Source organism: Lagopus leucura, unplaced genomic scaffold (assembly GCF_019238085.1).
Source record: "Lagopus leucura isolate 7727_CA_CO unplaced genomic scaffold, USGS_WTPT01 Super-Scaffold_741, whole genome shotgun sequence".
Lineage (NCBI taxonomy): Eukaryota > Metazoa > Chordata > Aves > Galliformes > Phasianidae > Lagopus > Lagopus leucura.
In genome coordinates, this window is record NW_024962256.1 from 6,198 (window position 1) to 286,989 (window position 280,792).

The 280,792-nt window shown below is 48.6% G+C and overlaps 10 protein-coding genes and 3 long non-coding RNA genes across 27 annotated transcripts in view; 7 read left to right on the forward strand and 6 right to left on the reverse strand.

Moving 5' to 3' along the window:
* The window catches only part of SEMA4G (semaphorin 4G), a 5,780-nt gene extending 1,491 nt beyond the window's left edge, over positions 1–4,289 (reverse strand). For both annotated transcript variants that reach the window (XM_042863896.1, XM_042863894.1), the window contains exons 1-14: positions 3,912–4,289; positions 3,681–3,829; positions 3,535–3,597; positions 3,352–3,450; positions 2,825–2,918; positions 2,512–2,625; positions 2,210–2,376; positions 1,866–2,035; positions 1,653–1,797; positions 1,346–1,568; positions 1,157–1,272; positions 922–1,073; positions 788–849; positions 1–560 (exon numbers count right to left, since the gene is read on the reverse strand). The exon at positions 1–560 is cut by the window's left edge. In XM_042863896.1, the coding sequence (XP_042719830.1) occupies positions 1–560; positions 788–849; positions 922–1,073; positions 1,157–1,272; positions 1,346–1,568; positions 1,653–1,797; positions 1,866–2,035; positions 2,210–2,376; positions 2,512–2,625; positions 2,825–2,918; positions 3,352–3,450; positions 3,535–3,597; positions 3,681–3,829; positions 3,912–4,032 (2,235 nt within the window). In that variant the 5' untranslated portion in view covers positions 4,033–4,289. The remainder of the gene's footprint in view (positions 561–787; positions 850–921; positions 1,074–1,156; positions 1,273–1,345; positions 1,569–1,652; positions 1,798–1,865; positions 2,036–2,209; positions 2,377–2,511; positions 2,626–2,824; positions 2,919–3,351; positions 3,451–3,534; positions 3,598–3,680; positions 3,830–3,911) is intronic.
* Positions 4,290–17,382: 13,093 nt separating this feature from the next.
* Positions 17,383–45,449, reverse strand: SLF2 (SMC5-SMC6 complex localization factor 2). 2 transcript variants are annotated; one of them, XM_042863757.1, is made up of 20 exons: positions 45,204–45,449; positions 42,178–42,221; positions 41,005–41,711; positions 40,020–40,074; positions 37,854–38,932; positions 35,385–35,467; positions 34,679–34,792; positions 34,242–34,409; positions 31,930–32,029; positions 30,461–30,536; positions 29,025–29,166; positions 28,622–28,730; positions 28,119–28,295; positions 27,487–27,584; positions 26,736–26,823; positions 26,109–26,222; positions 25,571–25,648; positions 22,246–22,332; positions 20,863–20,931; positions 17,383–20,060 (listed from the first exon to the last, which is right to left on the reverse strand). In XM_042863757.1, exons 1-20 carry the CDS (start codon positions 45,308–45,310, stop codon positions 20,025–20,027), a joined length of 3,531 nt encoding a protein of 1,176 aa, XP_042719691.1. In that variant the 5' UTR covers positions 45,311–45,449; the 3' UTR covers positions 17,383–20,024. The 2 variants fall into 2 exon arrangements, with proteins under 2 accessions (XP_042719691.1, XP_042719690.1); XM_042863756.1 differs by having other exon boundaries at positions 26,109–26,240.
* Positions 45,450–48,215: 2,766 nt separating this feature from the next.
* LOC122175906 lies at positions 48,216–48,780 on the reverse strand. The gene is made up of 2 exons (XR_006177560.1): positions 48,654–48,780; positions 48,216–48,567 (listed from the first exon to the last, which is right to left on the reverse strand). It is a non-coding gene; the product is annotated as an uncharacterized LOC122175906 (long non-coding RNA).
* A 2,020-nt stretch (positions 48,781–50,800) lies between these two features.
* Positions 50,801–54,049, forward strand: LOC122175877. The gene is made up of 3 exons (XR_006177542.1): positions 50,801–50,861; positions 52,870–53,082; positions 53,708–54,049. It is a non-coding gene; the product is annotated as an uncharacterized LOC122175877 (long non-coding RNA).
* A 390-nt stretch (positions 54,050–54,439) lies between these two features.
* Positions 54,440–64,321, reverse strand: CUNH10orf95 (chromosome unknown C10orf95 homolog). 4 transcript variants are annotated; one of them, XM_042863927.1, is made up of 2 exons: positions 64,208–64,321; positions 54,440–55,947 (listed from the first exon to the last, which is right to left on the reverse strand). In XM_042863927.1, the coding sequence occupies exon 2, from the start codon at positions 55,882–55,884 to the stop codon at positions 55,210–55,212; it is 675 nt and encodes a 224-aa protein (XP_042719861.1). In that variant the 5' UTR covers positions 55,885–55,947; positions 64,208–64,321; the 3' UTR covers positions 54,440–55,209. The 4 variants fall into 4 exon arrangements, with proteins under 4 accessions (XP_042719861.1, XP_042719859.1, XP_042719858.1 ...); XM_042863925.1 differs by lacking the exon at positions 64,208–64,321 and adding an exon at positions 63,945–64,157; XM_042863924.1 differs by lacking the exon at positions 64,208–64,321 and adding an exon at positions 62,481–62,537.
* Positions 64,322–64,869: 548 nt separating this feature from the next.
* Positions 64,870–77,293, forward strand: MFSD13A (major facilitator superfamily domain containing 13A). 6 transcript variants are annotated; one of them, XM_042863920.1, is made up of 9 exons: positions 64,870–64,972; positions 69,920–69,989; positions 70,611–70,690; positions 71,165–71,614; positions 72,504–72,621; positions 73,588–73,684; positions 74,450–74,621; positions 75,207–75,400; positions 75,595–77,293. In XM_042863920.1, exons 2-9 carry the CDS (start codon positions 69,972–69,974, stop codon positions 75,834–75,836), a joined length of 1,371 nt encoding a protein of 456 aa, XP_042719854.1. In that variant the 5' UTR covers positions 64,870–64,972; positions 69,920–69,971; the 3' UTR covers positions 75,837–77,293. The 6 variants fall into 6 exon arrangements, with proteins under 6 accessions (XP_042719854.1, XP_042719853.1, XP_042719851.1 ...); XM_042863919.1 differs by having other exon boundaries at positions 64,926–64,972; positions 69,920–70,188; positions 71,165–71,639; positions 72,535–72,621; XM_042863917.1 differs by having other exon boundaries at positions 64,926–64,972; positions 69,920–70,188.
* A 962-nt stretch (positions 77,294–78,255) lies between these two features.
* Positions 78,256–92,299, reverse strand: ACTR1A (actin related protein 1A). The gene is made up of 11 exons (XM_042863923.1): positions 92,188–92,299; positions 87,754–87,818; positions 86,869–86,944; positions 85,958–86,083; positions 85,035–85,159; positions 84,684–84,900; positions 82,772–82,864; positions 81,914–82,088; positions 81,490–81,551; positions 81,096–81,136; positions 78,256–80,441 (listed from the first exon to the last, which is right to left on the reverse strand). Exons 1-11 carry the CDS (start codon positions 92,233–92,235, stop codon positions 80,339–80,341), a joined length of 1,131 nt encoding a protein of 376 aa, XP_042719857.1. The 5' UTR covers positions 92,236–92,299; the 3' UTR covers positions 78,256–80,338.
* Positions 92,300–92,926: 627 nt separating this feature from the next.
* SUFU (SUFU negative regulator of hedgehog signaling) lies at positions 92,927–180,980 on the forward strand. The gene is made up of 12 exons (XM_042863651.1): positions 92,927–93,102; positions 97,517–97,651; positions 115,797–115,933; positions 135,980–136,122; positions 138,554–138,639; positions 140,503–140,575; positions 144,876–145,029; positions 146,523–146,634; positions 157,078–157,212; positions 158,678–158,816; positions 171,116–171,184; positions 174,565–180,980. Exons 1-12 carry the CDS (start codon positions 92,927–92,929, stop codon positions 174,652–174,654), a joined length of 1,449 nt encoding a protein of 482 aa, XP_042719585.1. The 3' UTR covers positions 174,655–180,980.
* Positions 180,981–186,677: 5,697 nt separating this feature from the next.
* Positions 186,678–207,264, forward strand: TRIM8 (tripartite motif containing 8). Its single transcript, XM_042863870.1, has 7 exons — positions 186,678–187,658; positions 188,092–188,740; positions 204,000–204,095; positions 204,231–204,464; positions 204,957–204,988; positions 205,303–205,418; positions 205,688–207,264. Exons 2-7 carry the CDS (start codon positions 188,171–188,173, stop codon positions 206,293–206,295), a joined length of 1,656 nt encoding a protein of 551 aa, XP_042719804.1. The 5' UTR covers positions 186,678–187,658; positions 188,092–188,170; the 3' UTR covers positions 206,296–207,264.
* A 4,557-nt stretch (positions 207,265–211,821) lies between these two features.
* On the reverse strand, positions 211,822–239,713 carry ARL3 (ADP ribosylation factor like GTPase 3). Its single transcript, XM_042863741.1, has 6 exons — positions 239,617–239,713; positions 230,884–231,027; positions 229,955–230,071; positions 225,526–225,576; positions 223,337–223,522; positions 211,822–215,398 (listed from the first exon to the last, which is right to left on the reverse strand). Exons 1-6 carry the CDS (start codon positions 239,617–239,619, stop codon positions 215,351–215,353), a joined length of 549 nt encoding a protein of 182 aa, XP_042719675.1. The 5' UTR covers positions 239,620–239,713; the 3' UTR covers positions 211,822–215,350.
* On the forward strand, positions 217,433–229,582 carry LOC122175792. The gene is made up of 3 exons (XR_006177507.1): positions 217,433–217,506; positions 228,984–229,101; positions 229,550–229,582. It is a non-coding gene; the product is annotated as an uncharacterized LOC122175792 (long non-coding RNA).
* A 415-nt stretch (positions 239,714–240,128) lies between the features above and the next one.
* On the forward strand, positions 240,129–243,961 carry SFXN2 (sideroflexin 2). Its single transcript, XM_042863735.1, has 11 exons — positions 240,129–240,810; positions 241,070–241,240; positions 241,644–241,742; positions 241,881–241,956; positions 242,031–242,116; positions 242,443–242,503; positions 242,587–242,653; positions 242,774–242,823; positions 242,898–242,947; positions 243,139–243,186; positions 243,307–243,961. The coding sequence occupies exons 1-11, from the start codon at positions 240,650–240,652 to the stop codon at positions 243,404–243,406; spliced, it is 969 nt and encodes a 322-aa protein (XP_042719669.1). The 5' UTR covers positions 240,129–240,649; the 3' UTR covers positions 243,407–243,961.
* Positions 243,962–246,183: 2,222 nt separating this feature from the next.
* The window catches only part of WBP1L (WW domain binding protein 1 like), a 49,637-nt gene continuing 15,028 nt past the window's right edge, over positions 246,184–280,792 (forward strand). The window contains exons 1-2 of one of the 5 annotated variants that reach the window (XM_042863674.1): positions 246,184–246,271; positions 252,902–252,961. In XM_042863674.1, the coding sequence (XP_042719608.1) occupies positions 246,185–246,271; positions 252,902–252,961 (147 nt within the window). In that variant the 5' untranslated portion in view covers position 246,184. Of the gene's footprint in view, positions 246,272–252,901; positions 252,962–260,096; positions 260,237–274,186; positions 274,484–280,792 lie in introns of those variants that run through there. The other 4 variants (XM_042863677.1, XM_042863675.1, XM_042863676.1 and 1 more) reach the window with 4 other exon arrangements.

The window sequence follows — 280,792 nt, forward strand, 5'->3', positions numbered from 1 at the left end:
CAGGCAGGGATAAGCCAGATCCTCCTCATCTTCCTCCTCCTCATCGTCCCCGTGGGCCTTGCGCAGGCAGCTGGCCGACACCGTCTGCAGCTCAGGACTCACAGCCCGCGGCTCCCCCAGCACGTACTTCCCCCTGCGCTTCTCCAGGCAGGACACATAGAGCAGGACGGTACCCAGCACGGCACACAGCACCACCAGCACCACGATAGCAGACACATAGACCACCTTGGTGTCTCCAGAAGCCTGGCTGGCCGCTATGGGCCCAGAGGTGGTGGTGATGGTGGCACGAGGCAGCTGGGGCAGCACGGTGAGGCTGTAGGCAGCCAGCAGCGTGCGCAGCCCACGCTCCTCACCATAGCAGCGGTACTCGCCGCTGTGTCCTGGCAGTGTGTTGGTCACCAGCAGCCCATCCACCCCAACGCGCAGCTGCTCCTGCCCACTGCCCGGCACCTCGCTGCCATTCAGCAGCCAGACAGCCCGTGCCAAGTTGGAGCGCTGGTCACAGGGCAGCAGCACATCATCCCCACGCAGCACCGTGCGGTTCTTCCACGGCAGGGAGCCTGGGGGGACAGATGTCAGAAGGAAATTCATCACTTCAGGGAGGTGAGGCCCTGGCACAGGCTGCCCCAGAGCGCTGCGGGTGTCCCCCGCATGGAGGTGTTCAAGGCCAGGTTGGATGGGATCCTGGGCATCCTGACCTTCCAACTCTCCACGGCAGGGGTTGAAACTGGATGGGCTTTGGGGTCCCCTTCCAACCCAACCACTCTGTGATTCTTTGATGACTTACCACGCCCAGAGCCGCTCCGGCATCCCACATTGCCACTCTGCACATCCTGCACCAGCCCTGTGCTGTGAGACACTGGGGTTCAGCACGTGGCCCTGCTGCTGGCCCCACAGCCACCCCATCAGCACTGCCCCTACCTGTCCCCGCTGGCTGTGTCACGACAGGCCCCACCATCCCAGGCGCAGTAGGGGTCCCGGGCGAGGATGCAGTCATAGCAGGAGCTGTACCTGGCGCAGGAGGCTAGGGGCACCTGCAGGACTCCACTAGCAGCCCCCACATACAGGCTCCTCTGGGATGGAAAGGTCCGGCTCGCAGTGTTGCCCCACACATGGGGTGCCCCGTGCCACCCCCAGCCCCATAGCCACCCCTCACCTGTCTGCGGGATACCACCAGCGTCTCCACGGGCTGCGGGTCCTGGAACACCTGCACCTCCTCGATGATGTGGAGGCTGGAGCCCAGCACTACGGCCTTGTGCAGCCAGCCGTCCCCTGCAGACGGGGCAGTGAGGGGATGCGGGACACCCAGCGCCACGCAGGGACCCGTCCCATGTCCTACACTCACCCGTCCCCATGAAGAGCACGTCGTAGGAGCGCCCATCGAGGGCTTGTACCCGGTCCACCGCCAGGCGGCTGTATGCCACACTTCTCTTTACCAGCAGCGGCTCGCCACCCGCCGGCTGCACCTCCTCAAACATCAGCGGGTGCAGCTTGACAAAGTCCAGCACGCTGTTGGGCAGGTCCTGTGATGAGTTGTAGCCCCTTCGGCGGAAGCTGTCTGTGATGCACTGCCCAGGAGGAGGACATGGCTGTCAGTGGGGGCTCACCCACCTGCGCCCCCTCCCCAAAACCCACACATCCCCAGCACTCACAGAGCCGGGCCGAGGTTCGGGCACTGCTCCATCATAGCGGGACCACTTGCGGGAGGAGTCCTGGTACTCCATGTAGGGCCCCTCGAAGGCACGCTGCACCTTGGAGATGTCGTAGCGGCACACAGCCGAGGCCTCCATCGTCCTCCTGGGTGCAGGACCTCCTGTTATCCCCCACCACCACCTCCACCCAGCTCCACGCCTGGCCCCACTCACCACTGCGCTGAGAGCGTGAAGGCGGCGTAGAAGACGGTGCTGGCCCAGCCACCGCTGTCCAGGCTGCAGACGCTGCGCAGCACCTCATAGTAGGGGATGTAGCACACCAGGCGCGCCTTCATGAAGGACGTCCACTTGCGCTGCAGAATCTTCTTTCCCCCCAGATCACTCTGGGAAGGTGGGCAGGGGTTCTTAGTGGGTGCACTGAGCCCGGCACTCCCAGTGCAGAGCCACTCCCCATCCTCACAGTCCCCATTCCCCATTAGGGGAACCCCTCAGAGCACACAACTAAGTCTGCCCCCAGGTGCATGCCTGGATCCCCTGCTCCTCAGGGACAGCCTTACCTTGCACACACGGGCCACCCGGGCCACCCGAGCCACCTGGCTCTTATCGAAGAAGGATGTGGTCTCCTCGCCTGCTCGCTCCATGAAGAAGTAATAGATTTTGTCATCGTCACCCACAGGACTGTCCTTGCTTTCCTGGACCAGCATGGAGGCCACAAACTCGGCATCTGGGGGAAATGGAGCGAGACGTAGCAATTGGGAACTCACCAGGTCCCCAGTCCCTCCCTGCCTCAGTTTTCCCCTGCAGTACAGCACTCTGGACAAGCGCAGACACCAATCCCAGGGGACAGAGACATCTTTACCATTCAGCCAGTGCAGAGGAGACTCCTCTGTCTTCAGCGGCCGCTGGTGCAGGTTCCTCCGGATATCAGGGAGGCTCCGAAACTCATAGCGTGTGGCTGTGTACAGTCCACCATCTGCACAGGGCAGGCACCCGTCAGCATGGTCACCATACCCCAGGAACTGTGGGGACAGCCCCAAAAGCCACCACATCCACATGCCCCAGGCAGAGGAGGAGGATACCCAATCTCACTGCACCCTCCACAAGCACAGTCCATGTGGTTGACTGCCCCCATAGTGGCCCAAAGTGTCCTGACCTGGTGAAGTATCACTTACCCACAATGAGGCCGGTGTAGCCACGGGAGGGGTCGTACGGACACTTCTCTTTGCCTTCCTCGAAGCGGGAGGGCAGTGTGAACTTGTCAGCATCCTGCAGGACCGGGGACATCAGCACGGGGGACAGCCCTGTGCCCACTAGGGCAGGGACAAAGCCACACCCACGGCCATCCCCTCCAGGCAGGATGAGTTCCCAACAAAACACCACCACCCGATGCTGTCCTCAGCCGGGCTGGGTCCTCCCTGCAACATCTGTGTCCCCATAGGAGTTATTTTCTTTGAGGGTTGTAGTTCAAAGCACTTTAAATAATGATGGAGCCAAGTGTGGTGGCACCTCTAGTGGCTGGAGACAAACCAGACTGGCAGTACAGCTGGGGACATGGGGACACACATCATGGCTGTGGGAGGGATGCGGGACATGCAGGAGCCCACATGGCCATCAGGGACCTGTGGCATCAGTGTGACAGCGACTGTGCCCAGGTAGCTGCCACCCCAAAGCCACCCTGGATGGGAACAGGAGGACTCACAATGGAAGCACAGAGCGGGTGAAAGGCGTAGGTGCCACAGGCGTAGAGGTGCGTGGTGTTTAGCCTCTGTAGGAGCCGCACGTGGTTGAAGCACTCGGTCTACGGTAGACAGGACGCACATTACTGCCTGGGGACACAGCCTGGGGACACCATGGGACCCTCACTGCCCGGTAATGGCCGTACCTTGTTGTTCCTGCCCTTCTGCAGGCAGTCCAGCCGCTTTTCCGGAGATGCTTCCCAACGGATCTGTACAGGGAGAAGTGCCATCACAGCATGAAACCCCACACCAAAAGCTTGGAGGCTGCTTGGGAATGGGGACAGCAGCTCACCATGTGGTGCGAGCCATCGGCCACATTGCTGGCATTGAGAGCAAAGATGGCCCCCCTGGCGCCCACATACAGCATACCCCGCTCGTCCTCCAGCAGCAGTGTGGTGTAGTTCAGGCTGTGCCCGCTGAACCGCCGCACACCTGACAGCTCTGCAGAGAAAAATGGTTTTCACAGTGAAACGCTCCAAAACAGAGTGAGCTTCCTTCCTGTTCCCTCCCCAAGCCCTCTTACCGTCAAAGGTGACTGTCATCCTGGGGGTGGCATCCAGGTCAGTGGCAGAGCGCCGGCTGGGGTAGCCCATGGCCGCGGCCACCAGCAGGGTGGTCAGCAGCCGCACTGCGTCTCCACACATCTTCAATCCCTGGTGCCCAGCAAGGGCAGCCCCCGGCTGGAGGAGCCGGCACAGCTGCTGCTGGGGATGGGCTGCCCCGGAACCTTCTGGAACAGAGAGCCAAGGTCAGAGGGGCTGCTGGGCACAAGAGTTTGGTGGTCCCCAGGTTACCCATGTGCAAAGAAGGCAACAGGGCAGCCGGTGTGACCTGAAAGCCATAGGACTCTGTTCCTTCCCCAGAGCCAAGCCAGGAGCTGGCGGGAAGTAAAGGAAACCCCAAATGTGTAGAGAGCTGACTGCTGAGGACAGAGGGCTGGGGGGGGGGTGCTCCAGGCACATGCAGCACAGGGTAAAGCAAAGGCAATACAAAGTCACTTGGTATCTCCACCATGTGTTTTCAAGCAAGACTGTGTTCTTTTCCCCCCAGTGTTTTTCCACTATATTTCAGTTTCCCTTTTATCAACAGCTGCCTTGAAGCTCAGCATCTTCAGCTCCCAGCCAAGAAGCAAATCCTGGCTAAGAAACCACCACAGGGAGGCATGGAGCTGAGTGGCCACACGGGGACACCAACGTCCTCAGGGACTGAAACTGTGACAGGAGGATGGGGAGACGTGGGGGAGATGAGGATGGGGATCCCAGCACCCCATAGCTGCCTGCTGAGGACAGAGACCATAGGATATCTCCACACAGGAGACCTCCCCGCAAAGCAGCTGGCATTAACCTGTTTGCTTAGGGCTTTTTTATATATATACACCAAATACCTGGCCCTCCAGCGAAGCTGTTCAAACACGCCTGCTGCAGACGGATTCCCTAAAGCAAATACCACTCCGGGCTTTGGGCAGAGGGGAGGGAGAAGGGAAACAACAGGAAACCAGCAGGGCACAGAAGCGAGCAAGCAGGCGCACAGCATCTCCTGCCCATGTCACATCTCAGCGCTACGAGCTCAGCACAGCCCAAACACCACCGGGAACAAACACAGCACGGCCACACACATGGACCGCACCTCCTGCGTGCACACCCTGCCCTCGTCACACCGCCGCCGGACTTTACCCGGGAGAGCCCAGGCAGTGCTGGGGCTGGGCACGCTGTGCCGTTCGAGCCCAGCGGCTGCGCCCATGTACGAAGGCTCCTTCACCCCCACGTCAGATCAACTTTGTCCTGAAGGAAATGAAGCAGCTCGCTCCAAGAGCTCGTTAATGTTTTACCCGAAGGAAAGAGCTGCTCTGAGCTTCTCTTTTCCATTTATTTATTTTTGTGCGTGGTTTTTTTTTTTTTAGTTTTGTTTTTTTTTTTTTAATACCTACAGAATGGGGGAAGGAGCAGGAGGAAAATGAAAGCATCCCTAGTCCAACTCAGATCAGAGTACTGCTGTGCTCTCCATGCCACGGTGACCTGGGCACTCCATGTCCACTCCCCACACTGCTCCCAGTCTGAAACCAGAGCATTGGATGAGCTGGGGAGCACCCAGAGCTCCCCCGGCCATCAGCATCCCTAAGCCGCGCTCTGCAAAGCTGTGCATGCACCTGAGCCACACAGCTATGGGCTTAGGGAGGCAGGGAGATGAGGGAAAGCCAAGCAAAATGACAATCCTCATTTAGGGTCATGCAGCTCCAGCAGCCCTCGGTTTTGGAAAGGCAGCGAAATCCTGCGAGATCCCGCGGTACCCAGCGAGCAGAGGTGGGATGAGGGTTGCCAGGCAACTTTCTGCAGCTTTTCCCCAACTTACAGCCCTCCCATGCCTCTGCTGCAGCAGATCATAAAACATCCCTGGGTGCAGCGCCAGCAAACGGCCCCAAACGGGGCGCAGCAGGGACACCCAGCCCCATTCCCACACGCCTGCGGCTGCGACCCAGGGCAGGAGGCAATCCATTCCTCAGCCAGACAGGACTTTGCCGACAGCAGCAAGAAAAACGCCAACTTGGCAAAAGTCCTCCGGGAAAAGGGGATCTGTGATGCGCTGGGTGCTGGGCCGGGGAGGGAAGGAGCGCCGTGACCTCCACCAGCACCGCTCTGCGTTTATTTTTGCTCTTTAAACAAAACCCTGCTCGACCCCGAGGCGCTTCCCAGGAGATGCACGAGATAGCGCGGCTCACGCGATGCTTCTCCTTTCCCCAAATTTGGGATGTGGGCGCAGCAGAGGGAGAGCGCCATGGGAGCCAAACAGGAACTGAGAAGTGTGCTGAGACACCGCAGTGGGTGCCGAGCTCCCCCCACCAGCACACAGGGGGGGATGAGGATGCGAGGTGCTGGACCTCCATCTTCCTGGGGGCATCACAGGGATGAGCCATCTCCACATCCCACCTCCTCCATCCTCAGCATCGCTGCCCCAGCCCCACATTTCTATTGGGAGGGAGAGGCAGGCAGTGCTGGGAAAATCTCCACCGGAAAAAAAAGCAAACAGTTTCTCTGCGTTTTTTTTTTTTCCCTGCTGTGGCAAAACAAGACTGCGTGGCCAGATGGACAGACAGACAGGCATACAGCCTTCTGTGCCCAGCAGAGCTCCCAGCAGAGGTTCCCGTGCCGGTTCTCTTGCACGCTGTGGCTCATTGTGCAGCTCAGCCTTAAAAGGATTTGTGGTCAGAGCACACTGCTTCTACAGCAGAAGCAGGAGAATAATTTTAGAATTAAACCCCCAGGAACAATTAAAAATGAAAAAAAAACAACCCAACTCAAAGCCTCAACCCTAAATTTAAAGGGATGCTGCAGAGCCAGCAGCTGCCGGTGCAGCTTCGCTCAGATTTGGGGTTTGGGACAAACTCGGGCCCATTTGCTCATCCCCATGGACGCACTGCGCTCCATCTTGCTGGGCCATTGGTCACCACGGGATTTGCTCGGAGTTTTGCCATAGGGGTTCTCCCTGGTGCTCAGGTTTCAGGCACTACTCCCATGGCTGTAAGATACGGGAAGAGGGGCCCCGGCCCATGGGGCTGCGGGCGCTCCCTGCACGCCTGTTCCTTTATGCTTTATTTATTCCAAAGATAAACTGTTTCCTTATTTCTTTTTCCCCAAAGTCCAGCAAAACTAGATGATGGCAGCGCTCTTATTGGTTCCAGCTTAACGACCTCGTCTTGTTTGTTCCAGTTTCCCTCCAAAACAACTCCAGCTTTGGGGTCAAACTGCAGCTGATGCTCTTTAAGTCTGCATCCCACTCCTGTACACCCCACAAGTGTGGGACTCGGCCTTTCCTGATGTGGTTTGCATGCAGCCACGCTCACATCAGAGCCGGGTGGATTTGCATGGGTTTGGCAGCGGTGAGATGGAGTGATCCTCAGTCCCCAGGGGAGCAGCAATAGGGCTGAGCCCAGCCAGAGCACGGTACCAAAGGTGCCCCAAAACCTCACCTTCCTCCTGCTGCAGCCACCTGGCTGCCCTCACCCCAAATTCACTGCCGGTATTCCTGGCGGGGAAAGCAGGGAAAGGTTCCAACAGATGGACGTTGGAGGTGGGGGGAGGAAAAGCCGCGCAGCCCTCGCTCGTGGGAGCTGAAAGGGTTGGCACTGATTTTGTGTTTTTCTTTCCCCTCCGGTTGCAACACAAAAACAAAGCGCTGATAGGGATCGCAGCACGGCGGGGGCAGCTCTGCCCCGTACCCGTCGGGCACATCCCATGGGGGGCGGCGGCAGCGTCACCACGACCGTCGGGGTGGGGGCCGCAGCCACAGAGGGGGCCGGCAGCGGGCATCACTCACAGCAACAGATCCCTGCCTCTGGGGGAGGCTGTGCTCCTCGTCCATTTTGGGCAGCCTCTTTGTCTTCACAGACGGTGCCTTGGCACCACCGGATCCCTGCCGCGTCCCCCACCCCCGCCTCAGGCTCCGGGATGGAGGAGCCGCGGGCCCACCTGGGCTGCGGGCGGGGCGAGCCCCAGTAGGAGCGGGAGCAGGGCGCAATGCACTGCCCCGGCACAAGCACAGTCCCCGGCACGATGCAACCCCCCTTGCTCGGGGCGTCCCCGAGCTCCAGCGGCGCAGCCCCAAACCCTGAGCGGAACGGGCCGGGAGGATGGGCTGCACCGCCACCAGACCCGCACGTCCCTTCCTCCCCCGCAGCTGTGGTCACCCCAAAATCCCCGCCAGGTGTCCCCCGCCTCCATCCTGCCCCGGGCCCTGCTGCCGCCGGCACCGCTCCCAGCGCCCCCCGACCCCCGATCACCTCCGTCCCGAAGCCTCTCCGCAGCCCGGCCCGGCGCACAGAACCGCACCGGCACCGGACCCGGCACCGGACCGTACCTGTGCACGCAGTGCCAGACCCGACACTCGCAGCCAGCGCACCCGGCGCCCGCACCCAGCACCCCAAATCCTGCCCGGTGATGAGCCAGCACCCCGTGCTCAGCACTCGCACCCTACGCTGGGGCACGCAGCACCTCGTCTGCGGATCCAAAGCCCCAAATCCAGTACCCGAACCCCGCACCCCACCGGTAGCTGGCCCCGATCCCATCTCCCCGGCGCTTGCCTGCGGCTCGGCTCGGTCCGGTTCCGCCCGGCGCGGCGCGGCGCTGGCTGAGCTGCCCTCCGCAGGTCGCTGTGCGCGGCCCCGCCGTGGGCCGTGCCGCGCCGCCCGCACTACGGCGCCCCCTGCCGGCCGCCCTGCGCGCCGCGCTCCGCCCCGGGTCTGTGAGGGCCACGGACCTGCGGTGCTGCGGGGGCCGGATCGCGGAGCGGCGGGAGTGCCCTCCAAGTCCCGCAGCACCCCGGCTTGAGGCCACCCCGGTCCCCGAACCCGGTGGGTGGGTGCCTGGAGCACGGCCAGCAGCCAGGTGCAGGAGCCTACACGCCCAGCTGGGCACCGCGCCCGGCCTCGAGCTGTGTGAGGGCAAAGTCCTCAATGGGGGAAACAACAGCACAGCCTCGTCGCACCACAGCCAGCTTGCAGCCAAAGATCCCCTGGTGTGCTGCCCTGGAGGTGTTGGCACCCTGTGCGTGGGGCGTGCTGGGAGTGCTGAGCCCCTCGGAGCCTCCTCTGCCCCACGTGGCTGAGCCCTCCTTCCTCATCCGTCACTAAGACGCGAAGCTCAAGCGCGGCATGCAATCTGCAGGTCGCATCTAGGGCACTGGGAAGCCGGCTGGAGCGGGAGGTGGGTGCTGTGCCTCCCTGCCGTGTTGGCAGAGCCGTGCAGCACCGCTCCCAGCGCACTGCCCTCTCCCCAGGCTGCTGGCCGCTCTCCCGCCACGCCTGCACGCTCCAGCGGCTCATTGCCATTTCCTCCCGTCCTCACTTCTCCTCCACACCTCGCCTTGCCTCCTGCCCACCCCATGGAAGACTGACACCTGCGCACCGGGTTCACTGCAGCCCTGCCTGGCACAGCCAACCAGACCCAGAGCACAGCAGGGCAGCAGCGCTGCCCACACAGCTTTTTTGGGATGGAGAATTCAGAGCGTGTGGTCCCCTGGGTTGCATCCTGACTCCACTGTGGCATGGCAGGGGGGAAGCCACCTGCATGCCAGCCGTCCCTATGGGGAGGTCAAGGAGGCTCTGCTGCCTGCAATTGCCTTCCTGGTACAAGGATGGGCACAGGAGAGCTGTTTGCAAGCACCAGCCATGGTTCAACCCCTTTCTCCCCAGGTCCCATCCCATCCCGTCCTGTCCCGCAGCAGCACTCCTGTCCGCCCACGTGGCCCCAAGCCCAAATTCAGGCTGTGCTAGCTCCTGGCCTTGGAGTGGGGTAATTAGTGCATGAGCAAAGAGCAAGCTGAGCGCGGTGTGCTCCACACTGCCTATTTACAGGCCTGAGCTTGCGAGGCTTTAATTAATTAACGCGAGTCATCGGCAGCTGGAAACAGATCTATTTTCAGAGCTTCCGCTTGCTCTGCTGCCCCCATGAGATTCTCCGGAGCAATGGAGGGCCCTGCTGGTGCAGACGCTGGGCCTTGCCTGCCATGTGAAGCCTTCCTGGGGCTGCAGCCGGAGCCGGGGGCCCAACACAGTGCAGTTCTGCTCCAGCCCTGCGGCGCAGTGCAGCCGGGTGGGGAGGAAGAAGAGGAGCCGCTGCAGTGCCCAGCTGTCCAGCCCAGCCTGGCTGCTCCGTAATTGCCCTTTGTGCCACTCAGAACACCTGGCTGGTTCCCAGTGAGCCTGCCTGCAGCCTGCTTTGCCCCTCTGACACCCAGCCAGCACAGTGATGGCTTCCACATCACACCACACCCCCATCCCAAGTGACACCACTAACAAGAACACAGCCACAGTGCTCCATTTACTGTTGGGATCATCTCACAACGTGGAGAGTGCCGCTGCCCTTGGCACACAGGGTGCTCTAGGCTGCCCCCAGTTTGCTGCCTTTGGTCAGAAAGCACTTGGTGGGGAGGCTGGGCTGCTCCTGGTGCTGCTCCCCCTTTGCTCCAAGCGAGAGCAGCAAGATGCAGCCCCATTGCAGGGATTTGGCTCGGTGCCGCCAGTTACAAAACCTCCTCGTGCTGGGAGCACCCTGTGAAATCCATGCTAATCCAGCATGGTGCCCACCAGCTCGAGTCCCCAAGCCTGTACTGAAAGGGGTGCAGAAAGAGCCCCTTGGTTCTGGATGAACCCATCACAGGAAAGGCAGCAGCACTCCCCCAGCTCCCCTGCATCCCACCAGGCACAGCACAGAGCTGGACACACGGAGCCATTGGTGCTCAGGTCATCCTGACCCGGCACAGTTCTTGTGAGCCCCGCCAAGCGCATCGGCCCTGGGATGAATGCTCCAGTAGGCGCAGAGCATGAAAGGCACAGGATCCTCTTCCATTGAAGTGTTGAGCAAAGTTTCCGAACCACCGTTCCTTGGGGCCGGGAGCCAGCAAGGAAAATTACAATTGCAGGATTTGTCTGAGAAAGTTGTAATGTGCCAGAAGCCAGGGGCATGGCCAGCCCTTGCTGCTGCGGCTCCAGTGGGCACTTAGGGCTCAGTTTCTTTTATGGATGAGACTTTTCCCTGACTCCGTTCAGCAGCGCATGTCACTGCCCCCAACCCCTGCACAATTGGATGCCACACTCCCCCCAGCCGGTGCCGACGTTTACAAGTGGAAATGGGGATGCTTTGCCCAGGTGCCGGTTGGCTGCAGGGAGCAGCAGCTGAGTCACGGCAGCCTCCGCCTGCCCTCCCCTGCCCTGCTGCCCCAGGGAAAGGCAGGGGAAGCCTTCCCAGCCGGTCCGGATGGACAGACAGCACACGGCAAGGGCAGGTCAGCAGCAGTGGGACAGGAGGGAGCAGAAACACTCCAGGGACGAGCAGCGATGGCAGGGACGCAGCCACACACTGCCAACTGAAGGGCTGCGACCTCTCCGTCCTGCACACGGAGCCCAGGCTGCTGCCATGCACACGATTTAAGCAGCAGCCTCGGCAGCACCGTAAATAACCTGCAAGCGCTGGCAGCCGAAGCTGAGCGCGTACATCACTCTCACGGTTTTTCTTCGCCTCTGACACTTTGATAGGGGCGAGGGGGTGGGGGAAGGAGAGGAGCTTCCAAAATTTATGAGCTGGGATTTAAAAATACATCTGCTAGAGAAGCGCTGCAGAGATGGGGAGGAGGGCGGCTGCAAGGCTGCCTTCAGGAAGGCGCAGCAGGGAGCCGGCAGAGCTGGGAGAGCTGCGTGGCTGTGTCGAAAGCAGAGTGCCCTGGGGGGACTGCACTGCAAGTGGCGCCTGTCCGTGCCGTGCATGACAAGGCTCCTGTGAAACAAGAGGTAGGGGCAACAAATCAGGTGCTAAAATCCCTCCAGCCCTATGGTAACGTCAGCTGCCATTCAGAGCCGGTCGGGCTCTCAGCTCCTCTTGCCTGCAGCTTCACCTCTCCATCCCCAATACGACCATCCATCCACCCTCCCATGGCTCCCGGCCTCCTCTGGGCACAGAGCCTTTGTTGAGGAGGGGCGTGCAGCTGGGATGTAGCCGAGACATCTCCTCGGTGGGGAATCATGGGTCAGAAAATGAAGCCAAGTGGACGTCAGGAAGAATCACTGTGATATCCGAGTGCTCGGCCTTACAGGCACTGCCCCAGTGGGGTGCTGCACAGTGAGCGGCTGAGAAAGGCTGCCCAATCCCAAGCAACATTTAAAAGTAATTTAGACTGAGTGACAATGATGCTCAAAGCAAGTATTTGTCTGCTGAGACAAAATGAGCTATTTCAGTCTCGCCTCTGGTTTTAGTTTTCTTTCCAAGTCAGAGGACTGGCAAAGGCTGAGCTCAGGCCTTCCCGCACAACCCGCAGCTCCCTCGCTCCTCCAGAGCGATGCTGTGAGTGCACAGGATCGTCCCAAGGATCACAGCCCCGCTGAGGGTGATGCTCTGCCATGGAAACATCTCCCTCCAAACAACACATCTATCAGCATGCATCTCAAAAGCAGCCCAGCCTCTGTGACGTGGTGAATTTTGCTTCCATCTGAGGAAGATGGCAGCCATACCTGCTGAGTGCTGTTTGTTAAAGCTCTGGGGTAACCATTGGAAGGGATGTCAGAGGAGCCTTGGGCACGTGCCGTGTGGATATGCAACTTCTCAAGCATAGGCTTTGCAGCTCAGTGCAATTTTTCTGCAGCCTTTGGTCTGCATCTCACTACTACCTCTGCTGCTCAACCAAGTTAATGTATTCCAAAGCCTGACGGATTTCCCCCTACGCAGTCAGATTTTGGGAAGTTACACCGAAATGCCTCACTCACAAACAGCCTTTGTCCTAAGGTGTTTATGGACTGGGCAGCATTCATCACATCCTGGTGTTCTAGCACATCTCCTATTACATGACGGTGTAAATGGAGCTTCTTAAGAGTCAGCTGAATTCCTTTGATTCATGTCCATGCATATCCATACAGCTAATTTACCTTTATAAACAACAAGGAAAAAAAAAAAAGAAAAGAGAAGAAGAGGGAGCTATTAAAGCCAGTGTCAAAGCCAGCAAAGCGCACACCGCAGGGCTGGGTTAATGAGCAGCCGGCTGGCCGGAGCCGGGCCGCTGTCCCAGCACGACTGACTCAGCCCAGCAGCCTGAGCACGCAGCTCTGGGCACCCGCAGCTCCTGGGCTGCACCGAGGTGCTGGGGGCTGTGGGGCTGCATGCAGCCTGTGACACCGGGGCTTCTCGCAGCCATCGCACACGGGTGGCCCGGCCAGCCCTCCCGCTGCACTTCAGGGGAAAGAAAGCCGACCACGGATGCATTGCTATGCATATAGGAGGCATCGATTTTGTACGGCACGCCAAGGCCGCTCCGTGCACATCGCGTGACCGGCCGAGCAAGCAGCGTCCCCCTGCCTGCCAGGCAATGTCACCAGCAGCTCCCTGCAAGGACACTTCCAAGGCGAGGGAGCGGGGATCTGCCAGACACCCGTCACCATCGTTTATTCTCGTCATTTCTGACCCTCGGGGTAGGAAGAACATCAGAGCACTGCGGGCACGAAACAACAAGCTTTGTAGGTCATATCAGCGTGCTAAGCCCCATTAGGAACCGCAGCACGAAGCATGAATAATACTCCTTTTATTCCACCATATACCTCAACGCCCTTTAAATAAATGTAAATGGTTATTTACGGACAGGGTTTGTGTGGCACGTCTGCTCACAAACTCGAGACTCCAGCGGAGCTGGAGCAATAAGTTTGCTATCTCCCCTACATACAAGTCAGAGTAACCACAGCGCTGATAGGATTAGCGATTGCCCAAGGGATCCCTGGCAAAAGCGCAGCGGGAGAGCGCTGTAAATCTTACACGAGCGGATTTATGTGCTGCTCATTAGCCCGGAGCTGCAGAGCAGCAGTCCTCTCATGCCACACTCTCCGAAGGACAGCGAGGCAGCACAAACTTCGAAAGATTGCAAGGTTGGGACCTTCAAGAAGCAACTGGGTCATTTCTGAAAAGCAGAGAGCGGGCCAACCTAGACAGCTTCCCTTAAACCCCTTCAGCAAATAACTGCATCGATTGCCAAAAATTATCTGATAAAGCAAAGCCAGGGAGAGACGCAGTGAGTCATCCCCTCCCCAGCGCATTAACTCCCTTTTGTCTTTGCCAAGGCTGGAGCAGGCCGAGGTTGCCCCCAAGAGGCAAACCCGACACAGCAGCTATAGAGGGAAATACCGAATTCTGTCCCGAAGGTATCACATGGACAAGATTTAAAATCCAGCCTCACATTCCTTTGTTTCTGCTTCTCTGCTAGCCGACATCATCTATCGGATGGGGTGGGAGATGGGATTGAGTCCCCGTCCCACACCCTCCAGGATACAGCTTGGAAGATCTCAGCCAGGGATGGCCGCTTTCACTTCACAGAGCCTGATGGATTTTTCTGCCATTAAAACATTTTTTGAACATCTCTGCTTTCAGCCTCCACAACATCCTGAGGCAAGAAGATCCCCAGCTCCACCATCTCCGTTTGAGGCTTTGAGCCTCTGTGCTAATAAAAGAACTACAGAGTCTGAAGCCAAATTACAGAGCAGCACTGAGTAACTTCACTCTATTCACCCATTTTCAGGCCATTTGACTAGAGAGCTCTCCATCCATCTCACTTTCCAACATCACAACTATTATCTATTTCCCAGCCGATGAGATGCAGCCGGCAGCCGATAGCAGCTTGCTTTGTTCCTCCCCTATACACGCACACGGGCTCCATCCCAGAGGGCTGAACCCAGACAAGGCTGTAACCTTGGCTCTGACGCAGCTGGAGCTGCTCAATGAGAGGACATGGGCAGCTGGAGCGCCCCAGCTGTGAGGGATGGGGGTTACTTACTGCTCTGTGCTGGGCTCCTGGTGGGTTCCCCTGCACCACCCCGCATCCCCAGCTTACGGTCAGCTCTGTGCCAGAGGTGACATCTCCAGAATGGCCGCTGCGCTCGCTCCTGCCAGGCTCTTAATTACGAGGAAGGCTGACACAGTTTCTCAGCAAACAGCAGCCGCGTACTGCGGGGAAAAACAGAATGAGGGCAAAGGAAAAAAAAATGGGCTGATAGGAAGAGAAAATCAACTGGAATGAAAAACACGTTGAGCTGTGCAAACTTTACCATAACAATGTAGGAGCCCAAATGCTGACAAAATAGGTTAGTACACAGGGGAGGCAGGCAGTGCTCCACGGCTGCATAAGAGAAGCGATATGCGACACAGCAACTGGGTGAGCAACACCTGCCAGGCCTCCCTCTGGCTGGGTGTAGGGCAAAGCAAGTGGATTCAGTTTCCAGCATGCAGATCAGTTCTGTGAGCCTGAGGAGCCCACAGCTGCCCCGCATGATTTATGCTGCCTTTTTAAAGCCTGCAGCGTGAAGAGAGCACCAAACTTACGGCCTAGCCTTCCTCTCCCCAGCACCGGGCCTGCCAGCCTTAAGCTGTTATTTTTATTCCGGTCAGCTAGGAGGAGATGGACCTCATGCTACTGAGCTGCAGCAGCCAGGACCTCCATCTCTAAGCAGACTTTGAGAAAAGAGCTGGAATTAAGTGGCAAAGCCCTGGAGCCTTTCAGCTGTCCCCAGCAGTCACAACCCTGGTGAAGAACCCTCACCCAGCAGTCCCAAAGCAGCAGAGATCTTATTTACCCTGCAGGACGAAAGGAGCGTTGCTCACCCGGCTTCTAGCAGCTGCAGCACTGAGCGTCAGCCCAAAGGAAAGCACGGGGAAAAGGGTGTGTGCCAGTGGCCCCATTTGCTACGGCCAGGAGCCCTCCTCCCCACATCACATGGGGTAAGCCACCTCAGGCAGCCCCGGGCCGGTGGCAGAGCCTGGGCCGCCCCGATGACGGACACAGGAAGGATTCCAGCTGAGCCGCCACCTCCTCCCCCGTTACCTCCCTGCAGGGAGCCGGGAGGGGGCGGGGAGGCTGGAGGAGATGAGGTGCTGCTCACCGGCCTGAGGAAGACGCGCAGAGAGCTGCAAGAGCAGCTGAATGCTGCTTAAAGCCCACCTGGAAACACATCTCGACAGGCAGCGCTCACAGCAGGCGCGGGGACTCGCTTTCAGCACCCACGGCAAAGGATCAAGGCAGGCAGACGGGGATGTTTTCCCTCTCTCACCACCCAGCGCCGCTTCTGATAGCAGGTAAAGCGTTCCCTTTCAAATTCCGGACTACAAAGACGAAGAAATGCCGGCTGAAAGAAGTCAGACAGAACTAAAAGCGCCTGCTAAAGACCAGCCCTTCGAGGAATTTACTTTCCCTAGGAGCCTTCCCAGCAGCAGCCCGGGCCGTTCCCCAGCACGGAAAGTCCTTTTCAACACCAGATAAGGAGGGGCCCCATCAGTTAAGCCGGCAAAACATCCACGAGGCAGAACATCAAGGCATTTGGCAGCCCAGGGGAAGACGGGAAGAATCGCAATCCGAACGTCACTGAGAGCATTCGGATAATATAAACCACAAGGCACGAGCTAAAGCCGTCCGCGGCCGCCTGACCTCCGGGCAGCCCCTTATCCACGCCGTGCTCCATAAGCGTGGCCCGGCCCTGCCCCCCAGCAGCCCCGCGGCCGGCTCGCACCGTGCAGGCTCCTGCACGCCCTGCACACCGCCTTGCTGCGCTGCGGGCTGGCTCCCTGCACCGAGTCGATCCCAGGAGCCTTTTCCCTCGAGCAGGCCAAGCAATAACCCAGCGGGCCCCTCTGGCACGGCAGGGTGGCTCCCACCAGGGAACTTTGGGCTGGAAGGGTTTGTAAGCCCATGGAATGAGTTTGCAGAAGGAATGGGAGGGCTGCCTCCAGCAAACAGCCTCAGTTGCCCTTTCCAGTAGAGAAAAAAATAATGAAACACCAAACTTGCACAACTACTGAAAAAAAAAAAAACAAAAACACAACAACAAAAAAAAAAAACAGGAACACCCCAACTCAGCCCAGGAATCACGTAGAACAAACGTAGGTGAGCACTGCAATGTCACACCCTCAAGTACTGCGTCCTGCAGAATCCCCTCTCAGCCCAGTGCCTGGAAGCATCAGCCCAAGCCTCCCTCTGGAGGCTCAGCTGGTGAGTGCAGTGCTGCAGCACAAGGGCAGGCACAGCCCCGTGGCTGCAGGCAGAGCTCACCTGCCTGTGCTCAGAAAGCTACCACCGCAGTATCCATCCCTCATGAGACAAAGGTCTTCCACGTGTAAATATCACCTCTCCCATCCTATCAGGCAGCCATCTCCCCAGCTGCTCTGCCATTTAGAGCAGTGTGTTTGTTCATCACCTTTTCCCAGAGGTGTTCTCAGCTCAACTCCAGGCTTTGGGGACTTCAGAGAGCTCCTGCAGCCACTGCATCAATGATGCATCCGCATGCCACTGCCCTCCAGCCAGCCCTGCCTGCAGGCCGTTCAGCACTGCTGAAATCCCCTTCCATTACCAAGTTTCACAACAGCCCTGGGAGGACACAAGATGTGCAAATAGCTTTGCAGGCAGGTTTCTTCTTTTTAAAGCCATGGAGAGGCTTGTCAGGAGAAAAAAAAAAAAAAAAAGAAAAAAAATCAAAGTCACAAATGTATATTTTATAGTCCACTTTTAATTGTTTTTTATCTGTGATTACTGCAATGAAGTACACCCAATTGCCCATGAGACAAGATAACATGGTTCTTAGTACAACCAACATAATATCAAAAGATAAACCTCAGTGCAAAAATGTACATCTGAAGACAACCAAAGCAGTTAAGACCTGTAGAGTGCAAACAGCTTTTTTCAATGCATGTAACTTCTGGCTGGGTGAAACAAGACGGCAGCAGGTTTGCTGGGCCGTTCCTCGCAGCCCTGGAGCAGCACTCAGCTCAGCAGCCCCATTCAAGACACTGCAGCAATGCTTTGGTTCCACTTCTGCCAGGGTACTGACGAGCTCCAATTCAACCAAAGTCCAGAAGGAGCAACCAAGGGTTGGAACTCAGCTACAGACAGATGGAAGGAAGTCCAGACAAGAAGGAGGGGGAAAAAGCCCGAATGTATACACAGGCATGAAGCATGAAAACACAGAACTGGCAGAGCTAAGAATTACTCCAAGACTTTCTCCATTTATAGTAAGCTAATCGGCTGTGAACCTAAGCACTGCAGGAAGACCCAAATAGGACCTGCAGCCGTATTTCTGCACAGCGGTTGATGTGGTGACTTTGTGCACAGACATCGGATTAGAAAAGTCTGGTTTTATTTTCTCACTGGTCTACTGAATAAAAGTAAGTAACAAAGTGGTTATTTTGTACACAAAAACATCCCCAGCACTTTCAAGCGCTCCAAACTGCAACACGAGGAACAAAGAAAGACGCCAATCTGAATCTCACCCCTTTCCTTCTCCAAAATATACAGGACCACAAATTCAATTTTACATGGTAAGAAAATATATACACGTTAAAGTAAGCGTACTTTTAAAAACCGTATACAACATTAGTGAGAAAAAGATAGGAACATTAATAAAATCACATCCAATATATTCAAACATAAGAAGCAACTGCAACCAGATGGAATGTTGTCGCACAGGGAGCGCTGGGCAGAGCAGAGGAGGGCAGTGCATACCTGTATACCGACACACCATTCCTACTTTCAGCCTCAGACAGTTCTGTTGTCGGAGATTCCATTGAGGTAGATTCAACCGATTCCGAAGAGACACGCTGGGATTAAAAAAGGGACTTCTTTCTCTCCTCAGATAACGATGTAACACTCACCGAGACAAAGAGAAGTTAACAGTCCTGTGAAGGGTGCAGAGACTGCAGACTTCGCCTACATTTGAAAGGCAAGACAAAACACCGATTCCCCAACAGAACCCCCTCCCTGGAGCCTGCGGCCCACTCACAGCAGCTCCTTTACACACAACATGCAGACTTCAGATTTAACTTTAACGTTAACCTTACTTTACATTCCTGTCAAGCGGTAGGAAGTTTACTGTACAGGAGAAGATAGGTCAATCTACACAAATTAAAAGGAAACAGTACTATAAAACACAAACGTAGCAGTATTTAAAAAATCTGGATTTCCCATTTGGTATTTTACCCACTGTAACTTCCTGTTCACACACACACACACCACAGAGCCCACAGAGTACGTTTAAATTACAGCATTCACACGGAAAGCACACACACAGGGATCACATCTTCCTCTCATTCCTGCAAACAGCCCACGGAGCTCTGAGCTCACGCTCTGTATGCAGCAAGACTTTGCACAAAGGAATTCACTACTCATACAGCTTTCAGTTAACGTTCACATGCACCGGCCACCTCTCCTCAAATCCTCAGACTTGATATTTTAGGAACAGCATTTTCTCCATTTAGAGAAAGTGCTTAAAGGGATTTTTCTTTAAAGAGTAGCACAAGGCCACTCGTGTAAGGAGAGCTTATTTACAATAGGATCTTACAAAATCACTTCCTGTGCTGTCACATTCACTGCATAAATAACATCTGAAGATGAGGAAGTTAAAACAAATGCACTGCAGTAACAGCAAATGCTATTTTGTTATTTGTATTAAGTTCTGCTTTGTTCTTTGTTAGAAGACAACAGAGCAAAGCAGCATCCACTTACATTGTATGGGCACAGCCTCTCTTCAGCTGTCTCCACCCTCAAGTGAACAAAACACCCCATCACTTGTGCACACATCACTGCCATTTTATTATTTAGAGACACTGGATGGTCAGACCAATTAATCTTGCTTTGCAGACCAAGATGTGTGGGCAGCTCTGCTATTCAGATCAGTAGTGAAGAACTTCCTCACCTGCTTACAACAGAGAAGGTATAATACTGTTTCTAGACTCATTTCACATCACAGGGCAGTTCTTTTCCAGCCATCCCAAAGCAATACTTGTAGGTTATAGAAAACCAATACACACAGTTTCCAAAGACGTGTCACAATTAACAGCGGAAATAAAGCTTCCTTCAACTTTCAACACGATAAAATTCCATCTAGACAGAGCTACAGAAATAGCTGCTGCTTCAGTTCACCCACTTTCAGAAGTGCCACAGTGTTCACAGTAAAAGCAATGCCAATCAAATTGGATCACTGTGTTTTTTGTATTTGCTTAAACCAAGCTCAGGTTCTAATTCAGGCGGCCAGCAATTCTTGCATTCTGATCAAGGTGAAGCTCCATTCCTTCTGTACATTCCTCGGTTTCAGGTTGGTTTTTTTTGCTGTTATTTTCCTGATCTAGGCAAGATCTCATGAATCTGGCTCCCAGAAGTCATGTAGCTTTCCCTGAAGAGTAGAAACAAAATAGAAAACTCAAAACAAACCAACAAACATTGAAGTAAGGAGGAGAGCAGGCAACTGCTTAGTGTAAGATCACATCAGTTTGCAAATCCCTACAGTGTTACTTGGAAACACCATCCCCATACGTGAATCAAATCCAAATGTCTCTAAGAGCTGTATCTTTACCAGCTTCCATCATCTGCTAAGTAACTTCTGCAACCACATCTGCCACCTAATTCACTTCCCTTCCTGTAGCAGGAAACCTTAGATACTACAAGTGAGGTCTTTTTCTGAATACTGCTTTGACTGATCAAATATGCTTTAGAGACAAACGTTAATTACAGTTTTTAATTGAAATCAGTACTAAGCATATACATGTAATTCAAACTTCCTGTTAGAAATTCACCAGATTACAAAGTATTAAAGGGTTTTCCTAATCATTGCACAGAATTAGACAGATTGGAGGGGCTATGTTCATCAAGAGCTGTTAAACAGATGTGCTTAGAGCACTGGATTGGAGTAGCCTCCAAGTCAAACTGCCAGACAACAGCAGGAAGTGCCTCGCTGCATTCCTGCCCCACTCAAAAGTCCCTTCTGAAGCATCTGCTAATGACTGTAATAAGAGACAGGCCCTGCAACTTGACTCAGTGTCAGCACTTCAGGGTGTTACATAAGCCATTGGTGAGAACAGCACTTTTGAGGATCCAGGTGATATCTCTGTTATACCCAAGCGAGCAAAGACGGAGTTTTAACTAAATATAAACGGCTCTGCAATACGAAAACAAACAGGAATGTTTCCTCACGTTACCTGAGTAAGCCGGCTGTTTTGTATCAGATCTTGCCATCTGCCGTATATCCTAGCAACTAAGTCTTTCACCTGCAAATTCAGAGTGATTAGTTTAGCCTTTCTGTTAAGAAAAGTCACAAATTACAATCGCCACCACCCAAACCAAAAATCCAACGCTGGAGGCTTTCTGGGAGGAAACAGTTTGACAACAGGCAGAGAGCATCACCACCTGCATTCCAACGACATCCCCAACTCAGGTATCTACACAAACACGTGATTTTCCATGTTTAGTGTCTGTCACCACACAAGCCTCTGGCCTCCAAAAACTCTCTCAGCCTCTGTTCAGTTAGGTTTGTGACATGGGGCTTGTTTCTAACTAGAAAAGGTGCCTGACAATGCAATCACAGAAGCCAAGAATGCAGCACCACGATTCCAAAATGAATTCCTTATACAGAAACCTGGTGTGGTGTTGTTTTTTTGTTCTTTTTTTTTTTCCTCCTCAGAGCCAACCACAAGCAGGTGTGAAATACAAGAGCTGAGATTTGCTCTGCATTCAATGTAAAACCCAGCACAGTGGTCTCTTCTGGTAGCTGCTGCAGTGCTACAGTGAAAAAATAGAAGTAGCAATAAGGAAAAACAGAGCAAGGTTATCCTCTCCCAGTGCAAGGAAAACAAACAGAATAGGGAACTGAGATTCAAAAATTCAAGGCAAGATTCATTAACTCATTGACAGGATCCATGCTCTAACCCACCTGGCTGAATAAAAAACCCACAGCCTTTTTGAGAGTTATGAACACAACTGCAAACATCTGACATAAAGCTGAAGAAGGCGATGCTTTTCAACGCTGAGATTCAGCTTGCTATGACAGCATGCAGAGCACGAAAGTCAGAGTTAGGACTACCATTAGCAAGCTACATGCCACAAAGCAAATGAAAGACAATTAGCCAAGCTTGATGCTACACCACATACAGTGTTGGCATAAATACACAACGTTTTAACAACTAACTTAACTACTTTGAAAATAAAGGACACACAAGACAGTCTGGCTGGTTTCTTCTGCTCTCTGTATCCAGCTTTGCATATTGCCTCCATTCCTGAAAGTACAAGACTGATTCCTGTCAGTTATCAGAGGTTGCCACGGGAGAGAAAAGGAGCAACTCTGTTGTCTGAAAGTTGAGATGCCTTCCTAAGAGGAAGACAAGCTCACATCTTAGTGTTGCCAGCATCCTGTTGTTAGCAAAGAGTATTTTCAGTGCATTAAAACAGATCTGCATTTATGCGTACAGACAGACAGCAAAACCAGGAAAAATAAATCCACGAGGAAGTCTTGGAACTTCCAGTGTTGAGAGGAGGGAACAGCACTAGAAAAGACCAAACAAAAGTAACAAGAAAAGGGGTCTTACCTTTGTTCGATAGAACAGCCTCGCATCTTCCCTAATATCACATTTTATGTGCTTATCCAAGGTACTACAAAACTTCAGTAAGTGTTGCTAAATAAAGATAAAAAAAAGAGTATGGCTATTTAAATGGCCATGTTGAAACTAGAATATTTACTTCAAATATTTCTTTCAATGTGAAAAAATACATGCTTTAATCTGAACTTTTCTCTAAACTAGGAAGAAGGGGGAAGAAGAAAGAAAACAAGACTACAAGATCCTGTACCAGCTGTTGATATGCACCTGACTTAAAAGTTCTATGAGCTTAAATAAGCAATTGTAAAGATTCATTAGAACACAGCTACACATCACAAATGTTGAAGCTCCTACTAGCTAATCTGTAAATCCCCTCTGTTCCCAAAGTAGCAAGAAAAATACAATTCAGGTCTTTCACTGATGGAAAAAGGTTTTGAAGTTACAACAGCTGCAAATAACCTCTTCAGTAACCACAATTCAGGTAGCTTCCTTTGGCAGTCCATAGGAATTAGCTGAGAAGGTAAAACACACACAGGGTTTAAGCACTGATCTTAATACTTCTCTCTATGCTCCTGATGGCTTTAATAACAGTTTTGTAACTCCACCATCCCCAGTAACAGCTCCAAGATCTGATGTTCTGAATTTCACGATAAAATTCCTGCTCTCAGTCTCTCACTGACCTGCTGCAAAGCAGCTGCACTAAGTGAGATGCAATGAAATTCCACTTATAAACATTTTCAGGTGCCTCAGTGACAGTTCACCCCATCCAACTGCAAGGTGAGTATAACTGAAATGACAATAACAATTCCATTCAATGTCCAACCTGCATAATATCCAGCTACTGTCCAATTCCACCCCACATCTCACATTCAAGAACAGACTATTTCTTCATCAAGAAATTCAGAAATGCAAGTGGTTTGTGTATATAGCTGCAGGGTTTTTGATTTTTGTTTTGTTTTTTAACTGAATTTTAAATCCCTGTCATAAATCTTCAGGAAGGCAGTTATAAAGATCAAATTCCAGAAGGTCACTGCAATACAAGTTTTCTCTATACCAAAGGTGGTTTGACTTCATATTACAGCACACAACCACCTCTCTGCAATCGAGTAGGAAACTGAAGCCCTACGGCCTTCAGGGGGAGACAGGATGGGAAGACAAGGGTGTGATGCTCTCTATGAGTAAAAGCAGCTGCCTGAGGATGGATAAAGACTCCACTGAGATCTTATGGCTTGGAATTAAAGAGAGGAAAGTTAAAGGTGACATTACAGCAGTACCTGCTGCAGGCCACCTGACTGGGAAGAACAAGCAGATGAGGCCCTCTACAGACAGAAGAGCAGCTTCACATTCACAGGCTTTGATCCTAAAAGGGGACTCCAACCACCTGCCTGCTTGTCAGAAAGACTGAGCAGCAGGACATCAGCCAGAAGGCTGAGAGAGGTGATCCTTCCCTCCCTGCAGCACGGTGCCCAGTCAACACAGAGAGACACTGCAGAGAGTGCAATGAAAGGCCACCAAAGCGATTAAGGGGCTACAACACCTCTACTTTGAGAAAAGGCTGGAGGAGTTGGGACTGTTCAGCCTAACGAGAAGGTTCAGGGAGATCTTATCAATGTCTAAAAATGTCTGATGGGAGGCTGCAAAGAGGCTGTTTTAAAATAGAGGCTCCTGTGACGGAGGCGATGAGGCACAAACTGAAACACAGGAGGTTTCATTTGAATATGAGAAAACACTTCACTGTGGAGGTGGCTGAGTACTCAAACTGGTTGCAGGAAAGGTTAGGCAGCTTCACCCTTTGGAGATATTCAAAAGCTGTCTGGCCACAGTGTTAGGCAACCTGTTCTAGGCAGCACTGCTTGAACAGAGTGGTTGGATCAGATGACCTCCAGCGGTCACTAAACCATTCCACGACTCCGTAAAATGTAAGCAAACATAATGCTTTACCAGCATCTTCACAAGATCATATGACATTTCTTAAGAGCCAGGAGTGTTCAATGGGACAGAAGACTTACACAAACACCATGAAGCAAGCAACTCACAGCAAATGCTTGCAGAAATTGGACTCGAGACTACCAGAAGGCCAAACAGAAGGTCTTGGTTAACAGATATTCACTCTTTGCAAGAAGGGAAATATTGCTACAGAGAGCAGAAGAGATACAGTCCTAGCCTTCACTTGCCACACAACTGCACCCCAACACAGCTGTTATGTTTCAGCATATTCTACTGGTTATTTTCACAGAATCACAGAATTGTAGGGGTTGGAAGGGACCTCCAGAAATCATCGAGTCCAACCCCCCTGCCAAAGCAGGTTCCCTACAGCAGGTCGCACAGGTCGGCATCCAGGCAGGTCTTGAACATCTCCAGAGAAGGAGACTCCACCACCTCCCTGGGCAGCCTGTTCCAGTGCTCCGTCACCTCACTGTAAAGAAGTTCTTGCGCATGTTTGTGCAGAACTTCCGACGCTGCAGTTTCCGGCCGTTTCCCCTTGTCCTGTCTCCACTCACCACTGAAAAGAGTCCGGCCTCGCCATTCTGCCCCCCACACCTTAGATATTTATAGACCTGGATCAGGTCCCCTCTCAGTCTCCTTTTCTCAAGGCTGAACAGACCCAGTTCACTCAGCCTTTCCTCATAGGAGAAATGCTCCAGGCCCTTCACCATCTTCGTGGCCCTCCGCTGGACTCTTTCCAAGAGATCCCTGTCTTTTTTGTACTGGGGAGCCCAGAACTGGACACAGTACTCCAGATGAGGCCTTACCAGGGCAGAGTAGAGGGGGAGGATCACCTCCTTTGACCTGCTGGCCACGCTCTTTTTAATGCACCCCAGTAAGCCATTGGCCTTTTTGGCCACAAGGGCACACTGCTGGCTCATGGCCAACCTGTCGTCCACCAGGACACCCAGGTCCCTTTCCGCAGAGCTCCCCTCCAGCAGCTCATCCCCCAACCTGTACTGGTGCATGGAATTATTCCTCCCCAGATGCAAGACTCTACACTTGCTTTTGTTAAACCTCATCGAGGTTTACGCATTTTCAAAGTGTTTTTCTTCTAGATTGAAAAATTTCAGCTTCACAATAAAATTCACACAGGTCCACTGAAGTTCTGAGAATCTGTATTAATCTCCATTCATTCTGTGAAAAATAACACATCTGTTGATCTACAGCCTTCTCTTTTTCCATAATTCCACTTGGAAAAACGCAGAAGTTTTTCTTTGCATTTACTGCAGAGAAAAGCCCTTCTGCATTTGCTTTGCCTCTGAGCAGAAGTTTATTAATGATAATTAGTATATCAAAATCTAAAGACCTGGTCACTGAAGTTACTCACCCTTTGGTCAGCATTTACAGTGTCAAAGAAACTAGCTTCACTGACCAGATGGAGCAGGATGTAGATGAGGTAATATACCTGTAGAGAAACAAACAGAGCTGTAGCAGCCAAAACCATCTTAACACAGAGCATCCTCACTGCTTTAATAATTTGGTGTCATGACTTCAGTGGCACCCTCAACAAACAAATAAGAGGACAGACTTTTTTGTTCCTAAATAATTGGAAGTAATACATTCATATATAACATTTAAAAACAGCATTATGCTGTTGTAAGTTACCTAGCCAGCCCACAAAGCTTTCTGGGCCTTCAGTTACAGAAAATTAAATTCACATTTGGCATCATTTTCCCCATCACCTACATCCAGACCAAAATACTTGCTAATACATTTCATAGTCTCAAATAACCAAACCAATTCTGAATTTTCAGCTGAATGGAAGTCTTCCTAAATTAGTTTACAATAAAAGATTTGTTTTCAAAATTGCAGGTGTAAAAAACACAAATGCAAAAAAAAAAAAAAAAATCCTGTTGGCTACATACCTCCTGTTCCAGCTCTGTATTAATGTGTTCTTTAATGTGTTCTTCACTGACATTCTGCTGCTCATCTTTTCTCATCTTCTCTAGCAGATTAGAAGGCTTCATGTACACCAGATACTGATGCAGAAGAGACATCTATAGATACACGTGCATTTACAAGTGGGATTGTTTTACTGGCAATGGAGAACGTGAAACAGAGCACCACTATCATATCATCTAAGACAAGAACATCTATAGCAGGGACTTAATTAACATTGATGCTTTTAAGCTCTGGTTTATGAATAGTCAAGAACTGCCAAAGTGTTTACATGTTTCTAAAGTGTTCACATCCTCACCAGCAGATCCCTCCTATGAAAACAAAGTGACTCCACACAGATATGTAAGAGGAGCACTGAAGAGAAGTCTGCTCTTCTTTCAGTGTTCAAAGTGAACACTTAGGCACATAAGTAACATAGCACTTGAAGTGCAGAATATACTGGTTACACATGTGCAAACACTTCTGTTAGTAATCTAAACAAAAGTCAGTGACAGGCCATTCTGAACAGGAAACTAGGCCTATGGTACCACACAAAGTACATTCGAGCACAACAACAACAACATGGATGCTTTCTACACCCAGACGTGCAGTACCTGCTTGTCACAGTCATCAGGTATCCTCGTGTGCTTTTTGTTAAGCAGCTTTGCAATTATCACAAGGCTCAGGCGCCGCCTTACTTCCCTGAAAAACAAGTAGGGGATTTTTTAAAACTCATTTCCCAGGTAACATCTCACATTCACTGCTGCTACAAAGCCTAGCAAAGCTACATTACAGAATGTTACTAACCTAGAAAGGAGGCCATTATGACATAAACATTCTTGCCTCAATGCAGCTTTTCACGCATAATACTACTACATACTTGCCTCCAAGTCCGAAAGCAAGGGGCAAAGTCACTGTCATCTCTCAGGTACACTACAATATTTATTTCAGCACACAGAACTCATAACAGACTGACACAAAAAATCGGATACATCATCCAAAGAACATTTAACTTTTGGTCACTCAGACAAAAACGGTGATAGATGTTTGAATCTGAAGCTGTCAATCGTTTTTCTACTATAAAGCACCAGGAAGTCTGCAGTCCATGAAATGGAAAACAACCCTTTTTCACAGAAGAGGCGATAAAGAAACGATATTCAAACAAAAACTGCACATACAACAACCGAAACATACAAGAAAACCCAAATACTTGGTTCAGCGTTGCTTTTGCTTGCTTGGTGTTTAGGCTTTTTGCTTGTTTTGAAGTATTAAGAAAAACAACCTGAACCACCACTTCTGTAACAGCTACTGCATTTCTCAGGCTTTGGGTTTACACAAAGAAATCAGCTGTTGTAGTGCCATTACCTTCCACGTGTTATCCAGCTGGGCACCAGCTGAACCAGCCACAGCAGATTATGGTGCTGACTGGAGAGTTCGCTCACCCCCAGGCAGAGCTCAGGCATCTGCAAAAGAACAAAAACAATTCAAAAAATCCCCAGATTACTGAGTTGTGCATACAGCAGGTGTTTGTTTTATTTGCTAAGAAATACACATCTGCTCCCAAGCAAAATACACAGCATAGATGTTAACAAGAATGGGGCTAGCAAGAGATGATGCCCATGAAGAGACTCCCACTGCCTGCTAAAGAGCATTTTGCAGTAGGCTGTGATCAGGTTGCTTTTGCTCCCTGCAATCATTGGCTTCATTGTCAAACAGCTATCTTTAACCAGTATTCACCCAAATCACTGCCAGCTCAGTACAACAGCCCCATGCAGAAGAGACAGGCAGAGTGTTACTGGGCAAACACTCTCCCAGTATGACCAATCACCTCCCAAATCCCACAGAGCTAAAAAGCCCTCAGTTTGTTCACGTTACATTGTCAAGCAGTTCTTTTCTACTATGCCAAGGAACAAAAAAAAAAAAAATTGAAACAAGCTTCTTAAAAATTAAATTGCACTTCCATAAACTTAATACCAGAAAATGAACTCCAAAGTTACCTTTGTATCCCAGTCTTTAATACTTATTAAAAGCTTTGTGAGAAGGCACTGGAAATCTATTAAAGAGACTTGCTTTAGCTGTTTGTCCAAGCTTATTTTAAAAAGCAACAGAAGCAGCAGCAATATTTCTTGATCTGTATATCCATCTTGAATTACTGTTGTGCAGAAGTCTAAAAACTTAAAAACAAAAATAACATTAAAATCTGAAATTAGGTTCTATTAAAGGGTAATGAGAACTTAAGTTTTGCACCATCATGTTAAAATTTCCTTCAAGCAACAACTTGTCACTGTAACACTTATGTATCCAGAGCTTATCTCCTAGTAATTGCCTGCATTCTATTCCCCCCCCAAGCAGCTCCTGAAGGATCACCTGCTGAACATGAAGCTAGATGCTATGCTAGGGTTTTATCTACTCCAAGGACCGTGCTCAAAGCTAAATTAAGGTAGCAGGGTTTTTGCTTGCAAATAAAAAACCCTGTGTGCACTAAGTGGGGTTTTCTCACCTTGATGACATTCATTAGATTGCTTTCTGGTAAACAGAAGAAGGCAGGACTGGCAGAGTCGGCAAATCCTCCCGGCTGCTCTTTGCTCACTGTTCCTTGCCTCTGACTTCTAATAAAAGAGACACTAATTGGAGCAATCAGCAATTCAAAGGACCACAAAGCCTTATCCACATCAAACTGAAGGAAAAAACCCTGCATATTTTAAGCACCTTCAGATGACAACCGTCCCCAGCTACAGAGCACACACACCTTAAACTTGTAACTCATTATTTACAGTTAGGCTACAACTCTTGCAAACCCCCCTTAGGAAGCCGTAGGGCAACAAACGACACTGACTCTAAGCAGAAGACACCAAAGGGTCATGAAGGACCTAAGCAATAGATATCAAAATGAAAACACTTACAAAATATCCCACTCATTAAAGTTGGGCTGAAGATGTTGCAATGGAAAGAGAGACCTGAACATAATACCCATATTGACAAAAACAGTTGTGACATCAGCTAGAGAAGGGATCCACGGTTTAGATTGCTCATCACTGATGGAGGCTACAAGTAAGAGATATGGGACATATTAGTTTGAGTTATTTGCATTAACTCCTTCCCAGAAGTTTAATCCATTCTAGTAGCTCTGATCTCAGAAGAATTGCTGCTACTTGCAGAACCACAGCAGGACTACAGTAGTCTAATGCAGTATTTTACACTAAATTCTACACCTTTGTAGAATCATTAAGTCTGGAAAGACCAGGAACATCATAAAGTTCAAGCATCAAACACCCATGATGGCTCTGACCACATCACTCAGTGTGACATCCAGCTATTACTTCAAGAAAAACATGCACAAACATAAACAAATAACACTTGAGACATTGTAGTTTCAGATCTCAGTGTTCTACTCAGTTAAAAAAAAAAATGCATCTTTAGTTTAGCAACAGAACAGAATGCCTCAGAACATCCTGGAGACTCTACAGGAGGCAACACTGTAGTTTAACAAACTTCTCAGGAGTAACTGCAGGTGACTTCATCCTGTTTCAAGAGAGATACAGAGATGTGCTGAGACCCCTCTGAGTTCTTTGAACACTCACTGATCAGTTTCAGTGACTCCTTCCAAAACAACCTGAGCAAAAAGCAATAAAAGAGGCTACAATCCCTCTCATACCAAACAAGTCCTGTTTCCAGTGACATTCAGAATACATAGAAAAATTTCAATAGATCTGACCAAGTGCTTCAAAAGTGAACTTGATTACTATAATGATGTTAACTGGCAAACCGTCACAGTGACTGTGATGGATCTAAGTGAAGACATGGGGAACATACAAAGGATCTTGAGTAGCAACTCAAGAAGTTTTTAGAGTACAGATGAAGGAAGGCAGAACACACAAACAAGCCACCCTTCAAGGTGTTTCTGTGCATGTATACAGTTGTGCATGCATACAGTTTTTTCTTTCATCGTTAATTTGGAAAGTGAACTATGCAGTGTTGGGTGCTACTAGGTGAAAACCATCTTGTAGTCCCCTAAACTACAAAAAGCTTTTAATGTAGAAGACAGAAAGGACTTTGGATCAAACTGGACTCCTCCTCAGGTCAATCCCATTTGTGAAAGATAGAACAAGTGCAAAAGGTTCTGTATCACATGCACAGCTAGGCAAATATACACCAGGACGACATCTTGTGGTAAAGCTTGCACACCCTTACTGAAGACCAATTCAAGACATAAGCAACAGAAGTTTCTGGCTCATGTCAGAAACACAGAACAGAACCAGTGCTTTTTTCCTCCCCCTCTGTTTAGCAGAAGAGAGATGATTTTGTTCAGTGGTAAGTTCTCCATCTCTCAAATACTCACCATTGTTTAGTGTTATTTCTATCAACTTGTCTAAAATCTGGGTGGAAACACAATAGCTAGGATGAACAGACATCATCTGTGCAGGAGAAAAAGAGAGCTGTATGTCAAATACTGAGCTGCACGACCTCAGTTCTCTTTAGTAAAATAAAAAACAACAAAACAGCAAATAAGTACCAAGCCCTCTTCAGCAACGCAAACAGAAAACAGAATAATTATGGATCATTTCAAGCAGCACACAGTTCTGCGAATACATTAGAAGCAGTTGTTTGCAGTACCAGAATGCTACAACCCCAAGCTGAATCCATCTAGTCATAAGAAGGTATTGAGGAGTAAGAGAATGGAGGTATCGTATATCCTTTTGGAACCCATTTCTACCTGGGATCAAACTGAACTCTTTAAACAGAAGCGAGGGCAACTGAGAATTGACTGCATCCTTTACCAATCATGGGTAAATTGAGCATCTTCAATACTCAGCCAAAACAACAAATGCCTGACTACAAAGATACAACGGAGAAATACACATCATGCTTCCTGGTGTCTTTCACCTCATTTTGCCCCCCATGTGTTAGACAGTTTTGTGCTAGCTGAGCAAACTGAGCTGCCTCACACTCCCACCTTGCCTGAAGGATGCCAGAGCTCATGTCAGCAGTGCAAGGCAATCTTTCCCCAGCTGGGGAAAATGAGGTAAGAGGACAAAAATGTTTCCCTCTTGCTAGAAGCAGAAAGTTAGTCAATGGACTGGCTGCAATCCTACAGGGAGTCCAGTTTTATTTCTCATTTTAGGAATGGTTGGCAAATAGTAATAGAATGAAGACAGGACAGGGGCATTTTTGAGAGTAACAGCATGATGTAAATTCCCAACACAGACATCTAGAAAGAAAACTGCCACGCTTCCTTCGAGTGTCTCTAGACTTTTTGAGCCAACGTTTTACAAATACAAAATGCAGTATTTAGATTTACAAGGTGATGTCTGTACAAATTGCAGAGTGCACTTTTTTTTTTGAGAGTGGAAGAAAACAAATTAATGTTTGCTTCTGATTTGCCCCACACTTGACATCCTGAAATACTTCCTCATCCAGCATGGGTTGTGCCATTTTCACATGAAATACCGTGTACAAAGACAGGCAAGGTTAGGAGGTTTTGCAGTCACTCAGGAAATGGAGGAAGAAAAAAAAGCCACTGCCAGTGTTTTCGTTTCTAATGACAAAATATTTCAGACTGCAGGGGGAAAAAAAAATATATCAGAACCCATAAAAAAAAGTTGTTTTGGATTAAAGAATTGCTAACCCAATGCAACAGATTCACTGGTACCAGTTATCTGTACTGTGACCAGCCTTCAGGAAGAACAGTCTATCCAGACAATTTCTTCTCAACAATTTAAAAGCAAGATCCTCATAAATAGCTAAATGCCCAATCCATTTTTCAGTAAGGCTTTCAGAAATTCTCAGTGACAGGTTGTATGGCCTTACCTGAAAAAGCCACTTCAGAATTGGAATGGGACACACACTGCAACTGTATGAACTCAGAAAACCATGAACAGCCAAAAAAAGCTGCTGTGTTACATCAGAACTGCAAGACAAAGTGGAGAAGAGAACAATGCATTAGTGACTGCAGCAGCAATCTCACAAAAGCACTGAGAACTTCCCCACCCCTCAGATCACCAACAGTAGATGCAGGTAAGTTCATCTTATCTTCATAGTTGACCCTTCATATGCTCTTACCTGCTGTGAGATGCTGTAGCAACTGAACTTTATTCTTGACAAAATTTTTAAGTGCTAAGTGGAGAGCAGCCATCATTATCTCCAAAAATGCCATACCACAAGATTTGGAAACATTTTTATTATTGGAGAACAATATTAGCAAGCAAACACTGATTTATATCCCTGTACTGTGAACCATTATGCCTGTCTACACAGACGGGCTGCTGGATTCTGTCAGGTCAGCAAGATTATCTTTTTTCCCTTCACTGTTCAATGAAACTTGCACATTCTTTTACAGGTAAAGAAAAGAATGTTTGAAGTTGAAACAACCTCAACTTTTTTTTTTTTTTTTTTTTAAAAAAAGAATCTTCATTTTCAGTAATCTGGAGGTAAAAATTAAGCTACTAAAATCAAATGGTCTCGTCTTGCCATGTAAGTTTTGCTGAAGTGTACAAATAACTGTTGGGAGAACAGAAAATCTGTAAGATTTTGTAGTAAACTATTTTAATCTTCCTTAGAAAGTAATGTATGCCCTAAGCAGCTGAACTAGTGATACCCAATTAACAATAGCCAATTTCCCATGTACACCTCTTTAGTCTCCCCTGTTCTCAGTAACTACTGGGACTGGGAGGTCTCCTGAGAAACCCAAGTCCTGACTTCTCCATAAACCATGTACCTATCTGACTGATGAGGTGGCTAGGAAGACCTCCATTTGTCCATTGGAGAGCCAGTATGTAACAGCTGGGTGGCTTCAGAACACCTAAGCAATTCAATCATCACTGCAAGGGACGATTCATTTACTTCTCATTCCTCCAGTTACTGATTTACAAGATACTTCTTGAAGCTTATAACCCTGTGATCTTTAAATCATATTAACAGATAGGCCTCAATCCAGAAGAAGGTAACACAAACACAACGTCCTCAGGAGGCAGAGACCTCTCTCCTCCTCACAACCACAACAGCACACACACACACAGACCAAATCCTCTAGCACGTCATCAACGCTCTCAGTCTACAGAGCTAGCTGGCAGTAAATCACCAACTGAAATCAATGGAATTCTTCAGGATTTGCACTTGAGGTATTACAGAAGAATTTGTCCACCTACCTGCAGCCTGACAGCCTCAAGAACACGCCTCTTAGCAGCGTGGTAACTGCTGTACATGTGTATTATTTGCACTTTGAGCTCAGTGACTGAATTTAACTGATGCCATAAACTGACTTCCTGCAATCTTAATTATGAGGAATCTGAGGTCCCAGGCCCATTCAGCACAGGACATTCTTAAGCAGACATAATGCAACGCTGCATAACGCAACTTCATCACTGAGGTCCTCTGTCTGCCTTGGGACAGTTAAGCTTTTGTACCCAGCACAGTAGAATCACAGAATCACTCAGATGGGAGAAGACCTTAAAGATCATTGAGTCCAACCACCACTGACCATACTACCCTAACTAACTACCCTCCACTAAATCATGGCCCTGAGCACCACATCCAAACAGTTTTTAAACACATCCAGGGATGGTGACTCAACCAAGTCCCTGGGGAGCCTATTCCAGTGCTTAACAACCCTGTATGTAAAGAAGTGTTTCCGGATATCCAACCTAAACCTCCCCTGATACAACTTAAGGCCATTTCCCTTCGTCCTGTCACCACTGAGAAGAGACCAGCCTCACTCTCGCTGTAAGCACCTTTCAGATATTGGAAGAGAGCAATAAGGTCTCCCCTAACCTCCTTTTCCCCAGACTGAACAGCCCCAGTTCCTTCAGTCTCTTCTCACAGGGCATATTCTCCAAGCCCTTCACAAGCCTTGCTGCCCTTCAGTATAAGCACTGAAGAGGCCAGAGCACTTCCCTCCCACCTCATTTAAGATGTTTTCGTAAGAATCACTGAAAAGGAAAGAAGGAAGGGTCAAGCAGCTATTCACTGTTCCATATAACTAAGCTAGAAAGGACAATTTCAGGAAACGAGTCAATCTTGCCTACAGTTCATTTGCATGCTAAGATGCTGTTTTAACTTAAGAACTGCTAACACTAGTGAAAATCCTACAGCTAAACACAACAGAACAAAGAGGTTATTCTTACCTAAGAAGAAGTTTTTCTATAGGATTTTGAGGGATGAAATGGAAATTCCTCAAGTCAAGGTCATGTTGATTGAAGATTTTCCCAGAGATTGATAAATCAAATACATCTTCTCCAGGATGGTAGTCAGGTATAGCATGAGCTACTACTGAAAATCTCTTTATAAATGCCCTGTAAAATCCAAAATTGCTTTTATGAATTTGAACAAGAGGCTATTTGCTGTCTGAGACAGTCATTTTCAGATGATGAACACATCAGCCTTATGTGAAAGCTGAGTTAGGTTAATACACAGTGACATCTGAGAAAATCCACTCAGCCCCCAAAGATGATAGAAATGGCTCACGATAGACATATTAACAGCTGATGAACAAGGGGGAGATTTGAGAAAAAGACTAAGAAAAAAAAGAACTGGATTTAATTGGTTTTGGAATAGGAAGGACCTGTGTTCTTCTGAGAGGTCTCCATTCTCCACAGCATTTTCATTTTCTCCATCTGAAGAATCAATTTCCTTTCTTTGTACGTCTTCTCGCAACCGCTTTTCCAGTTCACCCAGCCTGCAATACCAGTAACAGCAAAACATATCACCATTCAGCATCACTTACTGGACTCACACCACTTAAGAATAAGCATTTATTAGCACATACACCTGCTTACCACCAGTGACTGCCATCAGCACACACACCACGTTACACGTTTGCCCTGAAAGAGCGCTCATTGGTTCTATCCACTGAACTGTGTACCTGCGTGCAAACTGACAGTCTACACAACTTTGGAAAACAAAACTGAGCTGCAGATGACTTTGAAGAAACTTGTGTAGTCAGCCCACAGAAACAGTTTTTATTTCATGCCTGACCAGCAGCCAGTAGCTGGTAGGTGACCTACAGCAAAGGCAGCAGTAAATTTAGTCCAGCTCCTGCGAGAGACAGATATATCATATATCATTCACTACTGCTTGCAGAGAGCCTGTCACTTAGCTTCTCAAGTAAAGCCACGCTGGTAGGTCCTATCAGACCTATGGCAGTAGTGCCAGGAGGCAAAGCTTAACTTGCTGTCACTCAAATCCCATCATGTTTGGGGAGACAAGGTAAGTCTAAGCTTCTACAACTCCATATTAAACTTTTGAAAGTAGCTTTAAAAACAGCAAACCTTTTAGATTGTTCCTTCTCCTTCAAGAGATGTTCTAAGCTGTTCACATATGACACCTGGGTACCAACAGGAGGCTTAGAAAGCTGCAAAGGAAATAGTAAGACATTTTAAAACTACTGCAAACTACTCTATCAGTCGCCGTAATGCTATTATGGATGATAACAGCAGGGTGGCAAAGTCTTCAGCTGCAGCAAATGAGAATGAGCCCAAATGCAGCAGCCATGGATACAGAAATGAAGGAAAAGAGCTGCTTATCTTTGGAAGGCCTCAGGTAGGCAGGGATCTGCACCAAGAGATGCCCTCAGCTCCACTGCCAACCCTTAAATGAGGCCTGGGAAGGGATGGATCCTGGCTCCACACAATCCAGTCACTCAGCTGCACTGCCTGCACTTGAGCTCCCCTGGGCTGGCCCTGCCTTCCCACCTCAATCACTGCTTCAGGCCATCGCTCAGCATTTCTGCTATAATCACCATTAGCCTCTTCCAATTTTAAATACACTTGACCTGAAGGTAAAATTTCAAAAGAAACCCTGAAAAACCAAACAATTAATAGTTGGATTTCTCAGTTCCTTGACAACTTTCTGTAGTCAAATCTCTCAGTGATCAATTCAGAAATGATCGTGCTTCACAATGAATCTGAAGAGCAAAGCAAGCCTCTGTTTCTCTCCCTAAAGCCAACCTGCAGCTAAGTCTTCGTGAACATTTGCATCAGAAGCCTTTACTGCACAGCTTCATTGCAATCCACAGAGACTCCAGGAATCCCCCACTCCTGTGCACAACTCCTGAAAATGATTCAGTGCATCTGTGTTACTTTCACCATTTCCTGAAGTGCAAAACATCACTCTGTTACATCGTCTCCTAAGTCATTAGATAAGGGAAAGCTTCAGGTGAGAATCCTAACACAGAAACAAATCAGTGGGAAAACGTGGGAATGTCGAAGTCCACTTTCCTTACTTCACAGCCATTTAACATGACCAAAGTGAACAATGAGAAATCAAGAGTGTACTCCAACTTGCACATGTGCTCCTTCTTACAAAAGACAAAAATGCCAGTACATGCTGAAACCATGGTCATGGAAATTCTGGGACAGTTCTCAGTTGTTTTGTCTGTGCTGGTCACTAATTACACAGAAGGAGGATACACCAAACGATGCAGTCACATCCACAAACACTTGACCTGGGCTGTATCTGTTTATCATTCCTGACCATTAATTACACAGCCACATCGATTAAGATTGTGGAATATGTATGTAACCATCAAAGTCCATTCTATAATTTGCTTGCTCCATTACTTGTAAGGACAGATAAAGCAATCTGGCTGCCTAACACTTGCTTGCTTAGATGGTAGATGAGTAGGACAAGAGTACAGCTATTCTGCCAACAAGTTTTTTTCCTGTGGTGTAAAACCGTGGTGGGTTTCCCCCAGTCAGCAGCTAGGCAACAGAACCTGTTCACTCTTCCCTCACCACGCAGCAGGGCAGGATGAGCAAAAGCAAGCACGTTCTTGGGGTTAGATAACAGTTAAATAAGAGAAGGGAAAACAAACCAACAAGTGATGCACCTGGCATTCACTCACCATCAGCTCCCAGAAGCAAGCCACCACCTACCTTGTCTCCAAGCAGAGCCTTAAGGGCTGCCTGCCAGAAGCTCTGCAGCACCTTTCATTTCATGGCAGTGCATGACAACGTGCCAGGATATCCATGGGCCAGCTGCAGCCAGCTGTCCTGCCTGTGCCCCACTATGGCTTCTCTCCCCCTTCTGGCCTCCTCACTTCAGGGCCACAGCACGGAGAACAGAAAGAAGCCTTCACACTGTGCCAGTACTGCTCAGCAACAGCTGAAAAACCAACGGCTTACCAGCAGTGTTCTGGTCACAAACATGAAGCACATCACACTGAAACACATGCTGCTGGGCAGAAAGTTAACACCAGCCTTGCCAGACACACTTGAGTACAGCCATTCAAACCTACATCAGCTTTGTAGGAACGCTACACCCAGCACAGGTGCAAGACTTTGCTAATGAATGTTACAGTAGAGCTGCAAAGCCACAATTTATTTGACACACTGCCACTGAATAGGGTAACTTTTAAAAGACAAATCAATTCATTTTCATAATACCCTGTAAATCATCTGTTAGATACCTCTTCATTCATCCCTCGTGAGCAGAATTCATTCCATGTTTTGAAATCCTAACGTATTTCAGTTTCCACAAAATTCAACCTCAAGGAAAACACCAGGCAGACCAAGTACTGGACACAGATTTTTGAACCATCTCAAGGGCAAGAAGCACCCTTACACTGACTGCATTCCGCTGCACAGCACAAGACCCTCAAGTAAGCCAAGTCCCCAGCTTTGCAGGGAAATAACTGAGTTTACACACATTAAGAACAAAGGAAGACAGTCATTGAAAAAAAGACACTAAAAAAGCTGACAATGCTTTTTTTTTTTTTTTTTTTTTTTAAATCCACTTACATGATTTGTCAGAGCCGTGGTGCCCTTGAGGAGATCATCAAAACTGTCTCCTTCCAGGGCTTCTGTCTGAGGCCTGCCGCTTGAAGACAGGATTTCTTGCAATGGTATGAATGTTTCATCGTCATCATCATCATCATCATCTAGAATGCACTCTAAAGTCTCATCTTCACTATCAAAACTGCTTTTTGATTTGCCATTCATATTGCACATCTCTGTACGGGTGCTTCCAACTTTTAACTCTGAGAGTTCTGAAGATACACGATCGTTGTCCTCACATCCTTGTTTAAAAGGCAATGAGCACTGAACCCTTTTATCACTCTCTTCCAAGACCGTAAGCTTTTTAGAACCTTCCACTGGACAAAAATCTGAAACATCTTCTAAAGCCTTTTCTTCTGTTCTTGAAGAAGTGCTGCGGGGTGAAATACCATCATCTCTACTGAGCGTACATCTTTTTGGTATTACCTGAGAGAAGACAGCATTCTGGAGGTGAGATTTCACATCTTTTGTGAGTACAGTATTTGTTTGTTTTACATGGTGTGGAGAAGGCAAGACAGCACTTTTCTCCTGAGAAGGCAGGGACACGTCCAAGCAGAAGTGTGAGTTGGCCACCTGCAATTGATTCTCTTTGGTGTCTACAACAGAAACCCGGCTATTTTCATTACGACGCTGTGCAGAACATGATGCCAAACCCCCCGAAGAGCAATTATTTTTCTCATTTTCATGGCTTGAGTCAAGGTATTCCTCTGAGCGAGGAGAATCCCGTCTGGGCAGAGCAGCAGCCTCCACGCACGGAGACTTCAGCATGTTTTTAACCAAAGCAGCCCTCCGATTTTTCCCACTTGCAGAGGACCTTCTCAAAGCAGGGTCACTGGAACTTGCTTCTTCACACTGATTCGAGCTGTTTGCATACACACTCACGACAGTGCGTTTTCTCTTCCCAGAAGACATCTGGGCTCTACGGCCAACCAATGGAGCAGACTGGCTTTTCCACACACTGGCAGCTTTCTCAGGGGACATTCTCAATGAATTTGGAGAGGATACATCATGTTTTGAGTCCTGCTTGGGTTGGGATGGGTCACCTGTGGAAAAACATTCAAGAAGAAATAAACCACTACTGCTGTTCAAGAAGCTGTCAAAACTGTAACAGTCTACTCTTAAAAACAAGGAAAAACTCAAACCAAACAACTGACTTACAACAAGCATTTGTACATCAACTACAACTGAAGCTTTTTGACCAGGAACAACAGCACATCCATTCTCCTTGAACACAAAAAACCACGCTTCAGATTTACCTGGCCACTCATCTTAACTAACCTAGAAGTGAAATACTTTGATTTTAGAAGCAGCTCAGCTCCTACAGCAGAACACCACTTCTACACACTGCCATCAGCTCCCAGCCAGATCAGCTCCTTGCAGGCCAGCCTCCAGTGCTAGCATAGGTGGAAGGGATTCATGGCAGCACAGGGCCCAGTAGGTTTGCACAGCCAAGGAACCACTCCATGGCAATCCTTGGATTTTTCAGCTTATTTTAAGAACAATCATCCTGGACTGGGCCAGTAACAACGGCGTGGTTGCTTGGCAATTATTAAATCAAGCGAGGTGGGCCATGCAAGTAGAGCAAGACCTGATCCTTCCTAAGAATAACATTGCCATTCTCAGTTAGCATTACATAGTAGAAAAATGTAGAATTTGGCACATCAAACCAGGTAATTACTAACATATAAACAATTCATTCTTTACTAAAATCCCAAATTACTTTTAAACCTCTTCAAGCTTGCCATATATTAGAAATAGCTTAGACTACACAGCAGCAGTGATTTTTGGCAGGGACTTGATTTATTCCTTACAGGAAACTCCTACCATTTCAATAAACATACCTTGAATCTGCTTCCTCTGACGAGTCACAAACTATGTTTAATGGCTGTCACTATCACTGACATCCATACAATTGTATGCAAATTGTCCTAATCACCTGAATCCCACTACCAAAACAACCCTCTTTCTGAGACAACTTCCACATTCATTTATCTTGCACTCAACTACCATAATACATATCACAAGCTAGAGAATCTATTTTAACTACATACACGCAACAGAAAAACATAAAGACAGTAAGCGATGAACCTGACAGCTTAATTAATCCCATCAGAGTAGTACTGCATCTACCTGAGGCAGCCTCCCTCGAAGCAGAACGTGATATTTTTCTTGAATATCCATTTCCCTAAAAATAAAGAGGATAAAATGTTAATTGCACACGTTTTAAAAACAGTGTTGATGTCCTGAGCTGAGCATTGGCTCCCGAATACATTCAGTCTCACACATTCCCAGAAATACAATAATGTACTTCATGACAAGCTTAAAATGCAGCAGCAATGGTCTCATCAAAAGGACTCTTCCTCCACACCCTATTTTTTTCCCCAACTTTTCTTCAGATTGGCCTGTTTCTAAATCACTGTATTGCAGTAATAATTAAGGCCGTTAGCCACCTATCTCTCTGGGTCAGTTGGCCTTCCTCAACAATCCATGAGGAACTTCAACTACAAAACTACAGTAAGCACAGACAATCAGATGCAGAATGAATGGTGCTAAGGAGAGAAAAGACAAGCTTAATCTTCTTCGTGTTCATTCATACCTTGTGGAGGCACACAATGATTTCCTAAGTAAACACCTACTCTTTAAAGGGCTTTCTTGCTTGCCCAAAACAAGAATATAACTCAATTTGTATTGAAATACCACATACTTGATATGATTACTCCCAATTCTATCCAACCACTGTGGCTTAAGTTCATAAATCTGAATTGATATTCACCACAGCTTCTAAAGAGCAGAAATCTGCCAGACGTTACAACACGAGAAGACACAACACCACTCCCAGAAGGACATCTGCTCTACGAAATAACGACCATATAAATCACACTGCATTTGCATGCTTGCAGCTACATCAGCCTTTTCATTCTCAAGCCAGAATTTCTCATTTACTGAGAAACAATTATGAACCAGCTTACTAATGGCACAACCCAACATTTACAGAGGAAGAAAAAGCTTTGTTGCACATGCAAAAGGCAGCACTCAGAATTTCAGCCTACGTTAGATCAAGAGCCACATGCACAGCAGTCTCCAGTTTCAATCCTAACCACCTTTCTAAACACACCTGATGTGATACACTTGTTCTTGAAAATGGCTTTAAGTGATGTGCCTTAGATTGCTTCGTTCTACGCGTCTTCTGCTTTCCTCCTCTGTGCAGAGTTCCCAGTGCTAACCTAAACTTGGAGTCAGGCGGAGTGCACGGCAACTTCAAGAGGAGCCCTGAGCTGTGGCACAGAGATGTGCTGTTTGCATTGCTGTTATTTCTGGCACCAGCCTTCCAAGAATCAGCTTCTGCTACAACCCATCCATCCGAGTCTGAGCTGGTCTCTTCTGTATCCATACAGTCAGTTTTCTGCTCCCAGCTGTTTTCACAAGACAGCAGTGTTCTTGTTACATCCAGATACTTCTCACTTCTTCCCTGCTCAGGCTTGACACCTTTATCTTTTTCAGCCAACACACTCCTGGGAGATGCTGCAGTAACAAAGAGTTTCCGAATCACAACCCTTGGCCATGCTGAACCCGGTGCCTTGCATACTGCGTTGTCCTCCAATAAGTTTACAGAGCCTTTTTTCTCAATTCCTTTCCAGAAGGCATCTAATATAGGACTTGTTTTTGGTGTTGGGTCTGGCATCTTTTTCCTTCTAACTTTCTTTGCAGGAGTCGTTTGCTTCTCAAAGCATCCAGCATGTAGAACAGACAGTTCAATTCCTGCATCTTTTATGTTTCCTGTGTCTGAGGAGCACAACACACTTCTGTCTCTATGGCCAAGGTCTGAAAGAGCAAAAGAGAAGATTTATCATTCACAACCACAATACTGGGGGGAGGGGGAAAGAGTCTTCATCATTGCTTGGTATTTCACCTCCCCCCCACACAGCTCGAAGTGAATTTACTCAATCACTTAGCATTTGTTAGTACTACACAATCTGTTTCCCGTATCAAATCACAACTGCATGATTTTTTCACATGGCTGTCGTTGTTATAACCACCCAGCCTAAGTGTGATAAAAGGACTTCGCTAATTACATTGCTACTTAAACGTGCTCAATTTAGCAGGAAGTTATTTATTCAGTTATGTTTTTAAGGAAGAAAAAAAGTATAAATGTGCTCATTTAGACATATTTGGCAAATTGAAGTCATTGTGCCACTGCTCCTGATTGGAAAGAGTCAGGACTTATGCAGACCTACATAATTAAAACTCTTTATTTTTTATTTTGTTAGTGGAAGACATTTATATTTACCTTGTTTTAAAACTGGTTTGAAGAACTCTGTAATAGACTGGTTTCTGAAGAGAAAAGATAAATATTATCGTCTGAAAGAACAATACCTACATGTCCACATAGCCAATAAAGCAAAAAGCTGACATTTATTTTTAGAGGGGTTTTGTGGGTTTTTTTGTTTTGCTGTTAATGCCAGCAGCTCTTATTTCAACCTGGAGTTCAGCTTTCAGACAGATCAGAACAAGCAAACCTTTACTCCTCACTAATGAAGCCCTCCTGTCAGCTTCCTCTCAAACACCACTTCTGTTATCAACCCTGTGAGTCTTAACCACCCCCCTAGCTTAAAGCCAAAGAGACCTCACCAGCACCCGATGCCATGGCATTAACAACCTCTCCATTGCTGCTGGCAGCTCTGGCTGAAAATGCTGTGCTTTAAGGTCAGAATCACACAGACCGCTGATTCCAAGAACAAATCAGCTGCTAATTCAACTCACTATCCCACCAAATGAGTTTTGCTGTTAGATTAATGAAGTGTGTTTGAGGAGAGGCCAGAGCCAGCAAGCAGGAAGGTGTAGAGAACAGGGTCCGTCCTGGCTGCAGCACAGCTGCACTCACCGTGCTGTGACAGCTCCTCAGAGGGAACAGTCCCATCAGCAGCACAGCTTCCAGCAGGAGCTGCAGGCATCTCCTGGATCCCAACAGGGACAGCCACCTGCAGCCATCTATTTTTACACGCACACAGTAAGATCAGCGAGCACTAGCTCGCAGTTCTTGAGTGCAGAGCAGTATTTCAGCATTCAGACCATACCTCACTCACACAATCTGGTCGCTGTTAGACATGGACACCCTCTCATGGGCAATTTCAGCTCAACAGAAGAATCAAAAGGCTGAAATTCCCATTTGCTTGTGGCTGTGGCTTTGCTTCCAAGCAGGGAGCACTCAGCACTTGCCTGGGGCCACTCCTGCAGCTCAGAGGCCATGCAGTGCTCACAGCTTCAGCACTGCCCAGCTTCCCAGAATGGTCCTGGCTCCTAACCAGGCTGCCATCCTTGGTATGTGCAATACAAACCACTTGGGCAGACCGAATCTCATCTCCAGTTACTGCACAGATTCCTTCTCTGCACTTGAAGATAAACCAAAGCCAAAGACCTTTGCTCTGCTCATCCTCTCCCAACCATATCCCTACCTCAGTGGAATCCTTTCGCTGCCCTTCAGTTGAATGCAAGTACTTTGTAACAAGCACCGTATTTGCACCATAATCGTGCAGAGCCTAGTAAATCCACAGCTGAGAGACCAGAGGTGCTATCAATAAAAAGTGGATTGTTTGTTGGTTGGTTTTTCGTTTGTTTTGCTTGGGATAGAAATTGGACTTGACTGCATTGTGATGTGATGTTTCTTGGGCACAGAAACGTACCAGAAACTTCAAACAAATAAATGAGTTGTGAGAAGAAAGCAAACAAGCTTACGGTACAGCAGAAGGAAAAAGATGAAAAACATCACGCTTTCCATTCTGATCTTCGTGCTTATGAAAATACACAACTTCCCAAGAGCACAGGGCTGTAACAAGCAGCTTTCCATTACTGCTTTAATAGAAGGACAAAAACCAGCCCTAAGAGGAGGAACAACTGATGAATCAACATTAATCACTATCTACTGCTTTTTTACCTAGCAACTTTATCTTGAAAAACCTTGAAAAGTACCATCTTAATGATAAAAAAAAACTATACAGTCATGCATAAAACCTCACAATGTTCTTTTAGAGGACTGTCACACAGCAAAATGTTATTTTTTTTTTTCTTAGATCAAAGTTGTTTTTAAATATTCATGAGCAGCCAAACTGAACCATGTGAGTACTTTCACTTTCACCGGCAGGCAACAACAGAAGAGGAACTGACCTTCTAGCTCCAACCTTTCTTCCAGCCTTCAGGGTTACCAAAACAGAGGATCCGTGTCAACAAACAAAATAAGGCTCTGCTAACAGCGTAAGACAATTGCCACTTGCCTCATACAGCTAGAAGCAAAACCTCCTTGATCTGGCAGCCTCTGAAAAGCCTTATCCAAGTCTTTAGGCAGAATTAAGACTTTCAGAACATGGGCAGATTCATCAGATCTGAAGACTAACTGTGCTATTAACAGAACTTCTATGAGAGTACATTTTACAATGGGGGGCACTACCAGCGGCAACCTAAGGCTTCTCTTTACAGTCCAACTGCTGAAGCCTGCAGACAGGCTTGACAGCAAGCAGTGAGACACGACGGGCATGCAGGCAGCTACAGGACTCACAGATTTTGGACGACGATCTGAAAACACCACCCAGCATCAACTCCTTTTGTCACTGCCAGGCTGCTTGCCCACCGCAAGGCAGCTGAGGTGGAAGGGAGTGCTGGGGCTCACCTGGGCCCAGCCTTTCTGTGCAACCAGAGCCAGCAGTCACACACACAGCAGAGAACCACAGAACCACATGTAGTCCCAAGCTGGAAGGGCCACAAAAGGATCACAGAACGTGTTGGAGGGGATCTTAACGGTCACCCAGCTCCACTCCGATACGGGCTGCATGTCCCACCAGTCCAGCGCCATCCAACCCAGCACCAGCACCTCCAGCAACAGGCACCCACAGCTCCGGGCAGCGGTGCAGGTGCCTCACAGCCCTCTGACGATGGATTTCCTGCTGACATCCAACCCACATCTCCCCATCAGCTCAGGGCCGCTCCCCCTTGCCCCGCCACCGTCACCCCGCACACGACGCCGCTTCCCTCCCGCCCGCCAGCTCCCCTCAAGCACTGCAGGGCCGCGCCGAGGTGCTCCGCAGCCGTTTCCTCCAAGCCCATCTCCCTCGCCCAGCCTCCATAGGGCTCCAGCTCTCCGCGCATCCCCGTGCCCTCCTCCGGACCCGCCCCAACAGCTCCACGCTCTCCCCGCGCTGAGCGCTCCCGGCCGGCACGCAGCGTTCCGGATAAGGGCCGTCGAGACCAACTCCCGGCTCCGCACAGAACCGGCCCCGCTGCCCCCCTCTCCCTCCGTGCGGGACCGCCGCCCCTCGCCCGTACCTGCAGTCCTGGGCCGACCCCCTGCCCGCTGTCGGCCTAAAATGGCGCCCGGAGCGGGTAGAGGCCGGGCTCGGTGATGGCGAGCCCACGCCGAGCGGACGGGTCATGGCGCGCGGCAGCCGAACGACCCTGCGAGGAGAGGTGGAGATGTGGAATCACCGCCCGACCCCGGCACCATAGCACGGCCGCGCCCGAGACCCTCACCCGGGAGCCGTAGGCGTGAGGCGGTGGCGGTGTTAGGCTAGCTCACCGATTGGCCGAGCGCCTGAAGGACTCGCGCCTCGCATTGGTTCTTCACCTTCGCGGGCGGGACAGGGAGACAAAGCGTAGATACGATTGGCTGCGGCGAGAGCGGGAGGTGGGACCAGCCTCCCGCGCCGAAAGGAGAAGGGGAGAGCGGTCACCGCTCCTCCCCGCTGCCCGGCGCTCTGATTGGTGCTTGCCTGGAGGGGGCGGGCCCAGTCTTTGGCGGGAACGCGGGGCGGTGCCCTGGGCTTGGCGCTCTGGGTGCGGATACAGCTTGTGTGCGCCCTTCAGAAGGCCTTGGTCGGTGGTACATGCGCAGCAGCACTCACTGGGCGCACAAGTACAGCTGTCAGAATATGAACAACTTTAAACTTCTCTTAATTAGAATAACTCTTACCCCTGCAGCTACTAATTGCACCCAGGAAAGGTGGAGCCTTACTTTCCCTTCATGTCATCTGTTTGCACCAAGCAAACCAAACACTGAGAAGCTGGAAAACAGAGCTGAATTCAGAATTGCTCCATGCTTATTTGGGTGTACTGCTCCTTTCACTGCTATCACATTTCTTCTCATCAGTCTTTTTGATTACATGTGAGCTAATCATGCTTTTAAGCTATGCCTGGCTCTTAGCTACCAGCGCTGCAGGCTGGCTGTCCCACAGCTGTGTTCACACCCATCTTTTACCACCCTGAGTGCTCAGTGCAGTTTGGTGCCTGCATCTGCCTGCTTCTCAGCCCTGCTTCTCCGTATCCCACCTGAGCAGCTGCAGAATGAGGCTTCTTTTCCTTCAAGCCTGCCTAGGATTATTTTGCTATACCTATACAGCAATAGCAGAGGGATGAGGAGCAAAGACCAGCTCCATTTCTTTGTATGTGGCACATACGAGGATGAAACAGGAGGTAAAAGAAAACAGGTAACAGATTTGAATGTGTATATGGCAAGGAATAGACAGGAGCAGGGAATGTTTAGATTTTCCTTCTCTTCTTTTAGTTATTACTTCCCCCTTCAACTCTGCTGCTGATATCAGGAATAAACATGAAATCCCAGCTGACTTTCAGAAGGAACATGATTACTCCAGTAGGATGATTCATTTAGGGACTTAGCAGGCTGGGAAAGCCAACAGTTTGCAGGTCTCTTACAGCTTGTCTGTGTGTCCATCTGGAGCTATGTTTTGTGTCTAAAACCAGGGCGGCAGCAACATTTGTGGAACAGCCTGTGGAGGGACTGCTCCCACCCACTGGAGCTCTGGGAGTCATCTCACACCCACAAAATGCAGAACATCCACCTGCCTGTTCCAGGCACTCATAGAGCAACGCAGAGATTCATAGCAGAAAAGCTAAGGTTGTTGTAAGAGAACCAAAACAATTAAGCAAGGGCTGGTAAGAGGCCTGCCCCAAAACTGGTTCAAAAGCTGGGCTTGGGCTGCTCACAGGATCAGCAGCATCTCATCCACTGCATCACACAAGCATTGCAGGTCAGGCAGCTCTGGCCTTGCCTTGGCATCCATGAGTGTGGGAGGATGAACATATGAAGCTTGTGAAAATAGGAGTGAAATAAGTTTTCTTTAAAGTAAACTTCACCCTTCCTGAGAGTTCAAGTTAAATTGTTGCGTTCATTTCCTGCAGGCACAGGGCAGCAAGCGTAGCTCACTTCCCGCCTCGCATGCTTTTCTGCACCCTCCCAGTTTAGCACTCAAGCAAGCTTTCCCGTACTGCTGGCCCATACCGCAGGGCTGAAATGAGTCATAGGCTTTTCTTGGATCTACAGCCAAATTGCTGCTAGAAATACACAAAATTGGGCAATATGCAGGGTTGGCTGGAACAATTCCCACCTAAGAAAAGTCAGGCATTTCTACAGCAGTCATTAATGTTCTTCATACTAAGGATTTTCAGGCATTACAAAGCATTGTCACTACACATTAGCTCCTCATGCGTTCAAGAAAGTCCATCCTTAACACATCTATCCGAAGTTAGCAATGGATATGCAACACCATGGGGCTGATGCTGTATGCTCAGCACTGGCAACTATGGCCTGTGTTAACAGCAAGTGTGATGCTCTTTTGCTGGGCTACTGAGTACAGCTATGTTAATGCAGTCGCACTGTATTAATGTGACCATGTTCAGGTTCCAAGAAGGGCAGTAGTGAAGTTTTAGTGTGTTTCTCAGTTTTGGCTGCAGCACCAGTGGGGGTCTCTTCATACTCTGTTGCATGTTTTCATCTCAGAGCAGCCTCTCTCTACCACAGCCTCCTGCTTCCAGCCAAACCTGACCTTCTCAATCTCAGAGTGAGTCTGGGCAGATACCCTCAGCCTCCCACAGCTGCAGATAAGCTACCAAAGAAAGACTGCTGCCTGTTCTGATCCGCACATCAAGCCTTGAGTTAAGGGCAACTGCTGCAGTGCAGATCCCACAGCTGAGGCTTACGTGGCAGTTTGACGTCCAAGGACCACTGCTGCAGCTGCATCCAGCACAGAACACCTCCCATCCCAGCCCATGCTGGGTTCTGCACTGCACCTCCATAGGCAAGAGGAAAGCTTACACATTTCAGTAGAGTTCCCCAGCCTGCTGCTTTGCTACAGGACTGCACTGGTGTGCACTCTGCACACAAACAGTTGCTGGAGGGGGCTGGGATCTGCAGCAACAACGTTTTCCCTAGCAGGGATTGCACCAAACCCTTGCATTGCAAGTGAGAAAAAAACACAAAAACCCAACACACCAACAGGAGATTTAACTACCATACCATATCCTGCATTTCCAACAGAAAGCAGATGCTGTACCAGAGGGCGCTTTAATTTCCTCCTGATAGCTGTAAGAGGAACTCATATTTAGGAACAAAAAAAAAAAGCCACCACCTCAGGTACGCAGTGGATGGTTTTCCGAAGTTACGCTGCTCTCTCCATCGGGTCATCGAGCCCATAGCAGAACGGCCGCTCTCTGAGCTCCTCCGACAGCAACAGCAGGAGCGTGCAGCCCCCTAGTGCCCGCTGCCGGCGTGTTCCCGTGACCCGATGAACCACCGCTCCGTGCCCACTGCCTCAGGGGCCCTCCCAGCTCTGCGTCCTGGAGGCTCGGTGAAGCACCATATGGCATCCCCAGGGCTCCGTGCCATGCGAGTGGGCAGCTGCAGCAGATAACTGTTTGTCACCTCCATCCTGCCAGCCTGCAGCACAGGGCTGCCCTGTAGGGTGGTTGGGACAAGTTGGGTACCCCACAGGATGCTGAGTAGGATTCAGTCCCTCCACGCCCGGCTCCTGCTTCTTCGGTTTGCCTGGAAAGGTCTGAAAACCCCCAACGATTGGTGCGTTTTCCTACCATGCACAGATGATTCACTGCACTTTCCTCTGTAACCAGTGGGTGGATCCCCGCTGGATTTCCGGGAGCAGTGTTGACCCAGTTCCCGGTCTGGGGAGTTGCAGCCCAGCACCACCAAGCGCCTGCATCCCACTACCCCGTGCAATGCTTACAGCGCTAAGAGCACGCCAGCTCTTACCTCTCAGCGTCCCCCACGTATAAGGAAAGATTGCCATTTGCAAAGAGCAGTGCTGGCCAATCCCCAAGCCTTTATATCGTGTTGATTGCAGTGCTAGCTATAAGGATTTGCCTTAGCGATGCTGACATTTCCCTTGGCATTTCTTGTCAGATGTTTGTGAGCATGGAGTGCTGTGGGAACTGGCACACTGCATGCCCCTAACCCAGCTGTGGGACCAGGGCTCAGCGCCCAAAATCCCAATGTGAGGCTGCTGATGAAGGGTCCTCCTGACTCCAGCCCAACTCAGGGGCTGTTGCCACTAGATTCGGGTGCAGGAGCTGAGAGCTGGCACTTGGGGCTCTGGCACTGGCTGGGTCGCAGATCTGAACCTGTTGTAGGACCCATCCTGCTTGGCCACACGGAACTCCTGACCCTGCTGAGGATTCTTTCAAGCAGAAACACGGCTTTGTCCATCAGGGAAAATACCAGCCCTTCCCAGCAGGGCTGGAGGGAAAACGGGAACCTGGAGCGGAAAAACAATCCCTGAGAAACTCCCTTCCCGCTGATTGTGCTTCCAGTGCAGCAAGCGTGAGGAGGCTGCTCGTTTCCTCTATCCTGTGTGTCCCCCCAGTCATTTCCATTTCTTTGCATTCCTGTGGGCTCACGAAATGTCCCCCAGTTTCTGTCTGTGTGGCCAAAAGTTCTCTAAGGATGTGAAAATGTGACATGGGAAAGAAGTGTCTCCTCAGGTGGAGGGAAGCTTAGCCCAGAGGGCTGCAGTATGAGCAGAGCCATTGCTGTGCAGGCTCTTTGAATTGGAGATGCTGGCTGCATTAAGGATCGGTGTGGTAAATCCCTTGGCTCCATCTCATGCACTCAGGTGCAAAGCAGCCACTGGAGCCCCACCGCCAGCAGCTTAGTAATCTCAGCCCTGCAGCCTTCCGGGTGCTTCCTGCCCTGAAACACACAGCCCCCAGAGGCACAAACGTTTGACAATTGTTAGCAGAGCACACAGGCACTCACAGCCCAGGCAGATAGCAGTGCTGGTGCTGCTTTCCACCCGTGTACCCTTTTCCCATATTGATGTGTTTGCCCGTTGCTGTAGGAGCACAGGGAGTGTTGGCTCAGTGCTGCAGCCCCTGCCATCATCACGCTCTCGCTTCCAACCCAGAGGGGAGCCCTGGGGGACCTGATGCCATGTCTGAGCAGAACAATGGCGCCCAGTGGTGCGAGGGGGCAGGACAGCAGCAGGACAGCAGTCAGTGTCACCTTGAGGAAAAGAAGTCCCAGCAGCCCTCCCTTACCCCGCCAAAGCCAGCAGTGGCTGCAAGGGCCGCACACATCTGTGGAGCTGGAGGTGTCCCAAGTGGGTTAAAAGGCGCACGCATGCCCCAATGCAGCCAGCAGTCAGGCTGAGACCAGACACCGCTCACCACACATGTGAGTGATTTGGGTGTCACCTCCAGGCTGGGAGCAGTGGGAGAGGAGGTGGCTGACCCAAGGCCGGGTGATGCTAAGTCCCATCTGAGTCCTAGAGGGAATACCTCGTCCCCAAAGGCACAGCTGAGTGTTTCCTGAGCAGTGCCAGGGGGGGCAAAGTTCAGTCAGGGCAGGAGAAGCCCCTCAGCCCCATAGCACTGGTGGTTCCTGGCTGTGCCCAAGGCAGCAGCCCATGTTCCCACATCTGCCCTTTTCCAGGGTGTCAGAGCCTCTTGGAGGCCGCATCTCCCCACAACTGGCTCCCTGGAACGGGGATGCCGGTCGCTCCCTCCCACGGCTTCCCCTTTTCTCAGAAAGCCTGGAAACCAAAGGTGAAAGAAGTGGGTGGGAACCCCGCACGCTGCCATCCAGGAAGAGAAGTGAGTAAGACGGCTGCAGTATTTAACGGTGCCTCCGCGGCACGGCTCACAGTCCTGCTGCCAGAGAGACAGAGCCGGGAGCTGCCGGTGAGTGCCGGGGTCGAGTGCTGCGGGGGGGGGCTATGCCAGAGCCAGGGTGAGGGCTGCTCCCATGCTGCTGCTCTTCCAGGAGCTGAAGCCCAGCTGTGGGTGAGGGCAAGCAGCAAGATGCATCTTGCTGCTGTCAGGCTGATTGCTCTAACACAGGCTGCAGGGAAGGAGATGGCAGATCCACAAGTTTGAGCTTCTCCAGCTTGGCTTCAGTTCTAGCTGCAGCTTTTGGGGCAATCTGTGGAACTGGAGCCATCCCACTGACATTTAACCATGGAGGGGGGTGTTTGTGCATAACCATTTCTGCAGACTTCCTGAGAAGACAAAGCAGGACCATCTGGATGAATGTCCTGTGCCAAGGGTGTGCAACACCCATGAGATGCTGCTGCCTGGTCCCAGGAACATCCTCTCTAATCAGTAGCTCCCATACTAACTAGCTGGCACTGCCAACGCCAGGGCACAGCTTCCTTATTAGCCTGGAGATGGGACACCGAAAGGCAGAGCTCAGAGAGGAGCCTGGCACAGGCAGCACATGGGATGCACCAGTATCTCAGCTCCCCAAAACGCCATGTAGGAACCAGTTTCTGCCAGATGAGCCCCTGCTTCCTGAAGGTGCCTGCAGTGCCGTGCCTGTGGTAGAGCCTCAGGGATGCTGCACTGTGGGGATGCAGCTTGCAGGAATAGCCACAGGCAAAATGAAGCATCTGGAGCTGTTTGTGCTTCAGTTCCCACATGCTTCCCACCATGCCCAGGGCAAACTGCCCTAGTACTGTGGGAGATGCCTAGGCCCCACAGTCAGGATGCCAAAACCAGATTGGCTGGGGCTTGCCCTGCTCCATCCAGGCATGCCAGGGCACAGGATAGGTAAGAGTACACCACTAGGCATACTGTGTGGCCCCACGGCCATCACTTCCACAGGCTGCACAGAGAGGGATGGGACATCTCCTGGGACATGACAGGGAGGACATGTCAAGGCTGACCTCCCTCCTGCTTTTCTGCCTGAAACCCTTCCCTTTCCTTTGGAAATCAGCACACAGTGGAAGCCTAGGGAAAGCTTTTCCCTCTCCTTTGCCTTTCAGTCTCACAAAGCAGTGGCTGCTCACAGTGGCTGAGAGCCAGAGACAGCCTGAAAGAGCATTGCCAGGGCACTGAGCCACCTCTCCCAACCGACACAGTGGCAGCAGAAGGCACCCAGCCAGGATGGGGGATCCACACTGCCCCAGTTGAACTTGGGTTCCCTGCAGGCAGACTTAAATAGATGCCCAGGCAGGCTGCTTAGCCACCGCAGAGCTTGTTCCTCATGCCAAAACCTGCTGGGTGCTTCCTCACTGAAATCTCTGCTGGTGCTTCAAGGCCATGTGTCATTTCCCATCCTGAAGCCGAGCTGTCAGAGCTGGGGGCTCGACTCCCGCATGCACCCTCCCAGCTGTGCTCCTTCCCAGCGACCGTGAGCTGCTGCCGTCAGCACTGCGTTGAGCCACAGCTGAGCCAAAAAATGTCTCCTGTGCATTCGGCTGCCAGCTCCTGGTTGGGCTGAAAACAAATGTCATTTAGTGAGGACAGGCTCTGCCCCGTCTGCTGGCAGCAGCTTGGTGCTGCTCACCAGGGTCCCCGTGTCTTCCCCTTCACTGCCCACCTGTGGCATCAGCAGCAGCACAAGCTGCAAGCAGGTACATAGACAAAATTCCTAAGGCACCTGTTCCCAACATCCACATCTAGAAGAAGCAGTAATTCTCCCAGCATACTGCAGAGCTCAGGGCTGACCTGATGCTCTGTAGCAGCTCCAAATGACAGGGTGACATGTGGAAGCACTAGGAAAAAAAAAAAAAAGCCAACTTCAGCAACATTTCCAAATAAAGCTGCAGCTCCCTGTGCTGCACCTGGGGCAGAACAGTGCCAGAGCCCCCTTCCCACAGCAGCTCCCCAGTGCAAAATCTGTGTCAGCTCATTGCCTGCACTGCGTCATCGGCACTGTGAGCTCTTTGCTATTTTTTCCTCCTTGCAGATGGAGACCCAGTCGCACGGGGCAGTGGGAAGTCGGCGAGGACTGGCTGCTTGGCTTTGAGAACTGAATTCCATAGGCGTTAAAGCATCCGAAAATGCCCTATGGATTCAGTTCTGCAGTTGGGCAGCTAATAAGCCTCCAGCCTTCAGGAAGAGAGAAGAGCTGAGTGCTGTGTCTGCAGAAACACACACAGAGATCCCAGCAGGGATGGAGGTGAGTTATGACCACAGCGGAAAGCCCCGCACTCAGAGCTGCTTGAGGCAGCGGTCATTTGTTGCGGGCTTCCCCAAAGGGCTAAAAAGCCCTGCTATAAAATGGTTCTTCCATCTGGAAGTGGAATGGAACTTAAGGAAATAAACGTTGCTGCCTCCTGATGGTTGTAAGCCTGTGCTAAAAATATTCATTGTCAACACAGCAGCCTGGGTGTGCCTAGAAATCAGATTCCGGGCAGCGTAACCCAATAAAACATGGAGAAGACAAACAGACCAGGCTAAAGCCATGGGCCATGCCTGCTCCCTGGGCTGTCCCCAGCAGGACAGGTCATGGCAGGCTGTGGGAGCAGAGACAGGCAGTGCTCCTGCCAAGTGTTCACACAGATCAGCAGCATTATTCCATAGAAAGCTTTTCTGGACACAACTGGCTCTTTCCACCCGCCCATAGTATGACTCTGGGAGGCTTTGGCCAAGTTTGGGGAACAATTTCCATTACACCATGTTACAAAACTGTCAGCAGAAACATCCTAAATGTCTCTCCCAGATAACTGATGCAGGTCCTGGCAATTCATGCAGCATCTGACCACCATCAGGAGGCAACCCCCTGCTCCCCTTCTGTCCCTTAGATGTGCCGCCTGCACCTGCTGCAGAAACTCACCTAACACAGCCCAGCTTCACCTGCACCAGCTCTGTGATGCCGGAGAAAACCTGCAGCACCATATCTGACTGCTGCATCGCCACATAAGGATCTGAAGTGCAAGCTTTGGGATTACTGCTTAAACTGCTGCCCTTCAGAAGGGATAACCACCAGCCATCGGCAGAGCCAACCTCTGCCCACTCAGCAGGCCCCACTGCTCACAGCACAGCTAGGGAGCAGCAGCAGCTTCAAGTTTCTGTAGCAGCTTTTCTGGTTCAGAGCTTTCACTGCTTCATGTGGCAGCAGAGCTCACCCATTTCAGAGAAACAAATGGAACAGTCACATTAAATAAAAAGAAAAAATCCACTTGCATTTCTCTATAGTAATTCAAAGCCAGCAAGGGTCTCCATATGCACTCTCAGAGGCTGTCTCCATCCACATGCTGACACGGAGCACTCCTTTCTTTCCTTCCATTGGGATGCTCATCTCCCACACAGCCTGTTGGAAGAAAATTACAGGGGGAAGAGAGCTACACTTCTGGGGCACCTCACTGATGGGAGTGGGGCTCAATTACCAACCATCAAGGCAAGGAGACTTACACCTGAAGGGAGCAAACCACACAGGTCAAGATCCTGAGTTTGTAGAAAGGTTTCAGAACAGGTTGAGAAACATTCACAGTTAAAAAGCAGAAACAACTATTTGCATTCTTTTTTGAACTGTTTATTTATAATCATTTAAAAAGCACAAGTTTACAAGCAAGTCATTCTCAGACCCAGGAGAGCAGCTGCAGAGGTGCCACAGGACACAGAGCTCTGCTATCTGCAGCAAGGCAGCACCCCCAGCCCAGAGCTGGGTCAGACCCAGGAGAGAGCCTCAGGCAGCCACTTCAGCCAGGACACATGGCCAGGAGGATCAAGCACAAGGTTACCAAGTGTAAGAGGATCAGGACACGGAGATCTTCTGCCAGAGTGCAGCAAAGTGCTGTGTGCGGGCATCACACCATAAGTACATAAGTGCTACATCCATAAAACAGCAGTGATGATACACAGATATTCTTTACAGTTCCAGAGCACCCCTCTCCCCTCTGGGACTTGCACTGCCTTCAACTTGAAGGAAATCCAGTTTTATCTCCTCAGGTGAGTGCCAGAAAGGGATCCAGCTCCCAGGACCTCCCCCTGGACAGTGTATGAAGAGGGCCATCTCACCAGGGGCTGCTCTCTGGGAATCCCCTCCCAGCCCATGGCCACCCAACCAAACCAGTGGATTCCAAAACCAGGACCAAAGAGCTGATCTGACAGACAGACAAGTGCCAGGTGGTTTCTTCACAGGACAGGCATTGTGCATCAAACAGGAGAAGCTACCATAAGCTTGTGAGGGACACAGAGGAGTTAAAAGCCATGGGGAGCAGTGGCACCCATTGCTTGAGCTGCTTCCTAGCTTCCAGCTGACTCCCTGGAGCTGCAGAGCATGTTTATTGTGTGACCAACTACATCAACGTCTCAGTTTCTTTTTCTTCTTCCTGTTCCGGTCCTCACTGCTGTCATCTGCTTCACTGGCACTGGGGGTCAGAGCCCTCTGGATGACATTTTTCTCCACTGTGTACTCCTGCTCTCCTACCTTGGGGTCCGCTTTGACTAAGAACTCCCCTTTCCGGTAGGTGATGGAGACATTGGTCCGTGGGTAGGTGCCGTAAACCCTCCGGAGATCATCCTTCACAAATTCTGGGAGGTCTTTCCTTGGTCCAAACACCTTTGCAAGCTTCCCCCACTGAAGCTCCCCTCTCATGGTGAAGCCATCTGGCCATGTGTCTCGATAGTGGTCTGACCTGTGGTAGGCAGCATAGGGATTGTAGTTTGCATAGGGATTATACAGTGGGACAGGGACCACAGGGGCTAAATGCCAGGTATAGTATGGATGGAAGTAAGGGTTGGAAGCACTGTACAAGTGGTGGTACTCCACCTGACTGCCCACATAGTCAGGGTAGCTGCTTCTGTCTATCACAAAGGTCATGGGGCGGCTGTAGAAGTTGTGCATGTAGATGGGAGGGAACATCGTGGAGCTGCTTGGGTCTTCCGCTCTCGCAGGGCGCAGTGGTAGGTAGGTGTGGGGAGGAGATGGGATCATGGCTGGACAGTAGTCCCGCGGTACAAAGCTGGGCTGGTACATGGTACAGGAGCTGGGGCTTTACTCGAGGAATACTTGGCCAGAGCAGTTGCTGAGTTTCAACAGCTGTGAGGACAGGAGTGGAAAAGAAAAACTTTACATTGTTACATGCTCCCAAACCAAGCTGAACAGGGGGGTGCACCTTGCACTGTATGCAAACCAACAGATTAATCAAAGGATCTCCCCATTCGTGCAGGTTATCACACAAACAGGTAGGTCTGTGTCCACGTCCACAACTCCTCTGGCAAGTCCTCATGTAGAGGCTTTTCACTTTGGTCTCACTGGCTACCATTCATGTTCAAGGGTGCATTTACCCTGAGGAACTCCGGCCCACAGCTCAATTTGTCCCAACCCTGCCCTCAGAGGACCAGATCACCCTCCAGGGTACTGAGCAATGTCCTCCCATGACTCATTCTCTCCCCCAAGAGCAGGAAGGGAATGCACACATACAACATGCTTAGGGTTTGTGTTTGTTTTAAACAGCTTGCTGCCAGACAGGGAGAGACCATGCACATAGCAACAAGTTTTTTTTCCCCACTGCTCAGAACCTTCACCCTTAACTACAGAGCGGCCACATGCCAGCAACTCTCACCTGAGGCAAGAGGGTAAATGAAACTTATCCCTCTGTTCAGTGCTTTCCTCCAGTCCAGCAGGAGGTTTGACAGCCCCCAGGAAATTGCTAGAAGCAATGCTGGGTGCTACACTTTTCCTTTTTAAACCAGCACAAGGTGTTCCTGTCCCCTGAAGCCCACAGTCTGCACTAGCTGAAGCCTGCTTTTGCCTCAGGGCAGAACCAAAGCCCAGCCCCTGAACAGCAAAGCAGTCCTGGACCAGGCTCTGCCCCTTTCACACAGCTGCAACCCAGGAGCCAGAGCTCACCACAACTGCCAAACTCCCCAAAAAGGAACACAGGAAAAGAAGTCTACAGTACTTTGTCATAGCCCTTTAAAAATAAAGGCTCAAGCTGCTTCAATACAATAACGCCTGTATCTGCCTTGACTGAGGTTTACCCAGCACAGTAGATGTCTGGGAAGAGGAGAGCAGGCACCAGGCTCCTGGGCCTCCTGCACCAAAGCAGCCTGAGCACTATGAGATGGTGCTGGCAACAGGCAGGACAGCTGACAAAAAGAAGCAAACTGAAGAGATAACAGGAAGAACAAGATGGGACTGAGAGCAGATGAGAAAGCTCCAGCGCAGCAATCACATGCCCAACCACAGACTTGAGGACATATCCCTGGAAGCAGATCACCCTGAGCAGGGTGCTGACAGCTGACATAACCCAAAGAGTGCTCCAGCCCCAGGGGAACCTGCAAAGCTGCCTGGGCAAGTTGCAGGGGCTGTCAATAGCTCTGCTCCACAGCAGCCCAGTGCTGTCCTGTTCCTGCTCCAGCCTGTCTGCAGCCTCACACCCTCAGGGGCTGAAAATGTGGCTCATCTCACCATTGCATCAGTGTGTATTGCTCACATTGACCCTCATGCTGCTTCAGTTTCCAGAGGCTGGCTTAGAAAACACAGCTGGACCGAAGTCGTGCTATACCCTATAGAGCTGAGTGAGAATACAACAGATCAAGTGCACTCAGAACCAGTGCCAGCCTGCCCAAAATTCTCCCACACTCATAAGGAAGTTGAGCAAGTAAGACTTCAGGGAAGGCTAGACCACCTGTAGCCAGAAGGCACCAAAAGCCAGGTGCTGAAAACTAAAATATGAATTTAAGTAGCACTCTCTGGAAGAGGGGTCCAGCCCCAGCCATCCCTTCTCTTCCTCTTCACCTGTTTCTACTTCCATTGTTGTGAAAGCATTAAGTGTGGGAAGGAAGCACCCAACAGCATGCACCTCTCTCCTCTGCTCTTCAGGAGCAGTGGTGGGAGAAAGGAAAGGCAACAAGGCTGACCTGTCTCTTCAGGCTGCTACCTGTTCCCTTCCTTCACTTTTGTGTCAAGCTCTGCAGAACCTCAGTAGAACCCTCAGGCCTGTTCCCTGGGGTTTGGAGGTCCTAAGCATGAAAGGGCAAGCTGGGCTCAGCTCTCTACTCCTGAGCCAGGAGCAGCCAGCAGCGCTCACCAGCTTCCTGCTAGCGCAGGGGAGGTGTGGAGGGGCTGGCACTGCTGTGCCCAGGAGCTGCAGTCACCTGCAGGAAGCAACAAGGAACAAACCAGTAAGAAAGGTACCAGTAAGAAAGGTACCAGCAAGAAACAAGGTTCTTCCCCCTTCGAGCCCTTCCAGCTCTTCTGACCTTGCTAGAAGAGGCTTCAGCCCCACTTAGCTGGAGCTGAATGAGAAGGTTCCCAAGAAGGTTGCAGCCAGATGAACACAACCACTCTCTGGGTTTGGAGAGAGCGCCCTACTTCCAACTCTTCCTGGCTTTGCCAGAGATGACTCCAGCAACTCCTGGTGCAGCTCAAGGAGCCCAACACAACACCACAGCTTCCAAAATACTTGGTCTGCCGAGCAAAGCTTGCTTCAGTGCCAGCTGACCCAGGCAGAGCCGCAACGGGGAAATTGCAAAACATTCGCAGTACAGAGCCACAGAATGCTTGGTAGCTCAAGTGCAGAGAAAACTGTTTCACTGCTCTGTTACACAGTTACTTGCTACAGGTGATGAATCAACCACTAATAACACTGAACGGCCCTACCGGCCTGCGGCATTTCTGTGTTTGTAGCAGCAGCAGTTATCTCCTAGCACTAGAGAAGTGTATGGCTTTGCTGGACACTCCCCACAGCAGAATTTCACTGTTACCAAAGCTCGCTTGAATTCAGGGAGCTGCTGGGCTTCTTGATTCTGGGATACAAGAAAACACAACTGTGCGAGTTGTAGAAACCCGAGGAACATAGTCAAACCCATGCCGGACTGCACGGCCTCTGAGAGAAGTGAGCCTGACAGCAGCACTGACCAACATAGAGGCTGTGCCACTGTACCACCACAGGAGCATCTGTAGCATGTCTGCAGGTTGCTTTCACCAAGGCAGATCAGGAGATTCCCTTCAGCTGCTTTTTGTCCTCAGTTGTTCCAGCACCCCAACTTTCAGACCTTTCTGGCTTTCTTCCTGCCTTGATCTCCTCTCCACCTCACCAATAAATAAATAAATAAAAAATCCACAGATCTGTCACCACTTCTGAGGCACCCCCCAAAGGTACAGGGACGAGCACAGTAAGAGCAACATTTTCCCCTAACCAAGAGGATGAAGAAGTCATAAGTTATTTCCAGTTAATCTCTATATTTTTGAGCAGACTCTGCAAAATCCTTGCCATCTGGCAAAGTCACAAAAGCCTTGCTTGGAAAAAAAAAAAAAGTGAGAAAACTTAAAGGAAGCTTCAGTGTCTGTGGAAAAGAGACATTACCATCAAACCTACTCATTCATTTCAAATAGACAATTGAAGGTTGCCTACGTGCTCCCAGCCAACAGAGCCATGCATGTTAGCATGCACCAGGACCTGAGCGCGGTGCACATCAATGCACACAGGTGCAGCAGGCACTTTGCTTTCAGACTGGGCACAGCTCCAGGCAGCAGGGGCAGAGCAATCCCCATCTCCCCAGCACCCCAGGATGGGCAGCTCTGCCCTGTCCCTACAAAAGACCCACTTTGCCCAAGTGTCAAGATCAATTTAGCATCCCAGCATGCTTGGTTTTTTCCACTCGAGGGTGATCATAGCAGCTTGTTCCTGCCCAGAGGAACAGTGCACCCAGCACGTGGGCTCAGATTTGCACTCCAAAGCTCTGGTGACAGTCTCACATGCTTATCCTGGTAGCTAGAAATAGCTTGTGAGAAAGGATTAAAGCAATGAGTCGTCTTATTTTTCCCTTGTCATTTCCTTCTCCCGCCTGCCAGAAAAGATCACTCTCTCTGGTCAAGGTCTCAGAAGAAAATCTTACTCCAGGATAGGCCTCTTGGGTGCTTCTTAGTCAGAGGGAGAGGAGAGGAAGCAGCACAGAGCCCATGCAGCACAATACAACACTTGGCTCCTCCATCAGCAGGACCAGTTGGCAGGACAGGGCACTTGGATATCTTCCCAGAGGGAATGCTCTCACTCAGCCAGACGTGCCTGGCAGCAACACAGGAATTCCAGTAAAGCACAACAGCTTGGTACAGAGCAGGCAAGCTGGCTCTTCTGGGTCTTAATTTTTAACTAGGAGCACAAATTCCCACGCTTTCTTCATCCTGCAAGCACTTTCATATTTTGCCCCTTTTCCCAAGAGGAAAAAAAACAGCATCACAGGTTTCTGCTACACTCTCCAAGACAACAGTAAACCCACATGGTTCCAGCAAAGCCCTCCAAGGGGCAGTAAATACTTTCCCAAGAGGTTCCCACATCATCCCTGAGGCATCACGAAGATGTACTTCTGGAAGAGATGAACTCTTGTAGCATCTTAAAAGGAATTTGGTGCAGCAGGGGAGGCAGGCACCCCAGCTGATGCAGCGCAGCAGCTGAAACCAAGCAGGCAACTCAGGAGGAGCTTGCTGCTTCAAGCTTGTGCCCTGGATATCACTGTGGGCGTGCAGAAATATGCACAACACATTTCCTATAAAGCCACAGTGCATGTAGCAGCAATCAGCCTCCAGGCAGCTGTTACACAGTGCCCCTCCACACCAATTACTGTAAGATATTTCTGGACGGAAACTTGGTGGGGCAGGAGAACACAGCCTTCACTTCTCAGAAGAGGGGTGAGGCTGTTTGACACACTCCCCTGTAGTATCTGGCAGCGGTGTGGGAAGGAAGAGAATTGATACTGAAAGCGGTCTGAGAACAGCCACCAGGCATAAAAGGGCTTTGCAGAGACACACAGGTACTTGGAATGAAAGCCTAACATTTCCCCCAAAGAGCAGTAGATCTACAGAGTGGAAAAGGTTTGAAAGATTAGATGTGACATTATTACTAGAATCAGGAGAAACCCACCAATTCAGGCAGTTTTGCACGTTTGTTCTGAGGACCTGATCAGGATATTTTACTGGAATCTGGGTTCAAGGAGTGCTGCAGGAGGTGGGTATTGCTGCAGCCCCTCCTTATCTCATTTTCCAAGCTGGAAGGCAGCAGACACCTTCACCTTGTCTGCAGGACAGGCAACAAGGCAGAAGATTCCTCTGAGTTCTGACCAGAAAGAGGGCTGCACCACAAAGAGGGCTTCAGCTGGTGCTGGCAGCCATGGCAATAGCAGTGAAGATGTTGGTCATCCCTTGCAAAGACCTTCTGAAGAGGAAGCAGATCTGTTTCAGCTGTTCAGAGCAGCATTCCAAGAAACGCTGAAATCTAGTATAGATCTGGCATCTGGAGTCTGTGCAAAGCCCAGGCTCCATATGAGATCAAAGCATCAGGAAAAGTCCTCGTCATTGCACAGCAAGCCTCTTCTTGACTTTGATGATACAAGAGCCACTCCCTTGCATACCTCTGCCCTTGCTAGCAGTCAAAAGGCAGCTGACTGCAGGCTAAGGGAGGTTTGGAGCAGCCACCTCCTTCCTCCTCCTCTTGCTGCAGCTGCTGGATAACACAGTGTCAGAACAGCTGTACTGCCAGCACTAGAAGAAGCAAGCCACACTTCAGGGTTGCATCAGCAGAGCTCCCAGTCAGCCCTTCTTACAACCAGAGCAGTCCTAAACACTACTGCTATTCATCCCTCCACATAGATTCTGGGGTAGCTTTCCCAGTGCTGGCCACACACACACACACCAACTCACTTCTCCCCCTTCTTCTGCACAGCTCCTTTCCCCATGGCTTGGTTTCTGAGTGGCTATAAGTCCCACCAGCAGCTTCACCTTCCCTGTAGGCACCTTTGGCATCAAAGCCATTTTCCTCAGCTGAGTTCAGGTCTCTTCACATCTCAGGATCCCAGCCTGCCTTACTAGAAGCCACCAGTTTCTTACCCAAACCCTCTCCCAGAGGCAGCCCTGTTTCTAAAAGCTGCTTTCCAGCACTGCTTTCTTTAATCTGCACTACATTGCATTCTTGGTCCCAGGGGTCCCCTCCACGTTAAAGAGCAGCTGGCACACAGCACACCATCCTCCTCCTCCTCCTCCCAAAGTTCATTGCATAAAGTTTGTTTGCTGCCCATCTCCTTCATCCGCACACCTCTTCAGATAGAAGGTCTCAACATCAGTTAGTTCAATCTTCCAAGCTGAGAGATCCTGGATGAGCCCCTTGCTGTCCCTTCTACAGGTAGCTCTCCTCATTTAGATTACAGTGCCAATAAACTGATCCAATGGACTTTTACGGATTGCTCACTCCAATAAGTCAGTTGAAGAATCAATAACCTCATCAACACACTACCAGTAACTCTTTGTTATTTGTATCGTTCTGTGCACAACTAAAGGCTTTATCAGAAGCTTTAACAAACCACATACTACAGACACTGAATTAGAGGTGCATCTCCCTTCCCTCCCACCATCACTCCTTTGCTCTGCCCTCCCACACCAAATCTCGTTGACTGGGGCCTGACTGAGTCCAACAGGCTGTTCAAGGAGCTGGGCCATTTCTGCATCCCAGCAGGTTTGGGTCCTCAGGCTCTTCCACCATTCATAGGTGTCTGCATTCCTGCATTTAGCCAATCCTACCTTCCTTAGTTCTTTCATCTAATTTAAGATCCAGTTTCTCTCATTTCAGTACTCACATTTTTGCCCTGCTCATGCCTCCGCTCCTCCAGAAGATCTCCTCCCAAACAATCAATCCACCCCTAAGCACTCCTTCCCCATTGGTCTCAGTGTTGCTACATCCATAACCAAGCCTACTCCTCCTGATACCGTTACCTAGGCAATCTCAGCCTTATATGGCATTACTGATATGGTCTGGTTGGCCTTTCAAGGTTCTGCCCTCTAAGAGTTTCTTCAGACTCCCCTGTAATTATCCAACCACAGCTGTTGACTTCACATACACCAAAACAAATCTTTCAGCTTCAGCCTTGGCTCCCTTTCCTAGCTCCAGTTACTTACAGAACCTCTTTATTGTACGTAAACAGTTTGCATAGCAGAGCAATGTGCTTTAAACACTTTTCTTTGTACTTTTGCACCATCCTGCTCTCTCAGCTGTTTGATTACAAGATTTTACCCTATAAGTCTTCTTAGGGGAGCCTTCTGGCTTGCTGCAAAGGCCTAAGTCTGTTTCTCCAGAGTGACTACATGCTCACAGTAGGTCTCCTCTGCTGCTGCATTCTAGCAACCAACCTCAACAAGCCACTTGCACTTGAGCTATGTGTGTACTGACTGCACTTGGTATTGCGTTCCCTGCTTCCTACGTAGGAGTTGCACTGTTGAGACAGAAGGAAAGAGAAACTCACGGTAATGGACCCTCCATAGCATCAGTGCCCAGACAGGGAGAGAAACTGATTATCTCTGGAATTTGGAGTTGTACAACATGTCATTCTTTTAGCTCATAAAACAAGTTTCTCTTACAGAAAGATGTTTTCAGACACCCATGATATGTTTCTAGCTTAACTTCAAGCTTCTGAGATAAAGTTGCTGTGGGAATACTGCTGTTATTGCACCCTTAGGGCAAACAGCTACAGCTTCTGCTGACCTTGGGTTCTACAGAATATACATACACCTTTTCTAACTTCCTGTTGTAAGCCTTTGGACAACCAGAACATAGTTTACAAGTAGCGCTACTGATTTTTTTTTTTTTTTAATGGAAGAGAAAATGCAGCCCTGTTTCCAAGAATACAAACATTCAGAGAGATCTATGTCATTTTCCTTAATTGAAGGGCTCATATCCTATCGCTACAATAACTTAAAGTAGCATCTTCCACAACCAGGAGGTACTCAGAAAGTTACAGGCTGGAGCAGTACCATAAATCAACACCCCCAAGCTAGCTGTACCACTGCACATGGACTTGCTTCTGTTAGAGAGCAGAGGGCACGCAGAAGTGAAAGGGAAATGAAACCCAAACAAAGCTCCAACTTGCTCACTTGCATGCTCATAGCAGCAGTATTGTTTTGCCACAACAACATAGTTAAGTCTTTAGTATACAGATAAGTGCAGAAATGAGATTCTGAGCGTACTCACTCCCTCAGGAAAAAAAAAACAGCCAAGATGGTGCCTTTGCTTGAATCAAGAGCCAGGAAGAGCAGGATAACCTGACCTGGGGAAGGCAGCTTCCCTCCTGCAGCCTCCTCTTAGCAGCACACTCTGTGACACACCAGGTAGAGGACTCAGGCACAGCACCACACCTTGCTGAAGCATGCAGCCGTAGCCAGGGCTGCAGCACCTACCCTCCTCCCACACTGCGTGCCCAGGTGAAAAACAAAAGCACCAGGCTGCTAAAGCTAACAGGAGGCACACAGCTTTAAGGGAAGACCCCTATAGGTAGAAAATGGAGAGCCAGGGCTCAGCTCACGTTTGTACCTCTGCTGTCCTGCGGGCCAATCCCGAGCACCTGTGCTGCCTTCACGGGCTGCAGCTGGGCTGAACGCCTCCACGCCCCTCCCTTAGTTACAAGAACCGCAACTAACTGCCAGCTTCCACGAGTTTATAAAAGCCGTGCGGTTAGGAAGCTGCTGGTACAAGAGCAGCAGGAAGGAACAGGGTGCAGTGGTGCTTCTGAAAACGCAGATACTGGGGTCCTGTCTCTGTTTTGTAGAAAACAGTGCTGGATCAGAGCAAGGGCTGCAAGGAGAGGCCAAGGCAATGTTACACCTCCGGCTCCAGAGAAAGTGCTCAAAGTTGATCTGGAATTGTAGAAGACAATTGCAGACTCTTTTTCTCTTACGCTCTGGCCAACGCAATGTAACACGAACGTTGGAAGGAGTTCCTATGCAGCTGATGACGAAGGCCATAGGAAGGACGCACTCAGGCCAGAGCTCGCCGTTTCCATGGCGACTGGAGGCCAGGCACGCCGCGTTCCGAGCAGCCATAGAGCAAACAGCGTGCCTGGCTAGAAGGGCCCTACGGAGCCCGTCCCACTGAGGAAGCCACCTCCGGGGAGGGGCTAACGCAAATGCAGCAGCGAGGCGGTCATTTCCCCCTCCCCTTCCTCGAGCTGCCCTCGAACAAGATGGCGGTGGCTTCGTTCGCCAGGGCGCAAGATGGCGTCGGGGTGGGGTCGGGGAGCTGCTGGGTGCGCATGCGTGCATGTGCGGTTCGGTGGGGCGACGCCGGTACCGAACGCAGGTAGGCGGGAGTGGGGGGTGGCTGTGGGGTGGGGAGCGGTGCCGTGCAGCGCCGTGCAGCCCCTGGCTTGGCCCCGGCCCGGTGCGTGCTCGTTTGCACTGGAGCTGGGGGTTCTCGCATCTCGTTTCTTGGCCTGTGCTTTGCAACGCGGCCGGGCCTCGCTCGGCCCCTCCGGGAGCTGCGGGGGAGATGAGCTGTGGCCGGGGTCACCGTCCGGAAAAGGGTTGGTGTGGCACCGAGGGATGTGGTTATAGCGCCCGCGGGGGGGGTGGGCTGATAGTTGGACTGGATGTTCTTAGTGGTCTTTCCAACCTTAATGATTCTACAGTTCTCTGCTTGAACACGGTGCTGCTGAAACTACCAGCTGGTTTGAGATGTTAATTATCTAATTACTGTCTGCAGGGTCGTTCTGTTTACGTGCATGAACTCAGAAGGAGGGATGGAAGCATCTGATGGAGGCACACGATTGCCTGTAACGAGAAGGGTGTTGTCCAAACTGTGTGTGATGTTATCTGTCATTGTTGAATTGGTAAATAGTGCTGGGAAACACCCCCACGGGGCTCATCAGAGTGGTGAGTTTCCTTGTCAGGCCCAGGAGGTGGTGAATTTGTGGGGGCTTCATTGCTTTACCCTTTGATACCAGGCTGTTAGGAGTCTGTTGTTGGTTGGTTCTACATATCACAGTATTTTGTGCCCCATGGAGACCCACTTTTAGCAAGTGGATTATCTGAGGAAACAGATTATTAAAATTCTAGAAGTGCCGCTGACAAACTGGTCTTGCAGATAGACCCACCTGTAACAGGGGACCTGAGGTCAGTGCTCACCAAAAGAACTTGCCACTGGCTGGTCATCCTGTCCAGGTGAAGAAGTCCATAACTGTGCTGCTTCTGGATGAAGGTGTCACCCTTCATCCTGGGGGCCTGGAAGGAGTTAATGTACCTGATGCTGTGCTGTACCAGGGCAGGGAGCAGCAGCTCCTTCATCATTCTGGTTCCAGCCTGGCTTCTTTGGGAATGGGCTGGACCACCACCACCAGCAGCAACCCTGGCATGTCTGACCTTAAGGAATATCTAGAAATAGCCTCCCTGGAGTTGCTTATCCCATCCGAGGGTCTTTTGTGTTGTGGGTGTGGAAAGACAGAGCTGGTCTTAGCTAGTAAGCCTCCCAAACTCCAGAATATGCAGCAGAGGCACTGTAGTGACTGCTGGAGCAAGGACAGGCTTATTGAGATATTTACTATATTCCTGTATTGCTCACATAGTGGAGAATGCACTGGAAAGTCTTGCTGTTGCTGTGGTCAGGTCTGCAGATGGCTACTTCAGTGTACAGGAATTGTCTGGCCCTGCTTCAAGGACTGGACTGGGCCAAGATGCCCATGCATGGTTCTGCTGCCAACTCAGTACAAGTGGCTTCAGGTGTGGCATGTGTGGCTCCAGTGCTGGAGTTGGTCTGTTCCAAGTCCAGGGGTTGCTGAGTTGTGGTGGGGCACAATGGCTTGTGAACCCAGCTGTGAACTGACTAGGAAGCTAAAACAGATGTAACAGCCCCAAACTGCAGTGTGTTTCCAGCTGCCCTTTGTCAGCACGCTCAAACAAATGCTTTCCTGGTAGATGGTGTTCAAACATCCTCCTCAAAAAAGATAAGATCTGCAGACGTCACTGGCAGGAGCAATGCCAGATGTCAGATGCGGAGGTGGAAACGTTCTGAACTAAAGGCTGGTTGCTTTCTAATTTATGAGCTTGTTCCTTTATGGCTGTGCATTATTACTCCCTCTTGCAACTCCTTTCCCCCTTACTTCTTAAAGCCTAATTCTGAAAAGTTCTGAAATTCTCCATGACTAATGCTCCGTTATGAAAATACCACTGTGGCAAGCTTAAATAACACAGTGCTTTGGATGTAGGGACAAAATCTGCTTTTTTATGGCTACTATAATTTGTTTCTTTTCATCTGCATGTTTTCAGATGAGGGAGTTTAAAAAAAAAAAAAAAAGCTTTAATAACTATCTCAACAAAGTGAAATGACTTACGCATGTCAGCTGGCTGCGGGGGTTGCACATCTGTGGGGGAGTTACCAGGGAAAAGGATGAGAGGAAGTGGAATGTAACCTTTTTTAAACAGCACTGCATGGTACCGATGAGAAAACAAGGTGTCTCTGGAAACTTGAGCAGCTGTGGTGCGTGCAGCTTGTGCTCAGTGAAGTGCCATTCAGATGGGATGTGTGTGGAGTGCAGTGCAAGTACTGAGCCTGGCTTTGCTTTCATACAGGATTTGAGTAGCAAAGTCGAGTCCATGTTAGTGTGCAGGTAATGGCTGTGCCATCAGAGCTGGCCGTGCTGGATCTGATGTACCGCTCACTGTTAGTAGCACTTGAGGCTTTTAGCAGGTTTGTCATATCCTTTAGCCCTGCCTCTGTCCCAGCAACAAAGCAGCTAATCACTTCTGTAAGTGTGGAAGTAGGAGAGAGAGAGAACTTTTCAGGGCTGAGCAGTGAGGAGCTCAGGCTCAGCTCGGGGCGTTCGTTTCCCTGTAGTTCTGGTGTGACTGCAGAGCAGCTCCCTGCTGTTACTTTGTGAGTCTCCTGGGTGTGCACGAGGTGTGCTGGGGCACCACGAGCATGTACAGTTCTCACATGAAGGTTGCTAGAGGGGATTTCCCTGACTATTTCCTTCCATGTGTTGCGTACAGCTGTTTTCCAAGAATTTGTCTAATCCTTTCAACTTGCCACCCACCCCTGCAACCTCACTTGACAGCACATCTCAGACATTTGGTACCTGCCAGTATTTCCAGGTACTCAAAACTGATTTCCTGCTAATTACTTTATCCTGGCACAGATCTGTTCCACTTTCCCTCTACCCACTCTGCTTGGGACTCTGTGTCCTTCTGAGCTTTTTGACCCTGCTTTGATGGCTCCCAGCTGTTTAGTCTTTCCTCCACCAGCGGCTGCTGCATCACTTCAGTTGCCCTCTTTTGCTCTCCTCTCTGCAGTAACCTCATAGCTGGCTTAGAAATGCATACAGTGCTAGAGATCTGGGCACACTGAGTTTTCATACAGTCCAAAATGATGTTATGTGCCTTGTGCTCAATCCTGTTGTTGCAGGTGCCCAGTACTTGCTGGCATGACGTGCCCTTGAGCCAGTCCCCTGCAGAAAGTTTGTGGTGAGAGGCACAGGGCTTACGGGTGGGTCTGCTGCCCCAGCTCTGTTCTTCTTAACCTTTATCTTTATCCATCACAAATTCTTGATTCCTTTTCAATTCATGACCATATGGAATGCAACTTCCTTTTGATGCTTGTCAGCATGTCTGTCTTTAATTACACCTATAACTGTTCATTGTCTGGCTGAAGTCCCTCTGGAGCAGCGTCATCCTTTTATCTGGCTGTGGGTTTTGGTGTGGTGGGATGTGGTGTGATGGCTTAGTCCCATGAGAGCTCTGCAGTTGGATCTAATTGAGGTCTGTCACTTTAGCAGGGTTGATGTGCCATTTCAATCTAGTGATGTAATTGATTGGAACAAATGCTGTGCCTGCTCCTGCTGGGCTAATTACGAGGAATTCCTTGGACCGAGCAGACAGATATCTTTTGTTTTTATAATCTTGCCTAGAAGTGGTCAGACTCATGGCTTCTGGGAAATGCTTGAATGGAACTGGAGTTTCATCAGTTTTCATACCCAGCTGTTCTTCCCTTGATCTGCTGTTTCTGCATGGGCTTGCTGTGGCTGATGTTGCAAGCCCAGAGGATTGACTTGGTGCGTCATTTCCTGTTCCAGACACGCTGCGTTGTGAAACAGTTCTGTGATGTGTCTGAACAGGGTGCTTGGCTCTGGAGGGCTGCACTGGCAGTTGCAAGGGTCATCAGCTCCTTTATTTTGCTTCTGGCAGCATTGAGGTAGCGACCCTGTTGTCACCTGTCATGTGAATGGAGCTTTTTGGGATGGCCCAGGCTGAGTAGCTGACTGACTCTGATTTAAGAGCCCTTCACTTCTCACCAGATACTAAATGCATCCATCCAAAGAGGTGTCCTATGTTTTGCCTTAGGTCTGTAGCAGCTGGAGTGTGAGAGGGGGCTCAGTCTGAAGAGCATGGGCCTCTGTCATAGGAAGATGTCCTGCTGTGGGGATGGGCTTCCTAGCCATGAGCTGTGGCTGGTGCTGGCTGAGCAGTCCTTCCCTCCCTTCCCCTCCTGCCTCAGCCTTTTGTGAGCATACAGTGGCTTCTTCCAGGACGTGACTACTGTTTCCACTTGCTTTGCTTCCATACATATTGCTGCCTAGCTGAAGCATCTCTATTTCAGCTTCAACATTCAGGGTGTCCCAAGATGTGCTGGACAGCTGCTACTTGACTTTGGGTAGCCCTTGTTGCATGATGGCACTGTCTCTGCAGTGTGCCATCAAATTCTGATCGTGTCTCTTCGTACCACAAAGCAGCAATGCTACTTGCCATAAACACCTCCTGTCTGAGTGAGTCCAGGTGCAGTCAGCTGTGACTGCCTGGGGATAGCAGCATGCATGTGTGCGATTACATCAGAGCTGTTGTCACTTTTATTTGGCTGAAAATTTACACGGTACCTAAAAACGTCAGTGGCCAGGTCTGTTTTCTGAAGGCTGCTTTGTTTGTGCCACGTAGCTTGATTGTTCCTGCAACCTTGCCTTTAAAGAGATGGAAGGAACTAATCAGCTGACAAAGAACATTAAAGTATAAAGGACAGGGCAGGGACAGTGTGCTCACAAAGAGACAGCTGCACCCTGAGCCTGGCCTCAGCTTAATGGGACAGCTTTAGTGCAGCAGACAGCTTCCAGCCTCATAAATCCCATCCAATCCACTTTTGAACAACTCCTCAAAGCAACACTAATTCTGATCTGTGCCGGCAAAGATTTATCAATTAATTTCATTCAACTAAGTTCATTTAATAAATTGAATCTGTATTGCTTATTTCTTTTTTTCTCTTTTACAGGAGCAACGATGGATTGGCCCCAGCAAAGATGTAGCAGGTGTTGTGAGAAGACATGCCATCTGAAATGGAGGTGATCCATGGAGTTGGATGCTGACCCCATCGTCATGGGGTTGCGGCTGCTGGCTTGTCTCTTCCATCTGCCCACTGCAGTGATCTATGGGTCCTGTTCGCTGTTTGTTTCCATTTTGCACAATGTATTTCTCCTTTACTACGTGGATACCTTTGTCTCTGTTTACAAGATTGATAAACTGTCCTTTTGGATAGGAGAGGTTAGTCTTTTGCATGGATTCCTACTCTTGTAATGCTCTCTGAAGCTCAGACTGGTTCTTGTTGTGTGCAGGGCGTTTGTTGTGATAGTTGCATTCTTCTTTGAAAAGGAAACAAGGGAGTCCTCTGAGTGCTAATCTGGGCTTTGCAGTTTTTCCTGCTTACATAAACAGAAAACAAGCTGGGGACTTTGTTCCTATGGGAACATTGGAGTGTTTTACTGGTGTGAAAAACCACTGGGTTTGCTCTGATAGTGGCTGTTGTCACAGGGGAATTAAACAGTGGTGATGGTGCAGAGGAGGTGCACAAGAGGTTCCTGTGCTCTGTTCACTGTGCAAACTCAGCACTGCTCAATTCACTAACAGAAGTGCATCTCTCCAGGAGCTGTCTTGTGCTTTGTTTCACTGTTCTGTTTCTTTCCTAGACGGTGTTTCTGATCTGGAACAGCCTCAATGACCCTCTGTTTGGCTGGCTGAGTGACAGGGTGTTCCTTAGTACACAGCAGTAAGTTATGTTCTAAATAAAAAAAAATAAGCTTGGTGGTGGGAAAGGATAATTATTTCCACCTGGGGTGCCTCAAAGTTGTTCTCAAATTCTTTGCATTATGGACCTGTTGGCCATTAGCATTTCTCATGTGCTTACTTCAAGCCTTTAATGACAATCATGGTGTGGCTTCCTGCATCTCGTGACAGTGGTTTAAGTGTTCGTTGAAATAACGCAGCACCACCTGAATTATCAGGGAGCTCCTTACTCTCTAGAGGAGGGAAAAAAAAAACAGATATTTCCTTCATGCTTCCTACACCCATACTTTTTGTGAATTCACAGACTAGCTGGGAAGTTATCTGATGTGGGTACTTGTTCAATAAGCAAAAGCTGTGTTGATGTCTGGGCATCATAAGCAACTTTCTTAGAGAGAAAGGATGCATGATTGTGCTCGGTTTTGTTCAAGAGTCTAAAGCTTTTTGTCTTCTGTTACAGGCCAGGAGCAGAGATTTCCTCCCCAGAAGTAGTTTTGAAGAGGCTCAGGGCACTAAGCCACAATGGCCCCCTCTTTGCCATCTCTTTTCTGGCTTTCTGGGTTGCCTGGGCTCATCCTGGTTTGCAGTTCCTTCTCTGCCTTTGCATGTATGACAGCTTTCTCACCATGGTTGACCTCCATCACAATGCCTTGCTTGCAGACTTGGCTGTTTCAGCAAAAGACAGGACTAGCCTCAACTTCTACTGCTCCTTCTTCAGTGCCATAGGCTCGCTCTCTGTCTTCATGTCATATGCAGTATGGAACAAGGAAGACTTCTTTTCCTTTCGCATATTCTGCATCGTGCTGGCTGCCTTCTCCATCGTTGGCTTTACCTTGTCCACACAGCTGCTCCGCCTGCGATTTGAGACTGATGGGAAGGCAAAAGGGGACCAGGAATCAACCTTAAAAGAGTACGTGTCATCAATTCTCCAGCAGGTGATGAAGGCTTAACTTATGTCTTTAGAGTCCTGTTATGTACTGCAGCAAACTGTAGGAAGATCCAGGGCAAGGCAGACCATTATTAATTATCTGTGGTTCTTGTCTGTTGCTACAGTTTTCAGAATCACCTCTGGCTGAGGTCACTTTGGCTTCTAAGGCCCTCTGAAAACAGGACAAAACTATCTTGTGGCACCACCGGCCCAAACTGGAGGCAGAGCCCTGACCTGCTGTGTGGTCTATCCAGTGTTTGGAACATGAAATGAGTTAATATCTAGAGCACCCACTGAGGCCTGTGAGTGGCAATATGTCAGAAGCAGCTTATCATTAAAGTATTCATGCTTGAGCATGAGACCACTTCAATGCCCATTTCCTGTGGAGTAGGACAAGCAGATACCTCTTACCTTCTTGCTCACTTTGCCTGCCCGGTTATATTGCTGAAACCAGCTGCATCATGACTTAGTTCAGCTCCTTTGCTTTTCTTTGGGCTGCCTCACTTGTAGCTTATAACAAGAGACTAGCACTGTGTTCTGCTAACACAGCAGATCCTGATGAGATCTGCCAGGTGAGCTAACTGCAGGGATCTGGAGTAGGAGTGTAGTGGCTGATGCACAAATGCTTTTGTCAACAGAAATTGTAGGATTTAATGTTATTTGGAAGATCTCCAGAGTGTTGTCCTCACATTGTTGTGGACTCTGCTGTTTTGGTCCAAGGAGGGGGAAGGTTTGAATGAGAGCTGAGGAGGGACAGCTCTGCAGCTCCACAAAGGCTTTTTTATGCTTGTGGTAAAGGATTCGCAGCTGTGAATTTCAGTGTTTTGTTGTTTTTTTTTTTTTTTACTTCCTCTCATCTTTCTCACTGTAGGCTATACATTGAGAAACCCTCTGTTCCCCAGGAGAAGAGGATCACCCTGGCAGAGTATCTCCAGCAGCTCTCTCGGCATCGCAACTTCCTCTGGTTTGTCTGCATGAATCTAATCCAGGTAGGTGCCGCAGTGACGTGCTGGGATTCGGAGGATGAAGGCTGGTTATGGCTGTTGGGTGATTCAAATGCACGCCAGCTTCCCAGGAAGGACAGGGAGTTTCTGATGTCTGCTTGCTTTCAGAGCCTCCTGCCCTTGCACAGTGTAATCCATCAGCTACCTGGTAGCCATTATCTCTACTTGTTCAGGAACTGTCCTCAGGTCACATTTGTGTGGTGCTCCCTCCTCTGCAGTGCAGGCTCAGTTACAGGGGACTGGTTGAGCTCTGCACAGCCCATCTGGGATGCAGAAACACCAGGCCCGGCTTGTGATGGGAAGAGTTCAGACTACAGTTGGCTGGCTTGGCTTTCCCGAGGCTCATGTCGGTGTTCTCACTACATCCAGCTGGATCTACCTCCCATCTGGCTTTTGCAATTTCTATTTTTCATTCTCTTCATCGATTACTACCAAATGCTGTCAGCCTGCCCAGCTTTCCTGAGCTTAATGAGCTGAACTCAGAGCTCCATCTCCCCATGGGTAATCGGTTCCCCTCAGGCAAGCTCTTAATGCTGGTTTGCATCTTTGTGTTTGGGCCTTGTAGCCTTCTTATGGTCTCTCTCTTGGCTGCTGCTCCGACTTGCTGTGCCGCTGCCTCCTCCTCCAGCAAGGTGGCCACTGTCGTCGCCTCCTTGCTGTTCCTTGCCCCAGCAGTGCTGTGTACTGCATGTGTGCTCTGTGAGCTTGCTAGTGAGGAATGCTTCAGCAGCTGGGATGTGGTATTGACCCCAGGCAGCCCTGTGGTCTCAAAGCCTACCATGCCATAACCTCCATAGCCAAGCTCTTGCTCTGCTGAAGTACTTGGGGCCCATCTTGCGTGATACTTTGGCATAAGGCTCATCTCTTGAGAGTCTAGGAGGCTGTTAGCTTTTTTTGTTCAATCTTACTACTGTTGCTGCTTATCAGTTTGTTTGTGCACTGCTTTCACAGGTTTTTCATTGCCACTTTAACAGCAACTTCTTCCCCCTGTTCCTGGAGCACCTGCTGTCAGACCAGATCTCTGTATCTACTGGATCCTTCCTCCTTGGTGAGTCTCAGAAGGGACTGGAGGGAACAGCTGAGTTAGGGTCTGGCCTGAGTCTGGATTGTCTCTTTGTAAAATTCAGCTGGGGAGAAGCGTGCTCACAAACAGGTATTTGGGCTGTAAGATTCACACATGCATGCACCTCATAAGCTTCCTTGGCACTTTTGAGTCTTCTTTCCTGGGCACAATAAAACTAATGTGGAGTCTTTTTCTAGTGGTGGAGAACGTGAAGTGCTGGATCCTGCCTGGACTCTGCAACTCCACATAGATTTTGTTCTCAGTACGACATGTCTGCCAGATACAGCTCAAAGATGAGCAGGGAGCACAGCTCCTAATTTAGTGCCTCTCTGTGGCATATGGAGTGCATCCAGGCTGCCTCAGGTCTGTGGCAGACATCCTGTAGGGCTATTGTCACCCTGGGAAGTTTTTGTGTGGGCCAGTTCTGGTCACACTGTCCAAGTCTCACTGTTGCTCCAAGACAGAATCCCAGCCCGTGTATGACACTGGGCAAAAACTCTTGCTTGAGTTTGGTGAAGAAAGCCTCCCTCTGTAGGAAGTGTATGTGCTGTGCCACAAAAACAATTGAATGCATCTGCTACCAGCACCCCTGTGTGTGTGTGTGTGTAGGGGGGGTTGGTGATGGTGGTTAGGTATTCTGCATCACCTGTCCTCCCATGTTGGCAAGCTTTGTCCTCTCTTGGTATGGGTCCTGGGGGGATAGTGGATACTAAAATTCTCTCAAGGTTCTGTGCTGCTGTCTCTATTCAGGTGTTTCCTACATTGCCCCCCATCTCAACAACCTCTACTTCCTGTCCCTCTGCCGCCGCTGGGGTGTTTATGCTGTAGTCCGAGGACTTTTCTTCCTGAAGCTGGCTCTCAGTGTTGTCATGCTCCTGGCAGGACCTGATCAGGTGTATCTGCTCTGCATCTTCATAGCAAGGTATGCACACAGCACTTGCTTCCCTTGCTCTCTGGCAGCTGGGAAGGGAAGTGATTTGTCCCCATTTCCCAGAGGGAAGAGTAACCAGGGTCACCGTGGCTTCCAGCTCTGGTGTCTCCCTCTAGCAGCTCCCAGCTCAGGATTAGTCAGTGCTGAATCTGCTGGCTGTGCAGGCAGCAGTGAGGGAGGCAGCAATGTTCGGGCTCTGCCGTGTGAGAGGACAAAGACTTGGCAGGGCTGGTGGCTGCCTGGTAGCAGCCCATGCCAGCTGCTGAGCTGAGCTCCTGTTTTTTTTTCTGCAGCCTGCATGGAGTGATTGCCCTCAGGATGTGCTGCAGCTGCCTCTTAGTCCCAGCCCAGTGTCTCATCCCCAGGCCTCTCTGTATGGCAGGTCCAAGGCATCACTAGAAGGCACACAAGGCTGTTATTGCTAGAAGCATTCCTCTCCAGTAACCAGGATTTCTGAAAGTGTTATTTTAAGTGTTAGGGAACCTTTCTAATCTCTCTCTCCACTTTCTCTGATCTCCTACTTACTCCTCTAACTTCTTGGTGCCTCTATTCAGTGCTTTGCCTGTTGTCCTGCAGCAACCGGGTGTTCACAGAAGGGACCTGTAAGTTACTCAACCTGGTGGTGACTGACTTGGTGGATGAGGATCTTGTACTGAACCGCAGAAAGCAGGCAGCTTCAGCGCTGCTTTTTGGGATGGTTGCTCTGGTCACCAAGCCAGGACAGACCTTCGCCCCCCTGATAGGCACCTGGCTGCTCTCTGTGTACACAGGTAAGTGCCCTTGAGAAAGCATTGCGGTAGGAGAGGGCAGACTTGTGAGCTCAACGCCCTCCGCGGTGTTTTGGGTGGATGCAGAGCTCTCTCACTTACGAGGCTGGGACTGGTCTCTGCATCTCCAAGCCCAGTCACTGGGAGAGAGGAGCATTCCCAGTGTCCCATCTCAACAGACTGTTCTTCTACACCAGGCCATGACATCTTCCAGCGTAACCCCTTGAGCAACGTGGTGAGCGCCCAGCCGAAGCTGGAATCCCATACAGTCTTGGAGCCAACTCTCCGCCAGGGCTGCTTTTATCTCCTCGTCTTTGTTCCCATCACATGTGCACTGCTGCAGCTCTTCAGTTGGTCTCAGTTCAGCTTGCATGGGAAGCGTCTGCAGATGGTAAAGGCTCAGCGCCAAGGCCGAGCACCAGAAATCAAAATGATCTAGGGGTGTTTGTGCTCCTGGCGGTGCTTCTGGTTCCAGGCTGGTGTGGGACTGCTGGCAAAGTGAAGGGATTGCTGGCTGGGAAAGCCCCCATGTTTACAATTTAACTGTGATGTGCTGTGATGCTGATGTTCACTCATCCCAGGAGGTGGCCACAGGGAAAGCAGAGGAGTGTTGAGCATGTACTGGGCTTGGGATAGGTCACTTGGCTACAGCAGTGAGAGCATTCCTGCCTTGCTGGTCCTAGAAAGCAGAATTCTAGGGCAGGTCTGCAGCACGTGCTAGAGAGGGTTGCATCCCTGGTGTGATATTCTAACCTGGGCATACCTCTGACCCACAGCCCCTCAGGCAGAGCAGAAAGGGGGGAGCAACTGGAAGCCTTTCCTGTAGAGCCCTGTAGTTTTTGGGAATGGAGGGAGAGGTTCTTCAGGGACCAGGTAACAAAGGAGGATTAACTTCAGAAGAAGAGGTGATATGGGAAGACCCTGAAGGCCTTTCTCAGTAGCGGGAAAGACCTCTCACATTCAATGCCATGGTTCTTTGACCAAATCTGCTCTTAGGCTTGTTTCTGGGACAATATCTTGCACAGAACACAAGGCTCCCTCCTATGAGGCCTTGCACAGGGAGGTGCTGGGCTCAGAACCTGGATGTCTCATGGCATCTTGTTGCTGGTGTTCATCCTTTCCCTCCCTAGCCCCTTGCAGTGAGCACTATTACAGCAGTGCTTCCCATGTTAGCTGGTAGGTTCAGATCAGGGAAGGAGCCTGTAACACAGCGGACAAAACGCTTCCCCTCCCAAGGCTGACACTGCTGCCTGCGTGAAGCAGCTCAGTGCCTTCCCTTCTTGCAGGTGGAGATTAAGCCTGGAGACAGCAGGTCATGCTTTTGTGCCTTCTATTCCATTGAGAAGCCTGTTAGACATAACACAGAGCAGTCACAGGGTTGAGATTTTACCTGTCAGGGAGAGAGACATCTTCTGTGCTTCAAAAAGCCCTGGTGATAAATTTTTCTGGTTGCTGAGTGATGGAGCCAAGGAGAGGGGAAAGTTTGGACTCCTCTGTCTGGGAGCAGATGGGGCAGATGGTTACCCAGAGATCTCAAAATGAGGGAGTGTCTCCTCAGTCTTAGGGTTGCTGTGGGCAGGCAGAAGCGATGTGCTGAAGTAGGATGGGTAAGCACTGCCCCATGCTTCCTGCAGGAGGTGGAGCTTGGCTCACATTACTGCTGTTATCCATTCTGTCACCTCCCAGGCCTTCTGTACCAGGTTCCCTCTGCAGACGCAGCCCACAGTTCTGCTATCTTGCCTCAGGACATGGCTGCCTCCCATCTTGGACCAAGACATTTCTCTTGTGAGACTCCTGTTGGTCTTACTGGTTCAATCATAAGTTATTTGTGTAGATTTTAACAAAGTTTGAGAATGATTATTCATTTCATAAATTAAATACGATTTTTTTTCTGTATTGCTGTGGTCTCATTTGAATTGGCAGCCACCCCATCTGGCCTGGTGTGGGCACAGCTAACCACACAAGGCCCCAGGTGCAGTGTCCCTTGGTGGGGTGGGAGGGAAGTAGGAGCAATGGAGTTATTTCAGGATGCTGCTTGACCCATTTGCAGCTGGTAGACAGTCAGGAATGTGCTATCTAATAGTGGCAGTGTAAGTCTTAAGACAGCAATGCACGGCAGTTTTACTCTGGCCTTTGCCAGTCTGTGGCTGAGAACCAGGTCTAATATGCTCCTGCTCAGTGACTTTCTAGCAGGTGGATCTGACATTTCTGGGTTCATGCAGTGGTAGAGGGGTGCAATCTATAGTGCATGGGAAAAAATGAGATTAATCAAAGGAGTGGAGGGTGAAGTAGTCATCCCTTTCCAGTGAGACTGGGTGCTGGGGCTAAATCAGTTACTGCCTTTGGAGGAAGGTAAGTCACTTGTCCCTGCTGCTCTTGAAGACCCTGGGTGACAAAGGTTGGGGGGAGGTGCAGACCTGCACACTGAACCACATACCCATTCCCTCAGGCCTGTCCTGGGAGCAAAGCTTGCTGAGGAGTTCTCAGCAAGCAGGTAAGTTAGCCACCTCTGTCCATGTCAGCAGCATCACTCCTGTTGACCTGTGCTCACTAAGGGCAGCCCTCCCTACTCTCTTGCAGTTTCTCTACCCTTCAACTGTTCTGTACCTGTCTGCAGTGACAAAGACTTTGAGAATAATGGTCGTTAAGGAGAGCAGCTTTGGACCCTAAGAGGGAGACCAGTTACAGGCCAGGAATGTCCTACCTCAGCACAACAGACTGATCAGGAAGGCAGTTTTGGACCATAGGTGTATTTTCATGGAGGGATTAGGCAGCAAGTTCTGTACAGGCAAGAGAAATACACACTGTTACCTCATTAAAAATGCAAATGGGGGAAGATGAGGCCAGGAGGCTTGAGGTTTGTATATGAATGACTTTATTTAAGTATGCTGGGCACCACCAGGCAACATGGTTTGGACAGTGTGCGAGGGAACAGGCAGGCAGATCAAATGAACGCTAGATTGGAGATGGCACCTTTCTGTCCGGTCACTGCAGTTTACAGAATGGAGCACTGCTGCTTCTGCAAGGCCAGCAGAGGAGCTGGGGAGGGGGAGGAGATCACTGGCACTGCCTGGGGCATGTGATAGGTGAATAGAGAGGATTTTTTTCTCTCTGCATGCTGCAGCTAATCAGCAAGACTGCCACGATCTTCTGTCAGAACAAGGCTGAGCATTGACAGCTCTTCTCTCTCTGACTTGTTCTTACTTAAATACAATCTGTTCTGACAGGAGTAAGAGAGCGAGCAGTGTGGCCTCAGCTGGGAACAGACCACCAAATCTGCCTACCTCCTCCAACTTCTCTGAGCCCAGCAGTGAGCCCTGAGAATGTGCTTCCAGCTGGAGCAGCACGCTACCTGCTTACATTCATGTCTGATGGGGCAGTGCACAGGCTTCTGCCAGGCCTCTGGAGCAGGGCTGCTGCAGCCTTCCAGCTCTTTCCCTGTCTTGGCTCTGGAGAGCAACCCCAGGGTGATGTGTGGAAATGAGGAGAAAGGAGGGGAACTCAGAGGAACTGCCACCAAGCAACTCCAGGCCCACTGCTAACGCCAGGTACTGCAGAAAATCAGTGGTGAAGCAAATGAGCACCAAGTAATGCATAAGAACACTCACAACTAACAGTGCCGCAACCCAACACAAGCTGCTCTGGAGGCATAAGCAGCTCAGTGGGACAGCAGAACACAGCCACTGAACAGCTTGCTGCTCACAACCCTGCTGCTCACATCACTGTACACATACCAATACCATTTATTGTCCTCTCATGTAGTGTATTCAGAGAACAGCAAAACTTCCTAAAAAACAGTTATTGAGTGCTGTAGCAGGGCTGACTAGTTATTATGCTAAGCATGTGTGCTGTAAACAGTGTTAACGTAAAACAATGGACAACTGGATAGCAGGTATTCAAAGAAGAGCCAAAGAACAAGTCCCAGGTGCTATGGTCAGTATTTGAGATATCCTCAGAGATTTCAATAAATAAAACAATTCTTACATTACAATGCACCTTTCCAACTATTATTTTGCCCCCAAATGGATGAAGTACACAAGAGTTATGCCTGGCTGGAAATACACAATTCCGTTGCCCTGACGTGGCAGAGGAGGAGGGAAGCAGCCCCAACTCCTGCAGAGAAAGAACATGAAAGCTGTAAGTCTTGGCAGGTTGAGGGAGGACACTCAAGTGCCTTCACTCCAGAGGAGGAAAGGTATTTAAAAGAAGGAACAAGAGAATAACCGTCTAGCGTAATGAAAGCCGATTAGAGATTGCTTTGTTCTACTCCATGCAATACAAACTAAGTCCTATCACCATCTTCTCCAGCTGTGGCACAGAACCCCACATCAGTCTGAGAAGTTACACACTCACACACACACACTGAAAATAGTGGGGGCAAATGGGCTTAACTGTTCAGAATGTGCTTTCTTTCAATTTAAGAAAAAACAAAAGACATTAAAAACAACTTCAAAAGTCTACTGATGGTGGAGACACTGCTGAGGAAGAAAGTAGCTATGGGGCTTCAGCTATGTATTTCCAGACAATCCAGGCATTGCAGTCAGGCTGACTAAAGCCTACGTGAGCAGTTTGCAGTGGTTAGCTCCCTTCTGACTTGCTAGGCAGATTCTAAGCTGTTCCCTTCTTTTTCCTTGCTTGTTTTACAGTGGCAAATGTGATCGTAACACAGAAACTAAGGAACTGAAATGAAAAAGGAAGGGGCCATTCTGAAGAAAAGCAGACTGGTATTTCATCCTTTCCATTAAAGAAAAAAACCAACAAAAATAAAAAAAATAAGTAGTTAGTACTAATCCAACCCTCCTGCTGCTGTTGTCTTTGCTCAGTGACGTCGGGGCATGCTGGCGCACACACACACATACAGGCAGCTCTCAGACACTCGGACTCAGAAAAGCGAGTTTAGAACTGAAGTGAGTCTTCAGAGACTGAGGATAGGTCCCAGGGCTAGAAGGTTTTTCGGTGGATGGCACGAGCTCCATCTTCTTCATACTCCTTTTTTGAAACCCACATTTTCTTAAAAGTATCCAGCGAGGCCAGAATGGAGCCCCTGGGGAGAGACAGACATGATAGATTAAAGGAGAACATTGGGGACACTGTCACTACATCTCTGCAGGGAAGAGCTGTTCCTGCTGTACAGCTCTTCCACGCTTAAAGGTGCCAAGGCTCCTGGTTGCCTACAGAAGAAATGCTCCCTAGACAGTCACCTCTCCTGTTAGCCTCAAATGTGCTGGTATTACAGAGCCTATCACGAGCCACACTCACAAACACCATGCTGACACTGCTGTAAACCAGCAAGCTCTCCTCACATGGGATCTCACTGGTCTCAATTCCTACGGTTCTGGAGCTGAGTTTAGTTCTCCTGATGAGCAACAAAGATGGACACAAGAGGAGAAACATACCTACTGCCTCTGCCCTATGGAATGTGTTACCAATGAGCTTGTTCTATGTTAATGTTATGAGTTATGTTCCATGTGGACGTTAGGACTGGTTAAGACACAGAAAACAGTCTCGCAGGTGTCTTAAGGGTGAAAAGAGCTATGGGGCTGACAGCATGAATGGAGGCTCAGTAACCAGGCTGGGTAGCATGTGGTTGAGGAGTAATGCCCTCCTGTCACACCATAATAGCAGGAACAACAGTGAAAGTGCCAACAGGCTGCAATTCTCCAGCCCTCCTCCCACAGGAAGACCCACCACCACTTACCCAATCCACGTAGAATACAATCTCTCCTGAGGAGCTGATATCTAGGAGAAGAAGAGAGTCAGTCAGGACCACCTCAAACTACAGTCTGCTCCTCCTGGCATGCCGCCCTGAATTCCCAACAGCTAACACAGGTATGATCTCTCCCACTAAAAACACACCCAGCAGGTCCCCCACAAACTAACCACTGTGGACCAGATCCTGAACAGAAATCATGCTGTCAGAGGAGCTACCTTCTCCACGATGAAAACAAACAACTGTTTATCACAATAAGGCTGTTACTGGTTTGAACCATGTGGCAGCTACACTCTTAGCATGGCTTTTTTTTTTTTTTAAGAGGGCAAAGGTCACATAACAACACACAGTATGTGATAAACACCCAAGAGAATGCTCCTACCCTTATTTTGACATCCTTTGGAGCTAGTTTCTTCACTTCGCTCAAGAGCCTATCTCCAAAACCTGCACAAGACAAAAAAAGCAGCAGTTTGAACCCTTCAGCAAAATCCCGAGTTCCATCTGCTAACAGTGTGAACCCGTACAGCTGAGCAGGGTTTGAATGGGAAAACTAGGACCTATCTGGATTTGTCTGCCTGTGCTTAAGGGCTGATGGGCTCTGGCAGAGGATACCTATGTCCATAGGGACCAGATGTATACTGTTATGACTAGGGCTCAGAAAATTCGGGAGCAGGGGTCAGTCTCCTGCTTCTCACAGTAACTACCCTGAGAACAGAGTTGGACAAGTTGGATGTTATCTCCCCTGTTTCACACGAGATGAGAAAAAGATGTAAGTTACAGCCCACTGAAAAACAAGAGACAGGAACCTTTGAAAAGCGTGGAGCCACCAGACAGCACAATGTTGGAGAAAAGTGTTCGCCTCAGATCCATGTCTGATTTTTGAATGGCAAAAACGAGCACCTCGTGGAGTCCTTCACATTCTTCCCCTATCAGGTCTGGCCGGAACAGGAGCTCCGGGGCACGAAAGCGGGCAGAGCCGATCTGCAAGGAGAGAAGTCAGCACAGAGGGGAGAAGACAGCAGCGTGCTACAGCTCACTGTCTACAGCCTCCAGGTTGTGTCTTTCTGAGATAAAGCTTCAGAGGAACAAAGCTTTTTTGGACATTCATGCTACATCATTAGCTCTCAAATGACCACCATCTCGACCCACAGCTTCCAGCAAAGGTGCCATTTCTATTCTGCAGACGAAAGAGATGAAGAAATTTGCTCAGCTCCATACAGCTGGGCAATGGCTGAGAAGTAAATGGATCCACCTCTGGTACTGGAGGTAAGACTTGTATTTCCTCTCTTTCAACCATTCTACAGAAGGCTCAATCTATTAAAGAATATTCCCAAGTCACTCTTCAAACCAGTAGTTTCTGTTCATCTGGGCAGAAAAAAAGCCACATACAAAACCACAGCATAATTTGCAGATACCAACCCATGCTCCACACCTGATCCACATAAAGATTTACTAGATCAGAATCTGCACTCAAACAGTTCTCAGACTCCATGATCATGCTTTACTCTTACCCAAGAATTCTAGTAGAATTAGTAAGATTTCTAATAATGCTCTCTTTCCCTAAAAGTTCTAGTGCCCCAGCTCAACAACCTGGGATGCATTTTGGTCTTTAAAATTATCCTGTCTCACCCCACATTGCACTAAATCTCCCATCTTTTACAAACCTCAATAGTGCTTCCATCTGGAAGGTAGTACTGAGCCTTCTCTGTCTCCAGAGTCTCATCCTTCTGGGGGTTTATGGACAGATAGCAGGCACGCTGAAGAAGCAGAGCCAGAAAGAATGAGATGAGGAGGGTAAAGCCAAAGACCTCTGATAAATACTTTTCTCACTACAGAGACACCAATTTCAGTACTATTTTGTGTTGACGAAAAGACCTTTTGGGTTCACATCAGGAAAAATACCTTATCTGCTCTTCAAACTACGGTTTGAAGGTCACTACTTACAGTTTGAAGTCACTACTTTTCTAGCTTTTGTTTTTGTCTCTCACTGCTGAAGAAGTAATCTCCCTCTGCACTGGTGGGATAATGACCTTGTGAGCACTTTCAACCTTTCATAGTACAAAGCAAAGCAGGCATCTAAAACACCTTTAATGGCATTAACTACCTACAGAGGTGGGTTTAGGCAATTTAGCAAGAGATTAGGAGCTTGAACAAAGTCTCTTGTTATGTTTCAGAGGAAACAATAACTAATAGCTAGCAGCAAAAATTTCCTAGCATAGCCTAAACAGCTCAATTCCTATTGTTCACCACATTCTAAGTTACAGGAAAAAGAAAACAAACCCTTTTACTTTTCAAACTGCTCCAGCAGCCCATAATTTTTCTTACATAGGTAAGCTTTTCTATTCGAAATTGTTACATTTTGGGGATTTAAAGTGCATCTAACAGAATCATAGAACAGCTGAGATTGGAAAAGATCTCCCTACTGGAGCAGGATCAGCTAGAACAGGTTATCCAAAACCACATCCAATCACACTAGGAGCAATTCCACCGGCAGGCAATCTGCATCCTCTATTCTGGACAACCTGTTCCACTGTTTGGTCTCCTTCAAAGAATCTGGGCAACAGGCAGAAGAGCTCTCACTCCCCTGCACAGCCACAGTGAGCTGCAGCCGTGCAGAACAAGCAAGCTATTTCCATCACATTTTTTTTTTCCATTAGGTCACAGGCTCAAGAACAGCTCATTGATGTTCTCCAGCCTTGGCTGCTGGCACAGCCCAGAGTTCTCTGCAGCAGTTAAAGCTTGTGATGGAGGCCATCAGCATGGCAGTAACTGACAGGCATCAGCAGTACTGATCTGAGCGTTGAAGGCACAAATGCTAGCCCTAAGCTACACAAAGCCTTGCTGAAATCAGAGCGCAACCTGTCTGTATGAGAACTGTGATGCCACAAAGCCACGGTGGGCAGTCACCAGCTGAGCTACTGTTCACTGTCTCACCTCTGCCCTCTTCTCTTGGAACACAAGAGAAGCCAAGGTAACTGCTGCGTAACTACAAGGCCACTAAACACTGCATTAAAAAGAAAGTCTTTATAAATATGAATACCGTGAGTGAATTATTTCCACAGAGAGAGAAGAACAGCAGCAACCCACTTGCGATCCCAAACTACCAAGGATTTTCTAAAGTCTTCGCTTGAAGAGTAGGCAAATACTAGTGAAGGATATCAGAGCTGATAAAATTGCTGCTCAGTCACCCTTACATTAAAAAAAAAAAAAGCTTTCCTTTACATTCAGATGGAGCCTCCTGTGCATCAGTCTGTGCCTCCCATCCTGTCACCAGACATCACTGAAATGAGTCTGGCTCTGTTTTCTTTGCTCTCTCCCTTCAGATATTAATATACAATGATGAAATCCTCCCTGAACTTCTATTCTCCAGGCTCAAAAGCCCCAGCCCCCTCAATCCCTCCTCATATGAGGGATTTTCCAGTCCCTTAGTCATCTTACATCTAGCCTCCCTTTGGTAGATAAAGGAGCGAGTTTCAGAGCTAGGTAGGCTGGCACTTCCCACTACATTTTAGGGAGCGATGACTTCCAATAAACAGAAATCTTTGTGGATAAGCACAGAAACAGACACTATGTCACCTCCTTGATGGTCTTTACAATCTCGAACTCTGAGGTTGTGTGGAAGTCGTAGCCTTCCTTCCGGAGATAGAGACGCAGGAAGCGCGAGACATCGCGGCCTGCAATGTCAATCCTCATGATGGAATGAGGCATGGCAAAGCCTTCATAGATGGGCACCGCGTGGGTAACGCCATCCCCAGAGTCCAGCACCACTCCTGTGGTCCTCCCAGTAGCATACCTAGCAAAGGGACACGAGACAGATGTTAACGTGGGCTTTCTCAGTTCGTTTCTTTCTGTTTGTTTGTGGGGGGGAAAAAGAAAAGATTCCAAGAAACATTTTGCAAGTGCACATCGAAGATGAGAGGTACTTACAGACTGAGCACAGCCTGCATGGAGATGAATAGTGCTGGAACGTTGAAGGTCTCAAAGAACACTTCAGCAGCACGTTCTCTGTTTTTGCGTGGGTTTAGTGGTGCTTCCGTCAACAGCACAGGATGCTGGTAAGGAAAAAGAACCAAGCTGTAATAACCAGGATGCAGCTAGATGTATGCTGTCAAGAATGGCTACTAATTTTTCTTCTTTAGGAACCATTAGTACAACAGGACACGCAGTAGGGACTGATTGCAGCTGGTGAGCTGTATTACAGCACGCATAATCTCTACCAGGTTGGAGAAGCAATAGGGCTCTGGTCTAGCCATAAAGAAATCTTAGGGAGTCCACTCTGTGAGTGAGCCTTTGCCAGGAAGGATGATCAAGATCACTCCAAAAGGAAGACAATTTGCAACAAAAACAGCAGCCTTAGAAAGGGTGAAAGCATACAGTCCATATTTTATACAGGCAGAAATATTCCTACACCAATGACACAACCTATTGCTTTCAGTTTTTTACTAACTTTTTGGCCAGCTTCTTCCAGAATGCATGACTGTCTTTCTTCCTCTTTAGATCAGATTATGTCACTGCTGAGCGGATGTGCCCGATGTACAGACATAACAAGAACAGTCAGCTGCACTTGGTGTAGAGCACAATCATTAGGGAGAGGGAGTGAATAACAATTGATTTTCGGCAAGTCAGATTTTGAGTCAGGCCAAATATACAGGAGACGTGAGGAGAAATTCTGCTTGGACATTTCTTGTGTAGTATCTCATAAGAGGTGAAAAGAACATAACTGAACAACAGGTGAGTTTAGAAAGAAAAACAAAGGAAGAGCCCTAGATTGCCTGTTGGAGTTCAAAGGCTCCTGGTGTTATGCACACAAAGGAAACACACCGGTGCCTCTACACAGTGAGATATCTCACCTCCTCTGAGAATGTCTGAAGCTGATCTTTTGAATACACGTACTGCCAAATGCGCTCCATGTCGTTCCAGTCCTTCACTATGCCGTGTTCCATTGGGTATCGGATTGAGAGGAGACCTCTGTGCTCCTGAGCAAATGGAAACAATACAGCATGCCTGTCACAAACTAACAACTCCATTTCTAAGCATTTCGACAACAAATTAATCTGACAGACTCAATTACTGTCAGTCCCACTAAAAAGCAACACGTCTCTAACATACACTACAAAGACTGAACAATAACCACAAGCACTTTTCCAGAGAAGTATGCATGAGATTTCAGTAGGCCTTTTTATAGAAAGGAGGAACACGTTTGCAGAGCACTTTCCTTTCCTAACATGTTTTGAGCCACACAGACACCTATCAAACATTATCTTTGTTCTACCAGCTCTGCCATGATGTAAAACATAGCAGGGTGATAGCAGGAAATGTAGTTCTGTGGGCTCACTGCAATTATGAGACCATGCTGACAAAATGAAGCACTGCGGGTAGCAACCTTCTTGTCCACACCAGGGAGATAAAAAGGCAACCAACTAGGGTCCATTTCTAAAGTTCCCAGTCAAGAAAGTGGAGACGTAACCATACAGACTTCAAAGTAGCCTACAAAAAAAGGATAAGTACAAAAAGACTTGGGTAAGTGGATTGAAACTAAGAGAAGAGGTCTGTGATCAGCAGGCTAACACAGGAATTTTGTGAAGCTTCCCACTTCAGCTTGGACACCCTTAAAAGAAGTGACAGTCTATTCTGCTCTTCTGACCAACCCTGATACCAAGGAAGCACAGCAGTTAACATGCTTAAAGTGCAACTGCTACAGCCCCTCTAACAGCAGCACAGCAAGATGCACAGAGAGGTGAAGTGATACAGGTCTTCTTACCTCTGCCTTTGGACCAATGAAAATATCCCCTTCTAAAGCACCAGCCATAACACGAACGTGCTTTGGTCTGCCCACACTGGAACAGAAACAAGAGTATAACTGCTTCTAGAGAGACAGCTCTGATACATCCAACATTTTACTAGCTTTTCTTCCTGTCAGCCCCAGTCAGCACTTTCTAACAGCAGGAACAGAGCCTGAGGGCAGTACCAAGTGTGGACAGACTCAGGTTTGCTCTGTAAACTAATCCCAGAATCAGAAGCGAAGGGAGCAAATTGCAGACATTTCTGAAATAATGGGACATGCGCCAGTTGAGTCTGGCCACACTTTCCCTGATGATTCAGGATTCCAACACTGCCTGGAGTAAACATGGCCAGATTGAGCAGTGGTCTGAGCAGACAGACCACTCAGGTTTGCTCGACCTTACGTAGGTCAGCTGAGACATCTAGAGTCCCACACCCCACCTCACTATACAGACAAGTCTGCATTGCTCTGAATAGCTCCTGATCCAGCAGTCCTTCCAATAAACCTGGCAGAAAACTTTCAGGGAAGAATGGCAAGAATCAAGACTTCAGCCTACATGCCAAAAGGAGAGATCCACACCTCAAGACCCAACTTGGTCTTTTTTGACCCCATGTCTCAAGACTAAAGGATCCTACAGCTTTGGTTGGGGGATGACATAAAACATACTTTATGTTTCTTTTTTTTTTCCCCCAGAAAAATCTCCATGTTTAACAGTGGAGACCTTTTCTCCATAATGCTTCTGTACAGCAGGCAGAAAAAGCTTAACTTCTTTCTCCTGCTATAAAATTGGACCACCCTTCCCCTCTACATATCTAAGAATGAGTAAATGGATTGAGAACTGATCAAGACCAGCAGAGTACTTACTAGTTTGGAAAGCAGTATTTCGGTATTTGATCACCAGCAAAACCTGCTTTAATCACACCTGAACCCTGTAGGAGAAACAAACACATGAGCTTATCATTCATTCAGAAATCTTCATAAATTTTAACATAACAGCATTGCCAGATCCTCTCCTTTTTACTAGGAATAAAGCTTGGATAATAAATTCTCCAAGCGGGGCTGGGGGTGGGAAGGTGTCAGCAGACCAGCTTAGCCACTAGAGGGGAGTAACCAGCACCTTCCTGGCAGCGAGGCATCATACAAGGCACCAAGTCCCAGGATGTCCTGGAAGTAGGCTGCATGAAACAAGCTGCAGTGGAAACAGGGAAGAGAAATTCAAGCAGGGGATAAGCTAGCTGGCACTAAGGTGGCAGGTCACAGAAACCTGACCAGTAAAGACACTAAACAGGGGGGAACTAAATGGGTCTCGAGTCTGAAAGCAACAAAGACACCAGTCAGACTGCAAAAGGAAAGCCTGGAGGCTGGGAAAGTGGCTGACAGGACAGGGTTTGTTTAAAAGGGACAAAGAAGAACTTGAGATCAGGCATGGCAGTCAGAAAGGAGCAAACCCAGAAGCCTTCTGCACCACACAAAGCAGTGCAGGCTGTGGGCACGGAGTGTTAAAGCAGCTGCAGGGAGGCCCTGGCAGAGACTCAGCACCGAGAATTCGGCACCACTGCTCCCGTCCCTGCTGGCAGCACCCATGCACATCCCAGAGACCAACTGCCAGCCTGGGGCCAGGCTGAGCCTCACCCACTCCATTTCCCATCCGTGCACAACAATCTCACAGCAACAAGGAGCCTGCAGGAACACGCAAGTTTAGGTACGGAGCAGATTTCCATGGATAAGGCATTTCACTGCTAATCCCAGAGTACCACAGGAGCAAGCTCTTCTGTTCAATTTTTCTTGAAAGAAGAGTGTACTGGGAGCAATGCAGGTGTACTTGCACTGAAACCAGTGACAGAAGAAGTGCCCATTCACTCTCAAGGGCCCTGCAGCAGAACTGCTCTGTTTCTGAGGATATTCTCAACGTGTTTTAAAACAAACAGCAATGCATTTCCTCAACTGCTTCCCCCTTCCCACCTCTTCCGCGTGGGTCAATATCACTCACACGCATGGAGCTGTGCAGCTAAGCTCTGGCTGCAGGGGATGCTGAAAGCCCCAGCCATCTGCTTCATGGTGAGAGGAGTCAGCAGCCAGTACAGGCTCAGCAGAAAGGAACGTGGGGCAGCCAGCCACTGCAGTACACAGTCCAGGGCCTAATTCTCAAGCTCCTTTTGTCAGCTGGTTCAGGTGAGGCGCCCGGCTTTGCAGAGAGCAGGCATATCCTGCCACCAGAGCACAGGTGCTCCTGCCTAAAGACAGCCAGAATCAGGTTTGCAGAGATGTATCTGCAAAAAGGAATACCAGGAAAACTGGCAACTGCACATGGCTGGTTATGAAAGATGTAACAGGGATGCAGTGCTGGGACCCCAAGCTGGCGCCAGCCACAGCTCCCAGCATCAGCTTTAACAGGCACAGGTGAAACAAAGAGCACTGGCCATGGTAAGAAGCCGACCCCCCAGGCAGACACTGCCTTCCAACCAGTCACCTCAAAGCAGAGCCAGGAACAAGACAAACAATATTGTGATTTTTCCATGTCACAGCTTATAAATAACATCATGCCTCGGAAATAATATCATCATAATATCATCATGATATCATCACATAACTGTGTCAAGTCTCACAGCTAAAAAAATAAAAATAATGAATCAAATGCAATAAGATAGGCACTATCAGAATATTGTGCTCATTGAATATTTTATTCCAGCTACTGCTTGATCTTACAGCCAGCACAAGTCTGCTGCTGGGAAGTGGTTTCAGGAGAACAATGATGCTCCTGTTTTAATGCAGAGAGCAAAACTTCCTTATAATAGGCCAAAAATTACTCTGCACATCCTGGTGAGCTTCCCAGCAAGTTATGCATTTTAAAATTTAAGTACTGAAGTTCAAAGAAACTGAGTATGTCAGGTGCTCCAAACTCCTTCCTGGAGTTGGAGATGAAGGCTGCTCTGAGAAGTGATGGGAGGGGATCTGAGCACTGTTGTGCCTCCCAATGCCTGCAGGCAAACCGAGCGCAGATGTTTTCTATCTCTGCACTACAAAGACCCAACAGCATTTTCTGGCACAGCAGGCTGGGGCCCGGCTTGTTCACCACCTCAGTCCCCCCAGCCCATCCTCCCTTACACACACATACACGAGACAGGAGGGCGCTCAGCCTCAAGAAGCCGCCTGCAGCTCCCCAACATGCAGCCCTGCTGATGTAACAGAAGCAGCAGCACCTTTCTGAGCAGCTCCAATTCCTATCTTGCCTGAACTCCCAAGTATAAAAATGCAATGTCACCGCAAGGCTCGGCCTGCAAGCATTAAGGGCAGATCTCATAACCATTTAATTCTGCAGTTCATTCATGGAGAGGAAGGTTCATTTACAAAGGATGCAAGCAAAGCTTTTGTAAGACCAGCTGTTAAATTAAAAAAGATGCAGTCAGTCTGCAGCAGCACGAGCCCTTCTTCAGGCCTGAAGCGGGGAGGGGGAGCAATCTTAGCAATACTTAGTTGTGCTAAGTAACTAAGTCAGGATGAAATGAGACGGACTGCTATTATGTGACCCTACCACAATAAACTCATCCTCACAGTGCCTGGAAGCAACTTCAGCAGCTAGCTGGTAATAGCACCACAGCAGGTCAGCATTACTTCCCTCATTTCTATCAACAATCAGCCCGAGTTCTTCCTTTAAGTTTCCAACAATCTCCCTGCTGTGATTCCAGAAGAAGAAACAAAACTAAAGCTGCCTCAGAGAGCTCAAGTTGTAGAGAAGAATTGGATCAATGATAAAGAGATCAACTGACTTCACCCGAAAAGATCTACAAATCATACAGCTCACAACAAATGTAAGAGAATCATACAGTGTTTTAGCTTGAAAGTGACACTATCAGCTCATTCCCTCTCTGACAGACAGGGTTGCCACCCACCAGACCAGGGTCCCCAGGCCCCATCCAACCTGTCCCTAAACAACTCCAGGGATAGGACAGCCACAGCTTCTTTGGGCAGCCTGCGCCAGTGCCTCAGTTCCCTCTGAGTAAAGAATTTCCTCCTGGCATCTAACCCAAATCTCCTCTCTTTTAGTTTAGTCATTCACACTTGTCCCGTCACTATCAGCCCACATAAAAAGTTCGTCTCCCTCCTGTTTGTAAGCTCCCCTTAAGTACTAAAAGGCCACAGCGAGGTCACCCTGGAGCCTTTCTTTATAACAGAGGTGCTCCATCCCTCTGAGCATCTTTGTGGCCCTCCTCTGGACCCACGCCAACAGCTCCACATCCTTACTGTACTGGAGGCCCCAGACCCGGCTGCAGATGGGGCCTCATGAGGGCAGAGCAGAGAACAATCACCACAGAATTCCATAGTAAGGAAGGTGATGAAGGAAGCACAAACACCAGCCCTTTTACACAGCAGAATGTGAATCAGCACCAATGGGGTCAGAAGGGAGGAGCGGCAGCTTGTGGCTCGCCGTGGTGGAGGAGGCTCCTGGGGATGTTCCACCCCTTCCCTCCTCCCACTTCTTCTGTCACCCTTCCTCCCAGAGGCTGCTACAGGGCTGCTCACGAAGGGCCCCAGGACCCCACATAACTGCTCTCATCCACCTCAACCCTGCAGGCCTGCCCCGCGCTGAGGCAGCACGCTGTTAGCGGCGGCAGCCATCTGCACCACCACACCCTGCTGTCAGACCAGTGCTGACGCAACCCGCCCTGGGAGCGGCTCCTCCGGGCGCGCCACCGGCTCGGGCCGGGGCCTGCGAGGCCGCGAAGCACTGCGCGGTCACTGCGAGGAGAGCCGAGCACGCCCGGAGCATGCCGGGAGTCAGGTCAAGCGGGGCCCGCTGCGCGCCGGGAAGCAGCGCCATTGTCCCCCGGGCACAAAGCGGGGCAGCGGAGCCAGGATGCAGCCGCTGTTGACGGACGGCTCTTCCAGCCAATGGGCGCAGGTGTTCCCCGCAAGGGCGTGCCGGGAGGGGCCCCGCTCCGGCAGGTAGTGGCGGGACATCCCGCTGACTGACAGCCGCCCCAGCCAATGGGGGCGCGCCGCCCTTCACAGCCCGCACACACCCCGGCGGCGGCGGGGGCCGCTCCCCATCAGTGAGGGGCAGCGACCCTCTGGGGGTGACAGGCGGCCGTCCCAGCCAATCGCAGGCTGCTTAACTGTGCTGGCCCCACCCCGCCCAAGGAGGCAGCGCACGGCGCTGGGCGAAGGCCTAAGGCGGCGGCCAAGCCGGGTGGGGGGGGGCGGCGGGCGGGGCGCGGCCACCCCCGATGACAAAGGGATCGCGGTCGGCTGGCCCCCCCGCCCTTCCCCGCACTGGGACTCGCGACCACCCACACTCACGTTGTCTATCACGACGGGCTGGTTCGCTATCACGTCGTAGGACTCCATGGCGAGGACCCGCCGCAGTCACCCGTCAGGGAGCAACAGCCCAACCGGCGGCGGCGCATGCGCAAAAGGGCGGCGCGAAGCCAGCTGGGTGATGTATTCCTGCGGCCGCGGTGCGCGCTGGGAAGTGCAGTCCCGGGCCAGAGGCGGGGAGCGGGGCATGCCGGGAAGTGTAGTGCGGCGCAAACGTAAACACGGCGCAGGCGGAAGCGGCGTGACGTCAGTGCGTGGCGGCCCTGTGTCCTCCCGCCAGGAAGCGCGGCGTGCTGGGGGCGGGGCTTGGGCCTGGCTTCACCGTTTCTCATTTTACCAACGGGGATGGGTCCGAGGGCCGTCCTTGCCCGCTTGTCAGCTACACGTTTGTACGCGACTGCAGGACGCCCCGTGCAGCCCCGTGGCTCTGTCGGGCTCCCTCACAGCCCCGCACCCCTTCACGTCCCTCGCGGTTCCCCCGCGGCCCCCCTCCCCTTGAAGCACTGCCACTTCTCCACCGCAAGGGGGCGCGCTCACAGCGCGGCGCGGAGGCGGGGGTAGAGAGGCGCGGCCGCCTTACGCGCCGCGCTCTGCTATTGGCGGAGCCGCGCTGCTCATCACCGTCGCCCGGGCGGCGGGGCCCGCCCCCTTCCTCCCGCAGCGCCGCTTGGGCCGGGCCGGACCGGGAGAGGAGCGGGCCGGGAGCTGCGGCCGCCGGGCCATGGAGGGCACGCGGCCTGGCGGGGCTGCACCCGCGGGCGGGGCGGGCTCCGGCACGGGCTCCGGCTCCTTCCCGTCCCTCTTTCCGCCGGGCCTGCACGGGATCTACGGCGAGTGTCGCCGCCTGTACCCCGAGCAGCCCAACCCGCTGCAGGTCACCGCCATCCTCAAGTACTGGTGAGGCAGCCTGGGGCTGGCGGAGCGGCAGGGCCCGGGGCGTTGTGTGGGGTTGGGAGATCTTCGTGTGCAGATCTGAAGTCTCTTGTGGGGCTCGGGGGCCCTTGCGTGGGGCTGGTGGGGCCTTCCGAGGAGCCGGGGGCCTCGCGTAGGGCTGAAGGGAGCGGTGGGGCTTGAGGAGTGTTGGGGAAAACGGCGGAGTCGTGAGGAACCGTTGGGGCCGAGGGCCGTATGTGGAGTTGTGGGGAAGCGTTGGGCCCGGAGGGGTCACGGGCAAAGAGTATTGGAGCTGAGGGCTCCGTGTGGGGTTTCAGGGGGGTTGGGGGGAGTGGACGTTGCGTGGTGTCAGAGAGAGGCGCTGGGGCAGCAGAGGGTAGGAAGGTGAGGAGGCGGGGCGTTGGGTGCTGAATTTGGGAGGAGATGCGATAGGAAGGTTTGTGCGGGCCTGGGGGTGTGATGGAATTGAGGGTGCGAGGGGCAGCGTGCTGGGTGCAGGGAGGGCTGTGCTGGAGAGCTGAGATTCGGGGAAGGAACTGGAGGTGGTCGAGGTATTTCTGGGGTGGTGCGGTGCTTCTCTGAATGGGAATGGAACGAGGTAGTGGGAGAAGGGAGCGTGTTTCCTCATCTCGGCAGTTCATGGGGGGGATGGGGTTTTTTCTCCTGGGCAGAAGGCTCAAACTGTGTCTGCTGACCTGGAGCTCGAGGTGTGTGTATGGCCCAATGCGTGCTGTGTGTGCGCCTGCAAACCTGAGAAACAGATGCAGCTTCTCTTGGCTGTGCGTTGCCACGTGTTACCGCAGACTGAGAATCTGTTGTTTCTTCCCATCCCCGCTGACACAGTGTCTGACACAGTAACAGCAGTTGTTTATGTGAGAGAGTGGCATGAAGGAACTACTTGGATGTTTAGCTAGATAAGTGTCTAGTATCTAGTCCTGTGGGAAGTTGTTCCTTTTGATTTTGTCCTCATTCTCTGCTCAGCCCTCTCTTCAGGATCGGAGGAGCACGATCAGGTGATCTGATGTCTGAGTGTCTGTCTGGTGAACCATTGACTGGTTGCCAGTCCAGCACTTTGAAAAAAGTTTAGTTAAAGCTCAACTTGTACACTTACAGTTCATTTTAACCCGTGTGTCTTATTTGGCTGAATCCTGAGCAGCAGAATAATATCCTTTCTGTGCTCTGCTCCGACAGCTGCATTGTTGCTGTTGTTTTTTGAAGATGTGCTTTTAATGAGCTTCAAGCAAGAAATATATATTGGTCCATGTTGCTTAGAGCATTTTTAGTTAATCACTTGAACTGGCAGAGTGAGCTGAGGTGATTTGTTAGTCATCTGCATTGGTCAATGCTGCAGCACTGCAGTGAGGGTCTGATCAGTTTTTTTACACCTGTTTCTACTCTGGGATGGGCAAGCTCAGTGAGTTTCCAACCACTGTGGTTTGAGAGTCAGTGCTTGCTTTTCTGTCACTGTCTTGGAGCAGTACTGGCCAGTGTGATGTCAGATTGGTGTGAGACAGAGAGAGATGGAGGTTTGTGATAGTGACCCAGCCTGTTTGTTCCTCTCCCTTGGCCAGCCCAGGGGGCAAAACCTGGCGTTTGATGTTCATGGAGCCTGGGAAAAGGGCTTCTGCTGCAGCTTGATCTCCTTTGCCAGAGCTGGAGATAAGGGCTGGTCTAGATGAAAAGAAACTGCTGAGCAAAGTTCTGTGCCTTGAGATAAATATTGTAACGCTAATCAGCTTTATAATTATAGCTATTGGTTTCTCTATTGTTAGCAGCAATTATTTCTGTTCAGGTAGCTGAAGCTGTGTTGTTGGCATGCACAGTAGATCCTTCCTTTGTACAGCTGGCGAACCTTCAGGATCACACACCCATGGAATGAGGGGGCTCAGCTGTGTGGGATTTTTCATAGAACTAGCCTTTTTTTTTTAACATGATTTCCAGATCTTTGGAGAAAATTCCTGATTGTCATTGAAACTTCTTGCACGAGCTCCTGGCTGTATGTATTTACCAGGAACGACCCCACGTAAAGCGTTCAGGGGAAATGAACTGGAATTTTTTATTTTTTTATTTTTTCTCTTTTGGAGCTCTTTCCTCTGCCTGCTTTGGGTTTCTCCTGGACAAACACTTCAGCAACTCCTAACAGCATCCAGAGAAAGCTCTGTATGCAGATGCAAATACCACTTTTCCCCTGAGGCTGCCCTTCTTTCTCCTGAATGAGCACAATGAATGGAGAATGCAACAAATTTGTACCATACCTGCAGCTTTGAAGTTGGGTTCTCTTTAATAAATTCCTCCAACGCTTCCAGCTCTTTGTGTGAACCCGCATACTGATATGCAGATGTGAGATGAGGTGAAGCCCTGCAGGAGCACTGTGGGCGGCAGGGCAGGACGTACCTGGGCAGGAGTTGTTGGTGCAGCAGCAAAACCTGCCCCCAAATGGGGTAAGCTTGTGCCACAGCCCTTGTGGGGCTCTTCTGCCAGGGGTGAGATGCTGGCTGTGCTGTGGGGAGGGGGCTGCCTGAAGCCAGTGCAGGGTGCTCCTGTGCTTGTATGTGTGCTGTGCCATGAAGGACAGTTTAAGGGTTTGCCCGGTGTGTTGTCAGTGTCAGAACATGTGTGTCAGCTCCCATCTGACTCATTTGACATCTGAGGTGTTACTAAGCCCAATTTAGGAGCAGGTTTTGTGGGAGAGGGGAATGCTTGTTGCTTAGCAGGTGGGGACGTTTTCCCTTTGTTTGGGAATCCTGTGTGTCAGCTCTGAGGAGTTGCTCATGTTTTGCACTCTGTTGACTGCTGCATTGAGCACTCTTGCTCTGAAGCCTTCCTTGCATGTAGCTTTGTTTGAGCACCTGTGTGGGTCTCTCCTCAAGGGATCTGCATGCTTGTGTTGCTTGTTTCCCTCAGAAGAATGGGGCCATGTGCCTCTGCCCAGCTTGAGAACAAGATTTTAGAACCAGGCACGGGGGGAAATCAACACTTGCAGTTTCCCAGGTAGGTTTCCTTGCAAGCACTGGGCTAGGAAGATGGCCTGGACCCCATTAGCACTTCATGGGGTGCAGGGGCTCTGAAATGTGTGTGAAGATGGACCCCAACTTCATGGATGCCATGTTTCATGGGTACTGTGGCTGTGTCCAGGCTGGGATTCCTTTGGTCTTAGTCCCATTGCTCTGGGCAAAATGCTCACTGCTTCAACCCATGCTTCTCATGGCTGCATCACCAGCCAGTCCCAGGATGCCAGAGCTAGCCTGGTGTGACTTGCAAGGAAGGGAATTGTGAGGGGCTGTCGTGCTCTGTGCCCCTTCTGTCCAAAATCAGGAGAATTGCAATTAGTGCTTTGCTGTTTGATCACCCTAGAACTCCCTTGCAGGGCAGGGTGCCTGCGTCCAGATGAGGGCAGAAGCACTTCCAGGGTCCTGGAGCGTGCTGCTGTGACTATTTCTTCCCAAGCCTGCTGTTATTTGATATAAGGCAGTAGTACTTTAATCATGGCAGCAAACTGAGGTGTTTGTATACTTTTCATGCAGTGGTTCTGGTGCGCAGAATGAAATGCAAACCTCCAGGGCAACAGAGGGAAGTTTAGGTATGCCTTGAAACCTGCAAATGGCAGCGCTGGGATCTGTGCAGGTGCTGCAGTTGGTGGTAATTAAGCTAACAGGTAGTGGTGTTCTTAGTTTAGATTTTCTCATTTTGAGCAGTTGGGAGTGTTTTACTCAAGGAGAATTGGGTGCAGAATGCAGTTTTGCTTCTCTCCTGTTCCATGGCTGCGGGGCACTGAGCAAGTTGAGCACTGGGCTTTGCTGGCATGGCCACCACGTCCCCATGTCCCTGGTGGCTGCCAGGCTCTGCTGGTGGCCGTGTCACCAGCCTTGTGCTGCAGCAGAGCCTGTGCTCACCTTTTGCTCCTTGATTTACGCAGCTCACACACTATACAGGTGCTGGTACTGTCTCTAAATCAGTGTTTTCTCTGCTCTTTTAACTGCCGTGTCTGCATTCAGAGCTATGGATTACTTTCTTCAGAACTTAGGTGTTTCAAATTGTGCTTTGAGGAGTAGCGTGTTGTTTTTCAGTGAGGAATGTACCTCTGGCCTGAATTAAGAGCTTTCAGTGTACATACAGCTATTGCTCTTTTACTGCTATAATTTTGTGATTGTTTTGAGGAGGTTTTGCTATGATTTTCCAGAGGCTTTCATGCTTTAATGTTAAAAACATTGTAGTATGTTGCACACATGCACTTTGTCTTCCTGTACTTGGAGCTTTCTGGACTTAACCCAACCTTTTTTTTTAAGAGTAATTTGACCATGCAAATCTTATTTTTGTCACTAGTTGTGATTTAAAGCAGGTCCCTTAGAGCACCTATGCAGACTTCTTTGTCTTGAATAAACTGATTTACCTAAGAATCTTTCTGATTTTAATGCAGGCTGGGGGGACCCGATCCTCTGGACTACGTTAGCATGTACAGAAACGTAGGAAACCCAGCGCTGAACGTTCCTGAGCACTGGCACTATGTCAGTTTCGGGTTAAGTGACTTGTATGGAGACAACAGAGTACACGAGTAAGTATTATCCGAGTTCTGTTGCTGTGCTGAGTTCATTGTCACATTTGGGGAATGTAGGTAAAACCCTGGCCTGCTGTTTATATTATTTGAACAGCTGTTTTTCAGCTGAGAATACTGTAGGCCGTGGTAAGGGTGACGTGTGCCTGTTCTTGGATGTAGAAGAGTTACTGTGCTCCCCTCTCTGGACTTTGCATGCAATATATTTCCTTGTTAGTGTTAAAAAGTTGAGTGATTTCTGCATGTTTGTGTTGTTTCATTTTTTTTTTTAATTCATAGGGAAGCTTTTTTTTTTCCCCTTAAACTGAAAGTCTTGTGTTTTTCCACTCTTGGTAATCTGCTATGTTTATATGCTTAAATTCTGCTCCCTCCCTGTGCATGCTTAATGACTTACTCTGCAAAACTGCTGTCAGGGCATTTTTCCTATTGCTGGCACAGCAGTGTTACTGTCAGCAAGTGAACTGCCACCCCAGTGGCTACTCTATGAAGTGTGAGTCTATCTTAACAGAAGTATAACCAAGTCATTATCTTAACCTGTTGATATGAGCCGTCTTTATCAGGTGTTCTGTGTTAGATCAGGCAGTCAACATGATCTAACCTTACCCCTGTCTTTCTTTTGCTGACTTTGCTCCTTAACTCCAGTAAAGTGAGTGGTAGTCACCATGCTTTTGCAGTCTCGGGCCATAACTTTTAACCAGGCAGAAATGTCAGAAGGTTTATTCTGTTAATGTTTAGTTAAACTGTCTTGTGCTGTTTGGCACTTGCAGGCTGAATATCCACCGTAAATGGTGCAACGAAAGTCCAGATTTGTTCATCCAAGCTTTTCCTCTTCTGCTCATTTTAGTTAAGTTTCAGCCAGCAGGTTGTGTTCTGTTTACCTGGGTGCTTCTATTGCAACATAAACAGTCAAGCAGTTCTTTAACCGTACCTATGTCCTCAAGGCAGTTTCTCCCGTTTGTGGATACAGGTCTGCTTTTCAGAAATCAAGTCTTTTAAGACTGGAGTTCACACAGAAACCTTGTGTCACTGAGACCTTTGTGGGGCGTTTTAACCAAAACATCTGGCAACAAACTCCATTCGTTACTTTCTGGGGCGGAGAAAGGGTAGAGCAAATGAAAGAAATGAAGTTAAAGGTTTCCTTCCCTTGCTTTCACAAGAATGTAGCCGTGAACATTGCAGGCTTTCATGTGATGCCTTTGTTCTCAAGTCGTGAGATTTCATCTTTACCACTGAAAATGTGAGGCTGCCAAGATTAGGCAACCTGTGTTTTCCAGCCTCATTCTACTGGAAGTTAATTTTGGAGGGCATAAGTGCTGTGCTGACTTCCTCTTTTTGGTGGCTTGTCAGCCTGAAGATTTCTCATGATGAGACTCTTCTCTTTGATCGGGCCGGGTTTGCAGAGAGAGCAGCAACAGGCCGTGGGAGTCTCTGCTGAAGGTATGAAGAGTGAGGAATGGCTTAATGTGTGTTTAGGAATGAGAAAGCAAGTTAGGTAAGGACATAGCCTCTTGTGGCACATGCTTTGGTTTCTCAGTCCCAGGCTGCTCTCTGCTAGATTATAGCCTGTTGTTCTGACGTGGAGGACTTGGGAGTGAAAGTGTTACACAGGTATGTAACAACCTTGAAAAACTTATAGGAATGAGGCCACCAAACTCTTCATGCTGTTGTATAACTTGGTCTGGAAATTCAGACTGAGATAATGGAAGATGCCTTGTGCTGGTTGCAGTGTCTGGGAATTAAAAAAAATAAAAATATTCTGGACATGGGTACTACACTCTGTGCCAGGGGTGAGCTGGAGCTTTTCCCCCTGCTTTGGCAGGAGCCTGTCAAGCACAGAGCCACTGGTCGCTGTCAGTGCTTTCTGTGCCCTGTGTACAACGAGTGCATTTCTGTTTTGTCTGTGGGCTGGAGCAAGGCATCTCTGTGTCAGTTGTCCTGTGAGGTTCAGCTGGCTGCTGTTTGTCACCTTTAGTTTAGCCTCAATCTTGGAGCTAGGAAACTGGATGTTGCATGTGCTGTCAAGAAGATAGCCTCTGCCTTTGTTACAGATAATCTTACTGCACAATTATGGATGTGGTAAAGCTGTCGAAACCTACACATCTCTTGAATGCTGAGCCTGAAATTACCAGCTGGTGGGTGAGCACTGAGGGTGGATGAGCAGAGCTCAGCACCCACCAGTAATTCTTGTTCCCAGCAGCAGTCTCTGCCACCTGTTCACAAAACACGACCGCTGCATGGACTGCATGCTTACAGGACTGTGGTGGTTGTTGTGTGTGCTCAAGAAGCTCTCCTTTTTCAGGAGGAAATGTACTGAAGCCCATGTTTAAAACTGTGGGTAATGGTCTCTGTTGCTCAAAGGACTTTGGAGTTCTGCTGTCTCAGGTAAAAGCATCCTGCAGGATGGTTGGCAACAGAGCAGGGTGACAGGCACATCATTTTAGTCTTCACAGGATTTCTTTGAAAGCTGATGGGACGCTGAGCTCTTTTCAGCTGCACTGGCCACTGTGATGGTTTGTGGCTCCTTATTTGTTTTCCAACTCTCTGAAAGAGTGCTGGAGCTGCTTACGACAGACAGAAAGACTGTGGCAACAGAGGCACGTTTCCATAACCTCACTGCCTTTCATCCTTTAGAAGGGGACAGATAGTGCACTGCCAAGTGCCTCGTTCTTCTCCTGCCTGACTCTGGATAACACATGGGTTCTTTCTTGTGGACCTCTTCTGGCAATACAGGACAATCTAAACCAATTACAGTGAGTGTTAAATGAGAACGACTTTCTGATGATTATTTTGAGTGAACTGGGGCTGAGTTGGAGGCCCCTATATTTTTATTTATAATGAAATAGCAAACAGATGTAGCGTGTAACATGAAAATGTTGACTTTAATTTATATTTTTAATAAGAACCTGAAAAGTCTGAAGTGGAGCTCTCCTGTGCCTCCTTGTTGACAGATTTATTTTCAGTTAAAACAGCACTATTTCCTGCTCTGCTTAAATGTCAGCTATGCTCTGCTTATAGAACTCTGGCTTGTTCTTAAGAGTCCGCAGAATAGCATGGAAGAAATCTACAAATTTCAAGTGGGGGAGCCTTTTTCATTTAAAAACACTCACTGTTTCATGGTATAATGGCAACCATGACACCAGCTGTGCTGAGCTGATTGCTCTAAAAATCCTGAATCATGACATCATGACAGCACTGGGGAACTGCAGGCCTTACCGTGGGATTTCATGCCAAGCTGTCTGCATGGCAATAAGTCTCTCCATTCAAGCATGCTACACAAGTTGAGTGGCAGCAGAAATCCTTCTGGGATATTTCTGCAAGTTGTTTCTCTCTCTCTCTCTCTTTTTTTTTTTCTTTTTTCCCCAAAGTTCTTCTATCTACTTTAAAATCAAAACTGGGATGTAAGTTCTTGAATCCATTCAGCAGGGTTAGAGTACAGCTTTTGCTTCTTCCTGACTGTTTTTGCTTTCTGAAAGAGATCCTTCACTGCAGTGACCAGTGAGTGGGTAAGGTGTGAAGTCACAGATTGGCTGGGTCCTGCTCCCTTTGCATCCTGTCTGGCAGCAACTGCCCTGCAGCAGAGCTAGCAGCAGGGGACCTGTCTCTGTGCATTGGGAACCTGGTGCTTCCCACAGCTTCCAATCCTGACAGTGACTTCTGGCTGTGTGGAGAACAGGCATCGGAGGAAATTGGCTTCAGTAATTGGAAGTGGATTCAGGCTCTATCGATGGCATCGCCAGCTTTGGCTGCTGTGGTGCCATGCCATGTGCTGGCAGAGGTTATCAGTGCATCCCAGGGAGCACAAAAGCTGTGTGTTTTTTCACCAGTCTGCCTTCTGTCTCTATTTTACAGGTCAAGGTTGAATCTCCAGTTAACTATTCCTATAGTTCCACAAGCACTCATTCTTCTTGTTAATGATTTTTCAAATGCACAGAATGTTAGAATCGCGATGATATGATGACTGAAAAACCCCAAATAGCCTTATTTGTATTAAAATTGCAAGGTTGTAACTCAGAGCCACAACAGAAAGCAAAACTGAAATTGTGGCTAGGTTATGAGATAAGGTTTGTACTTGCAGCCTTCCCACATCCTGGGAAGAAACATGCCAGCTGTGTTTTGATGTGCAGCCTTTTGTGTAAATCCCAATAATTGAGTTTCCTGATCTACACAAACTTCATATCGACAGTGTGCTTTTTCTTTTTTTTTCTTTCTGGCAGCTTGTTAGGAGGCTGAGTGCAGTATTGCATTTGCATAAAGCCAGAGAGATTACAGCTGCCTTCATCTCTGATGCTGATGCGTGGTACCACCTGCCGAGACAACAGGTTCCAGCTTGCTGTGGCCCTTTTGATTTACGCTGCTTCCCGTTGGGATGGGGAAGGAGCGGTGCATGCCGGGGAGAGCGTGTTGTCTCTGTGGGTGGTGCCTCCCTATTAAAGGTAAGGGTAAGCATGAGCCTTTCATGATCTCCCATCCAGCTTGTGTTCTGCTGGCGTGTATAGATCCTCTGAATGACCTTAACTTGTAAAGGGGCAAGGATGCTTGTTAGAGCCGGGAGGAAGAAAAAGGAGTGCAAAACTGGATTGGGTAACAAATGCGAGGCTTGCAGAGGGGTGGATGTTTTCTGGAAGGCTTTTTCCAAGTATGAAAAGAGCTTGAAAAGAGTATTTAGAAAATAGCCTGAAAGTTGGAACGAGAGCTCTCTTTCTTTGAGTGCGTGCTGGCTTCTCTTTTGAGCCTGCATGAATATAGGATGGAGTGGTGCTGACAGCTGTCACTTTAGTGGCCTCTTAGTTCTGTAGCCTTTCATAAATCCAAAAGCTTACTGCCCCCAGCCTGCCAGCCTTTAGCCTTAAATTTTGGTATTTAATGGGCCCGTAAGTGCTTTATAAACCACGTGCCCAAAGCACCTCTGAAATATTACACCAAAGTCTGAGGTGACTGTGAACTTCTTAAAAATGGTGGAGATGACTCTGCCCTTCTTTGTTTTCATGAAAATGCAGTAAAATGAAGGACTTCTCAGAAGACAGTGAATTAGAGGTGGGTGGTGGTGGTTGTTATGCATTGGTATTTCAGAGAATGTTTTGAAGCAACTCTTGTAGGGTACAGCATATCTAAGAGGAGAAATAAAAGATCAGATCACACTGGGAGCTGAGCCTGAAATTCCAGGAAAATTATTAAAAACCCAAGGTTTTCTTCCATCTTGATCTTGATCTTCAAGTTGAGGACCTTCTGGGTACTGTTCCTGGAGATAGAGCATCTGCCCCAACTAAAGGGAGTGACGTGGGAAATGGCACTGGTAAGCTTCAGTGGAAGGAGCTACAAGAGTTAAGGCTGGAGGAGGGAGAGCTCAAGGTGGGCACTGAGCTCTTAGTGTTCTTTTTCTTCCTGATTCTGTTTGTCTGGTAGAGTCTGACCCCAGATGTAATGCTTGCTTTTCTGTTTAGTCGTCTTTCTGAGATAGCGGAGAGAGGAAGTTTCATGGCAGAGTAGGAAGGGAGAGGGCACAGAATTGCAGAGTTCTACGGCCAGCAAAAAAATGTTTCCTTTTAGTAATAGCATCTCATATAAGATGGCATTAGAGTTGAAATGAGTAATTTGAGCTGCAGGGGGTCAATAAGTCCATATTTTGGTGAATTTGTCTTGTGCTTCGATTTTTTACATGCCCACAAACATATGAACTAGTCTGAGCTTTCTCCAGAATTCCAAAATACTTGTAGCAGCTCTCACTTCTGTGCATCTCAGGTGTCTGGAGGTATAGCCGTGCTTCCACTGCTGGATCTATAGATCCATTTTTCTGTTATTTCTGCCTACACATGGTGGTACTGGGACGCGTCTTATTTTGAAGAGCCTGGAGCGTGAGTAATGAGATGAACACTTGGGAGACATTGTGAAAATGCGTGAGTGTGACCGTGAAGGGTTCAAACCCAGATCTCCCAGGCCAAAGCCAGTGAAACCAAGCGTCGTGCCTGTTCACACATCCCATTGGCCACGTCCCTCTGATGATGGAGGCAGTGCAGTAGGACGAGGAGTTGTTTTTCAGCTGGAGGCAGACCTCCCTTGAAGCAGCGGTCACCATGGGGAAACCTATTTTTCTCTCCTCCCAGGCGGAGCGCGCTTGGCTTCCAAATGCCGTTTGCTGGAGGTGGTCAGCAGCGTTAATAATGTGGATGATGCAGGCCACCTACAGAGAGGTCTGCTTTGTGCTGCTGTGTATCCGCGTGTAGAGCTCGTGGGACCAGAGCACGCTTGAACTGTGCTAGATTTGGAAATAGTTTTTTGAAGCATCGAAGGAAATTCGTTTAACGTTTACGGCAGAGTAGTTGAATTTACAAGGACGACTGTTTTCAATAAAAAAAGAAAAGGTTGGATGTAAGCTTACAGCTGCGCGTTGTTGAAGCCCAGTTTTCTGTGCAGTAGCACATCTGTGTGTGCATCCTGTGAAGCTGAGCCCCCGCTGCCATGTGGGGATGGGGCACAGTGCTCGAACAGGACGTCTCCTTGCTGTCAGCAGCACTGCGTTTATGGGCTGGTGTCTGGGAGGAGAGCTGGCCCCTCTCATCCCACAGCTGGGTTAGTGCGGAGCGCGGCAGGAGGGCTCTCGCGCTTGGCCTGCTGGGAAGGGGAGCGACTGGGGATCAAGCCTGGGTCTTCCTGTGTGAGATTGTTTGATTTGATAAGGATTGTTTTAGGATGTTCTAAAAAGCAGTAATTGAAAGATAGGCTTGTTTTTTCTCTGTGGGATGTGAAGGTAAAAGCGTTTCATAAACCGTGTGGCCAGTCCAGCTGTGAGATCAAAGGAATTTGACTTTTTTTATCCTCTTGCTTGCTGGAATAATGATACCAACAAAACGAATGTTTGAAGAGATGCATCTAAACGTTGTTATTCAGACCTAATCCCCCTTTTTCCTCAGTGCAGACTCCACTTTGGGAACATGCCTTGCTAACTGCCACAATGCTAGGATATTCTGTCTGCATCCTGATGGGACAGTTTGATTACCAGATTTATTTTAGAAGTTGATCAGCATTTCTCTCCTCTAAGCTGCACAGTGGTTACTAAACTCGTCTGCTTTTCTACTGTCATCTCAATTTTGAATCGAGCCCCAATAGGCAGTGACACCAGGCTAACAAAAGCGGGCCGTAAATCTTTGGTGGTCTCCATTCACATGGCTTTCCCTTCCCTGGACAAAGGGGTGGCCGGGGCTCCCCAGTGCCACGCTGCCTCCAGGGATGGTGAACAAGGGCTGGATGTCTTGGGGGAGGCATCTGGGACAAAGCTATTTGGGTAGATGGGATGCCACCTGACAAAGGGGCTGAGGTTTAAAGAGGGATTCTGCTAGGGCTCTTAAGAACAAAAAGCACACCAAAAGAAACCACAACTGAAAACTATTTTTGCAGGATGTGACCAGGGTGGGAGGAGGTGAAGAGGGACTCAGCCATTCTAGGGGAGCTCTGATTTAAATCCAGAGGGCAGAAACAAGGGAAGGAGGGAAGGATGCACAGATGGCTCATTGTTTTGTCTCTCTTGGCATTCTTGCACTGCCAAAGCAAAGGGCAATTGTTTTAAAATCCCTGTTGTAAAGGAAGCTGTTTACTTTTCAGCTTTTGCTCATCCCTGAAGATACAAACTGTGAGCCAGTGGGGCTAGACATTGTCACTCCCTTGTTTTGCAGGGCAGTGCTCTGGCCAAGGGCATGGAGCAGCTGTCAGGCAGCATCACTCTGTAGGGGATCAGTAAGGAGCTGCAGCAGCCAGGGAGTGCGCGGGGCGAGGGGATGCACAACGGGGACTGGTGCAGAGCAGCACACCCAGCTGATGAAACATATGTGGCATAAACCTGCAGCCATACCCAGCACACAGTATAGTCCTCTTACAGCATTGTATTTTCTGTAGCAGATGATTTGTCAGTGCAGAGCAGGATTCTGCCGTTCCTGAACTGTTATTCTCTCTACTGGTGCTGCTCCTTCCCCCGCCTCCCCTGTGGATTGTTGTGGCCTTTCTGGAGCAGGGGCCTTTTTTGGCATAGTCGACAAAAATAAACCATAAAGGCTGCTGTTGTTATGAATAAGGCTCAACGGGGGAATTTTAGCAGTAGAACTACAGCAATATAATTATACTGGTAGACTGGTTACAGTAAATTTCCTCATGAAGACAAGCCTTAAGTTGACATTTCCTAGCTAAGTTGAATCCATATGTATAATGTTATTACACAAAAAATAATGTGTCTCTGGGCCTTGAATTCTTTTTTACCCAGAAGAGTAACGTTAAGCAGAAAAGCGAAGAGGTTTGTGTTCAGAGATGGATGGGGATTTTCTGTAACAGAACTGCTGTGATGAGTTGGATGCTGAGCTTTGTTTTACTGAGTAGGTTATTCCTTGGAAATTAAGCAGGAGCATAAAGAGTGCTTGTGCTTCTTGTACCAAAACCTAAGTGGTACTGAAGTATGCAGTAAGTTAATCTCTCTCTCCTAGCTTCACTCCTGTTAGTAAGAGAAACTGATTCAGTGTGCAGTTTCCATAACTGGTTTGGCTGAGAGGCACAGTAGTTTACCTTTAGGTGTAATCCTGCACTCACTGTGAAATGAGGAGGGGAAAAAATGTTTTTTTCTTCCCTTGCTTCTTTTAAAGAGGCCAAGATTTATTTTATCCTCTTGTGTTTGTTTTGGTTTTAATCTTGCAGCAGCTGGAGTATGTGTAGTATTTTTGTAAGTCAGGTATTTATTTCTAAAACTCAAAAATACCAGCCTTAAATGTCTGCCTCTGGAAGGTTCTGAGTTTCTAAACTTCCAAAGGAATGATGGTCTTTCAGGAGAAGCTTAACACTTAATGGCAGATTAATTAAAAAATAATAAGAATACAGTGGACTTTTCCTTGCAGCTGTCTCTTTTTTTCTTTTTTTTCCCCCCTTTTGGGAGCCTTTCATCAGTGATGTGGGATGTTCTTGTCCCTGGAATTACAGTTCATCCCCCAAGGTTGTTTCCATACTGTTGAGTTGGTTAAAACTTGATGGTGCTCATTAGTGTGATTTTTTTTTTAATGCACCCTTTGCAATGAAGTAAGGCCAGATACCACTTCAGCAAATAAGGAAGCATCTTAATTTCTGCAGCTAATGAAGTAAAACATACAGGCTTGGGTCTCAGATCCAGTAGGTAACGGCTATTTAATCTCCACTTGAAATTTGGCCTTCAGTTTCCTCAGAGCTCCTAAATACCTTTTGTGCCTTAAGCTCGTTGTTTGCACTGCTGAGAACTCAATCGTACAGGAATCCTAAAATGTGCTGAGGGCTCTGATGAAGTTGTTTCCTATGTTTTTCTTTTTACCTCTGCTCTTAAACCAGTGGCGAAGCAACGGGAGTAATGCTGTGGAATGTTCACACTCTACGTAACCTGTTGGAGCCTGAGACTTGTAGGCAGCGCTACAAACAGTGAACTAGCTGTAGCTGTCAGTGTAGTTTCTAGCTTTGGGTTTTTCTCTTATTCTTTCCTCCCTGCCTTACTGCTTTTGAAAGCCTCCTTTGTTATGCGAATGGATTCCTCCCAGCAGCTGCAGGACTTTCCACAGTAGGAGCTAGGAAGGAGCCAGCAGACACTGCGAGGAAAGTCGGTGCCCTTTTCGCAGCTGCTCGCAGCAGTGCTGTCCTCCCCAGCCATGCTGACCAACGCTGGCCTTTCACTTATGTCTTCTCAGAGCCCAGCCACTGAGTGAACTTTTTGAGATGGTTTGCAGTTTATTTTTTTTTTAGCTAGCTATTCTGCCCAGCCCTCTAATCACTTGATTTCATGTGGGTATTTTTTTTGAATGCATGTTTTGGAAGCAGAAGGGTGAAATGATTTGGTCTTATTAGTCCAACTGGTGGGGCAGCATCCTTGTGCCACAGTACAGAAAATAAGAAGAGTGCTGCCCTCACGTAGACATCTTTTTGCTGGGGTAAAGTGTGACGTATTCCACGCGGCCTCCTGTTTCATATTTTGGTGTTTTAGTCATTTCCCACTTTCAGTATTTGTTCATGCTGTGTAGAATATGAGTTAATTTCCCAGCTTTTCGGTGACCTTTACAGCCAGAATATACAAGCAGTTACTATATCATCAGTGTGTCACATTACCATCTGAAGTGGGGAAACAGTGTTATTTACTTTACATCTGAGAATGAAATTCTGAAGGAACTCAAAGGAACTTGTGGAGGATGACAGGGTGGTTGCACTACAGGAGGGATTCATACTTCTATCACCCAGATGCTGTTTCTGGACTGCAGAAGTATTGTGCAGTTCCTTGCTTAGTGCTAATAACTAAGCAGATCTCTTTGGCACTGACAGAGCCATTATAGCCTTCTGCCCTTAATCTGCACGCATACTGTTCGTGCAGGTATGGCTGTGTGCTGGCACTCTCCAGAATGAGGGGATAATGCTTCCAAGCCCTTATAGCTCAAAGGGATTAACTCCAACAGTGAAGCAGAATCTTGTCCTTCCTTCAGATACCACTGCTTTCATGGCAGGGACAGCTGAACCTCAAGAAGCAACCCCTAAGTTGCTTTCATTTGCAGCTGAGCACATGAAAGTGACCTGAAAACTGACAGAGGTTTACTTTAACATGCTGGGCAGGAGACAGCCTAGTTCTGGGGCTGGTTCACATGTGAGTGGGTAGGAGCTGATAGCAGCAACTGCTTCTGTCACAACAAGGGGAGCATGTGTGTGAATTATCAACTGTGGGTCCTGTTGGTTTGGGTTTGGATGTGGTGCCAGTAGTGAAAGTTCCTACCTGTGTTCTTGGCCGTGATGTTTTGCTTTATTGCTTTTTCTCTGGTTAACACCTGCTTGGAGGGGTGGCTTCCACAGCCTCGCAGCATCCAGCTCCTGGGTTTGATTGCTGTCATTATTTTCCATCATACCACTGCTGAATGGTAGATCAGTGAAGCAGAGTTGTGTTTTCATCCTCGCCGGCAACAAAGCAATTCACAGACTTCCCTCAGAAAACATATACTTGGGTAGGTGTAAGTGGGTCCTACTGGAGTATTTCAGAAAGCTGAGAAACCTGCTTGCAAAGAGTTACATGTGTTTGGATTTAGATGTCAGAATAATTCTCTAAGAACAACTGCAGTTGTTGTTTCTAGAAAGGTTTTCCTTTTAACTGATGGCACACATTTGATGTGGCTCACTGCGAAAGCCATCTCCAAACAGCAGCCCTGTTGCCGGACATCTTGAGCCATGTGTTGCTTACTGCCTGACCTTGATTTTACATTAATAGAAGTCTTTGAGCGTGTGTTCTTTTCGCATTCATGTTTTCCCTTTTTCTGTGGGAAGCATTTTCTTTAAGCAAGGTAGAAAAGAGTCCAGTAAAGCTCTCTGTGCGCAGGTTCAGGGCAGTGAGAACTTGTGGAATTTCCTGCTGAGCACTCTGAAGAGATAACCATCTGATGGCCAGATAAAAACATCTGACAAATGCAGGGACAATTGCTTTTCTTCAAAATTGATGCTTTTTTGATGCTAGGAGACAATCTGGGAGAATATGGGAATAAGCAGGTGTGTTTGGGCTGGAACTTTTCTGGGTGCTTTTTAAGCCTTTTGTGTTGGGGGGATGCTGTGCATACCGTCAGGGCTCTCAAATGAAACTTTTATGTGGTTTGACAGCTGAACTAAAAACAACCATTTCCTGTTAGGCAAGATGGTGGAAGTACTGGGAGAGTCGTTTCTTTTTCCCTTAACTTCTGGAATCTGTGAATGGTTTGCTTGTGGTGATGGGACATGGTGCAAGTGCCTGGGGTCTAAATTCAGGAGACTGAGTCTGAGCAGTCTTACCTGGGGCACAGCAACCAGTGCCCTAGCCTGGAGATGAGATGTTGTTCCAGGCTTCCGCTTGGGTTTCAGGCAGAAGACCACCCTTTGTGATGCTGTTCATAGCCAGATGTGAGCAGCAGAAGGGAAGTGGCTTCTATTTTTCTCAGACAAAACCTGTGAAGTCTGTCACGTCAGCTCACTTGTTAAATGCCCCGGTGCTTTTCTGTTGCTCCATGTTGCTAACAGTAATATCCTCACTGGCTGATAGGAGATCCCCTGGGATGGTGCTCTGCTGTCATAGAGCCATGGGCCTGTCTGCTTGGGTTTATCCAGCTTTTCCAATGACCCAGTGCTCTGGCAGGGCTGATCCCTACTGCTTAGAGCCACAGAAGCACAATTGCTGGAACTTCGTTTTTGAGGTAGCATTAGGACTATGATGAAAATAACAGCAGCTCTTACTGATACCAGAGTTAGAAATGTTAGGGGTATTGTATTTCTGCAGCCTTCAAAACAACAGCGGAGGGACTCACAAACAACAGAGCAGGAGGCTTTGTCTCGGTAGAAGATGTTAAGAAATGCAGTGGAGGAGTCAAAGCCAGAGGCAGCATGAGAGTTTCCCAAAAGTAGCCGTGATGGAGCTGAAAACTGAAGCTGGGCTCACTGAGTGGTGCACCGTGAGCCTGCCCTCACTTCCCTTCCCAGAGAAACACCTTCCATCTCACTGCAGTTGCTGGGAGCAGGGTTGTAACTTCTGAAAGCTCATTCCTAACTATTCTCACAGACTCTGAAAGAGCTTTCTTGTTGTTTCCTGGCTGAGATAAATGTAGAGAAGGGCCAGTGTTTCCCTATGCAAACTCCCGTTCTGGGGGCTTGTACATGTAATATATTTATATATGCTTACTCTTACACTCTCGAAAAATAAACACTCAGTACACTCTGCTCCTTGTCCAGTGCTGTGTTGCTTTTCGAAGCAGCATTTCAGAAATACTGCCATTTCACACTGCAACAAAGCAAATCTTTTCTAGTTGCTTGCAAAGGAGAGAATGAAAATGCTTTGGCAAATAGCTTCGATTTAAACTGAAAAGCCTCTGGCTTTCAGATCTGCCTTTAAAGCAAAGGGCTAGTTTGGCTTTTGATCCTCTTAAGCTGGCTTATTTGATGTGAAAAATGCCCTGGGTACTGCTGCAGAGGGAAGTAGCCTTTCAGTTCTCTGTGTGTGGCTTCGGGAGGGGGCTGGCAGCATGGGGAGGGGGGGCTCGAGAGGCTGCTGGCTCAGCTCTGTAAATAAAGGGGCCTCTATTTCTTTGGATTCTTTTGCTGGAACTAAATATCATGGTCAGTGAAACTCTTACCTCATTAAAGGAACAAGCCAGACGTCTTCAGCCTGTGTGCAGCGCTGCACTGGGGTCTGTTCTGTAGATTTGCTGAGTAGATAAAGAGTTCTAAACCAAAGAACGGCGTGCAATATATATGACTTTGGCTTTCAAATGGTTTGTTTTTGTTCATGTGACAAAAAAAGGTTTTGATATTAAGTGTAGGGTTGGATTTGACTTGGCAGATACCAGAGCCTTCCATTACCACTGTAGCCATAATATAAAACTATCTGATGGGTGCCAGTGGGCAGCAGCAAGCTAAGAATTTCTCCATCACTGTTTGTTTTTGTGAACACTCACATGGCTGCTGCAGAGCTGGGCTGGTGGTAGAGGTGATGCCCTCTCTTGTCGGAGGGGCAAAGCAGTGGCTGGCAGAACTCAACCCAGGCTGTCTCCTTGTGCTTACTGCCTTTGGGGGAAAATGAGGATTTTTTTTCTCTTAGTGTTGGGGGATGGTTTAAAATAAAAAACAACAAAGCCCTTTCACTCGAAAGTGCAGGGCTCAGCAGAAGCCAGGCATAGAGCAAACTATGTGAAATATTCAGATGTGTTAGCACAGAAACTCAATGCTGTGTTGCAACTTTCAGTTTATGTACCTGGGGCTATGTGTGGATACAAAACATGCTTTTTGAATTTTCTTTCTGGCACATGTGCTGTCAGTGTGTTGGTTGGTTTGGCACTGTGGTATTCCTGTAGAGCTGAGACACTTTGGGACTATTGTATTGAAACTGTATTGCTGAAGAAACGGTGCGTGATGCCCTTCAGGGTTGGGGTGGAGAACTGAGCTCCAGCCAAAGCTTAAATTGGCTGTTGGATGAACTGGACACCTTCAGATTCAGAAGGAGAAAAGCAATAATAATAAAAATACAGAACCCAACCAAAATAAAGGAAAAGAAACTTCAAAACCAACCCCCCGGTTTCCATGTCTCTTGTTCACAGAGAAACCACCAAGAGAACTGAAGGCTTGCCAATGTAGAGCCAAAGCCTGTAATAAAGAGGTATTACCTGCAGGGTTTACACAGGAGCTGAGGTCAGGCTAACCTGGGATCAGCATGGGTGCTTTCCTGTCCGCTTGGAAAGAAGAAACAAGGAGGGAGTGCTGTGCCTCTGGGTGAATGGGAAGGGCTGTGAGCACAGCTCACTTCTGTGTGCCCTAGCAGGATGCCTGGAGACTGTTTTGCAGGGCTGTGCATTCAAAACCACTGTGCACAACAGCTGGGAGGAGTGTTAATTACTTTTTGGGTTATCTTCTCCCCCTTCACCCCAATTTTCTGTGGGCTTGAGGCTTATTCAGTCTCTGTCTTTTGGAGGAACAATTTATGTTTTGCTTGCTGGTTGATGGTGGCCAGCCTGAAGAAGCTCAGTGATGGAATTTCTTGGAAGTTTTGTGAAAACTGGGAGCTGGGGTATGGAGCTTGAGTTTGAACATCTGCAAGATGCAGTGCCTTTTAGCGTGGTTGCTCAACATCCCACATGTCCCTGGGATACCCTGCGAGCAGGGGCAGTGCTGGGAGTCCTGCATTTCCATGTGGAAGTGATGCAGTGTCCTAGTGTGCATTAACTTGTTTATGGGTCTCACATGATGAGCTCCCCTGCTGCAGATAGGTTTTGTGTCTGGGATGGGTGCACCATTTGTCTCATTGGTAAGGTTTGAACCAAAAGGAAAACGGGTGATTTGGGGAAAGAGCAGCTGCCCACTGTGCAGATAGGAAGGAAGGGTCTTCTTACCATTGTGTGGGATCAAATGCTGTTTCCTTGGCCTTCCGCTCTTAAGGTCCACGTGTCTAATGGCCTTTAGCTTATAACAGGGCATTCTGGGACCTGAGGCTGCTAGAGTATCCATTGTGTTGGATTCCTGCCATCCTGTTGTCTCAGCTTCTGGCGAATTCAGGATTTATTCCAGGCTACTTTGCAATTGAACTGAGCTTCTGTAGGAAAGGCGACCCCAGAGTCAGCAGCTGGGCATAAAATTGACTTCATATATGGTGTGGCTGGATCCTGGGATTGAAGGATTTATGGGCAGTTGTTCACTGAGAGATTTTATGATAGCTGTTTGAACTTTTTTTGACTAATTTTCAAATAATATACTTTTTTGGAAGAATAAAAGCAAAAGCTTTGGCAAAAAACACTGGCTGAAGTTGACTACCCTCGCTGCATTCTGAAGGTGAATATTTCTTTCATTCTGTGGAAGACTTGTCTGAGTTAAACAGAAATGATTTTTCTTTAAATGATCACAGGTTTTTAAAGTCACCTGCCACAAATTTTCAAAACCAAATAACTAAACTGAAATGGGCTCATATCGAAGGCTTTATTGATGAATTGCTTTGAACAACTGTACAATGCAGGGGAATTGCATGTATTTAAAATTTCCTAACAAAGCAGTGTCATGTCAACAGCCTGTGACCACTGACTCTTCTAAAGAATTTTAAAGCCAACTCTTCAGGGATTCTTAAGATCTTAGAAGGAAACTGACTTACTGTTCATTTACTTATCTTTTACTCTATGTATCTTCTTGCAATTCTTCTCTTTTAAGGCTCTTGTGTTGTTTATGAAACAAAAATCTGTGTGAGTAACGTTCACTGTCAGTTTTGCCATTTTGCAGTTATTGGTATGTTGCTGGCCAGCCTTGTTCCCGTATCTTGTTTTGCTTTAAATTTGCTGGAAACCCACCTGAACACCTCTATTACTCAGTAACTTGCTTATGGATCAATATAAAACACGTGTGGTCTTCTGTTAAGTGGTTATTTCTGCCTACCCCTGAAGCAGGGAATCTGTGGAGTTTCAAAAAACAAAACAAAACACAAAAGCAAAAGTTATTCAAAATGAGAGTGTTGTTTCAGAACTTGCCTTGAAAGGAGGAAATTCAATAGGGAGCCATCTTACTTTCCAAAAAAATTAACTGTGTAAGTTCAGCTGGAAGGCTTTTTGTTAACTTTGGTCCTTTCAAAAACTGACCCATTCATAATGCATTGCAGTTTATGGTGAATGCTTTTTCCTGGAATCAGTCCCTGAATATTACCCGCTTTGAAGCATTTTTCTTTCTCCCCCTATGAAATACTTCTGTTTTTCTTTTGCTAACTGATACGTGAAACTAATAAAACACAACAGGGGTGCTTAATGTAAAAAGTACAGCTTTGAATTTACAAGGCCATCACCACCCTGTACCAATCTTCTTGGCACAGCTGCAAGCAGGATCGCAGCACGCAGGTTTTGCTGCCCATCCAAATTCCACTCTGAGATCCCTGGCAGTCCAGTTATTCAGTAAGCTCTTGTTTTATTGTAGAACCAAATGTAATTATTTGGCTTATTGCTTCAAAGTACGTTTGTTTCCTAAAAGAGGTTTTATGTGTACCAAATGACCGCTATAAAATGTGTTACCTGCTGTATTTTTGGAGCGTTTGCTTCTGTAGTACATGAAATTCAAATTCTTTTTTGAGGATTATATACACAGAAACAAAAATAGGCACACTTGCATATATACACAAATAAGTCTTTATTCGCTATATTGTTTTCTTCCCTTTCTATTGTGTCTGACTTTCCCTACCAGCCCTCTTGCTTCCAGGCACAGCTGTTCAGTTATCTCTGCGGGCTGTTCACAGTTGGGCTCTGTCCTTGGGTGTATTACTTAACTGTTTTTCTTGCCTTATCTTCAAGTCTACCACAAAATTTTCCTTGAAGAGTCTTCATATTAAAGCCGCATTGAATCATGAAGGAGGTGCATTGATGCTTAAATTTGATTGATTTTAGCACTTGCCATTAGTCAGGGTTGCTATAAAGCACGTCTGCTCCAAACAACCTTGTTGCTGTTGGAACGCTCCTCCCAGCTCTTGGAAGCGGTCATGGCACTGCTAGTGATCTGTGTTTTTCAAATGGAAAATGCTCTCATCGCTTTTCTGACTGCTCCACTTGCCTGCTTTTACTGGAGGCACAATGTTAACACTTTTGTGCATTGTATCTTCCATGTGTGTCAGCAAGGTACCAGCATCCAAGACATTCACAGAGTTTCTCCAGAGAATTTGCCAATGCTGGACAAGTAGATTTGAGTTTGTAGAACAGTGCTGGCTTATGAAAGTTTCTGTGAGGTGTCTTTATGCCCAGCATAAATCCTTTTCTTTTTCAGATCTGCTTTCTTGGAACACTTACAACAAATGAGATGGGGGTGTGGTGACAGTGCTAAGAAGAAAACTGGTGTCCCTACCTTGCTTTTGAGTTTGTGAGCCTAGATGTTTGTCCATGAAGTTTCTCATATTCACAGACTAAACGCAGTAGTTTTAGCTGCTGGGGACTTAGATCTTTCCTGTATGTAGGAATGTCAAATACTGGATTGTAAAGGACTAGTTTTGTTGAAGCAGAGTAATATGCAGCATCCTTTATTTGCTCCTTTTTTGTTGTTTTCCTGATGCTCCTAATATGAATTTATTCTCCTGGGGAGACCTTGTCAGACCAAACCAAATAAACTGACATCTGTCTCCATCAACTTGGGGAAATGGCCAAATGTCCTGATTTATGAGCTGTAGTTGTCATGTTCAATGCTTTTCCTCTGTTGTCCTCCTAGATACAGAAAGAGAAGGTGTACAAGCATATTGGTTTTAAAATAAGGTTGCAGCCCACTTGTGAATATGCAGAAATTTGAGTTCAGGAGAATGGAATAACATTTTCTGTTGGGTACTTTCTTTGGTGCTCCCATTTAAGCAGGTGTAATTAGGGCAGCTATCTGTGCACATTTTGCAACTTTCTTTTAAAAACAAAATCAGGCTGCTAAAAATCACACTTGTCACCCAGAAGAAGTTAACATTTCACAACATGATTCTGGCTGAAAACATTACTATGGTTGTTACCTTTGAAATTATTACGTCTGCTAAACTATCCATGTTACGCCATTTGAGCTAGCGTAGACTGAAATAAGAGAACGTGAAAAGGACGTTCAGCCTTTTTCCACAGAGCTAGTATTGTAGACTGTTCTGACTAACAAAAATATGTTCTGACTTTTCATTTTTGGCTACTTGCAGGTTTACGGGAACAGACGGACCAAGTGGCTTTGGATTTGAGTTGACGTTTCGACTGAAGAGAGAAACGGGGGAGTCGGCTCCACCTACCTGGCCAGCAGAGTTAATGCAAGGCTTAGCGAGATACGTCTTCCAGTCAGGTACTGCAGGGTTCAATCTGTTACTGCACGTCTTGTTGCTTTCATTCAGGACTGCATCTGTCATATGGTGCTACGGTTGGGTCTCCCGGTTGCTCTGTCAAATTATGAGAGTTTTTTTTTGTGTGTGAACATTTGGCCAAAAACATTGGGTTTCTTCCATCAAGCCCTCTTGTTGGGTACAAAATCCAGCTGCTGTTTGGATGATTTAAGGTCTTTGATATTGAGAAACTGAAGGTACAGAACAGTTAGTGATTATGGGAAAGGAACGGTATAGGGACTGGCACTCTTCTTATGGTGTTCATTTCAGCTCTGTCATGATGAGGGAAGATAATGTAAGTGTCGCGCTTGTTTATCTTGAAATGGCTGAGGGGCACACATCTGATAAGGTCTCATTTCTCAGTAGAAGGGCTATAACTTTTGAAACAGTTGGTTTCACTGATCTGTGCAGCGGAGTAGTGCTAGTGTGTGTAAATAAGAAGACGGGAATGACATAAAAGTTATTATAGATGCCAGGGCTTGGAAGGCTAAAGAATTGGCACTGAAGAATCAGCTGTGCTTGTGGAGACTTACCAGAAAGTTAAGAACCATCCAACTATTTTGTTGTGCCAGTTGCTTGGATATTAGTTTGTATGGTGAGAAGGTGAAGATCTGTGGAGTGGCTGAGTGCATAATGTACTTGAAAGGCTATCACAAAATCTGCATAACAATATAAGAACTTTTTTTTTAACTGAGCTTGAGGTCCTTTACATTCAAAGTACCTTCCAAAGAAATGATTATTGAATTTGTAGCATTTGGCTGCTTAATAAATTGCTGAGTAACTCCTGATTCCACTGCTGGTTTTCAGCCAGCTGGCTGACTCTCAAAAGGGAGAGGTCCAGGCGCAAACAGGATTGCTCTGGTAACTTGTCATATACTGGTAAGGCAGTGGTAACTCTTGTGTTTTTTTCTAAATATTGACTGACAGAGACCAATGTCAGCATGGGTTATTGCTTGTCTTCGTACTGGGAATGTCTTTTGTTGAAGTTTAAAATAATATAAGAATTTTTGTAACCTTTGTGGTGCAGCTATCTTCTCCAATTGCCATTTATGTTTGGGCTCACCTGTTGTAGTGGTAATGCTGAGTCACGGCCTGAAGCAGTGATTGAGCACTTGGTGGGAAGGTGGGGCCAACCCAGAGGAGCTCAGGTGCAGGCAGTGCAGCTGAGTGACTGGAAGGAGTGGAGCCAGGATCCACCCCTTCCCAGGCCCCATTTAAGGGTTGGCAGTGGAGGTGTGGGCATCTCTTGCTGGAGATCCTTGCCTACCTTAGGCCTTTCAAAGGTAAGCAGCTCTTTTCTTTCACTTCTGCATCCGTAGCTGCTGCACTTTGGCTTGTTCTCCTTTGCTGCAGCCAAAGACTTTGCCACCCTGCTATTATCGTGGTACTTTCCACCCGTCGTAGCATTACAGCTGTAATCTTTTCTGTCTTGGTTTTTTGCTGCTCTTCAGCATCCGAGTTCACATTACTTTAATGGCTCTTACCATTGTTTGAGGTTCTTATCCTGCCTAAATTGTTCAGGGCGTTAACTTTTTAGTACTTGACATGCATACTCTTATTTTCTGTGTCTGGACTGCAGGATCTGGGCAAAAGCATCTGACTCTAAGGTTTCCCTTCAGGTATAGCATACAATAAGTTATGTATTAAACTGTATTACATATAGGACTCTTCATGTAGCCTTTAACGTTATCTGGTTTGGTATAGTCTCTGCTACAGTCATGTCAGCACCTCATATTTGCATGTTAAACAATCTCCAGTAGTGCAGTTGCTTGTCTCAACCTTTCTGTGAGAAGACGTGTGTGGAGTGAAATGAGATTTAGCAGGACAAAACATAGGATGAAAGTCTCAGTCTGAGCTGGTGCTGAGGGCAGAAACTTCCCTGGTTTGTGCAGCAGCCCTGGAACAGCTCTTCCTGGTAGATGAGGTACCACTTTCTGCTTCTTGGTATTGTTGAGCCAGGGAAAGTGTTAAAATGCTGCTTAAAGGAGTTTTACCAAGCAAAGGGATTGTTGTGCTGGAAGATTTCTCAAGTTTCCTGCACCAATGCTGTCTCTGCTTTCTGACCTCGAAGCAAACTGTTTCTAGACTGGAAGGAGCAATTGATTGTACCCATGTGTGTTAGGCTCTGTCATGAACTCTTAAGTGCCTTCAGTATTATCCTCTGCTTATCCATGCTGATTTTGATTATCTACTATGACTTTTTAAAGGCACTGCTCAAATATACTTAATAGTTTCTAGCCTCTGGGTATTTTGCTCTCAAGTTACATTATTAAAAGAAACCCAGAGTATGTATGAATCATAAATCGACCCCTTTGAATATGAAATTGAGTATGAGCCAACAGTATGCTCATCATGCAGCAGGCAAACCACATACTGGGTTACACTGAGAAGAGCGTGACCAGCAGACTGGGGGAAGTTATTACCTCTTCCACTTGGCACTTGGAAGGCCTGGCTTAAAATACTGGGTCTGGTTTGGGGCCTCACAGTGTGAGGGGCTGAGAAACCAGAGTCCTGTAGAGCAGGAAGGCAAGAGTGTGTAAGCTGGGAGGAGTGCTGGCTTGGCGTGGGAAGGTGATGGTTGGCCTAGCAGGATCAACAGCTGTTGGAAAGGTAGTTACAAGATGGAGGGCTCATTTTTGGTTTTAAGTTGGTCTTTCACACGACTTCATTGCTCAGGTGTTAAAACTTGAATGCTGCCAGGTGCTTGGAGGGGTGGTGTTTCCAAAACCCAATCAGCATTAAGCAGGATGGATGAAAGGTACTTTTTTGCTCAAGTTCTTCTGGCGGTGCCATTTGGAGCAATTGTCAAATGCGACATCAACAAGCACTGTTTGACTCCAGTGTACCTATACCTCATTGGTCACTTGTTTAAAAATCTGTGGTGACTCTTTAGTGCTTCAGATAGCCTTAAAAATACTTGATGAACCAACACAACTTGAGTAATGCTTGTTAATCCACTCATAACAAGCAAGAAAAAAAAACAACCAAAAAACAAAACAAAACAAAAAAAACTGGCAGGAACTTTTTGGGTAGGTTCCAGGCACTTTGGCTTGTCAAAGGATTGTTTACTTTGAATGCTGAGAGCTTAACTCTTATCTCTTGTGTAACAAGCCAACATTTTGGTTATCATAGATGTGCTTTGCTGAGTCCAGTTGTAGTTATGGGAGGATAAGATGTAGTTAAGCTCTTGCTGAGCCTGAGCATTTTCAGCTGGTGGTGATGGAGCTGAAGACTAATCTAGCAGCTACTGCTGTCTTAAACCTTGTTACTGTGTACTAGCATTTCAAAATGTATGTCCTTGCAGGCGATGTATTTTTGTTACAAAGGCTGTTAAGCAAATGAATGTTGTTTAGTTGTTTCCATCTCTCCCTCTCTGTGGCTGTACTTGAGTGTCTTCTACATTGGATTTCAGATATCCTTGAGCCTTGGCTGCCCTGTTCACTGTAAGGAACACTTGATGCTTTGTGCTTTTGATTAAATGGCACTGTTTCTCCTCCTTCAAGAAAACCAAGTTTGCAAATCTCAAAAGTTCTTGTGGCTTTATCTGTTCTTAATTTTATCACTGTTTGACCATGACCACAAATTCCAACTCTGTTATTTTTAGTTTGCAAAAAGAAACAATCCTACAAACCTTGAAAATGAAACTTTGCACAATTCAGTGACCTTAACTTGTCATGGTTTGTGAGTATACCGGGAATGTCTGTTGGTGGAACCAATTTATGCTTACAGTTGTTAACTCTTTAGGCCCTGCAGAATTAGAGTGCTTGATTGGTATAGAATGGCCTTGGGTTTTATTTCCCTGAAACTGAAATCTGTGAATTTTTTCTCTCTGTGGTGAAGTTTGTTTTCAAATGTATGCATTGTGAGGGCAAAACATGGATGATGCGTGGAAACAAATGCATTGTTTGTATGAGATCTTGCTGCTGTTGTGTTTCCTCGGCTGAAAGAGAAATCTACAGCTGTAAGGTACAGATTTTGGAGAACTTGTCCACAAAACAAAGACACGAGATTTATTATTGGTCAATTAGACTTTGGCACCTAAGCAACCAGTAGGAAGACATTAAGGGAATAATGGAAGTTCCTGTCTGGATTTATCAAGAATAAGTGGAAATAAACTAATTTGTATCATAGTAATGGGTGCTATAGGAAACAAAGAATGTTAGTTACCTTGGTAGCAGTGAGACTTTGGACGTAGTCTCATGTAACAGGTACGTGAGCAAGCCAAGAAAACGTGATCTTGATAAAAAGAAGGGGATGCGATACTGATTAGATGTCTTGACTTAAGTAGTTGTTTACGCGTTGTCATCAACCACAGAAGGTAGGTAGATTTGGGATTCCTCTGAAGTCTGTACGAGGGCTGATGCAATTTGGGATGTCATAGAAGTGCAAAGTATCCTGACAAAACTTGCAGCAAAGCACTGTATTGCTTGGGGTGGAGTTCAGAGTGAACTTAGCAAAGTGAGGAGACGATCTGGAATGCGTGTGTGCAGGAAGCTCAGTAGGGTGCAACAAGTGCAAGTTCCCATGCTTCTTCAGGAATAACCCAATGCAGTTACTGGCTGGGGACAGACAGGGTAGGGCAGCAGTTTTGCAAGGAGAAGAAAACAATTCGGAGTTGGTTTCACCAATGAGCTGTACCTAAACCAACACTGTTCAGTCTGAGAGGGAGGCAGAACTGTCCTAATGCATGAATAGAACTGTTCTGTATTTTGCATGGGGTACATATAATACACTGCTGTCAGCACATCAAGAGGAAACATACAACATTGGCTCCAGTTCGGGGCAAAAGGCTTCAATTCAGATACATCCCAGTAAAGTCTGCAAGAGGACAGTAAGAATGATCTGGAAGTCTGGAAAATATGACCTAAGGAGGAATGATCAAAAGAACTGCATTTGTTTAGTCTAGGGAAGAGAAAATGGAGGGAAGATGGGAGAACAGTCTTCAAATATGCAAAAGACTGCTGTAGGGAATGAAGTAATATTTTTCTCTGTGTGCCAGCAGGGTAGGAGACACCTGTCACTGCTGATGTTTCTGTAAGGTAGGCTCACAGCTTGTCGTTAGGAAAATCTTTCACTAGGTCTGTAGTAGGGAGTTGCTCGTGTCTGGGGAACTGCAGAATGTAGTAACAAAATATACAGGCAAAGGAAGTGTGTCAGGTGCAGTTTCCATTTAGATGATGATTTAATGGAGATTTCAGCCAATTACTTCCGGAGAAAGTTGCTTACATGCAGTAGAGGCAGTTGTCAGACCTTAGATAACCTTGACTAAATTATTCCCTAGCAAAGCTTATTACACCTTCTGAAAAGTGTGTTGGACAGATCTGATTCCAGCAGATGCACAACAAGTTACACGTGTTGATAGCAGTGTGTCAGCACAGTGACTGAACCAGTAATAGATTATGGGTTATTTTCTTTACAAGCACCTCTGAGCATGGCTGACTCTCTGCACTTCACTATGAGGGATTCTCTTTCCAAAGGATTAGGTATGAAATGTCTTGTCCTCAATTTATTACTGTGAAACCTGTAGGAACTCAGTATCTCTGAACTCCCGTCCTGTTCTTTGTGGTTCGAGTCCGTGGGCCAACTTTCCAAAGTTACTCGAAGGGGAGGGATGCACAAAAGCACCCAATGCACTGCAGGTTTATAAGCCTTCAGAAGCCAGGCTGCAAAGCAAGCCCACACTGAGGTATATCTAGCTTTCTGTAGTTACCTCTGACAGACAGTGATTTTTTTTCAGGTAGAAATTCCTGTCTGATGGATAGTTTGTAGTTTGAGGAAACCCATATGCTGTTCCTGCCTGTCATTATTGCACTGAATCAATGTGAGTGTATTATACCAGCTTCGCTGCCTCAGTTTCCCTTCTGGCAAATGAGCATGATTATGAGAGCGGTAAGGACTGCAGCTGAAGATGCTCTTATTCAGCAGTTTTCCTCCGATTCAAGTTAGTTTAATCCCAGCCACAGAGGCACTTTGCACTTGACAGGCAGTATAACTTTTACACTGAAAATGAGACTCAGTAGGATTAAGTGATTTGGCTGAGGTCGTGGACCTGAAGCCATTACACTAGCGAATGCTTTGACACCTGTTGCCCTTGCTTAACCACTAAACCTCATCTTCAGCTCTTCAGGGGTTTAGCAGGCTTCAATGCGTAGCCTCAATGACTCTTTCCTTGCTGACATGTTTTCAAACACTCTCAACGCTGGCCAATTTCTGTGTGTAAAAACAAAACAAACTCCTCGCTTCCTTGAATACAAATGAGGCTTGTTTAGCTTGTTTGTCCAAGTTTATTTCTTCCCAATAGGATAACTAAAGCCAAATAAAATCTTCCAGTAATTCATAGATTTTATTATTTTTTTTTCCCCCCCTTGACTGTGCCTTTATATGTTTTTAATGATAGGCTGATTTATTGTTCTCTTCTGGTTGCTATGGCTCTGTAAAATATATATATATATATATTTTTATCATCTGTTTGTAATATTGACCAGTTTCCAGTGTGGAGCTGGCCTTGGTTTCTCTCTTGTATTCCAGGATTTTAGATTAAAAATGGGCGGATTAACTGTGTTTTTTACTCCACAAAGTAGTATAAATCAACATGAATTTCATTTCAGCAGAACCCATTGCACAATGAACTCTGTGCAGACACAGCAGTGCAGTGCCATTGTAGAGCAGCACCCAGCCTGCTGCTGCCCGTTGGTGAGTAGAACACAGCTGGGCACGCAGGTTGTGTGCCTTGGTTCTGCACAGGGGCATGGAAACATGCTGTTCCTGGTTCCAATTTAACCTAAGTTTGTTGTGGCCAAAAGCTCTCATCATCTGATAGTTATTCAGTGGTCCATGAGAAATTGGTTGGGTTTTAGCCTAATTCCTCTTAGACATTTCCCATAAAACAAGCTGTTCTGTGAGCAAAGCGCACATCCTTTACGTATTTGCATCCTCGCTCCTCCCTGTCCCGCGGCGCTGCAATAAATCCAGTTCTCTGTGTGCTGCTGCCCATGAGCTCACCTCCCCGATATTTCCCACTCCCTATCTCCAAAACTAACCCCAGCACGTCCCCCATCCTCCAGCTGGGAGCTGCGTGCTATGGCTGGCACCGTGCGCTGTGCTGACTGCTGGGACCAGGCAGCTCCACGCGAGTCCTCAGCGAGGTGCCTGGTGGGATGGGCAGAGTTTTGTCCTGCTGGGTGTCACAGCAAAGCACTGGCTGTAGAGCGACCCAGACTCTTAACAGCGACTCTGCTGTTAAGCCAGAGAAGCAGCTGATCAGTCACTTCACTCTGAACAGACCTCATGGAAAATAGTTTCATCTGTAGAAAAGATATCTCTAAGAGGAGACAGTGTGTAGGAGTGTAAGTACATGTTCTTTTGAAATACTGTCCCAGGATTGCACAGAGAAAACATTAAAGCTGAGACCACATTTGTTCTTACCTTCTTATTTCTCTTCCTGCTCAGGTTGTTCAAGGTCTGAAATGTGTGGGCTGGCACTTAACTGTTCACTGTGCCCAGCAGCCAAACAGTGCAGTACAGGTGCTGCCAGACACAGCTGGTAGAACTCGCTCCCTTTGCCTGTGTGTTCCCATTAACTGGCCCAGAGCAGCGCCAACTGCAGCAAACCCTCCTTCTGCTGCCTGTGAGACATCAGCTTGCCCTGACTGCGCTCAGCCTGCGCATGCAGTTGTAAGCCACCAGAATTTGTACCTGAGCTCTTGGAGCCAGGCACCTGCCCGCTTTCCTGATGCGGCATCTCTCCAGCAAATTCCAAGAAGCCTTCTCACTGATCAGACTTTGGCATCAAACTTTTTTCTCTGATCTGTTTTGGCTGGGTTTTTTTTGTGACTATTCTGGGTTCGATCCAGCAGGATCTATTGAAACTGTAGTATAGCTGCTCTTTTCCATTCTCAAAGAAATATCCAGTACCCTTGGTTGCTTTTTCTTAATGTCATGAGTCTTGCCATCTAGCAGGACTGTAGAGGAAGTGTAGTGGCACTAATTGCACAGTGTCTGTGAGGTTCAGTACAGGAAAAGAGGAAGAGGATGGATCCTGGCATTGGTGGCACTGAGGCTGGCACATGGGTCAGCATGCAGAGGCGCATCCTTCTCTAACAGATCTAAGTGTAATTTCCTCTTTCCAGACTTCCAGAGCTTAATGTTGTTTGTCACTTCGTGTGGCTGTGATTTTGGGCACCTTTTGAGCGCAGCGCCTTTCCCCCTGCTTGTGAGGCAGGGACGTGTACTCATGGTGCTGCTGAGTGCTGAGGGAGGAAGGAGGCTGCAGTTGTTACGGAGGAGCTGTGGTGCCTGCCTGGCAGTGAGCTGACACGCACCTGGCTGCCAGTCGTTCCTGCAAGTCTTGTCTGGGCCAGAGAAGTGGTTTCAGATCTTGGTGTTAAATTTCAGATCTTGGAGAGCAGGAAGTGATGAAGCAGAGCTGCAGGTGTGACAGCTGTGCAGCGCTGCTGTCACCACATGGCTGGTATGCTCACTTGCACGCTGCCCTACTCTCATTCTTCTTACAGCATAAACAGAACGGCCTGACCTCAGGTTTTGGATGGCTGACTGTACTTGACTTCTCTTTTCTGCTCAGAATGGCAGGATGCTGCCTCTGTGCAGTACTGCAGATGTCCCAGCACAGGGCTCCATCCTGCCTATTGCCACTCCTCCCACTGCTGCTGGGACCAAGCAACGCTTCCATTTAGTGCTTGCTGCTTTTGTTGAGTAACATCTCCCTGTGCTTTGCTTGGAAGTTGCACCAAATTGCTTTTTCTGCACTGATGCAAAACTCCCAGTAACCCTCTAGCCAGGTTTGAAAAGCGCTGTATGCTTTCTCATGGACTAGAGGGGAGGGGATCTGCAGCACTGCTGTGTGATACTGCTTTTTGCTTTGTCAGCACAGGGGGGATCAGCCTGGGCTGGGCAGGAGGATCAACAACTTCCTCACGAGATCAGGAAGGGTCGTTCTGAGCCTTGCCAGGGAGCTGTTGTTGGCTCAGTGTGTAAATCCCAGCTGAACACAGGTCTATGACCTTCCTGTGCCCTAAAGGCTGCACTGACACTAAAGCATGGGGAGACTTTGTGCCAGGAGCAGAGGCACAGAAACTCTTTGTTCCTTATAAAAGACTGTTGAAATAGAGGAGAAGCAATCTTCCTTCTGCCTGTATAGCATTTCCAGGCAGTAAGCAAGGGATCTCAGCAGCGGCTGAAAGAAGAGGCTTGTTTTTAGCTAATGCTGCAATTTAGATAAAGCAGGTTTAGGCCCAGTTTGTGTTGGCTGGATTTCAGCTGGTGCTGTCCCTTTTAATTCTGTCAACCCCTGTCCTGTTGCAGCCTGGGAATTGAACTTGGCTCATTACTTTTCAGCTGTTCAATACAGTTCATTCAGCTGGTTTATTTAAAAAAAAAAAAAAAGTTAAAAGGATCTGTCTTCTCTGTGCTCTGCATCAATCCATGTGTTATAGACTGCTCTCAAATGTCATGGATAGACAGAGCAGTGGCACTTATAAAATGCAACCATACATCAGATTTGCAAGTGCCTGAGTTACTTCAGCCTGTGTACTGCAAGTGGGCTCCCTCTGGAAGGGGGGGGGGGGGAAGAAACAGGAGTGGATACACAGAGACGCCTTGATGCATCTTGTGACAGCTGAAGAATGGAAGGGCAGCCAGCAGGCTTCATGCCCTGGGGACCCCAGGATGCTGGCTTCTGGCAATTGTTTATCAAGAGAGGTCATAGTTCAGGATCACAACCAATCTCGCCTGTTTTCTACCCAAGGTAGAGGGAAGCCTTTTCTCCATTCTACCCAGAGCATCCCTGCTACAAAAGGCTGAAAAGCACAGGTACTGGGGACCAGAAGAGTGGTTCTGACTCCTGGGGTAAGGAAGCAAGGCAGAAGCTGCACATGTTCCATCCAGCATTGGACAAAGGCTCTAACCCTGTGCTGTGGCAGGAATGCGAGACAAAGGGCATGGCTCAGGGAATGCAGAAAACCCCCTCCTGCTGATGTGAGGTCCTCTGGCCTCTTACATATGAGGTCTTTGTCCCACTCAGCCTTTTCTGGGAAACGGAAGCAGCCACTCTAATAGTTAAGGGCTTCTGCATAGAATAGTGCTGCCTCCCCCTGTCAAGGAGCTGAAAGCCACAAAACAGGGATTGTTTTGCGGTCATAGGAGCATCCTCTTTTACTGCCTGTGCAGTCATTTGGGATGCGCAGAGGAGAGAGTGAAGATTGCACAAACTGAGTAGTCTTATGAAAAGGACTTGTTTTTTTCCTTGACAGCTACCAGCCTATGTTAGATGAAACTGCAGAGGAGAGCAGGCAGAGCTGGAAGTTGGCTTTGCTGTTACATATATCCTTCTTACACTTTCTATTGAAGATCTGTGAAGCAAGTGGTACTGAAATGGTGTGCTCTGCCTAACCTGCTCTGCACTCTGTCTGCCAGTGCTGTGGTATGCTGGGCTCATTACAGACCATCTTCTGACAGCTTTACATGCAAAGAACCTTTACAGCAGCCCGCTCAGCCAGGAGGCAGCAAATGGGCGCAGCAGGGAAAGCGTTTTGTTCTTGGTGGGGAAGGGAACTGGGAGAGTGGATTCAGAGACTGCAGGCAGCCCAGAGGCTGTGGGAAGTGGACTCTTTTCCTTTTTCTTTGAAAACCTGAGGCTTAAAGGAATTGTATTGGAACATGTGGAATGGAGTTTCAAAAGGTGATCCAGAAACAGGCTAATCATTTTGCATCTGAACCGTAATTATAGCTCTTGGACAGAGTTTGTGTTTCTCTTGCATTATTGTAATGAGCTTGTGGAGCTCATCTAATATTTCTAATACTTTGTATAAATGTGTGTGAATGCAAGGTTCCTTTGCTTCCCACCTTTCAGCCTCCTGCTTTGCCAAAATTAAAACAAAGGTTTGGTCCATGCAAGCTTTAAATTTCTGAGAAGTTAAGTTAAAAGCAACCACTGAGAAACAGCACTATGGTGCTCTCTAAGCTGTCCCATTGCTTTCTGTTAGGAGACTCAGAACCAGTGTCAGGGTAACTGAGTAACTTTTCCTGGGAGATTGATGTGATTACTGTACAGGTGTTTGTGCACAGGCTATCCTCCCTTTCCTGCCTTTTCTGTTGAGTAACTTTTACTGAAAGAGAAATCTTGGAGCAGTCTTGCAGTGTGTGAGACCTCTTTCAGGCTGGGCGTTAAAGCTCTGTGTGTCGTCTTTGGCTCCTTCAGAGCAGGATAGCGCCTTAGTTTTTCAAACCCTTAAAAAGTTCTTTAACAGAAATCTCTTAAGTACCTAGGGATGATCATGAGTGGCAGCAGTCTTGTAGTGCTCCTGTATCCACCTAAATGTACGCTCATCTTGAGAGCTTCCACATGCATGAATGTGTAAAAGGTCCCACAACACAGAGTGTTTCTCTCACACTGCATTTCTCCTCCCTTGCAGAGGACACCTGAGAGGTTGTTAGTTGCTGTTGTACGTGTATTTGTTCTAGCTGCACCTAGCTGAATGTCTCGCTCCAATTTATAGGAGGGAGAGGAGGTTCTTTTATTATCTCTGTACCCGGCGTGAGATTAAGAAGCAACGGTTCAAATGTTGGTCCAACCAGTTTATTACAAATCTTAATCAGGGGAAATGGGGAAGGGGAGAACGGACACTATTATGATTAGGGTAATGGGGGAAGGGAAGGAGGGCGATAGAAAAGATAGAAAAGAAGAAGCAAGGGGTCTTTATAGGCAGCAAGAGGGAGATAGTCACCACCATGGATCCAGCGAGGTTCGTAGTTCCGTCTTTGATCCTCAGTAGCGGTGGGTCGTCAGGCAGAGTTGTCCTGTTGCCAATGACGACCATGACCATGGTGATGATGGCCCTTTTTCAATGCTTCAAAGTGGTTGAGTCAGCTCTTTTTGGAGTGACAGCTCAAATCCAAAGTGGTCGAATCAGCTCTCCTTTGAGTGACAGCTCAAACCCAAGGTGGTTGAGTCAGTTCTCCTTGCGGTGGCAGCTTCTGGCTCTGGGATCTCAGCAGGAACCTCCTTTGTTCTTATCTTTCTGGCCTTGCCAGCAGATAAGAGGAAGCAGGGAGGCACCAACTTGCATCTTGCCTTCACAAGATACAATGGTATCATCCCCCAGCCTTCCATACTTAGCTGGAACGGTTTGGCCACAAGCCAGATCTTCCGCCAGTGAACACTGCTGAGCACTCTCTTCCGCTCTTCTACAGAACAAGCAGCTCTGGGGGAAGGGGCTTGCAAATGTTCCCAAAGCGATATCGATTGTCACACAGTTAGCACCCATCAGCTGCCTCCTTGACAAGTCACTCAGAGTCTTATCACAAGAAAAACCTCAGGAAGCAAGCTTTGAGCCAAAAAAAAAAAAACTAAGAAGGATTCTCACACTGAAGCATTCATATGGTTGTAAAATATTCTGACTTTTGTCTGTCCCAACACAGGATAGCGTCCTTAAATAACAGGCAAGCTTCTCTTCCAATTGGCTCCGTGTGGGACCATGCAATCTGTAAATAAATTGTCATTAAATACCTATTTTGAGCCAGCCCTTAATCTGCAGAAAATCCTGCTGTATAACATCCTCTCTTGCCTGGGTCTCCACCCCATCCTGAGGCTATTCTATTACAGAAGCTACTGAAGGCATAATTGTGATCCTTTGAAGAGCTGCTGTAAAACACATCTTCCTCAGGTGAGAGATGCAGGAAGCTGGTGACAGCTCTGCTGGGCAGAGCTAGTAGGATCCATCTGGTAAAAATGTGTGCAAGGAGCGGGCTCTGGGAGGCTGCTGCTACAGGGTCTCTGGGCTTCTCCTCACAGGCAGGAATGATGCTAAGGGGGAGACTTTATCCACAGGGTTGGGACTGTCCCCCCAGGTTCAGTGCTTGGCAGGTGCATCAGTCCTGCTCCTCTGGGGATGCTTTGCTGGGAGATGCAGGAGGCAGGATGCAGGTGTGCCACTAGTGTTGGAGAAAAGGAGAGCACACCAGCCATGCAGAACCTGGGGCAGATGGTCGTGGGTGATGAGGTGTAAAGAAATAAGAGCTTGGAGCAGGAGAGTTCTGTGGGGCTGTGAAAGAGCAGTTCATGCATGTTTGTTTTCTTTCTCATTATGATGCCATGCAGCCATATATTCCCTCCCTGTAGGGGAACACCATGCAGATCAGACAGGTAAGAGCTGTGCTGTTCCGAAAGCATCACTAGGAATGCATCTGCTACAGTGTTTCTGCAGCGAGGTGCCCGTGTGCTGCAGAAGGCTGCAAGGAGCAATGGGCAGCTTGGAGCTGGGGGAGGCTGCAGGAAGGCGTAGGAGAAGGGGGCTGGAAGAAGTCAGAGAGAGGATGGGGCCCCCAGCTCCCAGAGGGTGGGAGTGTGCCCTGGGCATGGGAGTCGCTAGCTGGGAGCCTGTGAGAAATTCTCAGAGGCTGCAGTAATGGAAACTGTGCGTGTAGAGTTGGGCAGGGAGAGGGAGCCAGGCACACAGATGTGGAGGGGATGGGAAAGAATTGTCCTGGGAAACAGAAGGGGTAGAGGAGGCCCAGAGCCGTGCTGGTTGTTGCATGATAATAATTTAGCTGCTAAAATACTGTGCTCTCCAGTGTCACGTAAAGCATGTGGGATCTGCATTGTGATATGAAAACCAGTGTTTGTAACTCCATCAGGGGAAACTGTGGCACAAAGAGATGCGTTTGCCACCACCTCGGTGTGAGTGGATGGGTGGCAGTTCTGAGCAGTGAGGAGTCCTCTTTGTTCTGCTGGGATTACGGTGGGTTCTGCTTCTGGCCCCTCCACCTGACTTTCAGCCCAGGACTCTAAAGGGATCTGATAAGTTATATCCAAGTGTGTAAGTTAATGAGTGCTTTTCAGAGGATCATTCCTTTTCCATATTTAACCACCAGGATTTAAAAAATAATGAAATACTTTCCACCTGCTGATCAACTTAAAAAAATAAAAACAAAAAATCTGCTTTGCTCTTCTGTTTTCTGAACTCAGTCTTCAAACTTCAGAGGTCAAGGAGTCCTTACAGGGCTGATAATCTGTTTTTTCTCCTCACCCTTTTTTAAAGAACCGTTTGCCTAGGCCCCTTGTTTATAAAAGCCCAATTTGAATCCCTGCAGTGGAGCCATTGTTTAATTGTGCTCCGGGGATTGAATTCTTCCCAAGGCATCTTGTCTGTGCTGTATGTCTGCAGCAAGCAGCAGCCCCGTGTGAATCTGTGCTGGGGCTGTTCTTCTTTCCCAGACAGAGATAAGGGGCAGCAAAACTGAACTGTGCAGCACAAACTTGGAAAAAGGGCTTTTTTTTTTTTAATGTAGTACAAATATATCATGGCTTGGACTCGAATAATTTCTTCTGTGTTCTTGAAACATTCTGCCTGAGCTAAAAATGAAATTACAAACTAATACTGCCAGCTGGTACCCCAGATTATATCACAGTTGTTTTTCTCCTTTACCAATCTATTTGTGCAATCCTCTGTAGGTTAGGAAAGGAAGCAGACACTGAATTTAGCATTAATTTGGTTTTCACTGGATTATCTTAATTTAACATGACTGGTAAATGAGTCTGAATGAGCTCTTTCTTTACATGCTGTTTTTTGTGCTATTTTTTTGAATTTGTGTCTGTATGATGAGTTGTAATAGCAGTATTGCTTTGAGATTTTTAGACTCTTTTCATGTTTAGTCTCATACAGCTACATATTTGCATGCATAGTCGTATGCATTAGTGAGCTAATTAGAAATATATTAAGTAGCTCTGGTGAAAAGCATAGCTAATGGATTTCGACATTGGACTCTGTGTTTGCCCCTTGTTTCTCGTAATTAATTTTAGCTGTTCCATCTGCAAGGTGGTACTGAAATGCAGCATCAAATCTTTCTTGTGACAGATTGCCAGACTACCTTCAAAAAAAAAAAACCAAAAAAACCCAGACTGAATATTAAAAATGTGTTGGGGAAAATGCACTTACAATAAATTATACGAGCTGTGCATGGGCTAACGGCAATGCAATAAATTACATGATTTCTGCAAGTATTGGATAAGCTGCATTCAATTTAAATGTCTAGCTGCATCACTGTCTTGCTGGTCAGGAGCTCACTGAGGGCCTCTGTAGCATTCCTGTTCCCAACACTTTGGACTCGAAATCTTTCTCTGCTTTGCTTTGCCCTCAGCTACAGAATTTCTGAGTGCTGCTGTCTGTTTGTTGCTGCCGACAGCTCAGCTGAGCAGTTGCTGTTGGACACAACCTGAAAGCTCATGTAAGTGTTCAAGCTGCTGAGCAGTGCAGGTAGCATAAGGTCTGCCTTGCGTGAGGAATGTGGTCACCTTGCTTGCATGCCAGTGTACCCACTGCCATGCTCTGCTGTGAATTTATTAGATGTGTTTTTTAGACCAAGCTAGCACAGAAGTGACAGGAGTTGTGCCAAGCATCATGAAAGCTTGGAGGGCAGCGACCCAGGTAACTGCTGCTGTCACAGGAGGACAAGCAGGATTGTTCCTTTTAGCAGCATCTCACACAGCTCAGAAAAAAAGGGACCTTGTAACCACAGCCTGGCTTTCTGCAGAGATGAGAGGAATGCAGAGACTTGCTTTAGAAGAATACGAGTGCAGCAGAACAGCTGTTTGCCCCAAATCAAGCCAGCTTAATGTCAAAGGACCAGGCTCAGGCTGTGTGCCAGGCTGGGCATGGGCAGAAGAGGTGCTCTGAGTTCCCTTTCTGTCTCCTCGCTGGTGGAGCAGCCTTAGCTCTGTTTTCCTCCATGCTGTTCCCTGTGTGCATTCAGGAGGAGATATTTGCCTCCCAGGTGCCCAAGCCTGCTCTGTGTACAGGGCAGCAAGCTGGTGGGGAGCATCTCTTGGGCTAGGTTCAGCCTGGGGCAGCTTTGAGATGGAGTGCTGTTAGCTCAGTGTGCTGTCTTTTTCCACTTTCTCCCTGCAGTTATTCAGGGGAGCTAGGGCTCTTAAACAGATGTAAAAATGGCAGATTTAAAAAAGAAATGGAAAATATAATGGGAAATAAGCTGTTTTTCTGCAGAGCTAGCCAATGCCTCCTGAGCATGGGTTGCACGCTCTATGCTGTTTATAAAGCATCTTGAGGCCAGGAATATGACTTGTATTTATTTCTTTAGGCATTAACTGTGTTTAGTCAAATTGAATACAGGGGAAGTGCACTTTAAGAAAATACACGAGCACTGCTGCACAAAGAATTTACTGGTCCACAGTGGGGTGGTTCTCTGAGTTATTTCCCCAGTTCTCATTATGGAGCAATTGGGGAGTAAAGCTGGGAGAGATCGCACAGCTGAGTTATGGCCATGGCTGCAGGAAGGAGCTTCACCTGCTTTGTGCAGCCTGTTAAAGAGAATGGATAATGGCATTTTAAAGACTTCAAAATATGGGAGGCTTTATAGAGTAGAGTGGTGTAGCTGTCTTATGGATGCTGCTTTTGCATATTAGAATGACACAAGAGCAGGTCTGTGGGAAATTTAGTCTCCTCAGTTCTGTGGAGCTAGAGTGATGCTTCTGATTTGCTGTTATAAAATACGAAGGAAAGCAATAAATTTGAAATGAAATGTTTTAATGATTTCCTTGTTGAGCCCTTAAGAAATCAATGTCTGCCTGTGGTGTGTTTCAGTTCTGTGGCATCGGAGTTCCCTGGCAGAATAGAATAATTCAGGAGTTTTTGTTAAAACACAGTTCTATAAATTTGTGCAGATGGGTGACGTTACCACATTAGGTTTAAATCCCGTTTGCACCCAGACTGATTGCTGCCTTATTTGATGATAGGGAAGTGCTGGGTCAGGAGCAGCCCCACAGCTGTGGCAGAAAGCCATCTTACCTTCTCCTGGATTCAGGGCTGAAGTGCTGCTGAGACTATCAAGTTTCAGGTTTACTAAACCAAGATGAATTGCAAAGGAACGTTCTTATCTGAAAGGAGAGTTGTGGTTTGTCCTAATCCTAGCAATTGCTTTGGGATGCAGATGGCATTGTGGACACTAGGAATCTCGGACTCAATCACTGTCCTGTGGGCTTGAGCTCCTTCCTGTAATCTTTTGATTTTTTTTACATCAAACTTTTATTTCACGTTATTAAGATACCCATTTTCATGTCTACATTTTTGAGTTTTTCACATCTGAGTGGCTTCCAGCACAAGTACAGGTGTCTCATTTGATCTCTGCAGTAAGAGAAGCTTTGGACCCATATTGGTGTTGTGATCACAGAAGGTTCTGATTCTATCCTGCGTTGTCAGCAGTGCAGAACAGCTCCTAGATATTAATCTGGAGATGGAAGACTGCTTCTACAGACAGTCTGCATAGTTTGGGACAAGTGGGAACACTGTGGGCACATCTCAGAGAAGTACGTTGCTCCTCAAAAGGTGTTTGTGCCTTTGCTGTACCTGGGATAAGTGCGTGCATCCTGCTCTGACTCTTCTTGTTTTTATGGAAATAAATAGAAGCATAGAATGGCTTAGATTGGAGGGGACCTTGAAGATCATCTAGTTGCTGCCCCCTGTGGTGGGCTAGGGGCCCCACTCCAGTTCAGGGCTCGGGGCTCCATCCAACCTGGCACTGGGACGTCTAAGAATGGAGTACCCACCACTTTGGGCAGCAATGCCAGTGCCTCACCTCCCTGTGAGTGATGAATTTCTTCCTGACATCTAACATACATCTCCCCTCTTTTAGTTTAAAGTCCTATCTTTGTTAGACCATGTAATAAATCAGTCAGTCCCCCTCCTGCTTAGAAACTTCCTTTAAATACTGGAGGGCCACACTGAGGTCATCCTGGAGCCTCCTCTTTTCCAGGGCAAACAAGCCCAACTTCCTCAACCTGTCTTCATAGGAGAGGTGCTCCAGCCCTCTGAGCATCTTTGTGGCTCTCCTCTAGATGCACTCCAACTGCTCCACAAATATGTACATGTAGGAGATATTAGCATGCTGTACATGTCTTTGAGAGTTTATCCAGTGTTGTACATTCTAACTCAGCATTCATCAAAACCAGAAACGTAGCTGTAAATTTACATTTATGGAAACTTCAGCACTTTTGATAAAAACATAAAGATTTTGGTGGGTTGGTTTGCAAGCCAGGTGTCAGAGGTGGGAATGGAGGATCTGCATCCCAGTTTCTGCATGGGTGCAAGTGGCTATCCAGTGCTTTGTTCCTGCAATTCCTCAGCTCAAACCCTGCACTTTGAGCTCTCCTCCGTGTTGCAATGGTCTCTATGCAGGGGCTGATCTTACATTCTGGTTGGGTTACAATAAGTGAGCATAGAGCTGAGTTTCAAGCTGTAATTCTGATTTTTCTGCACTCTTACAGATTTTAATTGGACTCTGTCTTATTTGCAGAATGTTTTTTTTTGTGTGTGTGTTTGTGATTTAATTGAATAGGCAGTGTGAATTTTGTGGCATTCGTGTGCATGCAAGAAAGAGGGAGATTTTCTAAGTGTTCAGTGTTCACATGGACAGAAACAGGTGGATTTCCAGCAGAGATATTTGCATTTGAAAACCTGCTCTAAACGGGCTGGGATTTCCCAGGAGAAGCAGCAGCAGCAGTGAAATGCAGCGATCGATCAGCATAGAATTGTGTGAGCATTTGATGGGCAAAATGTTGTGGTATAGAGACAGGAGCCAAGAATAAGTTCTTTGTGGTTTTGTTTCATTCCTAAAAACTGTGACTGAGGGGCTTTTATCATTTAAAAAACAAAACTAATCAGCCACGTTTTGGCTAACCTGCAGAATATCAGCAAGATCCTTTGCAGTTCTGCCTGTTTTGTCTATTTGTTGAATCCCATTTTGATATAAGAAAACTTTAAAATCATATTTTTCATTTGTCTCTTTCATTGTATGTCCCAACTCTGAAAGCAAAGTAACACTACGAGCCGTTCCTCTCAGTCACACTGCTGGAAGTGTGTAATTCATTGTACGTACAGATGAACTTTTTTTCTTTGAGCAGCTCCATTTGATGTGTTTCTGTTCTATCTTAGTTGTAACGAAGGAAAATGTTCCCTTACTTATCGCAACACTTCTATCTCATTCCTCGTTTTTGGGGCCAAGCTTGTTATGGAATTTGGAGTTATTTTAATTCTTCCTTAATCTACTGAGCTGTCAGAGAAATTTGTCTGAAAACCCATGCATAATAAGTGTTCAAACCAACGCTGATGGGGACACCTGGTGGAGGAACCGTGAGTTGCCCAAGATGCTGTGGTTTAAACCCCCAGTCGTGTAGGTGTGGGTTAGCTCATCACTGGGGGGACTTTTCAGATGCGCTGTGCTGCAACCAGAGTGAAAATGATTGCTTTACTTCTAGTTCATCCACAGAGCAAGTATTGGGTTGAGGGCAGTGCTATGTGTAGGGTTTCTGCTGTACCCTCTGGTTTGCAGTTGGGATGCAGGGTTGTCTGGGGATGGTTTGTTTTTCTGAGGAGAAGGAAGAGGATGGAATTCTTACAGTTGTGAAGAAGGAGGAATAATTTCTATCTCTTTGTTTAGATGGAGGCCGTTCTGACTTAAAATGAAATTTATAGCCAACTGGTTTTCTTATTGTTTGAGGAAGAAGGAACATATTATAATTCTTCACCAGAGCCAGCAGACAATTGGAAGAGAAAGTGACTGACATAGAATGTCACAAGTTGGGTAGCAGACTGGAGATTTTTATTAGATAAAGTATTATTTAAGTCTAATTTACGTTTCAGAATCTCTTTTTTATGGCAAATCAAGAATAAATTATTGTCATATAGGCATGGCATTTGGCCCACAGGCTAACTGTGCCCTCTCACAAAATGAGACTAACAGTAAATTAGAGAGGGGCTAATCTAACTTGATGGTACTAATAGCTAACCTTTTTCCTTTTTTTTTCTTTCTTTTTTTTTTGCCACAGGATTAACTCAGGATTGTGCACTATGAGCAGCAACAGGGCTGTGCTGGTCCTGACCAGAGGTTCCATTTGGCAGTGATCAGGAGCAGATGGATGCTAACAGAAGCATTCTTCTGGCATATTTTCTGGTCTAAATATTTCTTGTTTGTCTTCCTTGTAGAAAACACCTTCTGCAGTGGTGACCATGTGTCGTGGCACAGCCCTTTGGACAACAGTGAGTCCAGAATCCAGCATATGTTGCTGACAGAAGACCCTCAGATGCAGCCTGTGCAGACTCCTTTTGGAGTTGTTACTTTCCTACAGGTATGGCACAGCAGAGGTGACAGCTCTAGCATCTCTCAGACATGGGATGCACTTAGCTCTACGTTTTATTCAGCTCTGATAAGTAAGGTGCTTATTCCCCCGTCTTTGTCTTTTCTGTCTTGATTACTATGGATCTCATCTTTGAGTTGTTATTCTGGGGATATTCAGTAAGGATTTTACTGGGATTGAGCAATGGCACATTCAGTTCTCGATGTAGAAGCCTACCTCACACAGAAAAGGTGTACACCCCCAAACAGACCTGGAGCTGAGTATTACCTTACTGCTTTGAAATTTCAAACATAAAGAAAGGGTAAAAAAGCAGAGAGAAATGCCTGATGTTGCTATTTTAATGTAGAACTAAATTCAAATTAATGCTATGGCAGTGTTAGTGGGGGATTCTCCTTTGATTTCGTTTCTAGGAGAAGAGATGTTTGCAGTAGGACTCAGTGTTGCATTAGCATTATATAGCAAACGAAACATAGCTTGCCACGTAAAGATTCTTTAGAGGCTCTTTGACTTTACCTGCACTGATCTACCATCTAAGGTAGGTTGTTTTGTGAAAGAGGCATCCCTTGTATGTTAACCTTACTCTTCAGTGAGCAGAGCTTCCTTAGCTAAACAGATTTGCTTGCTATCAGAGACTCCATTTTCTCAAGTCCCTTGGATAAGGGCTACTTTAAATACTTTTAAACTACATATGCAGTTACTAATCATATTGACAGAACTAACATAGCTCCCCATGCTCTTTAGAAAAGCTCCTGCCACGTGGGTGAGCACCTTTTATTTTGGAGTTTTAAGTTTCGTGTTGCTTTTATTAGTCCTTGGCTGTAGTTGCAACACATAAGGGGAAGCTCCAACATCATAGGCCTGCACAAGGCAACTGCTGTGCAAGGGCAAAGACCTTCCTGAGCCTTCTCTTCTCCCCGGAAGTCTGTGTTCTACCAACAGGAAAGAGATGAGAGGTGGGGTTAATAAGTAAAAAGTGAACGGTGGGATGTGGAAGCAAAAAGAGAGAGTCGAGCTAAGCAGGGTGATTCCTGGCTGACTCCCCAGTTAGTGCTGTATTAGTTCTCATCCTTTCTTTAGTATCCAGCTGCTTGGGATCAAAGAGCAGCCAGCTTGTTGCATCCTGAGACTTTTGGACTCTAATCTCTCACAGTACAAACGGTTGTCTTAATTTCCCCTTTGTTTGTTTGTTGCTCATTGTTAAGGATTTATTTTGACCAATGAGGATGAAGGGTTGCAAAAAGCAAAGAATAAACATGAAATAATTTCCTGTTTAGAGTCTCACAGTTTGTGTGCAGTTAGTGAGTAAAGGCTCAGGGAGGGGAGTGCTGAATTGAGGGTGATTCAGGCTGTGCATGGAGGAACATGGGTGGGGATGGAATGCATTCTCAAGGCTAGGTCCTGAAAGATTGAGAGGAGCAGAGGAGTTAAGGTGTGCAGAAGTGGGTGCATGCTGACGTGGATGGTTTTCCACCCAGATTTCTATCAGTGCACATGTTTGTGGTAAAGGCATGCCATGTACTTTTGGTTACTTCTCTACAGAACTTAGTTTTCTTCTTCTGTGACAGTACACCAGCTGAACAGATTCTGACTGAAAATTTGATGTCATTGGAAAAAGTTTAGTGTCTTGAGAGAGAAAATAGAAGTCTGTGTCTAAAGTCTTTTTTTGTCTCGGGGATGAATCAATCATTGGGCTCCAAGGCACAAGGGGAAAAAAAAAAAAACAACCACTGGTTGCCTTCATTTGAAGTATCTGATCTCAGCTGCTATGAGAAGGATGTCTGGTATTGCTCAGTGAGGCAGATCCCAAGCTGAAAAGCAAACGCATCTTGCCTTGCACAGGAAGGCAGAAGTCTGCAGTTGTATGCACTGAAGAGTGGATGATGCGATGTGTTAGGAACCTTACTTCATGGTGGTGGGTAGGATTAAACCAGCCAGCAAACAGAGTTGGTCAAGAATTTATGAGCACCAAAGTGTTCCTTTGTGGCAGCGTATCTTTTACCTGATGGAAGCTGCTGGTTTGTTATCACATTTGCTCCTAGCGATTGGCCAGCAGCACTGTGTTTGCCATGTGCTTAGACCCTGACCTGTCCCAGCTTGGTCTGTCTTATGTGGACTGGTTTGGGGTGTGAGAACAGACCAGTGGATCTTCAGTAACTAATTCTTCATCAGGCCCTCCTCTTATTTAAGTTCACACACTTTGAGCAAGATTAAATGTTACGTGCCAGGGCACTTCACATGGCTTATTGAGAGAGGGCAGAATCTCCCTGTTGTTTTAGGCTCCATTTGTCCTCACTTATCTACTTAGTTGAAAGGGATGATGCTTCTCTGTATCTACAGTTTGATCCAGCAGCATGTGGCCCGTGTTCCCTACAGTTCTCACAGTTTCCATCCGGTTTAGTATCTCTGTTCTTATTTATTTCAGATTGTTGGGGTTTGCACTGAGGAACTGCATGCAGCTCAGCAATGGAACGGGCAAGGGATCTTGGAGCTGCTTCGGACTGTCCCAGTGTAAGTGCTCATATAGCTCTAGTCAGAGGAGTATTTTGACAGAGAACAATTCAGTTGTTTGTTTTTATTAACAATCTTTAACTTGTTGATGGAGCCTTTGCTGTAGCCAGAGATGGGAATTCATTGCAAATCTGTTCTCACGCACAGACATTTAGATGGCAAATTAATGCATGTGTAAGTCCACGTGTTCAGGGTGGAAATGAACGAGCTCTTGAAAGCTTAATTTCCTTCCTCTTATGCCTGCAGCATGTTCTCATTGGTTCTCCCTGAAAGAGTCAGGGCTGCTCTGACTGGTGACCTCTCCATAGTTCTAAAGAGAGGAAAGTGAGGATCTGCTTTACCATGCCTAGGAAAGCTTGGGTGCTGTCTGAAAGTAAGGAAATCAATCTCCAAGAGGCCCCACTTGTCAGACCAATTTGCAGAAGGAGGAGTATTTGACATAACAGAATGAACTTCACTATCTGCCCTTGCAAAACAAAGATAGCATTATGTTAAGGAGGAGATAGATTGTTAAATTTTAAACGTATGTTGATACTTTATTTGCTGTCAGGTTGCAGACAAACTTTTTTGACTTGCAAATGTGTGGGTTAAATGTTTTTCAGTATATTTTGAGGAGATTATTGCACTGTGATAGTACCTCAGAAGATTTTAGAGAAAATGAATTTTGTATATCTGTAGTCTCAGTGGGCTGCCACAAGGGGTTGTAATTGGTGATTTGGAGGAGTCCAGCCTTTGCTGCTGGATTTCTTAAACTTGAACTCTCCCATTTAAGTATAAATGCATGTGATTTGTGTAAACACTCAAGTGAATTTGTCCAGCTGCAAACTTTGTGTCTGGGGCCCTGAAGCAATGAACAGTCCAGAAGTCCCTTAACTCCTATGTCAATATAGACATAGCACCCTTCTCCCCAGTCTGTTCTCATATTGGTTTTTTTTTGCTTTTGAGCTGTACTGTAAGCACCTTTCCAAGGATAAAATGAAATCCAGAGATGTGCCAGGTTCAAAGACAAAGCTGAAAGCTGCTCATATGGAGTCAGGGTGAAAGACTTGCATCCCAGGGAGGAACTGAAACAGATGGCACTTCTGCAGTTAACAGCTTCGAAAGTGATGTGAAAAAGAGTAGATACTGATGCATCTGAAAAACCTATAAAACATTAACTTTTATTGGTCTGACTGCAAGTGCTTTTGGAGACTGTAACACAGACAGGGCCAGAGGAGGGGGCTTTTAACTGCAGTAACAAAGTGTCTCATGAAAAAAAAGAAAATTTCTATGGTGATTTCAAAAGACTTCAAGCGAGAAGAGCAATCTGAGGCTGATTTCTACAGACTGTGTGTGCTGTGACCCAAAGTAAAGTCACTGAGTAGTTCATCTTCACAGTAATCTGTCTTCTATCACCTTTGTTGGGAAACATCTTGACTCTTCCAACTTTCATTGCTAGCGAAAAACAAAGATTTCCCTGAAACATCCGAGTATTCAGACAAAATGTCTGTTGTGAGATATTCATCAGAGCAAGCAAGAAGCTTTGTATGGTACTGAACATGATTGCTCATCTCTTAAAAAGAAAATGAAGTTCCATTGGGATCCTGTTGCATCTTTAAATACATAATAGAGGTGTAAATCTTGACCCTATGCCATGCTCATCTTTCATGTACTTAGGCTGCACCAGACTTCTCAGTCCCATTTCAGTTACCTATAAAACACAGTTCAGTCTTATGTGAGTAAGTGCATCTACACAAGGGGCAGCCTATGTCCGACTCAACTGCGTTGCAAGATTTGCCAAATGCTAGGCAGGTAACAGGTCACTGAGGGTTTTCATTATTAGCACAGGTCCTTGTGTGGTTCATTACCTTTCTTTCTTTGTAGAGCTGGAGGCCCCTGGCTGATAACAGACATGCGAAGAGGAGAAACAATATTTGAAATTGACCCACATCTGCAAGTATGTCTTTAGTTAATAAAACATCATGTCTTTTGTAGTAGCCAAAAGGGACTGGCTTAGTGGTACAAAATGGTTCTGCTTTTTTTTTTTTTCCTGAAAAAGTTCTGTGAACATCTCAATTTCTGTAGTAATCTCAGAGCAGTCCTAGAGACTCCCTTTTCCCTCTCAGAAGTACTTTGAGAGTGCACATGTCCCACCTCAGCTGTATGGCAGCTCTAGGAAAACACTTAGAGAAGGTACAACTGGAAAACAATGTCATATACAAGACAAATTGGTAAGATTTGGACTGTGTGTTTTAAGCTATAAAGAATATGTAACAGTACCTGATTTAGAGATGACAGATCTGGATCTTCCTTTGCTTTATATGTAAGGACAAGGAGAAATAACATGCAGAAAAATTTAAATCAGTTAAGTATTTTTTTTTCCCATAGCCAATGTGACAGCGTAGGTCATTCCTGTAGGGTGTCACGTGAGGCCAAATAGTATGATCTGAGAAATAATGGCAAGCTGCAAGTATTTCTTGCTGCTGTTAGTAATACGTGCAGGAGGATATATTAAACCCTCTCCATCAGAGCTCAGTTTAATTTCTGAAGTTAAAAGATTGGGATAAGACCTTTCTAGAGGGGTTTCTGTCCCATGGCCTGCCTCCATTCTTATGTCTGGGAGGCAGTTCTGCATCCCTTCAGCAGAGATGTGATACTGCAGTATGGGATTCCTGGGCAAATCCAGTGTGGTTCTGATCCTGTTTCAGCGAATTGCTGAGTGTTCCTTTAACTGAGAACTTATGGCTTAGCCTGGTAGGGCATGTGCATGTGTGTGCGTTTTGTACTGTTGTGTTTGCTTCTGGTCTGCATGTCTGTATCTGATTACCTTCCATTGCCTCACAGCATCTTTTATTTTGAAAGCTTAGGAAGGAAACCAAATTCTACTTTTACTGTTCCTAAGGATTTGTTCTTCTAAAATAACAACCCCAATCCGAGAGAAAAAAGTGTTCCATAAACGTCCCACAGCGTGGGAGTGAACACAACTGCAAGTCCTATAAAGTTTTTGGGCTTTTCACAATTTTGCCTGTGTGTCCTCTCCCCTCCTGGAGGGTGTTGTCTGTTCTCCACAACGCTGGTGATTCCTGACGATAACAGGGGTTTCTTCAATTTACTGTAAATGAGAAGTAGCTCAGATTACTGGAATGTGAGTCAGCCAAGACAAGTTAAGGCACATGGAGAGTGCTTCTGCCTCACAGTGTGTCCTGCCACCAACGGCTGCTGTGTCTGTGGTCTTTCCGGACTTCCTCACGCTAAAACATTCCTGTTTTCTGTTCTCTCTTGCCCCTCCAACGATCAATATGTGCAGGTGTGTGCGCTTCTCCTTTCTGCTAGGCTCTTGAAGAAGCCTAAAGCCTGTGTAGGGCTGCAGTCAGCCCTCACCGTGCATCTCCTGCTCTGCATTAGTGGGCAAAGAATAACATGTTTTTCATTCACCTGGCACTTTCAGTGGTGGTGGGGGAGATAGGGATGTGAAAGGGGAGAGAAAATGGTTGGATTGCTTGGAACAGGCAAGAACATTGGCAGCCCCGGGAGTGGGTAGAGATTGTTTTGAGGCTGCATTGTCTCTTGTAGGAACTGCTGAGGCCTAACCCCAGCCCTGGCAACAGAAGCTGTACTTTCTGTTCGAAGTTGCTGAGAAAGGATCCCAACTAAGATGTCATCCCAGGATGTCAGCAATTAACACTGTGGCAGCACTGGCTGTTCTCTGTGTAGTCAGGCTTTCCTGTAGGCCGCTTGCATTTCCCTGGCAGCACTGTCACACCATCCCTGTTGGTCCCCAGCTCCGTGCTGATGTGCTGTCTTAGCAGATATCTCAGAAGAGAATAAAGCTGATTTGAATTTCCGGAGTTGTGGTTGCTGCTCTGTGGGTCACACTGCAGTGCTCTGGCTCATTTAGAAAAGGATCAATGACTTAGAAGAGCCTCAGAGCATCCCTCCCACATGCTGAGAGGAAAATGGGACAGAAACATCCTTTCTTTGAGGAAGGAAAAAGCTGAACCTCCTTTGCCCTAGGCTCCTCCTGCTCTGCTTTGCTGCCCTTTCTTGGGAGGAGGAGTAGCCCCTCACCCATGCACAGCTTTACTGGCTAAGGATGGGGTGAAGTTACTAAAACCAACTGAACATTGGTTGGTTTTTCTTGGTTGTTTTTTTTTTTTTTTTTTTTTTTTTTTCCTCCCTTGGACATCTATGTTTGCAAACACAAGCATGCAAATCAGGCTACCTTAGGCCAGCTTGTTTCCATCCGATCCCTTTGATCTCCTAGGGATGCCAATAGAGCAGCTCTTCTTTCCCTGAGGAAGTGCTCTGGGAGCCAGCTGAGACGCAGACAAAGGGCTGCACCCCTCTCCCCTCCTCAAGGCTCTGTGCCTGGAGTGGGGCCTCCAGCTGTGGGGATGAAGCAGCACGTCCCATGGATTCTCCATCCGGCTGCAGTCCTCAGGGCCCTTTCTCTCCCTGCTGGGGGCCAGTTGGTGGCTCTCCCATGCTTTCTCAATGAGTGGAATGAAAAACAACTGTGCTGACAAGCTGAACCTCCCCATGCTGACTGCTTTGGGTCGTCACAGAGCTCCCTAAAGAGTCACATGGTAAATCTCACTTAAAGCATCGTTAGCATATGTAGCATCAGATGTATTTGTTTTTCACAACTTCTATTTCTGTGTTTGGGATATAACAAAAGAAAATCCCAGCAGATGCATTATTTGTCAGATTTTCCTATTACTTTTTCGAGGAAGCCGCTTTCCTGTGATGGCAGAGGAAGGTCCCAGGCAGTAGTCTTCTCTGGGGGAGAGAAGCAGAAGGAGGCAGTCTCTTGAATGCTTAAATCTAAGCCAGGACAGCTGTGGTCTTATCCTGAGCTGCAAGTTTCTGCCTCCCTTTTGGGGCCAGAGAGCCAGTGTAGGAAGGTGACCAAGTTTTAAAGAAGTCACACTTGTCAGACAGGAAGGGGCAGGGGGACGTGGAGGAGGGTGGGACAGCAGCCAGGTGGATTCCATCATTTTAAGCTGCAACACAACCACACCCCCAAGCACTATGCTTATCTTTGAGCTTCTCAAATCCTCTCTTGAATGGTCACAAGAACAAGTAAAGCTCTTTATAGAGTACAGCAGATAGAGCTGGGCAAGGGGAGGAGTGTACGTGGGTTTTAGTATGGAAACTGCTTCTTGGGGAACAGATTTTGCAAAGCACTGAATGCTCCCACGGTCTCTTGACTCCAGTGGCAAGGTCATAGCAGAGGCCAGGAATAATGATCTGCTCCTGTTGTGTGACACAGCTCTGCTCTGCCCTCAAATCTAAAGAGTTTCTGTCCTGCAAGCAGTGGGACTTAGCGCGTGTTTGGAGTTGACCCAAATGTGTAGTGAAATGGAGATCACTGAATGGAACTAGGAGCGACATCCCTGCAAACTTCAAAGAGGAGCCTGATTTGTTCAGTGCCAGTGGAGTGGGTTGGGGTTAGGGTACTAGTGTTCTGAGCAGCCCTAAGTTTGTTCAGCTCAACATTACCCCCTTGTGGGAAATAGGTGGAAAATCAAAGTAGCAGCAGTTCCCACTCGCAGGTAGGTGTCCTCTGGCTGAAACTTGGAGTGCAGTCTTGTTGGCAGCAGATGTGGGTGTCCTTGGAGGAAAAAAAAAAGTGTGGTGTCTAAGAACATCCAGTTGCTTGTTGTTGGTGTGAGACACCAAATAGTGGTTACGTGCTTGGAAGGTATTTTGCCAAGACTTCTGACACTTGCATACAGGCCAATGTCTCCTTACCAATTTGTCCTCAGCTGAATGTTCCAGCACATTAAAAAGCAGTGGTTATATGAGCAGTCTGCAAATGATGATCTTCTGTGATTGAGAAATCACTCTGTGCACTTTTCATTGGGGACTTGGAAAGGGATCTTTGTTATAGTTATTCAGGAGTTTGTTATTGATGGCATATGATAAGTAGACTGCCAAGTTGTGCTGCATGTAGGAGTACGTAAGAGCTTGGAGTTGTAAACTGGAGTTAACATTGAAGGAAACAACCCTGTATACCTCAGGTTTCTCATTTCCACCTCTGTCTTGTGCCTGTGAGCACCAAGCAGTGAAGCAGTGAGGAAAGAACAGAAGCTCATTCCAGCCTGTCCTGGTTTGTTCCTGTTCAGATCAGCTTCTGATTTGACTCGTGCAGGCACACTTAGCTGGTACATCAAAACATGGATGGAAGGCTGGGTTTCAGCTCAGGGTCAAGCCACGTCCAAAAAAGTTGTGGGGTTTTGGATCTTTTCAAGCAGGAGAGAGTCGACAAAGGGATTGAGACAGATGGCTCAAACCTAAGTGGAGTGAGTGCCAAATGTGCCTGGGATGATCTCAGCCGGCCCCCTGAGGATGATGAAGACAGCAGGAGCATTTGCATCGGAACCCAGCCGCGGCGGCTCTCTGGGAAAGGTAAGAGGTCCTGGGCTGTGGCACTGCCTTGGCCCTTTGGGCACTGGTGAGTCTGGGCAGTGCCACGGGGTTCCTTGGAAACAGCACGCATGCTAGAAGGCGTGATATGCCTCAGAAGAAAATGAAATTTTGGAGTGGCTTCTTTAAGAAGGGCAGGAGAAGGAGATCTTTGTTTTTTTCTAAATATATCTTTCAGGTTTTAGGCTGTTTCTCATCTAAATCTGCAAAGTTAAACTGAGCACTGGGTGAAACCAGGACTGTAAACGCCTGCAAGGTGATGCAATTGCATTTTCCTAGGTTGTGTTTCCTTTTTAACACTGCCACTTCTTGGGTGGTGCGCTGAACTGACATTGCATGTTGGTGTAGCTGAACTCGAGTGATTCTTGCAGATATGGAACTCTGGGAGGAAGAAATTGAATGTGGTGGAGTTCCCCTTTGCAATGAGATGCCACGTTAGGGTACAGATGTCGTGAACATTAACCGTGCTTGAAAGTATCCACACTAACTTTCAAATGGGTGAAGTAATGGAATGTGACTGTCTGAGATTTCTTGGAAGGAATGATGTTTTCCATGGTAATTTATATCATATTTGTTTTAAGTCTGTGATTTAAAAAAAAAAATAAAAGCAAATGTATACGTACATAGGGTTCTGCCTGGCCTCTGTGGAAATATTTTGAACCACACTGGATCTAAAAAGACTAGACTCTATTACCCCTCAGCCCTGCAAATGAAAAGTCCAAGGCAGATATAAATGGTGATATTTGCATGCTGTGTCCTTCGAGAGATTTTGAAATCATTTTAATATCTTCTTCTCTAGTCACTCATTTAAAAAAAAAAAAAAGAGGGAAACTTCTAAGCAAATTAAGAAAGCATCCCCTTAAAATATTTGGCCACTTGATGTTGTAGGAAAATGAAAATTAAGAACGGTGCATCTGAACTGTGTAATTTTCAGTTTATTTTCAGATGTGAGCTTGAGGATGAAGTTTATTCGCTAAAAGTTTTTTCTGTTTATGAATTTGGTAGTTAATTAATAACAGATTTTCAAAGCCAATTGCAGAAACTCCAGGACCTCCTTGCACTTGTTTGGTAAAGGAATAAGCTCCCATTATGCCTAATGGGAAAAGTGACTTCCAGCACAAAGGCTGGATGTGTCAGGAGGTTCTGCAAGAGCCGCAGGAAGAGCAAACACATCCTTTATGAAAGCATACAAATCTACTCAGAATTTCTACATTGGGGGCATAGTACCAACGGTTCCAGTTCTTGCCTGACATAACATTATAGCCCAGGGAATTCAAGCTTACTTTGTTAAGTGGTTAACTCTTATGGTGCAGGAAGTGTTGTTATGAATTCACCCTTAGTGTCTCTTCATTTCTTCCTGAAGGATTTAGATGAAACATACCATAGAAACAGGCCTTTTAAGAAAAGCTGTTGTCTCCTTGTGTTTGTGATGTTTCTGGGGATTCTGAGTCACGTTAAAAAAATTCTCTTTGCAGATACAGAGCAAATCAGGGAGACTTTGCGAAGAGGGCTGGAGATTAACAGCAAACCTGTTCTACCTCCAATAAATGCACAAAGACAGAATGGGTTGAACCATGACCGAGCACCGTAAGTGCATTCTTCAGTGATGGGAGGGTATAAGAGCACAGAGTGGAAAACTAAGTTAAAGCTGGCTGAGAAAAAGGCTTGGCAAGAAGGGAAAGCTAATAGCAAATGCTTACAAAGCCCAAAGACAGAGGAAGAAGAGTTGTTCAAATTGGGTTAATAGGCTACTGCACAGGAGGGCAGATTTTGAGAGGAATTTTGCACAGACTTGCTAACACGGGGTGACAGACAGTGTCCTTTAGGATTTGTTGCTCATGGGGTACAGTGTTTGTAATCAGGCTGGGCTGAGCCCTGTAAAATTTGTCATACAGTGTTGTGGTATCCAAAGAGCTACATGGCACAGGTGAGCATTTGCTGATGTTTCTGCATGCGCATTTTGTGTCAAAGTTCATGATTAGGAACCTTTTGGTTAAAATGTTGATTCTTTTCTAAAATCATCTTTGATCTTGCCTGAGAAAGCACTTGCTGGTGTTAATCAATGCCAGTGTTACCCTGGTGTCATACAGTCTGTAGACTAACAGGTGAGTAAAGTAGGACAAGGTGGGCCTGTAGATATGTCCTCATTTGTAAATTTTGGCTTCAGTAAGCCTATAGGAAGTTACCTGTGGTTTCAAGCCATCTGCAGTATCTGCATTTCAGTCTTACGGATTTCTTTCTTTCAATCTGAGGCTTATTTCAGTTACTAATTAAATCTTTTCCATCAATTGTAACTTTTTCATCTAAGTGGTGAAGAAAGGCATGCATCTTTGCACTCTCTCATTTTGGTATTTCCTTTGGTTTCCTAGTCTCCTATGAGCACTGTGTTCCAAGAGTAAAGATAGTAATGATACCAGTTCTTTACTATAGTGCTAGGCAGCATCCTGCTCTATTTCAATTCTGTTTTCATTCCTAATTCAAAATATTCCTTGAATAGAACCCTGATGTCCTTTCTTGTTTCATTTTCTGGGTGACGTCTGATTTAGTTTGTGTATTTCTGATTTGCCTAGTACTCTGGGGGAAGCATTAAGTTAACTGCTGATGCTGTGTACTAACAAGTGAGATGATATATTGGTGCTTATAAAAAAAAATAATAATAAACAAGCAAAATCTCAGGTGGCTTTATTACTGCTTTAGGAATAACCTTATTTTTTATACATAGTAATTATATGGAGCCAGATCCTGACCTGACTCAGATTCTGAATATTTTGCCTTGTGTGAGGGTTGGTCCCATTAGACCGTTGGTTGGTCCCATGGGCCCTGCTGAAGAAATAAAATGACGCCATCTGATTTGCAAGCATCACAGCCAGCCTTAGAAGGCTGAAAAGTACTGTGCAGGATTTCTCACAGATGCTGGGCTCTGCATTCCCAGGTTTGCAGTGGCTGGGGGAGACCAGAAACACTTGGGTGCTCACCAGGTCAGAGTGGCAGCTGATGGGTAAGTTGCGATGCTGGCTGGCAGTCATTGCTTAGATAAGAAGGCTGTACGTTATCCAAGGTATGATAAGCACAGATACACTCAAGGCAGAGTGCTGAAATGTTAAGGTGGAGCACACTGAGTTTTCAGCTGTGCAGAGACAGAGAGGAAGGCAGGTCAAATTCAGAGCTTCATATCCTTAGTAGTAACCTTTGTAGCAAAGTTGTCTTACGTTGTAGCACACAGCTACACGCACACCTTCCCTGAAGCCCAAACAGTAGGAGAGGCTGGTTCCCTGTGTTTGTTTCCTAAAAGATCAATGCATTACTCTGAGGTCTGTGGCTACTGCTGAAGAAGCTGATAGCTAGCCTGTTTCCTCATAATAGCAATGCAGTTAACAAAAAAGAGCTATCAGACTACTGTGTGTTTTGCCAGTGTCACTGGTGATAGTTATCATCTGAGTGATGAAGGAAATCTTCTCAATTTAAAGAGCTGTGTGTCTTCATATTTCCTTCCTCCATTCTTACCCACTGCTTTGAGAGGAGTTTGGAAAGGAGCCTTTTCAACTTGTGCTGTGTTTCTTCCTTTCCAGTTCATGTAATTTGATGCATTGACAGTATGGTACAGCTGCAGTAGCACAGGAAGCTTTTACTAAGTGTGAGCCTTTCTCAATTCTTCTTTTCTCTCTCAGCACGTCTTAAGCATTTGAGCAAGGTTGGACAACCTGCCTCTTAGTACATGGGCATGGTCCAAAATCTCTCAGTTCCTGCTGCTGTAGAGAGATGTAGCACAGGAATTCAGTTTTTGCATGTAATAGTATATCTGCACCCACATTCCCTGTAGGTACCTGCAGTAGCAAAGGCTGAGACATGAAAGATGCACAACGCAATGTAGATAATTTCATAAGACCTATGGGCACCTGATGTGGACAACTGCCCACAGATCTAGTCCTTCTTATACAAGAGTCTGCACAAGGTGCCTTGCTTTGGGCCTGTTTGGGCTGGCCTTCAGTTCTGCCCTTCACAAGTCATCTAGCTATTGAGCTTCAATTCTAAATCTATAAAATGAGACCAATAACAATGTCATCTTCTTGAGGCACCACCAGGATAAATATGTTAACAATTACGAGGTGCTGGCTGATGAGAACCAGGCTTGTGTGTAATCATATCCTCCACTGTACACACCAGACCATAAAATATCAAAGCCATGGTTCGTTGCAAGGGTCCTGTGAATAACTGGTGCGTTAGGGGCTCCTCAGGAACTTGACAGAAACACTCTACTGGGGCACGGCAAAATGTTCCAAATCTACTTTCCATAGGGAGCACTGCAGAGCCCTGGCCATCAAATTTGCACTCAGCTGACATTAGGATGTTAAAGGCTGACATAGACTTTAATGGCTTTGTGCAGAAGAGGAATTCGCTGTTTATTTATCATAGATTTGCAGCCACTGACTGCTTTCCTAGTAGCAATCTCCTCTTTCTTTTCTCTGGCCCCTACCACCCACACACAATAATCTGTCAGGGTTTAGAGTAGACAATGTATTCCACATTCAGTGTCATTAAGTGCATCAGAACAATCACATTTTTGAACATTTATTTCTATGAAATGTTGGGATCCAGATCCATATGCATTTCCCCAACACTGTGTTGTTAGTTTTCAGTGCAAAATCCTCACGTTGTTTGGTAGCAGATAGGGCTCGATTCAGTGTTCTGGCTCCAGCAAAGCACGTACTTACATGTTAAGCATGCATATTACCAGTTGTTCACTGTCCCAGAGTCCTAAAAAAAAGTTCCTTTGAGGAAAAAAAGCTGGTTTCTGTCAAAACCCTTTTGGGTAGCTGTAGTACTTTGATTCATTAGTGTTATTACTGTAGACTGTGTAGCCATTTTTCTGCTATGGATATGAATAAAGGCACTCTTAATGCTCAAAACTGCGTCAGACATCTGTTTCTCAAAATGACTGTTAGCTCAGTTCATAAGCAGCCATTAAATCAGTTTGTATGCATTTAAGGAAAAAAAAAAAAAAAACCAACAAAAACTAAATTAATCTTTGGAAACACGTCTAATCATTTTGACCATAGGTAACATAATACTCTTGACTACACCTTGGAAAAATGAGGCGTGTATGAATACAAATGTACCCTACAGTAGAACATAATTTATTTCTTAGGACCCATTGGCTTGGTAGGTGCTGCTCAGGCACGCAGAAGGGCCAGGCTCCCCATCTCCTTAACTGCGGATTCCCTGTGATTGGATGCTGAGCAGTTCCATTTAGATGTCAGACTAAATGCTGCTGCTGCTATGGCCTCTGTGGGCTGGAGGCTCCAGATGTCAGAGATCAGTGACACTTGTTGAGTCTCGCTTATTTTGCTGTTTAATTTCTTGATGTTGTAAACTCTGGAGCTGTCTTTGTTTGTGCTGTCCTGTGAGGTGGGTAAGTAGCAGCCCCACTTCATAGATGAGGACAGAGGAGCTAATTTGCCACAGTTGCAGTGAGAGCCAGGGTGGGGATGGGGGTGTTCTTGACTTTTTTCACCCCTCAAGGGTCCCCTTGATCATGCAGCACTGCTGGAAGTGATGCTTTTCTGCCCCTTGGCTGATTCAGTCGTACTGCTCCTTAGCTGAGGCTGGAATAGAAACCCAGAGCTAGCAAACAGCATTACTGCAGTAGCTGGAGCTAAAATTATCAGTAATTGCTACACTTCATTGTTCTAGGTTTCAAGTAATGCCCACGCACATCTCTAGTGTCTCAGGGTGAGGTTTGATAGCAGAAAAAGGTCCCCAGGGCTGTGTTACTTGGACAAAACGCAAGGCTGAACCAAAATCTATCTGCTGTTTATCACCCTCCCTTTTCTCAAGAAGGATAAAGCAGCATGGTTCAACTTGTGCATGGTTCCCATATTTCTGGCTGGGATTCATTTCCCAGGGAGTGGCACGGTTCCTTGCCCACTTGTGCACAGTGGTCATTTGTCCAGGAGCCCACAGCAGATGCCCCAGAGACCTCATTCGATTTCCAAGCAGAAAAACAGGCAGAGTCTAGGGATCCCTGAACATATGGTAGCTCTATGCCCATGTGCTAATTCCATCCAGCCCTGAACAATTTCCAGCTGTGTAGGGAAATGAAGACAGGCTCCTGGCAAATGGAGCAGGGAACAAGCCTCTGGCGGGTGGGGCTGGCAGGGCTGTCCTGGCCTTGACCTTCTGATGCAGGGCACCCCAAGCATCCCAGGTTGTTGCCCTTCCTTTATGGGAAGTTGTGTCAGTGTCCTTTATGGGAATGGGAGTGTGAAATCACTCCTGGTGATTTCAGTTCCTTGCTGTGATTTAGGATCAGGTTTGGAGCATGTGAATGACAGTGCAAGCTTGCAGGACTGGAGTCCTCTCTGTATGTAGTCCACTTGATTGGTAAATAGGGCACCCTGATAACTGCTTTTGTTAAGTGCTGTGTGTAGCATGGGGTTAATGCAAATCAAAAGGCTCCATTTGAGTAACATTTCTGAGGAAGTTCTTAGAGTAGTATCAAGATGTAGGATTTTCTTTGAGGAGAGTGTGCACTTTGCTTTGCCCAGTTGCACTAGATTTTACTTGCTGCTTTCCTTGGGCGGAGGGGAGCTGTTGTCTGTGTAGCTGGTTTCCTGTCTTCAGTTCTTGGAGGCAAAGTTTTACATAAAGGAGAGCATTTCAGCATTCTCTGAAAATGTCTCGTTTTGGCTAGACTTTCTGATTCTGCAACCACTAAGCAGTAAGTTTCCAACCCAGGCCTGCTTATTTAGGCATGCTCCCTCATCGGGACACATTCAGTGGTGTCTTGCTTGAGTAAGGAATGCTGAATGGGGGAGGCAGTATGCTTTAGGGAGTGTCTCTCAGTGTGAGCCTGAGTGCTGGGTGACAAGCCTGTGAACTAGAAAAGCAAATGTCTGGAAAACCAGTGTCAGGAGAAGTGCAGAGTGGTTACCGTGCTAATAATTTGCATTTCTGCATAGTTTTCCTCAGATGAGAATCAAAAAGTGCTCTGCAAACATTGACTTAATCCTTGCAACACTCCTACATGGAAAAAGTCTCAGTTTTACAGATGGGGAATGTGCTGCATAAAAGGGTGGTCTGGGTCTTCAGAGTGCCGGTGGCACAGCCTAAATCTCTCAGTTGTAGTTCAGCTGTAGGTCTGCAACAGCCTGGGCCCTGCAATCACTGACAGTAGTAACTATGCAGCTTTCCAAAAGGGCAAGAAGATTGTTGCTGCTGGCATTGTCCTTGGAGCCTTTCTGCATCAGGAAACGCACACAGAACCTCTTTACCATCTGGTTGAACCAGGATGATGAGCCTCCAGGTTGGAACGCTTGAGCAAGCCTCGTCTCAGCATGACCACAGCAGGATCCATGCAGCAGCCTCCTCACTGGTTCTGCACTTGCCTCTGTGCCTCCATGACGTGTCCTGTAATGCTGAGTGCCAAGATGCTCTGGGCTCTTTCCCACAACTGCTGGTTTGTCCTTCAGGGGAAACTGTGGGAAAGACACTGGAAGACTGCTGGCACTTAAGTGATCTTTGACCGTATCTTCATTAGAGAGTGACGAATTTTGAAATAGCCCCAGCTGGGAAGAAAAAGGAAAAAGAAGTGGGGCAGCCTTTTTCTCCCAGCTGTGTAAGCCTGCTCTAATTGTCTGCATCTGCTAAGTCATGGCACTGACGCTTGTACCAGGAAGCAGGCATCAGTGATGTAAGTCAGGTTAGCGATGTGGTGGGCACCCACCCTCACAGAGGCACTGCTGTGATCAGTTTCTAAGAGTCTGTCCTTCGTGATGTCAGTACCTGGATAATGGCTTGGAAATGCAGAGAAATGGTGTTCCGTGTTGGTGATGGAGCTTGGAAGGGAATTGTGACCTCCTCCAGTGACAAATCTGTGAGATCAAACACCCTGATCATAAAGCAGGATGTGTATGCAAGAATAAATAAACCTTTCTTAATCCGATCAACCAGGTTATTCTGGAATCCCATAAAATAACTGCCATTGGGACTGCTTGAGAGAAGTTGCCATAAACATGACTTACAAGGAGGGGACATCCAAACTTTGCGCAACCTGGTGATTGCATTGGCGGTTTTCCAGGATCCCCCAAGGGCTGCTGCTAATTGGCATAAAATTAAGCAGATTGCAGCTACTCTCATCCTTAATACAAAGAGAGGGCCCCCGGGAGGCTACAGGTTGCAGCGTGTGGCTGCTTCCATCGTGGAGCACAGTGCGTGGGGATGTTTCGCTCCTCGGGCTCTTTCTCCCTGTTGAGGGAGGTCTGGGGAGGATGCAGTCCACAGCAGAGCCCTTTGCAACAGCTTGACCACCCTTCTTTCAAAAACAGTGCTTTCAACGTCAAATATGGCTTTGATTAAGATCATGGACTGTTAATCAGCATTTGCAAGATTAAAATAATAATAATAATAATTTCCTCCTCTCCTCCGCCCAGAAGCAGACTGCTGGTAGAAACTGAAGCTGGAAAAAATACTTGAAAGTCAGCGAAAGTCACCTTGGTAACTGCAGCAATACACTTGCTCAGAATAGGAGACATCAAACCCAACTACAAACAGCTTTAAAGAAACAAAAAGAATGTAATCATCTAAAGAATTAATCTGACAACTGCCCACATTTACACCTCCCACAAGCTCCCAATCAGAGGGAAATGCGCTTTAATCTCCTCCAACCCCCCTCCAGTTTCACAAAGCACTAGATGCTCAGTCCTTAAACTGGGACATTTCCGGTGTGCTGCTTCCATTTAAATCTACTGCCTTTCCAAATGCAGCAGCCCTAGCTGCTGCAGACTTGTTTTTTCTGGGCACAGAGAAACATGGCTTTTTTGTGTGGGTTGGATGAAGTATTAAATCTGGAATAGACAAAGTTTGTGGCGTTTTATGTGATAGTCAGCTAGAGCTTAGTCATAACAAATAAAACTCCACCGTTTTCTGCTGCTGGTTTATTTGGTGATGGGGTGGAGGAAGCAAGGGCTTACGGGTAGCTGACAGTCATAAAACCAGATATGTTAGTGTTAGAAAGCAAACTTTTTCTAAATTTTCTTCTGTGGCTGAAAAGTACAAGCTGTGGACGGCAGTGTGTGTTATGATGTGAACTTCTCATTGACAGCACCGTGGATGTCCTGGTGACCCTCCATCTGGGCTGTCACCCTTTGGAAGAATAAGCACAAGCATTTCTGTTCCCAGTGGGAGCATAATGATGGGTATTTAAGAGCTGCTGCACGTGTTCCAGAGATGAAAGTCACGTTCACTTTGTGGCTTTCCTCAAGCACCTTGCACTTCGACATCTCCAAGCATAATGCAGAGCTGTAGGATGCACCATGTCCTCTTCATGTGCTTAGTCCACCACGTGGCCACAAGTTCCCAACCATACAGAGCTCTTGATGAGAAACATAAAGCTTAGATAGAAGATGGCAGGGTTCTGCTACTGGAGTTTCACCCTCAGCTTCAAATAGCTGGAATTGTGTGAGCCCCACTAAGGTGAAACAAGAAACACTGAAACCGTGACTATCTTGGAAAAGTTTCGTGGAAAGGATTAATTATTTCGTGTCATTCAAAGTATAAACTACCATTTTGCTTCACTCCTTCACCTTTTTGACAGAAGGACTGGTTACTTATTAATGTGCAGTCATAATTATTGACAGCCTTAAAGTCGCAGCAGTTCCGTTTGATAGTTATACATTAGTCAACATCTTCTCTCGAGTGTATAATGACAAACAGCATTTGCTGTTTCTAATAAGATTTAGAAAGCTTTGCCCCTTTTCTGCAGAATATTGTCGTCATTGCTATTATTGCATTAACAACCGGAGGCTGTTTCCCCTCAGGACTGCAGCCCCATTGTGCTAGCAGCTGTACTGGCTCATGTGGTGGAAACTGAAAAACCCACCTTCATTACAGGGGGTTTGGAGCCTGGGGTTGCTGGGATCCACCCTCTGGCAGTCTGTCCTTCCAAAACGTGGACCTACAGCACCGGCTGTGGGACGCTGTGGTGGGAGACATGCCTGGCACTTGAGCGATCCAGGTGAGAAGGGGACAATCTCCTGTCTGCAGCAGTAACACTGCTGTGTAAATCCCGATCCGCTCCGGGGTGCCTAAACTCTGGAGCTGCATTTAACAAGTGCAAGCTTATGGCCTGCTTGAAAACCATGCGTTGCTAATGGCTGACCCTTTTGGAAGGGATTGATAAATTAATGATTGGAAGCGGTAGACCACTGGCTGACTTTCCCACAGTTCACTGTGTATATACAATCTGATAAGGAAGTTCAGGCAAAGCTTAGCTTAAGGTCAACTGATCATTAATCAACTGTGCACTTCTCAGGTAATCAGCCTGCAAAATGCTGTCCCACTCCACTCTTTGAAGACCCCACCTACAAAGAGCTGTAAAATGTTTGCCCAAGTAGATTAAACACAGCTTTAAGTGCCACCTATAGACTACAAAGCATGTTGTGTCTTTGCTTCAGGGTTAACCCTCAGGACTGACACTTGGCTGACTGACAGACCATCAGCCCACCCCGTGCATAAACTGTATCCTGACCTACCCTGTCCTTGCTGCGTCCATTACTCTTTGTGTGTGGCTAATCCACAACATGAAACACATTTCATCTTGCAAGGAGATGAGCTGGGCTACTCTGTTTCTGTTTTGTTTTCTCTGCATGTTCCTGCCCTGGACCTGCAGGGTATTTGCAGGCCCTCCTGAGACTGAAGCTGAGCTTGTACCTTTGTATTGGAGTGAGCAGCTCAGCAGTCTGAGTGCAAAGCTCTCCTAGGCCTGGATGCCAGGGCAGAGGCAAAAGACGGAGCTGCTTTGGAAGCTGTTCTGAACTGTATTGCTACGTGTGTGGTTGATGGAAGTAATTTTGGGACAGCACTCAAATGTAAAGTCAAGTAGAGGTGTGATGGGTCGTGAGAGCTCGTGAGGGTCACGCTGTTTCTTTACATTCTTTTCGAGATGTATGTTCAAGGTGGCTCAGCTTGCATGGAGGAAGGATCTGAACATGTTTTGACAGTGTTCCCAAATGCAAACTACTTAGCCTGGTAGTGCTGTTTGGTTTTTAATTTGGCAAAACAGAACCACATTACAATATGGTATCTTTCTGTCAGCTCCCTGCTTTCCCTCTCCTCCTCTGCTGGTGATTCTGCAGTATAGGAATTATCTAAACTTAACATAAGTCTGACTTGTATTATTTACACCAAGTGACAAAAATATAAATCACTTGTCAGACTCATCACATCAATTCATGTCATTCTCAAAAACTGTAAACTCCGTGTCCTTCCTTCTTTGTTCTGGACTATCATGTAACTGCTCTTTGAACACATAAAGTGTTTATGGTCAAGTATTTTGAGATACACCTGCTTGATTATCTGGAGGATTCTATCTGGCAAAGTTCCTAATCGTGTAACAACATAACCTTTAGTCATGGCTTCACGACATGCTGGCCTTGCAGAAATGAAAAAAATGCAAAGCAGCACTGCCTTATAGCACCCCCACTTCAAAGAGAAGGCAATCTGTGTATGTCCTGCTCATTATGAGCAGAATCCATCTTTGGCTCTTGCACTTGATGCTGATGGAAAAGAGTTCTCAAAACCTTTCAGTTGAGCTATGGAAATAAGTGATTTGGATATAATAGTAGGAATGCCTCAGACCTGAAAGATAGGCCACTCTTTCTTGCAGGTCACTGCCTAAAATATCCTGAAGACACAGCAAGAGGGAGAGGGAAGGCATACCTGCCAATGTTCCTAAGCTATTTTTCAGTGGTTTGGGCAGAGAGTGCAGGTTTTCTCCAATTCTTCCCAGAAATTCTATTTCTTGTGTGCCGGGGAAGAATGCAGCATGTGTCTTCACCTAGTTCTGATCCTAGCTCATCAAACAAAGGCAGCAGCACACTGGGACTGATAGTCTGCGGGAGGCTGAGTGAGAACTCAGATGTGTCTTCATAACAGTTTGCTCTTGTGTTCCTCAGTATTGACACAATTGATCTGAATCACGAGAAGCAGCACGCAGTGCTAGGATCCTAAGCGTGCACGTTTTGTCTCTCTTAGAAGCCGGAAGGACAGTTTAGAAAGCGAGAGCTCAGCAGCTATCATTCCTCATGAGCTAATCCGCACGAGACAGCTGGAAAGCGTACACCTGAAGTTTAACCAGGAGTCTGGAGCGCTGATTCCCCTCTGTCTAAGGTGAGTGGGGCCATCCTTCCTCCTCAGCTTCTGCAGCTTTTGTCTTATGGCACTGTTTCACCATACAGACGTGCATGCAATGGTTCTTTAAAGGCCAGAGCTCAGATAATTTTGCCAAACACACTGGAAACAGATGATTCTTTGCATGTGTTTTCATCGTGGTAAGACTGTTTCTCATTCTTTTTTGCTGTCCTCCAGTATATTTTAGTGTACTGAAACAGGACAGGATTAGTATGCTTTTATTATTAATGGTCTAATACTGGCAACTCTGATAAAGAAGGGATGCCTTATCATACTCTGTCAAAGAAATCCCTTGAGTTGTTAACTATGGCTTATGGACTCAGACACAAATATTTGTGCAAAGCCTGTTTGCAGTCAGTTTATGCATGCAAGTGTGTTTTCTAGTCAAATTCTCTCACTTACATGAGTGAACGAACAGAACATTGTGTGTACCCTATGCATTATCTTCTGAAGGTTAGGCTATGCATACCACTGTATGTGACGTTCTAGATACTCACAGTTTCAGTCAGGCACTCTTTTAAAAGATACATGTGGCAAATGTAGTCGTTAACATAAGACAAATGATTGCAGGTGATTGAATTACTTTGGCTTAATGAATTACCTGCCTGTGGTATCAGAGTTATCAGCAGCAGGTGCACACTCGCCTGTGCCTGTTGAGAAACCAATGGGATAGCTGACATGAACGTATTTTATTTTATATTATAAATGTGTAAACGCTCTATCCTGATCAGTTAGCACAGCTCAACTTGACCAGCAGTAACTCATCAATCAGCTGTGACCCTGTCATTGGGTGCTATATATCTTACCTTATGTTTTCCCAATTGCATATTGGAAGCCATGCTTGCATGCAGAGGCACTCAGTCTAAGTACCACAGGTATGACTTTCCCTGTGGAAAGCACTGAATGAAGAAAAGGGTATTGATACTATAAATGGTTCTGCATATGTATCCTCTAGGTGTTTTATTGAAATGCATAAGTAGTGCAGGTTACATTTGTCAAGCACCAGGGCATTGAATTACTAGGCATTGTCACTGTAAGTAAGTTTGATCCCACTGATGTTCCTGCTTAGAAAAGCATCATCTCACTGCCACATGATGCGGAGTCTGGATCCTCTCCTGCAGCTTTCTTGTTTCTGAAAGACTGACAGTCCCCTGTCTGTACATGCATCAGAGCTTCATCATGGGGGCACCCCCACAACGGGATCCAGTTAGGCTATTCTAGCTCTGAAGCAAGGCCCCGCATTATATAGGGGAAAATAAAAGAGAACTTGCCTCAAAAGGAGACTTGTGATGGACTAATCAGTCATATATTCCTAAAAAGTTAATAGTTGCTACCTTCAGGTGGCTTCACATGCTGATGGCAGAAGCTACAGTGATACATCTTCATTGATCTGTTGAATGCTGCTCACAGCCTTTCAGTTCACACACGTGTGTTTTATTCCCAGGGGAAGGCTCTTACATGGACGGCACTTTACATATAAAAGTATTACAGGGGACACAGCAATCACGTTTGTATCAACGGGAGTAGAAGGAGCATTTGCTACAGAGGAGCACCCCTATGCAGCACATGGACCTTGGTTACAAGTGAGAGAACCTTTTTCCTTCCCCCTTTACATTGTCCTAAGTATGATCCTATGTTAAGGGCTTAAAAGTGTAACAAACCTGTTTAGTATCTCTTACAGTTTATGCAGAATATTTTCAATGATTATGAACTCAAAAAATAATGGTAAACTGTTACTGTTTATGTTAATGGAGCTCAAATTGATGAACAGTGGCTGGAAAGTTATAAAATTATCTGTGAATACAGAAGTATCCATTTCCTGGAGTCAGCAAACACTTTGAAGACTGTATTTGCGCTTTATTTCCTCCAGAAAGGAATTTGGGGAGGCAGAGTGGAATGACCTAAACAACAATGGAGCCAGGCTCCAGCAAGCTGATCTCTAGAGAAGGCTGTGGGACTTCGATCCTACAGAGCCAGGATCTCAGTTTTACATCACCCTTAACAGGAGGGCAGCACAGTGGGTACAGCCTCTCAGTTTTACCTCTTTCTTAATGATTCTATGAGAAAAGTGTGTTCCTTGAAGCACCCACACATCTTCTGCACCAGATTGTTTCTGTGTCACAGATTTTCCTTGGAAGCTCCCCATCTGCTTATTGTTGAGGGTCAGCCCTTTAGAGCCAGGGATGCACGAATTATATGATGGCATAGCATTATTCTAACCTTGAATCGTGGTTATAAACACATTGCAAACACAACAAAAAGCTTTGAGGAATATGTTTATACAGAAAAACACATCTCTGAGAGGCTATATACGTGCAGTACATCTCTGCCTTCACTGCTGCTGTGGCATTCCTGCCTCCCCTTCTGTTTTTAAGGCAGAGGTTTGTTTTTGCGTTGCAGTGTTGTGGTTAACCTTCCAGTGACTTGTTTCCAAGGCATTCCAGTGCGTGTGTTCATACGTCTGGAGGACATCATACCTTGAAATCTGTATGACTTGTAAAGGAGCTGATCTTGGCTGGAATCATCTCGTGTAGGGATTTCAAAGAACTTGCATGCTTTGATTGTACTGACTGGAAAGTGCAACACTCCTGTAATGATTAACAGCAAACGGTCAGGCTTAAGGGTGGGTCATTTGCTGTTGGTTCCTGTGCTTGCCAGCATATGATACATGGGATCTTGTGACTGTGTTAACTCCAAACATAAGAGTATTTGTCTGCATTTACATCACATCTTGAAATGTATTGATGTGTGGAGTAGTCAGGTAACCTCTAAGAGTGAGGAATGGCAGTATTTAGGTCACCATTCAGGCAAGTACTGGTTGCTTCTGTGCCTATTACTGTGGTGCTGAAGATTAAGCAAGTTTTTTGGAGTATGTGGAAGGGAAAGGTGAAGAGCTTCTGTCTCCTGAGGGATTAGGAGAAGCAAGTTCCCTTGCTTGTTTCCTGCACAAGATCATTGTATTGGATCTTCTCTTCTGACATGACTGACTTTGTGCTGGCTCCTGCCCAGTCCTGTGATAGGAATGAGGGAGGACAGCCTGGTTGGGAGGGGAAAGGAAGCTAAAAGCAGCCTGGGACAAGAGGAGGAGGACCTGGTTGTGTGAGATAGATGTGGGAGTGTCTGAGGCTCTTGGCTTAATATGCAGTGCAGGGCTTCTTCTGTGCTCAGCAGTCCCTTGTGGTGTTGGGAGTGGAGGAGGGAGGTTCGTGTGGCTTTGCTTCAGAAGTAAAAGACATTGTGGTGCGCAGAATTATCAAGGAGGCGAGTCATGTTAGTTTAGACCTTTGCAGCCTGAGTAGGCAGAGTTGGCAGCCCCGCAGAGCTTTCACAATGAGGCCCAGGGGCCTTTCCTCCTCCTTCGCCTGGGACCCTGGGCACTGCAATGCAGAGGCTTGTTGCAAAGGCGTGCAAACAGAGGGATTATGGAGTGGAAGAGAGATGGCAGGCCTCTTTTCCTGCAGGTTTTTCTCCTATCTCAGGAAACAGAGCCTGAAAAATCCGGGCCTCTACTCTGTGCAGCAACCAAGGACTGACTCCTTTTGGGCCTGAGTGCTGGTGCAGCGAAAGCCCAAACCTGCAGACTAAACACAGCACCTCCTGTTTACATCTAGTGGGCTGGAGTGGAGCATGTCCAAGGTGGGTCAGGCCGAGCTGAGCAATGAGCTGAGAGTTGCTGGCTGTGGCGGGTGCTTAATGGGTGACAGGAGTTTGGCAGGTCCTGCACTGTTCCTAGCAGACAGGTGTCCGCATCGCTGCCACAGCTCGTGGCAGGAGCCCTTTTAGCAGTCTCAGCAGAAAAGGCAAGGAATCATTAGACTACGACGATTGTGTGTCCCATTTCTGTCAACAGTCTTTCCAGGTCACGTTTGAGGTGTTCTGCTGGGGAAAGCCTGTCCTGCTGCTGCCCATGCTCAAGGGATGATTAGATTATTTCATTCTGCTGTCAAATTGGCACCTTTCCCATATTTGGATTTTTTTTTTCATTTAAGTAACATTTAATTAGTTCTAAGAAGCTAAATTCTATTAAAGGTCTAAGCATGTCAGGCTGGTTTATTTCTGAACTTCTTCCACTGTGTCATGTATTGTTGAATAGGGAAATTGCTTTGACTCAGAAATGTACAAACATATTCAAGAAGTCCTCCTTGTTAACACTAGACTCCTGTTTATATGCTAGTTACCGTGGCAAAGTCTCTGATGTGTAACACTTGCATTAACATTACACATGATCAAAGGCTTCCGTCCTTCTTTCTTCCGTTCCCCCTTCCCCCAGCACCGTGACAGCAGTATCCCCGTGCCTCCTGAGCACCCCTCATCTCCTCTCCTTCCCGAAGGGCAGATGTTCCAGATGCACAGAGAAAGGCTGGGCAGGAGCTGTCTGGCCCGGTGTCAGAGCGTTAAGGATGCTGGTCATATAAACAGGCTCTGACATTAACTGCCCCACAGAGACATTCGTATTCGTGGTGGAGTGCCCCAGCTTCTCGGTCTGAGAATGCCAAGCATGCAGTTCATCACAGATCAACCTTGTTTGTCTGTATGCCTACCCAAAGCAAGGTGAGGTTGTGCGTGTGTTCTCCTTCCCTCCCTTACTTGTGTTCAGGCAGATGATAGAGACGCTCTGTTGAAATGTCTTACTGATCAAACCCGACCCAATAAAGTTGCCTGAGCCTTTAATACATATTAATATTATCCTGGGGTAGTTTGTGTCAAAGCCTGTCAGCATGCATCATCCTTTGGGAATTACCATCATTAAGTCTTCGGTGATGGGAGTCAGAACATGCTTCTGCAAAGCTCCTCTGCTTTTATGTGTATGTCTAGCACAAAGCAGACTGTTCTCCCCTCCTACCTTGCTCACCTGGACTGCTTACTCTCCCAGAGGGGAGAAGGAGGTTTGTTTAACACTACCTTCAGATAATTTCTACTCCTGCTGCTTTAGGCAGTCATTGTTCTAGGGAAGAAGATGACATTCCAGTCTTTGATCATGTGCAACGTACATGTTACGCATCAGATATTGCTGCGAACTCTGACATACGAGTCCATACAGTGCAGTGAAAACAAACTTAAATAGTCCTCGTTAACTGCAAAGTCAAGCATACAGAATTTAAGAACTATCCAAAAAACAGTTTCTGCAGCTTAACCTTGCCCTTCGTGTGTGTATTTCAATATCATATCTAATTGAATGTTCAGATGTATTTTTTACAAAGTACGCCACCTCATTCAGTGCAGAAGGATGCAACATGTTTTGGGAAATAAGGTAGACTCTCACCTATAGGACATCCACTTTGTTTGTTTGTCAAAATCAGAACATGTATAGTGAATGAGGCAAGTAATCGCAAAAAGATCGGAATAGTCCCATGGTGAAGCCTGTTAAGTGTTACCCTGGAGAACTGAATCCTGTCCCTACCTCTATTATTCTGTTCTTTCTCAATATTATTTCCTGATTCTCAAGCTAAACTATTCACAGGTGGCAAATGAATTTGTGTTCCTTATTTTCTGGATGGCCAGCTTGAGAGCTGAGGTCTCATCCATGTTCCCAGCAGCACCAAAGGCCAGGAGGAATTCTGCTGCAGATCCCCTGTGCTCCACAGTGCAGAGTAGGCTGGAAAAGAGGGAGCTGTGAATCTTGGGACAGGCACCTGCAAGAAGTAGCCATTTGGACTCAATTTCCTCTTCACTTGTTTTCCAATGTCTGTTAAGGAAAACCTTCCTCCAGTCATCCTGTGAAGATTAATTTAGTTCTTGCAAAGCATTCCAGCACCACAGATGAATACTAGAAGCAATTTCAGGAAGATATTAAAATTCATTCTTGCAAGTCAGGAGAGAGAAAAGAATTCCGTGGAGTAGGGGGCCAACCTGAGAGTCAAGACTCACACTGAAACCCCTCTGCTCTTACAGGTTTTCTCTGAGATTTTGTTAGGTCTCAGCTTCTTTAGCTCCCTCCCCCATCTGCTGCATGGAAAGGAGTGCTCCCTGCCTTGCAGAAATGTGAGGCTGAGCATGTCAGAGGCTGTGAGAGCAGCAGAGACAGTAAGATTAGGTACTTCCAGTGTAATCCATGCTGGCAGTAGTCGGATGGAGAGTACTAAATAAAGGGGAAGAGAGTAGGAGGAAACGGGCAAACAACTTGAATGATAATGAAAAGAAATGATGACTAATGCTGCATTCAGTGAGCAGAACCATCCTGAGGACCAAGCAGGGCAGAGGTCTTGTGGGAGAAAAACTGCAGGCAGTCTTGTGATTACAGATTTGTTTCGCGAGGCAGACATTCACTGGGGCTGAATTAACATTGCACAGGCAGTCTCTATTCAGCCATTTCCAAAGTTTCACGTGCCCAGTATTGCTGGTCTCTGTAGAGGTTGTTTTTTTTCCAGGTAGTTTACTCAGTTTCAAAACAAATGCTGTTAGGCTGATGGAGGCTACGGATCATTTGCAGTTGGCACCCTGTGATCCTCAGCACAAGGTCTCTGTCTCCACGTGAGCTCTGCTTGCCTTCCATGCCAGCAGGTTTGCAGCGTCCGGCAGACAAGGTGTGGATGCTGAGGCTGTGGAAAAGGGGCTCCCCTCCCGCCTCCCTACCCTTTGTGTCACCTCCGGCTTTGGCCTCTGGTCTGCCCTCCATCCTGTTTTTCTATGTCTTTGTCTTCCCCTCATCCTCTGCTTTTCTCTCCTCCCCTTCATTCAAGCTGGCAAATTCCTTCACCTCCTCCTCCACATCGCCTGACTTCCAGCAGAAATGCTGAGAGCACTGGAGAGTTTCCTGCTTTGCGTCCTGATGTGCCTGGTGCCATAGCAATCCCTCGTCACTCAGAGGAATGATCAAAGGGGAAAGTCCTACTTAGCAGCCTCTGCCCTGTGTCTGGGAGTGAGCTGCCTTGGGCTGGGGCATGTTCAATGAATAATGGTCCTTCAGTGCATTTTTCTGCCCTTCTCTGAAAGGCTGCAGGCAAATCGTCACTTTCAGAGGCTTCTGGCGTGGCAGAGCATTCTCTAAGATAGGGAGAAAGACTTTCCCTTGACCTTCGGAGCTCCTCCTGAGGGCTAGTTCCAGTGCTCTGCAATAAAATGATTATCCACATTTGTTAGCACTGCCGGAAACTACTTTTTCCAAAATACCTCTCTGAGATAACTTGATTCCTTTTCCCCTAAAAGCCCTTAAAAACCTAAAACAAGACATCCAGCATGGAAAAATAAGTAGAGGCGTAGGACAGCAAGGTCAAACTTCTGGTAGAAGACGTTAGACAAGCATGTCTGTAGGCAAGGTAGGTACATGGAGCCCGTGGGAAGCATCCAGCTTTCAGGAGCTATCAACACGCACTATCTATGTTGGCAATTGCAGGGTGGGGGGAGATTACTGTGAGCAGGGTCGTAGGGGACAATCCATTCTTTTGGTTTGGCAACCTAAGTGAAAAATCTGGGAAAGAAGAGCAGACCAAGCTCAATCTTTAAATATTCTCAGTTTTTCTTGCTGAAACAAAAGCCTTAAAGAAACCAAAAGCAGAAGAAAATCCTTTTGTGTTGAATGAAACCAGAAATAGAAGGTTTTTTTCAATAAAAACAGACCAAAGGGAAAAAAAGAAAAAAAGCAAGTTTTGCAGAATGGAGTTTGGTGTTGTTAGAAGTTTTGTCTTCTCTAATCAACATTTGAAGGATAAAGCACTCACCCAGGATATGAAAAACTCATGTTTTATTCCTTTGCTTTTATTTCAACCACTATTTCTGCTTCTTAGCTTTATGGCCACCACAGCTATAGGGTATTTTGATTGTTCCTCAGCTCATCCAATTGGAGTTGTTCCACATCATATAAAACACTGAATTAGTCACAGAGACAGAGAGCACAAGAGAATGACTCTGTTCCGGTAGAGTTAGGACATTCCCCTGGAAATGAGCACATCTGGTTCTTCTCTCTGCTCTACCACATGTTAAATCATTTATGCACATTGGCATAATGGCAGCAGTAGAGGTTCAAAGCAACCTTTGTAACGGCTACTCTGGTGCTCGAGCTGCTCGCCCATTAAGTGGCATCTATGGGTTGCATCCAAGGGATTGGTTTCTGGTCTCCCCAGACCAGAGTAGCTGTGTCATGCCTGGCCTGGTGAATTTAAGGACAGTGTCCACAAACTGCCCGAAATCACATACAACTACAGCCTACTCTTCCCCAGATGCATCTGTCCCAAGACAAACATTGTCTAAATCTTTTAGGTGGCTTCCCCCAAATTCTTGGTCAGGCCTAGGGCAATCTGAATTATCACTTTCCAGTAAGTTTATCACCTTCCCACAACACTCCCCCAAATCCCTTTCTGTTCTGTTTTCTCACAGCCTCATTTCATGAGACACCAGGAGAAACTTAACATTAGAAGTTAAAGCATCCCATTAGGTCATCATGATCCATTCTTCAACAGCGTGTTTCCTAGCCCTTTGTCTAGGCTAGCTTTGGACAACTCAAGTTCTCCCATCCTTCAACCAACTGACTATCCTCTGGCCTAACGCTCCTCCCTTGCTACTTGAACTACATTTTGGCTACTCTTTGTAACTTTCCTCTCACCTGCTTGGACCATTTGCTGAAGTGGCTGTTCTGCCTCAGCATTTTCACTCTGAAAGAATTGTGTTGCTTGGCTCCCTTGCCGGCTCTCTTCAGCTCAGCCAAACTTTGTGTTTGCTGGAAGCAGCCCTGTCTGCAAGGTGGATCTCATCAGGCTGGACCTAGGACTAGCCTTGTAGCTGGGAATGTCATAGGAGATCCCACAAGGTCAAAATCTTTCAGCATCGTCATATACTTCCTCTTCTGGAATTGTAACATCACAGTGTGAAGCAATAGGGTCCCTCAGGCATCTGTGAGTGGATGTTTTTCCAGTACAAGGAGAATTACGAATCTCCTGGAAGAGCAACAATGGAATTTCCCATCAAAGGTGTTTGTCGCAATGCTGGTACCTTGGAGGCTGTACTGAGATGGTACGGGCCTCTTCAGGCAGTGTCAGGGCTGGGCATGACGTAGAAAGACTTAATGACAAGGCCGGAACCATCAAAGCAAGGCAACGTGAAGAAGGCCAAGCCAAGGGAAAGCCAGGAGAGGGGCTGGGGATGCTCATGGCACAAAACACAAGTCAAGGGGTGTATTGATAATGTCTAATTTCGGTGGGAAATGCTGACACACCTTAGCTGCATTGTCTCTGTGCTGTCAACAGGAATTAATCTGAAACATTTTTAGGGCAAAGGGCTCCTAAATGCTGCTGGGTATTTGCAGAAGTAACAGATGACATGCGGCTTAGGGTACAGCTGCTCCACCCAGCCTAGGCATAGCACCTGTATGGATGAGCAGTGTCTGAGGAGTGCTGGTGTGATTTACATAGGGGTTTATTGCAATACATCTCCACCTTCTCTGCCTGAGCTGTACAAGCCAGCTCTGTACTAAGTCCAGATCTAATAAAACCTTTATTTTCTTTGACAAACCTGTTAGAAAAGCAAGTGGCAATGTTTAATGCAAACAAAGCACTAGGACAAAGTGTGGGATCATTTGGTTTTGTTTCTAGGTAGGCAAGAAAGTGAGTATTACCAGTAAAAGCATCCATGCTGATTTGTCCCTGGGCCAATTGCTTGTATTTTGCCCTGAACAAAACACATTCCCCGAAGCTAGACAAAGCTGCAGCTTAATTCCTAGCTCAGCTTCTAAGGGTCTTCCAAATCAAAGGTGTGCCAGCTGTCCTAGGCTGTCAGAATCAGCGTGAACTGTGGTCCACAGCAACCTCTCCTATGCTAAGAATTTCCAGTCCTCATTGAATTCTAATGTGCAAGAGAGATGGGGTGTTAGGTGTGGAATGGTACCCATAAGCTGACTGTGAAATCTTTAAAGTTTTACTAAGTACAAGTTGATTTCAAAGTCAGCTGAACTAGCCTAGAGCCCCATGACCTTGTGAACGTCTTTAGATCTCACCTGTTTTCCTGCATTTGCAGCTGCGTACCTGTAACAAGTCACAATACAGGTTTCTCAACTGTCTGCGGGTATGGAGGCTTCGACACAAGCTCCTTCACTTGACCTGTAGCTAAGTCCTGTAGGTAAGAAGTAGGTTTCAGACAAGCTCAGGTGGGATTTACCACGAGAGGGAGACATCATGCTTACAGCATTCCCTGAACACATCCACCTGAGCGGGGCTGCCTCGCACGGTGTTTTGTAATGTGTCAGCAGATGCAGCTACCAGTGAGGCAGAGGGAAATGTGGACCTTGATTGTTGCAGTAGGTGCCTCTGATAAACAACAGATACTTCTCTTGTGGGTAGTCATCATCTTCCGAGCTTCTGCAGCATTACTGACATTCACAGAGCCACAGAGCACATGGGAAATTGAAAAGTGAATCTGCTAGCAACAGGATGGCATCTGTCTGGGCCTCTCTGGGTCAGGTCACAGAGATCCCAGTGTAAGCAGAACTGTATAGCGCCAAAGGGAACGTCCCAGATAGCCCCAGCTGCTTGGCGAGGCCATTCTCTGTGCATACTGCAAACAGCCATGACAAAGGCTGAGTTACACCCTGCAACCAGCTTCAGCAGGCCAGGAAGGCGGGAATGTTTGCACAGAGCTGTGAAAACACAAAGCTGTGAGCAGCCGACCGCTATGGCTCCAGGAGAGCTCGGACGCCTCCTCAGCACTGCCCAAGAGATGTCATGGGAGGAAAGGCTGAGTCTGTGTTTTGGATGACTTCATTTGTCCTCCAGATTGCAAAGACTCTTCCCCTAGCTGGAGCTCTGTTTTCGTTGGGGGAGTGAAAAAGCTGCTTCATCATTATGATCTCTGTGCAGCGTCCTGTTGATAAGATCAGCTAACAGCACTGAAGGAAAACTCTAGATTCAGGCCTGAAATATAAAGTGAACAGGGCCTATTTGTTTAATTTGAGCTTCTAAGGTTTAAATCCCAAAGGAAATTAAATTAGGTGCCTAGAGCAATGGCAGTCTGTCATGTTTATTTGCTGGGAATGTCACCTTTAATATCATGCACATATAACGTGTGTGCGTTAATGTAATGGGGTATCATACTGTGCAGGAGCAGGCATGCTACAAGAGCTGGAAATGTGAGATATTGTGAGCGAGGGAAGCTGAGATGGGATCAGATTTATTCTCATCCTTCTCCACAGGAGCAAACACCAGCATGAAGCTGTTCTGCTGACTGCAGGTGTGGATGTCGTCCTGATCTATGAGCAGACCTTAGTGTTCTTGGGTCATTTAAATTGGGCTACTTCTAAAAGGAGAAATGTTGTCTGGATGCAAATCCAGGACTGCCGTGCTTCTTACTTCAAAGCAGCTGGTGTGCTGGGAACGTGTGCTTTCTGCATCCTCAAGAGAGTTCTGGAGTGCTGCACGTTCCCTGTGCTGAGGGATCCTTTAGCTTACCAATTTGGTTGCACCCGTGCTTTAGAGATTCCCTTCTATTCCAGGAAGGAGGACAAGTTTCCCCAGCTGCATGGGGCTACATAGGAGGCTTTGGGGTGGTTTGTTTCTGACTCAGACTGCTGCAGGTTGCTGAGGATGGGCTGTGTGTCACACACTGTTTGAATGTCACTGCAGCAGTTTGTCACTGCAGCCAGAGACACTTGCCCTCCACCAAAGTTAACTATCTATGCAGGGCTTGCAGAACAGCACTGCAATCTTTTCTCAGCCTGCTCCAAAGCACAAGCTGCCGCCGCTTCAATCTCACAGCCGCAGTCCATGAGACAGCTGAGCTGCAGACTGCTGTCCCACTCCGCCTGTCAGACCCTTCAGGGAGCCAGTTCAGCTCACTAAATCAGTGGAAGTTGTTGTTTGGTTGCTGGGTTTTTTTCAGATGGATTAACAAAATCCACTGAGAGGGGATGGTGAGCTGCAGATGGGCTTGGCTCAGGGGATCACACCCCACACTGGTGCTTGTCGCAGTGCTCCACATAGGCTTGTCTTCACGCTGCAAGTCTGTGGCTTAGCCAAGACCTGACTGGTCCCCCATTTGCTCCCTCGAGCCCTTGCTGCTCACCCCTGCTCACCCTGTATTGTTTTCCAGCAGCAGAAGAGCAGCTGGCTGCCTCCACATGTGGTTCCCATTTCTTCCCTGCCTCTGGCACCTTGGGAGCGCCCAGGGGTCTTCCTGCTGCGCTTCTCTTCCAGTCCCCCTGCCAAAGATGTGACTCCTCATTCCTGCTCTCTCACCCATCCCAACCTCTGGCATTTTTGCTCATCCGTGGAGGGCTGAATATTCATTTCCTCTTTGCCTGATTGCTGTGAATACCAATTCCTCCTCCTTTTTCCGGCTGCTCTGTACATTTTGATGTCTGCCAAATTGTTTTCATTCCCTCGCCCCATTGCAGGCTGCACCTCCGCAGAAACTGATCTGCTCTACTCAGAGCCCCAGCTCCCCACCCAGCTATCCCTCCTGGGCTGAGCGATCAGGTTGCCCTCCTGTCTCTGACACGGACAGTCAGCTTCCTCATTCTGCAAGCAGCCAACAAACGAGTGTCTCCAGTTCAACAGGCAGAAAGTTACAGCCTCCTGCAAGGAGACTGCAGCAGTTTGCAGTGGCACTGCGTGTTTCAGTGCAATGTTTCTCAGCTTGCCAGTCTGCAGATTGGTGCCAGGTTGCAGAGTTCTGTCCAAAGCAGCAAGCTCCTGGCTGCTAGCTGAAGCAGAGCTTTTTCCAGGCTCAAGGTATGAACAGAAAGTCCTGATGGGCTACCTGCATCCAGGCTGAGCAGCTCAGTCATAAACTCTGGCCTGAAGTCTGCTGCAGGTTGGAGCTAAATGAGGAGGGAAATTAGTGGAGAATGGAGGCCACAGTTCCCTCATTCCCCAGGAAAACAGTGTACAGTGTTGGCAGGGCAGCAGGGGTGAATGGAAGAGAATTCAGATACATCATAGCTCTTGAATCTGGATTTGGTGTTTTCTTACTACCAAAGGAAGAAAGGGAGATCAGAGTACTCCCTTTCTTCTAGCCAACAGTCCTGCTGGTATTACCAAAACACAAGCCAGCAGCTTCAGCTAAGTAGTCCACGTTGTCCAGGCAGTCATGCACTCCCTGCTCCCATTCCTGGCTCCAAGGAGCTAGAAGTGGTTTCCTGCAGGGCCATGCGACAGCCAGGCCAACCCTCTTCCAGCCCAGGGCAGGAAGAGACAAGACAAGGAAGGGGTCTGAGTATGATGACTGCTTTGGGGATGGAGAGCAGTGCCAGAAACAGAGGAAAGAGGGGAGCGAAGGAGGGAAGGGAGATGCAGAGGGAAAGAAGCAAACCTGTAGGTTGAAATAGGAATAACATGCTGGGTTCTCTGTAACTCAACTCCCAGGAATGCCACTCCAACACACTTGCATTGCGTGGGGATGTTGTCCCCATCCCACACTGCATTTCCATTCCCATTCCAAATCTGCTGACTGCTGGGGACTCCAGCCTTTGCATCTGCTGCAAAAAGAGGCAGAACATGTCTGTTTTGGCTATTATGTGCCTTCCCAAAGAGAGTGCAGGTTTTTCTCCCCATGAGTGCAGGGTTTGCTCCCCAGTGTTCCTCTGCTTTATATAACTCGTGGTCTTCATGGAGCTCCACTTCCAGAAATCAGATGAAAGCAGCACTGTCTCTTACTGCCTCTAGCTGTTGTTATCTTGACCCCTTTTCCTTCTTCCCTACTCTGTCTTTCTAAAGCTGGGCCTCTAATTTTAGTCTTAGGAAGATAATTGAGGGTCGAAAAAGATTGCCATATAATTTTAACATTTTTAGTGTGGTTGAGGCAGGAGGCAAAGTTAGGAGCTCCTTGCCCTTAAGCCGATGTGTTGCAGGAATGAAGAACATTCCTGGTACAGCTTGCTCAGTGGAAAAGTCATTCTGTTGCTTGGCAGTTAGCTAAAACTAGGAGTGAGAAGACATAAACCACTGTATTTCCTTTGCAGATCCTATTGACCGAAGAGTTCGTAGAGAGAATGCTGGAAGATTTAGAAGATCTGAACTCTCCAGAGGAAGTAAGGCTGCTTCGTTCCTGCATCCCCACTGTATGCCCCAGAGAGCCTCACAGAACCTCTGAAGGCTTTGTGAGACGTTTACCTCTTCTATGGGATAGGGCACTGAGAGAAAGGATTGCAAGAAAAGCAGAGCAGTTTTGGGTATGAAGGGAGATGCTGCACATCCTCTCCTTCAGCATCAGTCCCCACTCTCTGTCTGGGCACTCCGACCCAAAGCAGCGCAGCCCCTGGGCCAGGTGTCAGGGTTTGCCTTCATGTTGTGGGTAACCTCCTCAGGAGCTCACCTCCTCCCCACTGCCAGAGCAGCTGAATGCAGTGGCAGCACATTTACTACTGAACAGTCTGTCCTTGGGGGCCTCCTTTTGGTTTGGGAACATTTTCATGTCTGTTCTTGGCCCTCACCTGCTGCCCCTGCAAGTCAGTGCACAGCGTGCAAAAGACCATCCCCAGCCTGAAAATGTTACAGCAGCGGCTGAAGGAGCTTTATAAAGCTTTGCTGTGTGGTGCTAAACTTCCCCTTGCCATGTGATCTCTTCCTGGGGAACATTTAACACCCTGTCTCCCATGCATGCCATATAAATATTCTGACTGACTTCAAAGAGCAGTGGCAAAAATGACATGTAATATTTTTAATCCCATTTTTTACAGCTCCCTGCAGACTCTAAAGAAACTTTCCTTGGCTTGTCGAGCAGCACTCCTATCCCTCGCCCCACTCCCCTCCCCCCAGGAAAATCTCAGGGCTCTAATTGTTTAATCCAGAGTTGATTTAATGCCAGGGTGTTCTTCGCTGTGAGAGTGAGGAGAGCACACTGCTGGCTGTGCAGGGACTTTCAGGCCAGCTTTTATCCAGTTAAACCTAATCCAAAGCTCATTTTGGCCAGTGACATGGAAGCCCAGGAGCGCTTGGTCGGAAGGCCCTTTAGCAGGGCTCTGGATTGCTCGTGTTCCTCTGTGCCCTGCAGCGAGGTAAAGGCAGTGGGCATGGCAGCTTCTGGCACGGCAGCTGGCCTCTGAGTTACTGTGACTTTGCTAAATTAAAAAGTGAAAAGCAAACAAATGCAAAGGATGACTTCTCCGAGAGGATTGCTTTGGAACCACTCCTGTTTATGAAGGAAAATACTTGAGATGAAATGTGATCTTTCAGCGTTCAGATCCCTCCGAGGATTTGTATGTTACAGGATCCCAGTTTGGGCCAACTTAACACATTCCTCACAGCTCTGGCTGATGATATTCATGCGATTGACCGAAGCTCTGTCCGTGCTGCAAGGAGAGTCTTTCTTTCGCTACGTAACAAGGCTCCCAGATTAAGTAAAATATCTTTTTCTGAGTATCTTTAGCATGTTTTTTACATACTCTTGACCTTGAACTCAGGAGGATCCCCTAGGCTATACGGAACCACTGGATTACATGGTCCAAGCTGTACACAGGGACTGAGTTAAAGAAAGAAAAACTAAACAGTACTAAGTGGAATTTGGACTGTTTGTGTTTACTAGAGAAGGAAAAAGTAAAAGTTCTGGCGAGCCATTACCCAGAATGATCCTTCTGCCTTCCCTCAGATCGTGGGTCAGGCCCAGAACCACCAGCCTGGCACATTAAGGTCAGTGGGTCCCAACTGCAGGTTACCCGTGTACAGAAGCTGTGCATGGAGCAAGGTCAGGAGCAAGTTCATAGCCCACTGCAGCCATCCTTCCTGTGGAGCAGATGTCTGCAGGGGAACTTCTCTAACAAGAACCTACCACTGAGCAGGTGCTGATGTCCTTCAGAATGGGGCTCTTATGGGAAGAGAGACAACTCACTGGACAAAGATGGATAATTGCAGGTCGTTTTCCCTTGCACAAGCTCTCTGTGTACATAATAGCCCCTGTGCAGCTTCCAGCACTGCTGGCCTTGTACAGAGGGCTCACACAGGAAAGGATGGCTGTGTCTGGGGCAGTTCTGAAACAGCTGCCTCCATGGCCTGTGACTGCAGGTGGGGTAGGATCCTGGTGAGATTCCTCCCTGAGGATGCTGTAGAGGCATCAGGGATGAAACTCATCAGGGATGAGTGCAGCAGAGATTTCAAAACAAAATCACCCTGCAAACTGATTTCCAGCCTTGTGTTCTGGCCTCTCAGAAGAGTCAGTGGGATTGCTTGGAATGCTGGTCCAGAAGTGGCTGTTCTGCTGCCATGTTGCCACATACAAGCTTGAAGCCTTTATTAGTGCTGCATCTAGGATGTTTGCCTTTTTTTTTACTTCTTGCACTCTTAGACGTGGCTTTGGCAGCTCAGCAGTGACAGCAAAATTCTAGTGACACAGAGGGGGAGCTTTTCTTGCTCCAGGATTGCACTTGTCAACCCACAGATGCCCCACAAGCTTCCCCTGCTAAGCAGCACATCTTTAAGTGCCTGCCCTTTGAACAAGAAGGCGATGGGAGGGTCTGGTCCATGTTAACCCCTGCATGACTGTCAATGCCAGGAAACAGCTATTATTGTTCCACTCTGTGATGGTTCACTGCTGCCCTGAATCTCCTGCACTTTTTGTGGCCCTGGTCAAATATGCTTCTCATGGGAACTTCTTGGACTTCTGTCCCTAAACAGTCATGTTTGGGATACGGGATGTTCAGGTGCCTTCCCAGCCGCAGGCTGGGTGTCCTGCAGCAGCATTAGGACAGGAGCCTTGCATTGTTTAGGAAACATCTGCCAGAAACACTGATGTGTAAACCAGGCTGGGGCAAAAATCTCCATTCCCTGTGCTTCAGTCAGTGTTTGCAAAACAGCCCAAGCAGCTGAGTGCGAATATGAGGCATTGTGCGGGCACTGTGCAAAGCCTTTGTGCAGGGGGTCAGGCTGGAGCAGAATTGCTGCTCAGGCATGCTGACCTCCCAGCCAGGGCTCCCTCCATGGACGGCCATTTGCAAACCCTCTCAGTTCTGCCCTCAGCAGGGCTCACGCACACCCCACCCTGTGCGGGCAGGGCCCCACCAGCTGCCAGAATGCTTCCTCTGAAGAAAAGTGGGGCTCTGGAGAGGAGGTGGAGGGAAAGGGACATAGCCAAGTGGAAGGGGAGAAAAAATGCACTTGTGCTGTGAATTTTCAGCATATCGGGGAGGGGAGATGGTGATGGGACCAGAAACCCTCCGGAATCCATCTGATGAAATAAACAATGCTTGGGCTGAAATCTCATAACTTTACTTTGGCAGCTGAGGCACAGGCCACATTATCTAATGTCCACTGCTGTCCAAAACATACTGATGGGGAAATGTTTTCTTAGTGGCCTCTTGTTTTAAGTAATAATAATAACACAGGGCCGCCTGCCTTTGTACCCATTTTGTGGGGGTTTTTTTTCTGTGGGTTAGATTGCAGTGATATACATTAACTGGTTCTCTGTATTGTCTTACAGTTTAAACTTCCAAAGGAGTACAGCTGGCCTGAAAAGAAACTGAAAGTCTCCATCTTGCCAGATGCTGTGTTCGACAACCCACTGCATTAGAGCTGAATTACACCCTTCTAACAACTGGGAGAGCCAAGTTACTGTCCATTACCCAGTGACTCACAGGATAATTAATGCAGTAAAAACTCTGCCTGCAAATAAAAGAGTTTGCTGCACAACCACTGCAAACAGAAGAGGAGCAACTCAGCACCAGCCCAGACCGAACTGAGCCTTTTCCTTTATCCTTCCCAAGGCTGAGCTCTCTGGGAACAGCCTGCGTATGTGTGAGTGCGAGTGAGAAATATTTAACTATGAAAATTAGTAGTAAGAATCCTTTCTCTCTCCTAGCTACAGAACTTCCCTCTGCCTTAGCCCAGGGTGTAGGCGCTCTGCACGCCTGTATTTACACATGCATTCTGCCAGGTGCAAGCCTATAATCCATGGATTAAATGTTCTTTACGTGACTCTGGAGTCCTTTTGTTAGCCAAACTTTTACTGACTGCAGAACTGTTCTTCCATGTGCTATTTTTTTTTTCTTTTCAGAAACAGAATGGTATTTCCCCTGTTTAAAGGAGGCCAAAAGCTCACATGCTTGAAGCTGAACAGATTTAAAGATGAACTTTCTAGTTCAGTCAAGAAAAACAAACCCAGATACTCCCTGCCCTCAAATTAGGCATGTTTTAAGTGTTAGTGTTGGTGCTATTAGCTATGGTATCGCTGCAAACAGAGGCAACTTTATTCTCATGCATCCTGTCCTTGTGCCTGAACCCCAGGGAAGGTCACAACCTCTGGTTTTGCACAAGCAGGAGGAAGAAAGCTACCGGGGCGGGGGAGATCTCCTGTTTACAGTGTGTTTATCTTTAAAGAGATACTGTCAAGTATTTTTTCTTTGCTATTGTACAGTATTGGAGAAGCTAGAAAGAACCGTTTGTTCACAGGGCAACTTCAGCAGCTCTGCAGGATCCAGAGGGGAGGCTCAGCCTCGGTAAATCCAACTATTCTTGTCACTATGGGGGTTGTGCCCTATCGCAGCTCCGCTTTCCCCTCCAGCCTTGCAGTGATGGCTCTTGTTGCAGCTGGTGTCCCTCCTTTTGGGTAGATTTGGACTGAAAAGCATCAAAAGCAGCTTGAAAAAGCCCCCTCCTCTAGATCTGTATGGCCTCTCGCCCAGAGCCAAATGTGGTGTGCAGAGGACACAGTCTGTTCGGTCATGTTGTGTCTCTGCATCGTGATGCTGGCCCCTGCATTTATGCTGAAGCAGTCAACCACAGGCTTCACCCCCTGCTGCTGCTGCAGGTTGTTCCTGATGCATATTCCCCCAACCCTTCTTTGGCCATTGTCTTTCAGTGGCAACTTTTCTCTCCTTGTCAGAGGCGATGCAGCTTTCTCTTCCACCCTTTTCTGCCAATTTAGCTTGGCTGTTTCTTCTTCCCGAGTTGTGCACAATTGCCAGTTGCTGTGTGATCTTAATACAAGTGTAACAATAGCTTTTAACACTTAACTCACCTGATCAAACAGCAAAGTCCAGGAGGCCTCTTGGTACCCCAGGCTTGGATTTCTGTTTGTTTTTTCTTCCTGGCACAGACGGCTTTAATGTTTTTTTGCATATATTTGAGGCTGGTTAATGCTGGTCAAGAAGCAGAGCTAGGAGCCGCAAAGCTTTCCTTGGACTTGCTACAGAAATCCTCTGTGGCCTCAGGCAAGTCACTCAATGTGTCTCTTTGCAAAGAGGGTGATTATTGACTAGAGGGCTGTAGGACCTACCGAAGCATGCCAGGGTTTGCAGGGGAGGGCGTGCTTTGTGTACAAAGTAGTATTTGTATTATTATAATTGTTGTTATATTATAATTTAAGGCAGGCCAAATGCAGGGTCCAACACTGCTCAGCAGAACCTTCCTTTCTGCAAAGCTACGAAAGCAATTTACATGTAAATGAGTTTGTCATTTTGTCTGAACTCAGCGGATCATCTTAAAATCCTGCTGTGAAAGAACAAACTTTCAGATATCTGCATGTACCAGCCAGAGTGATTTCTGTGCTGTGGCAGACTGCATTCATCCATGGGATCTATTGGCCAGTATTCATTGTCCTGGTTCACACTAAGCCTGCACAAGCCTTCTGCACTCAAGATGCATATCCAGGGCTGCAGAACATGGGAATCTACCAGTCCAGCTTCAGAAATGGTATCCTCAAGCATCCTGCCACAAGATAATGAACAAACAGACAGTTGTGATGGTCAGAAAAAGGGCAGGGAGACTACTAGAATACTGTCCCAAAGCCATCTACCAGCAGTAGCCCATGGGCTGCTCTGGTATGGGCTTGCTGAGGGTACTTGCAGCAGCACTGGCCCATCACCATGAGGCTGACTGCTCTTCCTTTTCTCCAGATGCTAGCTCTCATTACAAGGAGCTTAAAGTCCACATCTTAGTGGAGAAGGGGTGTTTGGAAGGTCAGCTGTTGCTCTTCCTGCAGAGATCGGCACAGGGCAGAGAGAAGTCCATCAGAGCTCTGTGGGTCTCACACATCTGGAAGGCTGAGGACCTCCTGTCCTTTGACCTCTGGGAGCCTTTGCAGCAGGGCAGGTGGCTCCTCCAGGCTGCCTTGTGCTCCAGTTCTGCCTATGCATATGTTTTCCTCACCATATTTACTCTCATCAGACGCTCTGGGTTGGGTTTTCATTGACTTCAGAGGGAGCACACTGAATGCACTTGAAAATCCACCCAGTATACTTTGTGTGTGTTTTTTTTTTTTGTTCTGTGTCATGTATTTATATATAGTTCTGTGTATTGAGTTATGAACAGGTGGCATGCCAGAAATCTCTATTTCTGCAACATTTTCTCAACAGATCTTTGCCAGTATCCGGATAACAATTATGGAGATTTCAGGGGAAGGAAGTGAAATCTTCCCTTTTAGGTAAGGGGGAAAATACTAGACAAAAGTTAACTGCTAAAATAGAAGGCACTCTTACTGTTAGACCAACTAAATGAGAGAAACTGGTGAAAGTCGACCCTTCAGCTGCAAGGCTGTGCTGCTGCCTCTCAACAGTTTTCAAGAAAAAGCAAGTTGCATGTTGTTTGGCGTTGTGAGGAGCTGAGCACCCACAGGACCTCCCCTCCCCCGGTTCGCTTCAAGTTTGCAACCATGCCAAAGGCTTACTCATTGGCAAGTAAATGAGATCTCGAGTTTGGATATTTTCATCTTGGGGCAAGAGGACATGCCTGTGTGTGAAGGAACTGGAAAAGAAACCTTTGTATTTTAGTGAGCGAATAGTTTTAAAAAGGAAAGTGCATCAGTGCTCATAAATGCCATGCTATTTTCTAGCCCCAACCTGCTGTGGTAGTAGGTCTACTGGTGCTGATTTTTCTTCTAGATTGTGTAAAAGGTCTGAAGCAGGATTATATGAAGCCAAAACCCATGAGGCGTCTGTTGTCTAGAGATAGTGATCTGGATATAAATGTCAGTTTAAAATAAGTGGGTACAAGTTTTCTGTCTCCTGGAGAAATCTCATGATGCAGTGAGGTAGGGGTATTTCCAAAGATGAAGAGCCTCGTGGCCGATCTGCAGTGCCTTGAAAATGCAACATGTGACAGCAGTTCTGGAACAAGGGAAGTCCCAAAACCCAGGACTGCTTTCCTCTCAACTTGTGATTAAAAACAGAAGAAAGATTGTATAGTTTCAGCATGTGGGATGTGACCTGGGCAGAGCAGTCGGTCTTGTAGCTGGAGTGACCTACAGTGATATTTTCAGTGGCTTCGTTAGGTGGTGCCTGCTGTGTGTAATATCTTTGAGGATGGTGATATATTGGTTTTACTGTACGTAGATATGCCAGCGGTGATTTGAAGTGATATTCTGAAGCTCCTCGCTTCAAATATTCAGTTGCTCTTGGATGACTTTTGAAATGACACCATTGGGTCATCAAATGGTCTTTGAAGAAGTGGGGATTTTGTTTTTCATCTGTGACCAGTAGAAATATTTAGGAGGTGTAGCTTAAAAAAAAAAAAAAGTTGAAAGCAGAGCTTGGCTAGGAGAGAATGGAGTGCCGGGGAGAGGCTGCGTGCTGGAGGCAGGTTAGCAGCCTCCCTTGCACCCACAGCTGGGGCTTCTTTGAGGCAGCACAATCCTTTGTGCCATCTCAACAGGATGCAGGGAAGCCAGAAACCAAAGGGAGCGTCACTGAGCTGCCGTGGTCCCTGCGGACCAGTCCTCGTGTCCACACCACTGCCTACTGAAATGTGGGGTGAGGACCTGGCTGTGCGCATCCCACTGCATGTTCACACCTTGGCCTGTGCCCATTGCAGAGGGTGTGGGCTGTGAATGACTGTGTTAGCTCAGAGATGGGGAATGGCGATGCAGCTGCTTCTGAATCATTTGGTTTTTTAATGAGCGTGGGGCAGGGAGTGGAGCTCTCGCTCCGCTGCCCCCCACGGGAGCCCCCAGGCTGGTCACTGGGCGAGCATTATTGCTCACCCAGCATCCGTTCGCTTCATCAAATGTTCCCCAGCTCCTCACAAAAACCTCTCTGAGATGCTTCACTGAGGATGTTGGCTGGCTGCATGCTTCTCATGCTGGTTGGAGGACGCGTCTGCTTGGAGACGCAGCTGCTTGAGTGTCTGTCTGCCCTGTGGTCATCACCCCCTAGGCAGGCATCCAGAGCTTGTGGACCGCTTTGCAGGCTTGTATCTGGCTGAGGCAAGGCAGCACCACACCAGTGCAGAGACATTCAAGGTCAAGCTGGACAGGGCTCTGAGCACCTGATGGAGCTGTAGGTGTTGCTGTTCACTGCAGGGGAGTTGGACCAAATGACCTTTAAGGGTCCTTTCCAACTCGAACCATTCTATGAGAACCTTCAGGCCTGATGGGCCCAAAGACCCACGCGCCTCATTTTGTCCTAGCCTGGACACAGCCCCGCAGTGCTGCTGGGTGGAATCCTGGGCTTCAGCTCGTGTGCTGCTCCTGGGTGAGCTGGGGTCACTGCTGGCACCAGGACAGCCGCCACGCTCAGGAGGCGATCCTGTGCAAGGGTCCTCCTTCACATCCCATATTGTGCCTTAATTCTCCCTTCGAGTGACGCTGTGAGGGCAGATGAGCTGTCGAGCAACTGGGAATCCCTCTCAGTGCATCTGTCCCCATCGATAAAAGCAGGCTTGCCCAGAAGCCAGACTGTGTCTAAAACAAGCTCTACATGTGCGCATCCTGAGATGTTAAAGCTGAACTTAGGTCTCTGGGACCAGTTTTGAACAAGCTCTGTAGCAACCTACTATTTTTGTAACATTTTTTTTCTGTTGTGCAGTGCCTGCTTGTCCTCTTAAACAAAAAAAAAAAAAAAAAAAAAGCAAAACAAACCAGCTTGTGCTCGACACCAGTCCAACATTTCAAGCAGAGAAGCCCGAGATTGTGCAGGCTGTGGACCTGCCCACGGGGCTCCCCTAAAGCTGGGGCAAGCCCCAGCACTGCCGACAGGCCCCACGGCCCTCAGCTTGCCATGAAGGGAGCCCGGCCCCTCGTGGGCTCAGCGGCCCTGGGCTCAGCTGCACACGTGAGGCCTACTGCAGCCTACGAGCACCGCTGCTGCTGTTTATACTCCAGTCATAATGCTGCGTCTCCTCTCTGTTAATAAAAAAGAGGAAGAGAGAGGAAAAGAAACAGCCTGTCAAAGCTGGAGGAAAATTCCCTGCCGATTGTTGTGTTTTGCAAACACTGCTCTTTTCTGTCGGCCTGTCCCTCCTCTCCCCGGCGAAGCTGGAGATCAAAATGGCTCCTTTGTTCCTGTCCCTGGGGCCCAACCGCAACGAAAGAGCAGCTCCGGAAACACTGCGCTGCACGCACAGCGCACGGCGGCGAGGGTGGGAGGGACGGCGCCGTGCTGCAGGTCCTACAGCAACGCCGTGTGCTTGGCTGGGTGCGGCGGCCCCGTGCCCGCCCTGCTGTCTGTGCTGCCCTGATTGCACAGCCCCGGGGCCGTGGGTGCTTCCCGGCCTCGCTCCGGCCCCACGGGGGATTTCAGCCCTTCACACCCCTCTCCTTCCCACCCGTGCTGGGCACAACGGTGTTTCTTACAGCGGTGCGGGGTGCAGGCTTTGCTGGTCGGTTCTGCACAACTTCCCGGGGGACCCGGGGACACATGTTGGGACCTTGGAGATGGCCTTTCTCCTCCACCCCACCCCCTTTTTTCTTTTTTTTCTTTTTTTTTTTTTAAATAAAAGACAAAACAGAAAGCTAAACTAGCAGAGGTTTTTAAATATTTTATATTAGTTTCTAATGTAAATTCTTACATTGTTACTTCAGTGCTGGGTATGTTTCACCTGCACGTGACTTTTGTAATATTTTTGTGAATCACTAAACGTTTTCTCCTCCCGTGTATCCTAAGTGCATTAAAGGTATTTGCATACTTCTCGGTGTCCTTCTCTGTGGGTGCTGTGATGAAACAGACCTTTGCTAACGTTATGATGATTTCCCAGTAACACTGAGCGGTTTTGCTGTAATCTTTTTACGCTCCTCTGTAATAAATTTTTTTAAGGCCAGAGAGGGGAAGGGTGGAAGTTTGATGTGGGGAAGGGAAGGGATGTGCAGGGAGCTGGATGGGTTTTGCTCTTGTTCATCCCGAGACGTTGTCTTGGCCATCCCTGTGTCAAATAGAAGCAATGAGCGGATGGCTGCGGCCGGTTTCCTTGCCCCAAACTCCATGTGCCATCTGCCTCCCAGGCCTCGAAGCGCTGTTCATTCAGACAGCCCGGCAAGGACAGCACTGGGAACCTCCCCTCTGGCACCCAGTTAATCATTGCAATGCATCAAGGCTGTGCAGGAGATAAGCAGAGCGGGAGGGGAGCTCTGGACCCCACAGCACCGGGATCAGAGAGAGCCTACATTGTCCCTTTGCGTGGCACATCCTGGCCGATGCCGTGTCCTGCCCCGAATCCCATGGAGCCAGACCTGGGTGCCCCTCCTGCCCACAGCCCTCGCCCAGCCCCGTGCCCCACCGTGCTGTGCTGCCCAGCCAAAAGCACCTTCGGGCGGTGAATTTAATTAAGGTTTGTGAAAAGCGGTGTCTGGGAGCCCCTCCTGGATCTGCGGCTCTGAACTTCATTAGGAGTGGTTTGTTGCTAATAACGCCGGCAGCTCCTCTAATTAATAATGGAAGGGCTGTGAGCAGATGCCAAGCCAGGCGAGGGAAGGGATTTGTTTGTTTATTTCTCTCCTTTTTTTTTTTTTTTCCTTCTTCCACAGTGTGCAGGGAGGGCTGGGGCATGTTTCCCAAAGTGAACGGCAGCACCCGGGGACCTTGACATGCGGGAGGATGCAGAATAGGGAATGAGGTCCCCATGGCAAGGGGCTCGTGGCCACAGTGCTGCTCCTTGCCCACCCCATTCCCCTCCAGTGCTGATGTCACCACGGGGAAAATGAAAAAGAGGGGTTCAGGCTCAGGAATTGTGATGGGGCTGCCTGCAGGCTGCAGCCCGACAGCATTGCGAGGTGGTGGGAATCCCAGTCATTGCCTTAAAAGGAGATTTCGGAGACTTATTTGAAATTGTTTCCTTGTTATTCAGCTTATTGAGAGTTTAATTTCATTATTTGCAATATGACGTGAGGGGCTGTAGATGTGCTACCCGCACAACTAACAGCTATGGCCAAGGATGTTTCTGTGGATTTGGGGCCATAGGGACCACTAAATCATCCCATCTGACCTCCTGTATTCGGAATTTCACCCAATTACTTGCATTGGGCCCAACAACTTGTGTTTTTGATTCAGGCATGCGTTCCAGCAAGACATCCTGTCTTCATTTGGTGACTTCAAGCGATGAAGAATCCACCACTCACTTCCCCTCATTGTTTGTCCCAGTGGTAAAAACACACGAGGAAAAAACCCCACTGCCGACTTATTCTGGATTTGGATGTGTCTGGCTCACACCAAACCAGGGTCATTCCATTCCCTTTCATCATCACAAAGTGACAAGGACAAGGGGAAACCACGGCACCCGCATTGCCCTCAGCTGCCCACACATAGGTGTGCAGCTGAGCAGCAATGAACCCTGGCAGCCCTATTGGTCTGCTGTTGGCGAGCAGCTCAAGAGTTAACCAACTTCCACCAGATGTGACCAACATGTCAAGACACGAGAAGTACGTGGTATGGATGTTTATAAGTACATCGACAGAAGGCATTCATAAAAGGTTATAAACCGTGGTAATAAGCAACCCATCAACTTGTTTGGACTCTAACACTTGATTAACCATTTATTAAAACACGCAGTAATCATTTATAAGCCGTAAGTGGGACCAAATGCAATGCACGATTCTCTCTGTGTTCATGGATGCCTCCACAATTCCCTTTACCCTGTGCTGTGTGTCCATGGCTAAAGGCTCACCGCCACCACCAGGCACTCCGTCCCCACTGCCCCCTCTGTGCAAGAGCCACCAGGCATCCCTGTCCCCATCAGGCACAGGATGGGACCCCAGGAATGGTGGCAGTAGGGGACCCAGTTTGGGGACCTGAGCCCTAGGTGAGGGGCAGAGCCCCACTCCCTGCAGTCCTGACCCAGTGGTATGGTAAGGGAACTCAGACACCACAATGGCTTCATCCTTCTCTCAACAGGACCCTCCTCGTTGTTTGCCATCGCACTCCTGCTGCCCTCAGAGCAGCCATGTTTTCCTTCTCAGTGTCCTAACGAGACCTAAACCCATAATTGCTCCCATTACACAACCAGGATTGACATTTTATTAGCAATGCTTCCTGACCTAATTTACGCTGATACCGTCGTGCTCTTCCCATGGCTGTGGGCAAACAAAAGCAGTGCTTTGAGCACTGCAGATGCATGGGCTGTAGGCAAGCACCTGCCTCAGTTTCCCCGCACCAAGCAGGGACATGGGTTTGCACGACAGCAGATGCTGCCTGCAGCCCTAGGAACAACACATGGCTGTTCAAAGGAAGCTCAGTAGCGGCCCGGCGGGGGGCTTTTTAGCATGCGTGTGGTGCCGGGTCATTTGGCTGTAGCCTGCTTTAATTGCATGGAGCATGCAGAAAAGGAAGAGGGAGGATGAGAACTGCTCAGGAGCAAAGGTTTGCCTTGGCTTGGATGGGATCCTGCCCTGCTCATGCTCTTACCATCCCACAGGGGCAAGGCAGCCTTGTGCCGCAGAGATCGAGGTGTGCAGAAAAGGCTGCAGGGAGGGATGCTGGGGCCACGGTCCTGATCAATCTATGTCAGTCCCATGGCTTCTGGGGACGTGGCACAGCTCAGCCCTGGGCAGCCACCAAGGATCTCAGAACTCCATGTGAGCAGAGCTGCTGTCCAGAGAGCTTCATTTTGGGGGAAGCAAGGAGGAGCCTGCCTGGCCACCCGCCTCACTCGCTCTCGGAAAAGAGGGAAAGAAAATCGTTCTGTCTTTTTTTATTGTTGTTTGTTTGGATTTTTTTTGGGGGGGGGGGGGGCCGGGGGGGGGGGTTTGTGGTTTTGACGCAGTTTCCTGAAAATCCTGCCTCATCCTGCCAGGGGCTGAGCAAATGCACATCCCAGGCCTCTGCGGTGGGGGAGAGAAGGAGAGAAAAGCAGCGAGGGAGAGAAAAAAGCCTTTGCCAAACTGGCCTGACCAGAATGTGACACAAGAGCAGGAAATGAGTCACTCGGCAGGGCAGCTGCTCGCAGGCATTTCCATAGAAAGAAACCCCACCAGGCAGGGGAGCCGTGCTGCCCTGTTCCTAGCAACCCCAAGCTTGGATAGAGCACTGAGCATCAGTGGCATCCCCATGTGGATGGGCTGCCCCACATCTAGCTAGTTGGGCAACCTGAGCTCCAACCCCAGGCTTGGTTTTTCCACTTGGAGTTGGACATTCCACCCTGGATCTACCTCAGGATGAAGGAGATCTCCAGTGTTTTCTTTCCACCATTCTTCAGCAGAGCAGAGGGGTCCACAGCCCAACATAATTTCTGTACATCCCATGCCTCTGACACTCTGTGGGGTGACCTCAGCTACCTCCTGTGGGCTTCAGGTGTTGGGTTCCCCTCCCAGAACATTTTTGTTCCTCCCACCTTCCCCTCACCTTGCTGCCTGCTGCCTGGGGAAGGGGCAGTCCACAAGATGTGCAGCACACCAATCAGGTCAAGCTCAGCCCCAGGAGCTGGGCTAGGTTTTGTCATTCACAATATTGGTTTTTATCGTGGCTCAGAGGAAATCTCAGGAGTGCAGTGTGTAGGCAGATAGGTAAACCTAGGTAGGGATGTTCCCCATCCCAAAATGTTTCCCATCAACGTGAGAGGAGAAAGAGATAGGCAGAGAAATAGGACAGGAGACCCCAAATCTAAATAAAGCTGAGGGGAGCTGATACCCATCACTCTGCCTCTTGGCAGAGGCGTCCTGAAAAGGAACACACAGAAAAACTCCGACCATCTGAGCCGGGGTGTACCTGCAGGATGCTCACTATGCAGCAGGGAGAGGGTTGATTCATCACTGGGGCCATTGAGATCTGAGGGCTCTAGACAGGTCCGTGGGTCCATGGCTGCAGTTAGGAAGTCCTGCTCTATCCCTGCCAACCAGTTTGAAGTCTTTTGTGACCTCCTCACCGGTGGGAAATGGGTTAACACCAGCCACATGCTTTATTCCCTGCGTGTTTGGGGCCGGATACACCACATCCCGCACAACAGCTGCAGAGCCATTTGGTGAGAGAGCTGTCAGGGGGACAGCCGGCTGCAGAGGGACCCCATGGGACAAATGGCTGCTGCTGGCATCGGGAGCACCCGGCCCCAACCTGACAAGCGGTGGGACCCCTCCCTGGAGCCCTACTACCCATGCACCAGGCAGTAGGGCCAGGGTATGTGCCAGCTGGGCCCTGGTCTGCATTGCTGATTGCTGGTTGGGATGTCCTGCACGTCACCAGTGGTGGGACTGGGAGTCTCTGGGATGAGGGTGGTGCTGAGGGTGTGCAGCTCGGTGCAACAGTGGCAGGGGCGGCCTTCACTTTGGAAGAGCAAAAGGACAGGCCCCAGTGAGCTGTCCTCCCTTGAGGCAGCTGTTACCCACATCTGCATCTCTGAGTGTATCTCTGTATACTGTGTGCGTCTGTATCCCCATCTCCATTCGCATTTCCATCTCCGTATTATCCCCAACCCTATGTCATTCCCACTCTATTTCCATCTCATCACCATCCCCACCCAAATCCCATTCTCATCTCCATCCCGTTGCATCTGCATCTCAATCCAAACACCATTCCTCTCCCCACCTCCATTCCCTCCCATCCCATCTGCATCTCAATCCAAACACCATTCCTCTCCCCACCTCCATTCCCTCCCATCCCATCTGTATCCCCATTCCAACACCATCTCCCCTTGCCTCCCGTTTTCTCATCCTCATCCCCATTCCCTTCTCCCTTCGCCCTTCCCACTCCTATCTCCATTCCTGTCTGAACCCCATTCCCATCTCCGTCCGATTCCCATCTCAATCCTAACCAAATACCCATTCCCGTGCCCACCTCCATCCCGACCCACCTGTACTTCCACGCGGACCCAATTATCACCTCTATTCCCACCCCCACCACGGCCTCCGTCCCCGCACACCGCGGTGGGCCCCGCACGGCCACGGCCGCTTTAAGGCAGCGCCGCCCAGCGTCGGGGCGGAGCGCGGTGACGCGTGGCTGGGCGGGCCGGGCCGGGCCGGCTCCCACCGCAGCGCAGCGCGGGGCGGCTCCGAGGCGGTGGCGGCGGCGCCCGGCGGCCCCACCGGCACTCAGCGGTTGCGGCTCCGGGGCGGGACGCGCCCGCCTCCCCCCGCCCCCGGTCGCTCTCTCCCCGCGGCCGCCGCCCCCATGGCCGCCCCTCCGGGCCCCCAGCGCCGGGGCTGAGCCGCGCAGCTCCGAGGCGCCGCCCCGCTCTCCCCCCACCCCTCAACTCCCCCCCCACTCGCCCCAACCCCGCAGCTCCCGGGGATCCGCGCCCCCCCCGGCCGCGGCCGCCTCCCGGGGGCGGCGGGAGGAAGGCCGGGCGTGGGGCCGCCGGGCAGCGCAAGATGGCAGGAGGCGGCGGGGGCGGCCGCGGGGGGCTCTGCTGAGCGGCCCCGACGGGACGCGGGGACACGGGGACGGAGCCCGCAGCCCCCGGCGGGGCGGGGGCAGAGCGCGGCGGAGAGGCGACATTCTTCCGACAGGAGGGGGGGCCGGCTGGGGGGGGGTCGGGCTCTTCTTTTTTTTTTTTTTTTTTTTTTTTTTTTTTGCGTTTCCCTGCGCCTCCGCTCCGCTCTCCAATAGGGCAGCGCAAAATGGCTGAGGGCTGACTCGCCCGGAACCGCACGCTCCGGCCCCGCTCCGCTCCGCTCAGCCCCCGGCCCCGCCGCGACCCCCGCCCGCTCGGCGCATTGTTCCGGGGCGGGGGAGCAGGGCAGCCCCGCTCGCAGCCCCTCCGGTCTTTTTTTGCCTCTCTCCGAAGAGGACGCGGCCCCCCGTGAGAACCCCGGCAGGTTGATTTGGGGCTCTCCCCTCCCTCCCTTTGCGAAACCCATTTTCTTTTTCATTCCTATTTATGAACGGAGGCAGCGCCTGAATGGTTGGCCTGTCCTCCGCTCAGCTCTCCCATTCACCACCTCACAATTCCGAAGCAGCCGAGAGGGTTTTTTCCCCTCGTTTTTTTATCCTCTCTTATCTTTTTGCCCCCTCTTCTTATTATTTTTCTTTATTTTTGCTGCAAACCTTTGGGGCTGCGGAGAGAATTCGTGGGTTTTTGTTGGCTTCTTTTTTTAATTATTGTTATTTCACCGTCGTCATCGTCGCTGTTATTTTTTTTTTCTCAATTTGCCCAGTCTTCCTCCTTTTCCCGTTTTGGATCTTAACCCTTTGATCTGTCTCCTTTAAAAGACTCCGATTCCGAGCTCGCATCGCGGAGAAAGCCGGGATAAAGCCCGGAGGCAGCCCAGCCGCTCTGCTGTAGTCAGCTGGGGGGGGGTGGGGGCGACAGAAGTCCCTTTAAAATATTGAATGTCGGCGGCGAACCCAAGGAACGAAAAATCAAACCCGGAGCGCTGAATTTCGGAGCTTTATATGGAACGCGGAGCCCGGCGCTGGATTTTGTATGGATTTCTTTCAACCTTCGGTAAGTTTTGATTCACCCTGCATACAGCTGAGAGGAGACCCATTGCTGCTGGGGGCTCTTAAGACTTCGGGCTGTAAATCCTGCAATATCACATTGCTGGCTTGTTGGCTTTTTTTTTTTTTTTCTTTTTCTTTTTTTTTTTTTAAACTGTTTGCGTTTTTAACCGAACGCCACAGATATGGCCCCGTCCCTGGAGGCATTCAAGGCCGGCTTGGATCGGGTCCTGGTCCCTGATCTGCTGGTCGGCACCCAGCCCACAGCAGGGGCTTGGAGCTGGATGAGCTCTGGGGTCCCCCCCGACTGAAGCCATTCCGTGGCGTTTTCTCGCTCGAGATTCCTCGAGTGCTGCCCCGTGGCTCCTCATGCCCTCGGTTTTGAGCTCCGTGGGGCGGAGGGGCAGCCTGGCCGTTCACCCCAACGCTTCCCATTGCAGGGCAACGCGACCCCGGTGCCCGTCTGTAGACCCAACTGAGACATTTGGTGGGGAAAGCCGCCAGCGAGCGCCGGCAGCGATGGCCGAGAACTGGAAGAACTGTTTTGAGGAGGAGCTCATCTGCCCCATCTGCCTGCACGTCTTCGTGGAGCCCGTCCAGCTCCCCTGCAAGCACAACTTCTGCCGGGGCTGCATCGGGGAAGCGTGGGCCAAGGAGACGGGCTTGGTGCGCTGTCCGGAGTGCAACCAGGCGTACAACCAGAAGCCCAACCTGGAGAAGAACCTGAAGCTCACCAACATCGTGGAGAAGTTCAACTCTCTCAACCTGGAGAAGCCTCCCTCTGTCTTGCACTGCGTCTTCTGCCGCCGGGGCCCGCCGCTGCCCGCACAGAAGATCTGCTTGAGGTGCGAGGCCCCGTGCTGCCAGTCCCACGTCCAGACCCACCTGCAGCAGCCCTCCACAGCCCGTGGGCACCTCCTGGTGGAGGCGGACGACGTGCGGGCCTGGAGCTGCCCCCAGCACAATGCCTACCGCCTGTACCACTGCGAGGCCGAGCAGGTGGCCGTCTGCCAGTTCTGCTGCTACTACAGCGGGGCCCACCAGGGACACTCGGTCTGCGATGTGGAGATCCGGCGCAATGAGATCAGGGTGAGTCCCATGTCCGCTGAGGCCCGTGAGATGTCGCCATGATCTCCGCCCAGTGGAGCGTCCGCGGGTGGGATGCACGTCTTGGAGGTTGGTTGGCCACCACGCTTGAGATCGTGGTCCCTGTGCGAGACCTGATGGCGGTCTCCACCCCGTGGAGCAGCCACGGTGGGTGCACTGGATGGTCATTTGACCGCCGTGCTCGAGGTCTGGCTACTGTGCTCCATAGGAGGTGCTGAGGTAGTGGTCCGGAGTCCACCGTGCTATGCGGCCACCTTGGGAGGGTTGAGGAGGTGCTGGGTGTTCTGAGCCCACCATGCTGCGAGACCACTGGGGAGAGCTTGAGGAGGTTCCCCACCATTGTAGAGGCTGTGTTGGGCAGGAGCCTCTTCATGGTGGTTCTCAGCTGGGGATTCTTCCTCTGCCTCCTGGATCTGTGGCGTGCCATGTTTGTTTCCCAACAGGCTCGTGTGTGTAGCATCTACCCAAAAGCCATCCTCCTGGCCAACGCTGCGGCCTGTTGTTGTAGAGCTTTGCCAGTGCCCTCTGCAGCACTGGGGCAGCCAGGAGGAAGTCGGCAGGAGCAGACATGTTAGATCGTGGCTTGGCCGGGCACGGCAGGGAAGGCCAAATTGCAAGGATGGGGCCTCCCGTGGGGGTCTGCTGGGCCCTTGGTGTCCCCTTGGTGCTGGGTGGGGGTCCCGGTACTGAGGAGGAGGCGATTGGAGATTTCAGCCCTGCCGTGGTTCAGAGTCAGCTGGCAGCTGTTCGGTGACATGCATTAAAATTTGACAGTGGGTGGTGGTGTGTGTAGGGGGGGCAGGGGGTGAGGAGCCCCGAAATGTGGATCCAGGCACCCGACTCCGGGATGACAAAGCCGCTGTGCGACAGGGACGTGGTCCTGGCCATTGTAAGGCTGGTGAATGTCAGAGCCCGGCTCTTCCCACCGTCCTCCCCTTCCTCCTGTATGGCCGGCACCGGATGAGCTTCGTGTTAGGCATTCAGCAGAGATGTGGCTTCTTGCTCCGGGGGGCCCAGGGTTGGGTTTTGGCCAAATAGTGCTTTTTCTAATCAGGATAAAGGGGCGGTGGGGGCCTGCCCCCAGTCCCTGCGGCAGCGGGAGGCGTTGGGTTTGGGGAAAGTGAGTCGGCCGTGCCTGTGGCTGGGCCATCTGGCAGAGGCTTTCACCACGGCTCCACACCCTGAGGGGTATCACACAGCCTCGCTGTCACCCTGGTGCCCCCCGCCCACCTCGACCCTTCTGGAGGGCCCCGGCGCTCGTCCGACAAATAAATATTTAACAATGAATTGAATGGTGATTACTGTAAAATGGGGATGATTTCCTGTGTATTTTAATGTTGCCAAAATGAGTCACCATTTAGCAATAAAAAAAAAAAAAAAAAAAGGAGTCATAAATAAAAATTGCAGTATAATTACTTTCCAATTGGATGGCCAGGCCTGCGGGGGGGTGGGGGAGCGGCTCCCAGCCTGAGCTCACAGGAAGGTTATTTTCCTCTCAAGGTTTTTTGGGGGAAAACCAGAGACCTCCGTGGAGGTGCCACACGCGCTGGGAGGGGAAGGACCCAGGCAGGCTGACGGAGAAGGGCTGTTCTGCTTCTATTTATAGGGAATGGTTTTGGTCTCCCTGGCAGAGTGGGGGATCCACCCCGGCGGGCAGGGATGGGGACCCGGAGTGTTTTTCCAGGTCCTTTTCCAGGACGCTTTGATCTCATCGATCCTTGCTTTCTGCATTTTCCTGTTGCTGTGCCGTCGTTAGGGCTGGATGTTGGTGTTCCAAACGGCCTGGCAGAAAGCAAGGCCGAATTTTGGCCCTGCTGTAAAATCTGAGGATGTGCGGCTGGGTGGTGAAGGGTCTGTGTAGTAAAGCCACAGACTTACGGTGTGACCTTGGCCAAATCCCTTAGAACCTCCATCACTGCCTTATCTTAATTTCCCATCCCCGCAGTGATCAGCTTGTCTCTTCTCACCGTTGGGTGTTCAGCCCCGAGCTGGGGAATGAGGTAGCGGTAGTGTCCCTGCTATGGCTCCCTATTCTCATGGACCAAGAGTGTAGCTACATCAGCCCCAAACTGGGCCACGTGCGTGTCCCCATCCCTTGTGCGCTCAGCGGCGATGGCTGCCTGTGCGCCGATGTCGGCATGAGATTCCGGGCTGCTGGCTGGCTCCACACTGGGGGATGCACTCCTGGAGCATCGCGCGTCCCTGCCAGCAAGTGGCCCTGAGAGATTTGTTCTGTGCGCGCCTCTGGGAAGCTCGTAACTGAGAAGTGAGTCAAAGTTTGGAGGCTCAGAGCCTCATCCTCCGCCCGGTGTCTGGCATGCGGGTTATGGGTGTGGGATTGACCCAGTGGCAGAGGCGGCCCCGGGGGCCGGGAGGCTGCAGTGCCCTCTGCCGTCATTGTTCCCTGCAGCCCACCTCAGGGGGCTTTGTGCCGGGCAGGCGGGGGCTTGGAGCCCTTTGGGGAGCAGACCCAGTGCTTCCTGAGCTCGCGTGGCGCCCAGCATCGTGGACCCGCCGAGCCCTGGCTCACAGCTGGGTGAACCCAAAGGTGCAAGCGTAACGCAAGCAGTAAATAAAATATGTGGTTAATCTTGCTTTTGTGGGCGTATCAGCGCCTACCTCCCCTTCCCCCCCCCCCCCCGTGAGATGTTTTCTCCTTTGTTTCCTGTTTTTGTAGTGCTTAAAGAGGAAAAAAAAAACCCATGCTGACAACCCACCCTCTTTTTGTGCTTCTTGACGTGGTGTTTGTGTCGAGGTCTTGAAACGAAACATTTTTTCCTTCCATCTTTGCTGCAGAAGCCATTTACCTCCCAAACCAGGGCATGGGGGACCTTCTCCTGGATTGAAATTGGGAAGTTCCCTTAGGGTGCCCCTAAGTATTTTTGTTTGCCCAGCACCAACACAGAAGCACAAGTGGGAAGGCAGCAGCCAAAGAAGGACGTGTGAAAGGGGCTCACCCGAATGTTTGCTGGGTACCGCTGCGATTGTCCCACCGTTGTGTGGGATGTGGTTGGTTATACTGCTGCTGGAGGTGCTGGAGGTGGAAGGGATTGGCTGGGGGCTCTGCTCCTGCTTTGGTAACATTTCAAGGCTCAGAGGCAGCTTCCCCCTGACCTTGCTTCTTGCACCGTGTGGGAAGTCGGGAGAAAATCCCGCTGCCTTCTGAAAACTCCAGCACGTCAGAACGAAGAGGAGGCGGACACGCCATGACCTGCGGGAGGTTTGGGAGCCAGCTCTGCAGGGTGTCTGGCTCTGACACCAGACGCACCTAGCAGTGTGCGTGTCCCTTGTCCTATCCCCATGCTCCCCTCTGTGCCATGGGTGCGGAGATGGCACCCAGCAAGCCCTAGTGCTGGGGCCGTGTGGTCGGCTCCGCCGCAGGCTTGAGCTGCTGTAGGTCGATTTACTCCGGAACAGGTTTGGTGACTTGCTATGGGGTGGATTTTTATGGGCTCACTTATTTTCCAGATGAGTTGTTTATGAGGAGCGTGGCATGCAGCCCACGGAGGCACTGTGAGTGCAAGGACCCGAGTTCTCTGGTGTGAATTGAGTGTTGTGGTGCCTGGCACGCACTCCTCAGAGCTCTCTGAACATACCCGGTCTCCATGGTAGGCCCTGCTGAACAGGGGCTGTGCAGGTCTTTGAGGTGAAACCAGCATTTGCCTCTCCTGGGGTCTGGATGCAGGGCTTTTCTTGCTGAGCTTGAGCACTTCCCTTGCCTGTAACCTGTCAAGTCCCCAGCAGTTGCTTGCTTTAGACCTGCAGCCACAAGTTGTCTGCACAGTCACCCAAGAATTGACAGAGGAGGTGGGGGACACAGGCATCCACTGCCTGCAGTGGGAGGAAGGAGGTGAAGAGGAGGAGGAGGGGCCATGCCGAAGGATGCTGGCTTCCCACAGTGGAAAGTGCTGTGTGGATGGGTGCTGGTGAGGAGCGGGGTGGGAGGGGGAAGGAGGCAGTCATCTGAAGGGCTCGAGCCAGGGGTGCAGGGGTAGAGATGTAGCATTGGGAGACGTGTCTTGGTGGCCATGGGGTGGGTTGATGGGGTTGATGGTTGATCTTAGAGGTCTTTTCCGATGAATGATTCTATGGTTCTTCCCATTCCTCAGCCTCTTGGGAGCCAGGGAACACGGGGAACCTCCTCTTCCCCTCCCATGGCTCTGCTAAAGCACTGACCGCAAGCCATCCCAGAGCCGCAGTGGTGCCCAGGAGCCCGTGCTGACAGGCCTCTGCCCCTTCCCGAGGGGGGCAGAGCTCCGGGGGGCCGGAGGAGGAGGCAGATTTCCATGGCTCACAAAGGGCACAAGCGATCTGATCCATGCAACTGCCCAAGAATAAAGAAGCTCTTACATTGCTGGCTGCCCTGACCTCTCTGCGCTCTGTTTGAGGGGACAGCGTGTGACCACACAGGGATTTCTCCGCTACGCTTTGCAGGAAGGCGACGGGCTTCAGTCCCCAGCTCTCTGCCTGCACGCTGCTGTATTTTTGCTTTTTTTGCTGGTTACCTATCTGTTTGCTGGAAGTCCTGGTATGCTGGGGTAATTTTTCTTTCCTTCTCTTTAATTTCTTGTAATTTTTTTTTTTTTTTTAATCTGACCCTGAAATGGGGCTGAGAGCAGCAGTGCTTCCAGAGCAGGGACAAAAGTAACCAGGAAACACAGGGCAAGAGAGGAGGGATCGACACCGAAACAATGAAATAGCCAAGCAAGGGAAGGCTGAATGCTCAATAGCACAGGGCTTTGCAGAAATGCCTGGCTAGTGCAGTATTTTATAATCAGCTTCTGTGCTGGGCTGGCCTGCAACAGTAGTGTGATGGGGGAGGAATGCTTTGAATTAGCTGGATGCCAGAATTAATTCTGTCAGAATTCAAATGTACATGTATGTACAGATTTATAAATAAGCACTTGGAGCTAGATGCTGCTTTGCCACGCAGGCTCTGGGGCAGAATCTGGTCTGGCCTTGCTTTTTTCTTGGGGGGAAAAACTGAAATGCTGCAGATCTGTAGCAGTGGCTGGTGACTTTGTCAAGTTGCTGCGTTCATCGCAGCCTGCAGGCTTGGGAGGTGCTGGCTTATTGCAGGAAGGGGGTGGCTTGATGGAGCCAGAGCTTGGGTTTGTGTGAGCTTCAATTGCGATACACAATTGAAGCTCCATTTGCTGGTAGGGAAGATGGGGCAGATGCTACAGGGAGCTGTGGGGTTTGTGGGACACGGGCAAGGGATGTCCTCCCCTGCCCGCCATCATCCATAGGAGGAGGTCTGGTAGAGGCACCCAGCTCTTCCCTGCCCAGGAGGGCTGAAGGCACCGTGGTTGGGAACGGGAGGAGATGCCTGCTCCCAAACATGGAGGGATGGGCGGTTGTTTGCAAGCACGAGATGCTGGATGCACGCAAGAGATGTTACATCTGTCCTCCAGATGAACTCCGGGAAGAGGTTCCCAGTGCTGGATCCTTCCTGATAAGGGCAGCTCTGGCCCCTTCTCACCAGGGGACCGTGCCTGCCTGCTCTCTGCCTTGTGATGTGCCTGTGGTGGTGACAGGAGCGAAGTCTCTGTCTCAGAGCAGCGCCCTGCTGTTCTGGAGCCGTGGCTCCTGCATACCACGCTCTCAAAACGCTCCGTTTGCTGGTCCGGTGCACCACAACTGCCAGAAAATACATAAATTAGCAGCAAGTGATTTAATTCCTCTGCCTTTTCTTCCCCTCTCCGCACTCTTCTCTCTCCCCGTACCTCTCCTGTCTCAGCTCCCTGCTCTGTGCCTGCTCTGGGGGGGTGGCTCCGGCGCGGGTTGCAAACAAGAGAGCTGTGGATGGCTCCAGATGAGGCAGTTGGCAGGGAGTGACGTTCCGGATGGCTGTGTCTCTCTGAAATATGAGTGCACGCTGTCAGGCCAGCCGGCTGCAGGACGCGGCGCTGGGCTGCCCCTCTCCCCCCTCCCCATTGCACTGCATCCCCCTGGTCCTGGTCTCCTGGTGGGTGACCTGGGAGCTCCGTCCCAGTGCTGGAGGCCCGTATCCCAATGGAGGGGCAGTTTCCCTGCCGTACAGCAGCTTCAGCTGGTTATTGTGTGGCTCCAACCCCTGCAGCCCCGCTGTTGCTCCCGGTGCTGGAGCTGAGCTCTGGGCTTTGGTGCTGGGCCACATGCAGACCTGTATCGATCATGCTGGGGGTGGGCAGCTATTTTTGTGGCAGCACTGCAGGCTCTTGGGTTTTTGCTCCTGGATGCTGGGAGAGGTGGGGGGGGCCTGGAAGTAGCTTTCATGTATGCTCTGCCATGTCCTTGGGCTCCGTACCCTCCTGCTGGAGGGGGCTGCATCCCTTTCCCCACCCGTATCTGTCGGCTGTTGGGTGGGAGCAGGCTTTCCCTGCAGGTGAAACTCCTCTGCGCTCAGACAAAGGGATGGGGGTGCGGGTGCCTCCCTTTGTTCTCTGTCCTGGTACACCCAGCTCTGCCAGCAGAAGCCCCTCCATGCATGGCTCTTGGTGGATGGAGTGGAAGAAATATGCCATGCAGTCCCCAGCTCTGTGTTGTCCCTTTGGGGAGGGGGCTGCTCCCCCCCATCCCTCCTTCCCTTGATGCTGTGGGGCCCCATGATGGTGGGTGGCTGGATCTGGGGGGGATTACTGCAGCTCTCCTTCTGTGAGTTGTGTGTCTGTCACAGAGGGGCGCGATGTGGGGTAGGGGCAGGATCTGCCCCGAGATGGAATGGGGACACCTTCTGGGGTTGTGTTCTGTTCCTGTCTCAGCTTGCTGGGGCATCCAGGCAGGGGACTGGAAGTGAAGCCCTGTGCATCCTGCAAAGGCCACCCCTCTCCAAACCCATCATCCATCAAGGCTGTGAGTCCAATGGGCAAAACTATGGACAGTCCTTGAGCCCTGGCTTTTGTAGCCTTTTGGTGGGATGGAAATTGCTCCTACTCACCGCCCTAAGCGTATGCACAGCCTGCAGGACCTTGCTGGGCAGGGACCCCACGGGCTGCCCTTACCCCAGTGCTTCTGCCCTTGGTTTCTCCCTGAGATCTGCTTGTGGCTCCTGGTATCTGCTAGCACATGCAGCGTTGATCACTGTTTATTGAGGTGCTTTTGCAGTCATCTAATAAATAATACCGAGGCAACAAGCAGAAGCAAAACTGTCATCTACGTGTTCGAGCTGGAGCTTCCTTGGAAAACATTCCTCCTTCCCAGAATGCAAGGCTGAGCTTTGCTGGAGAGAACGACGAGAAGCATCCGAGCAGACAACCTTCACACTGCCCGCAGTCATGTGTCATCACAGCACAGGAATTTGAGGGAGGCATTGTGCTTTCCCTGGAGCTGGGACTGGGAGCTGGAGGATGTGCTCCATCCCATCTACCTGGAGGGTAGTGGGAGCCCATGGGGTGTGGACCCTGAGTTGTGGTGTGCAGGTAAGGAGAAGCTGTCACATGCCCCAAGCAGTACATGGGTTTTCTAGTGGGCACGAGATCTTGGGGCTGGACCTGCCTCTCTAGAAAATGGCAGCACAGCCCCAGCTGGAAATGGCTCCTCTGGCTGCACGCTGTGCACTGCCCATCCTGCGTGGCTCCGGCACATCCCTTAACCTTTGTGCTCCACTGCATCCCCTTTAAAAGAGGATAATGAAAGTGAAAGAGAGAAGCGGCGGGTGCTGGAGGCACCTTGGGCTGCCAGGCTTGATAAAGTGCTGCTGATGTGCTGGGGACACGAGGAGCAAGGCTTTGAGTCTGCAGATCAAATGCCAGGTCCATCTGCCCTCAGATTTCCTCAGGGCTGCTCTGCTTTGTCCAGCTCTGCAGCGCTTACATGGAGAGAGGGCAGCCAGCAAAATCCCTCTTGTTTGGGGCTGGAGGCTGGGCTTCTCGCACAGCTCATGCAGGCTGACGACACTGGCAGGGAGCAGAGCAGGTCCTTGCTCCTGGGAAGAATGGAGCTGGCCGAGTCCGAGCTGCCAGGCTCTCATCTCCCATCAGATCTGGAAGATAGATGACACCTTGGGGGCCAGAGATCGATAATGTCAGAGGCTGGCCCGTAATCAGGCGAGATTAAAAACCAATGACAGGCATCCTCCCAGGAGCAGCAGTCAGCATGTTGAAGGAGCACAGTGGGGGCTGCATCCAAGCCCCCTCCCCAGCAATGCATCTGACATCGAGCAGCTCCCCTGCGGCACCCTGTCCCCTATCCCTGTGAGCTGGGCATGTGGGGATGACAAAAGCAAGCCAGCATGGGGCTGGTGTGTGGGGCTGTTAGGTGCTGGGGTGGATTGGGGCTGCTGGGAAAGGGGTGGCAAGGCTGCGTGGTGAGGCTCTGGGTGCCTCCTTGTAAAGACGCGTGGTTTTGAGGATGGAATCAGAGAGGAATTTGGAAGTGCTGGTGGCTAGTGACTTCGCTTGGATCCGTTGGTTTTACCTGCTTTTGTTTATTAACCAAGGCCAGATGCACATGGGCAGTGATGGGCATTCAGAGCACATGGTCACATTTCGAGGCGCTGGTTTTGGGGTCACCTTCCCATGTGGGCAGCAGCTCACCACAGTGGAGGAGGCTGAATTCATTTATTTGCAAGAACAGATTGCTATAAACTCCTGGCCCTTTTTCCTGTGTGTCCTTCAATGGGTGTGCAATCCTTTGCCATGCTCAGGCTCGGAAATAGGATGTTTCTATTCCTTCCCAAAGTCAAGGGCAATGAAAGGAGAAGGGGCCGTGCTGCCCTGCACGCTGGTAGCTGGAGGTGCCGGCTGCCTTTGCCCTGGGCTCCTCTTCCCCTTCCTCCCACTCCCCGCCAGGAAGCCTGGTGCTGTGAAGTAATGCCTGCTGACACCGTGCTGTGCCGGGGGCGAAACAGGGAGCGCAGGGAGCTGGGGAGTGGGCTGTGTGCTGAGGGAGCCAGGGGCTTGCCTCTCCTTGGGCTGCCCCAGGGCTCCATGCATCTCTTTGGTTACAGTCGTGTCATGTGCACACAGGGCTCAGCTGGCTGGGTGCTCCCCAAGGGGAGTGTGGGGCTGTGGGATGTGTGGTCCCCTCTGGTCCGGCATCACTGTGCTGCAGAGCCCATGTCCCTGCCTCCTGCTCCAGACTGGATACAAGGATCAGTCTTTTACAGTAAGGACAGCGAGGCACTGGCACAAGTTGCCCAGAGAGGTACTGGCTGCCCCAACCCTGGAGACACCCAAGGTCAGACTGGAGGGGCTCTGAGCACCTGATGGAGCTGTAGGTGTCCCTGTTCACTGCAGGGGAATGGGACTGGATACAGGTCCCTTCCTACTCAAATGGTTCTATGCTTTTCTGCTCCGCCAGCCCGCAGCTCGGCCCTTCTGTGTCACCGAGCCGGGGAGGGGATTTGGTCCTATTCTTACTCATTTGCAATGTAAATATTTTGATCCCGAGGACGTTGCTGGGAGCTGGGTGTCACGTCGAGGAGCGTGATTCATTCATGCTGCCGCAGCTCGGAGCACAATGAGGCGGCGCTGGGACTGATCCCATGGATTTCCTGCGAGCGCGGCTGGCGGGGAGATGGGACGTCACGTTTGGCTGAGCCCTCTTTGCTCCATCCCTGCGAGCCACGAGGGCTGAGCCCTGCCCAGGCCTTGCCACCTCCCAGCTCCTGTGTCCACAGACTTTGCGCTCGGTCCATCCATCCCTCGCTTTCCTCGCGGGGGCTCTACTCCCTGTGCTGGGATGACGGCAGGGTGCGAGGGCAGGTGGTGCCGGGGCCGATCCCTGCGTCCCTCGCTTGTCTCCATCGCGTGCAGTGAGCGCTGCGCTCACAGCCAGGTGCGGCTCTGGATTCATTCTGGCACCCTTCGTTAGTCCGTGTTTGTTCACGCCACATTTTTCTTTCTGCTGGCTTGTTTGGACACGCACTGGTACATTCACGGCACTCAGGCAGTAACGTGAGGCTCTTTCCCATTCGGAAAGGGGCCAGGATTTGGGGGGCTGGGAGGGCGGCTTAAGCAGTAGTTTCTGAGATATTTCCTCCCGCTGCCACACCCTGCGTGAAAGAGCAATATCCGCGGCTTCAGCTGCTATCGCCCGGCTCCGAATGTCTCTCTTTTAATATAGATTGGTATCATTTTGCATTTTAAAGTAAAAACACGCTGCAAGCTGCAGACAGCTGTCGGTTGGCAGCTTTGTTTGAACATCTGGTGTTGCTGGGCTGCTGTTCAGCACGCTCTGACTATGGGATTCATAAAGATTAGAATCCAGGCTCTCGGATTCTCAACAGCCACCGCCTTGCAAAGATGGGGTGGGGGGAGAAAACTCAGTGGCTTCCCTGCGAGGAGGCAACGTGGGGGTGTCTGGAGTGTCACACCGCGATGCTCAGCACACGGAGCCCAGCAGTGGGGTGCTGCAGAGGTGCCTGTTCGGACGCATCATTTCCAGGAGAAATGGGGTCCTCCTCCTTGACTCAGCCACTGAGATCGCCACGGCCGTACGCCCAGCCCGTCCCCGTGCTCTCCCGTGGGCACCTCGCAGCACTAAGCAGCCTCTAAGCCCCTAACAGGTTTTGTAGATCTTGTTAGTTGATCTGCATTTTTGCAGAGCTCTCCGGACGCAGCCCATCGGCACGTAAGTCACCTTGACTTGCCGCAAGGCGTTGACTCCCAAGTCACTTTCAGTCTCCATTTCTCAGTCGGAGGTGCACAAAAGAAATAAGTGCCCTCTTATCTTTATTAGAAAAAAAAAAAAAGCTGCCTGGAGAAACGTAGCTGTGCTCTGGTTGGTGCAAGCCAGTAACCGAGGTGCACGTAAACCTGTTCTGCCCTTGTTGGTGTTGATTTAACTCACCAGTACAAATTAGAATAGCCTTGAGCAGTTGGAAGTTTAACTGCATCGGTTAGGAGGAAAAAAGTCACTGCCTTGAAATGAAAGTGGAGATCTCTCCCTCATGTTGCCCTGAGCCCAGAGAGGAGCTCTGCGCCATGGGCACAGCCAGGCCCCTCGGTTCCAGGACCCCAAACTGGGCAGTGATGGAGCACGTGGCCATGGGTTGTCACCTCCACACAATGGCGGGACAATGGCGGGGCACATGGCTGTGGGTTGTCACCTCTGTTCCAGTGGACGATGGTGGGACACGTGGCCATGGGTTGTCACTGGTGGACATCCGTGCAGCTGGGACATGGGAGCCACCTGCCAGATGGCTAGCATTGCAGGAGGTACCTGAGTGCTTTCCATCTGGGTCCAAGTCCTTGGCTGGTCCCAGGGAGCAGGGTCAGCCCCTGCCTGCCTCACTGAGCCACAGGACAAGAGGAGGACCAGGGGCTGTGGCTGAGGGCTCAGACCTTGCAGGCTTATGTCGAGCAGAGGTCTTTGGGCAGGGGAGAGGCAGCTCAGCCTTCAGCAGGAGGGAGGGAGAGGCTGGCTGCATTTCAGTCCTGCGGGGAGAATGCTCTGAGATCACACAGGCCAGCTGGATCTTGAATCCGAGATGTTTATTTGGAAGAAGGAGTGCGGGTTTCTCAATTGTACAGGGGCTGCAGATGGGGGTAGGCTGGCTGCTGGGTGATGGCAGTAGGTTTACATGGGGTGGTTGCATTGGAAGGCAAAGGCATCGCACCAGGACAGCCTGGGACAGCGCTGGGCTGCAGCACACAGCAGCCTGGAGGGTGTTGGGATCCACTGGGGGCGAGTGGGATGGCAGCAGATGGAGGCAGGACTGGGGGTGCTGCCAAAGCCTGCTAGTTTCTTCATGGCGATTATGGAAGGAACAACTCGTGGATGATACAGCACAGAAGCATGATAGAGGGCTGGTGTGAAGGGCAGGGCTTTGTGATATGACCAAGTTACAACCTCCTGTTGGGGCTGCCTCTATGAAATGGGAAACTGAAGAGGGAAAAAAGAAGGTTAGGGCCCCTACAACTTCCATCTGAACTGATAGAAACTTTCATCCCAGAGGATGCTTGCTGCATGCTTGGAGGAAGCTGGGGTCTAAAGGAGTGGAAGCAGGAGCTGGGAGCTGCGCTGCATGGCCAGGAGCTGGACTGTCCCCACCCCCTGACACCAGGGAAGTGTCACCTGGCTCCCTGCTGGTGTGGCTGGACAGAAGGCAGAGCCCCAAATAATCCCTGCAGCAGGAGGAAGCAGGGGCTGGGGAGGCAAATGGATGGCCTCAAGGTCCTTCTGAAGGTCGCTACTGGACCCAGAATAGGTCCCCATTTCCCAGCGTCCAGTATCCTGCTGCCAGCCTCTGCTGTGCTAGGCCTCCTGGTTTCCCCCTGCTCACAAGCTTTTCCTTGCAGCACCTATAAACAGGGGGAAGAGCATTCTGTAGGACAGGCTGAGCCCCAGGGCTGGGGACACCAGCATGTCCCCACACCAGTGGGTTGTGGCTGGGGAGAGCACCTGGCTGCAGCCCCTGCTGGAGTGGGCAGTGGGGATGGGGCATGGAGTGCTGGGGTGATTACAGGAGATAGGAACTGGGGTTCTGTCCTCTGTTTTCTCCTCCCGAAGTGCTCAGGGCCTTGCAAGGAGGTGGCATGGGATTGCTTGGTGTGAGCAAAGGGCTCTCTGGTGCTCCCAGCTCTGGATATCCCAGGCAGCTCTTCTGCCCTACCAGAGATCAAGCAGCCCCAGTTCTGCACAGGGAGCAGCACGAGAAAAGCAAAACCCCACACTCAGGGCAGTGAGGGAGACCTGGTGCTCCATCCTGAGCCCCCTCACCCCACTTACTGTAAGTGTGTGCAAGATGAAACCCCAGCAGCAAACATTTCCTTCCTGTCTCTGTAAGGCAATCAGCTCCTGAGAGTGCTGTGGGGCTTTGCAAGAGCTGTGTGTGCCCAGCAATCAGCGTGAGACTCCCGGGGTCTGTGAGGTTCCCAGATCTGGGGGGGGGGGGTCCCTGCTTGGCTGGATTTGAAGGATCTCCTTTTTTTGGGAGATGTGTGGGCTCTGCCCATGATGCTTCAGCGCCAGGGGACATCCTCAGGATGGACCAGAATAGCTCTGCATGTGGGTTTTTCTTAGAAAATCAGTCAGTGGGTGTGAGGCCGGGTGACTGTGTCTGCGCGTCCCTCCCTGCCGCCGGCTCTTTGCCCATTAGCATTCAGCAGTGCGACCTCAGGCCCAGCTCCAGCCCCGCGCAGCTCCGTGCCGGGATGCTCCTCAATGGGCGCCCTTGATGCAGGTCCTGCGCTCTGCTGCAGGTGGCTGGAGCAATTCCTGAGGAAAGCGTTTGTCCTCCTCCGCTCCCGTCCCACCTTCCTCCTCCTCCTCCTCCTCACCCGTCCTGCCCCACTCCCACCGTCCCGTCCTTCCGGTGGCGGCGCACAATGTCCCCATTCAGGCGGTGGCTGCGCTTTGGTGGTGGGGGGACAGTCCAGGGCCACGGGAGGGGGATGCTGGGAGGGATGTGCCTGGCCCCAGGCAGCTGCAGGGTTTCTGCTCCCTCCCACACCCCAACCTCCGCAGTCTGGGGCTTTAGAAGTATTCCTTACTTATTTCCTGGCTGTGGCCTGGAGCCACGCGGTGACCCTACATCATCGGAGCTGTCACCATGGCACAAGCTCTGCCCCGGCCTTAATTTCTTGCTGCACCTTTGTTGATTCTGCTCTTGGGTCTCAGCTGTTTCTGCTGTTTTTTTTTTTTTTTTTTTCCATGAGAAAGGGGCGAGATTCCATATAATTCTGTCAGAACAAGCTGGCATCCAGCGGCCAGCACTGCCTCACTTGGAACCTATTGGACTGGGGTAGAACAGCCCAACCACAGATTAATACATTAATTAATTTGTCACATTACTTCACATCTGTTGACACTGAAATACAATATTCCTCCATTCTGGGGAATTCCATTTATAACTGTGGTTGGAGATAACAGATTTGTGATTGAGGAAGGCCAATCCTCACGGGTCTGAAAGGCTTCTCCAGACCCCACAGCCGGAGGGCCCCTGGCACCTTCCGTGCCTCAGAACGTGAGTTGGAGCTGCTTGGAGCCTGGGAAGGGCTCGTGCGGGGAGAATGTGCGCAGAGAGAGCTGCAGCCATCCCAGCACCAAGGTCATGCATGAAATATGAGAAATTACCCTGAGAAATTCTGATCCTGGAGGAGGAGTTCATGACTTCAGAAATACCAGATTTGGGAGGGGATGGAAGGGAAAGGGATATATTTTCCTTTTCAAAATATTGAAGGAATTCGGCCTGTGCTGCAGAGACAGTGAGATTTCACCCCTCAGTGCCAAAAGGGCAATTTGTACCCGCGTGTCCTGGTCGAGTTTCAGTGGCTGTGGGTGAGAGGCTCCCAATCCCAGGCACAGGTGGGATGGAGCTGACAGTGCGCGCCAAGTGCAGCTCGGTCCATCAGTCCCTGCAGCATCCTGGGGCTGGCGGTGTCCCCATGGCCACATCCATGCGTCTGTCTGCACAGTGTGGGATCACACACACGGGCACTGTGGCACACAGCTGTGAGCAGGAGGATGGGGGTTTTTTTAGCTCCTCATTATTATTAGCAGCGAGCGCTGCTTTTGGGGCGATGGCTCTGCCATGTGGCCAGGGTGGAGGTGCCTCAGCCCTTAAGGAAAACAACAGGATGGAGAAGGCTTCCAGTTCCTGCTCTGAGCAGAGTTGGAGGTGACAGCGTTTCCCCACAACGCAATTAATCCCGGCAGCGCTTCTGCCGCCCTCCCCCTCCCACCTCGTCCAGGAATTAATTACTTGATTATAAATCCCCGAGTGGCGGTTTATAATAGCAATAATCCCCTCGAAACTCATCCTTGCTGCCGCTTTCTGCCCGTCTCACCCCCACTGCCAGAGCCCCTCTGTGCTGGGGGTCAGGATCCTTCATGGGGCCGGGGCTCACCCCAATGGCGTTCTGTCCCAGTTCTTTGGTCCTTGCTGGGGCCCAGCCCCGGGGTAACGCAGCTCGGTGCCTCCTCTCTCTGTCCCTCCTGATTACACTGACACTGGCTCTGAGGCTTGTCACAGCGGTGGGGATGGGAGAAAGGATGTGGCGTGGCGTGGGGTGTGCGGGAGGGATGAGGATGGCTCATGGCGGACGCTGGGGGTGGGTGATGGGCATCTAAGTGGTACCTTCCATAGCGGGAGATGAATCCTTCCATGTGTGCCCCCAGGACTTGGCTGGGACTAAAACGAGTGCTGAAATGTACTCATGGGGCTACCTTTATCCAGGGGACACAAGTCAAGGTTCCCAGCCCTTAGAGCTTCATGTGGGCATCCTGGGGTGAGAGCCCAGGAGGAGTTCAGCTTTGCTCTGATATGATCCCAGAGCTCGGCTCTGACGGCTGCTCCTCTTTTCTTCCCCTGCAGAAGATGCTGATGAAGCAGCAGGACCGGCTGGAGGAGCGGGAGCAGGACATTGAGGAGCAGCTCTACAAGCTGGAGTCTGACAAGCGGCTGGTGGAGGTAACGGGGCCAGCACCAAAGCCGGCACCCCGTGGGAGTGGGGTGGGCAGTGGGGTGGCGATGGGGAAGGATCTGGGTCCTGCAGGGTCACAGGGGTTTGGGGCTGCCAAGGGGCTGACTGCTGCCATCCCCCAGGAGAAGGTGAGCCAGCTGAAGGATGAGGTGCGCCTGCAGTATGAGAAGATGCACCAGATCTTGGACGAAGACTTGCGGAAGACCATGGAGATCCTGGACAAGGCCCAGGCCAAATTCTGCAATGAGAACGCAGCCCAGGTCCTGCATCTCAATGAGCGCATGCAGGAGGCCAAGAAGCTCCTCAGCTCTGTCCAGGTCATGTTTGACAAAACTGAGGATATCAATTTCATGAAGGTGAGAACCCTGTGCTGGGATGGGAGGTGGCCACGGGCCAGGTTTGGTGGTGGGGAGTCCTGGCTCACAATGAGAGATTGGGGACGCTGGTCTGGTGGAGCAGCCAACATCTCTAGTGGGTTCAGTGGCGTCCAGTGGGATTGGTGCAGAGGGTACAAAAGGGGTTTGGGACTCAGTGCCCCTCCTGGGCCCAGCGAAATCTGTGGTCACCCAGATGGGGAAGGTGGTGGGATGCCCAAGGACCAGGTGGTTCTACCACCTCCTGGTCCCTTGCTGGCTCTGGTGTGTCTACCAGGAGTGTAAGACGGTCAGGAACACTCTGGGCCAGCACATCTTGCATCCATGGGATGCGGAGGCTTCCTCTTGCCCTGGCCACAGACACCTGGGCCCTGTGTCCCCTCCTGGGGAGATACGGAAATTGACATCAGTAGGGAGATGGATGCTGGGATGAGGACTGTCCTCACTGACCAGGGCTTCTCCTTCCCTTCCTAGAACACCAAGTCCGTGAAAATCCTAATGGACAGGTGAGTGCAGCGAGCGCGTTTGGAGAAGGGGGCTGTTTGAAGTGCAGCAGCATGACCTATGGAGATAGAGCAGAGCTGGGGGTGCTGCAGGGCCTCTGTTTCCCTCTCCATCTCCAGAGTGAGCTGGGCTGGCAGTGCTAGAGTTGCCCTGACAGGCCACTGGGGAGGGGCCTAAGGATAATGGATGGGAGCAGCTCCTGGGGAAGAAATCCAGCTCCGGAGAGGGTGGGGAAAGGAGCCTGGTGGGGGGAAGGTGGACACACACCGCTGTGTGTGTTTTGTCCCTCACCTCTCCTCTGCTTCTGTCTCAACAGGACCCAGAACTGTACTGGTGGCAGCCTGCCTCCACCCAAAATTGGTCACCTCAACTCTAAGCTCTTCTTGAACGAGATCGCCAAGAAGGAGAAGCAGCTCAGGAAGCTGCTGGAAGGTGGGTGAGGTGGAAGCATTGGGGAAAAGGGCTTGGCTGCCTCCCGCATCCAGCAGTGGGCATCCTGTAGGTCCCAGCGAGAGATGGTGGGGAGAACTGTTGGGCTGCAGGGACCCTCTGTGGTCCGGATTAAGACACGGAGATGCTGTGGAGGCACGCTGTGGCTTGTGGGAAGGATGCACGCTGGGGTGATGCCTTGCCTTGCCTGCGGATCCGGGGCCGTCGGGATGGCGTCCTGACGTGGTCCCACCCTCCTGTTCCCTCCGCAGGTCCCCTGAGCACCCCCGTCCCCTTCCTGCAGAGCATCCCCATGTACCCGTGCACCGTCAGCAACTCCGGCGCGGAGAAGCGCAAGCACTCCACTGCCTTCCCCGAGGGCAGCTTCCTCGAGCCATCGTCCGGGACTGTGGCCAGCCAGTACATGAGCCAGGGCGCGTCGGCCGGCGAGGGGCAGTCCGCACAAGCCATGGTGCCTTGTAGCTCCACGCAGCACATCGTAGGACTTCCCAGCGGCCCGCAGCCGGTGCACTCGGGCTCCGTCTTCAACCCATCTCACTACCCCAACACCACGTCATCTCAGCAGTCCGTGCTCTCGCAGTACGGCGGGCGCAAAATCCTCGTCTGCTCGGTGGACAACTGTTACTGTTCCTCGGTGTCCAACCACAGCGGGCATCAGCCCTACCCACGCTCGGGGCACTTCCCCTGGACAGTCTCCTCACAGGAGTACTCCCACCCGCTGCCGCCCGCGCCCGCCGTGCCCCAGTCGCTGCCGGGACTTGCCGTGCGGGATTGGATTGATGCGTCCCAGCAGCACGGCCGGCAGGATTTCTATAGGGTGTACGGCCAGCCCTCGGCCAAACACTACGTCACCAGTTAACCCGGCGGACGGCGCGTCGGAGAGAGGAGTTGTGCTTCGTTTGGGCTTTTTGTTGGTTTTCTTTGCTTTCGAATCAAACCCAGCATCCTTCCGCCTCGCGCCCCTCCAGGATTTTGGGGAGGGTTTGTCTCTCATCTCCTTTATATTTTCATTTTTAAAAGAAATAATAATGCTTATTTCCTTTCCATTCTTTTTAATTTAATTTCGGAACGTCCCTCCTGCCCCTTGCCAGAAAAGATGAGGGGGGAATTAAGGAGAAGCAGTGGATGGGGATCTGCGTTGGGCACGTTGCCCTCGCTCGCTGCCGACACTCCGAAGGGACAATGGCACCTTCTCTGCTCCCGCTCCTTGCAGTTATTCTTTTGGTTTGGTTCACTTTCCCCCTTTTCCCGACCTTTCTTTTTCCCTTTTTAAAATGAAAGGAAAAAAAAAAAACAAAAAAAAAAACCTATCATTGATTCAGTATGAAATGATACGTGTAGATTTTGGGTTTGTTACTTTTATTTTTTTTTTTTAAAGGCTGATTTTTTTTGCGTTAAAGGCCACCACCTCTCACACGTCTCGGCGTTGGTTGGTTTTGGTTTGATTTGTTGGTTTTTTTTTTTCCCCCTCTCCTTTCAGAGATTTGTAAATACACAATGGCAGGAAATTTAATGCACAAAAAACAAACAAACAAAAAAACAAAAAAAAAAGGGAAAAGAAAAAAAAAAACACGAATAAATAATAATAATTAATAAAACAACAACAACAACAAAAACTGTTCTAGTTTTCAGGAGGGGAAGCGTTGCCAAACGCACCCCCCCCGCGTATCGCTGATGCAACTTCCTGTAACAAGCACTTTGTATAAAAAAAAGTGGACTTCCTGCTATAAGGCACAGGTATTTATTCTGTAACCAATTTTAGAACACACACACACGCACACACACACACACACACAAATATTCAAATAAATGTGATCACTTAGTGCAACCGCCTCGCTCTGCTGCGCTCTGCCCGGTGCGGCTCCGCGGGGCTCCGGGTTCTGGGGAGGAGCAGCACTGGGCTTGGGATGCGAGACCCCGAGGCAGCCCAGACCCCAACGTGCCCCACAGGGCCGCGGGTTCCCTTCTGGGTTCATCTCCCAGGGGGATGCTGGAGGGGCGACCCTCCCAGCCCGTGAGGATGTGAGTCAGGCGTGGGGCCGCGTCCTGCCCGCGGCCTCTGGAACAATCCCCATTGTGGCGGCACAGGGACGAGGATGGGGACGGCGGCTTTGCTGCCTGCGGCAGGAATGGGCACGGCACGGCCCCAGCCCTGTGGGAAGGATGAGGAAATGATGTCGTGAGGGGCTGAGCTGCTCTTTCAGGGCAGTGGAGGCTGGTGGAGGGGAATGGAAGCCAGTGGGGCCAATCCAGGGGAAACCTGGGGCAATATAGGGGAATGGAAACCAACAGAGGGGAATGGAATCCAATGGGGCTAATTCAGGGGAAAAAGAGGAGCAGCCTCTGTTGGGGCAATAGAGGGGAATGGAAGCCAGCAGAGAGGAATGAAGGCCACTGAGGCCAATACAGGGGAAAATTAGGGCAATAGAGGGAAATGGAGGCCAACAGAGGGGAATAGAGTCCAATAGAGGGAGGTGGAGGCCAATGGGGCTAATCCAGGGGAAAACTGGGGTAATAGAAGGGAATGGAGGCCAATAGAGGGAAATGGAGGCCAGCAGAGGGGAATGGAGGTCAATGGGGCCAACAGAGAGGAATGGAGAGGCCACTGCAGCCAATGGAGTGGAATGGAGGCCAAAGGGGCCTATCCAGGGAAAAATGGGGCTTTCTGGAGGCATGCAGGGATTTCTGCCATTCTTTTCAGGATTGGGTTTCTATGCTTTTTTTTTTTTACTCTCCCAGCTGTCCTCATCCTCCTCCTCTGTGCAGCTGTGGGCATTAAGGCACCTGTTGCCTATAGACGGGGCTCTGGGACATGTCCCCACCTGTCCCCATGGCTCATTGGAGCCCCAAACGCAGCACTGAGCCTCAGTACAAACCCCCTGCCTCTGACAAAACCCCAGCACTGGAAATGTTTGATGGTATGTGGGGACATGGTGGCCTCGTGGAGGCAGTGGGACCAAAGGGGTAAGTCCAGTGCTGAGAGGTTCTGCTGATGAATGGCTCTATCTGAGGGGGAGAGGAGGAGGGGGTGAGTGGGGGCCATCCATAAACAGCTCAAGTTGTGAATGGAAGGAGATGGATTGGGAGCTGGGTGAAAACATGTGACACGGCAGAAAGAAAAATGAGCAGCTGGACCGGACCAAATTGGTGTCTGATGAAGGACATGGGGCTGGGTGGAGAAAGGATCATGGGGCCGGGGGAGGCTGATGGGAAACAGCTGGGGCCAGGCACACACATCTGGTGGAGTGGTCAGGGGAGAGGTGGCACCAACGCTTGGGTTGTCCCCTGTCCGTTGGCACATCATGGGGTCAGTGCTTCATTTCCAGCTCAGCCCCAGGAAGGGTGCAGTTCTGGGGCTGTGGTAGCGATGGGGTCAGGTCCCCAGCAACGCTTCCTCCAGCTTTAGGGACATACCCCCACTGGGGCTCCACTGTGTCAATAGGAGCCTCCTCCACCTTTTGCATACAACTAAATGACAATCAGCATAATGAGAGTGAATGCACAGCAAGCTCCCCGTTTGCCACTAACTCCTTTTTTTAACCTTTAAAAGGATTTCAGCACAACCATGCTCTGGCATCCATAGGCCAGTGGGTTGGGGACCCCAGACCCAGCCCAGGTGCAGCACTCAGTGCCATCAGATGGAAACCCCTTATCCCCGTGGAAGGACAGGTGCCACCGTATCACAGTGTGGCTTCCAGGAGCCTTTTTGAGCTGAGGACTCCCCAAAACCCCCCATCACCCCTGGGAATGTGGCCCCATGCTTAAACATGAGGAGTATATTTAGACGCCATCAATTTAAGTTTGCGCATCAACCTTATAAATATGAAAGCCCATCTTGGAGAGATGTTTTTAAGATACCTCATCAGCCCTTGGAAAATATGCAGGAATATTAATTAGCCAGATCTGGATATTATCTCATAATGAATAAATGAAGAGACGCGCTGTGGAAGATAAAGCGCTGTCGGCTCACTGGGTTTTCCAAGAGCAGTGCAGTTTCGGGGTCGTTCCCCCTGCACCATGCCCACACTGGGGCCACGCAGCGCTCCTTCTGCCCTCAGAACCTTTTTTCTGTCTCCCCCCCACCCTGACTCCCCCTCAGCCACTTCATGCCCTCCATCCGGGCCAGGACAGGAACTTCCCAGTTGCTGTAGAAACAGGGATGAAGGATGCTCATCCAATGGAAAAGCCAACAAATAATGGCTTTGTGCATTCCTGGCCAGGCGATCCTCCACGCTGGGATGTGGCCACTGTAGGGCCCCTCTCTGGGGGGTGGCCAAGGGGGTCCACAGGGCTGTGGGAGGCTCCTGCTGGACTCCAAAGCCCACACTGAGATGGGACTGGTGGCCGGTCCTGGCGAATGGGCTTTGAGGGACCCCATTGCCTGGAGGGTGCTGAGAGCATTGCTGCAATGACATATGTGCGGTCCTTGGCGCCAAGAGTCCCTGTCTCCACATCAAGGAAGGTCAAAATAGGGCCCCATCTCCACGCCAATGGGGCTCACCACAGGTACTCACCTCCACACCAATGGAGGTCATCACAGGTACCTACCTCCACACCAAGGGATGTCACCATGGGGCCCAGTCTCCACACCGAGGAAAGCCAGCTTCATTTGCAGATTTTGGGGCTGGCAGGTGAGAAGGGGTTGGGGGCCAAGCAAGTGACATCAGGTGGCACAGGAGGTGGCAGGGGATGGGGACACCAGGTGCAGGGGCCTGCTGGGCACAAGGAGGGGGCAGCATAGGAGTTGTGACAGCAGTCTCCTTCTCTGGAGATGTTCAAGACCTGCCTGGATGCCCACCTGCGCGACCTGCTGTAGGGAACCTGCTTTGGCAGGGGGGTTGGACTCGATGATCTCAGGAGGTCCCTTCCAACCCCTACAGTTCTGTGATTCTGTAAAATGGCTGCTGGGGAGCGTCCTCTTGTCCCATCCCAAGTCCCTGCTGTCTCTATGTCCCCAGTGTCCCCTTGTCCCGTCTCTCATCCCCTGGATCCCCATGTCGCCCACATCCCCTTGTCATATCCCACATCCCATGTCTCCACATCCCCAATGTCCTTAGTGTGCACTTGTCCCATCCCCTGTCCCGGAATCCCAGATGTCCCCTCGTCCTGTCCCACGTCCCCATGTCCCCATGATGGTCCCCATGCTGTCCCCATGCTGTCCCCATGGTCCCCAGCGTGGCGGCTGCCAGGGCGGCGCATGGGTGCGGGGCGCTGCCGGCTGCCGGAGCTGCCATTGTTTGCCTTCAATCAAGATGTTTCAGGCGGAATCAAAAGCACCAACTGGGGAAATCATCATCACAAAAAATCTTGCGCCTGCAAAATAGGTCAAGTAAGACTCCAAAGAGAGAGAGCGTCTGATCTGCATTGCAAGGAAGAATAGCAACAGCTGTGATCTCCAGTATATATGGATGGGCTTGGGGGGGGATAAATATATATATCCATGCATATGTATAACCGCTTACAGCTGTTGGGCCGTATGTTCATTAGGGCCAACTGTTTTGGAGGCAGAGGGATCAACGCTAATCGGGAAAGGGAGTTTATCACCACATTCAGAGGCAAAAGTGTCAGGAGCAACTGCGGCCCCCTCACCCCCCCGCACCAGCTGTGCTGCTCAATGCCCCATTCAGCAGCACAGGGCACCGCGGGGCAGCCCCCCCACACGCAGCACCCCGTGGGGCGCCGTCCCCATTGCAGTCTGGGTGCGGGGACCCCCTGGCCCAAGGCACACCGCAGAGCTGAGCTGTCCTGCAGCCCATCCTCGGGTCGGGCCCCAGCAGCTCCCCGCGATGGGGCCGTCCTGGCGCAGTGAGTCACACTGGTTGGAAAGAAGTGGAGCCGGAACTCGCCTCACTCTCAAAACTCCCTCTGAACTCGGTCACGCTGAACCAAAACCAAACTGTTCTCTGCTTTGCTTTTTTCCCTGCTAATTTTCCTGCCAGATCAGCAGGGAGCGAGTTCCATGACACACACACTTTTTTTAACCTACAAAATGACTTTGGAGACAATATGCTGCTCTCGAAGCGCACCATCCTCGCTTCCTCGCTGCTATGATAGTTTTTGGATGAACAAAACTCCGATGGAAAAAGTGTTCTTCCAAAATCTGAGTGGTTCCAGCACAGGCAGCCGCCTCGTTCCTCTTGTGAGATGGAGGGAAAGCAGAGGAGGCAGTACATGGACAGACGGATGGACAGACAGAGGGGTGGACAGACAGGCAGACTGACGGGTGGACAGGCAGATAGAGGGACAGATAGCTGGAACAGACAGACGGTCAGATGGATGGATGGATGGATGGCCTGACAGATGGACAGACAGACAGGCAGACATACGGACTGCTGCCGGGAGAATGAAGCCCGCGGAAGGGAAAGGATCACCTCGAGACACCGTGTGTCTTTCTACTAAATTTTAATGATTTCTTTTTTTTGACAAAGACATCTAAACCATACACCGAGTACCAACACGAGCAGGTATTGCAAACACCCCTTTTTGGTGGAATTCAGAAAGGGAACATAAAAGAAAGAGCTTGTGTGGGCCTGGCCACAGCAGAACCACGATGGAAGAGGCAGTGCAGGAGAGGCCTCACCCCACTGCGGTCAGCCAACGCCGTCTGCTGATCAGGAACAGTTCCGATGGAGAAAAGCCTCTAGCACACGAGGGGTGGCACTGGGGTGTGGGGAACAATGCGAGGGCAAGGAGAGAAATTCTCCATCGGAGCCAACTGGGGAGCTGGGGTTTGAGCACGAGTCCCCGCTGCAAACATCAGAGCCTCATTTCCTGCCGTGCCCTTGGAGAATTTCACTTCTCCATCATCTTTCCCCTCCAGAGAACACCAATGGGCAGGAGAGGCGTCTTTAATCTATCACAAAGGTAAAGCCAGATTTAATGATGTGAAAGTGAAGCACGACAGCCTCCCCCCGGGAAGGGAATTAACCCCTGCGACAGACTCCTCGTGCCTGGGCTGGGGTCGGCCGTCACTCGGAGCCTTAAATCAGGCTGCTGCCTGCCTGGCAGAGGGGCTCTCATTCAAGCGAAGGCATCGAGCTTGCAGCGAGCCTGGCTGGGTGGAATTTAATGGGCTGTGTTATGCGGGAGGTCAGGAGAGAGGAACATAATGGTCCCTTCTGGCTTTAAAAATCTATGAATCGATGCAATGTGCGGCAGAGCTCCACCCATACCAATGAGATGGTTTGCTTTGCTCGGATCTCACTTCAAAGAGGGCAAAGCAGAGTTGGAAGGACAAAGCCTCCTCAGGACATTAGCATGAAGCAAATGGGTCAGGAGGCAGAGGGGCAGCGTTTGTGTTCCCAGCTTCACAGGTGGTACTGAGCCGGGTGCTGCTGGGGGCAGAGCGGCAGGTGAGCAGAACCCCACATCCCTTTACATTTCTACCGGGTCAATACACAGAGCTTACAGTACAGAGAGCATTTATGGCCATTGCTGCAAGATGATTTACTTCAGTCGTTGTAACCCTCCATCTCCATCCTCCCAGGTAGACCACATTCATCTACCAGATGACGGGCAAAGCTCTGGCTGGAGCAGGACCAAGCAACCAGCAAACATAAGGAATGAGCCAGCAAACGCTTCTGGATCCTGAGTTCAGTAAGGCAATTTTTCCTTCCAAACTGGAGCAAGAGTAAATTTACGGCATTTTACACACATTTTCCAAGTATAACTGATGGAAGCCTAAAGAAATAGCAGAGAGCGGGGCAGCACTTAGCTCTGCAGTCCTGCAGGTGAGGAGGGTTCCCTTCTGCCCCCAGGGGGGTTTTGTTCTGATGGGGCAGAGAAGAGAAGCCAAAGCACTTCACTCAGCACCCAGTGCCAGCCTAAAGCCTGGGACTGTTTCCCACAGCCCAAAGCATGCCTTCCAGAAGGGGCTGCAATGCTTTACAGCACTTTCATCAGGCATATGTGCGGATATGGAGGAAAAGGGGATCTCTCATACACGTGCTGGGATACATTTCTCCTCCTTTGGCTCCAGAAACACGAGGGCTCAGCTTCCTGAGGCTCCCCTTAAGCTAACACAGTTGCTCTGTTTAAATGAACATCTCTCCTCACGACTCCTTGCTCAACGCATGCCAACTGGAAGCGTGTCACTTCTTTGTGTCATTAGCTATTGCCTAACAGCTCGATGGAGCCTCCGCTCCCCTCCCAGCCCTGCTTTTTGCAGCAGGCTGCATCGCTCCGTCTGCACGTCCCGCCTGGGCTGCAGACAGATGCACTCAGGGTGCTGACTCACAGACGCAGGCAGATTACACTTGGATTGCTGCAGCAGTTGCTGTCCCAGCTGTCCCTCTGCCCCCAGCCACAGCAATGACAGCTGAACTACGCGCAGCCCAACCCCTGAACCATCCCCATGTACGGGGGGACCTGGAAGCGGCCCCAGACAATTTCAATCTGCCGGGCTCTAACACGGAGGCGGCTTCACGCACAGTGCAGATGTTTGTGCCGTGAGCTGGAGATGTCCAGGGGAAGGGACGAGCGAGGCGTGGAGCTCCAGGGGTGTCAGCTGGCCGCCTGGCTCCATGAGTCAGCTCGCTGGTGCGTGGTGAAGCCACATGCCGCAGGACACACAGCTCGCCCCGTGCCGCCCGCCTGCAAGAGGTGGAAGGGTAAGGCGGTCCCCAGCCAGCCCTGGCCTTTCACAGGCAGGCGGCAAACAAAGCTGGCAAGCAGGGCAGCGGGATTATTTTACCATCTGTGCGTTAGAAACTGGCCCAGGAGTCACCACGCTTCAACAGGACGTGGCTGCTTTGGCGCGCTGAGTGACTCCTGCCCGCTGTCAGCTGGGGATAGATTTGAATCGCGGACAAGGAGGTGGAAAACGCATTCGCGTTTCTATCTCAGCAACCGCATCCTTCTGCAGTGAAGGCAGTTCAGGGGAGAACAAAACCTCCCTATAAAGAGCATTTCCCATCTGCCGGGCTCCTCACCTCCACCCGGCTGAGCTGCAGCTGGCAGCGGGCTGGGGGCACCTCCATGCGGGGCTGCTGAGGAGGGCGGGAGAATGGGTTTTGCACACTGCAGAGAGGAAGCCTGGGACCTGGTATCTCATTCTAGAAAGTAATCACGGACTTAATTGCATTTTGCTGCGGAGTTGCCTTAACATCAAGGGAAAATCAACAGGGATTGTTCAACATCAAGACTAATCTCACATATGGAGCTTACTGAACACAGGAACCACGTTTTTGCTGGCTCAAGGTGAAACGCCGGGCTAAATTCTCCTTCAGCTGCGAGAAAAGCCCCAGGCACGCTCATCCTGCATTATTCCAATTGTAAAGAGCTTCAATTATACACACATAACCCTCTTCCTTCTACGGCGTCGTCGCAATGTAGCAGTGTCTCGTTATGATCAAACTCCTCTTTTATGGCTATAGGAATATGCTGAAGTCTTCTACCCTCATTACACAAATGACTTCTTATCAGTTTTTTTTAAGAAACTACCCACAATTGGTAACAAAACCACGTTTTATCTGTCACTGAGGAAAAGCTGTGACTGACACCTGAGCGTGTCCTCAGCAACTGCAAGCCTGCACAGATAGGGCAGCTCCTATGCATTTAAGCAACTACAGTAACTCACCACTCCCTCTGCTTCACACTGAATCAGTCTTGCTTCTGCTTACAAACTTGCTGGCTAATCAGACATTTAATACTATTTATGCATAGGGAGGAAATATATAATTCCTTTATTGGGATAAAAAACGATACTAAAGAGCAGGTCAAGTTCCAAATCCAGCAGTAGGTTTTAACCGATGGTGTTCCCTTTTTTTTCCTCTCTCTCTTTCTTTTTTTTTTTCTTTTAACAGCTGTAGCTGTGCACAGATGGAAAAACATTTGGTCAGAAAGCAGCAAATTAGTGTTTTCAGGCTAGAATTCTGCTCCCACCGCTCCTCCATTTCCATGCAGCTCAGAGTGCTTTATTTCTTCTTTGCATTGACATTTTTGCACACCCAATTCATGCCGTCCTTTAGACAGAGAAAGGCAGTGTTAGTTGAGGGAAGGGAAAGGGAATCTCCAGTCCTCCTCTGCCCCATGCCTGCACTCTGTGCCCAAAACCACCGTGCATAAAGGCAAGCGCTTCATTGCTCAGTTATTAAATCCTTCTTCTGACCATAAAAAGTATCATCATCTCATCGTGTCACTATGCCTCGGTCCTTCAAGGAAGGATCACTTTGCAGTTAAGGTATGTCAGCAGCAGATCGAGGCTCAATTCTAGGTTCAGATCATTTGTGTAACCTTGGCCATGCCACCTTGTCTTTGAGACTGTGCATTTTAAGCTGTTTGTTACACAGCCAGCTCCACATTCAGAGCGTGCCTCTAATTCTCTGCACAGCTGCGTGCCTCCTGTGTGTCCCCAGGCAAATCACATCAGCTCAGATGGACGAAAGTCCCTTTAATCATGGCATGTAGACTCTGTGCCTCTGAGAAACAGGCACTGTGGGATAACACAGTGAGAATAGAGGTGGTCATGTTTTACGATGCTGATACACTCATTAGGGTACTTGTGTAAAAACGAGTGCAGCTACTTCTTCTTGCTATTGCAAGCAATAGGGCAGCTCTTCAGTTGTGAATAACTGAGCACGAGTTTCTTGCTGAGGTCCCAGAACGGGATATGCCACTGAAGTACAAAGTGACACTTTATCCCACTCCTGATGCTTCTCTGATGTGAGGTGCAGAGAACGGAGCGCAGGATGCACAGTTCTCATATTTATGTCCCATCAAACCCACCCCTACCCTACCTACAAGGCATTGCTGGTGCCACGGGCAGAAAGAAGGCAGGTGGGATGGGACATGGTTGTGCTTGTAAACTGGGTGAAAGCCACTCTAGAGCTCTGGGAGGATTTTGGTGCATTATGTTCAACGGTCAACATGCTGTGTTAAAGAATAAGCAAGCCCAGTTTGGCTGGCTGCACGTGGGGCCAGGTACTAATAACACTGCTACCTCGAACCTCGGGGAGGGCTGCTGCCTCCAGTTTCATTTATTTATTTCCACAGCAGAGATTGGCGTAAAACAAATTGTCTGAAATCCTCAGAGCAAATGGGAAAAGACGAGAGGTAGATTCATTTTAAGGCCCAGTAGCTTTGTGTCTTCCCCTTTCAATAACACCGATAACCTAGGTGTAAAACATGTAACGCCTTAAGCAATCAATAGCATGGTTTAAAGCTTATCACTTTAGAGAGAGAGGGAGCCAGCCTTCCCAGCCAGCGGAATGCCAGGGCTTAACAATGGGGCAGGGAAGAGAGGTGTCAAGCCTTTGGCTCCATTGTGTGCTTTAGAAATGCGCGTGATTGCCTGCAAAGAGTGAAAATAAATAAATAACTAAAAACGCTCCCACAATGATTCCAGCTTCCCCTGCCTCGGAAGCAATAATCACATTTGCACACATCATGGCATACAAGGCAAGCAGAGCTCCTCATTCATTTTGAATGTAGGTTTATTTGCTGAACCAGAACAGCTGAGACAGCTTTAAGTAATAAATATCAGCTGACACCCTCTGCTATTCAGCACAGTAATCCCAGAAACAATACATCACTGCAAAACAACAAACACGCATCCTATCTTCTACCTAATCTGACCACAACCTGAATTCACAGTGATTAAAACTCTGCCTGCTGCCATCAGGGAGCTCAAGAAGGGGAAAGACAGACCGTTTTAGCACCGGTGTGGTGAGGGTCATAAAGCAGAGTTTATGATGGGATTTACCATGGCTGGGAGCCTGGCTGCATCAAGCATATAATGAGGGCAAAAGAATGACATAGCAAAATGCAAGAGGAAAGGTGAACTCCAAACAGGCTTGAAATACATAAGTAGGTCGCTGAACTTTTAAAGCAGGAATTGATTTTAAAACTCTCTTCTGGCGTGAGATAATTGACAGGAAAAATCACATTTAATTGTAAGTATCTCCCTGCCTGACAGAGATAAAGAGAAAACGAATGCAGCCAGCTCTACTTGCGATGTATCTTCCTCATCTTCAGCCATGCTGCAGCTTCTGGTGCAACTTTGTCAGGGCACGTTTTCTGCAGTGCCCTGAGTGCAACAGCAAATGCAACGGAAGGCAAAGGAAACAAGAAGGTACGTTTGCAGTTTTTCTACCTAAAGTCTGAAGTGGGACAAGGGGTTGTTAAGACAGAGAAATGGAGAGAAGCTGTTACAAACACAAAGAGCTCTGTGGGGAAAGCACAGGGGAAGGAGGAAAAGATGCTTGAAAGAGTCAAGTCCACAAGGAGTCAGCTGCAGTCATCCTTTGTCCCTGCATTTTCTGTCCCTATATCTGCATGCTTAAAAGATGGCTCTGTGCAGAAAGTACAGTCCCTACAGTAACATTTAGATCTTGATAGATGTCCTTGGGCTGCTTTGTTGAGACAGAGACGTTGGCAGATATGCTGAGGATGGAGACGGATACAATATTAGTATTCCAGCCTCAAGTCAACCATGGGAAAACTTAGCCAGGGAAAGATTTCAGATCTTTCGGCTTCAGCTCTCTTAGCTCCTTAACAAGCAGCTAGTAAACTTTACCAAAGCAAAGAGAGAGAACTCCAGGGAAGAGGATAATGCTCCTTGCAGAGAAACGCTGCTTAGCGCAACCCCGCCTCGCTGCAGTCACGTCTGCTGTTGTGCCAGGGGAGTTGTGCTGTGACACCCTTTGGGAAAGAACTGCTAGAGCCTCCCCCAGGAGGAATGCAAAGTCCTGTTTGAGATTAGCCCACTGCTTGCTTATTCTCTGCATTATCAGCTTTGTGGCTGTGGGAGTGAAGTAATCTGACTTCAAATGCAGTGAATGAGTCCCTTCCACCCCATAAAAAAGCATCCTGATTTCTGCTCCCCTGCAAGCCAGGGATCAGGCAAGGCCACAAACTTGTGACCCCTAATGTGACCTTAAGGACAGCAAAGCTTAATCCTTTCATGTAATCTTCTGTCTGCCATAACAAATTGGGTCATGCAAGTACAAAATTCTCCATCTCTAGCATTTTTGGTGTATGTTATTTTAACTGCCGCTTTCTTCTCCCTCTGCAAGCTGTAAGTGTGGTTTCATTATCTGTCATTTCTTTGCACCTCTGCTCAGCATACAGGCAGGCTTTATAGGCTCCCACAAGTATACCATCCTTGCCTTTGCCTGGGTGCAAGCTTTTTTGTCCTCTGAGAGCTTGTATCCCCATTGCAACTTTGTAGAGTCTCTTTTTACCCTGCTTAAAAATCACAAGACTTTTCCCTGTAGTCTGGAAATACTGCTGCTTTTCCTCATCACAACTGGCTCTGCCTGCCCCAGGAGAGCTGCAGTAGTCAAAATTGGTTTAAAATCACATTCACAAGTAGCCTCAGAACCTTCTTAAGATGTGGGAGATATCTGGCCAGCCTGCTGTGGCTTAGACATCTTTTAGACAAAACCTAGCTCAGAGGATATAACACAGAAGATTGCTGGGAGTCCTGCTCTGAATCTTGCCCCTGTCAGAGTGGTGAACTGCAGTACCAGCAACATGTAGGTCTTGGGCTCCATTCTCCCAGTGGAGAATAGAGCCCAACAGGGAGAAGTAAGCAGTTCAGCCCAGACTGGCTCTGGCATAAATTAGAGTTTAGTGGCTACTCTCATTTCCACTGGCTTTTAATAGTCTCCTGGGTGCTATTATGCTTGGGAGACTTTGGACACAATATGCTGCAGCATCGCCCTGGAGGAGATTCCTCAGGGCAGGCTGAGCTCCTGCTGCCTTGATCCAAGATTCTTGCTTCAAACAAGAAATGAGCTGCAGAGCACAGACTGGTCCAAAGTCTTGAATCGTGTTTAATACGTACTGCCCCCTCAGAAGCATCTCCAGCAAAAGCGGGGGAGTCCCTTTAGCTTTCACCTCATCCCAGCTGGCCAGGATGGAACATGCATAGCTTCTGCACAGCAATTAGAGACATGGTCACAACCCCAGGAGAGCCCACGTGGCAATGGAGAGCTACTGTGAGGCAAGGTCTCCCTTGTGTTTCTCTGCTGGAATTGGTGATCACCTCCCTCATTTGTTGTACCACACACAAGGGTCTCAGTGTAAGCTGGAACAGGATGCTGCTGCTCTAGAGGCAGAGTCCAAACAGTCATGGCAGGGAGAAGAGGCTTTCCCAACTGATAACTAGTCAGAAGGTTAAAATCATATGCAAGCAGAAAGCTTGTTTGAAATAGCTTTTAAGGTGAGGGATGTCGCTCCTCTTGCAATGATATTATGAAGGGTGATTGAGCAGACAAGTGTTGCCCGTGATTTCACTCTGGAGGTAAAGAAGTCTTCAGCTGGCACAATGCAGGATGGCCAGCTGGCTTCCAGAGGGCTTCCTGTATGGGGTTTCCAGTTAACCCAGCCACCTTTCTCCTGAGCCTGCCCAGAACATTGCTGGGCCCTTCTTCCTGAGTCCCTGACGGTTAATTTTAAAAGAGAAGATGACAATATGGATTCCCTCCTTAATTAACAGTTTTATTAAATAACCCAATTCAAATAATAGTTAAATTCTCTAAATTTGTATCATTCTATTAACCATAATCTAATCTCATTAACCTTGAAATCCCCAGTCTTAACTACCCAATTCTATACACCATGGTGCTAGCAGCTAAACTAATTAAATGACCTTCAAACTATTTCTCCTTCATGTATCGGCATTATTTATCTTTGCTCATCGCTCTTCCTTCAAGCTATCACAAAAATCTTCTCCTATGAACTCCGTACCTCTGTTTGCTGAGCACTAGATATGCTACCACCCTTCCTTGCAAAATCCATCAGTGACGTCTGTGATTTTACTCCAGCTAATGTATTCCATCAGCAGTGATGGTTAGCGTGATTGCTCTTCGCCTTTCATCTGAATACCTGATGCTTCCACATCTTCATTTATTCTTCTGTCACTCATTGTCATTTCTCAAAGAAGTCCTTAAAGCAGTGACCTGATCACTAACTACACATAGATGGCCTCCTTCTGAGCCACTGGTAGAGACAGTGTACCACGATTCTCAAAATCTTCTCTCTTCATCTCATGCTCTCAACAAGTTTTTCTTTGATTCCCCTACATTTTGAGCATGTTGACTTCTGAGAGTCCCAGGGATGAAGACATTATTTCTGGGCTGATCCAATTGCACCTAAGATCCTTTAGTTTAAAAGCCATCTTGGAAAACATTCTGTTCAATGAACTGCCAAGAGAAGGAGAGCTTGGCATCCTTGCTGCCTGATTTGACAGGGCTGGAATTATGGCACAAGAGAAATACAAGGGCTCTTACTTTAAGCTGCAGAGAATTTGTGACTTGCCTTTTTGCAACAATTACTTATGGAATAAGCTGCAGTATTTAGGGCAATGAGACTGGGGACAACAGCACATTATCTGCCCTGCATCTAAATTAATTTGTCTAGATAAGCATAATGAACAAAATCTATAGGGCTGCAAATACTTTAATTTAGCTCTTGTCTTCTGTTTTCTGCAAGTAAGTACAGAACTGGATTTAATTTCTCTGGGTGAGAACTTTGGGCTTATATTCTGGTCAACTGAATGCATACGAAGATGCACTACACTTCAAGGAGAGGGCACAGAAAGGAAGACTGAGCAACAAAAAAGTGCGCAGAGCGCTTCAGAGAGCCTCCAGATCAGTTTGGAAAAGAGGCATTCTTCATAGCTCATCAACAGAAAGTGCCACCTCCTGTCATGTAGCTCTTCCACATCCAGCACTCCTCCCAGAAACTCATCTGCCATTCTACTGCCCTTAAGAGCTGGACTTAGATAAAATAGAGGAGGGCCTGAAGGAAGGAAGCAGGTAGCCTGATTTGTCTGCAACCCTTTGAAACTGCAATCTCACTTTATCGTAAATCACGATCACGTTTCTTTGGACTTCAACACACACTGCCACTGAGGAATGTATTTCCCTTTTAAGACCACCGCTTCAAAATAAAGATTGCAGAGTTGAAGCTTTTCACAAGGGTGGTTACAACATAGCTCAATTTGTATTTTAGCTAACTAAGGGCCTTTGAAGGACACCATCTGAAACATTTAGGTCTCAATGTTAGGTTAAGAGTTTCAAAGCTAAATAACTACTGTAAGGGGTCAGGTCAATGGACGCCAAGGGAAAGAACAAGTAGGAACTGGGTTCTTTCTCCTAGTCTATGGCCCAGGCTGTTCCTCGCCCAAAAGTTATCCCCAGATCTTGTCTGAGGAGCTCTTCAGAAATTCGCTTAATATTTTTCTGAGCCAACCAATTCCTTTGGTCTCCCCAGCATCTTCAGCCAAAGAGATCCACAACTCAATTATGCAACTAGCGAAGAAGCAGCTTTTACTTGTTTTAAATCGTTGCTTCACGAGGAACCTCCTTCCTCTAGCAATGTGGAAGAAACAGCATATAGTCTGTCACTTGTATCCCATAAACCCCAAAGACATTCTCACTTTTTGTCCTCTCTCTCTCTCTCTTCTAAGCTGCAAGTCCCAATCTATTTATTCTCCTCGTTTACAGATGTCACTCTGTACTGCTGAACATTCTCAAAATAATCTCAAAAAAAGATCCTCAAATCTCTCATACTTCTGAGCAGGTATTTGGACAATATTTTTATTGATGGGAGCAGTTAAGTGCTGGAAAATACTATGTAGAGAGATGGGGGAATTTCCATGCTTGGAGATGCTTACAGCTTGAATGGACAAGGCCCTCAGCAACCTCCTTTGTGCTTTTAGTTGGCCATGTTTTAAGCATAAGACCCTTCAACGTAATTTCTTGGACTCTGATTTTACTGCTGCTGAAGTCTTTTTAGATAGGAATAGAGGCAGAAATTAATGTCGTGTTCAAGGCTGGTGCCTACCATGCCTTTATTCTGTTACAGAGGAGAGTTTTCTAGAAATTCCTTTTCTAGTTACTGGCAACTCCCTAGCATTTGGTTTTCCCTTTTTGGCCCTTGCTGAGCACTAAGCTGCTGTTCCCAGTGATCTGCTCTGAGTAATGGCAGCTAATTTAGAGTCCATCATCATATATGTCTAGTTAGAGTTGTTGTTCCTCACGTGCATTATTTTGCACTTGTCAGCACTGAATTTCATCTGCCATTTTATTGCCCACTCAGTATTGTGGGCTTCTGCTCTGACTCTTTGTACTCAGCTTGAGATCTGGCTATCTTGAGCAGCCCTGTAGCATCTGCAAATAAGGAATTCACTGAATTTGCAGTGGAGATAAATGGCTTCATGATTTTGTTTCTTTAAGTATCAGTGAAGGGAATAATCCTGACTGCTTGGATTGGGAGCGCTGCAAATATTTAATTCAGGAAAGCCTAAGAGTGAAATAAACAAACCCAGGTCCCATTTACATTACAAAGAGCTACTATGCTGCACGAACTGGCTACAAGGCGCAGCTATTACAGTTCAGCTCAGGAACACAGCTCAGCCCCCTGTCAGGGTTTGTGCTGCCCCACATGCTGCCATTAGAAGTGGTCTTTGCCCCATATGCTGCTCTCGTGTTTCTCAGATCAGAAAAATTGATCGGCTGTTCTCTGGCGCCTGGGTTGAGCAGAACGCCAAATGACATTAGTAGTGAAGGTAAATCAGATTTCTAAAGTGCACACTTGTAACAGTCAAAGGGGTTAATAGTAGAAGGCGATTTGTTTTGTGAAAATGATTAACCTGACAGCAGTCTCTTTAAAATAAATCAATGTCTTCATCTGGCCCGGTCAAGGGGTCCCGGGTGGGGAGGCGAAGGCTCCCCTTTTCCAGGGACAGAGAGATCCCCAGGGCCCACAGCTGCCCCTCCCCTGCACACAGGAGGTGAGTGAGATACGTGACCCGTGCTGCGAGCAGTGAGGGCTTGGCCCTGCTGACCCTCTTTTGCGATGCAGCCAGCGCTGCCCCACCCTGCAGATCGCAGACAAGGATCTCTGTCTCGCAGATGGCCTGCTGGCACAGCAAGCCCTCTCCAGTGCCTCACCTGTACTCCCTCTCCTGAAAGAGCAGAACAAGACTGGATCTGCCAGACTCTGTCACGGATTGTGTGTAGGTTCAGTCCCTCGGCAATCTCTGAAGCAGGGGCAGCCGTCAGCAAATCCTGCTTGTTAGCGAATATGAGCACGGGGACTCCACCAAGCTTTTCTTCATCCAAAAGCTCAGCCAGCTCCTATATCATTTACAAGAGAGTAGGGTGAGGGGAAGGCGGAGGGAGGCAAGGGAAGAAAACCTTCAACCACCAGTGGTTGTCTCTAATTAGAAATATATTTAGGGCAAATGCTGGAAGAGCGTGTTCCAGTGTTCTTATTATAAGAGAAGAAAAATGTATACAATCATCCAAGCCCAAGGTTCAAAAGCTATTTCTTCCAATTACAGGTTACAAAAATCTTCATCTTAGTCTGAAATTAGCAGTTGCCTTAAAGGCTACAGCTCTGTGTTTCACCAGTCGCTGCTCCCCAGAGACCAAAATTGATGAAACAGCAAAAAACATGTAAGTTGGCAGGATGAGGAATCTGTTTTAAGTTACTGCCTGACTGGCATTTGTACCTGAGCAGCCGCTGACACCGGCCCTGATATCTTCACTAATAATGACTTTCAGGGGTTTGTTCCAAGTTCTATGAACTGCAACTTGAGCAGCAGAGGACTTTTTTCTTTTTCTTTTTTTTTTTTTTTTTCTTTTCCACCAGAAATGGAAATCCCACAAGAAAGTGGCAATGCTTTTGAAGGCATTGGCTAGCTGAAGACAAGCTAGGTCAGCCCTGCTAGCTGGATTTTGGCTCCATATGCAGAGTACACATTGGGTGGCATCCTGAGAAATGGGTTTGTCCATTCTAAACTGAATGACTCAAAGAGAGTCTTTTAATAGCCCAAATCTGAATCTGCAGTAGATCAACGATGGCTGAAATACTTCATGTCTAGGGTTGTGCAATGGCCTCACATGAAACAAGCAGTCTCAAGTCACTTCCCTATGTAGCATATGGCAAACCCAGCAGAACTTCAACCTGCAGGGACTGCTGGTATTGCAGAGAAATGAGTAGATGAGGTTTTTTTTGTGGGCTCCTTATTTAGCTGGAAAGGTTTTTCTCTTAGATGCTGTCCTGATATCTTTCATTCACTGGCCAGACACTTTTGGATTAAAGGAGCACAGTCAGGGAGATGCTAAACTGCAGTGGAAATCTGATTCCATCCCCTGAAAAGCAATGTTTGGTTTGGAAACCAGGGCGAGAGAACAGAGTTATAAACAGAGTTGGCCAGGAATTTTTCAACAAAATCGGTCTTTCATCTGACACAGCTGATTTACTGAAATCAAATTATTTGTGGAAATGTGAGGGGTCCAGTCTGAGTTCACCTGACTCAGGCAAGTGCTCTACACTTCCGCTTCTTCCCCCTCTCTTTTGCCTAATGAATATTTAATTGCTGATTATAAAACAAAACAGCATCAACAGGAGAGAAATTTCCCCTGCTCCTAAAATAACCAACAGTCCTTCTGTGAGGGTGTGCCCTTCAGATTAGAGAGACAAAAGATCAAGTGCCTCCTTCAGAACAGGCAGAACAGAGGGCTTTAGGTTAAATCCCTCATTTCTGACTCCCATTTCAAGGGGCAAATCTGCTGTTAGGTATTTTGAGACACTGTCACTTTCCAATTTTTGTAACAGAAAGTTCAAGAGTCCTATTTTTGTTCCATCCTAAAACACAAAACATTACAAAACATCAAAACTTTGCAGAACGGAAATCTTATTTTCTAGCCAGTCCTAGTTACAAAGTTCCTGGGTTGGTTTTTTTTTTTTTTCAATTACATCCAAAAGACAATCAAGTCAATATGATTTCCATTTCAACTTCGTAAATAAGAAAATAAGATTCCTAAGGGTCTTGGTTTGGCAAGGTTTAAAGGACTTAGAAAAGTTTTTTTTTGTTTTTTTTCTTCTAGTATGGGGCTCTGTTTGCTATTCTTGAATAGTTTTAATGAAAACCGTTCTATTTAAACGGAATTAGGCTACCTATTTTCCTTGTTTCACATCTACCAAAATAATCTGCATTGATGTTGAAAGGCAGGTCTCTCTTGAAATGCAAATTTTCCTCATAAACAACAAAATCATCTCTCTAAGTTTTGTGAGCAAGGGGCACTCAGAAGCACTCTGTTACTTCAAAGGAAGCTGGGCATAAGTAACTCACCTGACCCGTTTCTTCAAACCTCTTCCTATCTGCACTGTCAATGACATAGATCTGAAAAAGAAATGAGGGGAAAAAGTTACTTTTCCCAGAAGACGCTCTTCCTTAGTATCATATAAATGAGCTAAGCCTAATAATTATGGTTTTGGGCACAAAGATACTTAGTATTATTTATATACCAAGTGTTGTCTAAACGTCATGATGTTTTGCCAGGAACCTCCTTTTTTAAAACCCAAGGGAGTGGACAGCCATGTGGTTAGGATCAGAAGGTTGCTTGTGGCAGTACTGGGGATGCTCTTACCAGTTCCATGTTATCTGAAGAGAACAGGAGACTGCCTGGCATCATTGCAAATGGCCAGCTTACAGGCTGGAGCTGAGTACAGGATGGCAAAACGTGGGGATCCAGACATGGTCATTCACCCTAGCAAACAGTGCCCAAGCTCTGCAGAGCTGTGAATAGACCAAGCTGCTTTCTAGCAGAACATGTCACCTTCTCATAAGCCAACAAGGCACATAATAGTGCTCAGGGGACAGATGAAGTTTGAATATATTGGTGACATTGAGTTTCTGTCCTACCATGACCTCCTGGGACAGGTGGCTGGATCCAGCTTGCAAGACTCTGTCTTCAGCTGTCAGCTTGTCCTTAAGGTGGCAGAGGAGACAGGCCGAAGCTGGCTCCCAGAGTCTGACCGCAGAGCTCTTCCATCTCCTCAGAGCTGGGCACTACGTGTCAGTCTGAGAGGAGGTCCCAGGCAGACATCTGTCCCTGGGTGAGAGTGGTTCTCCAGCCTGCAGACTCCCTGCCTTTGGAGAGGGTCCCTGCCCTCTCCAGCAGCATGCCGTGTCCTGCTTTCCTTTTTTTAAATGCCTTCTGCACAGGCTAAAAGGCTCCTCAAAGACCCCACAAGATGAGGGATTAGTAAATCCAGTCACCCCTCCTCCTTCCCTCCAGCAGTGCTACCGCAATTCAGAAAGCACACATAGCAAACTACACGTAAAGAAACCGGGGAACCTCTATATAACATCCAGGCAAGAATCACCTCATCTTATAGGAAGGGGAAGGTTGCTGGGGCAGCAGACAGGGACAGGACTGGTGATAAACACTGAGTCTTTCGCTTCCAGCCCCTGCCATTCTTCATCAGTGCTGACTGAAGCTGCTAGGATGTCATATGCATGCTCTTGGGTGGCTACAGGGAGCAAGTGTCAGCATGGTTTTGAGGGAATAGATGAGCACAGCACCCTGCCATCAAGATAAATGGCATCCTTGCAGGCAGTTTCAGCGCAAGACTCCATGCTTCCAGGATAATTCTGACCAAACAGTAGGGGGAGGGAAGATCTCTAGCAGCACTGTCTACTAAACTGTAGGTACGCCCTTAGCGAGCAGTGCTAGGGCTGTTTAAAATGGGACCAGATGAATGGTAGGAGAATCTGTGTGCCAGCCTTGAGAAGGAGGAATCTCTGCAGGCTCACTGGCCTGTTAGTTGATCAGCTGGGATCTGTGGTCCTCCCTGTGGCTGATGAACACTGAGAGAGCCTATGGATACATAGCAGGGCTGGACACAGCTGTGCAGGGACACGGCAGTAATGCACGTGCCTGGTGCCACGTGATGGGGAAAGGCCCACGGGCATGCGTGACACAGCCTCTCCCTGCAATGTGATCCCAAAAGTACTGCATCAGCTACACCTGTCCTCTCTGTCCAAAGCACCCACCCCTGTGCATCCCATTTGAGGTAGAAAGCGTGGTCTAGAAAGAAAGAAGGAAGATGTGGAGTGGTGGTTGTGAAACTTGATTATCATCTTTCCCCCTTCAAGACATCTCAGGGGAAGCTTAGCAACGCATGAATGCAATAGTAGAGCACTATTTCTTAGATAAAAGGTTACACCTTGCATATTATGGTGCTTTTCTAACTGGCAAGGAAGAGCCCCATGCCACAGCCAGCCAGGCTTTCTCCTGCACCTCTCTGTTTCTTGCTAGGGACCTACCTTGCAAGATGAGAACTGGAGACACAGCGCTCAGGGCAAAAGCCACAAAAGCACAGCAGAGAAGATGAAGTATGTGCAGAGTGCCTACTTCCAAACCAGAAACCACTGTGCCAAATAGCTGCAGGTGCCTGTCTGAATATGCAATCAGCCAGATATCCACACCTTATTTGCCTGGGTTAAGCTTCCAAATATCACAGGTGTGTGATGCAAGACCTAGCTCTCATTCAAAGGCACCTGCATGGATTTGAATTTGCAATCACTTCCTGCTTTTTAATACTTCTTAAAGGGTCCTTTCTACTTTGTGCAATATATTTTAGGAGAAGACAGAAGCAGGGGGTCCTGGGAACTGTGGCATATCTTATTTCCATCTTTCTTCTGAAGCGAGGCCCACACAAGGCTTGCTTCTGGCTCTAGTGTTTTGTAACATGATTCGCTAGTTTGAGCAGCCCTCAAGTAGCGTAATGAGAAAGAGACACATGTGAGGTGTCTCCTTTGAGGAGCAGGCCTAAACAAAACCTGGAGTAAGTGAGCTGGGCAGAAATTGCAAGTGATGGGGCTGGATGAGGGAATAATACAAGGGATAAGTTAGCTCAATTTACAGAGGCATGACCTGCATCAGGTTTGCAAGAGGAGATGAATTACTGACTGTAAGGGGTGCAAGAGCTGGTAAAAGAACTTGATCTTACCTTTTTTGCTATCCCAGTTTTGGTGCATATGGACGTGGCTAAGCACTGCACTAACATGGAGACGGCTCTCAGTCCAGGACTGGCTGCTAGCTGGCCAGTAGGGAGTGCAGGCTCATGTCCACATACGCATCAGTTACTCCCTCTCTGAATTCACACTGCTGCTTCCCTCCAAACTGACTCTGGTTCTACCAACTATCTTATTCGTATAAAAAGAAAGGTTTTCTCTGCACGTTGCTTTAGCTAGAGTGGGAGGAGGACTGGAACACAGCTGTATTCATCTCCTGTCTTTGAATTCACCTTTATTTCCACACCTCTCATGCAGCACACCCTGGGAAGGGGGGAAGACCACAGACCAAGATAGCTCATTGCTTTGCCAGCAGAGCCTCACAGGCACTGTTTTGCAGTTGTACAGCCTCTGCAGTCTGAACAGCGGCTGTAGCAAAGATTCCCTAGCTGCTGCTTTGCAGTGTTGACTTTGATTTGCAAATCTACATTCACCTCACCAGCAACTGCAGAGCTCAGATCCAGTGGGCATGATAGCCCTGCAGCCATGCCATGTTTTCTTGATGGCCACAGAAGAGTATGTGTTCTTTGTCCTGCTAGTTTTTTCAAACACAGATTTTCTCTTTTTAAGATTACACCATTACTCCCTGAAAAAGCAACCACTCAGGTTTATGCCCCTTCAAACATCAGACTGCAAATTAACACTGGAAGAAGAGAATCTGGAGAAGAGACTAGGGGACTTTTTAGACCTATTTAAATAGCATATTCATTTGGACAATGTTTTCTAAGCCTGCAGGTACAGCCAGACCCTTCAGGACCCTTATGTGAGCCTCGGAGCAAAAAGCCCTACTTCTAGTTGCACTGATCCTACTATGGAGGTGAACTGAAGCTCCCAGCAAGTCAGTGAGTATGGATGTGTGTAATACAGAAGGGAGGAAGGGCGTCTTTCAGAGAAAGCTTCCTGCTTTCCCATGGGAGCCTGTAGACCTTGCTTAGAATGGCTTTTTCTCTGCTCTCACTGGCAGTGCTGCTTGGCAGGGGGGTGGGCCTGGAGCCCCCAGACTGTCTCCATCCTGCCACGTGTGGCTGCATGTTAGAGGTACTCTTTGAAACTAGTCAGGACAGCACTTAGAAGGTCCCGGGGTAACGTGCTCTGGCATGGTCCTGCAGTGTAATTATAATGGTAGTCAACTGTAGCTAATTGTAAGGTAACTGCAGCTAAGATGTCAAAAACATTAAAGGACGGTGTAATGATGAAAGGACCAAAGGAAAAGACAAGGGGTCTCTCTGTGCCCCTCAGCCAGAAGCCTTCCTATCTGATGCCAGACACAACATTTAACTCTTCTGTGCTTCAGTTTCCCCAGCCATAAAAAAGGCACCATTCTGACCCACCTCCATACATGAGGCTTAAGTCGCTCATACCCATGATGGGCTTTTGGGAGTCTCCAGTGAAAGGAGCCATAGATGGGCAAACTACAAGTAACTGATGTTCACTTTTTTGAAAGAGCCTGAGATGAGAGGAAAGGAACTGGCCACAGCCAGCACCATCCCATGGAAGTAAAAACATACAACTGAACGATTTCTCCAAACATCACTGCATTTTTCTTAGTGCACCCAACCAATCTTGCCATTTCACTCGGAATAACTCCTGTTACAATGGCAATGGTGTTGCTGAGAACGGGGACATTACACTGCTTGTTCCTTTCTGGCCAAGACCATGGATTATATGAACACAGCATTCAACTGCAGCCAGTACTTACAAGGATATCAGTGTTTTCAAAATAGTTCCTCCAGTACGGCCTGATCTTCCTCTGTCCGCCTATGTCCCATACGTTCAGCTTGAAGCCTTGAGACTGAACGCTTTTGATGTTAAAGCCCTGGAAAGAGCAGAAACAAAGGCACATAGAGCATAAACCTGAACGGCTGGATCAGATTCACAGGCAGACATTAGCACCTTATATATCCTGTGCCTGCACCATGCTGTGAGATGGGCAGGCAGCCACAAAGATGGATCGGCTGCAGGAGAGGCACTGGTGAAAATGAACACAGCCACTAAACCATCAGCTTGCCTGTGTTCCTGGGTCAAGGGTTGACGCTGTCATGGCTACGGAAACATATGATGCAGTTAGTACCCTGGAAAGGCTCAGCAGGGTGGGTGCAGGAAGAGGTGGGAGAGCTGCAGATAAGGAGAAAACAAGGGCACTGTGAGAAGCAGGATTGAGCTTGTGAAAGCTGAGTAGAGAGTCCCAGCTAACGTGAAGCCAGAGGTCTCAGCTCAATTCGACACAACGCAACTAATGTCGGGCTTAAAAGAGCAACAGCTGCATGTCTGAAGGGTCCATTTCATCAATTAAAGCACCAACTGAAAGGGCATTCAAGTAGAAAAACAGGATGTGGTGTGGGTTGGCAACGTGCTGCCGCAAGACCCAGGGGACTGGGACTTGGAATTAGGGTGTTGGAGCTGGGAGCTTTGCAAGGCAACTACAGGGTGGGGGGAAGCATCTCCCATAGCTCTCTAGCAACCTCCTCTGGTCAACACAGGAGCAGTGCTGCAGTATTTCTGATGGGTGACTTCTCTCTCCCCAACCTTCATGCTTCACGAAAGGGGGCTGGAGGTACCAGAGGGGGAACGATGGAATATACAGGATGTCTGGAGTTGTCTGGTTGTAAAACAAAAGGCCTTCCTCACCTGTGTTGGTGTGATGTGGCTTATGTCCTCAGACGCCAACTGTTTCAGGAGTGTAGTCTTGCCTGCATTATCCAGTCCCAAGAGGAGGATCCTCACCTCCTGGTCTGGGGTGCTTTTCAGTTTACGCAGGATTGACAGTAAACCCTAAATTAGCAAGAGAGACTGTAGTTGTTATTTCCCCTCTGACTTTCCCCGCCAGGCTGTGCTCCCCAGGTTCTGTTCAGTGCTGGATCCCAGGACAGGCTGAACCCCTTCCCTCTTCCCGGTTCCTCTCCTACTCTTCCCCCTCCCCACAATTCTCCTTCATCTCCAAGAGCATCAGTGAGGTCTCAGACAGCACAAATGCCACTCAGTGGGGTGCACCACTGGCTGCATCGCTCATGTCACACAGCTGTTTGGCACTGCCTGTGCCAGGAAGACAGTGCCTAAGGATATTACATATAGGAGCTGCAAACCAAGTCCTTGCGAGCTCTTCATTATCTTTATCAGAGGGAAAACCCCATTAATTTAATCTCCCTTCTGGTTAACTGTAGGTTACGGCATACCTGACATCAGTTCTTTTCATAGTAACTCCCTGATCATCTCAAACCCCGTTTATCTGTCTAAAACATGCCGGACCCATGGGGCACGTGCAGTTCTGATTCTCAGGATGTAGCACTTAACAGCTATCTCAGATCACCACACGTCCTCGCTAAGAAAAGCACAGTGGATTTCAGTCATTAGCCAGGCTCAGCTCTCTGAGCTGACAGTATCACTCAGGATTAGGAAACAGAATATGCAGGTCAGCTCATTTACAACTGTGCACGTTACAGCAGCACACCCAAGCTTTTGTCAGAGACCTGCACCTCTCTGAAATGGATGAAAAATGGTCCAGATCCTGATGTGTAACCAAGAGGAGCAAATCACTCTGCTTCCATCTGGACCTCAGCCCTGCAGGAGAAGGGCTGAGATACATGGATGCTCCTGCAGCTTGTTTGCCTGGGCAAACCCCAAGGAAAAATGCACCCACAGCTCCTTCTGGAGCCTTCGGGATCCTGCTCAGCCTCCCACAGACAATTTCCATGTCTCGAAGGGCAATCATGAAAATGAAGTTCAGATATCAGCACAAACCCAGGCCATGGGGGCCCGCGTCTCAAGCAGTTTTGTTCTCCCATTTGCAAAACGGAGATGACAATTCTTGTCGACCTGCAAGGGCAAATTAGCTAAATGTCACAAAGTGCTTTGTTGCTAAGAGGAACTACGCCCTCTAAATATTCCTGCTGGGAGCCGAGGACTATCTGAGCCATAAGGGTTACTCCTTATCCCCTCCTGATCAAGCAATCAGAAACCTGTCCTTAGGATGAAGGGCTGCAGGACTGCTGTCGCAGCGCTGTGCTGCTGCAGCACAAAGGGCAGTTTGGAAAGGACGTGGCACTACCCATCATGATGTCAAAGCTTTCGTTGCATGGTGTGAAAATATACCCAGATCCAAACACAGGTTAGATTTGATCCATCCCCTTCAAGCATTTCAGATTTGGAAGTAATTTGTTGGCTACCCATTTAATTAGCAGATGCAGCTCAAATACACAATTCGAAAGAAGAGGAGGAACTTACTGAAACTGTGTTTGCTGGATATTTGTAGGATGCTGCACGGCTGCCATTGTGACTGCGCTTTTGTGGAAAGCTGAGGGTCAGATATTCAGAGCTCATGCACAGAACCACAGCAGCAGAAGTGAAATCTTACCCTTGAGCTGCATCACCGGCACCATAAACAGGCTGCTAAACACCTGGGAAGCCAGGCCCAGCTCAAGGTGCTAATCAGGAGCAGGCTCTGCTTGCCGGCGGTCAATGCCCACACGCACTGCCTGCAGCCTGGGCTGTGACACCCTGGGCTAGGCTGGGTGCCCACAGCTGGCTCTGTGCAGCCACAGCGGGCGGATGGGCCGTGCTGTGTGGGTGCAGGCAGCTCCCCAGCCCGGCAATGCTGGGGTGGAGGGCAGGGAAAATGCCCAGCAATGGGATGGGCTCCAGTGCTTGTATGCACTTGACGTCATTAAAACATGCAAGTTGTAATTGCCCGACTTGCACCGCACGTTTTTTCACCTGCAGTCAGATTTATGGCTGTATTTGTTGGCTTTTAAATACGCAGAGCCAAGCTCCCCACGAGAGCAGGAACTCTAAAATTCACACATTTTACCCCCTTCCCAGGAAACGCTGTGAATTTCCCATTCCTACATGCTGGCCCAAGCCAACACAGACCCATCAAAGAGCTGCTGCCGACTTCAGAGGGCTCTGAACTAGGCCCCATTATTTCAGTTTATTGCTCGTGGTTAAAAAAAGAAGTTGTTGCAATGCTAATCCTATTCTCAGCACTGCTAAGAGTGGAGCGGTGCAGCCCAGAGCAGATCAGGATTAGGAGATGCTATGTTTCAGAATTCAACTCCGAAACAGCGAGCGCAAAGCAATGTATTACCAAGTGTTGCTTATCTACCAGGGAGCAATTCCCAGGGGTCGGGAAGAGGAACTGTTATAAATGTTAATAGAGCTGCTCCCATTGTAGACAGATGCTATTTCTGGGCCAGTATGACAGCCTACGAGAGAACGATCAGCATCGCTCCATATTCTGCTCGAGTGACATGCGGCACGGCTGATCGCAGGATTATCTGGGGTAGCCAATGGATGGGAGGATATTTATAGAAATAAAAGTATTCTCTAAGGTATAAAGTAAGCTGATTTAAAAGGCTGGAAGACAAGCAGGCCAACACAGAGAGGTGGACTCTATCTCAGTAGCCGCCAGCATAGGTTACATGGTTTGTGTACACAGCTTGAATCAAGAGCCAAGTAATAGCCCAGGCCGCTGTGATTAGTAGTATTTTGTAAATATTATTAAAAACTGGCACTCAGCATTTTCTCCCTAGTTAGTGAATGCTTAAGGTTAAGTAAAGCTAGGCACAGACTGGTTTCTAATACACTTACTATTTTTTTTTTAATTGGTGTTATGAGCATACTAGTTAGGAAGACAGAAAGCATTTCCTGACAGCTTGGTAGACTGGAAAAAATAACTCAGCTGAGTTCCTTGCAGCATGTAGGCACTACAAGGGACAAGCAACCCTCCCAGCACACATGCTGCTGGATTAGCATCTCCGTGCTTGCAGACACAGTGCTGAAACCAACTTGGTCCAATGAGAGACAAGAAACAACTACTTGGTATCCATGGTGGACATCAGGTAGAAAAGCCAGCAAATGGTGGTGCAAAGGGGAGACTCAAATGCCAAGGGAGAGGAGCATGGCCTTGAGGCAGTGCAGCAAGCAAACGTACCCTGAGCAAGGAGGGAGCACACGTGGGGTGAGGAGCAAGACGGGTCCTGGCAGAGGAGCTGTGGGGATGGCTGCAGGAGTGCAAGGGCAGCATGGCATTTGCACAAACTAAGCAGGCTGCAGCATCTGTAACACAGAAGGGAACTGCAGATGCTGTTTGGGTAATGAGCAGCACAGCATGGCAGCGCATGCAGCCTTTGGAGAAGAGCAACCATAGGGAGCAACTCAAGGCAGGGCATGGCCAGCCAGCGACAGCCGCTTGGTCACCTCAGAGTTAAGCAAACTATGTTTTGTATGTCAGGTCGGCTTGTTTAAAAACATCATTATCCTTGGTGGAGAGGGCTTTCTTTACAAGCACCGTGAGGAGACAGACTGATGGGGTCAGCAACAAGAAGGCGGCATTTTCCAGACAGTGAGTGGGGACATACGAAAAGAAAAAATGACTCCTGACAATTACTGTGAAATCAGAGCGGGGCATTAAATTCAGAGATGCAACTAAATGGGTAAGTGCACTCATAAACACATTGAGCATGAAAGGGAAGCTAACCATCTTATTAGCATCCCTCTGAAAACGGGGATGTGCGGTTTTATGAAAGCCTATCATTGCTAGGTTTAAAATACCCACTGAATTATCGAAGGACGTTCAGTTATAGCTGCATGCAGTAATCCTGTTCTCCTTAAAAAAAGAAAATACAGACATATATAAAAATACGGTGACATTTATAGTCCTAGCTAAGGGTTTTGTGGGTTTATTCAGCTTTAAATCCAGGCTGTAGATGGGCCTTTTGAACTAGTTGATGCATGTAACTACATCCTGTACCACAGAAGCCGCCGAAAGGAAGATTCGCTTTATAGGCCAAAACAAAAATTGGTTTGGGACAAACAGAGCATTGAGATAATCTGTTTAAATATTGTATCAGATTGGCAATATAAGACCATAATGGAAAGAGCAATTTCCCCTCGTAGTGAGGGCAGGATACACAGGGCATGGATAAAGCTCGGCCCGCAAGCCACGGCACAGCACAGTTGATTCCTATTCCAAGAGAAGCAAATGTGTTCTGTTTAACTTTATTAACCACAAAGCTCAGATAATGAATTTTAAACAAAACCACCCTCCGTCACCAGCAATCTCTTATCTCGTGCATGTGGACATTCAGCTGAAATGGAATTCACTCACCGAGACGCACCACGGCCACAAGCCCTGCGCCTCTCCGGCCGCTGTGACTGCATCGCCCACCCCTCCCTGCCCCTGCTCCCCTGCTGCCATGGCTGTGGGTTGGACCTTCACCTCCTGGCCCTTTCTAGCCAGCTCATGAGCCGCAGAGGTGGTGGTTCCATTTCCCAGCAGCGCACAGTGCCTCGCTCTGTCCTCCAGCCCCTCCTTTGTGCCTTCCCCACAGCCGTGGGAGAAACTTCACACAACACCCACAAACCGGCCCGCGATTCTCCTGCTAATTCTGCCTCTGCCACACCTACAGTCCTCCAGGAGGTTTCGGCGGTGAAGGGGCCAAGTTTGAACCTGCCTCAAATTCTCTCCTATCGCTCTGTTATCTCTCACCACGGAGGGGGAACATCTCCTTGTTCTGCGCCTGAGCACAGCCCAGCCCTGCTCACTGCTGACTTTCAGCAAGCAATGCAGCAGCAATTCACCATTTCTAACTAGTCGGATGAAGGCAGTGGGGCAAGTGATGCTCGCAGGCGGTCACACGCGAGTCACGCACCTGGGGAAGCACAAGAGGTTTTGCTGAGCCCAATCTCCTGCTTTCAGCAGAGGATGTTTGAGGCTCCATTTGCCGTCCAGCGTGCGGTTCTGCACACACACAGCTGGAGGAGGGGAGCCGGCCTGACAACTGCGCTGATTAGCTGGTGCCCTGAAGAATGACGTTTGATTACCTTTATCTTCGGCTGCAGAACTGCAAATGTCACTAATGGTCATAAAATCACCCAGTCTTTTTCAAAACACAACCGAAGTAAATTAATCTATTGAGCACGGTTTATTCAATACTTCTTACTCTGGCAGAACTCCCAACAAAATCATTTGCTTGCTGCATGTCTCCACCATATGGTGTCATTCAATGCAGACTTTCTTTTCTCTGCTGAAATCCCACATTTAATGGAGCCGAGTCACCTACAGAGCTCTTCCAGCTCGAACCTACTAACACAGTTTTCTGTCAAAGAGGTCACACCGCACTCTGTGTTTTGGTGCATTAACCAACACCAGCATGAATTCTCCTTTCATAATTAAAATCAAACTCCTCTGCTCTTTGCAGACTTCAAGGAAGCACTCTGCCCTGTGCAGGGGATTGCTGATGCCTGCCGCTTTGTCTCCCCTCCAGCAGTGCAGTACTTGGAAACCTCCTCCAGTTGTTGATATACTGCACTCCCTGCACATCGTTTCCCATAAAACCATCGCACAAACAGTAAATAAATGAAAAATGTGTGATGTGCAACTCTGCTTGGAAACTAGAGCAGCAGACCACTGCTAAAGCTTTGGAAAATGTTTTGTTTTAATGGAGTCAGTTTGGTACAGCCTCCATGTCAGACAAGAGGCAAAGGGAAAATTCTGAGGACTAGGTACGCCTACAGCAGGCAACGATACGTGCTGCTTTTATTAAAAATGGGAGCTTAAGGCCAGGAGGAAGGCGTTTGACTACACGTTCTGCTATGTTGGTACTGCATTCTCTGCACAACATCTGCCTGGTGTCTTCCAAGCGCTCCATGACTCAGTTTCCTCAGCTGTACAATGGGGCCACACTTTGACAGACCTGGTTTTGATGCAGTGATGTCATCTTCAGTCAACAGCTTTAGAAAAACTTAGGTCATCCCCCAGCCCTGTTATCCATCAGTTACATACCATCTCACTTGGTGAAGACAAGCAAGCCGCAAGCTCTGCTTCACACAGCACTTCCAGAACTTTTGAAGGCTGCTTACTCTTTCATGTAACATCTCCCTTCACCCTTGCTGTGAGCCCAGCACACGTGCTGCTCAACCGAGCCAAAGCCTTCAGCACCACGCATCTCTCGTGCTATGCATTTTTATGGCTCAAGTTTCCCTCCGTGCTCCACCTATGACCTTCCAGCATCCCTGCCTCACAGCTGTGAGAAATGCTGGTATGCTCTGCAGAACAAGACACTTCCCCTCTGCACTTACTCAGTTGGATGAGCACTGAAATAATTTAAACATCAGCATTAACCCCATTATCACTGGAGCAGGAGCAAGCAGAACTGAAGAGGGTTTCAGTGCTTACCAGTGCAATCGTGATGGGTCAGAAACTTGCTCATGGGCAGCTCAGATGGCAAGCAGTGCGTTGTTATGTCAGGCTGTCTGGATCAGTTCTGACTGCTGCTCCATACCCCCCGGGCAGCAGAGCTGTCCTGGATGTATGTGCTGATGTTCCAGAGTTTCTGCCACTGAGGGTTATTCAGTTTTAGGGAAAGTTGAGACTCCAGAGAGCTGGTAACAGAGCTCCCCAGCTTGCCGCCCAGCCCAGCCAGTCCATGGTCTGAGAGGCTGCTGCTCCAAAACAACTCCCAGAAATGGAAAATAGACTAGGAAGCATTAAAATGCTGCACCAAATAACACAAGCACTGGAAAACACCCAGTCCACCCTCCCCATGCACAAAAACACTCACTTAACAACAGCCAGATCCCAGACTACACCAGTTTATCAGGAATCACAAAGCAGAAGAGCAGATTTGGCTGATAGCAGCTGCAGGCCAAATGCATCCCATAAAGCACGGTGCTGCTGGAGGCAGCTGCCTTCATCTCCACAGCAGATGTCCATCCTGTGATGGCTTTGGTGCCTGGTGTGACAAGCTCCATCATCGCCTGATCTAAAATAGAGCAGGTCTCACAGACTTTATCTCAATCTCTTTCTCTGTGGTACAGCAGGTGGGGATGCAGCCAGAATTAACTCAGCAAAGATGAGGAGCTGCCTTTGCTGTTCTCACTTATGCCTCCTCCTGTACATTAATCCAGCTTGAATCCAGAGGGCTTCTGGACAAAACACAGCTTTGCCCTACAGAAGCTCTTTCTCTCAGTCTGGGCTCTCTGCACACGCTGCACCCCAGTAGCAGCTCCCCAACCACCACAGCTGTTTCCCACCCCTCTGTTGATGCCCACTCATTCTTTCCTGACAGTCCTTGATGGACTCCACCAGCAACATCCCGTTCCACCCCAAATACTGCAGCATCCAGCACCCAAGTCTATAATCCAGCCTTACCCTAACATGATGCAGGCAACATTTCACCATCACCACACATTTGTCTCCCAGTAATGCCCTCTGTCCTTACCAAAACCTTTGAAGTGAGGCTCCAGTTCCTCTCCTCAATGAACCCTGCTCCCCATCAAATAATTTGTTTCTACACTTGAGCATTCCTCTCCTCCCTAGATCATCTCTTTCTCTCACTAGCACCAAAACTCCTCTATTCCTTCCCATGGTGAGTCTTCTCTCTTCAGCCCACGCTATCCCCATTTCCCCAGCCCATGGCAGAAAACCCAAGAGCACCCAAATCCCAGCAGCCTGTCCTAGCCAGCCAACAGTGACTGGCACAGCACAGTGATTCCCCAAACTGTTCATCCCACCCAGGTCTCTCCCAGTCCCCAGGTAATGTCTCAGCTCTATCCATGCCCAAACCCCCAGCTCCTACACCCAGGCTTCTCTGCCAAGACTGAGCTCCCCTTTTAAGGCCATTTATCAACAGCCCTTCCAACTCTGCAAGCTCTCCTGGAGCTCCCCCAACTTTTGCAGCTGACTTTTGCACAGAATGGATGGGTTGGAATGGATCTCAAAGCTCCCCCAAGGCCCCATCCAAGCTGGCCTTGAATTCCTCCAGGGATGGGGAACGCACATCTTCTCGGGGAAGGTATCCCCACAGCCTTCTCTTCTCCAGGCTGAACACACCCAGCCCCTCAGCCCGTCTCCATAGGACGAGTGCTCCAGCCCTCTGAGCATCCTTGTGGTCTGCTCTGGACCAGCTCCAACAGCTCCATGTCTTGTGCTGGGGTCACCACCACTATCACCACCACCTCTTCCCCCTGGCTGCCCCGTCCATGGTCTTTCCACGCAGATGCCCCCAGGCCCTCCCCAGCACTCCGTGTTTGAACGCTGCCCCCATCATTGCCAGGTCCTTTCTGTCAATCCTCCCTTCTGCCTCTCCTCGGGCCAAGCGGGCCTCTGCGCCTCTTGCTTCCCACCCGCATCGGGGATCCACCAATCCCCATGCAAACACAGCCCCCAGGACCCGATCCTCGGGCCGGACACCCCAAATTAACACCACCCCAAGGCCGAGCGATCTCCTCCGACATGGGCCACGCGGCCCCCCCCCGGGCCTCCCGATGGGCACCCCGGCACCCCCGACGCCCCGATCTCCCGCCGGACCCCCGCAGGGCCCCGATCTCCCGCCGGGCCCGGCCCGCCGCCCCCGCCCCGCTCACCATCCTCTGCGCGGCAGCGGGGTTACCATGGGCAACTGCGTCACACACACGCCGCCGCTACGTCCCGCGTCACCGCTTCCCGCCGGACGTACGGAACGCGCTCACGGCCCGCGGGAGGGGGCGGAGCCCATTCCAGCTCCGCTCCCATCCACAGAGCGCTCGCTCCCCTCCCGCCGCCGGGAGGTGGGCGCGGCCTCTCGGCTCGCTCTGATTGGCTGAAGGCGGCCACGCGGCGCGCCGAGGGTCTGTGGGCCGCGCAGGTAGGGCCACGTGGGGTTGGGGCGCGCGGGTTGAGTGGGGCTGTGCGGGCAGCGTGATGCGCTGCGGAGCAGTGCTATGCACAGCAGTGCTATGCACAGTAGTGCTGTACACAGCAGTGCTATGCACAGCAGTACTATGCACGTCACGAGGTCTCTGTGCGGCTCTACGGATGTGCAGTCAGCGGTGCGCTGCGAGGCGGTGTCAAGGGGGGGGGAGTGTGACGTAGCACCGTTGGAAGCATGCAGTGCTGATGGGGTGCAGGGTAGCGTAACGTGGAGCATGCCGTGGGGGTGTGTGCAGTGGTCAGGGTACAGTGCGGTGTAGTACAGTGCAGTGCCGTGGGGGGGTGCACTATGTTGTTGAGCTGCCTACACGGCTGTGCAGTGCGGGCACCGGAGGGTGCAATGCCACGAGAGGTGCAGGAGGTGCTCTGGGGCTTGCAGTGTGGGCATGGGAGGGTGCAATGTTCTACCAGCGACCTGCAGTGCTGCAGGGACACGGAGCATAGTGCAGTACCGCGGGGATGAGTGTGCACGTGGAGGGTATGCCGTGCAGTGACCCAGAGGGAAACACTTGCAGGGCAGTGTGATGTAGTCCCACTGAGGGCTGCCTCGTGCAGGGAGAATGTAGTGCATTGCAGCAGCACTGTTGGAGGCCGGTGGCGGCAGTGCCTTGGGTACGGGGCCGCTGAAAGTCCAACCCAGACGTTAAATATAAACCCGCAGTAGTTCACCCGGTGCAACGCTCCACGGCAACGCAGCACTATCCCGAAATGGCTGCTGTGCCCCTCGGCTTCGACATTGACGCCCCGCGCTGGGACCAGAGCACCTTCGTGGGGCGGCTGTGGCACTTCTTCAACATCACTGACCCACGCACCGTACTGGTGCCGGAGCGGGAGCTGGACCGGGCACAGGCTGTGGTGGCAGGCTGCAGGTGAGTGTGTGCTGGTGGCACCGGCACGGTGCTGGAGGTGTGCCTGTCTCCTGCCCGAGTGCTGGTGCAGCATCTGAGCACCCTGATCAATCTGTAGATGTCTCTGTTCATTGCAGGGGAGTTGGACTAGATGACCTTTAAGGGGCCCTTCTAACTCAAACAATTCTATGATCCGTCAGAGGTGGTTTTGTGGATGTTTATTGGGTTTCTGGGAGCCCTGAGCTATCATGGCTGAACTCCCGCGGCTCTGGGCTTGCAGGGCTGGGATGGTGCCGCTGGGGAGCAGCCGGGAGCAGCTGCTGTATGCCAAGAAGCTGTACGACTCGGCCTTCCACCCCGACAGCGGTGAGAAGATGAACCTCATTGGCAGGATGTCCTTCCAGGTGCCAGGTGGCATGGCCATCACTGGCTGCATGCTGCAGTTCTACCGGTGAGAGCTGGGGACACAAGTTGGGACACAGCCCGGACAGCCCTCTGCTCTTCCAGGGGCACTAATGTCTCTCCTTGGTATCCCTGAGACAGTGCTAGGAGCCCGGGAGTGGGTCACCCTCAGATACCTCTGTCCTCATGTGCTTGCTGCTCCCATCACTGAAGGCCTACCTCAGCCCTGGATCTCGTCCCCATCCCAAACCCCTCAGGGCTGTGCCACCTCCTGTGCTGTCTGCAGGACCCTCTCAGACACATTTCATTTCCCAGCCCTTCCCCTGCCGCACTCCTGACCTCAGGCTGCAGTGCCTCAGTTTCCCCCGCAGACACCAGGACAAGGGTATGGAGGGCATCTTGTCTGTCCCCTGATGGCCCCCGGGCACTCTCCGTGCCCTTTCCCTCTGCAGGACAGTGCCGGCTGTGGTGTTCTGGCAGTGGGTGAACCAGTCCTTCAATGCCATTGTCAACTACACCAACCGCAATGCTGCGTCCCCCATCTCTCTGGTGTGAGTGTGCCCCTGGGATAGGACCCCTGATGCCTGTGGGATGTGCCAAAAAGATGTTCAGGCACCAAAAGAGCAGGATCTCTGTGTCAAAGACAGCGTTTTGTTTTATATTCCCATGCATCTGTTGCAAATCACCAGGCAAATAGGAGTGGCTTACATCACGGCCACCACGACAGCCCTGGCCACTGCTGTGGGACTCAACCTCTACACCAAGGTATGTAGAGACGGGGTTGCAGCAGCATCTGGCCACATCCCATCCCCATGCTGATCCCATCCTCCATCTTGCAGCGTGCTCCTCCTTTGCTTGCCCGTTGGGTCCCTTTTGCAGCTGTAGCTGCTGCCAACTGCGTGAACATCCCAATGATGAGGCAGCAGTGAGTGCACCTGGGGTCTGCCTCCACTCCCCAGCCCCGAGGGAGGACGGAGGAGGTGGGATGGGTTCTGTGTGACCACCACCCTGCGTCTGGGAGAGCGTCTCTGGTGGGATGGCCCAGCATCAACAAAGCAGGAGGGCGGTTTTGGGGTGAAGATGTCCATTTTGTAGTCTGTGATGTCCTGGTGCTGAGGGAGGGTTGTTGGAGCTGAAGAAGTTTTGGAGTGTTCCATGGGGTGGGGGTCCCTGTGTCAGCCATACCCTGAAGGTGGCAGCATCAGCCCAGGGGTGGCACAGCCCAGGGCCACTGTGTTGCTGTTCCCACAGGGAGATCATCCATGGGATATCAGTGACTGATGAGGACAACAATGAGCTTGGGCACTCCAGGGTGAGTGTTCTGGGAGGGAGAGCAGACATGGGAATGGGGACACGTGTACAGCAGCAAGGCTGAGCAGCCATTTTTCCTTGCAGAGAGCAGCAGTGAAAGGCATTGCGCAGGTTGTGGTCTCCAGGATCACTATGGCAGCTCCAGGCATGAGTGAGTGCGGCATGAGGATGGGGGCCAGATCCACACTGCAACCCTGCAGCTCCCAGCTTGGCCAGAGCTGATGGAGCTGCATGGGCTGGTGGAGTCCTTCACTCTTCTCCCCACATGCAGTCATTCTGCCCATCATCATGGAGCGGCTGGAGATGTTCCCCTTCATGCAGGTGAGCTCCTGCTGCTGCTCTGGGCATGGGATTGTGGCAGTCAGCTGGGGACTGACCCTGCTCATCCCTTGCAGCGGATCCGGGTTCTCCACGCGCCGCTGCAGGTGCTGCTGTGTGGTGGGTTGTGAGTATCTCAAAAAACCAGTGTGGCTCCGGAGGATGCCTGAAGTCACCCTGGAAAAAGACCCCACCCAGCAGAGATGGCAAAACTGCTTTCCTTCCAACCTGAGCTCTGTTAAATTGGGTCCTGGGCTGGGACCTTGCAGCTCGGGGTATGCAGCCCCAGCACTAACACCCACTCTCCTTTGCCCACAGCCTGCTGTTCATGGTGCCGGCAGCCTGTGCCCTGTTCCCTCAGAGATGGTACCTGTCCATGGCTTTCCATGGGAGCCTTTCTCTTTCCCTCACTCCCCATAGCCCGTCCTGATGGGCTCCCAAGAGGAACAGGATGATGGCCTCAGTGTCTGTCCCCTCTCCCCACAGCTCTCTTGCACTGGCTGACCTTGAGCCGGAGCTGCGGGACAGCATCGTGACCAAGCACGGGGACAAAGTGCCATTTGTCTACTTTAACAAAGGGCTGTGAATAGAGGCTACCTTGGGAGCCATTGAAGCCCTCCAGCCCCCAACACTGCCAGCCCTGTGCCAGTGCAGGGCTTGGATGCATGGTGCAGCCCCCATTAACCCAGTCTGGAAGTGGAGCTGGGATCATCTCCCATTTCCCCCACCCCAAACCACATTGCTGCCTTAAACTGCTGCAGGAGCCTCTTTGCAAGAGCTGGAGCCCCCACAGTGAGTGGGAAAGACTTGTCCCCTGTGTAGGGGAACACATCAAAGTCCTGGGACCAGTGCTAGGACTGTGCCTTCCTTGCTCTCTGGTTCAGATCTTATTCACTTTGCGATTGTCACAATCCCAAAGACAAATAGCTAATTGTTTTTAAGCTCTGAATTAAGTATGATAGCCAGGCATCACCTTGCCATTTTGTGCCTCACTGTTCCTGTGGTAGGACCAAGGACTTGGGAAACACTTGATTCTGGCCCCTCTCACATGGGGAGGGTCACTAAGCCATTGGGTTTTGAACTCAGGCTTTAAATGACAGAGATAGGGGTTGGCAAATAAAACATGGTGATTTTTAAAACAGCTGTGGGCTTTGCTTTTGGCTGGTCTTTGGGTACCTGCTTCCCTGGACAGTGCTGGTACATAGGTCATACCTGCCGTGGAAAAAGGGAAGGTGTGGGCTCTGTGCTTGCATCTGAAACAAACCATGTCTCTCTGGTTGAGTGCCATAGGAAGACATCACTGCTCTCTGAACTCCTACATTGAGATTGCTCCTGTCCTACACCCCAAATTTCTGTGAGCACATTCAGAAAGGTACATTCAGCAACCTGGAATGGAGCTGGGTCCAAGGAGCGTTCAGTGTGCTTGCAAATGCAGAGACAGTTATAATGCAAAGTCCCACAGAAAGCATGCTTTGGAGAGCTGTTGCTACCTCCTGCCCTCTCCTCTTAGTCCTGAGCAGCAGGATGGGGTGCACACAATGCACTGGGCAAGAAGAGGGTTGGTCTGTGCTGGGACGAGTATGAGGCTGACCAGCACTGTCCTCAAGCCAGAAACCACCAAGCTGATAGCAATGGATTCCCTCTTCAGACCTGCACAGGTTGATGCTGGCCAAGAGCAGCACAGCAGGGTGTCTAGGTTTTTAAGCTGCAGCAGGAGCCTCCACGGGAGGATTCCTGCCATCTCTGCCACTCACAGCTCCAGAACAATGTGGAGGGCGGCAGGTGGTTGCAGACAGTGTGTTCCTGTGCTGCCAGATTCCATTCAGATCGGCTCTGCATCACACTGCTGCAATAGGAAGGAAACTTCACTGCCAGAAGTCAGTGCCGGACTCAGCCCTATTTGTGAAGAGCTGCGGATGTTAATTACACTCCAGTGATGAGTCACTCCCAATCTGGGCTTGTCCCATGCTCTGGCTTTTGCCTCCTTCCTACTTGTAATTTCAGGGCAGGATTGGAAAAGGAGCGAAGCTCTGCATGGCTGAAATGGTGCTGCAGCATGTTTACAACCTTCTTTTAATAACAACCAGACCAAAGACATTCTGTTGGGCTGCAGCAGGGCTGGTAAGTCACAGAAGACCAAAATTTCTTTCGATGAATGATCAGCAGCCCCAGATCCTTGCCCAAGTGCTGCTGGAGGTGCTTAACCCAGGTTAAGCATGCAGGGTGTGTGCCCAATGGGTTAACTGCTGCCAGCCCACGCTCGCAGGGGTGCAGGGTTAGGTGTGCCCTAAGTATCGCCCTGATTGAAAAATCCCAGGGGCAGGAGATAAGCTGCTCAGTTGATTATTTTTCTTTTCTGGGTATGTTATCAGAGCATCTCACAAGCATCACCGTGCCAATCCCCTGTGGGGGCTGCCTGGCACTCAGGGATTGGCATGGCACAAAGCCTGCACGCTACCCACGAGCTGTGAGTGATCCCCAAGTGCTGCCACCTGCACCTGGGACAAGCCCAGGCAGGGGATGGCTGTGCTGGGACATGTCCGTGGTGGGACATCCATTCCACGTGCCATTCCTCTCCCATTGTGGCTCCCTACAGCAGCCCCAGCAGCCCTCACCAAGCTGCTGGATTTTGGAGACCCAAGCATGGCAGTTGGGTACAGCTGAATGGGAGCATGCAGGGCTGGGAGCATAGCACTGCCGCAGCCTGGCACCACAGTGGGGAAGAAGTGGCTTTGCAGTCTGCTGCCCCATCCTCAGGGCCTGGTGTGGGGCTAGCAGCGTTGTTGACATCAGCAGCAGCTGACAGCAAACACTGCTTCTGCCTGCTGCTACTGCGGCCATTTTAGCTGCCATCCTACACACCTTCCCTGGTGAACCCCCTGGCTTGGGTGGGCTGCTTGGCTTTGGGGCTCCCTGTGTGCACTGCAGAGAGGCTGAGCAAGGTTTAAAGCCACCACAAGACATGGCCAGCAGATGGGGACGGGCGCTCTAGGGCCACCAGAGATGCCCTGACAGGCGTGAGACAGCTGCTGCACGCCACGTCGGGGCACAGGCACAAGGGGCAGCGCCCACATCCCCCTTCCAGCCAGTTCCGCCACTCACAACATGGCGGCCATCACACTACCCCGGGCCCCCTCTCCGCAGCGCCACACTCAAGATGGCAGCTCCCTGCAAGCGGACCCCGCCCCTCCCCGTTCTGCCCTGAACGATAGCGTGTCGAGCCAATAGCCGTCCAAATCGCGCGCCGTCTTCCCAGTCAGAGATCGGATGGGGCGGGACGAGGCGCGGGGTGCCCCCTCGGCTCCCGTCCCGGGCCGCAGTCGGGCTGGGGAGGCGGGGAGGCGGGGAGCGGGGGGTGGGGGGGATGGCGAGGAGGTTTCGCGCCGCCATGGCCCTGATGTTGTTTCAGGCGCTACCCGAGGGGCTGCCCGCCAGCGTGGAGCCCGCCCAGGTAGGAGGCAGCCCGGGGGGTGCCGGTCGGAGGGTTCAGTGTGTGCTGGGGGGTCCTAAGCGACAGCTGGCTGCGAGGGGCGAGGGTTGTCAGCGGGCGAATCGTGGGCTGGGGGCAGCGTCTGGGGGGTCTGCCGAGGTTTGGGACTGAAATGGAGCTGGGGGTGCAGGGAGCGGGGTTTGGGACCGTGCTGGGGCTGGAGGAGCAGCATGGGTCGGAGCTGCTGTAGGCTGCAGGAGGGGCTGCAGAGGGAACGGCAGCCGCGGTGAGGGCACCGGCCTGCAGCGCTGGCAGGTGCGGGTGTCACCTGGGAGGTGACAGGGCAGGGGTGGCTGGCCCAGGGAGCAGGGCTTGCCCGGGCAAAGGAGGTTGGTGTTGCATAGGAAGTGTGGGGTGAGCCTCAGCTTTGGGGAATCATAGACTCATTAAGGTTGGAAAAGGCCTCTAAGATCATCTAGTCCAACGCATCAGCCCGTCACCACCATGCCCACAAAACCGTGTTCCTCAAGGGAAGGAAGGAGGGAGAGTGTTTCAGCCAGGATGATGGGAAGCAGCCCTTGTCTCTTTAGGCTCTGATTGCCTTCTTCATGCCTATAGGGTTCTAAAGAAGTTCATTCGCTCTCCTTCATCACTTTACTCAATATTGTGCCTGTGCTATGATGTTCTCCAGCAGTGTTCTTAGACTGCCCTTTGCAGAATCCATAGACCTTCACCTTGCTCAGTGTTGCTGATATACAACTGTGCTGGGCCAGGTGTCCCGTGCACAACCTGCAACCTGCTGTTCATGCAGTCATTATGTCGTTTTCATTCTCTGCACAGCATAAATTGAGCAGGATGCTTCAGATTTGATGGTCTGCTTAGGAGGCAGGAACTGCGTTTTGTATTTGTTGAAGATCTAGACCTTCACAGATTATATGAATGAATTTACTGAAGTTCTAAGTCTTCCTGGATACTGATCTGTGCCTGCAGACCACAGGTGCTGTAGTTACTCGGTGTGTAGTTTCTCTGGGACACTGGTGTGGAGTGTTCTTTCTGGGAAAGGCGTCCATTGGAAATCTTTCTGACTTCTGTTGTGAGTAGAGAGGTGAGGAGTTTGACTACAGATGTTTTAAATCTTATTTATTCAGGGCACTGGGAGTACCAGACAGACTTTAAAGGCTTTGTAATTAGAATCATAGAAGCATTAAGGTTGGAAATGATCTCTAAGATCATTCAGTCCAACCATCCAATTGGTAGTGCCGTCCGAAATTTTCTTGCTGTGATTTGGCCTTTGCTGCAGTAGAGAGCTGCAAGGTTGTGCTGAACCATGTGTTTTCCGTGTTGTCTCAACTGCCCTGAACTGGTGGAAGTCCCAGCGCTTGCTCTGCTCCACCATCAAACCAACATATACCAACTGAGTGTATATAGGCACAAGGTGTTGTGGTGTTCCAGCTGTGAGCGGCAGCCAGGCGCTAGGATTGTCTAGACAAAAGCTGCGAAGGTCTTCAACCCTATAAATGCTAATAAGAACAATATACCTGCCTTGAAGGTTGTGAAAGACACTCCCTGTACAGCTTGTGCACTAGCCAAGAAACAGGTAGAGGAAAGGAAATGGAAGTAGAAAAGGAAGAAGAGAAGTATTCATACACGTATCTGACTTGTAGGTATCCTCTCCAATCAGTGCACCAGAAGTAGTCCTAAAATAGTAAGTCTTGGGTAGTACAGTACGTGATGGTGAGAGAGAAGAGCTTTGGCTGCCTGTGTTTTCTTTAGAGCATTTAGATATGGATGTGTCTCTTACTCGTTTTCTTTTCATAGTTTGTCTATATAAAACTCATGTGGTTTATTTTAGATCTTAGACTGTCTGTCAAAGAGCTGGTATTATCTCACAGCATACTACAGATTGACAGCAACCCACTCAAAAACTGTCGTTTTTGAGTAATGTGGGATATGCATATATATATATTTGAATAATGTGTGATCTGGGAAATGAGAATGTAACTCAACTTTGTCTGCTTTCATGTTGCCTTAGAGTATGATTTCCCTAGAGGTGATGCGCTTGTAGTGGTGAGCAGTGCTGGCCTGGGAAGATCTCTGCACCAAGGGTTCCTATGGTTTTAGCTAGACCTCTGACAGCATTCAGCTCTTGGTCTCTGCAGACCATGGCTGCCCTCACTGCCCATGGTGACTGCTGCCTGCTGCCACCTCCATCTCAGACAGCTGCAATGCCCTGCTTGCTTCTGCTGCTGGGGAGGGCTTGTTGAGGGTTTGTGCTTCTCTGAGCTGGAGGTCTGAGGCTGGGAGGTGCTGCAGGAAATGTGTCCTCTAAATAATTCAGGAGGTGGAGCTGTGCTGCCTAGCCACACTGAGCAAACATTGCTGAGAACATGCTGTACTGTGCAGGAGGGTCTGATTTTTTCAGGTTAAAATAAGTCCAGGCTGCTGAGGATCTTAGAAGACCTTTCTTTTAATGAAGCCTTGTTTTGGGTGGCAGGTGGAAGAGAATGAAGATAATTAGCGCAGACCAATCCTGAGTCCAAGTTCTTTACCTGCCCCTGTGACTGTTCATTGCGTGTGTGCTCACCATGGAGCACAAAGCTCCGTTAACAGGAATTGGTGCATTTATCTGCAGATTAAGGGAAGATACGTTGCAGTTGTGTAACAAAAATAAGATCAGAGTAAACACAGGAAAAAGAAACCTGGCCATGCCCCGTTATGGCTGCACTTGTATAGCATTAGCTGTGTGCTGTCCTCGCGGCTTGAGGGAGAGGGAAGTGGGGAAGTAAGAAATGAATTAGAATGTCTTTTAAAATAAATATCTTTAAAAAACAAGCTTGATCAAATTTGTAGTGTTAAACTTTGAGCATTAATCATTATTCTATTGCGGATTCTATTGCAGTACATCCCTACAGGGCAGACTAAAGGTTATTTGACCAGCCATCTGCTTCCCACTGCAAGCAGCTTAATTATCACATCGTTTTCTCAACTGTTGTTTTCTTTAAAAACAAGAGATTTAAGTGAATGTTAACTATGTGGCAAGCCTGAGGAATCTGTCTTTCTCTAATAAGATGGTTTTGAGCCAAAATCTGACAGAAGCACGGATCTCCTTAAAGGCCCATTTCATTCCAAATGGAAGAGTTCTTGAAATGCTGTGACTTGAGAGATGATTCATCTGGGTGGCAGAGAGGAGCCCTGTGTCCAGGACAGGCCTGACGTGACTTGGTGCATCTGACACCCCTTTAGCAGTGTTTGTGCTCAGGGCTGTGCTGGCTGTGACCACACATGAAGTTACCAGGCTTGATCCAGACCTGCCAGCGCTTGGGACCTTTTAGGAGCATCACTTCAGGTGGTGTGTGAGCAGCAAAGCATCAGTTATCCACCTCTAAGAGAGACCCATCTCAAAATATGCCAGCTTTTTCAGTTAATGTATAGGTAATTAGTTGCAGTAGCACTTTGGTGCCTCCTGAAATGCTGTGGGTCCTTCAAGAGAAGAAGTGCTTATACAACCCCAGAGCTGTATTTTGCCTGCTGAAGTATCTTTGTGACTCTTGCTTTTTGGCTTGCTGATTTCCCCAGTTTTGGCAGGAGGCAGCAGAGATCAAAGTACGGCCTGTACTTCCTCAGAGCAGAGCCACTAAGTAACTGAGCAGATTGAATTAAGGACTGCTCATACCACCGTGGTTATACCTCCTTGTGCTCCAGTGTCTCATCTGGATAGCATGCTTCCACACTGATTAACATTCTTCCATTTGTGAGCTGCCCTCAGATCGCACACAATGCTGTAAGAATTTCTCTTTGCATCTCAACAGCTGTGCAGCAGATGGAAGGCCTGGTTCGAAAGTGTCCTGTGTGCCCTAGGCGAGAGCAGGGTGTTTGTTTAGGCCAGAAGTGATGGGCTCATCTTCTGGCCTCATCCTCAGTCCCACGGTGTCTGTGCTGTGCCCTTTGGTCCCGGCTGTGCCTGTGCAGATCTGTCCTTGTCAGACGTATCCTGGAGTGTTGGTAACACATTGCTGCAGGTGGCCCTTTGTTCTGTCTCCTGACAGCATGCAGGTTTGGAGGTGTTCCTGTGACTCGCACTGCCCTATTCTGCAGGGGACAAGAGGTAACCAGGTAACCTTTCCCGGTTAGTTGCATAAGAACCTCCTTGGTAATGTGTTTAACCAGTGACTTTATGGCTGTACACGCTCCTGTCTGGCGTTTGTTTTTGTGGGTTCATGAATCCCTGAAGACTGGGCAGACTGATGGGGCTGTGAGGACCCAGCATATCAGGGACATCTCAGAAGCAGTTCCTTGAATCCAGGCTGGTGACAGACAACCATGGAAGGGCAGTTGTTCATAAATGGGCAATGTGCTAGTTGTGTGATGCAGCCAACCTGATGGCCAGGTTTTGGTCTGTGCTTCCAAGCTGGAAGAAAACAAGCATGCAGCATGGAATGTCGGGATGATTTCAGGAAACTTCTGCCATTTCATGTACTGCCAATCTCCTGATGTTGATAGGCTGCAAAGAGGCAGGCAGGTATGGTGAGCTACAACCGATATTTACAAGGAATGGGGTGTTGGGTTTGGGGAAGTGCTGGAAAGCCCCTTGTGAGGATCATGGATACAATCCTTAGGACAAGCAGAGGAAAGCTTTTACCTCAAGAAATTCTCCTTTCATTCCTCTTTATTCTTTTGCATTGCTATAAGATGGAAGGTTCATCACTAGTGGTGATGCAATTTTTATCGTAGAATGTTTAGAGTTGAGACCTTAAAGGCCATCTGGTCCCACTCCCCTGCAATGAACAGGGACACGTACAGCTCCATCATGTGCCTGACCTTGCCAGCTTATTGAGTACAGGCAAATCTGTGAGTTGGTGGTCAGCGGACTGGATGCACACCCTAGCTTTGGGAAAGGCTTCACTTTGGAGTTTGATTGTTTGATTTGCTGGCCTGCAATGTCAATCAGCCTCGTGGAGCAAACTGATGAGAGGTCTGCTTTCAGAGTTCTAGTAGTTACAGAACTACCTTTTTTTTTCTTTTTTTTTTTTTTTTCTTCGGTCTCCTGCTGGCCAAACTGCAGACAGAACTGCAGACTGATGAGCTGTAGAGATGGTGACAAAGAAAGGGTTTCAGCAGGAATCTCACCACCATCTTGAGCTTTCCCTGTGCAAAAGGTGTTGAGCATCGCCTGTTGGAAGTGGGGAAACTCAAACATGAATGGTATGCCCACAGGCATTGCGGAGGGTTTTTAATGAGCAGAACTGATTGGCTCTTTTCTCTTGTGTCCTGACTCTTCATAATAAGTTTTCATTTGTTAATGGTGCATCAGTAGTTGGGTACTTGGAAACTTTTCCCTTCTGTGGGATCTGCTTTAAGTCCCTGTGCTGGGTGATGGCCAACATGGGAGCTGTCTGTTGGATCCTTCAGATCAGGCTGTTAACATTGCATCCATCGGCGCCTCTGACAGCTCGGTGGCGCTGGCTGTGGGCACATGGATCCCAGCTGGTTGAGCTAACCAGGGATTGTGAATGACCGGTGGAGAATAAGAGGATTAAACACTACCTAGGGCCTGGAGGAGGTGGTGGGTATTGTACAGGGACATTACAAAGGCTGGGAAAAACCTTTTAAGAATGCAGCCCGTCTTCAAGGCCATTGGGTATTGGGCTGACTTCATTGTGTCCTGCGCATCAATTGTTGTAGACCCACAGGGAAAGTTACTCTTATGTGTTCTTCTCACCCCTTCTTGCAGGGAGAAAAGTCTCTTCTTTAGATAGGATCAGAAGGACCTTCGCTCTGTGCTTGGAAAGCATTTAGTGCAGCTACCTGAATGTATGAAGGTCATGAATCATGTCTGGGTGCCCTGCGTGATGAATTCCTCCCTTTGTTGCTGGTTGTCTGTTGGTTAGGCTGCAGACTGCTTTTCAAGCAGCAAACTCTGAAGAGGAGGAGGAGGGTTGGGGGTGCATTGTGTTGTCTTCAGATTACCTTGTCGTTTTGACTTCTGCCTATTTAGGGGAAACAAACTTCAGCAACAGCTTTCATTCGGCTCTTCAGCCTCCTTCGATCTGAAGCTGAGATAAAGCAGGCTTGCAGACGTCTGTCACTGCTGATTGTCCCTGTTTACTGACACTTAGCGCCTGGACTCAGACAAAGCCTGCCTGAAATTGCAGTGGCAAAAATAAGTTTTCCCTTAAATTATTTCTCTCTCCTTTTTCTGTCTGTATTGATTGTTCTGTCCCTTTGTTCACCTCCTGTTTTTGTAAGGAAAAGGAGCATCCATTAGGAATCTTTTCCATCTCGTGTATTTGATTATTAAATTTCCCTCTTGAGTTTGTGGTTTATTTTACAGCATTTCTTGCTATTTTGCTTTGTCCTTCCCAGGCCTTCCCAGTGTAATCGCAGGACCAGTTAGGCTCTGCAAACCAGTTTTGTGCCCCCAGGTCTGTCCCTTGCCTGCGAAGCCCAAGGACCATCCTTTCATTAGAAGATGAAAGATTTCATCCAGGAAAGCCTGGAGTAATTCTCCTTGTCATTCCATTGCTTTTCATAGGAAACTTTAAGTTCTTGTGGCATTTTATGGTCAGACTCCGAAATGAATGCCCCTAAATTTTGTTTATTTGTGTCCTTGCTGTGAGAGCTTTCCTTATCACCAGCTTTTCTCTTGCACAGGCACTGTCTGCCAACAGCTCTTCTGAAGGCACTTTCCTTCCCTGCAGGACAGGGTGCAAGGTAAAACTTGTTTATGCTTTGAACTAATGTCTAATGTCTTTCATTAAAGGAATAGGCTTTAAAAATACTGCTTTTACCCAGTTCATCCCATTAACTTGTTAATTGCAGGTCTGACTGCTTTTGTGTCAGCTTTTTTCCCTGCCCCAAGAGCAAGCATTTCGTGTCTGAGAGCTTTTGATGAGAGGGAGGGATACGGAAGAAAAAAACAAAAACATTTTTGTTAGTTTTGCAGAGGGTTTTTTTTTCCTTCTATGGTGAATTTTAAAATACTGTCAAAAATAATGATTTTTTAGAAGTCACTTTGTGCTCCTGGGTCTTTCCTTCAGGACACTGCTGCTTTCTGCAAGAGCTCTTCAGCTCTGATCCAGGCTGACTGTGTGATATTAAGCAGACAATTTCACATTTCTCATCCCAGTGTCCCCATGTCAGGTGGTGGATGCACTGTGAGCTGTGGGGTTTATGTGTGGGTCAGAATAAGAGAAGGTTGTGTGGCACCAGGTGTGTAAATGCTGTGTAATTTCCCTCTTCAGCTGGGGGCCTAAATGAGAGCCTTCAGGTCTCAGTTATTAGTTAACCAAGAAACTCCTGTTTCTTCTGCAAGGTTTCGGTCTAGAGGTTTTCAATGGCCTCCAGTGCTATGGTCAATTTTTACCTAATCGTTGAGACATGGTTTTATGGTTCTTGGCTTCTGCTGTGCTCAGGTGGGAGCTGTTCTTCTGTTTGTCTGGAAGGCATTGCTGTAAATCATCAACGTAGGACAATACAAGAGGCTCCAGCTTTTGTTCCCCTTGCTGGCATGTGCTGTGTTTGCTGCACAGAGGACAAATACTCAAGTGAGAGCTTTTCCTCCTTCGCAGCTCCTGGTTAATTGGCTCTGCAGTCAGGAAGCTGAGTTTCACATACTGCCTTCCCCTTGGAGACAGTGGCAGGCAGAGCTGCCTGGGACTCAACCAGCAGGTTGAGTGAGTGAGGCTGTGAAACCAGAGCTCCGCAATGCTAACACAGGTTCTGCAAAGTGAGCACAGAACCCAAACTGGCAGCACAGACTGTTTTCGTAGCTGCATTTTGGCTTTAAAAATCTTCAGATGCTTAGACAGGGGAGTCTGTTTTCTAGACCTGTGAACCACGAAGCAAAAACCTTTGGATGGCTGTGAACCACAGGAGCCTGCTGTACATGCCTTGGAGAGTGGAGGGGAGAGGAGCTGGGAGCACGCTGCCAGCAGGTCCTATTGCATGGGGGTGGTGTTGGCCAGGCAGGCAGCACAGCTTCCAAGTGCCCCCTAGACATGGACGTCAGCACACAAGCTTGCCTTGCTTTCTTTGGCAGCAATGAGTTCAACTGTCCAGCCACTCAGCTGCTGGGAAGGCTCAGACATCTGTTTTAAGTTCGTAGAGGATGGGATACCTTTATAATAGCCAAACTTTCTTTGAAGAGCAAGGTGATCTGATGTGTTTTTGAGGAGGGTGAGGAGGGCATTTTACATTTGCACACCAAAGAGACACCCTCCATTTCCAAACAAGCACCTCCTGCCTTTTCACATTGCACTTTTTCATTCAGGTGATGAAATGGACCTGCTGGTTTGACTGCCTGGTTCTTTAGGTCTAGCACACCTCCATCCTGACGTGCTTGGACTTTCCATCCAGCAGCCTTTCAGATAAACCTCAAGTCCTTCTGAAAATAGTGAGTGAAAATAGTGTTCCTCCATGCATTCGTTGCTCTCATTAATAGTGAGTACCAATAACACCTTTGAGCTTCTTATTCAAATTATGTAGTGTGTATCCTACAGAAGAGCCCTCTTCAAAGTGCCTCCCAAGGTTATGCTGCCACATGATGGTTAATAAATGTTCATCAAAACAAATTGGACTGGAGACTTTGAATAGTTTCCCAAGTCCTGTTCTCCATATTGCTGTTTGCAGCAAGCGTGACTTACTCTCAGCAGATTGACCTCATGTGGACTTGTGCCTGTGTAAGTAGCAGCTGAAATCAGTGGTCAGATGCTAATCACAAGCTGCAAACAGTGGGGCATTATTTAGGGAGAATGCTCTATGAGTCTCTCGTTGCAGCATTCTCATTCAAAAGGTCATTTCCGTGAGTTCGTGTGCAGCTGAATTTAATGTTCTTTCTCAGCGAGGCAGGCCACAGCGGAGAGTGCGTAATTATAATAAATACAACTTTGTTCTCAGTTGAAAAATCCGTCTGAAATAAATTTTTTCCAGATCTTCCAAGAAACGCTTCTAGTAAGATAAATAAAAGCAATTCTTGCAGATTTCACATTCATTCAGCAGGAATGTTGGTGGGTGTAGGGTGCCTCCACTTAAGTCACTCATTGCAGTGCCTTCTGGGCTCTTCAGCCCATGTTTTCAATAGCTGGCCATGGGTAGCATTTGCAAATTGGGCTTCTTACATGCCAAGTAAAGCCAAGTTCTTTCATTACGTTCACTTAGTGTGAACTCTGCTTATTACTTTTGAGTGAAATTGTTCTTAACAGCAAGTACAGGGAGTTGCTAGGCTCTCAACTTGAAAAAACTTGCAATGATGCTTTGATAGGTGCATCTGTTTTTAGGGACATGCATGTATTTATATGAGCTTTTGTGGCTTTTTTTTTTCCCCACTGTGTAGGCAAAGTAGATTTGTTTTCTTCTGTATTCTATTTCGCAACACTGGAAATATAGAAAAAGTCTCTGCCTAAACACAGAAGGGAAGCTAAGGGGACTTTTTTTTTTACTGAACTTCTAAGCAAGTACTTAAACAAAAAAATCCCCTCTTTGCTTTCATCTTCTGAGAGACTGAGCCGAGTGTGAAATGCTCTGACTTCCCTTGCTTTTAATTTTTTAACAAAGTATAGCAAAGAGTCTGTACTCTTTGATCAGGATCCTGCTGCTGCTGGAAGCTGAACCTTCATGCCACGTCTCTGGGTCCCTGAGCAGGTCTGGTTACCTTTCAGATTCAGAGGGACTGTATGGGGTGGCCCTTGAGTGTCTATCCTTTTACTGCAGGGACTCTGGATAAGCAGTTCTCCCAGTCCTCTGGATTCATGTGCCTTGCTCCAAGTTGCTGCAGCCTTACTGCTGGTCTTACCATGTGGTTTCTCATTGCTGCGAGGTCTCTCTTTCTCAGGATTCAGCTGAAGCCTGTAAGGCTGTAGAGGAGAGAAGGCTTGCATGGTGATGTCAACTCTAAATGAAAGATAATGCAGCTGCTTGGCTCTTGCAGTGAGTTTGGACATGCAGGGAGTTTGGACATCCGCATGGTGCTCTGCTCAGCGTGAAGAATTGCTCCTAAGCTGCGGTGCCCAATACATCTTCACATTTCCTTTTGATTTTGGATCTCACCAAAGCCGGATTTTCTAAAGAGGAGAAATCCTAAATGTGATATCTGGGCAGAATGTGGAGGAAGCTCCTGAAATCTGACAACTCTGACTTGATTAAATGCAAGTGATAGTCCTGGGAGGAGGGGTGGAAAATTGCATCTCCTTCCATTCATGGTCCATGTGCTAGACTAGATCATCTCTCGAAGACTTGGTACTTCTAGAGCCCCAGTGAGTCTCCAGTGTAACCAGAGGGAGAATATACTCTCAGTTATCATAGTGTTGGTTAGTACCTTGTGGTCATCTTCCATATCGACCAGGAGCAGATTTCATCAACACCAAGATCACAACAGTCTGCCTTTTTTTCTTTTTTTTGTTTTTTTTTTGTTTTTTCTTTATTTTCTCACGGTATTCTTTTATTCTTTTCTCTCTTTGCTTGTCTTTGTTCTTCCCACTGCCTTCCTATTCTTGATGCAAGTCTTTGTGTGCTCTTAATTTTTATCTACTGAAATGATCAGGATTAGGTGCTTGTACTTGCTAATGAGGTTCTCTGGAAACTCCTCCAAATTGTTGTTTCAGGATCTCTCTGGGCATCCTTGCAGACTTTTTTTTTCTTTCTTTTTTTTTTTTCCAAAGATTGTCTCGAGTTAGAAAATCAGCTTGTCCTAAAATGAAAACGCTCTTCAAAACCTGAATTTCACATGGGCTATGTAAACTTGTAATTTGGATTTGGTTTGGTCTTTGGAAAGTAGGCAGTGCTGTTGTTGTCTGGGAAGTTACAGACACATGTGAAAAAACATGAAGAACTGCTGGAGGTCACATTAACTGTATCTGCTTGGAGAACTGCCTCAATTCTCTCCAAGGCTTCACTTCTGCATTACTGCCATGTGCTGTGGGTGATGCTCAGGAACGTGGTCATTTGAGCAGTTGCAACATTCTCAGATGCATGGCATTATGAAGTGTGGAAAGAAGAATGCCAGGCTTCCCAGATAGTTTCTTAGGACTCTACCTCAGCCTCTGCAAAAGCAAATGTGCAAAAGCACATTCTGCTTTGATCCTTGCTATGTTTTATGTGGGCAAATCAGAAAGCCCTTTTGCTAGAGGTTCATGCCCTTGGACTTCTGGAGGTGACCACTGGTATTTGCTGGCACCTTCACTCCTTTCTAAGCCTCCATCAGGGTCAGTGTTCAAGGTTTTGAGCTGACCCGGACGGTCCCTATCCATTACAGGTTTCCTGTGGGATGTGTTAGACTTACTCCCCTCTTTATCCACTCTGAGAACAGTTGTTATTTAAAAGTTGCTCAAGTTTTTCAACGTGATTTTGGGATGACTGCTGATTCCTCCAGCCCCTTGTTTTCTTTTTAGAATTTCTAATCCCATTTTCTATGACTAACTTCAGTTGCGTGGTTTCCACAGTGAGGATTAGGGTTTACTGCCATAGGTACGTCATTCTGCCTTTGAAGCTGCTTGCTCATGCTTTCCTTGGCAAGCTCTTGCAGATATGCTCAGCAACAACAGAGATCTTATCTTTTCTAAAGCTGCAAAAGGGTTAATCAGAAGTGTGTTTATGAAACCAGGTTCCTTACTCTTCAAAGCATTTACTGTGATCGTTTTTGATGATTTTGGAAGATTTATCACATCTGTCTTAGTAATTTTTATTACATTTTTCTTTATTTTCTTGAAGCTTTTTTAATTATATAGGATATAGTTAAAGTTAACAATGATAAGCAGCTTTCCTTGGCAAGCCCTAAATTGCATGCCCCTTGGGTACAAACTGGAGAACGTGACTGTCTACACATGGATGGCAAGAGGTTTTTGGCTAGTATGTCTGGGGTGGTTGAATGAGCAAGCGTAGGGCATCTGAAGTATGTCTGCAGCTTATAAACAAATGCAGGGAAAGAGTTTGCATCTCCCAGGCAGGCAGAGAGCTGCATGAGTACTTCTTGTGGAGAGCCTTTTTGTGGTGATGGTCACCATTGTGATGGAGCTTGTTGTGGGCGCAGGGAGGAGGGTTGGTGGCTGTTTGAGGGAGTGCTATTTTTCATCAGGAAGGTGAAAGACATTGCTATTGATCAGGGGATTTCTTGATGTGGAGGCTCTCCAATGACATGGAGCACCTATGCATATGCAGCACTTCGTTAACAATGTGACACAGGATGTGCTCTCTGATGGGAGTTGTTAATTATGCTTTTGGCTCTGTCTGCCTCTCCAGCAGATGTATACCACGGTGACATTTTTGCAACCCAATAAAACGTTACAGGATGCTTCACCTCAAGTGGAAACTTGATTGCTGCTTTCAAACCAGGTGAGGTGCGTGCACACCTTACCGGGACTTGCACCTATCCGCTGGCAGAGCTCCAGGGTATTGATGCAAGGTTCGTGGGTTGCGAGAGCCTGAATGGCTCTGGTGGGATGGGTGTTAGATGCCTGGCTCTGCTTATTTGGTATGATGCAGTTGATAAGCAGATGGTCCTGATATTAGTTCTTAATCACTGACACAGTGTGGAGTTGTTTGTGTATTTCAGTCCAAACTGTCTTGAATTTTTTTGTGCGATTCTGAAGACACAAGGAAAACTTCTTTGGATTTGCTGTGTTTATCCCTTGTCTAGTAATGAAGGCTGAACTTTGTTAATTGTGACTTCTGGCATGAAATTGTGTGCTTGGATACATGTAATATATGGGTCTTTCAGAAACCCATGGGAATCTGGTGACTAGTCTTTCAATTTAATTGCCTTTTGGAGTTGCACACATCTAGAAGCTTTTATTTCTGAAGATTTCATTTATCTAACATTTTCCTATGCAGGAAGTAGCGTCTCCTGGGATTTAAATATTTGCTGATGCAAACCTCTGCGATCATAGGACTGTTAAAGAGCTATCAAGTGTCACATCATTCGGTCACCAGTTCAAATCTAGTCCAAAGTGGTAATGGATATTTTTGTACTCTTGACATCTTTCATCCAGATTTATGCGTAGTTGCTTCAACTAAAGACAGAGCTTGCTGCTCAGAATTATGGATTCAAGTGGAAAGTAAAGACTAGAAGCAGATTTTTCTAGAGCAAGAACTTTTATTTGGCTTCTGTATGTGGTTGTAAATCTACATGGTTGTCAGTGCTTTAGAAATAATAGCAGTAGTGTTTATTCAGAGGAGCATGTGGTTTGCTGTATAGGATGCAATGCAGAAAAGTGACCTCATTGGCCAGAAAAGCAAATGCATTAGTTAAATGTGGTATTATTAATGAACTCTCAGATGGCTTTTGAATTGCAAGAGTCTTTGAAGGCAGTACAGGAAGAATTAGACTTTGAAGAGTGTGAGTGATATTAGAATTTGACAGAGGGCTTTGGATGCTATCAGAAGCATTTCTGGACAAAGTGCTTCCCCAGTTCTTCCTGAGAGCTGCTCTTCAGAAGAGTGATGGATGGTTGGATGGGTGTGTGGTTGGGTAGGTTCTTTCCTTGTCTCTTCCAGCATTTGTTTGAGAATCTTTGTACGAAGCTTCACTTCTAAACCTTGCTTTTTATTTCACATTTCTGGTCAGGAATTGTAGACTTTAGTTTAGGGTAACATGTAGTACTTATGCTAACTCAACAGGACTATACGTTCTCCAAACTGTAGAGAGCTTGAAATACTTCAGTCCTGTGGCTTCGCACAGTGCCGTAGTTCATCTTTTTGGTTCCTTTTTCTGAAGTTGGCAAATCCTCTGCTAGATGTGTTGGGACATAGAAAGCCTTGTGAATCCCTGCAGCCAGGAGCCCGAACTGCTTGCCACCACCTCCTGCTTCCCAACCTTTTCCTCACCATTCCCTGAACGCTGTCTGGCTTGTTACAGGGACCAGATTGGCAGCGTATCAGGAATCAGTATCTGGAGTCCTTCAGGAAAGAAGCTGAAGATGCTGAATTCTGGTGTCCTGATTGTTAGAATCTGTTAGCAGAGACCTCCAGATGTGAAGAAAAGAGATGTTAAAGCCGGTACAAGTATTCTCTTTCTTTGTGCTCCTGAGTTGAGACATCTGAGTTGGCTTCCCTTCCCAGAGTGCTGGGCAGCAGCCCATGGGAAATCACTGCTGGCTTCCCTCAGTGTTTTGAGGTACAAAAGGTATTTTATAAGGTATGAATATGAGGGGGGGAAGAGGGAGGGAAATAAGAAGATATTTAGTGACATTAAAAAGACCAAACCACTCGCAGGATTTGAGCTGTCACTGTGGCATTTTTGACTGAGTTGTCAGTGCTGCGTGTCTTAACGTCTTTATATGTTTGTGTTCTGCAAGGATTGAGGAGGGAACTGTCTGTCTTAGGTCAATATGGAGCCCTGGCAACCGGGGAGAAGCTATGAGGTGGTTCACTTTCGTTCCTGATGCTGCTTATTGCTGCTATTTCTCTGACTGTCTCAGAGACAACTGGTCAGTTATTTATTACTTTCCTCTTAGAATATTCTGTTACAATGAAGTGGCTCAGAAGCATTGAGGGTTTTTTGTTAAATGCTGATTTGCTTTATAAAGGCACTATAAAGTTTCGGTCTTAGCTGCAGTGGGATACCACAGAACAACTTTGGTCTGTCTTTTACATTTCTATTTATTGCTGTGATTTCAACCAGAAATGGTGCATGACTAGAAATCATAAATTATCATCCATCTTTTTGCTGGAGATTAAAAATGGAGAGCTACTGAAGTGCAAAGGAAACCTCTTTTTATTTTTTTAAACTGAGTCATGGCGAGATTGGCAAGCTGCAAGGGAAAATATAAATCTGGTGTTTACTATAGTTAACAATGAAATCCTCCTTTTACAAAAAAGTACCAGGGTGAATTACGCTTTCAGTCTCCTTGCTGCTGTGGAGGAGTTAAAAGGAACATTATGGGTTTTTTCCATCCTTGGTTTGGAATGGGGATAAATTAAAGGAAGTTACCCATTTGCTCTGCTCATTTTCTGAAGTTTGCTCCTGAAAACATGGTAGTCATCTATAATTTCTAACTCTCACAAATGGTGTTACAGCTTTGTATCTGTTTTCCTTCATTATTGACCAATCACTGAGTCATGCAATATCCAATTTTGAAACCTGTGATCTTTCACTTAGGTATGAATTCTGATACATATGTAGACAAACACCGAACTAGCGTGAAAAAACATGTTGAATCTTTTGTGTTGTGTAAAATAATAGATGTTATCTACAAATATTAATTACTCTGCCTCCACTTCTGATAGCATAAATGTTATTGAGGGAAAATAATAGAAAATAGCGAGGCTTTGCCAGACATGAAGTTCAGTGTCAAGTGAACATGGACCACGAGTCATTTGGAGTCCTGATTCTGTGTTATTTAAAGGCTATAATAGGTGTTACAGAAAAAAAAAAAAAAAAAAAAAAGGCCTAATGTTAAAAAAATTGTATTTTTTGAAAACAGATGAAGTAGATTGCAGAAGAACGTATTTGTCAACAGGAAATAACCATCACTTAAGAGTCATGTAGGCATCCAGCATGACTGAACAAGACTGTAAAGAATGAATACAGAACATCTTTCCTCTTGCTTTTCACGATGTGCAGAGGACACCTTCTCTCATCGTTTTAAACAGCTGTGATGTGTTTGCAGAGTCTTGATCCAAGTCTTCATGCTAGGCTTCTGTGACACAGAATGTGGACCGCAACTAGTGAAGCTCAATGAAGTGGAAAGCCATGGCTTTTTCAGTCTTGGTGTCAAGGAGGTATTTAGAAATTAGTGAGACTTGATGTAGATCACATCAAACATAAGAATTTCAAGCCGTTTCAGAATAGGCTTCTGTTGTGCTCCACTTTATTGAGCTGTTCCATGCCATGAAGGACGTTTTGAGATTGCGTTGATCAAGATAGTACCGTGGGTGTGTTTGTCTTCCAAGGAGAAAAGTGAGGTCAGTAGGAATGAATGCTGTGCTGCAACTCAAACTGGAGAAGAGATACTTTGGTGTCCTGAGAAGAGCGTATGTCACACTTCTGCTTTGGGGCATGGTTTAATATAGCAGTCTTAATGTCATGTGCCAGGTGACTTTCTTGTCTTCCTTGTTGGGCTGCTCTGACTGTTCAGGTGAAGTTCTGTGCTTTGTCCTCTACCTACTCTTCCAGGAGAGGATCCTTTCTGTTGCTCCAGCATGTGCTCTTCTGCCTTGCCTGCTGCATCCTCCGGCTCAGAATTCCCTACCACCACGTTGCTTCTTGTAGATGTAGCCCGATATCTCACCCTTCAGAATGCTGAAGGCTTGGTTTCAGATCACCTCCACGTGTTTTCTGGATTCATATACATTGTGCTGGGAATGAAGGGAATCAGAAAGGAGGCAGACTAGAAAATCCCTTCTGTACACTGTCTGCCAGTTATCTGGATAAAACTGAGATGCTCTCTTAACCCAACTCTCCCACTTTTTGGTTAGGTCCATTTGTTTGTTCAATGAGTGAAGAGCGTGTTGTGTATGAGAACAGGTGGAGAAGTGGGATGGCTAAATACACTGCTCTTAAAAGCCCAGAGGAGATAAAATCGGCATTCCCACCATTTCCCACATCTTCTGTACTGCCACAGAGACATCCCTTATAGGTGGATGGAAAAACTTTTCTTTCTTGGTCTTACTTCCTTTCCTGAGTTTAACCTTTCCTATGAATTGTCTCTCTCATTAAAGTATATTGACAAAATCTTTATTTTCTTGATTTTTTCAAATTTGGTTTAAAAATTCTTGAGTGAAGCTTGGCAAACACTGCCTTAGTATGCAAACAGTGGGGATGGAAGAGGGGAAATAATTTGGCTGTTGAAAAACTACATATGGGAAAGTCACATGGAGCTTTCAGTGTTTTATTTATAATTCTGGAAAGGCCTCTGCTAATTTGCAAAAGTAGGAAAGACCAAATAGTGGCTTCTGGAAAGCAAACAGCTCGATTTTTTCCATGAGTATTTTTAACGCAAGTATTGACTTCACAGATTGTAACACTCTTTCCTTCTTACTTTTTTTTTTTTTTTTTAAGCTTAAGGATGTATAATTGACTAAACTAACATTGCAATGAAAACCTTAACTCTTGCATCATCTTACTCTTTGAATTCTGATTGTGAAGCCGTGAGAGTTTTGCTCTCATTTAGCACATATATATTGAGCTTCCAGAAAGGTAACTTGATTTACAGTAAGCTCACCCAATGGGAACCAGATGATTTTCACATATGTCTTTTAATGAAGCATTTCTTTCACAATCTGTTTTCCAGGAAAAAAAACAAAGCACAACAACCTACTAACTTAACCATGCAGGACCACGTAAGCAAGCACTGAAGCCTTTCAGCTTTGGTTGTACCTGTGAACAAACATTTCTAAACACCGATCCCTGGAATGATTCTACCAGCTAATGATGCCACCTTGAGTTTTATACTGGCCTGATTCTGAGCAGTGTTTCACTGATACCACTGTAAAACAGCTGTCTTATGTGAAAATGAGTGAACAAAAACAAATGGCAGAGTGGTGGTAGTGGGCTGCTTGGGGGCTGTAGCGCTCTCCTGCTCAAATTGCTAAACGTGGGTAACTCTTCACAGAATGGCGTTTAAGGTTACATTTGGAGCCATTAGGTTATAAACAGTCCACAAGATATTTTGCGTGCTTCATGTTAATATTCCTCCGAAAGTCAAGATTCCCCAGGGAGAACTGAGAAAGCGCACCAAAAGGCATTTTCAGTTACTGAGGTTTATCCACAGCTTCCTAGATCACTAAAGCTCGACCCTCTCACGAAGAAGTTATTACAAAACAAACTTTGATACAGTTCTCAGAGTGTTTATATGTTAGAGAGGGATACATTGGTGACGCCCTTCCCTTTGGCTGCTGGATTTTTATATTTTTGCTGGCTGGCTGCAGGTGTTGATTACAATTCAGAAAATCTTTAGGGCTTGAACTGGGTAAATTTACTTGATGTTTCGTTTTCAGTCACGCGTTTTGATCCTTTACTGTGTTGGTAAAGGACTTGGCAGAGGTGTTCAGATCTTGGTAAAATGTCTCAATCTGTGCTGTTGACTACAGAGAAGAGTTGGTCTGTGTCTGTTTCTGTTTCTCAATACGACTCACTGAGGAGGATCTTGGGCCCTTCTGGATGACACCAGGGCATTTCTAAGATTGCTGTCCCACCATGTGATCTTTTGCCAACAGTGAATCTGTGTCTTCTGTGCATGAGTGGCTGTTTTAAGCTGGGCACAACCTGTGTAAAAGTGGAGCCATGGGGACTGTCCTGTGTTTGTGAAGAGTGTCTTATGAGCATTTCCTACCTTTACCAAATGCTTGGCCTCTGTAGGGGTGTTCCTTGCAGGTCGGTCAATCTTGGGCAACAGCCTGACATAAAAGAAAACCTGTAGAGCACCAGCTTATTCTTCAGAAACTGATCTTACTTCAGATTGCTGTGTTACTCTGTAAAATACTGGGATCTGTAGACTTGGCAGGAGGCTTCAGCAAGATCTGGGCTCTCTGTCAAACCCTTGACCTCAGTTGACATGTCTCATACCTGAGGATGGAACTCACAAGGGACATTCTTGGTATGTGTGTGCATGCAAATTTCTTCCAGCTCATCCAGCTGAGAGAGACCAGGAGTACTTGAATCGGGATCTGGTGAGAGCTGCTAGAAGTGGCAGCAAGACTTGGAAGTTCTGTTTCACTGAGGAGCTTCTACACGTACAAAAGATTGCTTTGTAATTTTATTTATTTATTTATTTGAGTGAAACATTGCTTGAATTTCCCAGGAATTTGGAGATGTTTTTGACAGTCGCTTATTTTTCCTCATGTTGACCTCAACTCAGCATGAGGTCAGACTCGACAAATACTCTGCTGGGTGCTGACACTTTAAAAGATAGTTGTGTTGTCAGTTTATGCTGAATTCACTGCACAAATGGGGTATATGTTTTAAGCAGTCTGACATCTTTTTCTTATGCCACATCTGATTTTTAAAAGGATCTTAATTTTTATTTTATCATCTTTTTTTTCTTCTTTTTTTTCTCCCCCTGATGTTAGAACCAGCTACTAAGTTCAGTCTCCCAGAACTGGAGGGATAATAAAGACTTTACTGTTTTTCCTTACTTTTGGTCTTACAATTATGTTGCAGCTGATGAGGAATATTCAAGGCTTAAGAAAATGTTCTGAAAATATGGAGTCTAAAGATTGCTGAAAAAAAGTGAAAGTATTAATCTAAAATTAAATGAAAAAGGTAGAAAATGGTGGGGCTGCTGAACTTTGCCACTCAGCACTAAAGGATGACTGAGGGAATGTGTTGCTTATGTTGCTGAGTAGAGAACTTTGTTTGGGATTAAATTATGGTACAGTGAATTCATTAGGTGACTGGAATTTATGCGAGGGAGTCATCTGTGGAAGTGATGGGATCCTGGAGAGGTCTGTTCTGCTCTGTGCTAACAGTTTGGGAGGTAGAGCACTTGAGATAAAGGCTTGCTTTATTTCTGAAGATGGGAGAAGAAATAATGTGAAGCCCAGCAGCAGTCAGTAAAAAATGCAAGAGGAGGCAAACAGGGAATCTGAGACTTTAGGATGCATCAGGAGTGCAGCTGTTACTGCAAAACACACGTTTTTTATGATGCTGTAGTAGAGGTGTGCTATGCAGGTCTGTTATTGTACTCTACTAGTAAGTGATATGCACAGTTTGGGATGCTGTATTTTAAGAGATGTTTAAGTTGGATATTGAAAAGAGAGTCAAACTAACATTTGGTCCCTATGGTCTTTGAAAAAAGTCTTCTGAAAGCAGTTTGAAGAGTAGGACAGCAAACACTGGTGCTTTAGGTATGTTGAGTTCTTCTTGGAGTAATGTGATGGACTGGGGGACTCCTGAGAAGCCTTCCCAGCTGATGCCTCTAGGATTGCATCTCGTCTCTGAGCAGCCCTGACATGAGAGGCCCAGATGGCCATGTGGAGGAGGCTTGGCACTGTGGGTCACCATGTCCTCCTCCAGCCCTGCTGCAGCCAGGGGAGTGCTCACCTTATCTGCTAGTGGAATAACAACCACTAATGGAAATTAGCTGGGATAAGATAATGCCCATTAAGGCAGGTTGTGCTGGTCAGTGTTTTGTCCTGAGATAAAGCTGAAATGAGTTTGTAATTACTGAGCATTGACTTTTGTTTAATAAAGCATATTTATGCACGCTAGGGGAATGTACTTTGATGCCGAAGGAGTGACCCTACGGATAGCAGGACGGTATGAAGCAAGACAGCGGGGTGTCCGAGGTGTCTGCCCTCGGAATGACAGCGCTGCCTGGCTTGCAGGTATGCGGCCCAGATTGAGAACCTGGCTGTGATTGCAGGTGCCACCAGTGCTTCCAATGCTTGAGCGAAGTGCAAACTGCGTAATGTCAGCGCTGGAACTCGATCCAAGGGCATGGCTTCCTGCAGGCTGCCTGCTCCTTATGCATCATGCCTGTCCTGGGGCAGCAGTGCTGCTGGGCACCCACCCTAAGTACTCCCAATGGGTGTTCTTAGAGCTCTGCTGCCGAGATCTCGAGCAGCTTTCTGGCACTCTCCATGTTTTACGCTCAGGGAGTTAGTTGCTGCAGAAGGGCACAGCTGATCGTGGGAGGCATGGAATTTGCTTTGTGTACTTGAATCAAAGCAAATTGGTACCTGGAAACCCACATTCGCATGCTCTGTGCTTTATGTAGGTGATGCTATCGGAAGGCTTTCCTGGTTGATGCGATCCCGAAAGCTCTCCAATGTGGTTGGCAGAGCAACAAAGCGTGTAGGATTTTGGGGGGCCGTTCTTGTCATTTGACAATGCAAGCCAAACAGAACCTATGCTACTGCGGGAGAAAGGTTAGGCTTGCAAGTCCTGACATAACCCCTGTCTGTGAAACGGCAGAAAGACTGGAATCTGTACTTAAATATATACTGTGTTGGTTTATTTATTCCTCATTTTCTGTTTATTCCTCATTTCAAAAGAAAGAGATGAGTTCGCCTTTCTTCTCCAGGCACTCAGAGAGCTCATTAATGTAGTAATTTGGGATAGAGAAGATGAGCATGTATTTAAGATGAGGCTTTCTGAAGTGGTTTTTCCCCAAAGTTTCGTGTTTTAAAAAATTTCTAACAGCAGAGGTTAAGATCTGATAGCTCTCCTAGTGTTTTGTCTGGTGATTTAAAAGTGATGGCTTTAATACTGTTGTGCTGTGATCTCTTAAATGCTTGCGGTATTGAGCTTTGTTAATAGCTAAACTTGTGGTTTCCTTTTATTCTTTGCTTTGGTTGTATGAAGATACATGTACACAACCCTTAGTGCTCTTTCTTCTGGAGAGCCAGCAGTGCTGCCTTGTACTGGTCAGTGGGAAGCCTTCCCTGCCTCCTTGTGCCTCAATTAAACCCATTGTTTGTGGCTGTGTACCGTGATGTGTGACCCATCACCCACCGATCGATGGGTGGAGGTGCTGCTGCAGAGCCTGGGTGCCAAGTCTGGGGATAACAGCTGAAAAGCACTCTAGTGCACATCTGTAGGGCAGTTTGAGGACATTCCTTTGCCTCAGCACAGCCTCTGTAATACTGCTCATGTTACATTATCGAGCCATAATAGCAGGGTGCTGGGAAAGAGGTGGCTGCTGATGTCTCTGTTTTTCCTGAAGGACTTCCCAGAAGATCCCTTCTTTTCACAGAAAGATTTGTGCCGTGGAGTAATGGTGCTCTGCTGGAAACAGAAACTTGATTCTTTGAGCTCAATTTAGAAAACCTCTTTATTGTATATAAAAAAAGAAAAAAGCTGAGGAAAACAGGACTGTGGGGACTTTTGTGAATTTGTTCAAGTTTTGGCAAACTTAGGCTCTGAAAACACCAGTGAACTTTAGAAAGATCTGACCGGGCTGCGTAAGTGACAGATATCCCAGCAAAGCCTTATGCAGTGAGAGAACCTGACGAGGCACAGAGCTGGTTAAATGGCCAATTAACTGCACCGCGTCTGAAGAAGGACCTGAGCGTGTCTGCCATCAGGTGCCCGTTTGACAATCATCGCTGAACAATTTTCTCTGGCTAATAAGAAAAGTAGCAGAGGTCAATGCTTCCTAATATGCAGGGATGCCATCCCTTCAGATTGCATGCCCCTGTAGACGTGCAATTACAGATTGCACATAGTATGCACTTGCATCCGTGTGGGTGTTTGCCATGTCACTGCACCTACACCTGGTGTGTGGGGCTGGGCTGTGTCTGCGCAGCAGCATTTTGCAGAGTGGCACTTGAGAGGGGGGTAACAACGTAGGGACTCGTGACCTCTCCTGGGTTTTGACTCCCTGCCCATGCTGATGTGATGCAATTCAGCTGATCTCTGACCCTCTTCTCCTGCTCCAGACTTCTGTCTTTAGGCACATCTTGGTGATGAAATGCCACATAACCTTCTTTGTTTTCAGTTCTCTGTTTTTGTGAGAGATTCTTTTAAAACACATTTGCAGGTAGAGAAAGATCAAGCCCTGCGTGATCTGCAGGGCTTGTTCCTGTCGTGGTGAGGCCCAGCAGCAGCAGTGCTGCATCCCAGATAATTGCTCCACGTCTGTACCTATCCTTCTTATTGAAGACTCATACGTTCAGACTGTCTGCTGGCATAATTGCCTTAGACCCTGCTGAAAAATTCATCTCCTAGGACCCCAGAGGGTCATTTGGAGCAGCATTATTCCGTGAAGTCTAAAGGCAATAGAAGAGCAAAGAAGGAAAGTAACCTTGGAATCAATGCTAGTCTCCCCAGCACTAGTGCCGTTAGCTTTGGCAAATCCTTTTTCAGCAATAAAGCCAGCTGCCATTTTGGCATCAGGACAAGCAGACTTGGCATCAGCCCCTCTGGCACCAAATGCACGCTTCGTGGGAGCTGGCATCAGCGGTGTGAAACAAGGGTAAGACCCAAGGGAAATGCCAAGCAGACATGAGATGAGCACTAAAAATAGCGAGTTGCTGTCATTTGGAGAGAAAACAAATAGCACCCCTAAGAGGAGGGTGTCTTGAGATTTCCATCAAGGTTATGCTGGTAAGCAACTAGCATTAGCAGCTTTGGAACAATGCTGTCTGCTGTGATGATGTGACCAGAGGCCAGGCACCTGCTGTATTTTTGGTACCCACATGGTACAAGACGCTAAAACAAGAACAGACTTACCGTCTTGATCCCACATTTGGGGGATCCTATTACTGTCTGCACTCTGTCTTCAGCCTGCTCTGGAGCATGGTGTCTCCTCTTGAGCCCTTACCAAAGGTCCTGTTTGCACACATGAGCTGAAGGAAAACAAGAGCAGTGCTGCCAACAGCAAGAAGCCTGGCGGGCGTCCCTGCAGCACCCCGACAGGCCAGCACTGCTAGAGAGGGCTCGTCAAATGTGTAACAGCTGATGCCCTGCCCTGCCCTGCCCTGTGCTGGCTCTGAGGGAGGAGTTGGCTTTCCTATGATTTCATGGCCCACTCCAAACTAAAACTGAAGGGTGCCCAAAAGCTGGAAGCACTTGAGGGACAGAATTGACCCTGACTCCACTGAAGCAGGTAATGTCGTCTCTAGTAAGGCAATTCTGTCTCTTTACTCCCCTCCACCTCAGTGGCTCATGACTTTAAAACTTTTTTTGAGGCCTCTGGGCTTGCATAGCAGGCCTGGGTATGAAACGGCAGTCATACAAAATAACCATGCAAATAGTCTTTGGCGTTACCACACGTTGGCTTGGCCGCAGCTCTGCTGCTGGGAAGAAGTGCCTGCTGGACCTGTGGCTATCATTTTCCCCTCCTCAAGAAAAAAGCAGTGGGAAACAAGGTCACTGAGGGCTGACAATTTCAAGCTGTGCTTCACAAAAGCTATTTTGGTCCCAGGGAAGGAGCCTGGGCTTTTCACTGCCGCTGCTCTGCCATCAGCTGAACAGTGGGGCTGGTGGTGGGGCTGGGACAGCCTGGATGAAGCCAACTTCTGTCTCCTCTGTTGGGTGGGTGTTGGGGAGGGCTCCTCTTGGGCATCCCCTGCCCCATCTCAGCTTCCTGCCCTTTCTTGTGGCAGCTTAATGCAGAAAGCAGCTTCAGAAAAGGGATTGCTCTCCACCACGCTGAGCATGTTTTGAAGGGCACAGCCTCTTCCTCCCTGGTTAACCAGTTACTTGGAGACAAAGCGCAGGTGACAGCAGTGAGGTTGAAAAGCAGTGTCCCTGTTTGCTTATCTAGACTGAGTAAAGCAGCAGAACTGTCTTGTGCTTTGAAACCACCGAGCTGACAGAAGCGGCAACAGGCTTCAGGGAGGGGGACCTACCCAAGAAGATTCTGACCACTGTAAGCCCCTTGTGCTTTCTTTCGATTTTCTTTCGATGTGCACATCAAAATGTATTGATCCAACAGGTCTTTGTGCTTCCTTGCGTGTTTAAATGTATTGAACAGCCTGGTTGTGGCACTGGCTCACAAGTCAGTTTCCACATGTGCAATGTGTTTTGCTGGTGTTGCTCTTTGTTCTTTCTAGCAATGAGGAAGTTGGTTTGGCCTGGGAAACATTAAATACAAGTGACTTTGGTGTCCTCGTTTTGTCTTTGAACTGCATACAAACTGGAGGGGAACCCAGTTTAGCCAGTTCCAAAATAGTGCCAGTAGACACAAAGGATCTGGAAGGTTTATCAGGACCATTTATCCCCTAAGCAATGGAGAACATACTCTAGGTGCTGGGAAATGCTCAGACTGGCCTGTTCCTATTGTCTGGAATTTTCTAAGACTATTCTTTGAAGACAGAACCAGTGCTACGCATTACAAGAATCCAGTGCACCCACTCTGTGTTGGAAAGCTGTGATCCTTGCTGCTGTGTCAGTGGGTGAGAGGCCCTTTGCTCTTCAGGAATCGGTGACCAGTGGGTAGACTTTGCAGGCAGAAATGGTCTGCAGGCAGCTTTACACTGCCCTTCTGTTCCGGTACTGCTCATCTCCAGATAACTCATCCTGTTTTTGCTAGCAAACAAATCCCTTTAGAACTTACTCTGTCAAAGCAGATGGAGCTTGGTTATTCCTGGATGTTATCTTACTGAAAAGAGATAGGGATCTGCTTTTATGTCTTCCTATACACTGTTTTTTTCACCCCTTTTTCTTTATCCCAAAGCCATCTCCAGGATGGGGAAAGATAAAGTCACGCTCCTTCAGGTTGCTGCTTTCACACATTGTTTGAAGTGCCAGGTCTGTGCAGTCTCAGTTCTAGCACCCCAGGCTGTGGAATGACTAATGGAAGCAGATAGCTGATGCTCAAGGAATGGTGCTGTTAAGAGCACAAAAATAACAGTGTCCTGTGGTAAATGAAGGAGCTCTTACATACAATTGTTCCACCTTCATGGTCATCCTGTGTATGTATAGCTGCACTATCTGATTTTTTTTTTTAATTTTTTTCCCTAGAACTCTGATATTGAAGTTTGAGGGCCCTGACTCAGACAGACTACCCAGGTTTACTGTTCCTCCAACAGGACTCCAGCAGTGAAGCCACTGAGACTAACATTGTGCTTCAGGCTTGACAGACTGGAGCTGCACAAGTTCATTTTTGTTCCGATCATGTTGTCATATTTGGATCATCTAAAGGTCAAGCTATCTTTCTGAGGGTGTCAAAATGGATAATGTGTCTTGCTGGGTTACTAACCCGCTCACAAACTTGTCCCATTGAACACTGCAGCAGTTCTACGGTGGGCCAAACAACTTCCATTGCCTACCTCAGTAACAGTGTAAAGCCTAAGTCTGTGTTGGGTTGTGAAACTGTCACGGAGCATCCTTTGTGCATCGTATTTGGGTGGGTGGCATATTCAGGAGAGCAGTCCTACTGATGAGTAGAGCTCGGGCTTTTTGTTCCCTCCTTCCCTCTAAACTGCAGTGCGATGCACTCTGATGTGCTGAAAAGGGTGGCTGGTGGCTGCCTAAGCAAGCAGATTTTCAAAATAATGTTGATCCCTTCACATGTTCTTACTTCAGCCTTGACTTTTCAGAGCCCTCACGTGATTTATTTACAGAGAAACTGTAAAAACTTGTGTTTGCTCTGTTCGTTTTATCTTTGATAAACATATGAGATATGTGGCCTTGCAGATGTTAAGCTCCAGGTTCGCGTAAAGGAAGTGAAACCCATGCTGAGCTGTTGCTTTCATTAAAATAATAATTATTTCAGCTCTGCGCGCTCACAAGCAGAGGGCAGTAGAAAATTGGAAGGGTTTTGGAACAGATGATGAGCAGATGAAGGCTTTGGGAAAGGATTTTGCATTAAGAGGAGTAGGAAGATTAATATCTTTCACAAGAAGTTAGCTAACAAGTACAGACTAATGAATCGGTGAGAAGATGGATGGGGACTTCTGTTCCCACCTGGTAATATTATGAAAGTCAGATTAGAAGGTGGTGAATTCACTACAGAGAAAAGAAACTGTCTGTTCATAACTGCTGCTTGTGAAGCTTGTGGCTACTAAACAAATCGTTGGGGTTAGGGCTTCAGGTTTAAGAACAATAAAATAAAAGAGGGTAAAAAAAAAAAAAAGATACCTCTTGGAATACTCAAAGCAATTGCAATGGTAAGGAGAACCTATGTTTTTTGAAAGACAGTGTGTCGATCAGGAATCAAAAGGGATGAGCTAACTTGCCCAACTGCAGGGGCTGTGAAGGATGTTGCTGCTTTTCCACTAAGGCCTTCATGACTTGTCTTAGTTCTGGAATGAAACTTTGCCTTTTGAATAATGCTGGAGAAGAGCAGGTTGTTAAAGCTGGATTGCCTCTGACTGAGGCATTCGGAAGTGGCTGCATTGGCTCGGCCCCGAGATCTGCCCAGGGCCCTCTGGCAGCAGCCAAATCGGGTATTTCAAAGGACAACATGAGGCCACAGAAAGCTGCCCTTTTATATCATTGGTGTTTGTCCTCAGAATTGGAAAAGCAAAGGTTGAAAGTTTAATCTAGGAAGCACAAGAGCTGGAAAATCCCGTTGCCTAACTGATGGTGGTTCATGCTGGTGTTTTGTATCTTTCAGGGAATTGCTGATATGCCTATTGGCAAAAACAGAGATATGCTTACTGTAGACAGCAAGTCTCTATGGTGGCTTAAAGATAGTGAAAAATAGATAATATTTATGACATCTTCACAGCCTTATTGTATGGGTACGCCCAGCGGGGTTCTCGCTTGGGGCTGGGAGGTGGTGGCAGTGCTCAGGGAGGACTTCTGGCTTGAGGACAGCGAGTACTGCTTCTGGCACTGCTGCAAACTGCCTGGTTTCAGAAGTTGGAGAGGCCAAAACCAAAGGGAGTTTCCTCTATGCTGAACGTTCCCTGTGGTGCTTGGTGGGGTGCTGGCCCCCACGGGATGGACGAGGACAGCTGCTCATTGAAGAGACGCCCAAAAAATAGAGGCTGCTGAGTGTAGGTAGGAAAAGGAAGTTAAATTTAGATTACCTTCTGCAGTGTCATCTCCTACCTCAGTGTGGAACTTGCTGTACTCCTTGCTGGGGAGAGAGGATAAACAAGAAATGCCATCCTGCACACCAGATGATGAATTTGTTTATAAGGCTTAATTGCCCCTTGGCACAGCAGCGTGAAATGAGCTCTCTTAGACTTAGAAACCGTTGGTGGGTTGGGGCTGGTCGTGCTCGCTCTGGAGAGAGGGGTTAAAGTGCCTGCTGTCACCTGTCCCAGGGCACCCGATCCCAGTGGCAGTGGAGGATCACTGCCCACGGCTCTATGGGGCCAGGGCTGGCTGGGGACCTGAGAGGGCTCAGAAGCTGTGAGGACACGGGATGGGACCGTCTGGAGATGCTCGGATGAAACCTGCTGCTCACCAAACAGCGAGAACATTCAGGCGTTTAACCTATTGTGGAGGAAGAAGCTCTTTTGCTTAGCGAGCTGTAGTTCCCAGCGGGGACCTGTCGGCATCCAGCTCGCAGAGCCCGGCCTGCTGCCAGCGTCCTGCACCGGCGCTGCAGCTCCTCTGCGTTTTCACCGGCACTGCCTCAAGGTTCAGCTTTTTTTCTCTTTGCTGTTTGTTTCAGAAGTGCCCGACCTGATGTCATTTCCACCCCGGCTGGGCTGCGTCTGAGATATGTCACGGGGAGTGGGAGGAGGAGGAGGGGGAGCCAGCGAGTGCGCGCCGTGCCCCAGGACCCTGTTTACTTTGCATTCCCGGCCGAGGAAGCCCTGGTTTAAATAGGATCGGAGGCGCGGGCTGCCCACAGCTGAGGAGGAAATGCTTGCTGCGGGGCTTTAAATTCCTGCGTTCCCATGCGCGGGTGCAGAGGATGAGCCTGCAGAATGCCTTTCCTCTTGGGTCTCAGACAGGTAACCGGGCTCGGTGCGGTGGGCGCTGCTTGCTCGAGGCTGTAACTTGCTTTAATTTATTTTATTTCCCCTTCCTGCATTAGGAAATGATTTTCAGTTCCCAGAGCCCTACAGGAGGCACTTCCCCATCCGTAGCACTTATCCGGGGAGCACGGCTGCTTTTTGCTTAGTGAGGAAAGAGCAAAGCAGTTGTTTGGGGGAAGAAACCCCTGTTCTGGTGGTGGTGTGTAGGGCCACAGCAATTTGTGCCCGGTTGGTTTTTATAGATACTTTCCGCAGTCCTTAATGTGAGATTGTGTATTCGGTGCCTGAAAACTTGTGCCAAACTTTCTTGCACGAGCAGTATTTTGAGTGTTAAACTGTGTTTAAAAGAGAAGCAAGTTAGGCACATGTGTATTCTCTCTCTCTCTTCTCTGATAGAGGTCACCAAACAGAAAATGGCAACTTTTTGCTACCCGGTTTGGTGGCTTTTTAATTTTTCAGTGTGAACAAGGAGCTTGGATAATGTCGTAGCTGGGCATGGAGGGGAGTGAGAAACGGTAGCAACTGGCCAGCTGCTCCCTGCCGGAGGAGAGTGCCAACTATTTGTTCTTGGGCTGAGGGAGAGCAAACCCTTTTTTTGGTCTGGGAGGCACGTCTGGAGGGGAATCTTAACTGTATACTCTCTCCAGCGCTGCTGGGTTCTGTAATCCACAGTAAATAGATACTGCATGATACCAGTGTGCTGCCTGCAGTTTCTAAGGGGGCTTTAAAATTTCAGGGTCTGACTGCAGCACGGTTGAAATCCCAACTTGCTGTTGTTTGGAAGGCAGTATGACTTAACATCCTGCTGAGCAAACAGTGCTGTCTCATTTTCCTTATCAGTTCAGTTTTTGGTGAAATGCAGCTCCCCTCCTCCCTCCCTCCCAGCCTGCTGATCTGAAAACAGTTTTACATAAGAAACTACCCCTAGCACAGTGACCTTCTGTTGCTGGATGCAATAGCTCTAGCATTTCACTTGTCAGTACTCGGGGCAAAGGGGCTTTCCCTAAAAACCTGGGAACTGAACCGAGGAGGGAGATGGAGACACGAAACCTAAACAACTTTGGGTAACTCAAGTTGCAGCCAGCACAGCTGGCTTAAACACTGAGATTGCTCCAGTTCCACAGGCGTGTTTTTCTCTCAAGTTCCTTTCTTTAAATGAACCTTTTCATTTTGGGAGGATATTTGGCACGATTGAGGTGCTGCTTAAAGTGCAAAGCCAGCAGCGAGGTGCTCTGCTGCCTGGTTTGCTTGCACTGCTCACAGCTGTTTATCTCGGAGTGCTGGATGGTACTTTTCTGTCTGCTTGCAACTTTTCTGCATAGATACAGAGGCATTTACAGGAAGCAGAAGAAGGTGTTGCCTCAAGAGCAGTTGAGCAAATCTCTCGACTATTTTTATCCACCGATGAGAGATCCAGTGGAAATGAACTGCTTGAACTTCAGTTTTAGATGAGGGGAAAAAAAGTATTTGGGGCTGTGTCCTTCATGCAGATAGCAATAAGAAATTTCCCACTTCTAAAATGGGGAACAAAAGAGTTGGTAGCGAACAGTGCTGTTTAATTAAAAGCGTGGGAGGAATTCAGGAACATCTCGTCATGCATCCGCCTCTATTGTCTCTGCTGTTTGCACTCGGACTGTAAACCCTGGGGTGTCAAGAAGGGCTCTGCTGTGCTCCTGTTCCAGGGCACCCCTCTTCCCTCGGACCCATGGCATTGCAGCATGAGTGGACCCATGGCTGCTGCTGATGAGTGGTGGAAGCAGTATTTGGGTTTGGGTTTGTTTTTTTTTTCGGTGGGGGTGATGTTTAAATGCCTTTGACGTCAGCACAAAGTGGGTGTCTGTTTAAAGCTCCCACCCCAGGAAGCGTGGTGGTGCAGGAGCTCAGTGATCGTTTTTAAGCACATTTCCTCTTAGGGCTGCAAGTGGAAGCTTGACTGCGTCCTTCTGCTCCATTGCAGAAACAACAAAGGAACAGAAGGTTAAAGTGTTGGATGCCCAACTTTTCTGATTTTTAAATTTTAACCGCTGGATGGTTTTGGTGTTGTCAGCTGTTTGGTGGCGTGAAGCACCCAAATACAACAATCTCAGAGCTGTCATTTGCTGGAACTGGTGTTACTGTGTGACGCCAGCTGCAGCTGGGAAACTTCTGCTGGGGCATGAACACTTTCACGTGAGGCGTGGATATGGCAGCTCCCGCAGCCTGAAAGTGAAACTTGCCATAAACAAAAATGAAAGCAGCCCTTCTCAAAGTATACCGGTGTGTTGTCGTGTGTGGGAGGGCAGCCTTCCTTTAGGTGGTTGGAGTATTTCTCTGCAATGAATGAGTGCTACAGACCGATTTGTTCTGCAGGTAAAGGTTGATGAAACCTCAGAGGTGCTGCGTGCTGTGTGGGTGAGCATGGGCGTGTGTAGGGTGCCTTATGAAGCAATGCCTGGGCTTCATTTATTTTCAGCCCAAGCTGTCCGTTACAAGGCGGGCTTACAGGGATCTGCCTGCTGTCGTTCTGCCAGGGGCCGATACCTGAGGTTCCTGCACATCACGGCAGTCAACGCTGCTTTCATCTTCACCAAACTTTGGTGCTGTGTTCAGTTGGTTGCAGCTAGTATTGGCCCAGCCTGATATTTTCAGCAGCTCATTTTGTGTTTGCCAAACAAACGCTGGTGACAGTGTGCTAAGATACCAGTAGTCACTTTTGTCACTCCGGGTGCTTAGGAGTATATATGGTTCTAACACTGCTTGCGAGTCACTCTAAATACCTGGCATTTGTGCACTTTCCTGCAGGTAGCAGCACTTGTTTGAGTTCCATCTTTCACAGCTGTCCTGGCAGTGGCTGAGTACTGGAAGGCAAGGGTCTGTCAAGACTTTTTTAGTAGCTGCTTACTGCTGCAGTCCCATGAGAGCCATGCGGGCAGGAGGCCTGGCATAGCCAGAGCTTGTGCCCAAGGCCCACTGACGCCAGCAGCACCGTGCCCCAGGGTGGGTGCCATCTTGGCAGGCCCCTTCAGCCTGCTGCAGCTCTTTTCCCTATGGCGCTCGGTTCTTCACCCCTGGCATGCCGTTATTAATCCTCCTCTCTTACAGTCCAGCCACTAATTGCTGTATGCCCTGACACATCCTGAAGCTTGGAGGGGAGAAAGTATTAGCGTAGGCCTAAAACCTGGCTACCCTGTCAAAGAGAGGAATGGCACGGAGCCTGCTGCCAGGAGAGGCAAGTCCAAGTGCCCTCCTGGCTCTCCGGATGCCACCGGGGCCAGGATGGATCGATGTACCCTGGCAGGGCAAATGACACAGAGGCCATGCACATGCAAGGTGCTCATATTTAAGGTAATAGAGGCTGGATTTCTGTGGAAAGGAGAGACAGAGCAAAAAGCTACAGTGGTTATTAGATCTCAGCAGTATCAGGCACTCCTGGTTTGAGTTACCTGGTCAGTGCCAGCTGAGGAGTCATCTTTTGTAGGCGGTTCATGCCAACTATGCACTTCTGAGCGTGGGCTGCGGTGTTTATTGCTGCTGTTGCACGTATTAATTTTCAGCTTGGAAAATAGCCACGCCGGTCTGGAATTTGCTCATCTTCATCTTTCTCCTTTTTGACATAGCAACAGTGTTACCAGGCCAGGTGCTGCTTTTTTCAAAGTAGGAATGTGTGTTTGGAAGTTCTTGATTCTTTGAGTGCAGTAATGCTGCACTGCCAGTCATTTCTCCTTTCCCTCCATTCCGTATATTGGCTTCAGATGCAGTAAATCGTAGCAACTACAGGCATTAAACCCAACCATTTAGTTCTGAAAACCGCTACAAAGTCAGGTTACCTCCTTGGTTACAGTGAGGGGCAATGTGGGCAACTTGCAGACTTCCAGGAATGCCTCCTGTCTTGATTGTGCCCCACGTTTTGACCTTTAATTTGTCACGTAGACCTCCAGCAGAGGTCCAGTACGGAGCTGGAAGGTGGAGAAGGTTGCTGGCGCTTTTCCCTGATGCTGATGTTAGTGTTTGCTGTGGCTTCAAGTCTGTCATGTGCTGCTGCCTTGAGTCCTCTTATACCTGCTGCTTCTGGACGTTTTAAGTATTATTTGTAAAAGCACTTGACAGCGAAAGTGTGCTCCTGGCAGAGTTGGCAGCGTTGTTGTGAGTTTATCACAAATGCCAATGTATTGACAGTAACAAAAAAAGGAGTAAAAAAAAAAAATCATCATCTTGTGTTTGTAGGGAAACACAGTTGCTTTACAAAGTTTGTGTATGACAAAGGAAAACTAATCCAAAACACCAGATTTAGAGTATGAGCACTCTCCAAGTGTGCCAAAATGAGGTCTTCCCAACTCGATGAGTTCCTTAAGAATTAGGATTTAACAAGTGGCTGCTGTTAGCCTGGGTGGGGGAACGAAACAGGCTTCAGGGCAGAGTCATCCAGAAATCTCTTGCCTTGAATGTGCATCAGAGATTCTCTGCAGTTTCCCAGATATCGGTGTCAGCTCTTAGGATAATGCCAGGGAGGCAGCAATGCACAGGCAGCTCCCAGTACGTGCTGCTTTGCAAGACAAAGCCAGTTCACTCCTTGAAATTAGCTGGAGTTCTCCTAGCTTTGCAGGAGGGAGATAAGGGATGGCGCGTTCAGGCCTCTTAGTTGTGAAACAGGAATACTCTGCTCTGTTAGGTCTGAGCACACGGAGAACACCCTCATGTAGACACTGCTTAGTAATCCTGTCCGGAGGCGTCTGCAGCTAGCTCAGCAAGGGCTGGCAGGAGGAGTGTGCCTGCACGGGCAACCAGAAGGCAGACAGTCCTTCTGCAGGGATGCCTGCATCGGAATGCGATAGCCACTAGCTGCTGGCTGAGAAAATGCTTTAGGAAAGAAGCCTTCCCGCTCGGTTGTTTTTGTAAGGCTATCTTAAAAAAATAAATAAAAATCTTTGTAGTACTTCAGTTTAAACTCCATGCTGCAAAGAATGATTTTAAATGATCGAAAGTGGTGCTAGATGGCAGATAGAAATGACAGCAAGCCAATGAAGTGTAAGTGTTCTAATTTTGCTTTTATAAGATTTTTTCCCTTCCCATATGTGTGTTATCTGTAATATTACAGTTTCAGTCCTGTGCCTTGTCTGTGGCTGTTGGTGTGAAAGAGGAAGCGCAAGCCCTTGTCTTGTGCCCAGGTGACACTTAGACTGTAGATAACTCTGTTACTGATGTGTCTTAAGTAGTAACCCTTTGGCTGCTTATGACAAAAAGAATGAATGGGAGGAGGAAGTAAAAAGTAATGCGACAGTGATAATAAGAAATGTGCAGGATGGGATTTAATTAGGAAAAGAAGCCTAATCAATGTGCTTGGCAGTAGGTAGAGGATTCCTGACAAGACATGGTGCTGCTTCTTGGCTTGTGAAACAGTGGATGAAAACGTACAGGGGCTCTTCTTTTTGCACAAATTATTCTTGACCTTGAGAAGGGAGAGGAAAAGAGGCTGAAACACTTGATGTGTATGAGGTACCTGTAACTCTAACCCAGTGCTCTCCGAACACTGGAGTTTCTATCTAGTATCTTTTTCCAAAGATTTGGTGCCTTTCCCCTTTATCTCTTTCCTGTGCCAAGATGTGTAACCTGACGTTGGAGGTGGCTGTGCTCTGAGCAGGGGCTTGGACCACATGACCTGCTGGGATTCTTTCCAAACTAAATTATCCCTGGATTCTGTGAAACACTTTGGAAGCAAGTTCTGGGTTTGACACGTGGAACTGAATCTGGCTGCAAGAAGAGCTCCCAGCCACCTGCTGGTCTCGATGCAGGGCAGCCGGCACTGCGTCCTGCGTGGGCTTTGGCAGCGTGGCTGGTGGCCAGCACACATGAGCTCTGAAACCTGCGGCTGTCTGATCTGGGGGTGTTGAGAGCAAACTCTGAGCTCATTGACAGCTATGGGTGTTTCCATATTAGCAAGGAAGAGTATTTCTCTTGGTCAGAGTGTAGAGAAACTCTGACCAGTAAGCCTGAGTTCTGCTTCAGGTGGGAAAGCAGGATGTTGGTTGACCCTGCGTCTCCAAAAGCAGACAGGAGAGCCTCTGGAAACACTGGTGTTGATACAGGTTGCTGCTGCCAAAAGACACCATTATGTTCCTTCTTGTTAGTCTTCTGAAGCAGGCAGTGCAGAGTGGAACAAATTTTGGGAGGGAAAATAAACATAGGTGGTCAAGGACAGATCGGTTGTGATGCAAAGGGGATCCTGAAACGGCACCGTGGGACTCTGTTCTTCCGCCAGCCTCGCATGACTCATTTGCTAGTTCAGCATTGATCCTTGTGTGTCACAAC

Excerpts from the sequence above, each read along its gene's own strand:
- SLF2 (XM_042863756.1), bottom strand. The coding sequence starts at position 45,310 with ATGACCCGTCCGCTCGGCGTGGGCTCGCCATCACCGAGCCCGGCCTCT. Across the intron at positions 42,222-45,203 it reads GGGTCGGCCCAGGACTGCAG|AAACCAGTCTATTACAGAGT; the intron begins GTACGGGCGAGG and ends TTTTCTCTTCAG. Across the intron at positions 38,933-40,019 it reads TTCGAGGGAGGCTGCCTCAG|GTGACCCATCCCAACCCAAG; the intron begins GTAGATGCAGTA and ends GTTTTTCCACAG.
- CUNH10orf95 (XM_042863927.1), bottom strand. The coding sequence starts at position 55,884 with ATGTACCAGCCCAGCTTTGTACCGCGGGACTACTGTCCAGCCATGATC.
- MFSD13A (XM_042863917.1), top strand. The coding sequence starts at position 69,997 with ATGGAGTTGGATGCTGACCCCATCGTCATGGGGTTGCGGCTGCTGGCT. Across the intron at positions 71,615-72,503 it reads CAGGAATCAACCTTAAAAGA|GCTATACATTGAGAAACCCT; the intron begins GTACGTGTCATC and ends TTCTCACTGTAG. Across the intron at positions 74,622-75,206 it reads CTCTGCATCTTCATAGCAAG|CAACCGGGTGTTCACAGAAG; the intron begins GTATGCACACAG and ends GTTGTCCTGCAG.
- ACTR1A (XM_042863923.1), bottom strand. The coding sequence starts at position 92,235 with ATGGAGTCCTACGACGTGATAGCGAACCAGCCCGTCGTGATAGACAAC. Across the intron at positions 82,865-84,683 it reads TTGTAAAGACCATCAAGGAG|CGTGCCTGCTATCTGTCCAT; the intron begins GTGACATAGTGT and ends CTGCTTCTTCAG. Across the intron at positions 80,442-81,095 it reads TTGTATTCTACGTGGATTGG|GGGCTCCATTCTGGCCTCGC; the intron begins GTAAGTGGTGGT and ends GTCTCTCCCCAG.
- SUFU (XM_042863651.1), top strand. The coding sequence starts at position 92,927 with ATGGAGGGCACGCGGCCTGGCGGGGCTGCACCCGCGGGCGGGGCGGGC. Across the intron at positions 93,103-97,516 it reads ACCGCCATCCTCAAGTACTG|GCTGGGGGGACCCGATCCTC; the intron begins GTGAGGCAGCCT and ends ATTTTAATGCAG. Across the intron at positions 145,030-146,522 it reads GCGGCGGCTCTCTGGGAAAG|ATACAGAGCAAATCAGGGAG; the intron begins GTAAGAGGTCCT and ends TTCTCTTTGCAG.
- TRIM8 (XM_042863870.1), top strand. The coding sequence starts at position 188,171 with ATGGCCGAGAACTGGAAGAACTGTTTTGAGGAGGAGCTCATCTGCCCC. Across the intron at positions 188,741-203,999 it reads TCCGGCGCAATGAGATCAGG|AAGATGCTGATGAAGCAGCA; the intron begins GTGAGTCCCATG and ends CTTCCCCTGCAG. Across the intron at positions 204,465-204,956 it reads AGGATATCAATTTCATGAAG|AACACCAAGTCCGTGAAAAT; the intron begins GTGAGAACCCTG and ends TTCCCTTCCTAG.
- ARL3 (XM_042863741.1), bottom strand. Across the intron at positions 223,523-225,525 it reads GGTTTGAAGAAACGGGTCAG|GAGCTGGCTGAGCTTTTGGA; the intron begins GTGAGTTACTTA and ends TAAATGATATAG. Across the intron at positions 215,399-223,336 it reads TTTCAGGAGAGGGAGTACAG|GACGGCATGAATTGGGTGTG; the intron begins GTGAGGCACTGG and ends CTCTGTCTAAAG.
- SFXN2 (XM_042863735.1), top strand. The coding sequence starts at position 240,650 with ATGGCTGCTGTGCCCCTCGGCTTCGACATTGACGCCCCGCGCTGGGAC. Across the intron at positions 241,957-242,030 it reads GACTCAACCTCTACACCAAG|CGTGCTCCTCCTTTGCTTGC; the intron begins GTATGTAGAGAC and ends TCCATCTTGCAG. Across the intron at positions 242,948-243,138 it reads GTGCTGCTGTGTGGTGGGTT|CCTGCTGTTCATGGTGCCGG; the intron begins GTGAGTATCTCA and ends CTTTGCCCACAG.